The 288,358-nt window shown below is 37.9% G+C and overlaps 11 protein-coding genes and 1 long non-coding RNA gene across 32 annotated transcripts in view; 5 read left to right on the forward strand and 7 right to left on the reverse strand.

The window, feature by feature from the left end:
• nhej1 (nonhomologous end-joining factor 1) overlaps nucleotides 1–11,215 on the forward strand; it is a 17,761-nt gene extending 6,546 nt beyond the window's left edge. For both annotated transcript variants that reach the window (XM_082189962.1, XM_082189963.1), the window contains 3 exons: nucleotides 7,457–7,640; nucleotides 10,270–10,352; nucleotides 10,963–11,215. In XM_082189962.1, coding sequence (XP_082046088.1) covers nucleotides 7,457–7,640; nucleotides 10,270–10,352; nucleotides 10,963–11,049 — 354 coding nt within the window. In that variant the 3' untranslated portion in view covers nucleotides 11,050–11,215. The remainder of the gene's footprint in view (nucleotides 1–7,456; nucleotides 7,641–10,269; nucleotides 10,353–10,962) is intronic.
• Nucleotides 11,216–13,839: 2,624 nt separating this feature from the next.
• On the forward strand, nucleotides 13,840–26,987 carry ihhb (Indian hedgehog signaling molecule b). Its single transcript, XM_082189954.1, has 3 exons — nucleotides 13,840–15,693; nucleotides 22,384–22,645; nucleotides 24,914–26,987. Exons 1-3 carry the CDS (start codon nucleotides 15,394–15,396, stop codon nucleotides 25,597–25,599), a joined length of 1,248 nt encoding a protein of 415 aa, XP_082046080.1. The 5' UTR covers nucleotides 13,840–15,393; the 3' UTR covers nucleotides 25,600–26,987.
• Nucleotides 26,988–27,114: 127 nt separating this feature from the next.
• On the forward strand, nucleotides 27,115–54,477 carry bin1b (bridging integrator 1b). Of its 6 annotated transcripts, XM_082189950.1 has the most exons (18): nucleotides 27,115–28,439; nucleotides 38,672–38,752; nucleotides 38,889–38,943; nucleotides 40,327–40,421; nucleotides 41,862–41,957; nucleotides 42,703–42,810; nucleotides 42,991–43,083; nucleotides 45,240–45,325; nucleotides 46,125–46,200; nucleotides 46,290–46,345; nucleotides 46,477–46,509; nucleotides 46,814–46,877; nucleotides 47,931–48,059; nucleotides 50,038–50,061; nucleotides 50,898–51,254; nucleotides 51,490–51,555; nucleotides 51,927–52,028; nucleotides 52,113–54,477. In XM_082189950.1, exons 1-18 carry the CDS (start codon nucleotides 28,359–28,361, stop codon nucleotides 52,212–52,214), a joined length of 1,704 nt encoding a protein of 567 aa, XP_082046076.1. In that variant the 5' UTR covers nucleotides 27,115–28,358; the 3' UTR covers nucleotides 52,215–54,477. The 6 variants fall into 6 exon arrangements, with proteins under 6 accessions (XP_082046076.1, XP_082046072.1, XP_082046071.1 ...); XM_082189946.1 differs by lacking the exons at nucleotides 50,038–50,061; nucleotides 50,898–51,254 and having other exon boundaries at nucleotides 27,997–28,439; XM_082189945.1 differs by lacking the exons at nucleotides 50,038–50,061; nucleotides 50,898–51,254 and having other exon boundaries at nucleotides 27,999–28,439; nucleotides 46,811–46,877.
• Nucleotides 54,478–54,914: 437 nt separating this feature from the next.
• Nucleotides 54,915–67,579, forward strand: LOC309513862 (tubulin alpha chain). 3 transcript variants are annotated; one of them, XM_082189940.1, is made up of 5 exons: nucleotides 54,915–55,049; nucleotides 57,932–57,993; nucleotides 58,265–58,487; nucleotides 58,864–59,012; nucleotides 59,128–60,269. In XM_082189940.1, exons 2-5 carry the CDS (start codon nucleotides 57,991–57,993, stop codon nucleotides 60,100–60,102), a joined length of 1,350 nt encoding a protein of 449 aa, XP_082046066.1. In that variant the 5' UTR covers nucleotides 54,915–55,049; nucleotides 57,932–57,990; the 3' UTR covers nucleotides 60,103–60,269. The 3 variants fall into 3 exon arrangements, with proteins under 3 accessions (XP_082046066.1, XP_082046067.1, XP_082046065.1); XM_082189941.1 differs by lacking the exons at nucleotides 54,915–55,049; nucleotides 58,864–59,012; nucleotides 59,128–60,269 and adding exons at nucleotides 64,489–64,637; nucleotides 66,576–67,579; XM_082189939.1 differs by lacking the exons at nucleotides 54,915–55,049; nucleotides 57,932–57,993; nucleotides 58,265–58,487; nucleotides 58,864–59,012; nucleotides 59,128–60,269 and adding exons at nucleotides 62,654–62,800; nucleotides 64,144–64,366; nucleotides 64,489–64,637; nucleotides 66,576–67,579.
• A 63-nt stretch (nucleotides 67,580–67,642) lies between these two features.
• On the reverse strand, nucleotides 67,643–95,459 carry map3k20b (mitogen-activated protein kinase kinase kinase 20b). Of its 2 annotated transcripts, XM_082189938.1 has the most exons (13): nucleotides 95,308–95,459; nucleotides 91,748–91,928; nucleotides 89,262–89,349; nucleotides 86,383–86,484; nucleotides 86,222–86,287; nucleotides 86,107–86,135; nucleotides 85,852–85,989; nucleotides 85,105–85,191; nucleotides 78,514–78,588; nucleotides 75,569–75,675; nucleotides 74,324–74,465; nucleotides 71,719–72,080; nucleotides 67,643–69,026 (listed from the first exon to the last, which is right to left on the reverse strand). In XM_082189938.1, exons 1-12 carry the CDS (start codon nucleotides 95,376–95,378, stop codon nucleotides 71,733–71,735), a joined length of 1,434 nt encoding a protein of 477 aa, XP_082046064.1. In that variant the 5' UTR covers nucleotides 95,379–95,459; the 3' UTR covers nucleotides 67,643–69,026; nucleotides 71,719–71,732. The 2 variants fall into 2 exon arrangements, with proteins under 2 accessions (XP_082046064.1, XP_082046063.1); XM_082189937.1 differs by lacking the exon at nucleotides 67,643–69,026 and having other exon boundaries at nucleotides 71,219–72,080.
• Nucleotides 95,460–96,150: 691 nt separating this feature from the next.
• Nucleotides 96,151–151,550, reverse strand: rapgef4b (Rap guanine nucleotide exchange factor 4b). 2 transcript variants are annotated; one of them, XM_082189916.1, is made up of 30 exons: nucleotides 150,991–151,550; nucleotides 146,488–146,630; nucleotides 145,235–145,323; nucleotides 138,391–138,537; nucleotides 112,221–112,293; nucleotides 112,078–112,142; nucleotides 109,666–109,772; nucleotides 109,308–109,429; nucleotides 107,746–107,929; nucleotides 107,498–107,582; nucleotides 107,344–107,404; nucleotides 106,782–106,858; nucleotides 106,421–106,567; nucleotides 106,190–106,296; nucleotides 105,986–106,071; nucleotides 105,797–105,875; nucleotides 104,541–104,691; nucleotides 104,309–104,397; nucleotides 104,178–104,208; nucleotides 103,947–104,025; nucleotides 102,804–102,950; nucleotides 102,320–102,417; nucleotides 101,232–101,357; nucleotides 100,961–101,139; nucleotides 100,749–100,839; nucleotides 99,698–99,748; nucleotides 99,503–99,590; nucleotides 99,341–99,405; nucleotides 98,883–98,937; nucleotides 96,151–97,565 (listed from the first exon to the last, which is right to left on the reverse strand). In XM_082189916.1, exons 1-30 carry the CDS (start codon nucleotides 151,056–151,058, stop codon nucleotides 97,438–97,440), a joined length of 3,018 nt encoding a protein of 1,005 aa, XP_082046042.1. In that variant the 5' UTR covers nucleotides 151,059–151,550; the 3' UTR covers nucleotides 96,151–97,437. The 2 variants fall into 2 exon arrangements, with proteins under 2 accessions (XP_082046042.1, XP_082046043.1); XM_082189917.1 differs by lacking the exons at nucleotides 138,391–138,537; nucleotides 145,235–145,323; nucleotides 146,488–146,630; nucleotides 150,991–151,550 and adding an exon at nucleotides 133,037–133,725.
• Nucleotides 113,199–128,837, reverse strand: LOC309513883 (uncharacterized protein). Of its 5 annotated transcripts, none has more exons than XM_082189981.1 (8): nucleotides 128,599–128,837; nucleotides 124,822–124,875; nucleotides 123,660–123,725; nucleotides 123,468–123,548; nucleotides 121,775–121,828; nucleotides 120,372–120,470; nucleotides 116,621–116,664; nucleotides 113,199–113,662 (listed from the first exon to the last, which is right to left on the reverse strand). In XM_082189981.1, the coding sequence occupies exons 1-6, from the start codon at nucleotides 128,644–128,646 to the stop codon at nucleotides 120,456–120,458; spliced, it is 318 nt and encodes a 105-aa protein (XP_082046107.1). In that variant the 5' UTR covers nucleotides 128,647–128,837; the 3' UTR covers nucleotides 113,199–113,662; nucleotides 116,621–116,664; nucleotides 120,372–120,455. The 5 variants fall into 5 exon arrangements, with proteins under 5 accessions (XP_082046107.1, XP_082046106.1, XP_082046105.1 ...); XM_082189980.1 differs by lacking the exon at nucleotides 113,199–113,662 and adding an exon at nucleotides 114,833–115,827 and having other exon boundaries at nucleotides 116,586–116,664; XM_082189979.1 differs by lacking the exon at nucleotides 113,199–113,662 and having other exon boundaries at nucleotides 115,850–116,664.
• Nucleotides 151,551–152,413: 863 nt separating the features above from the next.
• Nucleotides 152,414–175,528, reverse strand: rin2b (Ras and Rab interactor 2b). Of its 5 annotated transcripts, none has more exons than XM_082190349.1 (13): nucleotides 174,865–175,528; nucleotides 173,512–173,644; nucleotides 172,895–172,977; nucleotides 169,537–169,637; nucleotides 169,149–169,221; nucleotides 166,538–166,649; nucleotides 165,707–165,779; nucleotides 164,897–164,988; nucleotides 162,152–163,348; nucleotides 158,443–158,751; nucleotides 157,468–157,599; nucleotides 154,130–154,293; nucleotides 152,414–154,001 (listed from the first exon to the last, which is right to left on the reverse strand). In XM_082190349.1, the coding sequence occupies exons 3-13, from the start codon at nucleotides 172,952–172,954 to the stop codon at nucleotides 153,687–153,689; spliced, it is 2,628 nt and encodes an 875-aa protein (XP_082046475.1). In that variant the 5' UTR covers nucleotides 172,955–172,977; nucleotides 173,512–173,644; nucleotides 174,865–175,528; the 3' UTR covers nucleotides 152,414–153,686. The 5 variants fall into 5 exon arrangements, with proteins under 5 accessions (XP_082046475.1, XP_082046474.1, XP_082046473.1 ...); XM_082190348.1 differs by having other exon boundaries at nucleotides 166,529–166,649; XM_082190347.1 differs by having other exon boundaries at nucleotides 169,047–169,221.
• A 151-nt stretch (nucleotides 175,529–175,679) lies between these two features.
• On the reverse strand, nucleotides 175,680–180,206 carry dtd1 (D-aminoacyl-tRNA deacylase 1). The gene is made up of 6 exons (XM_082190350.1): nucleotides 180,050–180,206; nucleotides 179,680–179,770; nucleotides 177,376–177,611; nucleotides 176,470–176,567; nucleotides 176,151–176,317; nucleotides 175,680–175,975 (listed from the first exon to the last, which is right to left on the reverse strand). The coding sequence occupies exons 1-5, from the start codon at nucleotides 180,090–180,092 to the stop codon at nucleotides 176,162–176,164; spliced, it is 624 nt and encodes a 207-aa protein (XP_082046476.1). The 5' UTR covers nucleotides 180,093–180,206; the 3' UTR covers nucleotides 175,680–175,975; nucleotides 176,151–176,161.
• A 647-nt stretch (nucleotides 180,207–180,853) lies between these two features.
• Nucleotides 180,854–181,900, reverse strand: LOC309513900. Its single transcript, XR_014211554.1, has 2 exons — nucleotides 181,613–181,900; nucleotides 180,854–181,368 (listed from the first exon to the last, which is right to left on the reverse strand). It is a non-coding gene; the product is annotated as an uncharacterized lncRNA (long non-coding RNA).
• A 683-nt stretch (nucleotides 181,901–182,583) lies between these two features.
• On the reverse strand, nucleotides 182,584–191,653 carry sec23b (SEC23 homolog B, coat complex II component). The gene is made up of 19 exons (XM_082137329.1): nucleotides 191,497–191,653; nucleotides 190,043–190,277; nucleotides 189,385–189,442; nucleotides 189,185–189,271; nucleotides 188,560–188,796; nucleotides 188,364–188,446; nucleotides 188,104–188,248; nucleotides 187,160–187,318; nucleotides 186,925–187,040; nucleotides 186,673–186,796; nucleotides 186,316–186,396; nucleotides 186,112–186,201; nucleotides 185,917–186,023; nucleotides 185,450–185,603; nucleotides 185,230–185,307; nucleotides 184,697–184,858; nucleotides 184,515–184,601; nucleotides 183,483–183,704; nucleotides 182,584–183,389 (listed from the first exon to the last, which is right to left on the reverse strand). Exons 2-19 carry the CDS (start codon nucleotides 190,261–190,263, stop codon nucleotides 183,300–183,302), a joined length of 2,301 nt encoding a protein of 766 aa, XP_081993455.1. The 5' UTR covers nucleotides 190,264–190,277; nucleotides 191,497–191,653; the 3' UTR covers nucleotides 182,584–183,299.
• Nucleotides 191,654–192,959: 1,306 nt separating this feature from the next.
• On the forward strand, nucleotides 192,960–220,167 carry ccdc85al (coiled-coil domain containing 85A, like). 3 transcript variants are annotated; one of them, XM_082189942.1, is made up of 5 exons: nucleotides 192,960–193,618; nucleotides 194,544–195,543; nucleotides 211,064–211,121; nucleotides 214,003–214,039; nucleotides 218,982–220,167. In XM_082189942.1, exons 1-5 carry the CDS (start codon nucleotides 193,388–193,390, stop codon nucleotides 218,985–218,987), a joined length of 1,332 nt encoding a protein of 443 aa, XP_082046068.1. In that variant the 5' UTR covers nucleotides 192,960–193,387; the 3' UTR covers nucleotides 218,988–220,167. The 3 variants fall into 3 exon arrangements, with proteins under 3 accessions (XP_082046068.1, XP_082046069.1, XP_082046070.1); XM_082189943.1 differs by having other exon boundaries at nucleotides 214,006–214,039; XM_082189944.1 differs by lacking the exon at nucleotides 214,003–214,039 and having other exon boundaries at nucleotides 192,961–193,618; nucleotides 218,982–220,165.
• The last annotated feature ends 68,191 nt before the right edge of the window (nucleotides 220,168–288,358 follow it).

Genomic DNA, 288,358 nt, shown 5'->3' on the forward strand with positions numbered 1-288,358 from the left:
TGCACATGGAAGCCATTATTTTCTATCGCAGAAATACTTGTTGTGTCTATTGAAATGTGAGCTTGCACGTTATTTGATTTCTTTGGACATATCAAAGTCATTTGACTGCTGCTGTCTCGCAATACAATGGGAAATTCCACTCCACACTGAAGAATCATTTAAGACCCAAGTCAGAATTAAAATGAAGGCGTGTTTGGAAAAATGTCTCACTGAAATGCCAAACAAACATAGCGAGTCTCTGGAAAAATGGAGTCCGTTCTTGAGATTCCTGATCGGCAGAAGCCTGGTTGAGAGTGTGTGTTTGATGGATGGATGGATGGATAGGCCTGTTTGAAATGCTGTCTTTTGGCGGTCGAAACTTAAGCGAAGACATGCTCCCATGAGTTTGTGAAGTTGAGTTTGAAAGACTGCGGATGTCTACCTCAGACCGGTGACGCATGCTCAGGTTCTTGAGGGGAGAGAAGAGTGTGAACGTTTACTTTGTGTTTTCAGTAGGCGTGTGTACTTTGCTTGATTAACACAAAGACTTGTTTTAGGGTCCATATTAGTGAATGTGCTGTCCTCTTTGCAGGTCTTTTCGGGTTGAATACATTTCTGTTTTAATGTGTTTCAATGACGCCAACTGTTGGTTTTTTAGGGTTGAAGCATAAAAAAGAAAATTTGACCGGGTGAGTTGAGAAACCAGTTTTGGTTTGGCACTGATGGAGTGACCCTTCCCAATGCCACACCGACTCATCCAGCTTACTGAACCTAAAGACCAGCAAAACACCTCAAACCATCCTGTGTTTGAGACATATAATATAGATGTCCTACCGTTCAAGAGTTTGGAGTCTCTTCTGCTCACCAAGGCTGCATTCATTTGATCAAAAATACAGTAAAAACAGTAACATTGTGGAATATGATTTCTATTTAAAATAACTGTTTTCTCTTTTAATATTTCAGCATCATTTCTCCAGTCTTCAGTGTCACATGATTCTTCAGAAATCATTCTGATATGATGATTTGCTCAAGAAACATTTCCTATTCTTATTCTTATATAATGTTGAAGCAGTTTTTGCTGCTTAATATTTTTCTGGAAACCGTGATGCGTTTTTTTATGATTTTTTTTTTGACCATTGCTTCTATCATCTGTCAAGTAAACTTTATAAAGTCTGATCACTAAGGCGATAATTAACAACTTGATATCATCAGCACTGGGAATGAGGAATTTAAGCCTTCTATGATTTTGAAATGTTCAAAAATAAGTTTCCCATTGTCTTTACAAGATACTTCATGTGTCATAATATGTAGGTTTATTTAGATTACTTTTAGCAAATCATAAATGATGTTAATTCGTATCAGAATGCAAACGTTAGAGGTGTGTATAGTATCGGGATCTATGTACACCACCATTCAAAAGTTTGGTGTCAGCAAGATTTGTTTTTAAATAAATCAATACTTATATTCTGCAAGTATACATTAAATTGATCAAACGTGACATTAAAGACATTTATAATAAGTGCTGTTCTTTTGAGCTCAAAGAATCTTGAAAAGAATGTGCCATGTTTTCCACAAAAATATTAAGCAGCACAACTGTTTTCAACATTGATAATAGTAGTAAGAGCACCAAATCAGCATGTTAGAATGATTTATCAAGGATCATGTGACATTGAAGACTGGAGTAATGATGCTGAAAATTAATTATCTTAAAATATATATGAATACATGAATAAAATAGAAAATTAATAATCAGACAGTTGACGGTAGCCACTGACTTCAATAGTCAGTGAAACTGTCTGGTTACCAACATTCTTTAAAATATCTTCTATTGTGTTCAACAGAAGAAAGAAATTCATACAGATTTGGAACAACATGAGGGTGAGCAAATGATGACAACATTTTCATTTTTGGGTGAACTATCCCTTTAAAGGTTCTTTACGGAACCATGAATGCCAATAAAGAACCTTTATGTTTAAGACTGTAGTATGAATTTAGCAGGATTTGGGTGTAGTTTTTATTTTGGTAAAGTTGGGGGAAACATGTACCCCATTACTCCCACACTCTGGTGTGAGTGTGTGTTTTATTGTTAGACACTAGGATCTGTCAGGTGTAGCTCAAGACATCTCCCTGTAACTGAAGCTTTTTGGCTCCTTGCCTTTATAATCGCCCCAATCTGATAACCATGAAACCCATTTGGGACCGCTTGAAGAGGTCAGATGTCTCTGGTTCTGTTATTCCTTCTCCCTCCGTAGCTCTGCTCCAGTTTTCCACAGGGTGAGCTCTGATCTGTAATTAGTTAGCTGTAGCTGGGCTGTGGTTTACTCTGCTTACTTTGAACCCCTGAGAAGAGCTGCCCTGCCAGCCAGAACAAGAGTAACATCCCGTCAAACACGAGGCCCTCGCGTAAATGTAATCAATGGAAACGTCATAGAAAATGTAAAAATGCGTAGCAAAAAGAGATAACAACTTCTAGAGGAAGTGTAGAGGTGCTTTTCCATGGAGCCTAAAAGTCTAACCCTAACCAATGGTTATCAAGCTGTAGCTATGTGGTATTTGGTTGGGTTGTTGCTAAGCAGTTGCTAGGGTGTTCTGGGCGTTTGCTTACTGGCCCAAGATAAAAATATGGCTCATATATTTTTCATCTGTGGGAGTTTTTGCCTGTTTTATTGTCTGCCCATGCTGTGAAAATTGTCCAGTCATGTAGAAAAGTAAACACACCTCTCCTCAACAAGCCACATTATTTGTGAATAGTTTGTTCAAATACCTAATCTAAGTATGATAATAATGTGATGTGTGTCTTAGTACACACCACTAATAAAGAAAACTAGGGAGTGTGAGACAGAGGGTGAACTGAGAGAAAGAGGTAATAGATATTTTTAGGAGGAGGGGTTTGACTGAATGAGAGTGAGGACAGATTTATAGACGACTATAAAATGAAGCTCTTCTCTGGGTTTAATACATGATGCCCGTTTAAGACTTCACCTGCCTTTATTTGTTTCCCTATAGTGTGTGTGTGTGTGTGTGTGTGTGTGTGTGTGTGTGTGTGTGTGTGTGTGTGTGTGTGTGTGTGTGTGTGTGTGTGTGTGTGTGTGTGTGTGTGTGTGTGTGTGTGTGTGTGTGTGTGTGTGTGTGTGTGTGTGTGTGTTGCTTTATTTTGGCTCAAAATCAGGTAATAAAGGAAAACGTGCTCAGTTTCTTCCTCAATTTACTGTTACAGGTTTTGGGCTGGCAATTATGTTTTGCTCCGTTATATATATCTAAATGAAACCCTGTCAAGGATAGGTCTGGGTGTTTAAAAAAAAAAATATATATATATATATCATACATTTTTGATACCATTGAAATCTCAAAATCACACAAAAAACTAATTCTTGCCTACATAAAAAAAACCATGCTTACTGAAGACAAGTAAACAGTCAGTGATAAAAAATAAATAAATAAACTAATTACAAGCAATAGGACAACAAACTTCAATAGAACAAAGAAATAAACTTCAAGCATTGAAATAAAAAATACTAGCCTTAGAAATAAAAAAAATACTAGCCTACATAAATTGTCTAAAATAATAAACGAGACAAAAGGGATTCGGTCAAAAGCATCGAGAGATTTTCTCTTTTTTGTTGTTTGATTAATGACACAGATGACAGCAGGTTTACTAGGCGCACTGTCACTTTAAGACTGAGATCACTGCACAGATCCAATATACATGTGTTTTCTTTCTCAACTGTTTACATTCACTTAAAGTCCCCCTGTAGTCAATAATTGTATCCCTTAAAACTCATCTTTGATCACCAAAATGACATATTTAAAAAAAAATGTCTTCATGCCTTAAAATAGCTTGAATGTAACTCTACACCCCTGCCTAATTTAGTACACGCGGTTCTATGAATATGCAAATTAGCCCTGCCTCCACTCACTCACGGCAGCTCAGAGATAATACAAACATAAAAGCTTGACTTTCACCACAGGGGGACTTTAAGACATGACTGTGTTTATGAGGATACTTGCAAAGACGGTTATTTTGACACGCAAGTATGTGTATTTAAACGTTAAAGCCCAATTAGGCAGCAAAAAGAACTCACGCGCTGTATGAGCAGCGGCTTCATGTGTGTGAATAAAATCGCACTGCGCGCAAGGCAGCATGGGGAAACCCAGGCTATGAGAGATGCGCAGTGCGATTTTATTCACGCTGCTAGGCAGTCTGGACACCATGGACCAGATTTTCCCCTCAAAAAGGGAACCAATCACAGAACGGGGAGGGAGCAGCAAGACGATGACGACGTCTATGCGACACACCGAATCAGTTTGTTTATATCTATGGATCCAACATGGCATCAGACGCGAAGTTACCTTTCGATGCAGCCTTAGATAGTGTTCTAAGTAGTTTAGAACGCAAGTTTATTTCGTCTTCTTCCTTGTCGAATTTCTGTCTCTCTACATACGTCATCTGGTATAATTGAAACGATTGGCTATGAGCTACGTACAGGTGCATTTGATAGACATTCGTAGCGCCCAATAAACGGCTCTGGGCATTCATAAACCACGCCTCAAATACGAGAAAATAAACATGTGGTTCCCAGACCACGTCTCAATGAGACGAGGTCTGACGTTAGCCAGGCTACATCTCTCAGACAGCGCTCGGAAACCATCTCGCATATAGTGAAATGAGTTCTATTTCGCTGCTTATTGCGTTTCAACGGTTTAAAATCGCTTACTTTTAAACCACAATGCTTAAAAACACAGGCTAACGATAAGCTTTCGTGACCACGCAGCACAGCAACGTCATGTGAGCATAACTGCGAAAGAGACGATAGTCTCTACCGGTTGACAAATTTCTACTGGTTAATCGTGTCTACCGGTATATTGCCCACCCCTACTACTTTGTAAAAATAAAATGCTGAAAATTCTGCTTTGCATCACAGGAATACATTACATTTTCAAATAGAAAGCAGTTATTTTAAATTGTAATAATATTTCGAAATATTACTGTTTTTATTGTATTTTTTATCAAATATAGTGAACATAAGAAAATTTGACCAACCTCAAACTTTTGAACAGTAGTGTATGTGCTTGTTATTAACAATAATGTTAGTTGAGAACAATAATCTTACAAATCTTTTGTGGTGTTTTTGTAAGGCTCTCTCATAACAGCTAATACGAATTCTGCTGCCGATGTCAAATTCTAAATAAAATGGCACTGATTTGTCTTTGAATAGGGTGTACCAACCAAACGCACATATATGAGATTGTAAAAATAGTAACAGAATAGATAGTGTGAGATAATATTATTTCTTTATGTTCAGACATGAAATAAGTATGGAAGAATGCAAGGCTGAAACCACTACAGAATTTATTAAATGTATGAACCTAAAGGTTAAGTAATTGTGAGATTTAAGGTTAAGTCGCAATGTTATAAAGTAGTAGTATGTCTCAATATCTTACTACATACTACTTGCCCTTCACTAGCAAAGTGCTGAACACAAAACAAGAATTGGGACACTCTCAAATCTTCCATTAGAATCTGTTGGTTTAGAGTTCTTCCACAAACCACTAAAAACCAGCCAATGCTGGTGATTAAATTTGTTCTATAGTTTGTTCAAATCTCTAATCTAACTATGATAATAATGTGAGGTTTTTCTTAGTATACACCACTTATGAAGAAAAGTGTGTTAGACAGAGGGTGAACAGAGGGAGAAAGTGGTAATATATATTTTTAGGAGGAGGGGTTTGACTGAATGACTATCAAGTATATACTTGCCCTTCACCAGTGCTGAACACAAAACAAGAATTGGGACACTCTCTGAAATCTTCCATTAGAATCCATTGGTTTAGAGTTCTTCCACAAACTAGCCAATGTTGTTTACCAGCTATGAATAGGTGTATCAACATGATGCACTAACACATGAACCGCTTTTTCCTGACACTTCCCTGCTTTGACGCACACAGATGATGGAGTTTGTGGAAATTATCTGGCCTGGTATCGGTGTGATTGTGTAGTTTTCATATTTCAGTGTTACCTATGCTTTTTCTGAAACAACAAACTTAATTGATCAATTGATTTGACAAAAAAAGAAAAGATCAGGAGAGGTGAAATGATTTAAGGGGAGGCAGGAAGTGCACACTCATGAACTGTGGCTTCTCTCCTCACATTGCCCTCTCTGTCCCCAAAGAGGAACTCAAAGCATTCATTTATTTTTATGATATTTCAACAAACAAATAATAAAAATAAATCAATGTAAACCCCAAACGTCTACACGTATATTTAGGGGCCCTTCATTCATCTAGTGGTCACCAATCTCACCAGGTCAATATTTGGCGAGCTAATTTTGAGAATTTGTCCTCTGTGTTTGGGGAATGTGTGAATGCAGTCATCTTTACCATTACCCTGTTAAACTTTTTTTTATTTTTTTTTATTTGCATATTTGACATATCATGACAACAGTTCACTCCCAAATTCTCATGATCATAATGCATACTTTTAAGGTATTTAAAAAAAAATGCTTAATTTTCCTCAATATAAATATAATAATCCCAAAATATAATTTAAATTCTTTGCTGAGATAAAGTATTAGTGTTTGACTATTCATGTGATCTCAACATGGTGACCACATTTACATAGAGTAAAACAGCTTCTTTCAGGCAAATGATATGACTGGCTTCATCTTATGTTTCAGATTTTATATATATTTTATTTTGGTATAGTTTTTTTTTTTATTAAATATTTTGTGCATTTTGTAAAATATAGATATGTGACAAGATTTAAAAGAAAAAAGAAATGAATACCTTTGTCAACAAGTGATAGAAATCTTTTGTAACATTATAAAATGTCTGGACTATTTCAAATAAATGAATTGAACTTTCCATTCATCAAAGAATCCTGAAACATGTATTACAGTTTCAACAAAAGTATTTAGTATCACAAATCACAGTTTTCTACATTGATAATAATAAGAACTATTGTAAATTATTGAGAACCATTAATAATTGATAAAATAATTGACAAAATCAGTATATTAGAATGATTTCTGAAGGATCATGTGACACTGAAGACTTTGCATCACAGGAATAAATGAAATTTATAACACATTAAAATAATAAACAGTTTTGTTGTTTTTAGAAGAAGTCTGTTACACACACTACAATTTCATATCCATATACACACATATCTACATAAAATTAAGCTCTTCTCTGGGTTTAATACATGATGCCCATTTAAGACTTCACTTGCCTTTATTTGTTTCCCTAGTGTGTGTGTGTGTGTGTGTGTGTGTGTGTGTGTGTGTGTGTGTGTGTGTGTGTGTGTGTGTGTGTGTGTGTGTGTGTGTGTGTGTTGCTTTATTTTGGCTCAAAATCAGGTAATAAAGGAAAACATGGAAAAATTAAAAACTCTATGGAGACTAATAAGTAATTGAAATTGAATGTCTTCTCTTTCTTTATGGTTTGGTCATTCTTTCTCTTTTTTTTTTTTGTCTCTTAGATTGTTCCACAGATTGGTGTGACGCTGGACAGTTTGGGCTTTGACTCTGAGATGCAGGCCCTGTACATGGCCGTGAGCTCGGGGGAAACGGGTCGGAAACGGAAACGCTCTCCTCACAGCAGCCCTGCAGCAGAAGACAACCACGTCCCTGAACATCACGCACCTGATCACCTACAAATCACAGGTTCGCAGACACTGAGCATTCAGACACAAAAGGAATCATTCCAAACCCAAATGTCTGTCTCTTCTGTGAACACAAATGGAAATGAATTGCAGAATGTCCTGGCTGTGCTTTTCCTTAAAAGGAGTGTGGAATGGGAGTTGTTACGCTTCAACATTACCCACAGAGAATTGGCACCTGTTGACATGTAAGGTGAAGTTTAACATTAGTGGTATCAAATATCATTGGCTGTTGCTGTGTCTAGTGACCAAACATTATGGAGGCAAATTTGGTGTGATGCGTCTAAAGGTTCCACATTTGAATAGACATATGTAAGTTTATTCTTAAAAACAGGGTTAGGTGCTTCTACATCAGTGTTATTCACCTATCATTCCCCTCTGATTTTAAGGCTGAGTTATGGGTAGTGTTAGGTTTAGGGTTCAACAAAATATTCAAGCAAAATCACAGTGACTGGTTAATCTTCGAAACACAAATTAATATGTTTTTAATGACACCTGAGATGTTTAACCAAAACTTAGAAGATACAAAAAGGTCATTAAGTAATCATAAAACCAAGCCATATTTCCCCACAGGTCACTGCCTGTCATATCTCTTCACTAGATAAATGATTGGTTTATGATGAACAGATTTCATTAATTTAATTTTTATTTACATCTAAACAATGATCGACTTGCATACTTGGAGCACATCACATATGGCAAGCACAGAAGCTCAATGCCAGTGATGCGTGCACTCTGTGTGTTTATGTGTGATGAATTTGGATTTGTGGGTGATCTATCCCTTTAATGAGATTTGACAGTTGCTGTGGCAGGCGTTATTTTTGGTGTTTAAATGATGCTTAAAGGTGCTAAGAATTTTCATGTATTAGGTTTTGCATTGCCAATGTTCAACAGCTTGTAACAAAACCTAAAAAAACGAGACCTTCCCCGATTTCCTTGGTGTGGTATCCGTCAGGAGTTAATAAGCAATAAAGCACACGAGACAGGACTAGCAAACTTCATCCATCTTGTTTACTCATTCACTTCCATTCTCCTCACACATAACATCATTCAGACTTCCTTTTTCAACATAGAAGTCCACAATATAATATACTTATGAATACAACCCTGGGTTGTCTATGAGAGCCTGTAGACTGATTTTAATGTGAAGGACTCGGGCCAGATTCACTGGGAAAAGGCAAAGGATGTAATGGTTATGCACGCTCCTAAGAGCCTTTCTTCCGTTCTATGACACACAAAATGCATAATACAATATTCAAGATAATGCTGAAAGAGCTATTGTGTATTGTAATGTATGTGTCATGCAAAGTAAAGGGATTGTATCAAACCATAGTCTCACATAACCAGATCTATGTAGTCTATAGTCTCAAATATACTCTATAATTATTACTGTGTAATTTTAATTGCCTCATCTGTCGACATGATGCCGGTGAATTGCAGAGCTGGTGTAAACATCCACATCGCTATGAGCAGATGCTTTCTTGTGTTAATTCGGTTATTGAGGAAAGTGCGCAGCACATATTTACACATTCATTTAACCGTCGCTCTCATCAGCGTGGACGGCATCAGGATGTTCGTTAACCGTATACCGTTGCAAAGGTATTTCCAACTTTTTTTACTTTTAAGCAAAAACGAAAAAGAACTCCGTCGTGAGTATAACGAGGTATTGAATTGCGTTCAGTCTCTTGTGTGTTACGTGCATAGACAGTATAAGAAATGGACAGAGTCATCTCATTGGAACTCAATTGAGGCAAGTGAAGCCCATTTTCAGCGATTTTTTTAGGACTTCCGTTCCTGACACGCAAACTGAGCTTGACGACGTAGATGTGACGTGAGCAACCCGTCTGTCTTCTAGTGGCATGAGAAATCTGAAACATTCCCTTCCGAATCTCGCAGAGACGGAGAGCGTGAGTAGGAGGTGTCCATGAGCTAGGAGCAGGAGAAACTTTTGCTAGGTATTCTGATTAATTATTTTGTCATTTTGCCTCCACGTCTCCCCGATTGCCCGCAAGCTTCTCCTCCCGTCAATACGGTAATCTCTCTACTGTGCGACAGAGAGTCGTGTGGTTATGACGCAATCGTTAGCCTACTTTTACAAAAACTGCTTCTACAGGACCATAACGTAAGCTACAAGGTAATGGAACATTTTATACATTGTCGTGTTTCTTTAGAAATAAATAATGGACAAATGGAGTCTTCAAACGCCTCAGATGTAAAGTTATTCGCTGTCAAAGTGACGCCAAAATGAATGGGAGTCAATGGGATGCTAACAGCAGGTGAAGTTCTGCTACAAGATGGTGGCACGCGGCCGGCTTCAACTTCCGGTCGACTTCCTTCCCGCTTGGTTACGTGTGCGGGCAGAAGCAATGTGTTGCTGTCTGCACTGCAGTTCACTTAACGACCACCGGTGTCGCTAATAACAAGGGTTTCTTTAATTCTACATACAGCATTGTTAAATTACGGTTGCTCACACAAAGCTGTTGTATGGTATCAGAATTTGTATGGAACACTTTTAATTTGAGCCTTTTTGTCTCCTTTTGTGTTCCACAGATGAAAGGTTATATTGGTTTGGAACAACACAAGGGTGAATAAATGATGACAGTGGTGTTTGTCTTGTTTGCTGTGCTGTGCAGGTGTGGCGTCTTCACTGGCTTCTCAAGAACAGAATAATGTCAAAAGATCATCAGGAAGACCTCTGGTGGCAGATAGTAAACAGGTTTGGTCTTTTCCTTTTGCCATGTGCTAGTTGTTTCTATCGTTATACTTATTCTTGTCAAAATTGAAGAATTTTCCGAAAGTTCTTTCGGAGAACCGTAGTGCCATGAATCCTGTGCTTTAGAGAACATGTTAGTGGCTCCTAACTTGTTCAACTCCTCATTGTACAGTGAACTCAACATTGCTGAGCCTTAGGCTGGTAAAGTTTGACCACTATGTTTGTTATTAGAGGCTCTGGAAGTTCAACAAAAAAGGCCTGTGTTCTTCAGGACAACTTTAACGCTAATCTGAACAGGCTACAAAATGTTACTCCCCTTGATATGATTAAAGGAAAATTCTGGGTTAAATATAAATTAAGCTCAAACAGAATTTATGTACAAAAATGCACCTACAATGGATGTCTGTGGGGCAGCCACTGCATGCTTTCCCCCTAGACTTGCATTTAACTGCCAACTGTCAATGATTTTTTTGGATTCACGATTTGAGCTACAAGTCAAAATCATTTCCCGCGGTAATTAACAGGAATGCTAGAGATTAAAGTTGAAATTATTAGCGGTTTCCCTGAATATTCCTTCAAGGGAACTAAAACCAATTCTGAATGATTCCTTCAGACTGTTCCTTCCACGGCTGCTGCTGGTTCTGAGGAACGTTCCACCTCACGGATGAAGAAGAAGAAAGCAGTTGGGCTTTTTCGGTGACAATTCATGCCTCTGAATCAAATGGCATCACATATGGACACTTTTATTTTCTGAATTCTTTTATGAACATTTTTATTCTTCTTAGGTTGGATTTGTAATTGATTTTGGACATTTTAATGTTGGTTTTTATTCTGTATGCCCATCTTAAAGTTTTTGTGTATTAAAAGTACTGAATAAAATATTACTTTCCTTAATACAAGCTCTCTAGGTCAATTGGTATAGGGTTAATATACTCTCAGCCCCAGATGTCACTTCCACAAAATGGAAGAAGAAAGTCATCGTGTTTACTACTGTGACAATGAGCGCTTATCAGGTTCACCTAAATGCTGGATTTTCAAAAGTACTGAAGTTCACGGCATAGAGTCTTTAAAAGACGTCCAAGACTTTTGCCAGTTTGTTATTGTCATGCCGTTCAGTTATTGTAGGGACCTCGACTTTACATTTTCACGCCCCTGAACGTGATGCTGAACAAAACAAACTAATTGGTTGCTTTACATGTTAGTCAGGCAGCCTTTTGGGCGGGCCTTGGCCAATGAAAGCTGCTATGGAGTCCAGACCTTCTGTTGTAAGTCTTAAGGTCTGGCTATGTGAGACTAGGGTTGATGTCAGCAGCAGATTAAATATGTACTGTAATGCGTAAGATGTGTTTTGCGAATTGCGAGTTCAAAGTCAAGATACACATGTTTTTTATCAGTCTGTTGGGGGGAACAACATTAGCTACGTTTACATGTACAACTTTTGTTTCAATCGGACTGAAATCATTCAGATTGATTAATCTGAATGTCGTTTTCATGAACGCTAAACGTGATCGGGTTGATGTGTGCGTTTATGTCACACAAGCTTCAAATCGGAATTGATTTTTTGACATGCACACGCTGCATGAATATACAGTTTCCCGCTGTTTGCGCACAATAACCATTCTCCTACATTGGTTCTTCACTCTCAGAAAAAAAGGTACAAAAGCTGTCACTGTGGCGGTACCTTTTCCAAAAGGTACATCTTTGTACCTAAAGAGTGCATATAAGTCCCTCAAAGGTACATATTGGTACCAAACGTGTACATATTAGTACTTAAATGGTACATATTAGAACCCTTTTGAAGGGTACTGTCCCAGTGGCAGCTTTTGTACCTTTTTTTCTGAGAGTGTTTATTTGTTTTAAACAGCAGAGTTAATATTTATCCATTTCTGGTCATAATTTGGAGACAATGAGCATATGAACCATTGTGCCGTACTGCTTATTTTTATCACGCAGTAAAAATGTCCCTCCCCGCGCCCAAAACCAGTCGTCTGCGGATGAGAATCCGAAACAAGGGTTGGTGGGACGTTGACCTGCTCCACTTCACAGACGCTGCATCATTGCGCTATTTCTACGTCATTGCACATCCGCAGTTCTTTCAATTTCGGTTTTCAATCTGATCAAGTTTTTACATGTCCTCTCGATCGGATTAGAAGAGGAATAAACCACCCCTTTCAATCCGTTCGAAATTTCATTCGGATCGAGCTCAATCCGATCGATTAAGGCGTGTACTTGAAGGCATTTCAGACCGACTGAGCCGTCAATACGATTACTAATGGATTATTTGGTTGCATGTGAACGTAGCCATTGTGTTAGTACATCCACTAGTGCTTCTAAGAAAGAAGACAAGACAAGAAAGTCACTGGATTTGACAAAGTTTGTTTGTGGCATTAGATGTTCAGAGTTTAGTTTGAGGTCCTTACTAGGATATCCTTGAGCACAAATGTACTGTATGTTCTGCTTCATTTTCCGGGTCATGTTCCATAAAATCATCTAGAATTTCTGACCACAAACCCAACTCACATTTTCCTCTATTTTCTTTGGTTTTGTCTGTGCCTTTGTTTGAATAAGCTACCACTTTGTTTCACGCCGTTCTATTATCTTAGTGTTGTTCATTTATCCATCCCTAAACATGACATGTAAAGCCTATTGTGGTTACTTGTTCGCCAGATGCCTCGTCCGTGTCAGAATCATCTGTGAAGTGGACCAGACATCATGCCAATAGTACAGTCTGACTCTGCAAGACTACTTTAAGACCTGCTTAATTAAATATGAAGTACAAAATGCTTTAAATCTAGTTGCAGACTGACACAAGATACTTTTTACTGTATTTTTTGCTGTCCACAGATTATTTTCTGATGCCTGGCCAAAACACTCTCTAATTAAAATGTATTCAGCAATACCAGTAACATCTTCAAGCTGTCAACAGTGTGGTCGCAGCGGACCAGAAAAAGATGTCTACGCCACTGAAGGAGACACAGCACTGTCATAATTTTCCTACCAGTATCATTTGGTAATAGTTCTGGCATTTAACTGGTGATTCGTCTTCAGTGGAGAAGTCATTAGTGTTATTTTAAAGACATTAGAGTTCCTGGGAAGGACGGCTCATCATGTCTTGTCTCCAGTGTCTGTCAGTAAAACTAAAATTGACCACCAATCACTGCACTTCTCATGGAGACTTGTCTATTTTCTGATGATGTTCTGCCTGTGTGAGAAGTTTATTATTATCATTATTAAAACATGTTTTATCTAGCCTTCTACAACACATAGTTGGTCACTACTGGTTGATCAGTTTTTTCTTTATTAAAAATGTGTCTATAAATATGGATTTAGCATTAGTGGGACATCAGGTAAATGTCTTTAATTTAAAGTTGTTTAAATTAAAAAAAAAAATCGATTCATAATTAATAATTGCCACAGTGATCTTTCTCATGCTGAGAGGTAGGACACTTGTTCTGATTGATTACGAGACTACAAGCTTATAGACCACTTTGCACCAGTACCATATCAACGCACTGACCACCTCAAGCTTAATTTTTTTTTTTTAGCAGGGACATAATTCATTTGCCAAAATTATATTTTTAAGAATAAAATTGCTAGATTTTTTTTATTTTTTTTTATTTAAGTATATTTACTCAATTCTATAAACCACTGTCCCTCTTTTGCTGAAAATCTATCCCAGTTTAACTTAAATAAGTGTTCTGTCACAAATCTACCAAAAACTTCCCACTTTCCCACATCCCTCTTTTTCAAAGTCCACCTTGACCAAATCAGTTTACAAAAAAAAAAAAAAGAATTAAATGGTCAACTGACTTTTAAAAGTAAAAGTGGAAAAATAGAAGTTTGGTATAAATTGAATAACTCATATAATTACATTATTAATTAACTTATCATCATCATTTAAAGTGGTTTAACAACATATACAAATAATAAATTTTTAACTGGACAAATTTCTATCTTAAATAGAATTATAATATAGAAACTATTTGCAGAACTGTGCCACTTTTGCTGATCTGTCCCATTATAACTTTTCCCGTTTGATTTATAACTAGACCCACTTGTCTACCTTAACCAAATCAGTTTACAAATAAAAAAGTAAATGCAGAAAATTGTATATAGTCAATTGACTTTCAAAAGTAAAAGTGGCCAAATAAAAGTTGGAAATAAACAGAATAATATAATAATTGCATTTATTATGTTAAGTATTAATGTTAATATAATTTCATTCTTAGGTATAATATAAACATCAACTGTAATTGGCCATATAAAAGATTCAGTGTAAGAATAGTTGTGTGAGTGTATGTGTGTTTAAGTACTCCACGTGTGCTGACGTACCGTTTACAGGCAGTAGAGCATTGCTGCTCAGGTTCAAAAGACTGGACACATCAGAGTCCGAGAGTCCAGACTTGTAATGCGCCTGCTGTTTGTCTCGCGTCTTGGCAGCCGCCGGTTGCGGTGCAGGGGGAGAGCAGCAGCAGCACCAGCAGGGCTGATAAAGAGGAGGGCAGAGACAGACAGAGGGCAGGACTGGCAGGGTGCGGCTGCTTCAGTAGCATCTGAGCTCGGGTCACTTCCATTTCCATCTCAACTGAGAGCCGCGCGCCACTGCGCAGTAGTCAAACAGCCGAGCCGGGAGCCAGAAACCGCTGCGGGGACGCGCACTCTGACCGCGACTCAGCGCAACCAGGGCCCGCCTGCAGGCGACTCTCAACGCGCGTGCCAAGATAAACGGAACTTCTCTATTTATTCCCCCTGTCTCCGCTTGGACCGAGAGAAAGCGAGTTTTACAGACCTGAGAGGAGGACTGACGAGCTGGCACCATCCTTTCCGTCAACCAACTGCCTGAGGAACCCAACGTCTGCCGGGGTGTCTTTCCGTGCGTAAAAGGATGGTGAGCGCCAGGTGTCCTAATAGACTGGTCCTCCTCCCCCTCCGGTGATCTTGCGCGGGGACTGAAGCTGAGATTTGGGGGAGGAGGGTCGCTTTACCATCATCTTCACCATCTTTGACACTCCATATTTTGGAGTGCCCGCTGGCACCGGCTGGCATGAGACTCTCCACAGCAGCGGCGCTCCTCACCGGCTTCATCTTGGCTTTCTCGCCTGCGTACGACAGCTGTGGACCGGGCAGAGGTTACGGCAAGAGACGAACTACAAGGAAACTCACGCCTCTCGCTCTTAAGCAGTTCAGTCCAAACGTTGCCGAAAAAACGCTGGGAGCCAGTGGGAGATATGAGGGGAAGATAACTCGCAGCTCCGAGCGCTTTAAGGAGCTGACGCCCAACTACAACCCAGACATAATTTTCAAGGATGAGGAGAACACAGGTGCGGACCGCATGATGACGCAGGTGAGGCAGATGCACGGGGTCCATGAAATGGTCCATGAGAGCAGTTCGCTCGGCTAATTGTTCATTTATCACTCAGTTGAGATTTTTATCCAAAAGGACTGAAAGGGATAGTTCACCCAAAAATTGTAATTCTGTCATTATTACTCACCCTCATGTTGTTCCAAAGACTTTCGTTCCTCTCTGAAACACAAGTTGAGATCTTTTTGATAAAATCCGAGAGCTTTCTGATATGCAACTGACACTTTGACACTTCAAAAAGTTTATAAAGAGATAAAAAAAACTAATCCATATGAATTGAGTGGTTTAGTCAAAATTTTCTGAAGTAATGCGATTGCTTTATATGATGAACATATTTAATTTAGGCTTTTATCCATATATAAACATTCATCAACACACATCAGTTGTGGTAAATAGAAGCTCAAGTATGTTCGCTTGACTTGCGAGAACCAATGAGGTTTATTCTCGTGTTACGCAGTACGTTTGAGCTTCCGCAAGAACCAATGAGGTTTGTTCTCATATATCAAGCCTGATCAATGTTTATTAACTTCTTTATGAACTTTTTGAAGCGTCAAAGTGGTAGTTGCGTAGCTGTCAAGTACAGAAAGCTCTCTGATTTCATCAAAAAAGATTCTACATTTGTGTTCCGAAGAACGAAAGTCTTGGTTTGGAACGCCATGAGGGTGAGTAATTAATGACAGAATGTTCATTTTTGGGTGAACTATCCATTTGAAAGTACACTTGTGGTTAAAGAGATCATTAAAAAAACTCTTTACTCTCCTTCATGTCGTTCCAAACTAGCATGACTTACTATCTTCTGTGGAAGAGAAAAGACATATTCTGAGAATTGTCTATTTTTTATTTTTTTTATTTTTTTTTTGTCTTTACAATAGGAGTCAAAAGTAACCAAAACTGTTTGGCTACAAACATTTTTAAAAACATTTCTGTGTTCTGCAGAAGAAATAATTACAGATTTGGAGCAGCACCTGTGAATGAATGAGGACCAATGTTGATTTTGGGGTGAACTATCCCTTTAAGCATTTTTATCAATGAGACAATGGTGGTAGTTAATGGTATAATCAGGTTTGAGCCTACAGCCTTCCTACACCATCCTCTGCCTTCGTGCAGTTGTTTACTATTACTAGTACTGCTACTATTTAATATACAGTAAAGATCCATAGCATTAGTTCAGGGTACTGCAACATAGGTTAAAAATGGCAGTGGGCATCAGAAAAGGTAGGCGTCCTTGAGATAATTCAGAGAATATGGTAAATAAGGTCTGCAAATTATTACTTTAAAGGAACACTCCACCGTTTTTTGAAATAGGGCTTATTCACTTTCTTTCCTACATTTAGATAGGTGGGCAAATGCATTTTTGTCTCAGTGCATGCATTGTTTTAGTTTGACAGGGTCGGCGCTAGCTTAGCTTAGCACAATGAATGGAATCCTTTGTTGCCAGCTAGCATGTCCTGAGTAAAAGTGATATAAAAAAATTTTAAAACCCACCTAATTACTTCTTGTGGCCTGCGTATTCACAACAAGTACAAATAGTGATGCAGATTAACACTAGGCGATTTCCTAGGCAGATATTGACTTATATATTAAGGACTATATTAGGGGGAAGCACAGGCGAAGCACTGCTACTTGGGCGTGATATCTCTGCGCCCAAGTAGCAGTGCTTCACCTGTGCTTCCCCCTAATATAGTCCCAAGTCAATATCTGCATAGGAAATCGTCTAGTGTTAATCTGCATCTCTATTTGTACTTGTTGTGAATATGCAGGCCACAAGAAGTAATTAGGTGGGTTTTTAAAAATGTTTATATCACTTTTACTCAGGACATGCTAGCTGGCAACAAAGGATTCCATTCATTATGCTAAGCTAAGCTAGCGCCGACCCTGTCAAACTAAAACAATGCATGCACTGAGACAAAAATGCATTTGCCCACCTATCTAAATGTAGGAAAGAAAGTGAATAAGCCCTATTTCAAAAAACGGTGGAGTGTTCCTTTAAACTTTTATCCAAAGTGACTTCACTTATAACGCCTGGGTCAACAAGTGATGAAGGGTCTTTATTATCAGTGAGGTTTGAACCTACAATAAGTTTCCGGCCCAGATCTTTAACAGGCAATTATTACTGCACTATTTCTAATGCCATTATTTAGTTTACCATACAGTGTCCTTTCTTCTGTGCGCAATAAATCAGAGTACTGCCCTATCGTCAAACTGTCAAAATTGCTGTGGACTTCAATAAAGGTGTGGATTTTGTTTTGAAAAGTTGAGAGAAATCCTCTAGAGAATTCTGAGGATGTGTTCAAGAAAGACTTTCATCCAAAGTGATTTCACTTATTATAGGGACAGACCCTCTGGAACAGCATGTGGTTTATTATCAGTAGTATGTTGAGTTTATGACTGTGGGGTTCGTACCTTCAACCCTTAAGTTACCAGACCAGATATTTGCAGACTGCACTACATTACTTGTGTAGTCACTAATCAATGGCCTTTTTGAGGACCCTTTGCCCAAGTCACTTTTCTTTTACTACTGTCTCATAGGTGAAAAATGGTTGTGGAATGTATGTGGGGATAGAGACCACAGTTTTTTCCTTGGGTTCATTCAAGGTTTCAGGTCTTTCAGTCTTCACAACAGAGAATATGGGGGCAGGTTTCGTCAAATTAAAGACACAGTAGTCGTCAGGTTATTTTATAACCACATATTTGAACTTTCTCCCACGGGGCTCTCGCTCAATTTATGTGAATGAATGAACGCAAAAAGGGGTGACTGTCAATAAAATGGAAGGGAAGGGAAACCTGAAACGTTTAATTAAAACAGTGCCGTCGCTGTTTTAAGCACGATTGGAAAAGAAAACATTAAACTGCCCTTGTAGATTGAGCATGACCTGTGACTGTTTTAATGTTTACCCGTATGCTTAAACACGACCGCTCGTGATTAACGACATACACCCCCCTTTTTGAAGCGTCAGATATTTTTTACGACGCTGATGTGGTCCCGAGTGGAATTTATTTGACTCCAATCTCCCCCTCACCTAAAAGTATTTATATCAGCTCTTTTCCTCTGAATGCCCACATGTTAATGTCCAGGAGAGCCATGTGGGAACTGAGGAGGGGCTCATAGATCTCACCCCGTCTTTACCTGTCACCTCTCAGGCGAGCGCCGCGTTCGTTTACCTGACCTTCACGCGATTTATGAGGGCCAAACTGCGGCGACGGCTGGAGACAACCTCTGGTCTGTTTTTCCTCTTTATTCTGTGTTATTTTTTTGTTTGTTTTCGTAGAGTACGTGTGTAAAAATAGCCGGCTTCTCATGCATTTAAGCCTTAATTACACACATATTTTTCTCCACCTTATTTTTGATTCAGGCGGCGAGTGGCCCCGGCGCTCTCATACAGGCACGAGTGTTCAGGGCCCTGTGCCGTCGCTGCGCGCGGGGTGAATGTTTGTGTAGCCCGCGGTTAGTGTGAAGGCGCTCCTCCTGAAAAGCCGTCGATCTACGCTTTGAAAGCAAAACTAACAGAGTTCACGGGCTGATTTATGAAGTCTAGTTCACTTTTGCGACCACAACGAAAAAAGCTGAAATCCACACCGCTATGTGAATAGGCATCTATTACAGCTCGCCGAGACGCTATTCTTATCATCCAATCCGGAGACATGCTTGGAATTTTTATTTTTTTATTTTTTTATAAATATCTATATTTGTATTCTTAAAACTAAAAACTCACGTTTTTCCATTCAGATTGCCATTTCTGAAATGATGCCAAATGTACATATTTCTAGTTAACCATAAACTAGTGCTTCCTTCAGCAGGTCACCGTAAACCGGTTCTACAGTCTTTAGAGTTGATCAATCTTGGTCTTTTTTAAGATTCACTGGAACTCTTCAAGGTCCAGGAGCTCATTGTTTCAACTTTTGGATTGGGGTAAAACTGAAAGGGATAGTTCACCCACAAATAAAAATCACATAGGCCTATAGGTTACTCGCCCTCAAGTTGTTCCAAACCTTTATGAGTGTCTTTCTTCTGTTGAACACAAAAGAAGATATTTTAAAGAATGTTTGTAACCAGACTTTTGACGGTAGTCATTGACTTCCATAGTAGGAAAGAAATATGGATGTCTATATCTACCGCTGACTGTCTGGTTACCAACATTCTTCAAAATATCTTCTTTTGTGTGGACAAAAAAATGCATCTAAAGTGAGGATGAGGGTTTTGTTCTTTAAGGAAAAATTCCAGATGAAATGAACTCCCAGTCATTCTGTTGTTCCAAACCTGTATGACATTTCAAAGGAGATGTTTTGAAGAATGTTCACGCTGCTCTATTCCATATAATAAAAACATTTACTAAAAATGTTAGTCTTTGCTGTAGAATTCTATTCTCATTTGTGTGTCTGCATATTCAAACTTCCTGATTGGTTGTGTGATGTGCAAGAACCAATGGTGTTTGGCATCTGATGTCAAACCCGGAATGCTTTGTCTTCACCTGCAAGTTGAAATTGTGAATATCCATATATTTTTGTGAAAATGAAACAAGAATGAAATATGTGATCTATCCAGTGGTAATTTTTGTAGATCATCCCAGTTCTCATCACCCTAGTCTTAGCCTCAGACGTCACGAGACTATCACCCTGGTTCCTTTAACAAAAACCAATAGGATTTTTTCCATTGGCATGTAGAATGTTGCAGGAAATAAGCTCTGTAACCAATAAAAGTTTATTATTCTTACATGTTTTCTTCAAGAAAATCTTTACAAATGAACACAACCTTTAAAGCCTAAACGCAATCTTCAGAAGTAAAAAGCTCAAGTTAAGCTATAAACAAAGTACACCTCGGTCGTATGACTCCATGGTTGTCTCTAATAACTCTTTCAATCTTTATTTAAAATCTACAAGTTGGAAAGTTTGAGTTACAATAGTTTACAAGAGTGTAAGTAGAAGCTGTAAAAGTGGACTAGTGAGTCGAATCGTTTTTTTCAAGACACAAAAAAAAAAAACGCCCTTCACAAGTGAGGTATAACTGATGTATTTTATGTTGCAGAATAAAATGTGAAAATATCTTGAGCATGTGTTCACCAAAGACCTTATTTCAGGCATTTAGCCAAACACTCATTCAAAAAACCCATTGACTGCAAGATAATGGAACTCATCTCTAGGTTTTAGGACTCTTAAATGGGCTTTTAGTGAATACTTGACATTTATGATACATTTCTTGATGGTTTGTATTTTAAGTCGATAGCACCTGGTGTGTTTACCATATGCGTTTATCATTTGAGAAAGAGCAGTGTGAACATTCTTCATAACATCTCCTTTTAGGTTTCATGGAAGAAAGCAAGCCATACGGGTTTGCACATATATACAGGTTTGCATACAAGTACGAGTGTGAGAGAGTGCATTATCATTGTTGATGCTTTGACTGTAGTCTAAGCATTTGCTCGTGTACGTGTTTTGGTTTCAATGACCCTCAGAGACTCAACAGAATAACCAAACACACTGGCACTATTTTTTCCCAATCTCCATTCCTCTCCCAGCCTGGACTCTGATAGTCCAGTATCCACTGAGACCAAGCACAGCTCTAAGAGATAGATCCTAATAAGCACAGAGACATCAAATCACTGAGCTTAGACTAAAACAGATAGTCCACAGAGCTTTGTAGGGGTAGCTATTGAGTGGAAAGGTGGGTCTCCAATTCAGAGAACAGAAATAGATGGTTTGATGGCACAACTATGTAGTGAGGACTTAGAACGGCGACATCAAAGAATCTCTGCCGTCAGTCAGTAAGCAATTTGTGACCACTTAGTTGGTGGTTATCCAGTGACCTTGCATGTCTCGTGGCCTCTGGTTGAGACAGGGATTTATCAGCCCACGGGCTGAGTGTGTTTGTGCTAACCACAAATGCGTCAGTTCTACAAATGGCTGTCAGGATTATATTTGCCATTGCTCACCGCGTTTCTCACCTAGCAACTGCTTGCCACAGGCTTTTTGACATGAGCGTACTAAAATCCATATTTCTTGCAGGAAACTCACAAATTCAAGACAATGGCCTTGTGTTCTTTCTTACTCAGGCACGCAAAGCCTCCTTCTGTTTGTTTAATTGGTAACTTATGTATCAGAGTTCAGCATTCAGTTGGGTTTAAATACTGTCGCACTGGTCATGTACGCTACATAAACCACCAGAAATACATTTTGATATATTTCCTTGTGAGACATTGTGATTGATTTTGAGTTGCTGTTGTCACAGACAAAATAAAAATGTGTCACCGTAATCATGGTTACTGTAATGTTTTCCATGACTTATTTCTGAATAGCTCACATTAAATGCATGTAAATGATTAGCTTGGAAGGACAACAGATCATAAAGAATAATTAAACTAGAATAATCAGGCACTTGCTGCTTTAGCTGCCTGGCAGAGTTATTCGACATATTATGATGGATTTATTAATATTTTGAATGTTTTATTTTTATATTTTTTTGTTTTCATTTTATACAATTTGTAGTTGTACACTTCAAATTGAACTAAACAAAAATAATAAATGTTGCATTGGCAAGTTTTTAAAAAATATTTTATTGTATTTAAAAAAAAAAGTCATGGTATTAGTTATAGTTAATAATAATAACCCTGTTATCTGGTAATCATTTGATCCCTTTTCATAGTAATTGTTTCTCAAATGTTTTTCTGTCTTTTGCAGCGCTGTAAGGATAAACTGAACTCCCTGGCCATCTCTGTGATGAACCTGTGGCCTGGCGTGCGTCTGCGTGTGACGGAGGGCTGGGATGAAGACGGACATCACTCTGAAGAGTCTCTGCATTACGAGGGCAGGGCTGTTGACATCACTACCTCGGACCGCGACCGGAAAAAGTACGCCATGCTGGCCCGTCTGGCAGTGGAGGCCGGCTTCGACTGGGTCTATTACGAATCCAAAGGCCACATACACTGCAGTGTCAAATCAGGTGAGTGATGAGCTGTGTTTGTGTTGGGGTTGTGCATGGGGGAATAGGGCAAGTGAAAAACAGACTAGTCCGACTCCTTACAAATGAAAGGTGGGAAAAGGAAGGAAAGCAATCATGGTAGGATAATAGCATGTGACTTATTCATTAGCAAGTCACCGTGAAACACCATTCGCATTTTATTTCTGAGCGAAACAGGATATTCAATGAGAAAAAAGTGCAGTTGGGACTTTATTTTATTTATGGGGAATTAGTTGGATTGAGCAAGGATGCATTAAATTGATCAAAACAGTTAAAGGCATTTCTAATGTAACAAAATATTTATATTTAAAATCAGTACTGTTCGTTTGAACTTTCTATTCATCAAAGAATCCTGAAAAAATGTGTCATATAACATAATATTAAGCAGCACAACTGTTTTCAACATTGATGATAATAAAACATGTTTGCTTGAGCAGCCAATCAGCATATTAGAATGATTTCTGAAGGATCATGTGATCATCATGAGTAATGATGCTGAAAATTCAGCTTTGATCACTGGAATAAATTACAATATATAAAAATATTTAAATATAAAATAGGTTAAGAGATTCCATAGATGACAGAGATGTTAAACTGTGATAATATTTTACAATATTACCGTTTTTGTATTTTTTATCAAATAAATGCACCCTTGACGAGCGAAGCGGAAAGTAATTTTTGGATGATGAGAATTTTAAGTCGTTTTTAAGATGGTACATAGGATAAAGTTTGATTTCATGTTACTTTTAAAACTTTTTTAATCTAACCAAAACTAACAAAGCTTCTCACAGCCGTGCAATGTGAGAAGATGAGGACAAGAGATGTGAGAGCATACAGAAGGAATCGCATTAGACTCATGTTTCAGCACGCACTGACTGTGGGTTATGTGGCTTTCTAATGAAGAGAGCCGTGCTTGATTCATCTTGGGATCATTTCTTTGCTTCACATGATGACTAGATTAAAACAGCACAATCTTGCAGCACTGGGCCGTCTGATGAATGCACTCACTCCTCTGTTCACCATTTCTAACATTTACTTTCACCTTTCTTACTTTTCCAGCTGTGCTTCACCTTGATTCTTGTTTCCATGCAAGTCTGCACAGACTTCATGTAGCTTTAGCATCGCCCATTTAGCTTTTAGCATACATGCTATTTAATCTTTTCTAGTAATTTCTATTAATCAAACAGGAGGGGGGGGACTGTGGGGGAAGCAGATTGACAATTAAATATTCTTATATCTTCTATTATATATCTCCAATTATATAATTTTGATGTAAAGTAACAATATAACAAAAAAAAAGTAAAACTAAAGTCAATCTCATTCACCCTTTCAGCCTTTATTGCAACATAATATTGTGAAATGCATTAGCCATTTGCAGGCTCACACAGAATCATCTGCTCAACGCATAAATATAAATGTAATCTGCACACACAGAATTCCCTGAAAATGCCACAGATTTGGCAGAACACTCGTCAATCAGAAACTTCTACTTCTGCATGCTCGTTTATTGAAGATTTCAGCCAGCAACTAAATTATGAATAAGCACCTACGTTTAAAGCATTTTACCATGTTTAAATTCATTCTGCAGATTTTCCTTTCGAATAGTCTGCAGATTAAGTATAAGCCTGACTATTTGTTGTTTTTTTGGCGCACCTTTTATACAGGTGTGATTTACTATTTTTTCTTTTTACATACATTGAGTTTCATAATAAAATCTTTAATATTCATCATCTGTTTCTCTGTTTTTCTTTTTTCTTTTCCCACCATTTTCTTTCCTTTTGTTCCTCTTCTCCTGTCCTTTCTGCCCAGATCGTTATGCAAGTCAGCTGACATGATCAGAAGAAATACAGGGGTTTTATACCTAGCTTATGTGTATATATATTATGTATATATTGTAATTTGTACAAAAGTCTAAAGAGGCTGGCAGTGCCAGTCAAGTCAGAATCAGTCCACTAGGAGGCACTCATACACCAACATCCCAATGAAGAGGAAGTTAAAGGCCTAGTGATTCGCCCTGGCCAATCACTTTGAGGATGCCACACTGATCCTATATACCAACTCAACCAATCACTGAGGCAAACACCGTAGGACCAACCAATGAATGAAGGGTCGAAAGGCCAGAGGTATATCAGTGTCAGAAGGGAAGATTAGAAACAAGGCATTGAATCCATTTCCTTAATGAATCATTTTCTATTCCTTTCTTTCTCTTTTCATTCCTCTCTTCCATTCCTTCCTCAATCTTCTCTTCAGATCACTCAGTAGCCATAAATACGGGGGGCTGTTTCCCTGGAGAGGCTCTGGTGACAATGGAGGACGGCACACATAGACCAATCCGAGACCTGCGAGCAGGAGACCTTGTTCTGGCCTCAATGGGAAGTGATGGGACTGGCGACCTCGTCTACAGCGAAGTCCTTACCTTCCTGGACCGTAGCCCCATTGCCCAGAAGCACTTTTATGTGATCAGCACTGAGGATGGGGCCAACGTCTCCTTAACAGCAGCTCATTTACTGTTTGTCTGGGTTGGAAACTGCTCCAGAGGGGGCCAGCCAATGCCGGGTGCCCTCCGGGCGATATTTGCCAGTGATGCCCAGCCAGGGCAGTGTTTGCTGATCGTTGATGAAGGGGAACTCAGGAAGCGTGTTTCGCGGATCACTCGAGTGGAGGTGCAGGAGGACCAGGGGGTTTTCGCCCCACTCACTGCCCATGGGACTTTGGTGGTGAATGGCGTGGTCACCTCATGTTACGCCGCGGTGAACAAACAACGGCTAGCTCACTGGGCATTTACGCCTTTACGCCTGTTGTACAGCTGGACCGGACCGGATCGGATCATTAAGAACGGCTTACACTGGTACTCTCAGGTCCTACTCAGTGTGGGAACACTACTGCTAGACTCAGAACTTTTCCACCCTTGGGCCTTAGAAGAAAATGAAAGATGATGGATTGAAAAGAAATGCCGAGATGGGCGAAAAGAGTTGACTGAATGCTCAGGGTTTGTGACTTAAGGGGATAGTGCTGAGTTAGACGAAATGCATACCATAAGCAGACTTTTTAGTTACTTAATAAAGGTGAAGTGTGTAACTCACGCCATGGACCCTTTTCACATTTGCAGGGTTCAGGGTCGTAGTTGGGTAAACTTCTATTGTGAACGGGAGATGATAGCAAAAATAAGAAAAATAGAAAAACTCACACAGCAACGTTAACTAGGTTTTTGTAATTTAAAGCTGTTCTATTGTGTTTTTTACATTTTCAACTTTCTTTAGTATGTGATGTTGCTGTTTGAGTATGAAAAAGGTCTGCAAAGTTACAAAGGAAGTTATTCTCATTCAAAAATCAGCACTGTTTCTAAAACTCCTTTAAACGCCTCGATTGTAGTCTTGAGTTTTCTTCCCGGGAACGAACATGATACAATATCCCTCATTTAAATAATTTCTACCCAAGGCATACGCAAAAAAAGAGATCAAGGCCTGGTTGAGTTGCATTAATAGTGTGTTAAAACTTGCCGTTATGGTAAGAGGCGTGGCATTTCCGAAACGGTTGACCAATCACAACACACTGGTCCCGCTGACCAATCAGAGCACATTGTAATTTTCAGAAGGAGGGGATTCATAGAGCAGGAACTAAACAGGGGTGCATTTCCCCAAAACATTGCAAGCCAACGTATCCCAGAGCGTTACTGACAGACTAGGAAGAGAGGGTCTGCAACAATGTAAAATATGGGAAAAATAAGATGTTTTTCGAACATTCAGGCATAAAAACCTATTCTGGTAGAGCCCCAAAACAAAATCAAGTCTTTGAAAAGGTGCATTTTAAGTCCCCTTAATGCAAAGGTAATATAACACAAAGTTTAGTCTAAATGTACAATACATTTGAATGTGTCATCACCGTCTGTGAAAAGGGTCCATTGGTTGAGTCGATGTTGCTGTGTTGGGCTCATCAAGATGCTCAAACAAATGGAGAAATGGCAAACTGTTTACACTTTTCAAGAGAATCATCCTTACTAATCTCTAGATAGAATAAAGAAAAATATATTTCACATCGAAAATAATTACGCGCATCACCTTTAACTGTAAAAAGAACTGATTGCAAAGTGACCTCTGGTCTTGCTTCTTACAGGAATTGTGAGAGACCAAACATTGTCTGTGCCTTGTGTATGTTTGTTTGCTATTCCCGTATTCCAGTCTCCTTCCTCATTAGATTGTCATCAGTCTTAAGACAATCTGTTAAACTAATTTAAAAATGTGCTTTGTAATATCATTATGGTAATATAAGGTATTCAGGTAAAGTATTTAAAATCTATTTTTGAAATTAAACTTCATACAAATTATTTATTTTGTCTCATTTTTGGTCTTTGCTGGGTATTACAATTTCTTTAATATTAATTTGTCATCTGCTGGATGTTTTTTCTTTGTCAGTGTTTCTCAGCATTTTTGATTCCAAGCCAAGGCCATCCTATCTAAGCTGATTTTTACTTCAGGTTAATTTTGTGGGGGGAAAAACCCACACAAATAAACAAAAATAATGATGATATAATCATGATATATTATGATGTTAGTTTAATGGTGTACATCTGTATTTTTAGTGTTTTTAGCATTTTAATTAAGATTGTTAATTTAAATAATTTGTGGTGCTACGGCCCCCCTTGTTGAGAACCATGGTTTATATATATAATTGTTCCCTGCTGGTAGTATGGTGTGCAAGGGAAGTCAGATAGGTTTAATGTAATGAGAATCCCACCTAACATGTGATATGACTCTATTGAAAAGAGAAACACTCCTCTTACTAATGAAACCATGTAAACATTTAGGCAAGTCTCATCTTTCAAATGCTCAAGACACTAAATCATTCATTCGAAAAAAGGATGAAATTTTGTTCTGGTCAGCTTATAGAAGTGTATTGCAGGACTTTAAATGTTAATGACTTTTCATGATGAACCCTGTGTAGGCTACTGTAGGCTATTATTATTCCTCACTTAAGTCACTTTGGTTAAAAGCTTCTGCTAAATAAATGCCAATCAACGTGTCAACGCGTGACCAACTTGAACCCATTGCATGTGTAAATAGTTCCATTTCTGCTTGTGATGATCTATTGAAATAACTGGATTTCACACATGAACAACTGCAAATGTGACCAATCTGACCATGGCTTTAATGTTGTATATCACAAAGTTTTTCAATCTTTTAGATGCAACAGACCCCACATATGATCATTCTGGTGCGTAAAATATTATTTGGAAAAACTATTCACGAAGACTTTGTACAACTTTTCAGCAGGAAAAAAAAGATGCTATGATATCGCAGTTGTGTTTACCTGTGCCTTTAAGAGAGCGTCTATAATAAGAAGTGGAAACATAATCCAGCTCTCGCTCTCTCTCTTTCTCTCTCGTTTTCCAGTCGCTGTGACTAGAGGCAAATAACGGAACCAGTTAGACCGTAAATTGCTCGACAGTTTTAAGTTGAATTTTTTTGATACCATAGTTCGGAAAAGGTTTAGTCTAATAATAATAACTCCGTGTCCACCTTTAAAACTCTAAACACTGTCTCTTTAAGAGGGTTTACCTACCGACCTCCTGTTGATCCGACAGTATTCCCCCATACATTACTGTTCTTCTGTCTCCTGACATCTGCGCTTTCCTTTATTCTTAACGGTTTATTTATTTATTTATTTATTCACTTTGGAAACTTGAAGAAGCTCAAACATGGCAGAGGTAGGGAAAGGAGTCAACGCCGGGAAACTGGCCAGTAATGTACAGAAGAGGTTAACCCGAGCACAAGAGAAGGTATGCATGCTTACATTGACTCTTTGTAAATAAAACTATATTTTTTACCATGCTGTTTGTACATTCAAATGCGACTTCTGAATAGGTGTTTAAAGATAGCTAAAAGTGAAATGATATGAAACCATGTTTATAGTAGGAAGAGACTTCAAAAACAACAGCTGAAACTCATTGAAACGCTTCATACAATACTCGCCCCTGTCTGTGTTTGTCATGCTCACTTGCGTTGGAAATGATGGTTTTATTTCTCATTTTCAGAGCATCTTCTGTTAAATTTATGTTTGAAATTCTGAATTCTAATGGGATAATTTAAGATGAAGTGCATTAAACAACAAGCTGACGTGACCACAACTCTTTTGACATTTTGAATTTTCTTGTCATTGAATCATTCAGTAATATCACACGTGTGTGTGTGTATAAAAACAAAATACAAATTCATAATAATAAATAAATAACACATTGAACTTTTGATATTTTCACCATTACTGCACAAGAAATAGGCTAGATAAAGTTCAATGAATCTTCATTTGATCATTTGCCTCTATAGTTGGGTATGCAACATGCGGGGTAAGTTGTCACATTGGTAAACTGCTGTTATTGACCATGATTTGAGAAGAACATCTTTTAAAAAATATATAATCTTAAAATCCTTTTAAAAATGTTCTCATTGTACAGTGTTTGTTTTTAAAATGTGTTATATGCTATTTCCACATTATGTAAACAGTACAATTATTAGCCTATGGAACATAGGAAACCCTATTTTTCTCCCTGAACTGTTATGAAAACATTTGGTTATAATCTACCATCATTATATACTTGGCATTTGTCTGAATGTGTGTCAGTGTAGTAATTTATGGAGTTCATTTGTTTAAGGTTTGGATTCATCCAAAACCACTGCTAGAGAAAACAAGCATTTGTGTAGTTGGACCTTATAATTACTGAGCACTTACGACAACTTCCTCATGCCCCAACTAGTCTGGCTATGTGCTGTTACATTTTGTATCACAGAAAAGCCCAGAATGTCCTCTTTTAGATACACACAGGACCTAAAACAGTCACATGTATGGACTCAGAGATATTAACAGCATATGTCTACAACAAAACGAATCTCTAGCTCTCAGGAACATACGAAGCAGTCTGGATGTTGTTGCAGAGTTTAAGTCCCAGGGTATCAGTGGTGTATCAACACATACCGACCCCCAGCTGAGTGTAGGAGGTCCTACACAGGAAGTGTCATTTCCACACTAAACACTCCAAATGACCACTGGCCTCCCAGAACGCACAGCTGGACACCAGAGCCTTGCACTGTGCAAAAGTCACGCTTTTGATTTGAGTGACTCTAGGATGTAAGACACGAGGAACTACCTGATCAATTTAGCCAGTCCGTAGGTGTACTTTCGGGGGCCGAGACATGCACAGTGGTTAAACGAATCACTAAAGCCAAGTTCACACTACAGGATTTTAAGCCCGATTTAAGCCCGATTTGCAAATCGTTGAGCTCGCCGACAGGTCGGGGTGTTATCGCGTGCAAATCGCGGGGGATTAGCGGGCGATGAACGCTCGCCAATCTGTTAGTATGAAAGAGCCAACAACGCATCAAAGACGCTCGCAGACGCCTCGCAGACGCGTCGGCGAGCCCAGAAAAATATCTAGCATGCTAGATATCCAGAGCTGTCGGCCGACTCGATAGCCTGTGGTGTCACGTGTCGCGACGAGCAACAGCCAATGATCAGCTTGTTATGACATTACAAAAGCCTTTTGTATTTGTAACCATCGTTGCCAAACCACAACAGGCAGCTGCTTTTTCATTATAATGTTTTACTCACTTCCAACTGCCCGTGCGTGCTTATCCATCCTTTCACGCATATTCTTTTTTTTTTTTTCGGGGTTCTAAACAGATCATGTGCAAACAATATATACATGTATATGTATGTATGTATATATATTAGGGGTGTGCCGGTTTCAGAATTGGTGTGACGGTTATGACGTGAGTCAAATGACAAAACTCATTATCCGCACCAACGTTTTTTGACCAAATTTCAAAGCCGCACCCGCCCGCCATCCGCTGATTGTTTTGCGGTCTATGGGCGATGCAATGCTCTGCTGATGCGAGCCGCAAGAAAGCCCTTGTCTGTTCAAGAAAGGATGCAGCAAAGATATTTAATGCTAATGTATGAGGCATAGGCCTACGCTGAGTTTCATTCATTTACGATGAGATGCGCTATAGTTCACAATGCAATGCAAGTGAACGCGACGCACCAGCGCCCGCATGTCACGGTTATTATTATTATTATTTGCGTTTTATTTATTAAATACATGCAATTGGTTGATGAAACATTTATTAAAATTAAGATACAATTTGTACAAAACGAAATTCGCTTTAAAGAAATGCTTTCTACAAAGCAAAACTTAATGAAGTGGTAAAAATCATGTCTGACGATTTACAAAACAAAACTTCATTAAGTGGTAAAAACCCAATATATTGCGCATCTTATGATCCTATCTTTTATTACAATAGTTTTTTTAGCTAAAATGTAATACACATCATATACACTGTAGCCTATATGTTTCTTTTATCAAACATGTTTAGGGCCAGTCAAGGGGTAATTAAACTGCACGATCAGTTATCGGTAATGCTAGGCTACGTTGTTTATTATTGCAAATGTTTATTGCTAATGTTTATTATTGCAAATGTTTTTCATTTGTTTAATAAATCTCATAATGATGGCACATCACTATATCATAGCTTTTATTTCTATCTCAGATGATTGGCGGTCGGTCAAGGGGTACTTGGCAAAGAATCAAATACAGTTGGAAACGATGTAGACCAATAATAACACAGACTGTCAACAATTGTTTTTAATTAGTATTTAAACATTCTCTATGATAAAAAATATTTGTAAATATTTTAATAATCTTAATAATTTTAAGTTTGGGCGGTTATAGAGTTCTAATGACGGTGCTCAACTATAACCCCTAATATATATATTTTTCTATATTATAATTTTTTTAATAATTTTATATATAATTATTTATTTTTTTAACCGCCAATTTTGTCCCGCCATCCATTTTCAAATAGACAATGCGCCATTGGAATGCACCATTTCCCATTCCACTTCTTGCGCATGTTTTCGTGACAAAATGTGGTTTTGGGACCGGATAGAGTCGTTGGGTGACAGAGTTGTTGTCAGCTCATGTAGTGTGTAACCCCCCTGTTGCAGAAGATTTACGTAGTGTCACGTAGTGTGAACACAACAACGACTTCAAGACTCCAGAGCAACTCATGTAGTCTGAACAGCACAGCAATCTGCCGACGTTTAAAGTTGTGTAGTGTGAACTAGGCTTAATCTGTATTGGCACTAGGATCAGTAGGTTCCCTTTGCAGGGGCCACTTAAGAAACATCGGAAATCGGTTAATTTGAGCCTTTAAAAATCGTTGTTTTCATCATAAATGGTAGACAAACAAGAGGCTTGGACGACTTGGATATAGGAGATTTCTTAGGAAGATAGTTTTGTCATTTCCTGTTCCTATAAACCAAGCAGACTCATTACTTTGTAATCATAAAGAAGTTAAGAGGTTATTTAGGATCATTGTGCACACTGCATTTGTGTTTGTGTCCCTCTTCCTGTAGGGTCATTTCTCTTCGGGCCCATGTACTGAACTCATAGGCCCAGTTGTTCAAATCCCAGCAGAAGGGTGGAGTTTAGGAACAAAAATTTAGTACAACTTTAAAACTGGTCGAAAAATACAACATATGTATTATGTTATATACACACACTTTTTATTTTGCTCTTGATTAGTTTAACTGTTACAGTAATAATTTAGAAGTAGACATTAGGCTACCTATTAAGCTTTTCGGTAGCCTATAGTATAGTAAAAAGGAGATATTGGCGGCATAAAATAATCCACAAATAGCTGTAAATATCAACGAAAATATCTTTATATTTTATTTATATTAAAATATTTATATTTGGTATTATTTATAAATATAATATTTTATAATTATTTAATTTAAAATTGCTTGTTTTGTTTAATCACATTATAGCATAATCATAAGTACGGTGGCCCATGTCAAAAGTTCTTTGCGAGCCAATGCAAAGTTTCTCAGGTGAACGTAAAAGCATTGAAATATTTTTTTTTCCCCCATCTCATATTTTTTCCATCACCATGTAGTGTTGAGTACTAGTAAATCCAGATTTGGTATTCTGAAAAAGTGTGTATCAGTATGATCCAATCCAATTTTGTTTGAAAATCTGGCACAAAATTAAGATTGATTACCTGATCCTAGCAAAACATGGGATTTCCAAATCTAGATCATTCTGATCCAGATCAATCTTTTTGAACAACTGGGCCCTGGTGCTCATCTTCAGCTGCTTTGTGTATAGCTTTTCTGTAAATAATTTTTTTTTTTGGAAGAAGTCTTTTCTGCTGACCAAATCTCCATCTATTTGATAAAAAATAAAAACATTAATATTGTGAAATATTATTACAAGTTCAAATAACTGTTTTATATTTCAATACGTTTTAAAATGTAATTTATTCCTGTGATGTAAAGCTGAATTTTCAGCATCATTTCTTGCAAAAGTTTCAACAAAAGTTGTGCTGCTGCTTAATATTTTTTGTAAATCATAATAGGTTTTTTTCAAAAATATTTTTGTACTAGAAATTTCTAAAGAAATCCATTTATTTAAAATATAAATATTTTGTAACATTATTAATGTCTCTTTTGAGCAATTTTGTTGCCTAATAAAAATATTTATTTATAAAAATATAAAAAATAAATAAATCTTACTGACCTCAAACTTTTAAATGGTAGTGTAAATCTGAGCTCCAAACTAGACAAAAAAGCACCATAAAAAAGTCAATACAGCTTGTGTTTTGCGTGAATGATCCCTTTAGTATGTGTTTGGATTGATTGCTTTTGTGTGTAGACTTTGCAATAGGTCTAGATATTATTTGTGAGCAATAGTACCTGTAGTTGTTTAGCCTGCCTGAAGTCCTCAGCAGTCTTGGCTACCTCTTTAGAGTGTGAAAAGCTGGACTCACTCTAAAAGTGTCTGCATGTGTGTTTTTGTGTGTGTAGTCACTCCTTCTAAGTGATCCGCTGTCCATCAGCGTGATTAAGGTCTCAGTCTCCTCTTCCTCTCTGAAACTCAGCCAGGTAGAGGAGAGTTAACTATGAACCTCTAGTGGCAAATGGCCCACATCTCGGCAATCTACCCTGTCTTTTCTCACACTTCGCTTTTCCCTCATCCACCTGTCTGTCATTAGTTGAGGTCTGTCACTATTTTGGAACACCAAGGCGAGTTGTTCTTGAGTCACCCATTCTTGCAGAAACATTCCAAAAGTGTCCATTAAGTATGGAGACTCCCCATCTCAATATGTCATAATGACCGTGGAGATCAAGAGATGGGTGCAAAGTTACAACAACCTCCTTTTCTCAGATTAGAATCCCAAAGGAAGTGTCCTCAGGCTTCCCCTGACCTCTGCTCTGATTGGACAGACGACATGCCAATCAAAAGCTCCACTGATTTTCAAATATGAGCCACACCCCTCTTCCGCACTCCACCCACACACCTGTCCGTCCTCATAGAGCTAGTGAGCAGTGTGTGGATTGGGCTATGAATAGCAGACAGGCTGTAGCTGTGAGCTAATCCCCAGAAACCCCTTGTGCGACAAACCGTGGCGTGTGTGAATGCCAACGGCTGTGGGCTGGGGTATTTTTGGTGCTGTAACTGAACACCAGCACACATTGACCAGAAGTAAAGACCAGTGTCCTTTATAAAACACGGATGAAGTGACATTTGCCTTTTACTTGGGAAAATGCAGTCATAAATTCACACACACGCACAGGTTACTGGTAAATCTCTCTCATTCTAAGCCTCTTTTAACCTGTTAGTTAAAGCTCCACAGACATACTAATTAAGCCACTTGCCACTCCTATGAGACAGCAGAAGTGTGTTTACCTTGGACAGTTTTGTCCCAAAATGTAGTTCAATCTGACAAAAACTTTGGGGACTTACTTTTTTGATCCTAAATAATATCTAAAAGGTCTTCTATTAGGCGTAAGGTTATAGTCTATAGTAATTTTACCATAGGAAAATTGTAAAACTAGAGTAGTAAAAAACAATAGAGTCTATGGTGTTATAAAGGAAAGAGAGAATGAATATGCGCCTGCATGAGGTCTGATCAAGTGGGTGTATTAAATGGGTAGCTGACTTCATCAATTAGTATAAACTTGTCTCTCACTTGCTCAAATGTTTCTCTCGCACACCCTGAGGAATCTCTCAGCTGCTGGACAAATGGTCTGTTTTTCTAGTCTGATCAGAATGGTATAATTTAAACATGCTGATTCAGAAAGCAGCTCAGCCCGAACTCACTGCTATTTCTTTAAAGGAAAAGTTCTCAAATTAACACTCTGTCATCATTTACTCATGTCATACAAAGCTCATATGGCTTTCCTTTGTCTGTGAAATACAAAAGGAGACAATGTGAAAAATGTTCCTTCTGCTCTTATACAATGAAAGCGTACAGTGAACTAATCATTTGTTTTGCATAATTTATCTTTGGCTGCATTATGATTATTTCCTAATTCAGACTATGATCAAAGAATGTGGATGTGGATGTTTTTGAGGAATTTGACTATTGAAAATTTTACATTTTAACTTCAAGTCAGCAATATGATCTGATCTTACCATCATTACTGCGTTCGGATGCAGTATTGAAAGACAACTTGTATAAAGAGAGCTTATTTTATATATAATCAGCTGTGTAGCATCTATTATAACATCAACAAAAACATTAAGCGGCACTACTATTTTCAACACTGATAATAAGAAATGATTTAAGTATAATAATATGAAAATGCTTCATGAGCACCAAATCAGCATATTAGAACAATATCTGGAGGATCATGTGACACTAGCTATGTTTCCATCCAAAGCTGAGAATTTAAAGGTAGGGTAGGCAATTTCAAAGAGGCTAGCGATAGCAAGCTAGTTTTGAAAGCACAAGATCTCCCTTCAGAGCTTCTCCAAAGCTACGCCTCCTTCAAAACACATTAATGCCCAATACTAGAGCAGAGTCTGAAAAGCGTAACGAGACGAGAGACGGTGTTAAATTACCTCATGTCTCAAAGCACATTACATTACAATAATAATGAACATAAACAACTTACAGAGCTCTAACTTGTACCTTTTCACTGCTGCAGATTCATTTAGGTGTTGATAGTGTTAGAAGACCATAGATATATAGGGCCCTATCATACACCTGGGGCAGTGCGGCGCCAGGCACGACGCAAGTGTTTTTTGCTAGTTTCAGCCTGACACAGTTATCATTTTCACGTCCTGCGCCACATTGTTTAAAAAGCAAATGCATTTGCGCCCATTTGTGCGCCCATGGAAGTGCTGGTCTGAAAACGAGGTGTGTTCATGCGCATTGTTGGCACGTTGCTATTTTGAGGCAACTGAAATAGACTGAAATATTTGTTTCGTTATTTAAAGAGCACGTTAGTAATGTACGCCTATAGGCGGGTCCCAGACTTTATTCACAGACTTTATTCACACCTACACCTCTACCTACCATGTGTGTACCATGAGAGGGCGTTAAATGTATGCCGTTTTTATTTTTTACAGAATTTTTTTATTAATTATTAATCTATCTGTGTACAGCACTCATGACATATTGAGAAACAAAAGAGTATGAGAATAAATAAAGGTGTGTGTTTGTGTGTTGTAAAGTCAAATGTGTGCATGTGCGTGCATGGGTGGCGGATGAATCAAAATATATCTGATTGGCTAGTTTAGTCCACACATGAAAAATGATTACAGATAGTTAATAGTGCTGCATACCCTGAGATAAAATCCTGCAGGAGCCCCTGTGAAACAAGATCGGTCCGCTGGTTAGTCTAGTTATGCCGTGATTGCCGTCCTATCAGCACACAGTCACATGACTTTTCTGATGCGCATCGAGGAATTTATTCTGTAAATGTGTAGTTTATTTATTTTTCTTATCGGATGAAAAATGCATCTGACTCAATTGAGCGCATGCGCATCTTGACATTTCCTTCCAGCCTTTTTTTCCCCTGATACCCCAAAATGCGCATAAAAATAGGTGGATGGAAACATAGCTACTGAAGACTGTAGAAAATTCAGCTTTGCTATCACATTTTACAATATTACTGTTTTACTACATTTTTGATAAAGTAAATGCAACCTTGGTGAACACGAGACTTTCAAAAACATTTAAAAATCTTAGACTAAACGTTTGAACGGTAGTGTATTCACTTTAGGCTTAAAAACAAATAGAGACAAAGCAAATAATGAAATTGACTGCTAACTTGGCTGATCAATGGTTATCACTCTATTTTCAGATAATTTAAAGTAAATTGTGAGTCAGTACAAATACATTTTCTTTTATCTTAGAAATTCTGTATTATTTGATCATATCTGTCATCATCCACCTGCTCTCATCGGCCATTGAAAAATCCATATCGTTCAACCTCTAGCTCAGCCTGGGTGTACAGTCATATCCAGTGTTCCTGGAAGACCTCTGAGTCAGAGAGAATGCCTTCATCCCAGATCTCCTCTACTGCACAGGGAGCACATGTCATCCTGACACAGATCCAGGACACTGTATTTTAAGATGTCGGGGGCTCGAGGGAGGGGTCCTGCTGCAATGCATTCAGGATCAGCTTTCAAACACTCCCTCCCTGCACAGTAATACACATTCATACATTCTTGAAGAAGAGCACAGCTGACATGGCCTTTATTAATATAGATTAGAGGTTACAGTGATTTCCCCTCAAGCTTTATTGAATTCCTTTGCTCTTCTAGAGCAAGATTTTGTATTTTCCTATTTTAGTTGTAGCTGAAGTTTCCTGTTGTGTTTAGCCAAGTTCAGATCTATAAAATATGTTGCTCTAGGAACTTTTTAGTTATTTTCTTAAGCGGGAATTATTTAAATAAGGAATATTATGACGTGTACGTTCCCGGAAGAAAACTAAAGGCGTTTCGGGGAGTTCAGAAACAGTGTTCACTGATATAGGGAATAACTCCCTCTGGGGTGACTTTGTGTTTTGTAACTTTGCAGAACTTTTTCATGATCAAACATGACCTCTTTATTATTATTGGAGGAAATGAGACCATTCATGGATGCATCATTCTGTAAATTTCATCCTTTCATCTTGAATCTCTTTGGTATTATGACGTAGACTTCACAGGATGTGTTGTTCTGTTCCCCACGTCAGGCTGACGGAGACCAATCTTTATGGGTCACAAATGGCATGGCATGTTTAATATGCTGCTAGGAGAGCAGAAGGAAAAGGAAATGACCTCTGAATTAATAGAACCGGATACAAGCACTACCTCATACATGCTGGACAGGAAGTAGGGCAATTTTAACTAAAGGAAATGTGCATAATTACATCTTCTAGGAAATAGTTACGTCTTAAATAATGGAAACATTGAATGGAACAAAAGAAGATTTTGCTTTGAACTTCTGGTGGGTGTGTGGATGGAGGAAAGTTTAGTACATGACACACTCATGGGCACACATTGTTGCACGCCTCCTTGGTTTAGTTTCATTTTTTATGAACAGTTACTGTATGTCAGCATTCTTGATGGGGAAGAGGAACATGGAACCGATTCTGAAAGCACCATTTGTGTAGAATGTGTGGCGGCAGGGATCTGAGACCCTATTTTTACTTTTTTTAAATGCACATATGCATCTACACGCCAAAGACTGCTTGTAAAATTAAACATGCATTAAAAAAATGGAGAAAAATAAACAAGTTCATTAGCCTGACAGAAATTTGGAACAGATATCTTTCATTTCTTTTTGATTTGTCATGTAATGTTGCCTATTTAGGACATTTTTTTTGTGCTTTCACTTAGAAAGAAACTTCTTGTCATGTTTGCAGTTGTTTTATGAATGTTTTAGGTTAGGATATTTCCACATTTTCCCAAAAATATCTTCTTTTGTGTTCCACATAAGAAAGAAAATCATACTTGTTTGGAACCATATGAGGGTGAATATATAATGAAGGAAATTTCACATTGACGGTAAGTTGTTTATGGTTTTAGGTTATTAGGATATGATATTTTTATATTCTTGCCTTGGGCCCCTCAAACCCATGGGCTGGCCTGCACACATGTAATGCAGAAGTTGTGTACCGATTTGTGTTAGTATGTTGGCATGTGAATGATGTCGGCTGTTTTGTGTGGTTCTCTGGTAGGTGATGCAAAAGCTGGGTAAGGCGGATGAAACGAAAGACACGGCCTTTGAGGAGGAAGTAGTCAATTTTAACAAGCAGATGGTAAGAGCCTTAACCCTTCACCCTCTTTAACCCCCTTGCTTAATATACTGCTTCCATTGACATTTGACCTCTGACCCTTTTCGTAGTTCTTAAATATCTAGTTATGATTTCATCTCTCTCTGATCTCTATCCACAGGTCGATGGCACCAAACTGCAGAAAGACTTGAAAGCGTATTTGGTGGCAGTCAAAAGTAAGACTCTCATTGTGTGTCTTTGTATATATTTAATGAAAGTGAACAAGAACAGTTTTAAAGGGATAGTTCACCCAAATAAATGATATTTTACTCATCCTCATGTTGTACCAAACAGGTTGGACTTTCTTTCTTCTGTGGAACATAAAATAAGATATTTTGAAGAATGTTGGTAACCAAAAAAGTTTTGGTGACCATTGACTTCCATTGTATGAACAAAAACATACTGTGACCGATCAAAATATCTTATGTTCCACAGAAGAAAGAAAGTCATACAGTTTTGGAACAACATAAGGGTTAGTAAATGATGACAGATTTATAATTTGTTTAGGTGAACTATGCCTAATAGTTGCGATCAGAAAAATCTGGGTTTATTGGCCTCTTGATTACACTTATGAAACATATGACATAATTTAGAAGAAGCTCAATGCTAATTTTAAAGAAAGACTCAACACAATCAAGTGCAAATACATAAAAAAACATTTTTTCAGGTTGTCATATGGCAAAATTAGAACTAAATGTGCAATCGCTCAATCATGCTTCTTTGTATTTACATGCAGCCTTCTTTCAGAAAAAAATACATGAGATTCTCTCAAAGCAAAACAAATCATTGCGACTGAACAAACTCAGCCCTGCATGTATAGCTGTACCTGCCTCCATATGTAACAGAGATAAGGGCGTCACAAATTCTTTCTGGGTTATAAACATGTGGAACGTATTTTCAGGTCTGGCCATATTTGTTCCTTCTCAAAGGGATAGTTCATCATTTACTCAACCTCATGTTGTTTTAACCTGTATGATTTTTGTTCTTCCTTGTAACAATTTCCTTCATTAATGTGGTTCCAAATATGTATGATTTTTTTCTTTTGTGGAATGCAAAAGAAGATATTTTGAAAATGTCTGTGAACTTTACATTTTTTAGAAATGTAATAGACCCCAACCATCTTCAAAATAGTTTTTGTGTCAAAAGACCAAAGCAATGCACACATGTTTGGAACAACGTGAGGGTGAATAAATGATGATGGAATAAAAAAATTTAGGTGAACTGTCCTGTCCCTTTAAATCTCGATTTTAAATATGGCTCTAATGTAGCTTTAATACTTTTGCTTTAAGCACTGGTGAGTGGTAGTACATTAAATAAATGTGAAGTAAGTAAGCAGACAGACTTCTTCTTTGTACAGCAGACTATAACGGCGCTGTCCTAATGCACATCAGCGTCCCCTCGACTTCCTGCCATGTGACCACAAAAGCTCTCACTTCTCTGAAAGACTCAAATGGAAAGAGACTGCATGTGTGTTGGGTTGAGTGATTGAGCATTCATCCTCTCTCTGTGTGAACTTGCCAATGTCCGTCTCTTAGCTGACCCACTGCTTGTTTCCGCAGCCATGCACGAGTGTTCAAAGCGTCTGCATGACTGTCTGGCAGAAATGTACGACCCCGAGTGGTTTGGCAAAGAGGAGGTGGACTCCATCGCAGAGGTGTGTAAGCATGTCACTGGCAGAGCCTAACACTCTTTCTGGATTGTGTGACATTAGTGTTTTCGATGTGAAAAATCCCATAGGAGAGGCAAAGCCACAAAGGACATCTCTTTAATATGTCAGTTGTTTCTCTTTAAGGCTCCTGGTTCGCACATGTGCCTCCTGAAATCAAATGTCTTTTGTAGAGTTTCAGAAGAATGTCACAAACCAGATACCAACCCAGAGAAAAATGTTATTGAAAAGGAGACTATAGATTCAATTTAATGACCAACCTTGGATGTTTCTCAACAATGTATTTTTGGTAAAAAATGTATTCTTTTATTCAGAAATTAACACTTTTTAATATATATAATGTTACAAAAGATTTGGTGAGTATAAGAGATTTCTTTAAAAAAAATCTTACCAAAGCCAAACTTTTGAACAGTAGTGTATATTTCAGTTAAGACCAAATTCCTTGGTCTATGCCCTCCACACACTCCTAAATGGGCCATCGGATGCAAAATTCACTTTTATATGGTGTTTGCATATAAATGTGTCTTTGCAGTGTGTGGAACCATACGTGTGTGGAAAAAAATCCATTCACTCAGCCTTAACACTCTCAATAATCAAGCCGTTTGGATTTTCTGAGCAATTTGATGTCATATTACTCATGCTCCGCCCACGACCACTGACGGACTGTCCTGTATAAGCATATTTCCGCTCTCAGTCATTTGTATACTGTCCGACAAGACAGGTTGCCAAGGCAGCACTTTACATGTCTTGTGTGACACGCCACCTGGAAGAGAGGGGAGGGGTGAGCAGTTGCTCATTATCATTTAAAGAGACATGCACCGAAACGGGTCGCTGTGAACAGAGCTGTTTTTGAGGAAGTAAAAAGGGTGTTGTTTCACACAACCATTGAAGAATTTTAACCAAAGTATGTTACAAACTTTACATGAAGACCCTAAAGAATCATACCTACTTGTGGAAAATGGGCATCTGATGACCCCTTTAACAATTATCTCATTGTGTGTATTTTTATTTATCAATATATCATATTAATTAAATGAAACATACCTGAAACAGACTGTATGCAATTGAAACTGGTGTTTCAAACTCTGTCGACTCATTATTCTGCTATTTTTTTCTGTTTTCTAAATTTTTTTTTATTCATTCCTTCCACTCACCCATCTCTCCATGAGTAAAGGAGATGATAGAGAAAGAAATGGATAATAATTTAGAGGTAAACATGACCGTGACATCTTTAGAGTCCAGACTGTAGGTCTAGTTTAGAGCTGGTGCTGGTGATGCTAAAGTAGTGCTACTGTAGTGCACTTTATATTAGAATAGATTTGTTCATAAATATTTAGTTTCGAGTCATCTGTGGTTTGTCAGTGTGTGAGAGAGAAAGTGTGAGAGTATGTGCCTTGGTGTGCGTGTCTGATCACATTTGTTTTACAGGACACTGACCTCCTGTGGCAAGAGTTCCACCAAAATCTTACTGACAATGCCCTCATCTCCATGGATGCATACTTGGCTCAATTTCCAGACATAAAGGTTTGTTTTTGCTTTAAAGGGATCGTTCACAAAAAAAATCTGTGATCAATTCTGTCATCATTTACTCACACCCTCAAGTTGTTCCAAACCTGAATTAATTTCTTTTTCTGCTGAATACAAAGATATTTTTGAAGAATATGGTGTAACCAAACAGTTGATTTACTTCCATAGTATAGAAAAAATAAATACTATGGAAGTCAATGGGGCCCATCAACTGTTTGGTTATCTGTATTCTTCAAAATATCTTCTTTTGTGTTCAGCAGAAGAAAGAAATTCATACCGTTTTGGAACAACTTGAGGGTGAGTAAATAATGACAAAATTTTCATTTTTGGGTGAACTAACCCTTTAATAAGTGGTGCATGTAAGCATCACTTTCACTATTGCTTATAGCTTTAGCGATTTGAACCCCTAACCATATGTATACAAATTTGGTTTGAAACTGTTGTTTGTGCTACAGGAATTATTGAGGCTTGTTAAGAATCACTATTGCTTTTCTAAGTGATTTGACTTATGATTTTTGCCTGGCTAAAATCTCATAGACTTACACTGAAGTAGGGACCTAGACTTGCAGGTGCACCACATAGAAACCACCCAGAACACCCTAGCAAACACTCACAACACTTTAGCAACCTTATAGCAACGGCCTGGCAACCAATCACCACACCCTTAGCATGCTCCTCTCATTTATAGTCTTTACCACTGTGTTAAATGGTCTTTGTTGTGACTCTCTGGCTCCCTCTGCAGGCTCGCATTGCTAAGCGTGAAAGGAAGCTGGTAGACTTTGACAGTGCCAGACATCATTTCGCTTCTATACAGAAAGGCAAGAAAAAGGATGAGGCCAAAATTGCCAAGGTATCAGATGCTCGTTCTAGCTCGTTAATGTATGCTAATATTGTACTGTCTGGATTTTTGTTCACAAACCTTGTTAACTAACCAACTTAATGCTGTAACTAACTATGTGTTGCAGTCATTTTATATGCTTGAGTATTTGCACAAGCTTGTGTCTTCCTCTCTCTTTGCTTGCATGTCTAGCCTCTGACTCTGGTGGAGAAGGCTGCCCCCGGCTGGGCTCAGGGAATAATCACAGCACACCAATTCGCTCAAACTAACCTCTCAAGAAACCAGGTGACTCACCTGTCACTCAGGAGCCTGTAAACCCTCCCTTAACCTGCCTAACTCCACCCACCTGCTCACAGTCCACACCCACTCACAGCATGGCATCTTTCTGTAGCATCTGTGTATTTACTGCATATTTTTAGGTATGACTTAAAAATAAAAATTTTTTTAAAGAATACTGTTCAAAAGATTGAGGTCGGTATGCTTTTTAAAAAAATTTTTTTTGAAATAAGTCTCTTAAAGCAACACTAAGGAATTTTTTTTTACCTTAAAATAATGTTTCCAAAATCGTATCAGTGGTTCATCAAGTCGTAACAGGGTGAAAGGCACGTCTGGATTCGCTTTGAAGCCCTATATCAGCTATAACCACACTATGCAAGTTTGCCAAACCGGGTCACGTTTCTGTAGTTCGAATGAGACATGAGAAAACTACAAATTTGACATGCTTTACGTCAAGCGTTACAATAGTCATTTCGTTTTTCTTCGTTTCTGATGTCGCAATACATCATACTTTCATGAAATCATGCAACATATTCTACCTTGTCCTTATCTGTGGACATCATTCATTCCAAAGCTGGTGCTGGATAAACAGCGAGCGAGCATGCGACAGTATAGGCTGCGGGCGGCGAAATTATTTACGACAGCGGTAATGGACAATTCCGCTTCCAACCTGTAGGGCGACCGAAGAGGAAAAGTTCCTTAGTGTTGCTTTAAATTTCCCCATGGCTAAATTTATTTAATCAAAAGTATGGTAAAAACAGTACTTTTGTGAACTATTATTTAAGTGCCCCTATTATGCTATTTTAAAGCTTATTAATTTTGTTTTGGAGGTCTCCTACAATAGGTTTACATGCATCCAGAGTCCAAAAACAGTTCATTCGAAGATTCAGTCTCTCTAGACCCCTCGTTTGTCGGAAACCAAGCGCCCATGGTGTCACTTTTCCCATATCAATTCCAAGTGCATGCTAAATGGATTCGCAGTCCGGAAAACAGCGTCTTCTCAACATGTTGAAACACAAACCAAACTCTTCCAGACCTCAGCGATAACTACAGTGTAGTTGTATGTTGTTTGCGGGCAGCCGATGAAGAGCATAGGCGGCATTATGCAAATGTTTTGCATTGTTAAGTAGGTAATAGGTATGTACCAGGAAGTGAGACTCGGTGTCAGGCCGTTCAGAATCGATTCTTTTGGGAGACAATAACTCCATTCATTGTGCAGTTTGATCTTTTGAAACTTTGCAGACATTTTACATTTACAAACAGCTATTTTACACACTGCATGAAAGGTAATATTTGAATAAACATAATAGGGGCACATTTTAAATAATCGTTTTCTATTGTACTATATTTTCAGATGTAATTTCAATCAAAGCTGAATTTTCAGCATCATTACTCCAGTCTTCATTGTCACATGATCCTTCAGATATCATTCTAATATGCTGATTTGCTGCTCAGTAAATATTTATTATTGTTATCAATGTTGAAAACAGTTTTGCTGCTTAATATTTTTGTGGAAACTGATTTTTATTTTTTTTCAGGATTCTTTGATGAATAGAAAGTTCAAAAGAACAACATTTATTAAAAATAAATAAAAATAAAAATAAAGGAACTTTTGATCAGTAGTGTAGTTCGCTCTAAAAATGCAAATTCTGTCCTAATTTCCTCACTTTATCTTTTCCTCTATGAATACAAAAGGACGTATTTAGCAGACTGTCCAAGCTGCTATTTCCATACAAAAATATTTAAGTTGCTCTGCAAAACATGCAGGAATTAGTGTTTGATGTTGTCTTTATAGTGCACAGGTTAATTTGCAGTACTTTTTAAAATATATTTTTTGGTGCAGTTTTTTCCTTTTTGGAGCTTTATAGACCCTGGTAACTATATGTTTTCATTGTATGAAGAAATGCTACAAAACATTCTTCAAATTTTTTCTTTTTGTGTTCAACAAAAGAAATGAATACAGTTCGTAATGATATGATGGTGAGTAAATGTTTTATGTTTGTTTTAAATGCTTTCTGCAGATTTCAGTTAAAGGGTTCAGATCACAGGATCTATTGTCCACAGTCCATTCATGCAGTGATGAATGCATACTTCTTTGTTTACACATTTTCATAAATTATAGTGTTTTTAGCCTAATAAATGTGTGTGTTTGTGTGTGTGTTTAGGCTGAGGAAGAGTTGGGGAGAGCTCAGAAGGTATTTGAGGAGATTAATTATGATCTCCAGGAGGAACTTCCCACCCTGTGGAACAGGTAATAACCACCTATTCACCCTGCCATCTCTCATTCATCTCTCTTATTCCTTCTTCTTAAATTAACAGTTCACCTAAAAATGAACAACCACCATGTCGTTCCAAACCGGTGTGCTGTTGTTTTTTCTTTGAAACACAAAACGTTTTTTTTTTTTTTTAGGATCTTCACATGGAGTCTCTTGTGCTCACCAAGGCTGCATTTAAAAAATACATTAAAAACAGTAATATCATGAAATATTATTACCAATTAAAGTAACTGTTTTCTATTTGAATATATTTTAAAATGTAATTTATTCCTGTGATGACAAAGCTGGATTTTCAGTATCATTACTCCAGTCTTCAGTGTCACATGATAGTGTCACTATGCTCAGTTATGATTTTTTTATTATTATTATTATCAGTGTTGAGAACAGTTGTTCAGCTTCATATTTTGTGGAAACAGTGATACTATTATTGTTTCAATATTCTTTGATAAAAAAGAAAGTTAAAAATAAATATTTTGTAACATTGTAAATGTCTTTACTGTTACTTTGGATAAATCTAAAAGCACACAAATCATATTTTGTATGATACTTTTATGTTGTTATTTGTCTTTTTTGAGCTTGAGAGGTCATAATGATATGTCATTATATGGAGAAAAAGAAAACTGCAATTATCCTTCTTTTGTGTTCCATGATTAAATATGATGGCAAGTAATTAACAGAATATAATTATTTGGTGAAGTTTTTTCTTTTAAATGAACTGATGTTGACTCCCCTCTGTCTCTTTGTCTCTCTCTATCTCTCTCTCTCTCTCTGCAGTCGTGTTGGCGTCTATGTTAACACATTCCAGAGTGTAGCCGGCCTGGAAGAAAAATTTCACAGGGAGATGGGCAAAGTGAGCCAATAATAAGAGACTTATTAACAAGAGATAAATTCGATTATTGTTGTTAGTTACCAGGGTATATCGCACTCTCTCGCACACAGCTGAACCAGAATCTAAGTGATGTTATGACCAAACTGGATGAGCAGCGTCTAGCCAAGTGAGTGCTTAAATCTTGCGATATTTCCTGTCTGTATAGACACTTCTGGTTTCCTGTAGTTTAGCACACAGATGTGTGAGTCCTTGTTTTCCCTGTAAATTAAATCAACCCTTCCCCCAATCAATCCACAGAAAAGGTGTCAAGACAGCAAGCATTGGGAAGAGGTAATAGTCTCATGTTTTGTGTGTGTTTGTATAATTATGCAACATTTAAATTGCATTAAAGGCATACTAACACTTGGTTGCTCTGGAAAGTTCCCGCAAATGTTTTGAGTGTGCATGGGACCATGTGTAGATGCTGACACGAAAAATAACTGCATGACTGGAATGTCTTTGAAATGCAGTAATTGTGCATGGTATGATTTAAACCAATCTGTCTGCTGTATTAACACTGATCTGTGCTGCCCTCTAGTGATGTATATCAGTCATTACAAATGTAGTAATTTACCAATGTGTGTTTCTCAAGCAGTGAAGAAGCAGCCAATCACAGTCCCTCAGATTCTGGGTCAGACGCCCCTAAATCACCACAAAAGGTACTGTGTATGTGAGAATGCTGATGTTTTTATTTTCTGTCTATTATGTCACATTGCCTATGCTATGGAGTGTGTCTTACAGTATGTAGCCTATAAAACTAAAGATGCAAAAAAATTAATCCAGACCCTTTATTATGTCAGAAAGAGAAAGGCAACACTGAAATGCTATTTAAACTTCTTCTTCTGAGACAAACATTTCTAATTCATCCTAGGGCTTTCAAGCTAGAACCAACAAGCAACGTGCTAATTTATGCTTGCAACATGCTAATTCATGCTAACAACATATTAAAACTTGCTAGCAATGTGCTAATTCATGTTAGAAACATGCGTGTTAAATCAGGCTAGCTACATGTTAAAACATGCCACAAATGTGGTTATTCATGTAAGAAACATGCTAGCAATGTGCTAAATCATGCTAGCAACATGTTAAAACCAAGTGTGCTACACACATCCTGAAAAGTGAAGCCAAAGCATTTCGATCGCCTCCTGGTGGATGGCTGCAGTATAGGTCATAAACCCCGCCCTCTCCATAATAAAATGGAATGTGAGCCAAACTATAAAAAAATCCAATTGAATTGAATTGAATTACACTTCAATATTTTTTTTTTCCAAAGATGGTTTCTGTCATCTTATGTAGCTCTGATTGAGCAGACCTATGTTCAAGTGTTCGTTTTTCCAATTAGTTTGGTTTTTAGTTATTTTATGTTATAAAAACGGGGTGTATATCATAATTGACAGGTAAACCATGCTAAATAATGCTAGCAACATGTTAGAAAATGCTAACAATGTGTTAAATCATGCTAAAACATGTTAGCAATAAACTATTTATAGCAATAAAAAGGTTTAGTATAAACCTAAAACTATAGGCACTGCCTAACAATAGAAGTCTGTGGTATGTCTTCATGTAGATGACTAGGTAAACATGACTGTGTGTAAGCAAACTAAAAGCATGTTACACAGAAAAAGTCTAATCATGAACAGTGCTGATTTGGTGTTTTAACCTAACCGCAGTGTGTTTTCCTCATTATCTGCATGTGTGTGTTGGTGTGGCAGTCCAGAGAGGGGCCGCCGGTCTCACGGCCCCCGAGGCCTGCTTCGCCTCAGGAGGTGAAAGAAGACAACATCATTAACTTGTTTGAGGATGCAGTGGTGCCTGACATTAACATTTCAACCCAGCCACAGGTCAGAGGTCAAATGACTCCCTCCCCTGCTCATCTAAGCACTCAATCCAATCTCTTCCTCTTCACATGTTTTAATTTACAATATATCTCCATTCTTAATGAGCACAGTCATCCATTTCTACCCTAAAAGTGACTGTTTACGCCATATTATTATCTCTCTTTCTGCTCATTCTACTAAAGTATCACTAGCTCTCGAGTTTGTGAACTTTACCATAATTTCTTTCTGCAAACCAATGATTCCATTAAATATTGTAACTGTCCTAGTAAAGGTGATGTTTCGTACTGTACACAACAGTGTAATGGTCCAGTAGTATGTAGCCTGCTGGATTTAGATCTGGATGCTTTGAAAGCACTCAGCGCTGCTCTAGTCCACCAGGTGGGTGTCAAAGGACAGGAGAGGTCAGGATGGCAAAGGGTAAAGGTCAGAGTTTAGGGGCCAGGATAATCATGCTGCCATCTATCGCTGCGTTTCAGGCTGTGTTCGAAATCGCATACTCTCTTGAGTAGGTACTTATTTTGAATAAGTACTTTTTGACCGCTAAAAAAAGTATGTTCTATATAGTATGAATGTGTGTAATATGAATGTAATCCGGATGTACTACATTCGCCATGCTGTTATTATCATTTGACCTCGTAAGTTGTGTCGCATCACTGTCATTCATAAATACTCTCCTGTGGCCTCATGGGATAAAGTGTCCATCAGCAATGGAGGGAGCTGATTTATTATTTACAGTTTATTTCCTTATGAATTTGTTTTACGCACCATTCTATAGGCCTGTTAGTATGTTTGGGCTGTTGGAGAAAATATTAAAAAGTACACGCACAAAAATTATGTTTAAAAAACAGTCAGCTTAAGGTAGCTACAAGTATTATGCAGTTTAATGTCAAAATAACTCCAATATCATACACTACAGTTGCGTGGGGTGGGGGTAAATTAAGCACGATCTGCTGGGACGTCACAGTACTGTTGCATTGTGGTCTATGAATCTGCCTGAAGTGTACATATTGAGTAGATCTGTCCAAATAAACTTCTCTCGCCCACTTGACGAAGTTGAAAGCACTTAAGTGCTTATGTCTAAAAGAGGAGATGCATCTTGGATTTTGCTGTGGAAAGCCATTCGTTTCCCCACTTTTGTATAAATGCATCCAATTTTAATGTACATGAGTGTGTATTTTTTAAACATTGATATAGTCTCTTTAGTTCATTTGAGTTTCAGGGAACTGAAATGCCACTTTGGTTCAGCATGTGACGTATTTACTCCATGCATGTTAACTCTCTTACTGCTAGTTTCCATAACAAGACCCAGGGACAGACTCAGAGCAGAAAAAAAAGTACATTTACATTTATTCATTTAGCAGACGCTTTTATCCAAAGCGACTTACAAATGAGAACTTAGCAGAAATTTTTCTGTGTATTCTAATAATCAAATGAAAATGAATCAAAAGTTTGGGGTCAGTCGAATTTTTTGAAAATTAAATTTTGCATAAAATTTTATAAAAAGACAATAAAGAGATTTAAAATGTTACAAAATATTCTCAATGAATTTCTATGAATTATGTGACACTGAAGACTGGAGTAGTGAATGCTGAAAATTCAGTTTTGCATCACAGGAATAAATTACATTTTAAATTATATTCAAATAGAAAACAGAATTGTGAGCATAAAATACTTTTTTCAAAAATAAAAAATCGTACCGATCCCAAACTTCTATAGTCGATAGATTGCGAGGATTACTGTATATTTATTTTCTTCTTACTCTTGTACATGGTTTTCCAGGGTCCACTATTAGATCACTTCACCTTTGACAAATGCTTTCCTCTCATATTTGCTGCATTATCTCTAAACACTGTTTATTATAAGCATAAGTGGGGTTGATGAGAGCTCTCTCCTTACTGTTGACAAGCTGATGAACGTACCTTGCACTCTTTTTATGGGCCTCATTTATCTCACTCTTTCATTCTGTGCTTCCTCATGGAAGGGAGCTTCATGGGATTCATGGGAGGTAAGACACTTGTAATGGGTCAGTTCTCTCTGGACATACTGTTTGTGATTCTTGTGGTATGATTGAGCATAAAAAGAACCATTTAATGGTAGCCTGTTTAAAACCAGACCAGTCTCAGTAGTAGCTGAGTTATCTAAATCTAAATTTGCCGGAAGTTTGTCTGGGTTTTCCCAGGCTAATTTAATGGTGCTTTTGGATGAAAGTCTTCAACAATCTTTGGATCGACAAATCACAAACATAACCACACACAAACACGCAGACATTTATCAAAAATTCAACCTTGTTACAGATTTCCACTCATGTTTCTATCATGTATTTGGACTTTCCTCTCTTTATACCATGTATATATATCTTGTTTATCTATTTTCTTTATATATCTTATACATTATACCATGTATTTGGACTTACAAGGTTTATACTGTAAATGTAAATCATTTATATCAGGGGTTATTGTTGACTAAACAAAATAGATAGATAAGACAGACAGACAGACAGACAGATAGACAGACTTAATTTAAATGATTTTTTTTTACTATAATTGGTTTGAAATAGTAATTAAGTGACAAATTGTTATTGATCAAATTAGAATTATTACAAATCAGTCTGTTATTCAAGGGAATAAACGGAAATCAACAATTAACTTGACTTCAGATCATGTTGGGAAATAGTTTAGAGTGAACAGTAATTCACGTCTCGTATCTTTTCCTTCAAATCTATCTTTGCCTTTTGCCCTATTGCCTTCCCCTTTCTCCCATGGCATCTATTTTACCCAAAATCCAAACAATCTGTCCCAAATTCAAAAAACAATTCTGGCCGACCCTTCCTCCCCATCCCAGCCCAGTCAGACCCCCGCTGCAGACCCCTCTCAGGACTCGGATGATGAAGCCGCCGCTCAGACGAATGAAGCCCCTCCGTGGGATGATGAGGTCACTCCTGCCGTAGAGCCGTATGAACCCCCCAGCTGGCATGAGCAGGACAGTGTGTCTGCGCAGTCAGGCTGGGTCAGTGAAACTGCTGCGACTGCAGAGGCTGGACTCGCGCAGCCAGACTGGGAGGACAGAGGTGTGGAGTGCTGGGGCGAGGAAGGGTCCCAGGTAGGGCAAGAGCAGGACGTAGATACAAACTGGGGCAGTGGTGCGGCTCAGGCTTGGGAGGCGGAGTCAAAGCCGCCTCAGTGGGAGGAGCTTCAAAGTGTAAGAGGAGCAAGAGTCTGGATTAATTGTGAAGTATTGGTGTAGTGTTAGGATGGCCCAGAAGTAAATAATGTTGTTCTGTGGATGTGTGGCTATTTTCCACCGTGTTCATGTTGAATGTTTGTTTTTGCCTATATGTGTTTTTCTGTGTGTATCGTGTTTGTTTTATTCTCTGTTGCTCAGGTGTGATTAACTGTTTCTTTTTATTTTATTATCATTTCATTTTTGTATTTAGAATGAAGTTCCAAAAGTGACAAATGGCTCCTCAGATGCAGAGCTTCCTCCATCTGTTCTTTATAAGGTAAGTTGAATTGGGAACCCAAGAACCCAGAGAATGTTGAGGTCTGTAAGATGTTTTTATGTTTTGAAAGAAGTCTCTATAGTAAAAACAGTAATATTGCGAAATAGTATTAAAATGTAATTTATTCCTGTGATGCAAAGCTGAATTTTCAGCATCATTACTCCAGTCTTCAGAGTCACATGATGCTTCATAAATCAATCTATTATGATGATTTGCTCAAGATGAAAGTTGAAAACAGTTGTGCTGCCTTATTTTGTGGAAACCAAGATTCTTTGATTAACAGAAAGGTCAAAAGAACAGCATTTATTTGTATAACATGTAAAAGTCTTTAAATTACACTTTTTAAAATGTATTAATATGATTCTTTGTAGGTGAAAGCAATGCATGACTACGGAGCAACAGACAGTGATGAACTTGACCTGAAGTCTGGTGATATTGTGCTTGTGCTTCCCTTTACCAACCCTGATGAACAGGTCAGTCATGGCACACATGCTCAAACACATTCGCATACAATCGGACAATGACTCATTGTCTTGTCTTTTTGTTTGTGTGCACAGGATGATGGCTGGTTAGTGGGCGTAAAAGAGTCACACTGGCTTGAGAATAAAAACCTCCTAGTAAAAGGAGTCTTCCCTGAAAACTTCACCCAGAAACTGTGAGCGGAACAGCCACCTCACAATCACCCGTTCTTATCCTTCGTTTTCTCACCACTCTTCTGTGATGACATTTTTTATAAAACATGCTCAAAAATAAGGGCTTCTCAAGCGAAAAAAAGCTCTGTTCTATATACATGCTCACTTTTGTAGAAATGGAGTAAGAGTAAAGGTAAATTCATCAGATCATATTTGCAACAGCATGCTTTACACTAAAAAGTGATATGGACACAATTAAAAGATGCCAGATATGGATGAAGACCGGGGCCGATTTGATTGATGATTGTCGTTGGCCCATTTTGGGATGTTTGTTTAGTACACGAAGCATCAGTTCAAATCTTTTTTTCTGTTTTTTTCATCAACTGACATCAATCAATATATTTCAGTGAAATCTTTTACTCTTTTGCCCAAAGTCAACATGAAATCAAAATTGACCCCATTTACTTTCTTAACATACCTTTTCGATCTTACTGTACACTATTCTTCAGTGCTTGTTCCACATACTGTAAAAACGGGTAGAATATGGTTTCCAAAAAGCAAAAAATAGCAAGTGGATGCTCTTTACACAAAGTGTAAATATAATTAATATACTATTTGTATTAAAGATTCAAATATCTGAGCAATGGTGGGCGGAGTTAGTGAAAGAACAAGGTTGGCTATCTGGACTTAGTATAAGTAGGCATTGTATATTTGATCAAGATTAAAAAGTCAGCTGATATCACAAATTAAACAATAAACCATAAATACCAAAAATACATCAGGTGCGAAGTGCAAACTCTATTTCATGTTGACTTTAAAGTTTTGTTGATTTCATTATCTCTTGACTCTCCTGAACATGTAGGAGAACTCTCCTTCATCCTCTCAGCAAAAAATTTTTTTTCAATGTTGTTCCATAGATGGGGTATGTAGCACTACATGTGAGGGGCTCATCATCTCAATACTTTTATGATCAATAACTTCATGACTTCATGAATATGTATGTTCTTCGTTGTTCTGTTTTTGAGGTATTCAGGTATATGCCACCAAAGATTATGACGATTATGCTATGGGACAAACCACTGTGGTTATACTGTACGAACAACAGTTTGCTCGAAACACTTTTTTGCTACGTATTTTAAAATTGAAGAGGTTTAAACATTTGTCATGGTTGCATGAATGTTTTATATATCCTTTTAGATGGGTGCACATATGCTTTATTTTGTAATCTTACTGAGATTTAAAATAGAAAATCAGGTCAAAAATAGATTAAAATTTTCAGTTGGTATTGATCTAGAAAAATGTATTCTGTAGTGCACTGATACTCTGATTACATACAGCATTAGGGTGGAATACACTGAATGAATTGAGCTGAATATATTCACACTGTACAGTATCACGCCACCACTGTGATTCAGGCTGAATCACTTATTTAAAATGGCAAAAGTGTTTGACGGCATCCACATCTGGATATATGCCTGGTTATAATGCTCTTCTTTGTCATTTGATGAATTACAGCTGTCATGCTCAATAGAAATATGTGCACAAACATCTCTTTTTAATAAAATTCAGTTTTCTATAATGTTGAACTGACACTGCATTGTTAAGAAATGACAATGACTCAGTATTTTAGCATGTTTAGCTGGTTAAAATAGTTTGGTTGAAATGTAAAAGTGCTTCAACTACTTACTAAATTGCATCTCTGTTTTAATACCTAATGTCAAAATTTGATGTCATATATTCTGGGAATCTAATTTTGCCAAAACCGTGTGGAATCTACCAAAGAGGGTAAATTAGCTGCTAATTTGTGTTGTAAACTGTTACTCTTGTGTATTATAAATTCTGACATTGTCAGTCTGTATTGTGTAAATCTTAGTTATACATATTTTATCTCTCTCTGACCTGTTTACATACCAGAGCTTTAATTTTCTCACCCAAGAAGCTCTATATTTGAATCAGTTTTGAATATTAAAATATTTATCAGACCTTTGAAATGAACAGACAGCTGCAAGAGGTCAAAGAAGGTCTATTCATGGTTCCTCCTAACAAAAGAGTGTAAATGTTTGGTGACTCTCTTAGTATCTAAATGATAAAGGTTCTGATATTTAAAACTAGCCTGTGGAAAAACTGAGATGTATCACAATAACTATATACATTTGATCAGAAAGGGTAACTTGTGTCCTGCAGCATTATGGTCGGATGCTCTGTCTTAACATGCAGTACTCTGTAAGAACCACCCTGTCTGGCAGATTTTAAAAAGCATAATAAAGTTAAAATCATGCTGAACTTAAAATCTAGGGTCCTCAATCTCGTTCATCTCGCATCATACATCCACTTTTTGTCATGGGATCATTTTAACATATTTTAAGGGCCCTAAATCTAAGCATCCCTTGTTTCTTAATACTTATAATGTGACATTACTCGCATATGAAAACCTGAACTACGTTGACAGCACTTTTATAACCATCTTATTCCTTGGCTAATCGAAATGTTAAGCCTGTGAGCGTCTAAATATACAACACAGATAGCAGCATAATAATAGCAAGGCTATGTTCAGACTCCAGACAAATTTGATTTTTTTATTTTATTTTATTTTTAAATATATTTTCAGGCAGACTGTCTGCAATATTCGTGATCAAATGTGTGTCCAGCCATAAGCAACTTATTTGCATGGGTTGCATTGGTAACGACGTAGGTACTAGGCGCACCCACATATGACGAGGCGTTTTTTCCCCCAAACGGATGCTGGAAAATGGAGGTGCATCGTCTCGCTCTCTAATTTACGTTAAATAAGCGCCCTGTCGGTCAGCTGTACAAAACTCCTCCATCGCACAAGAAAATCTTATCGACGTCTGCATTAGACAGGTATATATTGTGATGTTCTGTGCTGTAGTCACTGTGCTTTTTTCTGAAACGTTAACACTGTCATCCCAAATCCAATTATTTGTCTATTCGATTGGAATCTGATAAAAAAAAAAATTTGACTGTCGTGTATCGCATCTGTTCAGATCCGTTTTGTGTGTACCATGCATGTGCTCTTTCGTTTTCTGGAATGTGTCTGCGTTGGTTTCTACATAGAGGGTTTCTATGGCAACGACGCTGCGTTATTTCTTATACTGTCTATGGTTATACGCCAAAAACAACAACAACCGCCATTAATATGTATACGTATATCTATGACAACTGCGACCCAATTTGTTTTTAGGAATTTACCTATAATAATAATAATAATAATAATATATATATTATGTGTGTGTGTGTGTGTGTATATATATATATGTGTGTGTGTGTGTGTGTGTGTGTGTGTATATATATATATATATATATATATATGTGTGTGTGTGTATATATATATATATATATATATGTGTGTGTGTGTGTGTGTGTGTGTGTGTATATATATATATATTATATATATATTATATATATATATATATATATATATATATATATATATATATATATATATATATATAAAGCCTATAAAAAGTCAAATAAATTTGCTTTAAAAAACTAAGCAAATTTATTTCCCAAAAGTGCTTGACACACACAAGTACCGTCGGCATGAAATCAAATTTTACAAATCTTCTTTTTATATGTAATATTGTTGTGTTTATTATAAATGATTTATCTGTGCACTTCATTATTTTTCTAAAATTCATGTACCCTTATAATCTTTAATCAGATACATTACCCTTCCCTCCCCCCTCGAAACGACTCTCTTCTCTTTCGGTCACGTGCCATGGCGAAAGCGTGCGGCCAGAGCCGATGAGGGTGCGGCTATCGGTGTCTATCTTGTTTCAGAAAATTTACGAATTTTAAAATGTAGCTGCTCGTCCTCGTTCTCGTCGTCGGGCTCCTCAATAAAAAATCCTTAATGGGAGGGTAGCGGTGGGGAGTCCGGTGGAGAGAAATCCTCCACAACTGAATGTTCAAATCTGCCTCCATTTTGTTTGCAACGCCCAACCACCAACGATCCAATCAATTCCCGAAGGACGAAATCAAGCCCCGCCCTACATTTTTTTCTAATTTCAGTAGCCGTTTCACTCGTATATACACATCACAACAAGGAAAAACTGACAATCTCAACTTCCGTTTCATGCCGACTTTAACAATAAAACAACGGAAACAAAAGTTACCTTGGTAAATATACAATATAATAATTCAAATGACATAGCGCGCGTCGCCGCATTTGCGTGTGAAATTAAAAAGTGCGTGTCACTCACGAGAGTACCAGCACAGTATAACAGCTGACAGGAAACAAGCAAAGTTCGTTTTTTCTGAGGCGAGAGGTTTTATTTCGTACCAAGTAAGTTAACGAAAATAACGTTAGACTGTAATGACACTGACATATTTCATCTTACCTATACCAGGGCTGCCAACTTTTGAGTTTAGCTTGGAGTGAGATTTTTGTTGGGGGGGATGGGGGTTATTATAACAAGCCTTATTTGTTATAATAACCATTATTTAATTACATAAGTAAAAGTATAATAAATATGTAATATAGTGCTCAGCAAAATCTCATCTCTAGCTATTTTTTCTATTCAATTAACATGCTATGGTCATTAAATGGCTTTCCTGAGGTAAATGTAACGTTATGTGACATCATTGTTCTCCTGCTATTATATATTGACCTCTTTCCGTGGTTGAAAAACACTATTGGTCGATATTATGTATACTTTCGGTAAGTTGTACTGCATCTTTAAATAAAAAAGTAACAGATGATCGGTTCACGTGCACTTGAACTGAGGCGCTCAGCGATCTGTCACGTCACATTTACAAGCGCCAAACGTATTTTTGTCTGAATTTCGTAATAAAATTGACGAAATCTAAGAGTCATAGCTTTCACGCACGTTTTTTAAAATAAAAGTCTCGCATTAGAGACATTTTTGTTTTGTTTGTTTTTTTGCCGTTTACGCTTGCTAAATCTGCTGAAAAATCTGATTTGTGCTGACAGGAATATAGCTCAAGACGTAATTTGATTTGAATCAGATTTGGGGTGAAAACACTTCCAAAGCCTAACATTTTGAACAAAGCTCCACCCTCCCCCTTCTGACTTGATTATGTTTAATGTGCATCTATTGTCATGGGAACTTTCAGGGAACAGATGCGAATTGTTTGTTCTTGGGCTCCATGGCCACCTGGCCGGTTAACAATAGTTTATAGACTTAATTAGGGTACAGAAATGACATGCTTCAGATGACGAGTGCCCGGGTCAGTTTGCACAGCTTATTGTAGAGACAGAAAGAAAGAATGAGAAAGAGCTTTTAGAGAAGTAGATTTAGCTTTATTTCACTCTTGTTGTGAACAGACATTTAGAGTTGGGGGTTTGATTAAATCCTTAACCATAAGTATGAAAAATAGTGATTGCTTTAGTGTGCTGTCAAAGATTTAGCATTGTTGGACCAAAACATTTTAAGTTCACATTCCTCTCTTTTCCTAAACCTCTGTTTTACATTGTTCTTCCATCTGTGATATACAAACCTCACCAAATTCTGTTAAGATGTGATTTACCAATGCAGGGTTAAATATTAATGCCTATGGATGACTTGGCAAGTGTTGGCCTGTTAGCGTGTCTTTTGCAGGAAACATGAAGCACTGGGATGTAACTAGGCCTGTTTGTTTAGTGCACTGCAGTCCTCTATGAATGACATTAACATAATTGGACTTAACCCCTTTGTTGCCAACAACAAACCATGTTACCATGGCATGAGCTTGCTCTTTAAATAGTGATGATATCTTCACAGAGAACATTCACAAGATTTCTCAACCGAACACTTGACGTCGGCCAGAGGAAAATTCTACAATGGTAGGACATTTTAAAAGATTTATTTGCCTGATGCTTTATTTAATATAGAGAATGATTGTACTTGAATTTGAATTAATGGTCTTAGTCTTCACGAATACTTTTGTTAGCCATTTGTTAATTTTTATTTTACGGATTTTGTCTTGATAATGTTTTTTGGTTTTAGCTTTGTGTTTTATAAAAATTAAAAGAAAAAGATGTTCTTTTCCAAAAGAGAGTTAAATGGCTTTTACTTTTAGCAGTTTTAAACATGCCTCTCATTAACTCCCTGTAGCGTGAGTGCATCTCAGTTCATGTCGGCCAGGCAGGTGTGCAAATGGGCAATGCATGCTGGGAGTTGTATTGCCTAGAGCATGGGATCCAGCCCGATGGTCAGATGCCCAGTGACAAAACCATTGGAGGAGGAGACGATTCCTTCAACACCTTCTTCAGTGAGACTGGAGCTGGGAAACATGTCCCAAGGGCAGTCTTTGTCGACCTGGAGCCCACTGTCATTGGTAATGAAACTTACTGTATAAATTCTATACTAAGGAAGACTGACATTGATTTTTCTCTCAACTTATACTCGGTTATAACATACCAATAGTAATCTGATGAAAATAAATGTTGCAAATGACCAACATTATCTTATCTAAAATATAATAAAATGATAAATAGTAAAATACAATTTGATTTTACAGTTACACTTTATTTTACAGTATGTGTAATTACAGTGTACTTAACCAAGAAAGTACTGGTAATAAGGTAACTACATGGGTTACAGTTAGGTTCAGGGTTAGTACCTAGTTATAACCCAGTTATTGTAATTATTGTAAGTACATAGTATGTACATGTGGAACAGGACTGTCAAATAAAGTGCTACCAATTTTCCAGATGAGGTGCGCACAGGTACCTACCGCCAGTTGTTCCACCCTGAACAACTGATAACAGGCAAAGAAGATGCTGCCAACAACTATGCTCGTGGGCACTACACCATTGGCAAGGAGATCATTGACCTGGTGTTGGACAGGACTCGCAAACTGGTAAGACAGTCGTGGGGTCAAAGGTTGGCTTTATCTTGGGGGTTGCATTTTGGTCTGCAATAGAACAGCAGACAAATCCTGACAGGTGATTCTAATTCATTATTTAATCCTGCAGGCTGATCAGTGCACTGGGCTCCAGGGCTTCCTGATCTTCCACAGTTTTGGTGGTGGCACCGGCTCTGGGTTCACCTCCCTCCTAATGGAACGGCTCTCTGTCGATTACGGGAAGAAGTCAAAACTGGAATTTGCCATTTATCCAGCTCCTCAAGTGTCCACAGCGGTGGTGGAGCCCTACAACTCCATCCTTACCACCCACACCACCCTCGAGCACTCCGACTGTGCCTTCATGGTGGACAACGAGGCCATCTACGATATCTGCCGTAGAAACCTCGACATTGAGCGTCCCACCTACACAAACCTCAACAGGCTGATCGGGCAGATCGTTTCCTCCATCACAGCATCCCTGCGTTTCGATGGAGCCCTAAATGTAGATCTGACCGAGTTCCAAACCAACCTGGTGCCCTATCCACGTATCCACTTCCCTCTGGCCACCTACGCCCCAGTGATCTCTGCAGAGAAAGCCTACCATGAGCAGCTGTCCGTTTCAGAAATCACCAATGCCTGCTTCGAGCCAGCCAATCAGATGGTGAAATGCGACCCTCGTCATGGCAAGTACATGGCTTGCTGTCTGCTGTACCGAGGAGATGTTGTACCCAAAGATGTCAACTCTGCCATCGCCACCATTAAAACCAAACGTACCATCCAGTTTGTGGATTGGTGTCCCACCGGATTCAAGGTTGGCATCAACTACCAGCCCCCGACTGTGGTTCCTGGAGGAGACCTGGCTAAGGTGCAGCGAGCCGTGTGCATGTTGAGCAACACTACAGCCATTGCTGAAGCCTGGGCTCGTCTAGATCACAAGTTCGATCTGATGTACGCCAAGAGAGCTTTTGTTCACTGGTATGTGGGTGAAGGTATGGAGGAGGGCGAGTTCTCAGAGGCCAGAGAAGACATGGCTGCCCTGGAGAAGGATTATGAAGAGGTGGGCACAGACAGCGTCGCAGAAGAAGGAGAAGAAGAGGAGTATTAAAGGAATCCCTGGTTATCATAATCTTGTCAAGAAACATCACAAATCTTCATAGCTTTCACAAACAGTATTGTCACTAACAAAATATTGTTTTTATGTTTCCTATGCTCATTTGAAAGCTGTATTTGACATGTAGACTATGTGCCTTTAAAAAAAATTCCTGATATTGATTCAAGCTGTCAGTCTGTTTTTGTTTGTCTGTAATGAGTGCATGAATATGAACAAATCATCCACGTGACTTATGCAAGCCAACCTCCAAGCACACGTGACAGACCACAAAGGTTATGGTGATATCTTCTAAAGACTCATATTTGCATTTTAGTTGTAGTCTATTTCACTGAGTTGGTTGTCATTCAAAAAAATTGTTCCTCAGAAAACAAGATAACCAGTTACTATAGAGACAAAAAGGTTGAGAATTGTTGCAGTACTAACCACTACAGTGCTAACAGCTAAGTGTAAGTGCTCTGGGGTAAGAATAAAAGACTGGGCGGTACTGTGCCACCTGAAGCCTGCTTGTGTAATGTCTGTAATTTGACTGCCTGAGGACTAAGGAAATGCAAATGGAGAGCACATTGAAAGGCTGCCATGGAAGCAATCAACAACAGTGTTAGACTATTTGCATGACTTAAAATCATGAGTCATTCTGTTTCAGCGGCTTGAGATGGCCTTGCACAGACTTGAAAGTTAAAATCATGTTATATCAAATATTAAAACATTAGTTGCTGAGATGTTTAAAAGTGCCTTCTTACATGGTAAAATTACATTACATGTCATTTTAAGATAATTTCACTACTGGCCTGCCATAGCACGACACTCAGATGTCTTTACAAAACTAATGTTTAAATGTAAAATCTTCAGGCAAAGCCCCTCACACTTTAAGCTGTAACTATATATTAGGAACTTAATTGGTAAAAATGAAAAATAAGCTTTCTGTCTAACAGTAAATTGAGAGTTGCACTTCATCCTATTTTAAGAGTTTTTTTTTTTTTCATTGTGAGGATGGATTGCAAATGGTTCCAGACATAGAAAGGTAAATTCCACAAACACAATGGTCTAATTTACATTGAAGATAATCTATTTGGATGCAAATCTAGCCCTTAACAGCTCATTTTACATACAACAGAGGAGAAATATCGACACTTTCCCCCTAAAACCAGATGACTTTTTATGGACTCCTTTTCTCACATTTGGGAGCATGATAGTAACATAATGTGAACTTGACCCTTTTATTGGTTCATAAACTGACACAAATGCACTGCCCTCCACCTACAGACACCAACAGCCCTACCAGGCATTCCAGACATTCTCCACTGAGTCCTTCTCTAAACATTTGGACTTATCCACGCCACAAAACCTTTTGTGGGAAAAGAGTGAGAGCATTATTACAGTCAATGTGTTTGATGTGAACATATTATCTTCCCGTTGAAGGGATAGTTCACCCAAAAATGAAAATTCTTTCATTATTTACTCACCCTCAAGTTGTTCCAAACCTGTATGAATTTCTGTCTTCTGCTGAACACAAAATAAGATATTCTTCAAAATAGGGGTTTTGAAACTTCAGTCATTCTCATCCTAAAATTTAAAATGCAGCTTTATATTTTTGACGCAGTTTATGCAGTGAAAAACTGTAATATATTATAATTTATATAATGAATATTTATTTTATATAATGTTTATTTCCTTGTAATGTACTGTTTATTTATTTATTCATTCATTTGTTAAATTATTTGAAAAATAAATTTAAAAAAATTGTATCTTTAGATCAAATAAAATGTATTTAGTTTAATCTTATGTTTATAATTAAAAATCGAATATTATAATTTAACACTGGAAACAGCTCCAAACATTATTATTGTCCTTTTTATGCTCACTTACATTCGGTGAACTATTTCTAGTGTGTAAGTGTAATAATTAAAAATAAAGAGCTGGTCAGATAAACATTTGTAGAAATGCCTAGCCAAACCTTTTCTTAAAATCTTGGTAAGACTGAAATCTGAATGAAACCTAACACCCGTCTTTGTCTGGCGCAGTGATATAAGGGTTTATTTTTTAATGGCGGATCTTATTCAAATATATATCATAAAAACGACCTCAACTCAGTGACCAATATTATCGTAGTGTGTAGCGTCGTTTCTGTGAGGATTTATTATTATTATTATTATTACTTTTACCATTTAAATTAAGAACCCCATCTTTTACTGGGCTAGATCATGAGTCGTTCATAAAGGAATAATAATAGCATTCAGTTCATTGCGTCTGTCACGTGACAAATGAACGAAAGACTCGGAAGGTAAAGTAATTATTTATGTTCCCTGTAAATTACTTTTGACTGCATTATAATGATTTCTTAATTCAGAATATGATCAAGATTGCATAGGTGGGTGTGTTCGGGGAATTTGCCAGTTAAAAGTATAACATTAAGCCCCTTAAATGAACGAAATGACTCGAAAAAAAGATTCGTTCATTTTGATGGACGAGATCGAACAAGAGATTCAGTAAAATGATCCGAACTTCCCATAGTTCCGCCCAAAAATCCCCTCCTCTCTAACTCGTGACCGCGCTAACAGTGAAGCCAGAAGCCCCGCCTCTCTTCCATCCGGTCGCGCGCCTCTATATAAGCGTAGGCTGGCCCCTTCCGCGGCAATACTGCCTTCATTTTCCGAATCCTTAACGTCGGTCCGAAGGAAATTCTGTCAAAATGGTGAGTAATATTTTCACATTTATTTTCAGTAATTACGGTAGACGAATATTTTCTCTCTCTGTACAATGTTATTTTACAGTCTGATGTTTTTGTTTACAAAGAAATATATTCGAGTTTTGTATTACATTTGAAGTCATTTCGATCTTAAAATAGTCAGACATATGTAAAATCGTTTAAAATTACGTTTAGTGAGAATTAAAGGTATTTTGATGCATTGGGCGGCTGTGAGACAAAAGCGCGCGCGCGCACGCGCGCAACAGCAGGGGCTTTAGTATGTCTGACGCACTTTCGAAAGGCAGACAGAAGAACAAAGAAAAAGGGGCGGAAAACTAAACGGATATATGTGTAAAATTGATAAACGTCCCGATAAGATGTATGTTACATATTATCCAGAATTGTATTGCTCTTATAAATATGTTATAAAGCTTAAGCTTTTGTTATATGCGCCACAGGGTGGAGCAGACACGTCAGATTTTCAGATAACGTTACACGAATAAAGGTCTTCCGTTAGTTTAGGCGCGATCGGTTACCGCGCTTTTTTTTCCTTCTCATTTTGTCTCGTCAAAGCTGGTTGGTACACGTTGGGTGGGGGAAGGGATCAGCCCTGCCCTTCCCTTTTTGGTCTCTTCCCCCACACTATACCTATAAGTCACACTGTGACTCATTTAATTATGTTGTTCTGATTCAGATGTAAAAAAAATAGTATTATTTGACATTCAAAAAGTGAGCATATGAGTGCAAAATGTGTACATTTCACATTCTCCCTAGATTTTAGGCTTAGTCAGCATTTAAGCCTGCATGCGCTCATGCAGATACAACGCCTGAAACAGCTGCAGTGTGGATGGGTGGGAGCGGGTAATGGGCATTGATCCACATGCAGACCAATTGATCTTTGGAAATAGATTATCTTAGGCAATAATGTTACTTACTGTTACTGGGCACTGAGCATATTTTATGACATTTAACATTTTAGCTGAAAGAAAGTCCCTACCTATTACGTACCTTGTTTGTAATTTTAAGAATGTTACAATGGAAACAACTTATACTGTCCTTCCCTTGCATTTAATAAAAGGCACCATTCAACAACTTTCCATATGAGAAGAGCATGCTGAATAAACATCCTGCCCTATCGTTCTGTCCCATTTCTTGTCTGGACGTAATGTACGTGTGTAAAAAGATAACTGCTGTCACATATTTTTCTAGGGGAGACCAGAAATATTATGTTTTGTAACTTTTACTGTAACAAGGTCTATTTATTACATGATATATTTCACTGATATTTCTTCCGAGCTTTTCAAGTTGCTAATGTTAAACTGTTTCTTATTTTCTCTCTCTTTCTCCAGCGTGAATGTATTTCCATGCACGTCGGCCAAGCCGGAGCCCAGATGGGCAATGCATGCTGGGAACTGTATTGCTTGGAACATGGGATCCAGCCGGATGGTCAGATGCCCAGTGATAAAACCATTGGAGGAGGAGACGATTCCTTCAACACCTTCTTCAGTGAGACTGGAGCTGGAAAACATGTACCAAGAGCAGTGTTTGTTGACCTGGAGCCCACTGTCATTGGTAATTAACCTTTTTTTTATTTCTTTTTTTTTTTTTATGGCACCTTCTGTAAAATGTTGTTCTTTGGGGGCAATTTCAAGTGTATTGGTTTGCTTGCAGTTATAAGTTTCTTGTTTTTCCAGATGAGGTGCGCACAGGTACCTACCGCCAGCTGTTCCACCCTGAGCAGTTGATCACGGGCAAGGAAGACGCTGCCAACAACTACGCCCGTGGGCACTACACCATTGGCAAGGAGATCATTGACTTGGTGTTGGACAGGACTCGCAAACTGGTAAGACACCCATACTGTCACCGCCTTGTAGGGTTGGACGATGTCTACCAAAATGGCATCAGACGATGTCCAAGTGAAACATCGAAATGGACGATGACATCGGGAGGTGGGGGTTCTGTATATCAGTTAGCTAGATGGCCATCTGCCAAAACATTGAAAACAATTAAATTATTAAAAACGTAAAATGTTCCCATGGGCGTCGGAACCATTGTATGTGGGACAAGACCCACCCACTGCCCCAATGGCGCTCGTCCACTAGTGAGCAGCAGAGCGTTTCTTTTTGGAAGCTCAACTTCCATAGGAATTAATTGAAAATGCTGTTTGAATGGCCGTGCGCATTTTACTTTAGCTTTCTGGCCAGGAGGAGGAATCACAATGCCGGCTCAACATCATGATGCCTGTCAGCCATCGGCGATAGACGATGGCATTGTCTATTGGCCCAACCCTACCACCTTGCCTATAAACTGTAGATGTTAGTCAGTCCCTGCAGGATTTCACGATTGCAAACGCTATATATTTCGGAAAATTCCATAAAATTCACAACACACTTGACTATCTTTTCAACCTGTTCGCTTCCAAAATGCGTGAGATGTTGCTGCGCAATTGGTCCAATGCCTTTTTTATATTTATGCGTGTGGGACAAAGCAAACGTTTCTATGAACGTTAAATAAATGTGAAATTGCAGTTTTTTTCCAAAGCCTTGTCAGACTACACTTTGCTTCACGTCTAATCATCGTTTGTCGTCTTTAATGATGTCTAATGTCATAGAGAAGGCGGAACTAGCAACTGACTTCTGGAAACAAGAGCATTAACAAACAATGGTTGTACTAGCTTAATGCTAATCCAGTACTACTCACCAAGTTGCTGAAGTGTCTCCGCTATCATTCGCCAGCATTTATCTTTTTTCACTCTGTCGTGGTAGTCCCTTGAGGAAACAACATAAAGGTATGAGTATTGTTGCCATAGCTCCACGAACCTTTACTCCATTGCAGCACTTATACCATTGATTCTTTTGTTTCTCCATGTTTGAAAGCTGTTTTCAGAAGAGCTTCTGTGCTCCTATTGGTCAACATCACAGTTGTGACAGAACCCATCATGGAGGACAGAAAAAAAATTAAACCTGCTAGTTTTTCTGACATGACAGACCGGCGGTTATCGTCCACTATGACACTAAACGTGATGAAATGATTGAATCTTGCATCCTGATGCCCAATCGTCATTTACGAGTCCCCATGACACACTACGTTAAACGGATCGTCCCAAAATTGGGCTGATGTTGTGTAGTCTGAACTAGGCATTAAAGTGACAGCAGCCTAACCTGCTTCTGTAGAAAATTACTCGCTGCTCTTGACTGAATAACTTTAATAGCTTTAATAACAATTAGTGTATAATATAAGTAATTACATAATAATTCAGTGACATGAAATAATAATTTATAACACTTAAAATGTATAGTATATATTCTGTGTCACTGATTACACACTAATTCAGTGACCTTGTGCAGGTATTGTATCTAACACAATTCTGTATTTTCAGCCAAGCAGAATTGAGTATTTCTATTCTGGTGTCACCATTGCTTTGTGCATTTCAGTAAATATGCACAAAAATATTTACAGGTAATTGTACTCTTACTGTCATTTACTGTCATTAATTAGTCAAGTACATCATGATTATTGGTTGGTTTTCAGTGCCGAACGACAGCAAAAATATCCTGCAAATATTGCCGCAATTTGAGGAATGCACATTTCAGCCATTTTAGGCCGCAAAATCAGAAAACAAATCTTGGTGGGACTGGATAGTTAGGAAGTTCACAGAACATATACGTTCCCCCTAAATCATGCTATTCACTAGGCAATAAAATATCAGTAAATTTAGTTATAATTAATGTTTTTATAATTGATATCCTCCCCATCTAATTTTTCACCATTTTGTTTTCAGGCTGATCAGTGCACTGGGCTCCAGGGCTTCCTGATCTTCCACAGTTTTGGTGGTGGCACCGGCTCTGGGTTCACCTCCCTCCTAATGGAACGGCTCTCTGTCGACTACGGAAAGAAGTCAAAACTTGAGTTTGCTGTCTATCCAGCTCCTCAAGTGTCCACAGCGGTGGTGGAGCCCTACAACTCCATCCTTACCACCCACACCACCCTCGAGCACTCCGACTGTGCCTTCATGGTGGACAACGAGGCCATCTACGATATCTGCCGTAGAAACCTCGACATTGAGCGTCCCACCTACACAAACCTCAACAGGCTGATCGGGCAGATCGTTTCCTCCATCACAGCATCCCTGCGTTTCGATGGAGCCCTAAATGTAGATCTGACCGAGTTCCAAACCAACCTGGTGCCCTATCCACGTATCCACTTCCCTCTGGCCACCTACGCCCCAGTGATCTCTGCAGAGAAAGCCTACCATGAGCAGCTGTCCGTTGCTGACATCACCAATGCTTGCTTCGAGCCAGCCAATCAGATGGTGAAATGCGACCCTCGTCATGGCAAGTACATGGCTTGCTGTCTGCTGTACCGAGGAGATGTTGTACCCAAAGATGTCAACTCTGCCATCGCCACCATCAAGACAAAGCGTAGCATCCAGTTTGTGGATTGGTGTCCCACCGGATTCAAGGTTGGCATCAACTACCAGCCCCCGACTGTGGTTCCTGGAGGAGACCTGGCTAAGGTGCAGCGAGCCGTGTGCATGTTGAGCAACACTACAGCCATTGCTGAAGCCTGGGCTCGTCTAGATCACAAGTTCGATCTGATGTACGCCAAGAGAGCTTTTGTTCACTGGTATGTGGGTGAAGGTATGGAGGAGGGCGAGTTCTCAGAGGCCAGAGAAGACATGGCTGCCCTGGAGAAGGATTATGAAGAAGTGGGCACAGACAGTGTCGGAGAAGAGGATGAAGAAGGAGAGGAGTATTAAGTTAAAGGCTTACTAAACCTTGCAAACCTAGCAAGACAACTCATGCCTGACTTAATATGTTAAACGTTCTGTCATGAAACCACATTCCATGAAGTAAAAAGTGTTCCTTTTATTCGTTCAACCTATTAAATAAAAAGGAAAAAAATAATCTGTTGCGATTTGTCTTTTTTTGTTTCTAAAAGTTTTCGAATATATTTGTATGACTTTGTGACAAAGAATCAGAACAGTGGTAATTTGACAAGGTGGGACACTGGGCCTTGCCAAAATTTGATTGTAGATGACATGAGGTAATATTGTAATAATCTGTTAGCAACCATGTTATGTCTGCATTAGTGTTGCTAAGAGAAAAGGGAAGAAGGGATTTCACAGGTACTCAGAATTATGGCATCAGCAGTTATTATAAGCACTACCCAGAATTTGTGTTTTTAAAATGCTGACAAATTAACATGCATCTACTCACTCACACATTACTGTGAAGGGTTTAAATAAATTACCTCATTAGAAACTAGCTTAATAGTTTTTCTTTAGCTTACGAGACTATCAATATCTTGCTCAACTAAAATTACAATTTACTTTTTTTTCAAATAATGTACACAATGCAATTTTAATTCCAGTATAAAAAAAAGACACCAAACAATTATTATTATTATTATTATTATTTTAAAATGGGGAATTAATCTAAACAAATGCAAACAAATGTGTGATAATCCATCCATTTTCCAAACAGCTTGTCCTATGCATGGTAATTATGCAGTGGCATTAAAAAAAGAAAAAGAAAACTTAAAAAGCGTATTATTAAGTCACAACTCTTTTCCTATGATACATCCTTGCACACACTCTTGCAACCAAGATATCTGACCTGGCAAACTTTTCCAATAGTCTTTTAAAAGCTTCCCACAATTTATATTTGTTTGCAAAACTAATTTTAAGCAGAATCCTTTAGATCATGAGAAACCTACATTCAGTGAACTTTTGACTCACACTGCTCTATATTGACTGCAATTGAACCAAAGTACATAATATTCTCGACACAGGCAGGCTAATCTTCTTATGCAGTCTCCTGCTTTGGATATAGTTTACAGATTAAACATGCACTAGCGATGAATAGGGTTGTGTGTTTGTCTTACTTGTGAAAGAAGAGAGCCGGATCTCTGCGCTGGGAACAAACACCCACACACAAACCCTCAGTGGATCACACAGTGGCCACACACAGCACTAAACATGAGCCTCTGTATACACAACATACAGCTATGAGGGATATCACAAAACAATAACTACCAGACCAAGCATTGTGTATACAATATAAGGATTGTAATGAAGAACTAGCAGAAAAATACCAGTTTTTGTAAGCCTTTTCACCCCACTGTACCTATTTGTCAAGTGAAAAGAGTGCAGACATGGTTTACAGCGCAAATGGAGAGTACGGTACAAAGTGGGCCTTTCTGCTCTGACTCCGGTTGCCACTGAGCTTATCTGTAAGAAAACAAGTGAAAGCACTGATTATGCCTGTCACATGACTCCAGAAAGACGCTAAACAAGCCCTGAGGGCTAATGAAAAGCATGTGCAGTTCTATGGGAGATTTATATATATATATATATATATATATATATATATATATATATATATATATATATATATATATATATATATATATATATATATATATATAAAAGTGCTGTCAAATCGATTAATCGCATCTAACATAAAATGTTTACATAATGTGTTACATAATTTATATATATTATATATGTATCTGTGTATATACACATATATTTACTGTATGTGTGTGTATGTATATATATATATATATATATATATGTACAGATATGCACACATATAAATATAATAACATGCACATATGTAAACAAAAACTTTTATGTTAGATGCGATTAATCGATTTGACAACACTAATGTGTATATATATATATATATATACACTCGCCTAAAGGATTATTAGGAACACCATACTAATACTGTGTTTGACCCCCTTTCGCCTTCAGAACTGCCTTAATTCTACGTGGCATTGATTCAACAAGGTGCTGAAAGCATTCTTTAGAAATGTTGGCCCATATTGATAGGATAGCATCTTGCAGTTGTTGGAGATTTGTGGGATGCACATCCAGGGCACGAAGCTCCCGTTCCACCACATCCCAAAGATGCTCTTTTGGGTTGAGATCTGGTGACTGTGGGGGCCATTTTAGTACAGTGAACTCATTGTCATGTTCAAGAAACCAATTTGAAATGATTCGAGCTTTGTGACATGGTGCATTATCCTGCTGGAAGTAGCCATCAGAGGATGGGTACATGGTGGTCATAAAGGGATGGACATGGTCCGAAACAATGCTCAGGTAGGCCGTGGCATTTAAACGATGCCCAATTGGCACTAAGGGGCCTAAAGTGTGCCAAGAAAACATCCCCCACACCATTACACCACCACCACCAGCCTGCACAGTGGTAACAAGGCATGATGGATCCATGTTCTCATTCTGTTTACGCCAAATTCTGATTCTACCATCTGAATGTCTCAACAGAAATCGAGACTCATCAGACCAGGCAACATTTTTCCAGTCTTCAGCTGTCCAATTTTGGTGAGCTCGTGCAAATTGTAGCCTCTTTTTCCTATTTGTAGTGGAGATGAGTGGTACCCGGTGGGGTCTTCTGCTGTTGTAGCCCATCCGCCTCAAGGTTGTGCGTGTTGTGGCTTCACAAATGCTTTGCTGTATACCTCGGTTGTAACGAGTGGTTATTTCAGTCAAAGTTGCTCTTATATCAGCTTGAATCAGTCGGCCCATTCTCCTCTGACCTCTAGCATCAAGAAGGCATTTTCGCCCACAGGACTGCCGCATACTGGATGTTTTTCCCTTTTCACACCATTCTTTGTAAACCCTAGAAATGGTTGTGCGTGAAAATCCCAGTAACTAAGTAGATTGTGAAATACTCAGACTGGCCCGTCTGGCACCAACAACCATGCCACGCTCAAAATTGCTTAAATCACCTTTCTTTCCCATTCTGACATTCAGTTTGGAGTTCAGGAGATTGTCTTGACCAGGACCACACCCCTAAATGCATTGAAGCAACTGCCATGTGATTGGTTGATTAGATAATTGCATTAATGAGAAATTGAACAGGTGTTCCTAATAATCCTTTAGGTGAGTGTGTGTGTATATATATATATACACATATATACACACACACACACACAAATAATAAAAATAATAATAATAAAAATCAATAACTTACTGTGTGAGTCCCAGTTTATAAAAAAGTTTTAAAAACAAGTAGAAATACTGGCAGAAATTTCTCACCTCATATTATGGTTATTAAATAGGTCAAAGCATTATTTTTATCCATCACATAATTTGATGTATCATTTAGAGTCATACCACAAACAATGCAGGACAAGTTTAGAGCTGAAAATGAATACTTGGGGTCAGAGGTTTGTTCAAATCCATAAACCTAAGTTTGAGCGATAGCAACAGTCTTGCCTTGGCAACACCATGAATTAAGCGGTTTTAGGATAAAAGGAAAAAGGGCCGAAGACATAATTCCTTGATGGAAGTTTTGAAAGAACTTATGCAAGTGAATTATAATATTTTGTCCCACTTACAGATCTTTAGGTAAATATTGGAAATGTTCCCTTGCAGTTTGACCCATTTCACACAAGTTGTTCAGTATTTCCTTTATTTTATAAAAACTTCAGGGCTTTACAAAAACACAGCTTCAGAAATCCCATTAAATCTCAGCCCACACTTTATAAATACTGTAAAATGTGACTCACTGGGGAAATCTCAGTATGATCTGGTGTTTCACTGAGAGGAGGCAGAGGTAAATCCTGCCATTTATGGGCATTTATGAAGTACCCTGTATCTTTCCAATTACAATGCAGTATCATTCATCGTGTTTGATATTTATCATAGGGTATTTGTACTGGTTAGCCGGTATATTCAGAAAACAGCCCTACTGCTAACAGGGCAGTGTAATATTTTGCTCAGGATCAAATTTTTTTTTTGCACTGAAACATACCACACATGGGTGCAACAATCTTTTAAAATATTCAGCTCAATCTTTACACTTTAATCTTTTAATGACAACTGTTGGAAATTGATTCTCTCGATATTCGACCTTGGACCGGCTGTGACCCCATCTAACCCCACCCTATCGTACCGTGTTGCCCTCCACTAATCGCTGTCGTCGTCAGACCAGCCAAAGTCATCCATGGTGATGGCCATGTTCAGTTTGCGTCCCTCACGGACACTGCAGGACTTGGAGGAATTCTTCTTTGCTTGCATGTTCAGCTGCATCCCTGATTGGCGGACGAGGTTACCGCTGGGAATGTTCATATCCAGGTCAAACACGTCCCCGAATCCTAGCATGAGCTTCTGTAGGCTGGCCTGGCCCAGATCCCCGTTATTGCAGGTTGATGAGATCTGACAGCTGACTTCCGAGCTATTGCTCTCCTCCATGTGAGCCTCATAGAAGGACTCGGCACTGAGAGTGGCCGCCAAGGGGGAAATGTGTGAAAACAGCTGCAAAAAAAAACAAAAAACCGTGAAGTCGATTAAAGTTTGTAGATGGTGGAAATGTGCTTGAACACTTACATTGAGGTTAATGGGATACTACAGCTATTTTACATTAAGCATACTACAAATACATTTATATTTATGTACTTAATATAAATATCATGCAATTGTATTTTTAGTATATAAGTATTTTGTACTTAATGCACTTTATAGTTATCCAGAAATAGTGCTGATGTCCAACTAAAGATATACTTGATTGTGCTAGAGTGGAACTCTCGCAGGTATACTGTAGGTACACTTTAAATATCTTGCATTTAAAGACTGATATTATACAGAGATCATACGATCCTTACTAATAGTGATATTAAAACATCTTTTTATTAAGAATTAATATTAATATTAAAATTAATAATAATATTAAGAAATGAGCAATGTGCAATTAAGTACTCCAAATAAAGTTTAATTATAATATTTATATCAGTAGGTCTCAAGCGATATGTCTGTAAATATGTTAATGGTTTGTAGTTTACTTATTATGAAATAAATGTATTTTAAATACATTTTCGTATAGGTTTGTTTCACTAAGGTATTATTTCATTTTTCCATGATAAAGATTTTTAAAAATAGTTTTAGAGATACTAGGGATACTCTTCTACCTGAAGAAATACTTTAGAACAAATAATATAATATTAATGAAATAAAAGGCTATTTCAAGTTTAAGTACACTTTCATGACTGTTTCTTATCACTCCTAAGTACACTTTTAAAAATGTATTAATAATCTTTTGTCATGCTTTAAAGTAGTACACTTATTTTAATCTTGACTGAGCCTGGTTTCTCCCAAGGTTTTTTTTCTCTGTTCTGTCTCCTGATGTAGTTTTGGTTCCTTGCCACTGTTGCCTTTGTTGCCATTGGCTTTTGGCTTGCTTAGTTGGGGACATGAAATTTAACAATTAATTTAATATTCAACAATAATACTGATCCGCCTGCATTGACACCATTATATGAGAACTGAACTGAGCTGGACGATGACATCACGGTTTTCTCCAGAGTGGCTATATATATATATATATATATATATATATATATATATATTAACTAAATTATAACTTTTTGCAACAAAAATGAAACATCACTGAACTTACTTAAGCTGGACTGTGATGCTATTTTCTTCTGGAAACAAACTTTGTTGCATTATTTTCCCGTTATCTCTGTAAAGCTGCTTTGAAACAATCTGTATTGTAAAAAGCGCTATATTCATAAATGTGACTTGACTAACATTCTAAAGCACATGCAAAGTACATGATTGTAATTTTAACTGTAATGTGTTATTCGATACTACATTTAAAGTTAATATTTTATATATACCAAATTAGAAGTTCATCATTAATAATGTGCAATTACAAATATATTTAAATACATTAAAAGTTTCAATATTTCTATATTTCAAAGACACGTACTTAAGTCCTACTCAAAAATCGAATAAATTTTAATTTAATTGCCATTAACATGCAGTGTCTGAAAACCTTACAATAAAGTATATTATTTCTTTTAAAAAAAAGTATGCTTCTTTCTCACAAGGGCATGATACTGTATTATGCAGATTTTCTCTGTGCACATGATCTACTATGTCTGCCAACATTTCTACAACACAGTCAAGGTGCACTACCACTAATGCTGCACACATAAGAAACGTTTTGTTTGAGTCCAGTCTTTGTTAAAGTTTCACTACTCCTTTGTGACTTCCTACATTTTAGGAGTGCAACACAATGTCAGCAACTTACTACAGCATATTAAAACTGAGCATTGTATGGGGTATCATATAAAACTTCTGATTAAAATCATAGTGTTTACTGTGTAATTTCTGCTTTCTCCTATCTCAGATTAACATGCAGAGACAAATAAGTCATTCATAGGTGGATTTCAGTATCAACACCATGACACTATTTAAATATCCAGACCAGCAACTGGCCCAATCAATGGAGTTTTGGATCGGTTTGTCTGTCCAATCACAGAAAAGGCGAGTTTGTGAATCCACATTATCATTATTTGCTTTACATTTCTGACTCACTTCATAAAAGTGTCCACTTGAGTCATCAAACAGAATTGTAATATAATAATGTTAATAACGAGGATTTTCAAACGTACGCCTTCTGGATTGCAATTTTATATACCATGTAGTTAGTAAATAGTAAGCAGAAGTACGGTTGCAGAATGAGATATTTTGAACACAGAACGGTGAAGACTTACAGGAGTGCAGGATCGGGATCTTTCCATGAGTCTGTTTTCCCACTCTGTCAGTCTTCTTTCTCTTTCCGCCAGCTCTTGCTCCTTACAGCTTAACTCTCTCTCCAGCTGCTTCAAGCGTTCCAGCGTCTCCTCTATCTCACACCTTACAGACAGAACACAGGAAGATTTAACAACACAATTAACCTCTGTACAAAAAACATGCAAAATAAAAAAAGAGAATAATCATTTTATTACACCAAAATGCATCTTTGACCTAAAAACCCCCACAATTTTCTGCAATTTCTCTCCATGCCAGTAGGTGGTACTGCACGCTAAACAATCAAAACCCCCACTCAAAGTCTTTAGCGTGGCTATTTATAAACCGGTATGTGAAGGAAGGCCAGAATGCCCCCCTCCCCCCTCCTCAACCACTCTGCCCTCAAAAGCCATATCAGCCCCTGCCAAAACCTCTCCACACACACTCTCAAAACCTTCCTCCTGCTAGAATTGATTTCTCTACCACTCTCATGAGGAGCGTTTCCAGAATGTCTCACCCTCCCTCTTCCTCCCCACTCCTGCTCCTCGCTCTCTTTTTCCATTCCTCTCAGTTCATTTCTCCCTTCATGCACTGCAGCTCTGCTGAAGTCCAGCACTCATTGTGTTTGTTTCCTCCATTTGTGTCTTTATCTTGCAACTTGTCCCTCTAAAGAAACAAAACCTAGTCTTGCTACATACAAATGTCTAAAAACAAGTGCAAAGTTCAATACAAGTTAAAATTCACAGAAAATAATTTCTATAATTTCAGAATTATACAAGCTTCATATTTCTGCTTTTAAACTCCAAAATACCTCATAAGTGTACATAAACACTTGCTTAGCTAGTTTTCACAAATCAATGGACGAATTGAAATAATTTTCTTCAGTAATTTCCACATTGTTCATGGCTCTTATACAGTTTATGCCTAACCTGTTTTTCATTTTTGTAGGTTGTGTAAAATTGGCTATTGATTGTTATATGTGCCCAAAGTATACACTTTTTACAGTTAGGTTACGAGTCCATGTGAATCACGCTTGAGTCATGTGCAACAATTTTTTTTTAACATCATTTGGGAAAATTAATACAAAACACTTTTGGCAACTTTATTTAATTTATTTGACAATGCTTATAACCTTAACTGTGAACAAATAAAACAATTCTTAATGTTTACATTTTTAAATACTTCAGAACTACAAAAAAAGTTGCCAACGAGTTGTGGACTGTACGTACCTCCACTCCGCTTTGTTATGTAAGAAGGAGTTGCACTGGTCTGGCAGTTTGCTGTCATTTTTCATGGTCTCTAGGGTGCTCAGGACCTGTTTGAACTGTGGCCTTTCCTGGAGATGACAGAGCACATTTATTATGGTCATTCTTTAATTAGCACAATGTAATACAGCAACTAACTCAAAGTTTGTTTGTTTCCAGGCCTTATAATTATAAACTTTATTTTTGCTTATCTCTTAAAATCATAGCTCACTTGAGAACTCAAAAATGCATAGGCCTGAACTCCATGAAATGCCTACATTGTGGTCTTGGGTTTCTTTTTGGGAACAAACACTCATAATATTCCTCATTTAAATAAATACAGCTCAAAGGGGCGATGCCTGGTTGCCTTGCACTAATAGTGTGTTAAAACTTGTGGTTATGGTAAGGGGCGTGACATTTCCAAAATGGTTGACTAACACACTGGTCCAGCTGACCAATCAGAGCACATTGCTCTTTTCAAAAGGAGGGGCTTCATAGAGACAGGAACTAAACAGAGCGTTACTGACAGACTGGGAAAAGAGGAGCTGCAACAATGTCAAATATGTGAAAAAAAATGTGTTTTTGGCACAAAAATAATGCGCAAAGGCACACTATGCAAGATTTGTACCTTGATATAACAGCTTCAAAATCATTTAGATGGTAAACGAACTCATAGTAGGGCGAATCATCCCGATAGCAAAGCAGGGGGGGGGACGCCGCTGGCAAAACCAGCAATGCAGGTTTGAGAGGTGGCGCCCCGACAAATCTTGCGAGAATCACGACTTGCTTTACTGCACGACGTCACGTACATCAACAACATATGAAGCAGCCTCTATGGAAGACACTAGCACGCATTTCAGACGTGAATCATGGCAGACTCGATGAAGAAAACGAAGAAAGCGCGGTCAGAAGAGTGCAGAGAGTGGTATTTACGACAGTAACGTTTAAAAAAACATACTCCACAGTAGGGGTTTCATCAACTAGTCGACTAGCCGACTGTCACAACCACTAGTCGGCGCTGTCGGCCCTAATCGACTAGTCGGAAAACAAAATGGCGTCAGGCGCTGAGGTACCCATGCGTCCAAAACGGTCAAGGTCATGGAGTGCAGTGTCGCATTTGGTGCAATATAGATGGACACGCAAAACGGGACACATTCAGAATTAATAAACATTTAGTAAACTACAGAACAGCACGAGTGGGAAATGGCGCACCTCACACGGGCAGGGCTTCGAGAACGGACACTGCACTGGTGATATAAAACGCACACACACAGGTCTGTTAACTTAAGCGATACTTTTAAGGTTGTCTAATATTTTTCTGACTAACAAATTACTGACACAGTAGGCTAAAGGGTAGATTTAAAAAAAAGAAAAACGAAATTTAAATAAAGAAAAAACTAAATTTAAATAAAGAAAAAACTAAATTTAGGCTAACTAAAACAAATGAAATTTAAATAAAGAAAAAACGAAATTTAGGCTAACTAAAACAAATGAAATTTAAATAAAGAAAAAACGAAATTTAAATAAAGAAAAAACGAAATTTAAAAAAGAAAAACGAAATTTAAATAAAGAAAAAACGAAATTTAAATAAAGAAAAAACGAAATTTAAATAAAGAAAAACAAAATTAAGTTAAATTAAAAACGAGATTAATTTAAATTAAAAACGAGATTACTTTAGATTGATAATAACGGGTAAAAAGACTAATACATTTTGTTTCTATTATTCTATTTTCCACAATGTCAAAGCAACGCAGCTTAACCGAAAACACAAGCTCAGGCATGCACTTCGGTCCATACAAACTCCGCTGTTCTGCACTCTAGCGGTTCGAGCCGCGCCTGAATCGCGTGTCTCACGCAGGCAGTGTGCAAACTCCAACCTGTTAAGCTGAGACGGTCACGCCACGCAGCCAGTGTGTCGCAGGTGATACAAAAATATAGTGGTTCAGTATAACCTACATCAAACTTGTATCGGCTTATATGCTTAAATGATATTTGCTTAAAGATGCAATGAAAAATGCACAGTTAAAACTATATGCAAAAAATATGTCGTGATGTTGACAATGTTATTGTCTGAGGCTAGCCATGTGGGAATGTTTATCTGCAACGTTCGCTGATGCGCGTGGTGTGGCAGTTCATAACAAGAATGTTTTAATTACAAGAATGTTTTAAATGAATGCTGCTGTTTTTGTATTAACACAAGAATAACTGATGAATTTATTTATTATGTTATTTCTGAATTTCAAACATACATTTCCAATAATTCACCAGAACTCCTTCCTCTGTCTTCCTTAACAATGCTCAATGCGTTAATGCGTCAATTTAATGAATAAATAATTTAACGACTAGTCGTCGACTGTTATGCAAAACTAGTCGACTAGCAAAAATCAGTAGTTGTGAAACCCCTACTCCACAGCGACTCTAGGGGTCGCTGTTTGAGAAAAACGGAAACTGCATATGTGCCTTTAACATTTGAGCATGAAAACCTGTTCTAGTAGACGACAAAAACAAAATCATTGTAAAAGGGCATAATATGGCCTCTTTAAGACCTGTGTACACTGAATTGAGAATAAATTGCATAGTTTGATACAACAGCAAAAAATTGCTAGTTTACATAGAATCCAATGATTATTTTCACCTTTCCTTGAAAGAAATACACTAAATCTCCACTCTCTAAAAAAAGGACAACCTGCATGATTGTTATTTTGGACTTAATGTGAAGATCAAGTCATTTTGTCAAAAGACAAAATAGTTTCATTTTAAAATCTTGATTTATTGTGAAAATGCCTAAGACATAATTTGAACAGATGTTCCTCACTTGTCAGTCTCTTTGGATAAAAGCATCCGCTGAATGACTAATTATATTAACAGTTTCTAGTGATCCTGAGCATCATACTGTATGTACTGAATTTCGTCTCAGTCCCACCAAGTACCTTGGGCTCTGCAATCCAGCAACATCTCATCAAGTCTGCAAAGCTGGCGGGACAGCTGCTGGGAATGGTCGGCCTCTGGAACACATAACCCACACAAATACCACAGACACATGCACACACATTAGAATCCATTTCAAAAACCCATTATAGCAGCCATTACATAAAATCCTAATTTTAGCACGAGTCCAGCTTAAGCTCCCAACACAACTGCAGCAAAGCGCTCCTCTGGGCTTAGTTTACATCACAACTCAAATGAAGCGTATATCTCCATGTTCAAAGAGTCTGATATATCATAACTGGTATATAAGGATTAACAAAGAGCTTTTACATGGGCGCTGTTTACACTACGAAGTGATTCAATTTAGTTCACACTCAAGATAATGGAAATTTAAGAGCATGTGAGGAGAGATGCTGTAATGGAGACTTTTTTTGACAAGCCACACATGTAGGAATGTAATACTGTCCAAGTGGCTCGTCCAATAGAAAAGCAGCTGTAGTAAACATATTGCACACAGTTTTATTTCGGACAAACTGTATTAGCACACCACATAATCACGAGCCCACGAGAGAATGGAAACTGCTCCTTCCCTCTGGGAATTTAACATAAACCAAAATATCTTTTTATTCATCGTTTGACCTCTCCCATTGCCCTTCGCCAACATTTTCTCTTATAAGTACTTTCTCCCCTCCTCTCTGTCTCAGGCTGGGATGTTTATCTAAAAAGGTTTCCTGACTGTCCCCCTACAGCACTAAAACCACTGTGGTCTAATCTGATGGCATCACGGCAGAAACGCATAAAGAGAACTGCAATATATCTTATGCTAGCGCTCAATAAAAGTTGTAGGGGTTCTCAAACATGCACAGAGTGAAGCCTTCAGATCAGTTTGCTATAAATATCCAACTAAAGCAAGCAATGGAATCCATGATCATACTGTTCCGTTACCCACAGGATGAACAAAACATAACAGTTCCAAAACGTTATCATTAGATGTGATCTAGATGCAAAGTTTGAAAACTTAATCAGCGTAATTAACCTTCTAAAATACATTCGTTAGGCCAAATTCTTGGGAAGCATCACATATAGCATTTGTGGGGAATGCAATGGGGAATCGAACTGAAACCTTAAAGGGATACTCCACTCTTTTTGGAAATAGGCTCATTTTACAACTCCCCCAGAGTTAAACAGTTGAGTTTTACCGTTTTCGAATCCATTCAGCCGAACTCCGGGTCTGGCGGTACCACTTTTAGCATAGCTTAGCATAGATCATTGAATCGGACAGGACCATTAGCATCTCTCTCAAAAAAAATGACAAGAGTTTTGATATTTTTCCTATTTAAAACTTGACTCTTCTGTAGTTACATCGTGTACTAAGACCGACAGAAAATGTAAAGTTGCGATTTTCTAGGCTGATATGGCTAGGAACTATAATCTCAAGAAACAAGAAACTTTGCTGCCGTACCATGGCTCCAGCAGGCGTAATGATATGACGCAGCGCCTGAAAATAGTCCCCAGCTCGGTAACTTCCAACGTGACCGGGACTAAGTTTGTCTAACCTATTAGACCTATTTTCAGGCGCTGCGTCATATCATTACGCCTGCTGGACTCATGGTACGGCTGTAAAGTTTCTTGATTATTTCGCAGGAATGAGAGTATAGTTCCTAGCCATATCAGCCTAGAAAATCACAACTTTTCATTTTCCGTTGGTCTTAGTACACGATGTAACTACAGAAGAGTCAAGTTTTAAATAGGAAAAATATCGAAACTCTTTGGTCATTTTTTTGAGAGAGATGCTAATGGTCCTGTCCGATTCAATGATCTATGCTAAGCTATGCTAAAATGGGTACCGCCAGACCCGGAGTTCGGCTGAATGGATTAGAAAACGGTAAGACTCAACTGTTTAACTCTGGGGGCGTTGTAAAATTAGCCTATTTCCAAAAAAAGATGAGTATCCCTTTAATGTAAACACATCCAAATGAAATTTCAAATGGATTGGAAGGGGTGGTGTAGACCTGAAATAATCCGATCTACAGGAAAAAATTAAGCATGTAAAAACTTAAATTCTACCATTTTCTCAATCGGATTCGAAAATACCTTGCGCACAGTACGCAGTGCCATGACGCATATGTTTACATTTGTTTACATATGTTTAGTTTACATATGCTTATTTACATCTTACAAACGGGTCAGTGGAGGAGACTGGATGTTTAATAAATATTTGCTAAAAAGCTCTTCTGACATACACTATATTGCCAAAAGTATTGGGACACCTCTCCAAATCCTTGAATTCAGGTGTTCCAATCACTTTCATGGCCACAGTTGTATAAAATCAAGCACCAAGGCATTACGGACTGCTTCTACAAACATTTGTGAAAGAATGGCTTGCTCTCAGGAGCTCAGTGAATTCAAGCGTGGTAGGTTGCCACTGCTGTGATAGGTTGCCACCTGTGCAATAAGTCTAGCCTGGGTTTCCCCATGCTGCCTTGAGCGCAGCGTGATTTTATTCACGCTGCTAGGCAGTCTGGACACCATGGACCAGATTTTCCCCTCAAAAAGGGATCCAATCACAGAACGGGGAGGGAGCAGCAAGACGATGACGACGTTTATGCGACACACCGAAGCAGTTTGTTTATATCTATGGATCCAACATGGCATCAGACGCGAAGTTACCTTTCGATGCAGCCTTAGGGCGTTTTTCCACTGGGTTCGTTTGCTGCGGTCCGAACCCGAGTGCGCTAGTTCCCGGCGCCCCCCGCAGCGTTGGTCTGGTTTCACACTCAATTAGTTGTATCGAACCCAGGTGCGTTTGCAGTGATCTTACGTCATCGCAAACGCACACGGAAAACGCATGGAGAATACAACTCGTGTGAGGAAACAATGATATTCGACAGTGATACGCATGCGCGGGATACTATACTTCCTGAACAAGCGCGCACCCGAGTCCGTGTTGCTTGCACATTAACGCGAACCGCGCCATGGTTCGGGAGCAACCGAGCTCAGACCACCTCCTCCAGGTAGTCTCGGGTTCGGTACTCTAGTGCGCACCCGGGTCCGATGACAGCGTTCACATTAGCGATTTTTCATGCGAACCGTGCCCCGGTCCGCACTAAACTGCCAGTGTGAAAGCGCCCTTAGATAGTCAAGTCAAGTTTATTTGTATAGCGCTTTTCACAATACAGATTGTATCAAAGCAGCTTCACAGTATTAAATTAAAATAATACAACAAAGTTTGTTTCAAGAGGAATTTGTTGATTGATAAAATTAAATTAAATATCCCCAAAATATCCCCAACTGAGCAAGCCAAAGGCAACAGTGGCAAGGAACCGAAAAACTCCATCAAGTGACCTAATGGTGTCCTAAAACTCCATCAGGTGACCTAATGGAGAAAAAAAACCTTGGGAGAACCCAGGCTCAGTCGGGGGCCAGTTCTCCTCTGGCATTTATGAGCTAGAGGCCGGATTGTAGTTTGAACTGTGGGATTATATGAATGCCTGGCTGAAGAGATGCGACTTTAATCCAGTTTTAAACTGGGAGAGTGAGTCTGAGCAACGAACAGTATCAGGAAGACTATTCCAGAGTTTTGGAGCCAAATGTGAAAATGCTCTTCCTCCTTTGGTGGTTCTGGATATCCTAGGTATGACCAAAAGCCTTGAATTTAGTGATCTTAAAGAGCGCGATGGATTATAGGGTGACAGAAGATCCGTTAAATAGACTGGAGCTAAGCCGTTTAGGGCTTTATAAGTCAGTAGCAATACCTTGTAATTAATACGGAACTTTATAGGTAACCAATGCAGTGATGATAAAATCGGTGTTATATGATCATATTTTCTTGATCTCGTAAGAACTCTAGCGGCGGCATTTTGGACTAACTGTAGCTTGTTTATTGAGGATGCAGGACAACCAGCTAATAAAGCATTACAGTAATCCAGTCTCGAGGTCATGAATGCATGAACTAACTTTTCTGCATCAGAAACTGATAGCATATTACGTAGCTTAGCAATGTTTCTAAGGTGGAAAAAGGCTGTTTTTGTAACATATGAAATATGATTTTCAAAAGACAGGTTGCAATCGAGTATAACACCCAGGTCTTTTACTGTAGAGGATAAAGTAACAGGACATCCTATGATGTTAAAGTTGTATTGTGCGAGGTTTTGTGGGCGTTTTTTTGAACCAATAAGTATTACCTCTGTCTTGTCTGGATTTAATAAAAGAAAATTACGCGTCATCCAATCTTTTATATCTTTAACACACTCTGTCAATTTGGAAAATTTAGCGTTTTCATCCGGCCGTGATGAAATATATATTTGAGTGTCATCAGCATAACAATGGAAACTAATTCCATGTTTCCTTATAATATTTCCAAGTGGCATCATATATATTGAAAATAACAGAGGGCCTAATACAGATCCCTGCGGCACTCCATAGTTTACTGGAGTTATGATCGATTTTTCTCCATTTAAATAGACAAAATGGTAGCGGTCAGATAGGTATGATTTGAACCAGCTTAGTGCTTGTCCTTGAACACCAGTATAATTTTGTAGTCGATCTAAGAGTATTGTGTGATCTATAGTATCGAACGCAGCACTAAGATCAAGTAAAACTAGTATTGAGATACAGCCTTGGTCAGAAGCTAAAAGTAAATCATTTGTAATTTTAATGAGCGCAGTTTCAGTGCTATGATGCGGTCTGAATCCAGACTGAAACTTTTCATAGATCTCATTTTGTTGCAAGAAAGAGCCCAGTTGAGCGGACACCACTTTTTCTAATATTTTAGACATAAATGGAAGATTTGAAATGGGTCTATAATTTGCTAGATTATTATGATCTAATTGTGGTTTCTTAATGAGAGGTTTTATAACTGCCAGTTTAAATGTCCTTGGAACATGACCTAAAGATAAAGACGAGTTAATAATATTGAGGAGAGGCTCTTCCACTACAGGTAACACTTCTTTCAGTAGTTTAGTTGGTATAGGATCTAATAAACATGTTGTTGTTTTGGATGAAGTGATAAGTTTATTTAACTCTTTTTGTTCTATAGTTGTAAAGCACTGTAATTGTTCTTTCGGGGTGATAATTGAAGCTGAATTATAAGGCGCGATTGAAGATTGAACGTTTACAATTGTGGTTCTGATGCTTTCTATTTTCTCAGTGAAGAAGTTCATGAAATCATTACTACTGAACTGTAACGGGATATTTTGTTCGGGTGACGTCTGTTTATTTGTTATTCTAGCCACGGTGTTAAATAAAAACCTTGGATTGTTTTGGTTGTTTTCTATTAGTTTGCGGAGGTGCTCAGCCCTGGCCGCTTTTAGGGCCTTTTTATAACGTGACATACTGTCTTTCCACGCGATTCTAAAGACCTGTAATAAGATAGTGTTCTAAGTAGTTTAGAACGCAAGTTTATTTCGTCTTCTTCCCCGTCGAATTTCTGCCACTCTACATACGTCATCTGGTATGATTGAAACGATTGGCTTTGAGCTACGTACAGGCGCATTTGATAGACATTCGTAGCGCCCAATAAACGGCTCTGGGCATTCGTAAACCACGCCTCAAATACGAGAAAATGAACATATGGTTCCCAGACCACGTCTCAATGAGACGTGGTCTGACGTTAGCCAGGCTACAATAAGTCATCAATATTCGTGAAATTTGCTCACTACTAAATATTCCACGGTAAACTGTTAGTGGTATTATAACAAATTGGAAGCAATTGGGAACAACAGCAACTCATGCTGTAAAGCACGCCGCCACTGGACTCAAGCAGTGTAGACGTGTTCTCTGGAGTGACGAATTACGCTTCTCTGTCTGGCAATCCGATGGACGAGTCTGGGTTTGGCGGTTGCCAGGAGAATGGTACTTGCCTGACTGCATTGTGCCAAGTGTAAAGTTTGGTGGAGGGGGGATTATGGTGTGGGGTTGTTTTTCAGGGGTTGGGCGTGGCCCCTTAGTTCCAGTGAAAGGAACTCTTAGTATTTAGTATTGAAAAGTATTTCTTAAAGTAGTTCAGTCTAATTAAGGTGGAGTATTCTGTACAACATTTAGGTGTTATGTATTTTTATGCTCTCTGAGTATTGTGTCATTAGCTTAGCAGCATGCTAATGACAAACTCGAATGAAATCTACTGTTAGCAAAACTATTTGCTCACTGTAATGGTCACTTTGGAGCAAATCCCGTGTTTTAAATGGATCTGAGAGTACCACACTCCTATTTATAGTTGATTGCATGATCAAATCAGGCAAAATGTGATACATAAAAAAACAAGGAGGTGTGTGAATTACAGCTCAAATTCTGGAATTTTGAGTTCTGTGGGCACAGATTTCATGCGGGCCTGTTTATGAGGTTCTATTCTAGTTAGGATGCAGCTGTCTATGTAGGGCAGAGGGCAGTTCACTAGGTCTTGGAACAAAGCCAAGGAAAGAGTCTTCCAGGACATCAACAATGTATGACATGGACATATATTCATAGGAAAACTGGCCCACTTTAACAGCAGTATAACTACACTAACATTGTAAACATTGATTCATGTGGTGGTTCTACAGTATTAACATTCCTCTCTTAAGAACACTGAGGGATTGTGGGATACTGTGCAGTACCTCATGTTTTTCCACCACCAACCAGGCCACCTGCAAACCCTCAAAACCTTTAAATGGCACTTCTCTGGTCAGCATCTCCCACAGAACCTGCAAGACCAACCACAAATCAGACAATAAATGTCCATACGTCCTGCCATTGCTCTCTGCAAGGAAAAAAACAAAACAAAGCTGGCATATTCCACAACACAAGCATATATGGGGTGAACAACACTTGGAATGGAGGTTATGCAGACTGTGCTTGAAATAATTAATTTAGACAGTCAGACATACATAGAAACACAGCCTTGTGTATACATATCTTTGCACGAACAATCATTTAAATACGTTAAATGACTTTAGACTGATTCTAATCCTAAAATACTATATATGCTATATAATACAGAGTTATATAGACTAGTTTTATGGTTGTTGTTTTTTGTCCTTTTCAGCTACACATCATGTGGACAGTTTATGCTTTCAGTGTATATGGAAAAGAGCTACACTGTAACTCTTTTAAAATAAAAATGTAATTTATTCTTGTGTTGGGAATAGTTGAATTTTCAGCATCATTACTCCAGTCTTCAGTGTCACATGATCCTTCAGAAAGCATTATAATATGCTGATTTGGTGATCAAATAAACATTTTCTTTCCACTATTGAAAACAGTTTCATACTTCTTTTGCTTAATATGTTTGTGGAAACCATGACACTTGATCATACAAAAAAACTTGATCACACACTCATTCATGTATAAATCTGAGTACTGACCACGCCGTATGAGTAGGTGTCACAGGTTTCTGAGACGGGTAGACTCTGGATCACTTCAGGGGCCATCCAAGGGAATGTCCCCACAAGAGACATGTGTGTTGTGTGAGAAACCAACTTAGATGCTCCAAAATCACAGATCTGACACAGACAAAATGCATTGTGCGGGGACAGTCACATTGATATTTTGGGCAGAGTTTAAATCCTAGATTTTATATATAAATATATAGGAATGTGAAATAAAAATAGGAAACACACCTTTAATACATTATCTGCTGTTAACACAACTAATAGAGAGAAAAGAAAATAGTCATTGGTATGTAATAATCATGTTTTGCTTGTGAAATTGCTCACATCACAGCTAAAAACTCACCATTTCTTGACTTCAGGTCCCTATGAATGACTTTCACAGGGGCCTCAGCATGTAAATAATGCATTCCTACAGGGAAACAAATCACAGAATCAGCCATTAGCTCATAAGGAAAATGTGACTGAGATCATTACATAAACACATGTATTCATACAGACACATACCTTTAGCAATTTCCATCGCCCAGGTCATTACTTGACCCATATCCATCTCCTCACTGTCAGCACTGGACAAATATTCATACAATGATCCTCTGCTGGCATATTCTACAACACAAACACACATAACATATTACATATCATCACATGTGTCAACTAAATGTTGTGGAGATGATATATATTGCAGGTGTAAGCTAAATAATTCTATTGTTATATGGATACCAAAATATAGATCATAAAGTAATGCAAAAAAAATATAAGAAGAACTGTTTCACAGTAAATTCTGAATTAGTGTTGTGAGAAAAAAGTAGACCTCATATACACTTAAAGTTCATTTTCGAAAGAAGTCTCTTATGCTCACTAAGGCTGCATTTACTTGATCGAAAATACAGTAAAAACAGTAATATTCTGAAAAATTGTCACATGATCTTTTCAGAAATCGTTCTAATATGTTGATTTGCTGCTCAAGACATTTCTTATTATTATGATCTATGTTGAAAAAAGCTGCACGGCTTAATATTGTTGGGGAAACCGTGATACATTTTTTCAGAATTCTTTGATGAATAGAAAGTTCTTTGATGAATAGAAAAAAAACTGCATTTATTTGAAATAGAAATCTTCTGTAACATTATAAATGTCTTTACTGTCACTGTAAAATCTTTTCAATTAAATGCATTCTTGCTCAATAAAAGTATTAATTTCTTTAAAAACAAACTGACCCCAAACTTTTTGAATGCTAGTGTATTTATACAATATTTATGAATGTGTATTGCTTGTCATTAGCTATGTATCCTATCCAACCACCAATTTGAATGCGCATTTTGAGATATTGCACATAAACTATGATGGAGACACATTTAACGAATAAATCCCTTGATGCGCAACAAAAAACTTGTGAATTTGTGACAATTTCATTGCACAGCATCTCAAATGTTGGTTTTATCATACTGAAATGCCTGAGCCAAAGCCTGTCATCAAAATGATTTAGTTTAACGACCCTTTAGAAGCGTCTCATATGATCGCGTTCACAAACACCAGGCATCCGATTAATCCGCAAGACAGCATTAACTGCATTTTGCCATATATAATGTAGGAAGAAAAGAGCCACAGTTTCTTCCTCGATTGCAGAAACTTCCATTATCACTACAGATATTTTGCGCCAATTTCCCAAGAAGTGCTGATTATGTTCTCTTGAACACATGGGATGGAAATGCTGCTTTATTCGCAAATGTTTTATGCAATATCCCAATTTTGCGCATAAGTTAAATTCACATGGATGGAAACAGTTATTGTAACAACATTTACATATAGAGAAGAAACAAGGAGTGAGAGAGGCAGGCTAAACAAGCAAAAATCTAGTCTCATGTCGAGATGTCAATCAACACATGAGATCATCTATCACCAACCCTCGAGTGAAGTCAAACACAGCTTAGCACACTCAGGGTTTCCCATTTACACACACACACACACACATGGAGCGGATGCTGGCAGCAGGAGTTAGAAGATGACAGCATGCACAAACGTTAGATTTACTGAATACCCAGCTGACCAAGCGCTCTGAAGAGCCGCTGAAAGACATGCTCTCGAGAAATGATTAGGCCACATAAATCTGCTCATAAGCACATCTACATCCCTGGAGACAAAGATCACAATAGGATGTTTAAAAAATGGCAAGACAACTGTGCAAGCGTGTAAGTGTGCGTGTCCTCTTTATGAACTCTCCTCACACTACGATTACACACAAAGCACGGCAGTATTACATTTTTGGGAGATCATAGCATCCCTTACGAAAGACTAATCACAAAGGAAATCTCTATAATATCTTATCTATTTCTCTAAGACAGCAATGAGATGAAATGGAGAACAAATGGAGACTTCTTTTTACAACTCTTGCCTCTCACAAAAGTTGTAGACAAGATCTCAGCGGTAACTGAGCGACATACACTTGCAGTCAAATGTTTGGAATAAATATGATTTTTTAATGTTTTTGAAAGAAGTCTCACCAGCTCATCAAGACTGAATTTATCTGATCAAAAATACAGTAAAACAGTAATATTGTGATATATTATTACTACTATATTAAAACTCCTGTTTTCTGAATATATTTTAAAATGCAATTTCTTCCTTCGATGGTAAAGCTGAAGTTTCAGCATCATCACTCCAGTCTTCAGTGTCACATGATTTTTCAGAGATCATTCTGATATGATGATTTAGTGCTCAATTATTATCAATTATTATTGGTGCTCAATTATTGATAATGGCTCTTATTATTATCAATGTTAAAAACTATTTTTGCTTCTTAATATTTTTGGTGAAACTGTGATACTTGTTTTCAGGATTCTTTGATGAATATAAAGTAGAATTGAATTGAATGATGAATATAAAACAGATTTTTTTCCCCACTTGTGATCAATTTAATGCATCCATGTTGAATAGAAGTTTTAATTTCAAATTTTTCAAAGATCTTACTTATCCCAAACTTTTAAAAGGTAGTGTATCACAGTTTTCACAAAAATATGAAGCAGCACAACTGTTTTCAACATTGATAATAATAAGAAATGTTTCTTGGCCAGCAAATTATCATATTAGAAAGATGATTTCTGAAGGATCATGTGACACTGAAGACTGGAGTAATGATGCTGAAAATTCAGTTTTGCCATCTAAGGAATAAATTACATTTTAAAATATATTCAAATAGAAAACACTTATTTAAATTGTAATAATATTTCACAATATTAACTTGTTTTTGATCAAATAACTGACACTTACAAAAACATTTAAAAAAATGGTCATATGAGCATTTTAAGTGGAACCTCTGAGCAATAAAACATTTGTTGGTGAAACAGGTTTGGTTTGGTTGTGAAACTGAAACATTGAATTATTACCTGTGACAATGCCGTAGTTGGGTGTTTCCAGTATGGCTCCGTAGAACTGAATAATATTTTTGTGGCTCAGGACACTCAGAATCTCAGCCTGGATGAGGTGAAAGAAAACAGATGCAGAGGTGAAAGACTGCGGTCAAACACTGAGGCTCAAATGAGTGCTGCATCAATGTCATAAAACTATTTTTTCATTACAGTATGTCGAGGTCAAATATTACACTAGAAATGTCCGTGAACATGGAGCCATTAGCAGTATTGTGGGACATGTCCGCTGGGACTCGAACTGCATGGCATCAGCCAGGAAAGCTGCTAAACTCCAGTAAACAGTGGAACAGACTCTGGCAGCGCTGCTGAGCATGCATTAATACTGACAGTAACACACACCGCCTGCAAACCCACATTAAGATGCTACATTTTACACTTACAGTATATCAAATTGACTTTAGACAAAGAGAAATAGAGAAAGGCGGGGGAGAGATGATGGGGAAAAAAGAGAGACGATCATGGAAAACTGTAGATTCTTACACTCCCCCGCTCTCATGCACATAAACAAGTCTGATGGATGGTAACAATGGCTACATTCACACAGGCTGCGTCCAAATTCCTGAACATTTGGATTATGTACCAAATTTGATGAAGAATTTACTTCTTGACCAATGTATCTTCTGTATACATGATGCTAGTGTACCGGAGGCCAGCTAGTAAGATCGTGAGTAGACATTAGCATGTTAAAAACTCAATGGATGCAGTATGTCATCGTATTGTTCGCCTACCGTTTCATGTATAGTGAGTATTCTGACATCCTACTGATTTGATGTATTGCTTTTTGCATATTCTGTTGCATAGTACGCACATTTTCTTTTTCAAAACAAACTGAACTGTGCTTGAACACAATTGCATTTAGCATTTCAAACAGGCCTGACCACCATATTCTGATGCGGTGTGTGAATGTGGCTGATAACAGACTGTAGCTCTACATAAACAGTTTACCCATAAAACCCCCCTTATGAAAAACAAGTTTATTCAATTGTTCTATTAGTATACTTCTTTTAAACTAAAAATAAGAAAGAATACTTTCAGTCTACATTTTATATACTTCACAAAAATATACGTTATGTACTTCTTAGAAATATACTTAAAATTACACTTAAGTGTAATTGACTTATACTGAGGGAAAAGTCCAAAAATATTTGGCCTGTAACTTGTACTCAATCTTTTGATCGAGATATACTTAAAAGTATAATTAAGTAGGCTATTCAAAGTATACTTGGCTTGTAGTTGTGTTAGCCCTTTTGATCGAGTAGCCTATTAAATATACTTTTTTTTTTACATAGTTTTTCATTTACAGTCTAACGAAACTTACATTGTTTGAAAATATTGATTAGAATATTGATATAAAACAGATATGTTTCTAATTCTGCGTATCTGATTTTTTGTGTAGGCTAGTCCAAAAATAACATGATCATCAAACAGCGTGTAAATCAAAACGGCTTAATATTTTCAAATGAAATGAAGCGTAACCCATGAAGAGAAAATGACTGTGAAGCTTTGGGGGTGTTGGACTCGATCTACTCCATCTGTGCTTTGATCATTGTTCTGAATAAGATCAAGGCGTAGTCTTTGACAAAAATTAGATTTTCTCAACTTTTTTGTTTAAAATGTTGCCTTTCTTTATGAAACTTACCGACATTCAAGTGTTGATAAAAAAGGATGCATGGAACTAATAAAATGTTCTTAAAATTAAAGTACAGTTAAAGGTATTTTTCAAGTATAAAAAATAATATCTACATTTGAACACAGTAGTATACTGCAAGTGCAAAAATAATATATAAATAGTAAACTATAAGTATAATGTTATGTTCACTTAAAGAAAACTTACAAGTGTACTTGCAGTTTAAACTACTAAACTAGTAGTTTACTGAGAGTACACTTCAGTGTGTACTTTCATGAACTTAAAAAATTTACTACTTGTATTAAAATAGTAAACTAAGTAGTTTACTACTTTTACACTTATAGTACACTTAAACGTATACTTTTATATACTAAAAGTGGGCCAATTTAGTCCCAAGAAGTATTGAAACAGTACACTTACAAGTTTACTACAAGTACACATTGATATTAGTATACTTACTACATAAAGTATCCTTAAAAATATACTTGAACATTACTTAAGTATACTTCATAAAATGAACTTGAAGTATACTTCTTTTTCGTCTAAACTAAAGGGTCTCTATAAAACGATTGATCAAAATAGCAAATCTCAATTGCTTGATTGTTTATACTGTCACAAAATGTAAACTATATTATCGCCCAGCTCTAATAACTTAACTATAAGGTAGAAGATATTGAGATATTATAAACATTAACATCATGATTTTCTTTAAAGCTGCTTTGAAACAATGTGTATTGTGTAAAGCGCTATCCAAATACAATTGACTTGAGTTATAAAAATAAGAAGCTAAAATAACAATAACTTCATCTGAACTAACCTCATCATCAATTTTCAGCAGTTTTTTGACAGCCACTTCTTTGTCCTGTGAGATCCAGTGTGCCCGATACACGCTCCCAAAACTCCCACCGCCGCAGTTCTCATAAAAGCGGATGTCATCAAAGCGGATCTGAACGAAGCTTGCACTGAGGGACGACATCTCATACTGACATTCACTGTGGCTGTAGAAAGAGAGACACGATATAAAGCTACTATTCAAGTTTTGACAAAAAACATATTAAGAAAGAATAATAATACTTTCGAACAGAAAAAAAAATACTGTAAAGTCAAAACTATAGATTTGGTCTTTAATTAAACAACATCCAGAGTGAACTATTTTTTCAGTTTGCAATGTTCCTTTTTGCTGATCTGGATTTGTTCTCCTGGAGTTTTTATTTACTCTTCCAAGTTTTTGTTTAGTTTTGTTGATACAAACCTCTTGTATGAGCGGGCCTTACAGGAAACCCTATACTGAAAAATCCAGCATAAACCAGCATGAATTCCATGTTGGTTTATGCTGATTAGAACAGGTGGATCAGGACATTCATGCTGCACTCAAGCAAAAATGAGCTGGTGTAGCAGATCCAACCAGCATACCATGTTGGGCCCAGTATGCAAAACAAACCTCATGCTGCTGATCACAACTGTCCTAGGCTAGCTACAGTGATCAACAAGTGTGCCAATACATATGAAGAGTTCAGATGCAAAAGCCTCTAAGTGCCATCTGAAATTTTCTTCTAGAATGATAATTTTTATCAGGCTCGTATATTTAGGTTAAGTGATTTCACTTAAATGACAATTAATAGGTAATTTGCATTGCCATTTAAGTGAAATTATTGAACTTAAATATAAAAAGAGTTCAGGGTTTTGCATCTGAACTCTTCATATGTACATTATATGAGGAGAGCTTATTTATTAAATAATTATAAAAAATCAAATAAAAGAATAAAAATGTCAAAGTCAAAAGTACATAATCAAAATTACTACACTTAAAGGTATAGCGGAGGATCTTTCCAAATTTTAGATAAGACCCGCCCTCTCCACTTTTTGAAAAGTTTGATTGATTCACCAGAATGATTGACAATTAGGAGGACCAATAGTTTAGACTACCCACCAGGAAGTAAAACATCCTCCGCTATACCTTTAAAATGAAAAATAAAAATATAAAAATAAAATCCAATTCAAAATATTAATAAATACTATAATAGCATATAAATAAGTTCTGTCATGAAACTTTGGATGTTCACATTACATCTGCAGCCAATGAGCTGGCTGCTCAACATTTAAATAGCTGGTTAGCGTTTACTATAAATTCTTCTGAAACCCTCCACCTTCCCCAGCTCCACCTGTATATCTCTACCACGGGTCATTATTTTTATACATGCTATTTGTGCTGAAGCCATTTCAAGCTCACAGTAGCATATGGGTGTATGCATTGCAGTAGCAAGTTCCTGTACTTGCTATATAAAATAAATGCATACTGTAATATGCCATAAAAAAAAAAAAAGAATTGTCAATTTTGAATTCATGGTGACTTTAAGTTATACACAAACTACACCATGACTTCAGCATTGCCACTATTAAGGGTTTGAGTAAACATAAATCAACGGAGCTGTGAAGCTGTGTGTTGAGTTTTCCTGTTCGATGTGCTGATGTATAATGACAGCCGATATAGTCACATTTAACCACTTATTAGTGACTTATTAGTAAAAGCTTCTTTTTTTTTTTTAAATCACAAGTGGAGTATTACTGGTGTATTTTATGTCGTAGAATAAAAGGTGAAAATATCTCGAGCTTGTGTTCCCCACAGACTTTATTTCAGGCATTTAAACAAGAACTCATCCAAAAAACCCACTGACTTGAGGACGATGGAACCAGAAGTTTAATAATTCTAACATGCTCACATAACTGCAGGATACTGCAGGATGACTTGGCTTGTCTCTGCCTTCAGTCCTTCAGTGTATTCTGCTACATCTGCAAATGGACTCCTGCCACTTTTGTCTACACTACTTTACAGGCTTTATGAGAACACAAGAATAGACAGAATAGAGAGAGACTACTGTAATGTTTCAGATTACTGTTAAAATAGAGATTAGGGATTGCTGTTTACACAAAGTAAAAAAACATCCTACACCAGAAGAATATAATAATAAATAGGGGAAATGTAACCATCTGACTATAATTTCTAACTATAAATCCATAATCAAATTGAACAGTGGTTTACTGAACTGAAAACTGGAGAAGACAGGAAGTTCAGCACTTGTTAATGTGTTTGTTTGCTCTAACAGTTGCAGCCATGAAGGATATATATAACTGGTATGTTGCTTGTCCAGAACTTTCTGTCACAATGTTGGAGTGGGCCTGATCATTTTTCCACGATTTCCCATGTCTCTATGATATTCCGATATGACCGGGGGCCATACAGGGTTTCGACTGCTCTATTATATTCTGAGGTCATGAACATTACAATCAATGGAAGTGTGTGGGGCTTTTTGCAGTAGACTTTTGGAGTACAAATTTTCCTTGTAGTCTCTCAGTTGGGTTAAAAAAAGCTACATGTGTACAAGAATAATAATTTTCATTTATTTAAAATAATGATAAATCCCACTGCAGGATACTGCTGTTACTGCTTGAGCTGTCATGTCAAATAATCATAAAGTGTGCTGCAACAATTTGCAACAAACACCGGCTGAATGCCTGTGTATTCATGATCGTTTTTCCAAATCCAGGAGAGCACATGTATAAATTAATGTTCAGGGAATCAAACTCATGTTTTCTTTCACCTCTAATGTAGTAAACTCTGATGTAGTTGTAGCTAGTGGAAATGGGGGTCTGGTTTCTTATGCATTACTAGCCTACATGCGTCACTCTTCCCTGAAATCTATGACCTAACCTCAGATTGGTTTCCCGGTGTAGAAAGAACAAGCTATATACCGCCTATACCCGTCCCGCACACAGTCTATCTATCAGTTAAAGAGCGCCCAGTCGCTAAAAACAACCCGCATATCATCTCTGTGGCCCCTGGCTGTGACATCAGGGGCCAACAGAGGGCAAGTGTGTCACACGTTCAACTATTCTTAACTAGAAACAGCTCATTCATATCTTTGACTTGATTTATTGCCCAAAACAACATCCTAATGTTTAAAATATGAATTGTGCAAAGAAATAGATACTTTCAGATAAAACATTAATTTATAGTATTTTTATCGTCTGTGTCCATATGCATTTGTTCTGTGTAAAGCAATTTGTAAATTTTGTTGTTGTTGTTCTTAAGTTTATTTGCCTACTTTTAATTCACCACCATTTCATGTTCACTTAATGTTACTTTGGAAGAGTTTGGAATACTTTTAAATCATTCTGGAGACTTTTTTGAATACTTGTGGAGATTTTGGAAAGCAAACACATATAACGTTAGGCTAAGTCACAGACATTATGTCACACTCTCCTGAAGTCGTCAAACACGAGATCAGCTGCAGAGTTAAAACTCTTTCCAATAATGTTATAATTATTTTTAACACATAACGTGTAGTCTGATTAAAATGTAAAAGCGTGCTTTCCTACCTGTTAGTCGTATTTTCCTTGCGGTCCGGTGAAACTCGCTGGCCTGTCGCTCTCTGAACAATCCCAGTCATAAGATAATATGCGGAGCCTCATTGTCTCGTGTTACTGCACTTCCATAAGAGGACACTCGCGTTTGGACCGGTGGACAAATTATGAATCCTACTACGGTAAAGGATTGGCTTATGAATATTAACTACGACAAAAAGATTTTACGTGGTAAACACATTGGAGCGTCTAATGCGTAACCTAATTAATATTCATGAGCCAAAGTGCGATTCGTTTATTCGTCAGATTAGCGCCCACCCACTGGCACTTCAGCCAATGAAGTAATAGGTTGTCGTCACGTTACCTAATTAATATTCATTAAACGTGCATTGACCATAGTAGAATTATTCAGTTCTTGAGCATAGTCGATAACAGTATCACAACTTTAGTGACAATGACAATAGCGCCTCTACACGGACAGACAGACAGCGACAGGGTATAAAACGAGAAAATGCAAATGAATGAATATATCTGTATTATATCTGCAAAACTTTCCACCAGCCCATTCATATGGCAACTCTATTCTTTTTAATGTAGCATTTAAATATACATGAAGTATTGTTCTGTTAAGCATACAATATTAAAACGTAAGTTCACCCAAAAATGAAAATTATTTTGAACGGTTTAAAATCTGTTTAAATATCTGTGTTCCTCTGATGAATTAAAGCCATACATGTTTTGAAATACATGAGGGGGAGTAAATGACAGAATTTCCATTTTGGGTGAACTAATCCTTTTTCGTCCCAAAGAACAAATAAGAGCAAAACAGAAAAAAGACAGAAGACATAAAGGCGAGTGAGAAGTTCAATCACACCGACAGAAAGTGTTCAGCGGTACATTTATTTAGATTATACTATTTACAAGGTAGGCATGGACATTTTCTTAAAAGAAAATAAGTGCCCTACACACACACACACACACACACACACACACACACACACACACACACACACACACACACACACACACACACACACACACACACACACACACACACACACACACATACACACAGCATCTCACTTTCCAAAAGGCAGGATGAGAAAAATCAAAGGCCTTCTCAGACCGATTATGATAACTTAGCAAAATGGGTCCAACCCAAAAATATACATATATAACTCAATTTACAAAATGACATCAATGCTACAGGCTATGGCGAGAGGTAATGTAAGTTACTAGCACAAAATTTTACCAGTGGTAAAAAATAGTCCTTGAGCCAGAATACTGACATTTATATGACTTGAAACAACATACCACAAGACCTTGAGGCCTGGAAGGTTTTACGGAGTACCACTGATTCATTTTTTTTGTGGCTGGCAAATGATCCTAGTGTCACTGTTATTTGTATACATAATAGCTTGTAGTAAACTCTTATTTTTAGGATTGTTCTGATGGTTTAGGATCATAGAAATGCAGGCTTGAGTACAGGCAGCAGGTTTTCAGCGTTCTAGAAGGTTGTATCATGGGAATAAACTAGGGCCTCACATGACTGAATCTATGGATACAGACCTTGACCAAGTGCATTCTGGTTTTACACACACACCCAGACACACAATGTCAAGGTAGCTCTTATGACTAAAGTCATTAACATGCAACTCACACACACACACACACACACACACACACACACACACACACACACACGAACACACACGAACACACACGAACACACACGAACACACACGAACACACACGAACACACACGAACACACACACACACACACACACACACACACACACACACACACACACACACACACACACACACACACACACACACACACACACACACACACACACACACACACACACACACACACACACACACACACACACACACACACACACACACACACACACACACACACACACACACACACACACACACAAACAAACATACATATGAAAATGCATCTCGTACATGTAGTTCAGTTGGCAGTGATAGCACATACAGTCGGCATTCAACTGCTGTGGCAGCTGATAGATGTAAAATTGAGTTGTACTGTAGTAAACTGGATATGCATTGGTTGTATTTCAAAGAGAGAGGGGGGAAAAGCAAGAGAAAGAAAGTCTGAGCATTGGTCTTCAGCCCCGTCTTGGCTCCAGTCTGAAGGACAGTTGGGATAAGGTTCTCTGGTTGTCAATCACACTCAATTGACGTACGTAATTCCTCACTTCCTGTGGATTCTTACTGGCTGGAGATGCCTCGGCATCTGTGGGAGGTAGGAACAAAATTTAAAACAACCAAGCCTTTTACATTGTGTCTATTTACAACAAGAGCAAATAGCCTGCTTTGTTGGAAGAGGCTTTAAATAAAAAAAAAGAACAATAAATCCCACTGATAACAGGATCATTGGCATGGAGCGTAAAGTGGGTGGCGCTAACTTTTGACACGAGTCACGACTGACCCGAGTTCGAATCCGACTTTTTCCGAACTCATACTCCTCCCTTTTCCCATTGCATATCAGGAGTTTATTTTAAATAAAACATAAGAAAATATTTGAAAAGCGGAAATAAAGTGCCTAACGGGTATTTAATAGTAGGAATAAAGTGTTTAACGGGTAGGGTTAGGGGGTGGACTAATAAAGCAGCAATCAATTCATGATTTTGGTAAATATAATCATATACACTAAATATGTTGTTATTATTGCATACTGTTTTATAATATACTACAATACACTGAGGTGCAAAATTAGTATCTGCCACTTTTTGCACTAAGTATAAATAGCATCTAACAATTATTTATTTAAATGTAGTGTGAAGAAAATATTGCTACTATGTGCACTCAGTGCAAAGAAACCATTTTTTTGTATTTTCCATCTATTGCTATTTGCACTTGCCAAACTTTTATGAGTAATTCATGTATACAGCACAGCACACTGTGTGGAATACTGTAACACACTATGAAATAGTGACCCTCACCCTTCACAATTGAGCCGGATATGATTTATGATTTTACAGCTTTAGTGTCATGTGTGTTACTTTGCTGGTGTTTTGTCTTTGTGTGTATGACCCAATGCATCATCTGTACGAGTAATGGTCATGTTTTATGGACAGGCCACTTATGACGAACTTTGATTCATCATGCGACTTTCTATTGTAACTGTATTATTATGCAGGTAAAAAGCAGATTTTGGTATATTAACATCATATCAATTAATGAAATATATGGCTATAAGATGTAAAATATACAGGCACCAATATACCATAGCAAAATACTGAAATACATTTTTTGCTATGTCACATTCGTTTTTTTACTGTGAATTTCTGGCAGCCAGTTTTCTTACCATAACTTAATGGGATATTTTTACAATATTGTTTATATACATTTATACATTTGTTGTGATTTAATATGAATCCCTGCTATTTTACCTCTAGACATGGCCAGATATGTTTTCCCAAATACCAAACCTCAGATTGTTATGAATATGATATGATTGAGCAGTCTCTGGGATGTAGCTTTTTAATAGGCAGTACCATGAGAAATGAATTAGGACCACAAAGAAAGCATTAGTGTGTAGATGACTCACTGAAGGGCTGGCTCCTGCAGTGCCTCACCGCCCGGACTGTGTTTGCAATCAGCCGCTGAGGAGAGAAAAATCTATAAATATAAATATGTTCTAGCTGGTCAGATAGTGGTGCAGATATGTCACAGATCCAGTGTTGTTATTGTTAACTAAAACTATTAAAATCGCTTTCGTTAATTGAAATAAAGTTGAAATAAAATAAAATATAAATATTAGCTGGAGAAAAAAAACTAAATTAACATGAAATTTTTTGCCTTGCTAACTAACTGAAATAAAACAAGGTAGGATTAGGGTTGCTAAGTCCTAAAATGACCAAGATAAATAGAATTATAAAAAAAAAAAGACAAAAACTTAAAATTTAAATGAAAACTGAATAATAAAAGATGAAAATCTAATTCAAAATATAATAGTATACAAATAATACTACAATAACACTGCATAAATACCAGTAACAGACTCACCATCTTCTCAAAGTTCACCAGTCCGTCAATAAAAGTCTTATTCCCCTCATGAGTGAATGTCATGTCTGATAAGAGAAAAAACATTTCATGCTGTAGTAGACCAGAACTATGAGACAACCAGTAATTATTATTAAGGATATTGGGGCTAGGCCCTGCCCACACCTTTAATGAGAAGGGGCATAAAGGGAATGATTGGCGGCTCCATCTTAGCCACAGTGAGGCGGTACGCACGGTGATTCCTGGATGGATCCTGAGTGCAACAAATAAATCAAAGTTTAATGATCAATGACTGTCTCAATCATAGAATAATTTCTATAGGGAGAGAGCTGGAATTCAAAATGTTTGAAATAGACTCACAAGCAAACTTTCAAACTCTGCGTAGAACTTCTTGAACTTACTAGGTAGTTTCTATAAAAAAAAGGGAAAAAAAAATATGCCCATAGACACAATAATAGTCATATTTGCAAAGACCTTTATGTTTGTCAATATTTAATGACATGACACTGATTTATTATTATCATGGCCTATTCATTATTAAAAAATACCTGAAAATTGCAAATTACATAATAAATCTCTTCTATGGTTCCCATGTTAAAACCATTAAAGTCCCCCTGTGGTGAAAATCAAGATTTTAATGTTGTTTATATGTCTATGTGGTGTTTTTAATATACTTTAAGACAAACCATGTGTAAATTCATAAGTCAACACCATTGCTGAGTATTTTCTCCTTAAAGTCCCCGTGAACCGGAAGTTGCAAACGACTTTTCTCCAGTGTTGTGACGTATTTCCAAGTGAAACAGAATATTGAACAGAGGGCAGAGTTTTACTTTAGCGCTCCTCCTCTCCATCTCTGCTCATAGCAGACTAACGGTTTGAGGGGAGTGGTTAAGCGTTTTCAACCCAAGCCGTCAAACTGATGTCATCAGAAAAGGAACGCCATTCCAGACCGGAAGTCACTTTTCAGATTTTGATTAAAGATTACCAAGGCAAATATCGCTGGTGTTTCTGACATCACAAACTACCTTGTAACCAATCACGTCAACGTGTGATTGTCAACGAGTGGATCTGAGCTGGTGTGAGTGAGTGGAGGTGGGGCTAATTTGCATATTCATAGAACAGCATATACTAAATGAGGCAAGGGTGTAGAGTTACATTCAAGCTATTTTAAGGCATGAAGGCTTTTTATTCAAGGATTTATTTATTTTTATTAAATTTTTTTGTGATTTTGGTGATCAAAGGTGAGTTTTAAGGGATAAAATGATTGACTACAGGGGGACTTTTTGGTATAAGATTTTGGTATAAACACTTCAAAATATAAAACCAACCATAATATAAAAATGACTTTTCTAAGATTATGGCATATATGTTTTCAAATAGACAAATTAAATTTGTGCAATATGGCACTAACCTCCCATGTCTGGCTGAGTCTGCTCACGGCTGGGTTGCACATGCCCATGATAATGGCGAAGAAAGAGTTCAGATTCTTAAACTCTCTACAGCTGAGGGAATAAATGCACAGCACACATATCTAATGTGTTTTTCAAATATCGAATGCATCAAATCAGATCCAAATTTTTTCAAAGTTTTGTTCTATTTGTAAATGTGTGCTGAAGAACTCACTGGGCGGCAATCTTGATGAACTTCTTGAGTAGCTGTACCCGTTTGCTGAGCGTCCCGCACAGACAGACCTCTGTGACCACCCACAGCTGCACCTGATTAAAGCGCCTCAGAAACAGCTCCAGATTTGCTGTGGAGCGTCTGTATGCCTGCCGTCCGAACGTATGATACACCAGCTCATACTGCACACAAACACACTCAGTCAAACTGCACGTTTTGTGGATAAAAAACGTCATTCGTGCGTGACTGTGTATCACTATATGTGCAACTTTACCTCATGTACACAGCTGAAAAGCTCCCAGTCATACTGGGTCATCTGGAAGGCCAGATCTTTAGAGCTCATCAGCTCAAAACTGGACATAGACCCTGTGGAGGGACCCTCCTGCTCTGGAAGCGGATTCTACACACATGTACACAGTCATTACTAAATACACACAAATACAAACACTTACTTCATTTGTACACTTACTTAAAGTGCCCCTATTATGCTATTTAAGAGGTTCCTAATTTAGTTTTGAAGGACTACAATAGATTTACATGCATTCAAGGTAAAAAAAACACTGATTTTCACATAATATACATTTCAGCATCATCTCACAGTGTCTGAAACGGTTCTAAATGATCGGTTTCTCTAGACACCTCCTTTCCGAGAGCCTACTCTGCTCTGATTGGTCAGATGGCCCAGTCTGTTGTGATTGGTCTACCGCTTACAGAGTGTGTCGGAAATCAAACGCCAATTACCAATATCTGAATTTCAGCTCAGCACTTAACACAGTAACAATGGCATCAGTTTTACCGTATCGATTCGAGCCCAGGTCCTCATCCTTTGGAAGTGAATGCAAAGTGGATTTACTCTCACAGGGCAGAAAACAGTGATTTCTCAACATGTCGTCAACACGAACCAAACTCTTCCAAGCCTCACCTACAACTAGTGTTCGAGGGCGGGTCAAAGTAGACGTTGTTCACAGGAAGCCAATAAAGACTATAGGCTGGCATTATCCAAATTTGTTACAAACCTATGTAGGATCATGCAAGAAGTAAGGCTGGAATAACTGACGACTCGTTTCAGGCAGTTCAGAATCGGCTCTTTCTTTTGGGAGTCAAAAAGATCGCAGTTTGATCTTTGAAACTTTGCAGAACTTTTACATTCACTAACAGATATATTACATGAAAGGTATTTTACAAATTAGCATAAAAGGGGCACTTTAAAATAAACTATATGCTCAAATGTATGTTGCCACCTCTTTTTAGTACAGAACTGGTTTACTGAATCTGGTGTGGAAGAACTTTTGGACCCCGGGCTAATGCAATGACATTTGTAAGTGTGCTTTATGTGTCCAAATGCTCTACATTTGATCTCACCAGTGAATCGAGCTGTTCTCTGGAGCAGACAAACAATCGTCCGTTCACTCCCAGCGACTGAAACACTGATACATCATTGGGCTTTAAAATCTGCTTTTCTGTAATAAAAAATAAAGCTCAGAATTAGTCAGACCACAAATCACATTGTGAACACTTTTTCAGCTGTACAAGATCAACACCTAATAAATCTTATGATGGATTTTATGAACTTTATTTACTATCTGTAATCTTTAGACTACAACATAAACTTCAACCTTTAATACGATTTACACTTTCGCTGGTACTTTCTGAAAGGTTTCATTTGAAACTGATCTGGAAGGGGATTATATAATATAGAAAGAGTGTGATTCAATACAGAATGTTGCCAGAGCAACAAAAGGGCTGAATATCTACAAAGTTGTGTGTGTATTTGTTTGTCACATCTCCAAGGGCAACTACTATTTCATCATGAATCAGTGTGTGTGTGTGTGTGTGTGTGGACCACCTCCAGATGCGCTGAGGTTTATCAAAAGCAGCTCTTCAGTCGATCCCAGTTTATCCGCTACAGCTGCGGTCACCTCTCTCCCCGTGGCCAGCACAGACACACGAATAGTAGTGTAAGTGTGATCACTGCAGTAAACCTTCAAGAGAACTACACACACATGGAAAGACAAAGATGAAGAGAGGTCATTTGATTGATTTATTTATTTATTGATTGACCCATCAATCCATCCATCCGTCGTTGTATTGTTCCATCCATCCATCCATTTGTCGTTCTATCATCCATCCATCTTTCCATCCATCCATCCATCCATCCATCTGTCATTCTATCGTTCCATTCATCCATCCATCCAACCAACCATTCATCTATAGTTCTTTTTTTCATCAATCCATCCATCCATCTGTCATTCTATCGTTCCATTCATCCATCCATCCAACCAACCATTCATCTAGTTCTTTTTTCATCAATCCATCCATCCAGCCGTCATTCTATCAATCCATCCATCTATCCATCCATCGTTCTATTGTTCCATCCATCCGTCCATCCATCCATCCATCCATCCATCCATCCATCCATCCATCCATCCATCCATCCATCCATCGTTGTATCAATCCATCCATCCAACATTCTATTGTTCCATCCATACATCCATACATTCATAGTTCTATCATTTCATCCATCCATCCATCTATCCAACCATTCATCCATAGTTCTTTTTTTCATCAATCCATCCATCCATTCAATATTTCCCAAAAATGAAACAGATATATTAAATAAAGTCAAGGACTACTTGTGGACATGGTATTACTTATATATTAAATAAAGTCAAGGACTACTTGTGGACATGGTATTACTTAATTATTGTTTCAAATTTATAACATTTTCTCATAAAAAATCCATTAAGTTTAAATTATAAAAATAAACGTTTAAAAGAAAAATTAACATGAATATCAATATTTCTTATTAGTATTTAGTCATTTTTGCTGTTATTGACAGCAGTACTGAAGCTGACATGAAGTGCAAAGGTTATGCAAAACCTGGTGATGAAGCATGGCATCTTATATTTCATATTCATTGTATTTAACTCTCAGAACTTTTTTAATGGTTTTGTTTATTTTAAGGTTTAAATAAGATACTGATACTCACTGTCATCAAAGCTCCTCATTGGCTGCTTTTTTGCAAGCCTTTCCTCTCCAGAGCTGAACTGTCGCAGGAGGACTTTAAGCTAAGACATCACAGAGAAAAAAGTTCATGAATATAAAGCAAAACTTTAAAACAAAATGCATATGAACAGCAGATTATTCATTATTTTGACCAATTTATATAATAAATCTATAAATAACAAACATAAAATGTGAGAAAGCAGATCTACAGTACCTTTTTTTGGGAGGTTCGTGTATCATCTGGACTGAGACAGTGAAAGGAACAAACAAATATGTGGGCATCAGTAATATTAACCATTCACATTAAAGCACTAATAGCAGTTACACAACACACTAAAAACCTACTAATGTTTGATGATCCTCTCAAGCTCAGGCAGTAGCTCCTTCAGTGGACGCAAAACTCTTGCGTCATTAGATACGAAGCCATGCAGCTCCTGCATACACACAAAACACATTCACAGCATGCTTATCATGTTAATAGTCAGTTATGAATCCATGCATGGAATCAGATCTCCATACAGACTGGTGGTAAGTGATTCTATGCCAGCGCATGTGTGTGTTTGTGTATGACTGTAACCTCCAGAAAGCTGAGCGTGGTGTCATCCTCCAGCAGATGGTGGCCCTGCAGGGCAGCCCAGCGCAGAGCCAAGCTTAACACCCGTCTCTTGCTGGCAACAGCGTAGTCTAGACGCTCCTGCTCTGAGCCCTGAGACGCCTGAGAGTGGTAGGTACACAAACGCTAAGGAACATATGCATACTTACAAAAACAGTGTGCTGTACTGATATATAGACAGATATTTATATACTGTAGATAGATAGATAGATAGATAGACAGACGGACGGACAGAAACAGATAGATAGATAGACAGACAGATGATAGATAGATTGACAGACAGACAGACAGATGGAGGGACAGACAGACAGACAGACAGATAGATAGATAGATAGATAGATAGATAGATAGATAGACAGACAGACAGACAGACAGATGGAGGGACAGACAGACAGACAGACAGACAGACAGATAGATAGATAGATAGACAGACAGACAGATGGAGGGACAGACAGACAGACAGACAGACAGACAGACAGATAGATAGATAGATAGATAGACAGACAGACAGATGGAGGGACAGACAGACAGAGATAGATAGATAGATAGATAGATAGATAGATAGATAGATAGATAGATAGATAGATAGATTGACAGACAGACAGACAGATGGAGGGACAGACAGACAGACAGACAGACAGACAGACAGACAGACATACAGACAGACAGACAGATAGATAGATAGATAGATAGATAGATAGACAGACAGACAGATGGAGGGACAGACAGACAGACAGACAGACAGACAGACAGACAGACAGACAGACAGATAGATAGATAGATAGATAGATAGATAGATAGATAGACAGACAGATGGAGGGACAGACAGACAGAGATAGATAGATAGATAGATAGATAGATAGATAGATAGATAGATAGATAGATAGATAGATAGATTGACAGACAGACAGACAGACAGATGGAGGGACAGACAGACAGACAGACAGACATACAGACAGACAGACATACAGACAGACAGACAGACAGACAGATAGATAGATAGATAGATAGATAGATAGATAGATAGATAGATAGATAGATAGATAGATAGATAGATAGATAGATAGATAGATAGATAGATAGATAGATAGACAGATGGAGGGACAGACAGACAGAGATAGATAGATAGATAGATAGATAGATAGATAGATAGATAGATAGATAGATAGATAGATAGATAGATAGATAGATAGATAAGGTTGATTCCACTAGAAGGATATTGAGCCACAAGGGCAGGGCACAGCTGGCTGTTGGGCATGAAGACACAGTGCATGAGCACAAAATCATCCAGAGTCGGATCTGTGGGGGAAATGATTAGCAGAATTATTCAAATTAATTCATATAGTGTTGGGTGATTAATCAAATCATCACTTTAATCTTAATGAGAGATGAATGAGAAGGTCCAGTACCTGGGTCAGAGAAATTAATGTCCAGTCGCATTGTCTCCAGCAGATGCTCTAGAATCTTCTCTGGGCTGCCTGACATCACAGTGTATCTGTCCAGCAAACACATACACAGGAAAAGTAGTTGGATTTAAATAAATGCATGGATAGATTCATTTATTGCTGATGGATAAAGACATTCTCAGCAGACGGATGGACGTGATCATATACTTGAAGTGGGCTGGGATGTTTCCATGGCTGGAGGGCCGGAGACTCTTCTGTAGTACCAGAACATCTTGCTCATGCTCTTTTAGACGCACTGTGTTTGCTTCAACATCCTACACACACAAACAAGCCAAAATACATGCATCAAGAAATATGTCATATTAGGTTCAATGATTCACCAACTAGTTCAGATGAACCATTCTCCTGGTGCTTATATCTTTATAGATGTTTGTGTACCCTGAGTATACGGTTGAAGTCCTCTTTGTCCACTCTCAGGAAGTGGCAGTTGTCCTCTCTCAGAACGATGGACGCAGCGCGGGGGGCGTCGTTCACCAGGGCCAGTTTCCCAAAATCATCTCCTTCATGCAGCGTACACACCACACCCTAAACACACACACACACACACACACACACACACACACACACACACACACACACACACACACACACACACACACACACACACACACACACACACACACACACACACACACACACACACACACACACACACACACACACAAATCATCTAATAGCATCTGCCACTAGTACCACTCAACATAAACAAGTTAACAGAATTAATGTAAGCTGACATTACCTTGCCATAGATAACAACATTTACTGATCCCTTCTGGATAATATACCAAGAAGTGCCTTCCTCCCCTTGATTAAACACTGAAATACAGAAAGCAAACATACAGAGAACACGACTAAGCTAAAGCAAAGATGCAATAGTGACAGTAAAGACATTGATAATGTTACAAAAGATTTATGTTATAAAATATTCTATTCATCAAATACTGTTTTGTTTCCACAAAATATTAAGTAGCACACTTTTTTTTAACATTGATCATAATAAATTATTCTTAAGCAGCAAATCAGCATATTAGAGTGATTTCTGAAGGATCATGAGACACTGAAGACTGGAGTAATTATGCAAAAAATTTAGCTTTGCATCACAGGAATAAATTACATTTTACGATATAGTAAAATAGAAATCAGTTATTTTATATTGTAATAATATTGCATAGTATATTTTACTGTAATTTTGATTAACCTCAAACGTTTAAATGGTAGTGAACCTATGATTATACATATCTTTCAACAGTATTAGTTAACTATGAGAATCTAAAAAGCAGTAAAGAGGCATTGAAACTCACAGACAGTGCCTGCTTTGGCATGCGACTCAAAGATGAGGACCCCAGCGAGCTCTCTCTTCACCTGCAGGGGGCAGCACGATCACAGCTCATGTTAGTGTGCTCACACCAGGCATTACTGTGTAAATGAGGCTCAGAGATTGTATGGAGGTCTTACAGTGTTAGATAGATGAGAGAGCGCTTTGATATGCAGCAGCTCATCATAAATAATCTCTAGGTCTTCAGCTGTTCTTTGACCAGGCCTATAAAGGGAGCAAGGGACAAAGAAAAAATGGAGGAGTTCGGGAAGAGTAAAAATGGACAATATCAGAATATGAGAGCAAATGCAAATTCAAATGCAAAAATGGGACCAACATGCAAATTTCAAATGAATAAATACTGCAGGGGGCGCTGTTGGTCACTCACGGTTTCCTGAGGATCATTCGCATGTGTGCGTCAGGGCCGATCTGAGAGAGGAAGAGGAGGGTCTCCTGCAGCTCTTCCTCAGCTTCACGTTTCTCGTCGTCGCTAGGCAACACCGCATCCTCTTCCTCGTCATCAAGGAAACGATAAAATAGATACTTATCTTGAAAGCTGAGCTCATGGTCAACTGTCAACATAAAAAAGCACAGAGATGAAATACAGCATGTGATCTATTGAAGCTATTCAAAGGCTCTAATTAGTATTTTAAGAAGTTCATGTGGGGTTATTTTTATTTTATCAAGCTATTACTTGTTTTAACAAGCTGGTCATTCCTGTTATGCATCATAGAACTCAATGTTCAGCTGCGACAGATGAATGTGAATGGTAATAGATTTGTTTCTCCATTTGTTTTAAAGACCTCATTGCAAAAACAAGATGTTAAGTCATTTTGAAATCAATTAAAAACCTAATTGATTACTTGGTAAAACCAGTGTTGTTATAGTTAACTAAAACTATTAAGAATCGTGTTTGATTATTAAAAAAAATAGCTGAAATATATAAATATTACTGAAATAAGTTGAAGTACAAAAATTGCTAAAACTAAAACTAAAATAATAATAATAATAAAGCTAAGTAGAAATATTAGAAAAAAGAAAAATGATAAAAGCACATAATGACTAAAACAAACTAATATTAAAATATACAAATCAATTCTAATGCAAAATATTAATAAATAATATGATAGTATATAAACACTACTAAAACAACACTGGTTAAAATAATATTCCAGATAAAACATTTTGAAATTTACATTTCAATCAGAGAAAAGAAAATGAAGAAACATTCAACATAGCAGGAATGACCCAGCTAAAAGGTAGGGAAGGCAATGTTTTTCATAAACACTCTTCACACTCTTCACATCCTGATAGCAATCAATAATAGAAGTGGTCTATATATATATATATATATATATATATATATATATATATATATACTGTGTATATATAAAAAAGTACATATATCTTTTTTAGTCTAAGGGCCAACAAATTTTCATCCAATCACAGCATTCGGTCCGAACATCACATGTCATCAGCGTGTTCCGTAAGGCTATGCAGAAGTGTAGGCAGTCACAGGGCACCAAACAAACATCAGCTGCCCTTTACAGTTCCTCCAGAACCAAAACAACGAGCTTATGCTGCGTTCACGCAGTGTCATAACCGTAATTATCAGATGGCAACCCGCGACGTTCTCCCCGAAGATCTGCAGCAGTCAGGTGGTACAACTAGAGCTCTGTAAGTTGTTTACATGTATTATTATTGTAATGTTATGTGCTTTGAGACATGAGGTAATTTAACACCATCTCTCGTAACGCTTTTGTTTGCTCCCCGCTGTGTGTGTTCATGTGTTTGGGAGCAGCCGTGGCTTTGGAGACGATCTGAAGTGACGGTGGGATCTCATGCTTTCAGACTATCTTGCTATTACTTGCCTTTCCGAAATTGCCTACCCTACCTTTATCCTGGCTGACACAACAGCAAATGGTACAGGTGTGCGTGTTTGTTGTGTACCGTGATTCAGGACCCCTTCCTCCAGGAACACCTGCCACATTCCCACAGCGTGAGCTCGACTGTGAACACATGAGCTCTGCTGAAGCAGCCAGTCGACCAGCTCCGTGCCGACACAACACTGCCTGCACACACACACACACACACACACACACACACACACACACACACACACACACACACACACACACACACACACACACACACACACACACACACACACACACACACACACACACACACACACACACACACACAGGTCACACAGAGCAGTGTATTCTGCATAGACATATACTATGGCATAAATTAATAAATATTGCAAATGATATGACATATAACATTTGTCATAGGCAACACACACCTGTAGGTTTTCAGATGATATTTTCTATCTCTGATCATGTGCGGAGCTCTGGCCAGTATAGCGTTACGTAAGACTTTTTCTGCCCTCAAAATCTTTTCTGATGGGACCTGAAACAAAATCCGGAACAGAGAGAGAGGAAGTTGAGAGTGAGGCACAGAAAACACTAATGCACAGCCTTTTTACAGCCAAAAAACACTCATTGAGATCTAATTGCCTGCACTCAATTTGCAAGTGTAGATGACAAAAGATCTTTTCCAAAAGATTTTTAAATTGAATTAAAACTCTCTGGTGCTCTAAGCGTTGGCAGTCAAAAACTGACAGAAAGGTTGTTTTATTTCAACGAATTGAATGTACTATATTTTAGTTTGATAATGTTTTTTATTCAATATTTTGTATTTTTAGGTGACTTTATGGTACTAAATTTTATTTATGCTGTAGATATAATCCATTTATTCACTTTTTGAGCATGGACCTGAAAATTAAATGTCTAACTTAAACTGTCATAAATCTTGAATGCTTTAGTTTAGAGAGTACAGTCTGAAGTTTGATCTCTTTTTAAAGACGACAAAAGTGAACTTAAAAAAAGTTTTAAAAAAATGTACGTTTGTTGTTATGAAAAATGCACAATAAACACACAAATACTATTTTACATTTTAATATGAAATATATATTTTCAAGAAACACGTTTTACTCTAAAACTGCAAGAAAATCAGAGCCATAAATTTAAAGTTGTGTTCCAAATTTGAGCTTGATATTTCATATGAAATGAGCATTCAGGAAGATTTAGTTTGGCCGCAGTACCAAACGTTTTCACTAGATGAAATTCGTCTCCCACTCATTTCCAATGCGCTCATTCTTGACAGCGAGGAGCACAAATGTGACACATTTTTTTTCAGAACCATTTATATGAAGGTAATATGATGCCATAAAGAATTGCATGCGCAGGGTAAGATTTGTGAAAGTGTACATAAGTTTTGCTCCGTTCTCTCACGGCCCTCGGCCTCGTCCTGCTCGCCACAGTATTATTACATAAAGAATGGGTATTAAATGTTTTAATTGTAAAGTTTAACATCAGCTCATTGTTGTAACAGATTATATAATATATACAATTTCAATCCAATAACGTTAACACCAGCTCGAAATTCAGTATGAATGTCAGTCAGCCTTAGTCAGCCTAATGGTGTACAGCTTATTAAGCAATCATGATTTATTTATTTATTTAACATGTATGTGTGCAGTAAAAGTACCATTTCAGCAACGAGAACGATACTGAGCCAAAAGAAGATAAAGATGTGTTCTGGTGACTGGCGTGTTTCTTGAACCAATCAGGTAAGAGTAAATCGAGAGTCAGCGAGAAGCTCATTTGATTGGCTACATGATGAAGGTGGACCCGCCCTCCTCTACACACTTGCAAAACTCAATGAGAGAGAGAATCGTGCCAAAACTGGAAGTGCAGGTAAAAGAAAGACGCAACTGTACAGGGTTATTTCGGGAACTTTTTTTGCCCCATCTACAACAAGTCATTTAGGCATTTGCAACAGTTAATTTTTTTTAAACAAAGGTTGGTTTTGCGTGATCAATCTGTTTTGCAGTTCCTGACTCTGTTGTTTTCGCTTGCAAATTTCTGTTCACAGGCCTGCAATGCTTTTGGCCGTACTTGTGCGAAAAAAACGTGCCAAAAGTGTAAGCATTGAAAAATGAAAGTCAGAAGAATACAGATCATATTTATTTTGCATTAGCATTAAGCTGCAGCTTCACAATACATGAATTACACTTACGAATAACAGTAAAATGCTGCAAATATTTTTTTTCTTACACTTGAAAGGTGATGTACAATTGCTTGCAATTTTATGTACACTTTCACAAATCTTACCCTGCGCATGCGTTTCTCTTATGGCATCATATTACCTTCATTTAACCTTTTCGAATCATGTCCATGATTTTTTTTTTTGTGTTCACATAGTAAGTGCCAAAACCTTTACCAAGTTTCGTACCATTCCAATGAAATAAAAAACTCAAAAAAACCCAAAAGGTACAATTTTGAGATTTCACAAAAATATACTGAAGAGCAACAGAGGGTCAATTATACAAAATTAGCATAAAACTGAGATGACGACAGTCTGCGGCCTTGAGTTATGTGGATGGAAATGAGAATTACTGGCAAATGAATCAACAAAAATGTTCACTCTCAGGAAAGAGTGGCAGATCATTAAATAAGTATTTTTTTTATTGATTTTTACTGTCAAAAGTACAGTGTCAGTAATCAACATAGACACAGGCACAGCACTATATCAGCGCATGCGAATATTAATTTGAACAGACAACAACTGAACTAAAAATAAAACAAAACTGATTCCATATAACCTGTTAAAATGTAAAGGTGATGAATGGGAACATGTAAGACAATCCTACCTTATTCAGGTTTTTTGACATAAAATTGAGAGGGTCGCTGTTTAGATTCTCTTTGTCTGGCATTCCTGCATCAAACAAAGACATTTTTGAGAAATCATCATTGATGTCTCGTGTGAGTGTGTATGTTTGCGTGTGATACTCACTGTCATTTGTAGCCCCACTGTCCATCACTCCGTACGGCGGAGCGAGAAGCCCTGCCATGCACTGCCTGTATTTCTACAACATAAAGAATAACACAATGAAAATGTATTCCAATCCCCCCCCCCGATACCTCAAAGCTGTACTGAGTCATTTTCATACAGGTGAAATGACTGCCTTTACATCATTAAAGTGAAATGCTCTATAGTAAGAAAGCTGAGCTCCACCAATCAGATTGAAGCCTTTTGTGGCTTGGCAGCGATCACTATGAATATTCAGATGTTTTCATTATTTTTCTTTCCATATCGCCATGGTGATCGGTGACGAGGTGCCACATGCAGCTGAGGCAATGAATGAGACACTGATACCGGCCCAAACTCACCTACAGTTCAAACACACACACACACACACACACACACACACACACACACACACACACACACACACACACACACACACACACATACTTGTTTTTGTGGTATAGAAGGACACTGATGCCCAAACAAGTTTGGTGGTGGTATATGGGGACACCCCTTTCCCAATGCCCTACAGTGATGATACAAATATCAAAAATTTTGTTTTAATCTGCAGATCACAAATCTGACTTCAAATGTTCTATACACACAACAGAACAGAAAATATGACCATATGATATTTTGGTGGTACACAAGGACATTCCCGCCCATCCTAAAATGTTCCCGCCTATGACATAATTGTGATTTTTGGGGCCCAACTTGATTATGAGGACACTCTTTTTACAATACACTAAATATGTCATTTCAGTGGATTACAGGGACCAATGTGTTTTACTGGTACATGACCACACACACACACAAACCTGACAACACAGTGTATTACCAAGACTAAGGTGATTTAAGAGGACTGGATCTTAAACACAATACACAACTGCATAATCCAACATTATAAGGACGAGTGTGTTTACTGGTACATGCCCACACACACACACAAACCTGACAACACGGTGTATTACCAAGACTAAGGTGATTAAAGAGTACCGGATCTCCAATACAATACACAAAACAACTTGCAACATTACAGGGACAGAAGTGTTTTAGAGGTGCTTTAATTATGAATTCAATAATATCATCATAAACATTGAGTTTTTTTCAGTTTTACCATGTAATACAATCATGTCATGCCATTTTAAGGGGAAAGTGACATCCACAAACTTAAAAACATGGTCAATAAAACTTGCACAACTGTGTGATCTTTCAGAAAGCATACAGTATCATTACTGTTTTGACATATTAAAATGACAAACAGATGAACCATTCAAAACTTCGAAAAGATTGACAAAACAGCCCTTGGAAACAGGCACAATTTAAAGATGTCATTAAACAGGCTTTGAAATGTATAAAATGAACTCACTCAACATGCAATATATGCTGCAACATGTAGAGAAACCGACTTACAAGGGACGGTTTACCTAAAAAGACAATTCTGTTATTTCCAGAAAATGTAAACAGAATTGTCAAGTTTCAAAGCAGAATTACAGAGATAACAGGAAAAGTATTCAACAAAGTTAGTTTGGGCTGTACATCAGCTCTAGAAGAGTATAGTGTCATTAGAATACAACCATCATTGTAAGTACAAAAGCTCTCATGTGTTTAGGGCTGGGTATCGTTCAAAAAATTTCGATACCAATACCGATACCGATACCTTGATTTCGATACCGGTTCCTAAACGATACTTTTTTCGATACCAATTTTATGAAATCCATTTTAACAAGATTACATAACACTTTACCTCAGAAAAACTTGGTGTTATTTTTTCAGTTTGACTCATGCTCCTTAGCCAGTGCACAAAGGAACAAAAAAAGCACAAAGGAACAAAATATTCCTTATACATATACATAAGGAACAAAATATTTTTTTTTTTATAGAGCTCATGCTCACCAAAGCTGAATTTGTCTGATCAAAGATACAATAAAACTTGTAATATTGTGGAATAGTATTACAATTTAAAATCTTATTTGAATATATTTCAAAATGTAATTTATTCCTGTGTTGTCAAAGCTGAATTTTCAAAATCATTACTTCAGTGTCACATGATCCTCCAGAAATATGAAAACAGTTTTTGGAAACTACGATACATTTTTTCATGATTCTTTGATGAATAAAACATTCAAAAGAACAGCATTTATTTTAAAAAAGGAAATCTTTTGTAACATTACACATGTTTTAAGGTCATTATTGATCACTTTAATGCATCCTTAGTGAAAAAAAAATTCTGACCAACCAACACATTATTGAACGGCAGTGTACACTCAGTAGGTCATTATTGCAATATAAACACAGTCAGAGTGATCAACAAGGTATATCCTCATTTACCAGTCGAAGACGGAGCAACTTTCTGCTCTTATGTTTACTCGTGCACTGTCAAGGGCTTCATCATATCTGTCGCGGTACCGTCTTTGCAGCAATTATTTTACCACAAATACTGCATCGCGCGCTGTTGGCATCGAGCCTGGAGAAATGTATCCACACTTTTGATCGACATCTTTAGGGTATTGTGAGTGTGTGTGCTCGCGTCTCATATGAGAATGTGTGCGTGGACAGTTTGTGTGCGCGCGCGCGTCTCATATGAGTATGTGCGCGGAGAGTTCCCCGCGTCTCGTGTGTGTAGAGTTCACGTGTATGTGCGCGAGCGACTTTAGGCGTGTTGTTGTGCATTTCATATGTATTTGTTTGAGCACTGACGTTGACGAGTTAACCCCTTAGGTATCGAAATATGGTACCGAAAAACAAGTCATTTTTCGATACTCGATAGTATCGAGGCAATTCGGTCGGTACCTAAAAAGTATCGAACTCGGTACCCAGCCCTACATGTGTTTAGAGAATACTAAAGCATGTATTCTTCTGTACAGAGAATGAGAGAGAGGCAGAAATTGAAAACCCACGGAAAGGATCCTCAGCGGTCTTACACTGCTGGCATTCAGTCAGTGTGGCCAGTTTTCCTTTGGTTATACACTCACCGAAAGGATTATTAGGAACACCTGTTCAATTTCTCATTAATGCAATTATCTAATCAACCAATCACATGGCAGTTGCTTCAATGCATTTAGGGGTGTGGTCCTGGTCAAGACAATCTCCTGAACTCCAAACTGAATGTCAGAATGGGAAAGAAAGGTGATTTAAGCAATTTTGAGCGTGGCATGGTTGTTGGTGCCAGACGGGCCGGTCTGAGTATTTCACAATTTGCTCAGTTACTGGGATTTTCACGCACAACCATTTCTAGGGTTTACAAAGAATGGTGTGAAAAGGGAAAAACATCCAGTATGCGGCAGTCCTGTGGGCGAAAATGCCTTGTTGATGCTAGAGGTCAGAGGAGAATGGGCCGACTGATTCAAGCTGATAGAAGAGCAACTTTGACTGAAATAACCACTCGTTACAACCGAGGTATGCAGCAAAGCATTTGTGAAGCCACAACACGCACAACCTTGAGGCGGATGGGCTACAACAGCAGAAGACCCCACCGGGTACCACTCATCTCCACTACAAATAGGAAAAGAGGCTACAATTTGCACAAGCTCACCAAAATTGGACAGTTGAAGGCTGGAAAAATGTTGCCTGGTCTGATGAGTCTCGATTTCTGTTGAGACATTCAGATGGTAGAGTCAGAATTTGGCGTAAACAGAATGAGAACATGGATTCATCATGCCTTGTTACCACTGTGCAGGCTGGTGGTGGTGGTGTAATGGTGTGGGGGATGTTTTCTTGGCACACTTTAGGCCCCTTAGTGCCAATTGGGCATCGTTTAAATGCCACGGCCTACCTGAGCATTGTTTCTGACCATGTCCATCCCTTTATGACCACCATGTACCCATCCTCTGATGGCTACTTCCAGCAGGATAATGCACCATGTCACAAAGCTCGAATCATTTCAAATTGGTTTCTTGAACATGACAATGAGTTCACTGTACTAAAATGGCCCCCACAGTCACCAGATCTCAACCCAATAGAGCATCTTTGGGATGTGGTGGAACGGGAGCTTCGTGCCCTGGATGTGCATCCCACAAATCTCCATCAACTGCAAGATGCTATCCTATCAATATGGGACAACATTTCTAAAGAACGCTTTCAGCACCTTGTTGAATCAATGCCACGTAGAATTAAGGCAGTTCTGAAGGCGAAAGGGGGTCAAACACAGTATTACTATGGTGTTCCTAATAATCCTTTAGGTGAGTGTATGTGCCTTAAAATGTTCAATTGCAGCTGTAACTTCAGCATTTGACCAGCACACTTTTTGTCCTTTCCACAAGGTTTTCTATTCCTACCTCACATTCATTCTCTGTACAGAAGAATACATGCTTTAGTAAACTCTAACTATATGAGAGCTCATGTACTTACAATGGTGGTCATATTCTGATTTAAACCTCAGGTACCTTGAGGAACTTCAGTGGTTTCTCGATGGGCATCTTCTGAACACCTGTAGGAAATCAGTTATAGACAGATCAGAAACTCAGATGTAACTCAAACCTGCATCTAGAACTTAAAACTGGTTATACATCTGATATCTAAAAATTACATTTCAAATGACACTCATTATTCTGGAGATGGAATGTTGTGTTAAACATCTCCTTTTTAAAGTTTTTGACCAACATGAACATGATAAACTTATTGGTTTGGTACTGATTCCATTAATTTTGTTCTAGAAAAATTGTTATTTATAATAATATCTGATTATTGATAACTGATTTTTACAATTAATGGCAAAAGGAATGTTTAGAAATGTAATCTGATATTATCTACTGACACACTATAGCAGGGTTCACCAATCTCGGTCCTGGAGGGCCGCTGTCCTGCAGAGTTTAGCTCCAACCAGCTCCAACACACCTGGTTGAAAGTTTCTAGTATGCCTAGTGAGACCTTGATTATCTGGTTCAGGTGTGTTTAATTGGGGTTGGAGCTAAACACTGCAGGACAGCGGCCCTCCAGGACTGAGATTGGTGAACCCTGCACTATAGTATGATATATATATATACATACACTATGAACAAAATTCTAAACGCTTTTGTTTTTGCCCCCATTTTTCATGAGCTGAACTAAAAGTTAAGACTTTTTCTATGTACACAAAAGGCCTATTTCTCTCAAATATTGTTCACAAATCTGTCTAAATCTGTGTTAGTGAGCACTTCTCCTTTGCCGAGATAATCCATCCACCTCACAGGTGTGGCATATCAAGATACTGATTAGACAGCATGATTATTGCACAGGTGTGCCTTAGGCTGGCCACAATAAAAGGCCACTCTAAAATGTGCAGTTTTGTGTGGTGTCGGGGGGTGGGGGGTGTGGGGTGTCGGGGGGTGTCGGGGGTCTGGAAACAAGTCATTATCTGGTGTGACCATCATTTGCCTCACGCAGTACAACACATCTCCTTTGCATAGAGTTGATCAGGTTGTTGATTGTGGCCTGTGGAATGTTGGTCCACTCCTCTTCAATGGCTGTGTGAAGTTGCTGGATATTGGCAGGACCTGGAACACGTTGTCGTATACGCCGATTCAGAGCATCCCAAACATGCTCAATGGGTGACATGTCCGGTGAGTAATGGTGGCCATGCAAGAACTTTGCAGAATGGGGCCGTGCATTATCATGCTGCAACATGAGGTGATGGTCGTGGATGAATGGCACAACAATGGGCCTTAGGATCTCATCAAGGTATCTCTGTGCATTCAAAGTGCCATCAATAAAATGCACCTGCGTTCGTTGTCCATAACATACGCCTGCACATACCATAACCCCACCATGGGCCACTCGATCCACAATGTTGACATCAGCAAACCTGTCTGCCATCTGCCCTGTACAGTGAAAACCGGGATTCATCCGTGAAGAGAACACCTCTCCAAAGTGCCAGACGCCATCGAATGTGAGCATTTGCCCACGCAGGTCGTTTACAACGACCAACTGCAGGTCGAGACCCCGATGAGGACGATGAGCATGCAGATGAGCTTCCCTGAGACGGTTTTTGACAGTTTGTGCAGAAATTCTTTGGTTATGCAAACCGATTGTTGCAGCAGCTGTCCGGGTGGCTGGCCTCAGACGGTGTTGGAGGTGAAGATGCTGGATGTGGAAGTCCTGGGCTGGTGTGGTTACACGTGGTCTGCAGTTGTGAGGCCGGTTGGATGTACTGCCAAATTCTCTGAAAAGCCTTTGGAGACGGCTTATGGTAGAGAAATGAACATTCAATTCACGGGCAACAGCAGGTGGACATTCCTGCTGTCAGCATGCCAATTGCACGCTCCCTCAAAACTTGCGACATCTGTGGCATTGTGCTGTGTGATAAAACTGCACATTTTAGAGTGGCCTTTTATTGTGGCCAGCCTAAGGCACACCTGTGCAATAATCATGCTGTCTAATCAGTATCTTGATATGCCACACCTGTGAGGTGGATGGATTAACTCGGCAAAGGAGAAGTGCTCACTAACACAGCTTTAGACAGATTTTTGAACAATATTTGAGAGAAATAGGCATTTTGGGTACATAGAAGAAGTCTTAGAACTTTGAGTTAGATCTATAATTTTGTTCAGTGTATATAACTGGCTTAAAACCATTTTTCTTTGGTGAAAATACTAACGTAAAATTGTACCACAATATATATTGGTTTAAAATAATAATAAACATGTTCATAAACACAAACTTGTTATGCTGGGTACACACCAAAAGATAATCAAGCTGATTTTGGGCCGATTTCCCCCTTCTGACAATCCTAGCTGTGTCCCGATTATCTTGATGGTTATAGATTATCTTATCAGATTTTCCCTTGGTGTGAGGTGTGTTAAGAGTGTCCGAACCTGATCGGAAGAACGTCGGAGCCGCCCTGATCTCGAATCGCAAATATTCAACATGTTGAATATTTACGATCAGAAATCCTGAAATGTGGGGGGAAGCCCAAGGACAAACGCGCGCATGCTCTGGAGATTATCACGTGAAAGGAAACAATATCCAATCAGAAAGCGAGATGAAGGAAGAAGGAAGCATAACAAACGCAGTCATGGCGGCACAAAGTGAAATTGATGTGGACTGCAGAGATGGAGGATCAGCTTGTTGATTTGTGGAACAAATGTTTACACAACGTGTTGTGTAAAACTTTTCCAAACACTATCATTGCAATTTCTTCCTGCATATCGTCCGCCATGCTTATTCTGAGGTCTCTAGAGTGTTAACAGTCGAGACTCTGATTGCATGGTCTTTAGGGTTGGGTATCTAGAACCGGTTCCAAAATGCCAAAAACAGGGGATTCGATAAGACGTGCGCACTTCAATTCCGCTTATCGATTCCTTACTTTGGTGATGCTCACATGCGCGAGGTGAATGGCAGTGAGCATTTGTTTACAGTTGTATTGATCTGCCAGGACCTGCCTGCCGCACATGCGCTGTACATTATATTTACGATGGCGGAGCGCAGCAGACGTTCAAAAGTTTGGTTAAGCTTTTCAAAAAAAGATGAAAATACAGCGAATTGTATCACATGCAAGAAAGACATTTCATGCAAGGGAGGAAGCACCTCCAATATGATGAAACATTTGCTGCAACACAGGGTCAATTTGAAGGAATGCAGCGCATTTGATTCGGTGCGATCTCTCAACAGCAGTACCACAGGTTTCCACACACCAGATAAAGCTACTAGCAGCAGCAATAGCAGTCTCTCACACTCAGGTACAAAACTAGAGCCGCATAATTCTGGATAAAATGAGAACCAGTTTTGTTTAAAATAGAGATCATGAATAAATACATCAGACAATTAATACGAGTCGAGTCTATAATTCCTTAAAGTGTTATATATATACAGTATATTGTAAATTAAGATGCATTGTCACAGTTTTACTGGTAATAGCCTAAATGTAACAAGAATAAAAGGTAGAAAAAAGTATTTGCTCTCTTTTTTCTCTCCAATAAATATTGGAATCGAAACCAAGAATCGTTAAGAACCGGATTCGATAAGCAGAATCGGAATCGTTAATTTAAACGATACCCAACCCTCACGGTCTTTTCACATCATGGCACACCACACACTATAGGAGCAAAACGGTTAAATCTAGGATTTTTTGTCCTCATGTTTGTGGTCTATCACATTTTGAAAATCTTATAAGATGTAAAAAATCTTTTGGTGTGTAACCCAGCATTAGTTGACACATACCAACATTACTGGAGACGCCTGCAGCTCCAGCAGGAACATCACCTTCAGAACCGCTTTCATCAGGATCACTGGCATCAGAGTCCGTCATACTGATCTCATCTTAAAGAAAAAGAGACATTTAAAACAAGAACATCTTCAGTTTAACCTGTATTCAGAAGTCATTTATGAAACATGACAAATGGCACCGTTTAATAATAATAATCATATTAATAACAACTATAATACTTCACTAAGATCACTATTATTAGAATTATCGCCTAGACAGTGATATACTAATACTGTCAATGAAAAATTAATATTTTATAATGAGTATATTATTTTACAATAAGAGGTTATAATACTTTCTTAATTTCTTCACTTAAGCTGTTATACTGGCAGAAACCTGCAGTTTAAGTGAAAACAGGTTTATAAACGCATCTTATTGCAAAATTGGATTACCACAAAAAATGTGGATATAATGCGAATGTGAAAATACAGAGTAACTGGTGCTGGTTGCGTTCCCAAATGCATGTTAAACTTATGGCACATGCAGAGATGGAGTTCACTGCATTCATTCCCTGTGAAACGAGGCATGGAAAAAGCCAGATCATGAGCTGATCGAGCGAGCAAAGTGTGCTCTTCAGTTTGAAACACGCAGCACAACAGACTACAGACTTACTTTCTTATCGTCTTTTGCGATTTGATAAGGGCATTAAGCCATGTTGTGCTTTTGATTTTAATATGTTTGAGAGATGCTTTGCCAAAGCAATTGCGCAAAAAACAAAGACAATTTATGTTATTATGAGGCGTAAAAATATTTTCGGTTCTTTTGGTTCAAACTGTGGAGGGACAGATTAGACTGTGGTGGGTCACTAGAGTAAATTAATGGTAACACTATGAATTTTACTCCTCCCAAAAATGCCAAATAATAAACAGGTGAGAGCGTATTTTAGGCTATATGACACGATATAGTGAGATATGACAGCGCTTCTGCAACACGCATCACTGCAGATGAGTAGCTGAGGATCTCTTCAGCATGCTGATGCACAAAATACAAACTAAAAATAAATTAAAGTAAGTCGCAGATGCTCAACACACAGTCATCTTCATTAAAAGTAGTGAGAATAAATGATTTTACCAGTGCTGATGCTACTCTCTCTCCTATTGATCTTAAAATTAGCTGATACAAAAAATGCTGCTCATAGCGGTAGCTTTCGATGACGTGAACACCGTTAAATCTGATATAGCGCGGGAAATGAAGATCGGATTTATGTCTGTTTTGTGCAGACACATTTATGTGGCCAAGTGTAAATGGAATTGTTTTGACAATGAAATGACCAGGTGTAAAACAGCCCCAAAGATGATGTGAAAAAGTTCTTACTAGACTAGCATTTCCTAAAATGATGCAATGCTCTTTTTATTACCATCTCAACACAGTCTTGATCCTCCAATGATGATTGTTCCTTCTCAGGGCTCACCTGAAAGCAAGGCAAAGAAAGAAAAAATAAACATCTATTAGATACAAAGGATTCAGAGATTCTCCAAATGAAGCAGCACAGATACTTGACTCCATTAACACTGACTGATCACTGTCATAAAACATAAAATTAAAACAATTTCACATTATCAATGATATACTTGAGCAAAAGAAGGCTGATGACGCCAAACTAATTCAGGTATGATGGGACATTTCAAACAGTGACTTAAGATTTAAAACACTGTGACATAAGTTGTAATCAAGTATAAAGTTAAAACCCTATAAATATATGGTCATAACCAATCAGGGATGCATGAAAATAATGCTCATTATTAATGTTATCATTGTCAATCCGATAAGAAAATTAGGCCGCTATATTAACACTAATAAATAATGGATTACTTCCTTCAGCTTCAGATGTGCGCTGTTCACCATGATGGTTTTGAAATGTTTGAATCACAAATCTGTGAAATCAGCGCATTGTTACAGGGAGAGTTCGCTTGTGGAATTGTAAGTTGTAATATTTTTTATTTTTGTTATATATCTGATTTATCTCATATAGGATGCATTTGGCTGAGTTAATGAGTGCTGCAGTAAACACTTCACTGTAGGCCTACCGGTGGTCAGCAAAACATTAATTATGATTGGGACTGTCATATATACATAACACTATAATGAGAAAACTATTGCATTAAAAACGTCGTGAATTCTTTGGGTTTAGTTGCTGTGTTTCAGCGTGTTGTCCTGGGAGGAGCGCATCCACAACAGGAGTTTCACTATGTAATAGTTGATTACTATTAATAATAGCTCAAGTTAATCTGTGCATTATTTTGTGCAAGTATAAGTTGTAATATTGTGTTTATTTTGTATAAATATCTAATTTATCATATATAGGTTGTGTTCCGTTGAGCTAAAACCATCTAACAAAGCCTCAGTTTAGGGGTGTTCCTTCAGCTCTTTAGGCCATTTCATTTTAAGTTTAATGTTGTCTAATAACTTGTTTGCATTTTAATTTCATTTGATTTATTATTATTATTATTATTATTATTAAGGCAATAGATGTTTTGGTAAAACTTCACAATACATATGTTATTGCATTAACTAACATGAACTAACAGAGAAAAACTTTTGTTAATGTGAGTTAATAAAATATGTGAGTTCATGTTAGTTCACAGTGCATTAAATTAACAGATACAACACTGGATCCTAAAATGTCTTGGAAAATGTTGAGATTAACGTTAAGTAAGATAAACATTAAGTAAATCCTGTAGAAGTATTGTTCATTCATTGTTAGTTCATGTTAACTAATACTAACAAGATGAAACCTTTTTATAAAGTATTGCCATTTTTTTATAAAGAAAGTTGGAAATATGAATGTAAAATTCATTTTAAAAGTTAAGGAATCTTACATTAGGCCACTGTACTGTATATGTTTGATTTATGTTGAAGTGTTTGGGACATTGGCTTTAAATGATGTGCGTTTCGTTTTTGTAATCAGGCTTTCAAAGTATATCAAATTTTGGATTTAGATTCATCGGCTAATATATCAGATATCGGCTTTCGAATATAAAGAATGATCAGTTATCGGCCCAAATGTTCATATCGCTGTATCCCTAATTTGATTTCCAAAAAAACAATACCTTCTGTACATCTCTGACTTCTGACTGGGACGGGGACGGACTCTTCATTTCGAGAGTGGAGGGTTCAACCTCACTGAGAGTCTACAAAACATCACATTAGACATGAAACAGTGGTGTAAATATGTGAACACTAGATCTCACAGATGTCTCTGCTTTGTTTGCTCGTTCTCTTCCAGCACAACTCTCACTTACTTTGTCTAGTCCCACAGTAAGAGCAGCACAATCACTGCCTGATGACCACTGGCTATTATGGCTCATCTGAGAATATGAAATTAAGCGTTACATACAGAAACACTTCACCTAAGAGTTTAAAAAAAGCATTATAAATGGAATATATAAAGGATAATGTACAGTCAGTCAGTAATTAATAAAAAATAAACTGACAGGATAATAAGGGTCCTGATACACAGCTACCTATCAATAAATATTTGCACATGAAATACTGATTTGAGATAATATACAAGATTACAAAATAGTTAAAGTTTTCAAATCAATATTTCAATATTTAAATGCTACCACAAGGTAATGTTCACGGCTTTTATGCATCACATTACATGTGTTTTCATTCCAGTGTGTCAGGTTGTGTGTAGCTTTACACCAGTTTTATGAGGACACCGTTTTATGAGGACATCATAAGAGCATGATCCTGATGTTTGACTTGACTGAAGAATCTCAGTGTGTTGTATAAGTTTAACAGAATCCTGGTCTATGAGGACACTAGATTTATGAGGACATCATAAGAGCATGATCCTGATGTTTGACTTGACTGAAGAATCTCAGTGTGTTGTGTAAGTTTAACAGAATCCTGGTCTATGAGGACACTAGATTTATGAGGACATCATAAGAGCATGTTCCTGATGTTTGACTTGACTGAAGAATCTCAGTGTGTTGTGTAAGTTTAACAGAATCCTGGTCTATGAGGACACTAGATTTATGAGGACATCATAAGAACATGATCCTGATGTTTGACTTGACTGAAGAATCTCAGTGTGTTGTGTAAGTTTAACAGAATCCTGGTCTATGAGGACACTAGATTTATGAGGACATCATAAGAGCATGTTCCTGATGTTTGACTTTGACTGAAGAATCTCAGTGTGTTGTGTAAGTTTAACAGAATCCTGGTCTATGAGGACACTAGTTTTACTGGGACACTGGTAACTAGATACATTTGGACGGCACTGAGTTCAAGTGTGTGTATGTATGAGAGTGATACGAGACATTGCGCCTGTGCTAGATGTACAGTAAGTGATCGTGACTCACTTCTTACACACACAATCATAATTCAGGGACTGATAACTGTGGCAAATAATCTGTTTCTGAGGAAACAGAGTTATTACATTAACTTATTGGATACCTTTAGAGTTGCTGTATCTTGTTCAGGTTTCATCTGATTCTTCAGAGTTATCATCTGAAAAAAAAAAGTAGTAAAAATATATAAAAAAGACAAATAAATACTAATTTTAGTATCACTTATTGAAAGCCAAACAGAGGTTGCTATTTTTTACCAACTTCAATGATTATATTTAATCTGACAAGCACAAATAGTTTTCGCTATTGGTATTAGCCACAATGAGCTGTGAATTATGGGTTATCAGTATCGATCCTAATATTCCATATGTGTGTCCCGGTAAAACTAGTGTCCTCATAGACCAGGATTCTGTCAAACTTACACAACACACTGAGATTCTCCTGTCAAGTTAAACATCAGGAACATGCTCTTATGATGTCCTCATAAAACGGTGTCCTCATAAAACAGGTGTAAGACACACACACACTGTAATGAACATGCATGTAATGTGATGCATTAAAGCCATGAACATTAACTTGTAGGGCTGCACAATGTATTGCTTTATCATTCATACCTATCTGTGGTAGTGACATTGCAGTATAGGCCTCTGTGAAGTCAGGCTATATAAAGACTCTGCCGTGTTATTTTACAGTTGATTCCTCAAGTTCTGTACCTAAATGCTGTTAGACTTACCTGGAATATATGAGGCATTGTTTATTTCACATCTTTGTTAATTTTTTTTATCTCTGCTTGCAATTTATTATTTTCTATGCAGATGCAAACCCCTACAAAATCACACCAATCATTCTAGAATGATTAATTATTTCCAAATAGAGCTATTCAATTCATTTAGTGAAATTGCTTTTCATATTGAAAAACTTTTGTTAATGTGAGTTAATAAAATATGCGAATTCATGTTCGTTCACAGTGTATTAAATGAACAGATTCAACACTGGATCCTAAAATGTCTTGGAAAATGTTGAGATTAACGTTAAGTAAGATAAACATTAAGTAAATCCTGTAGAAGTATTGTTCATTCATTGTTAGTTCATGTTAACTAATACTAACAAGATGAAACCTTTTTATAAAGAAAGTTGGAAATATGAATGTAAAATTCATTTTAAAAGTTAAGGAATCTTACATTAGGCCACTGTACTGTATATGTTTGATTTATGTTGAAGTGTTTGGGACATTGGCTTTAAATGATGTGCGTTTCGTTTTTGTAATCAGGCTTTCAAAGTTTATCAAATTTTGGATTTAGATTCATCGGCTAATATATCAGATATCGGCTTTCGAATATAAAGAATGATCAGTTATCGGCCCAAATGTTCATATCGCTGTATCCCTAATTTGATTTCCAAAAAAACAATACCTTCTGTACATCTCTGACTTCTGACTGGGACGGGGACGGACTCTTCATTTCGAGAGTGGAGGGTTCAACCTCACTTAGAGTCTACAAAACATCACATTAGACATGAAACAGTGGTGTAAATATGTGAACACTAGATCTCACAGATGTCTCTGCTTCGTTTGCTCGTTCTCTTCCAGCACAACTCTCACTTACTTTGTCTAGTCCCACAGTAAGAGCAGCACAATCACTGCCTGATGACCACTGGCTCTTATGGCTCATCTGAGAATATGAAATTAAGCGTTACATACAGAAACACTTCACCTAAGAGTTTAAAAAAAGCATTATAAATGGAATATATAAAGGATAATGTACAGTCAGTCAGTAATTAATACAAAATAAACTGACAGGATAATAAGGGTCCTGATACGCAATGTCAAGAGTTTAAAAAAAGCATTATAAATGGAATATATAAAGGATAATGTACAGTCAGTCAGTAATTAATACAAAATAAACTGACAGGATAATAAGGGTCCTGATACACAGCTACCTATCAATAAATATTTGCACATGAAATACTGATTTGAGATAATATACAAGATTACAAAATAGTTAAAGTTTTCAAATCAATATTTCAATATTTAAATGCTACCACAAGGTAATGTTCACGGCTTTTATGCATCACATTACATGCGTTTTCATTCCAGTGTGTCAGGTTGTGTGTAGCTTTACACCAGTTTTATGAGGACACCGTTTTATGAGGACATCATAAGAGCATGATCCTGATGTTTGACTTGACTGAAGAATCTCAGTGTGTTGTGTAAGTTTAACAGAATCCTGGTCTATGAGGACACTAGATTTATGAGGACATCATAAGAGCATGTTCCTGATGTTTGACTTTGACTGAAGAATCTCAGTGTGTTGTGTAAGTTTAACAGAATCCTGGTCTATGAGGACACTAGTTTTACTGGGACACTGGTAACTAGATACATTTGGACGGCACTGAGTTCAAGTGTGTGTATGTATGAGAGTGATACGAGACATTGCGCCTGTGCTAGATGTACAGTAAGTGATCGTGACTCACTTCTTACACACACAATCATAATTCAGGGACTGATAACTGTGGCAAATAATCTGTTTCTGAGGAAACAGAGTTATTACATTAACTTATTGGATACCTTTAGAGTTGCTGTATCTTGTTCAGGTTTCATCTGATTCTTCAGAGTTATCATTTGAAAAAAAAAGTAGTAAAAATATATAAAAAAGACAAATAAATACTAATTTTAGTATCACTTATTGAAAGCCAAACAGAGGTTGCTATTTTTTACCAACTTCTTCAATGATTATATTTAATCTGACAAGCACAAATAGTTTTCGCTATTGGTATTAGCCACAATGAGCTGTGAATTATGGGTTATCAGTATCGATCCTAATATTCCATATGTGTGTCCCGGTAAAACTAGAGTGCTCATAGACCAGGATTCTGTCAAACTTACACAACACACTGAGATTCTCCTGTCAAGTTAAACATCAGGACATTGCTCTTATGATGTCCTCATAAAACGGTGTCCTCATAAAACAGGTGTAAGACACACACACACTTGACACACTGTAATGAACATGCATGTAATGTGATGCATTAAAGCCATGAACATTAACTTGTAGGGCTGCACAATGTATTGCTTTATCATTCATACCTATCTGTGGTAGTGACATTGCAGTATAGGCCTCTGTGAAGTCAGGCTATATAAAGACTCTGCCGTGTTATTTTACAGTTGATTCCTCAAGTTCTGTACCTAAATGCTGTTAGACTTACCTGGAATATATGAGGCATTGTTTATTTCACATCTTTGTTAATTTTTTTTATCTCTGCTTGCAATTTATTATTTTCTATGCAGATGCAAACCCCTACAAAATCACACCAATCATTCTAGAATGATTAATTATTTCCAAATAGAGCTATTCAATTCATTTAGTGAAATTGCTTTTCATATTGAAAAACTTTTGTTAATGTGAGTTAATAAAATATGCGAATTCATGTTCGTTCACAGTGTATTAAATTAACAGATACAACACTGGATCCTAAAATGTCTTGGAAAATGTTGAGATTAACGTTAAGTAAGATAAACATTAAGTAAATCCTGTAGAAGTATTGTTCATTCATTGTTAGTTCATGTTAACTAATACTAACAAGATGAAACCTTTTTATAAAGAAAGTTGGAAATATGAATGTAAAATTCATTTTAAAAGTTAAGGAATCTTACATTAGGCCACTGTACTGTATATGTTTGATTTATGTTGAAGTGTTTGGGACATTGGCTTTAAATGATGTGCGTTTCGTTTTTGTAATCAGGCTTTCAAAGTATATCAAATTTTGGATTTAGATTCATCGGCTAATATATCAGATATCGGCTTTCGAATATAAAGAATGATCAGTTATCGGCCCAAATGTTCATATCGCTGTATCCCTAATTTGATTTCCAAAAAAACAATACCTTCTGTACATCTCTGACTTCTGACTGGGACGGGGACGGACTCTTCATTTCGAGAGTGGAGGGTTCAACCTCACTGAGAGTCTACAAAACATAACATTAGACATGAAACAGTGGTGTAAATATGTGAACACTAGATCTCACAGATGTCTCTGCTTCGTTTGCTCGTTCTCTTCCAGCACAACTCTCACTTACTTTGTCTAGTCCCACAGTAAGAGCAGCACAATCACTGCCTGATGACCACTGGCTATTATGGCTCATCTGAGAATATGAAATTAAGCGTTACATACAGAAACACTTCACCTAAGAGTTTTAAAAAAGCATTATAAATGGAATATATAAAGGATAATGTACAGTCAGTCAGTAATTAATAAAAAATAAACTGACAGGATAATAAGGGTCCTGATACACAGCTACCTATCAATACATATTTGCACATGAAATACTGATTTGAGATAATATACAAGATTTCAAAATAGTTAAAGTTTTCAAATCAATATTTAAATGCTACCACAAGGTAATGTTCACGGCTTTTATGCATCACATTACATGTGTTTTCATTCCAGTGTGTCAGGTTGTGTGTAGCTTTACACCAGTTTTATGAGGACACCGTTTTATGAGGACATCATAAGAGCATGATCCTGATGTTTGACTTGACTGAAGAATCTCAGTGTGTTGTGTAAGTTTAACAGAATACTGGTCTATGAGGACACTAGATTTATGAGGACATCATAAGAGCATGTTCCTGATGTTTGACTTTGACTGAAGAATCTCAGTGTGTTGTGTAAGTTTAACAGAATACTGGTCTATGAGGACACTAGTTTTACTGGGACACTGGTAACTAGATACATTTGGACGGCACTGAGTTCAAGTGTGTGAATGTATGAGAGTGATACGAGACATTGCGCCTGTGCTAGATGTACAGTAAGTGATCGTGACTCACTTCTTACACACACAATCATAATTCAGTGACTGATAACTGTGGCAAATAATCTGTTTCTGAGGAACACTGGTCGCATGGCACTGCTTAAGCATGGAAACCCTGAACTCACCTTTATAATGATTGCTGAATCTGCCCTGGAGCTCATCTTTGTCTGTAAACGGCATGTCCTCTTCCAGATCTTGATCTTCTCCTTCACTGACTCACTTCAGTCATCATCTCATGTGTCTGCGCGCATAGAAAAAGACTCTCATTAATCACGACCATTGCATTTCATTTGACATATTATTCAAAAAGCTTGTTTTAAATAAATTGATCAATTATGGTAAACAGCATTCAAGTTATTTTAATACTTTATTATTATATGATATTTAAGGAATATGTTAATTGATAATAACTATTCATTCATAGATTTCATTCACAATTGATACATTATAGGCAATAATAGTGACAGTATTAATAAGACTGAATCAGACTGACAGTTCTAATAATATTCAGAGTATATTTTATTATAGTCAGGAGTAATATGAGCACATATTTGTGTCTTAATGTGTTTAAAGCAAGCATAACTGTAGTAATATTAACAGTAGCATATCAGGATACTGTACTGGGTGAAATAGCCTCCCCTTCACATACTGTAGTCATGACAACGCGTTATTATGATGGCTAGACTATTTTATGAGATCAGAAAAGGTAGCAGTTACAAATATAGTGCAATCGAAAACGAGTTTAAAATGACAAGCATCGCTGATTCCCTCATGTCAGTCTGTAAACAGAATCACTATAGGTCCGCTAGCACCGTTAGCATCACGCGCTAGCTGCTTTCTAACTGTAAAACGAGCAGCGAAGAGCATACAGAACATGCACAAACAAGCCAACCGGACCCACATGCTATTAGAGAAGCAATTAAACAACGTTATAACTTACCTTTTGGATAACAGTTGCCTTCATCAGGTCCACAGATGTCTTCTCAGGTGCAGAGTTTGTCCAGTCCAAACAGGAAATGACGTGACGACGAATGACTACACCTCTGATTACGTTGTACTTATCATAATATAAACGGGATTTTATTTATTTATTTATCATATATTTAATGCAAAATTAATAAATTACAGGCAAAAATACTTAAATAATTAGTATTTTGCATTAAGTTGCTACACATTTTAAAGCTGATTGAAGCTCCGCCCACTGGCGCCATCTTGTTTTCGCGATCTCCCGCCTACCGGTACCGATCTGACCAATCACTAAAGCTGATTGAAGCTCCGCCCACTGGCGCCATCTTGTTTTCGCGATTTCCCGCCTACCGGTACCGATCTGACCAATCACAGGCCCCAAAGAATACACTTGTGTAAAAGATGCAAATTTTTTATGACGCGGGTGTAATACCAGGACCTGGCTACAGGGGCGCACTCTCGAAATCAGGGATACACTGTGTATGGTAAAATTTCAGGGTTTTGTGGTATGTAAGGACATGGCGCCAAACTTTGAGAGGGAGCTTCTGGAACGTAGTAAATGACATCTACGCTGTCGGATTTATGAGGACATGGCCTCTGTCCTCATAAACCCAAATGTCCCCATAGTGCTGGTGCGTATTCAGGTCAAAAGTCCTCGTAAACCACAAAAACAAACACACACACACACACACACACACACACACACACACACACACACACACACACACACACACACACACACACACACACACACACACACACACACAATTAACTGAATCTAAAAACTTGTTCGCCAATGGGTTAAAAAGATTAACTAGACTCAAGATATACTCTTGTCTTTTTCAGTCGTCACCCACATTATAATATAAAGTAAGAATTTATCAAGATGAGGACATCATTTTAAGGAGAAATATTAGAAATAAAGGTTTTAGAAATAAATATTAGATCATATTAGAAATAAAGGTTTGTAAAATCACATTCACACACACTACCGTTTAAACATTTGGGGTAATATTATTTAAATTTTTATTATTTAAAGTCTCTAATGTTCACCAAGGCTGCATTTATTTGACAAACATTCAGTAAAAACAGGAATAATGTGAAAAGTAATTACCCTTTAAAATAACTGTTTACTATTTGAATATATTGAATGTCAAATGTAATCTTTTTTCCTTTGATGCAAAGCTGGATTTGAAGCATTTTACTTCAGTCTTCAGTGTCACATGATCCTTCAGAAATCATTCTAATATGCTGCTCAAGAAACATTTCATATTATTATTAATGTTGAAAACAGTTCTATTTTACAGATATTTTTTCATCATTTATTTAAAACAGAAATCTTTACATTATAAATATCTGTCCTGTCACTTTGATCAAAAACACACACACACAAAAAACATGACCCCAAACTGTCGTGTAAATTCTAGTGCAAATAGAATAGAATTATGACCAATAAATATTTAATAGCATCCAAACGTATGAGAAGTGTTGTGATTTTGCTCTTTTAAACATTATGTCAGGCAAGGACATGCATATTTTTGTAACTCCACAGGATCCTTCAGCACACACTGTGAGATTAAAGGGTCTCTGAATGGACTAAAGGGTCTCTGAATGGACTGATGTAATACAGCCTTCATTAACTCTAAACGCAGAACTACGACCCATGGCACTCTGAGGCGTTGTGCTTCCATTGAGCAGAACGGACAGTGTCCAGAGGACATTCTTTCTGTATGATAAAGTGAGCTGAAAGTCTAGTGTTAAAGAATCGCAGAGGCTTACAACTGCAGATTACAGCAGATGGTTTCCTTTGGCCACTGATTTGAAGTCTTCAAACAGGCTTTGTTCCATTCACACAAATGCACTTTGTATATATCCTGCTTCCTTCCTGTTTCCTGAAGCTTAAACAAAAGCTAACTTTTTCTTAACTTCTCCCATCCCCCAGACTTGCAGACCAACACACACACACACAAACAACACGTTGTTCTTTCCAGCTGGCTGTCTTCACATAGGTTAAGTAATTCAGCTAGGATTGTGCAGTTAACAGCATATTAGCACACAGAACAAGTGTGTACTCCCCCCCCCCCCCCCCCCCCCAGGGCCCAGTCAGGCGGTGTCCCCTACAGCCTGGCACAGGACTGGCCCAGAGAGACAGAAGCCCCTCAACATTCAACGCACATCCTCGGCTTTCAGCTGCTGATATTCACCTCACATTGCCACACAAGCACAGAGCCTCTTTATCAAGTCATTATCATCCTATCGGAGGAAAAAATACATTCTGAAAATGCATAAAAAATCAGATGTAAGGTAGGTACGCAGGAAGAGAACGTGTATCAAAAAGCAGAACCATGATTAGCACCAGTAAGAATCAATACCACTGGTGAAAAAGACTGACATCATTAACCTCAAAAACCACAGTGATATTGATGCGGCTCTGAACCCAGTGGTAGTGCTAATATATCGTTTTTAAGTGTGGTTTCTTGATCATAAACTATAAAAATAGCACCAAAATCCTTGTGCATGTGGCATAATTGAAGCCAATGGGACTCACCCTAAGAGTTTGTGTAGTGTCGTCCGACAGAGAATCCCACCGGGACGTGATGCTTGTCTCCTTCCTAAACCTTGCCAACTTCCCAGCATTATCCAGGAAAACCCAGAATACCTTTTCTCTCCTTTTCAGTCAGATGCACAGACATCAAATCAAACACACACACACCCTAACGCTCCAGTTACACACGTGTGGATAATGTGATCCAGTGTCTGCTGCTATTTGGATCTTTCTGGCCGTGAAACTGACTGGACTTCAGTCACCGTTGCCAGGCAATAGCTGTAGCCAATCAGAGAGCTGCGTTCACTCAATTCACCCTGTACCACAGCATTACACATGAGGGAGAGAGAGGGAACTATGGACTGCTAAAAGGCTCTCAAAAGCTCATGGCTTCATCAATTATTAAGGGTATTAAATTTACACTGAACAGACAGCTGTGTGTGTGTGTGTGTGTGTATGCCCTACAGCTGTAGAGAAATCACCGTTATCACATTAGTCTGTCTTTGAGGATCAGTAAGTTCAGCCCTTTTCCAGTCAGGTAGACACTAATGTAGTTTAGACTTTAAGAGGACCCTGTTTTTTTTGCACATCAAAGATCAAGTCCAGTCCAGTCCATTTGTGAGTGTAGTGTTTTAGTATTATTAATATACTATTATAGTATTTAGTTTTTATTTCCAGTTTTCATCTTTAGTTTTAGTTTAATTTTTAGTAAAAAAAATATGCTTTTATAATTTTTATTAGTTTTTAAAAGATTTATATTTAAATGATTTTTATTCAGTTTAAGGGTGTGTTCACACTTGTTATTCAGTTCGCTTTATTATATATATATATATATATATATATATATATATATATATATAGCCGTATATTTGACCAGTGGTTTAATCCAAAATTTCTGAAGAGACATGATTGATTTATATGAGGAACAGATTGAATCTAGGCTTTTATTCACATTTAAACATTGATCAGCGAACATAAACAGAAGCTCAACTGTACTTGCTTGAAATGCGAGAACAAACCTCGTTTGTCAAACCTTCCGTTTACCACAACTGATGTGTGAGTTGATGAATGTTTATATGTGAATAAAAGCCTAAATTCAATCTATTCATCAAAAAACGTGATTGTTTCTCTTCAGAAAATTTGGACTAAACCGCTCAACTCACAAGAATTAGTTTTACGATCTCTTTATGAACTTTTTGAAGCTTCAAAGTGGTAGTTGCGTAGCTGTCAATGGAGGGACAGAAAGAGGGTTTCTCTTTTTCATCAAAAAGATCTTCATTTGTGTTCTGAAGATGAACGAAAGTCTTACGGGTTTGGAACAACATGAGGGTGAGTAAATGATGACAGAATTTTCATTTTTGGGTGAACTAACCCTTTAATAGTTTAATACGGTGAACGTCGTTTCATCTTCCTGTAACAACATTCCAATCAACCAATCAGATTTGAGGTTTGTTTACAAGTTTACAGTTTATGTCAAGTTTTGGCTTACAACCAGGGTTAGGTGCTTCTACATCAGTGTTATTCGCCTATCATTTCCCTCTGATTTTAGGGATGAGTTATGGGTAGTAAGTTGCACAGCGCCACCTTATGTACTGGGGTATTTCTGTTTTTCAATAAGCGCCATCTACTTTCAGGGAGTGAATTTGCACGTTCACTCGCCGCATCGCCAGTGAAAATCGCTTGGGTATGAACACAAAGACGCGTTGAAAAACGTCTGGCGATAATCATCGCGGTGTGCACGAGGCTTTAGCCATGCATGAAATTATAAAAACACTTATGCCATTTTTATAGTTGAGTACCGGTACGCATCGTGAACGAGGCTAGTTTGAAAGGGTTTGAAATGGTGCACCACACCACAAAATATTTGAACTCTATCACCTTTTCACACACACTACTAGTACACAAACAAAAACACTCTCATGAGCACTCGTCTGAATGAGAGGAGCTTTACAGAGAGAGAGAGGAGGAAAATGGCCGAGAGAGACAGAGAGATCTTCGCCCACATTGTTCTATTGATGAAGCAGAGACTGATACATAATTCATGTTGTATGTTTGATTATTCAGCTGCATGTGTAAGATATATAAAACAAAAATATGGCACATATGGTCACTATCAAGCTGTGAGACACGGGTGATACTATTTACACATACAGCATTAAAGACAGAAGCCTGCCAGCCTCTGTGTGTCACACACATTGAGTCACAATCACTTCATGTTTAATGCTGAAAGGATCAGAAATGATCAGCACATCAAAGTTATTGCAATACAGAACACACAGATGTTCATGACACTATCAGATCCTGGCTGTGCACATGTTAAGAGCCGTTGGCTTTAGGGAGCTCAGGTTCAAGTCTTGGATCATCATATCCTGATCCTATTCCCATCTCTTACCCCATATACAGTATATACAGTATACACTACCATTTCAAGGTTTGGGGTTGGTCAAATGTTTTAATGTTTTGAAATAAGTCTCACCCAGGCTGCATTAATTAGATAAAAAAAATATATAGTAAAAACAGTAATATAGTGAAGTATTATTTCAATTTAAAATAACTGTTATCTTTGTTAATATATTCTCAGCATCATTACTCCAGTCTTCAGTGTCACATGATCCTTCAGAAATCATTCTAATATGCTGATTTGCTGCTCAAGAAACATTTCTTAATATTATCATTATGGAAACAGTTGTGTTGCTTCATTTTTGTGGAACCGTGATATATTTTTTAGATACTTTGATCAAAAGAAATTTTGGTTGCACTTTATTTTATAGTATGTGCATTTTCAATGTACTTACAGATGAAAATGGTAATGTTAAGGTAACAACATAGATTAAGGTCAGGTTTAGGGGAAGGTTCAGGGTTAATACCTAGTTATTACCCAGTTGTGTAATAGCATTTAATTGAAATAGAAATCTTTTGTAACATTATAAATATCTTTACCGTCACTTCTGATCAATAAATAAATACATTTTGTATAAATCTTAAACTTAAATTTAAACATATTTTCATTAATTTACGAATCACATAAACTAAATGGTCCATCCTCTTGTTCCATTAAGATTTATAAAGATTTATTCATAATATGTAAGGATTATTCAATTCAATTTGATTGAATTTTACTATTAATTTTACTATTGGTGGTGGTTGAGGAGATTCCCCCCTTCTATGTAAAAGCGCTTTGAGTGCCGAGAAAAGCGCTATATAAATATAAAATGTAATGAATTATTAATTGAAATGTGTAAATCTTGAAAAAAAAAAGGCTTTTTTTTTATTTTATTTTTTTATTTAATTTCAGACTATGTTTCGCATGACGGAAAAATTCAAGCATGAAGACACAAAAAAAATACCATATTTAAGTGTCTGTGTAATGCATTTCATATGGTCCCAAACACACTCAAAAGCTTCAGGCATACTGGGAATTAACAACTATGCCAAATCCATTTAAAGCAAAAAATACGGATATCTTGCCTTTTTCACAACATCTTAATGCATCTATCCCCAATTCTCTGCTCAGTTAACGTGAAAAACTTCAAAGACCAACACATGACTCCTGAATCGATTATTGCTGAGACCACTGGTTTACATTTACAACACACACACTCTCACACACACACATTGAAACACTCTATGAAAGCCTGTTAAAGCCTGGGATTTGGCAAATGGCTGTGCTGAATAGCCCAGAGGAACTGACCGAGCTGTTAACAGATCAGAGAGCGCCACCCAGTGTTACTGATGCTCAGTGATTGGTACTGAAAAAGTGCCTTATTATAGACACAGTGGCATTGATCGAAGTGGAATATACAGTATATGCATACTGCTTACAGGGCTTTATGTACTGTATACAGCCTACTATGAAGAATTGTATGCAATATGCAATGATAACCAATAGCATGTGACACTTTTTTTATAACTATGTTGCATGTTAAATTCAATATGGTTAGTTTGCATTTTTGGTCTGATTTAATATTATTTAAATGTAAATATATAACGCAGCCTAAATTTTTTTTGTAGTCAATAAATCAAACTCACAGATATGAAATAGAAGAAACCTATACTACTTACACCATAGTATACTGCTAATTTTGGTAACTGCTGTAGCATTTGGGTATTTCATGCATAAGGGAAATGATAAAAAAAAAAAAAGGCCACACACTCAAAACTTGTTAAAAAAACAAACAAAAAAAAAACACTTTTTTTTTGGTCCACACACCTCATATGGACGGTGAGTTTTTGGCAATATTTCATGCATAAAGCACATTTCTGCAAGTGTAGAATGAGTATGGTCAAAGATGCCAGTGTTAATCATACATCGCAAAAAAAAAAAAAAAAAAAATGTTTTACTTTTACTTTACGTTTTTTCTTACTAAGTATTTTTGTCTTGTACAAATATTTTGATATTCTTATATAAAGATATATTTACTTGAGAAGCAAAATGACAGGATATTACGTCTTGCTGTCTGAAAAACGTATCAAAATTAAAGTGCCACTATTCTTTTTCGGATATTAGCTTTCATGCAGTGTGTTTGTGAATGTAAAAGTTCTGCAAAGTTTCAGAGATCAAACTGCACAAGAAATGGAGTTATTGTCTCAAAAAAAAAAAAAAAGAAGAACTGATTCTGAAACGAGTCGTCAGTAATTCCAGCCTTACTTCCTGCTCGAACCTACGTAGGTTAATAGTAACACTATTAATGCCAGCCTATGGTCTTCATTGGCTGCCAACTTTGACGTTGATTTATGCGAAAGCAATTCCACTTCGCATGCACCAAAGGATGAGGACTAGGGCTCAAAAACTGATGACATTGTTACTGTTCGTATCACTGTGTATCAAGTGCTGAGGAAGCCTCCGGAGCTGAAATTCAGAAATGGTAATGGCATGTCATTTCTGACACATGCTGTGAGCAGTAGACCAATCACAACAAACTGGGCCATCTGACCAATCAGAGCAGAGTAGGCTCTCGGAAAGGAAGGATCTACAGAAACTGGATCCTTTATTGAACCATTTCAGACAGTGTGAGAAAAGAAGTAATACTGCAATGTATTTTATAGAAAAATAGTGTTTTTCGACCTTGGATGCGTGTAAATCTATAGGAGACCACCAAAATTAGAAACCTTTAAAATAGGGGCACTTTAATATCTGCCACACTTAGCCACTGAATTACATCACTTATAAACAACCTCTAAATACCCTGCCCTCCAAAGAAAGGGAAAACCGCTGTGAGAAAAACACAAGCGGGCCACGGTCAGATTCTTTTTTGCATTTTAGAGAGTTCTGTTCTGCCTGTCAACCAGTTAGGGGTATCGAATCACTAATAGCAGCTGTAATGAAAACATTGAGCAACACTTGCACACACACAAACCTCCCACAGGGTTTTGAACTCCCTCTGTTCGATGCGCAGAAGTTCACTGTTCTCTCGGCTGACAATCGTGGCATGTCGAGGAGTGTTATCCAGAATTGACTCCCCAAATGCTGTTCCCACTCCCAGAGTACAGATTGTTACAGCATCCTACCGAAAAAGGAGAAATATTAAGAAGAGTAGAAGACAAAAAGAAGGAGAGAGACCATGATAACATTTTTACAAACTTATAGATCTTGAAGGAGTAATTCACCCAAAATGAAAACAGACATAATTTATTCACCCTCGTTTTGTTCCAAATCTTTATGGCTTCGGTGAATTAATTTAATAATGACTTAAATTCAAAGCTCCTCTCAGTCCTTATTCAATGTAATTGCATTGAAAATCATTTTAATTTTTGGGTGAACTATTGCTTTAATGACTCTCCTTATTCATGTAATTTATGTAAATGTATGCACACTGTAAGGGAATGTGCTCAATGAGGTTTAAAGATATTGTTGCACATAACAAATGATCAGAGGTCAGAAGACACAAGTGCACACACTCATTTAAAGGATTAGTTCACCCAAAAATGAAAATTCTGTCAGTAATTACTCACCCTCATGTTGTTCCAACCCCGTAAGACCTTCGTTCATCTTCGGAACACAAAAAAAGATATTTTTGATTAAATCTGAGAGCTGTCTCACTCCTCCATAGGCTTCTAAGACACTATAACTTGCTGGAGCAGAAAATGCATTAAAGACATCGTTCATATAGTCCAAGTGACTACAGTGGCTCAATCTTTAGTTTATAAAGCGACGAGAATATTTTTTGTGCAAAAAAAAAAAAAAAAAAAACTTTATTCCACTATTCATTTCCTTCTCTCTGGGCCTCGAGTGAGTTCACGTAGTGTTTTAGCGCAGCGTGTCTGTGTTGTACGTCACACGTAGGCTCACTATTGGCCGACGCTGGTCATGTGTGTGACGTGCAACACAGAAGCGCTGCGCAGTTACACTACGTGAAAAAACTCGAGGCCCAGGGAGAAGGAAATGAATAGTGGAATAAAGTCGTTATTTTTGTTTGTTTTTGCGCACAAAAAGTATTCTCGTCGCTTTATAAACTTAAGATTGAGCCACTGTAGTCACTTAGACTATATTAACGATCTCTTTAATGCATTTTCTGGGCCAGCAAGTTATAATGTCTTAGAAGCCTATGGAGGAGTGAGACAGCTCTCAGATTTAATCAAAAATATGTTAATTTGTGTTCCGAAGATGAACGAAGGTCTTACGGGGTTGGAACAACATGAGGGTGAGTAATTACTGACAGAATTTTCATTTTTGGGTGAACTAACCCTTTAACATACAAGCATACGTTTATATTTTGCACCCTGTCTTACGGTTTACATTCATTTGATCAGAGCAGCGTGATAATAACATTGCCCAACGGATCACTCCATAAAACTGGAGCAACACACACTGTCAATATTGCATTTATGAAACATGTTCTCACATGCACACACACACACGTTCAGCTCTGTGCAGGACATTCATAGCTGCAGGGCAACATCCTTGTGAGAAAGTGTGAAAGAAAAGCATAACATGATGCCTTGTAGGGCTGCTCGATTATGGAAAAAATCATAATCACGATTATTTTGGTCAATATTGAAATCACGATTATGTAACACGATTATTTCACATGACTGGGAACGTGTTGCATTTATTAAAAAGACACGGTAACACTTTACAATAATGTTAATTAGTTAACATTAGTTAATGTATTAACTAACATGAACTAACAATGAGAAAAACATTTGTTACAGTATTTATTAATCTTTTTTAATGCTAGTTAATAAAAATACAGCTGTTCATTGTTTGTTCATGTTAGTTTACAGTGCATTAACTAATGTTAACAAATACAACCTTTCATTTTAATAACGTATTAGTAAATGGTGAAATTAATATTAACTAAGATGCTGTAGAATTATTGTTCATTATTAGTTAATCTTAACAAAGGTAAGTTAGTTATAATGCTAATTAATGAACCTTATTGTAAAGTGTCACCAAACACACCTTTCAACAATTCTTAAAAAATCGAAATTTGAACATTGATTGTACTTTTTGAACTATTAAAATAAATAATGTAACAGATAATAGGCTCCTTCAATGAGTATTTTAATAATTCCCGCAGATCTAGCACTTATAATGCGGGAAATTCCCCCACAAACATTGATTCACTTTAGCATGTAGATTGTATGAGTATCTTAAATGAATCCAGAAAGATTATAAAATCAAATCAATAATTTAAAAACTTTCTCCAAGACGCAATTGTGTTCAGCGCGTGAGTGTTCAGCGGTGCTGCGTCTCTCTCTCTCTCTCTCTCTCTCTCTCTCTCTCTCTCTCTCTCTCTCTCTCTCTCTCTCTCTCTCTCTCTCTCTCTCTCTCTCTCTCTCTCTCTGTCTCTCAAAATGCGCTGGACAAGGCAAGCGTCGAAACTACAATCTCGCGTTTATGAGTCGGGACATGATGGAATTGTCACTTGTACAATCGGGCCAGCATTACATCGTAACTAAAGTTTATCATTTTCACTTCTTTTTAAGTCTTATCAGTTTAAACATTCAAGCTGAGAGAGTTTACGGCATAGGGAAGGGCGGATGTGCGCGTGTCACTCAGAACACAAGACAAAATAAGAGCGTTCTTTCAAAACAGAAAATGGCAAAATAATCGTTTTTACTCGATTATACTATTTTGGTGATTGTTGGGAGCAAAAATCGAAATTGAAATCGAAATTCAATTAATTGCACAGCCCTAATGCCTTGTGTCAGTTCTATGAACAATTGTGAATGTAATCAGGCAAGTACAACCCAGAATGCCTGGATGAACACTTTACAGTTGCTTTTATGACTGTAAGTCATTGTCTTCAAATGGTATTGAGCTTTAAATACTGTCATATTTTGTATATGACCCCATACAGCAGTGAAATACAGATTTAACAGTTTATTGTCATACCAAAAATCTAAAAGGTGTGCATCATACTTGACACCTAGATGAACACTTTACAGTAGGTTTTATGACTGTAAGTCATTGTCTTCAAAATGCAATTGAAGTTAGAAACGTTTATACCAATGTCCCATGTAACTTTAGAGACGGTCCCTAAATACGCGAATATCGAACGTCCAACGTCAAACCAACTTCATGCCAGTGTAGAACTGGGCTATTTGATCTTTATGTAAAGTACTAAGGACGGTTTTGTCCTTTTTGTCCTAAAATCCAAAGGATGTTACAGTTACGCGCGCTCACGAGAGCTTCTCATCCGTTAGGTTTACTGCTGTGTTTTCTCGCTGTCATTTTCGTTGTTTTTATTTTGTTATTGAGAGGAAAGCGCAGCACATACATACACATTCATTCAAACGTCGCAGCGTGAACGGCGTCGCGATGTTCGTTAACAGTATATTGCTGCAAAGGTATTTCCAACTTCTTTTTAACTAAGCAAACACGAAAAGGCACTCGTGAGTAGATCATTGAATCACGTTCAGTCTTGTGCGTTACATGTGCACGAGATATACGAGTACGAGCAATAAGTTGCTGGCTGAACTGAAATTCACTTAACGGCCACCGGTGTCGCTAATAACAAGGGTTTCTAAATTCGACATTTTTAGAATGTAGAAATTCATGCCCATTTTAATTGATCAAACATTTACAGTAAATACATAATGTTACAAACGATTTCTATTTCTGTTTTTTTTTTTTTTTTTTTTTTTTTTTTACTTTCTATTGATCAAATAATCCAGAAAAATGCATCACAGTTTCCACAAAAACATTAAGCAGCACACAACTGTAATAAGAAATGTTTCTTGAGCAGCAAATCAGCATATTGGAATGATTTCTGAAAGATCACGTTACCCTAAAGACTTCGGTAATTAAAAAATGTAATTTAAATGACATTTTTAAATATATTCCAATTGAACACAGTTCTTTTAAATTGTAATCATGTTTCACAATTCTGTCAGGACCACTACCGTCAAATATGATTGACAATTAGCATACAGTTTGGATTGGTATGGATACGGTATGGTTCCGTTCTGGGCGAGAACTCCCTGCGCATCCATGCAGCCTAGCATGGATAAGAGCAGGGAGAGCAGCAATAATCCCCCTTGGGGTAACAGAACAGAACCAACATGAAAATTTGCAAATATATTTAATTCAAGATTTTAAGTACAACATTATTCGATAATTATTCTGATTCAAGGGGAATCAGAATGTCAAATCCTGACAGGGCGAGAGGAGGAGCTGGGGATGGAGGAGGGTAATTAGCTCCTGAGAAACGCATTAGCTGCTGCTGATAATACTGAAGGAGCTTATATGTATATGGTGATAGGTGTCGTATTACTATAGGTAGATGTGGATCAGCTGAGGGTCAGCTGATGCGAGCTTGACTAACGTGACCCTGCCAGAACTAACGCTACGCTTGATTATTACTGTTTTTCCTGCGATTTGTTCCAGAATTGTTTTATTATGTTGGTTGAAAGTCTGTTCACATCCTGATAGCAATCACTAAGTTGAGCAGTCTAAATGTATTTATATGTAAACCATCCATAAGGTGTAGGACCATAAAATGTTCGTCCAATCATTGCATTCGGTCCACCAATCACCTGCCACCTGCCTGTCAACGTATGTATTTCGATACCTCCACGCACCTGCTCGCACAGACATCACACGTCATCAGTGTGTTTCATGCTATGCAGAGTTAGACAGACATCACCCACTGAACACCGCAACCGAAACAGCAGCCGCCTTTTACAGTTCCTCCTAAACCAAAACAACAAGCTTATGCTGAGTTCACGCCATAACTACTGCAATGGAAACCCGTGAACTTAAACTCAGAGCGGTTTGTGACTCGAAATTATGCATTTCAATGTCAACACTATCAACACCGAAATGAATCTGCAGCAGTCAGGTGGTAAAGGTCAGTGCTCTTTAAATTGTTTATGTTCATTATTATTGTAATGTAATGTGCTTTGAGACATGAGGTAGTTTAATGCCGTCTCTCATGACGCTTTGCAGACTCTGCTCTGGCTTTGCATGTTCATGTGTTTCGGAGGAGCCGTGGCTTTGGAGACGCTATGAAGTGACATTGGGATCTTGTGATTTCAAAGCTAACTTGCTATTGCTAGCCTCTCTGAAAATTGCCTATACCCTACCTTTAAGAAATCTTACTGACCCCAATAATAAAAGCGATCTTAATAAAATACTTTCCCATCTTAAAGTCTAAAATAATGTCTGATTACTCCAAAAACGGTCCAATAGGCCTATTTACGGTGGCCGAGAGAGCTCAACGCGCTGCAACTGAAGAAAACACATGCAAATAGAAAAACACCTGCAAATTAAGAAAACATCTTCATCAGTTTCACAACACATGTGTGCTCCAAATACTCACAACACAACCAAATACAGAAATGTGCTGCAAAAGTTCACAACACAATCAAATACAGAAACGCGCTGCAAATAGGACAGAACACAACGGAAATATTTCCGGGGAAGCCAATAAGTGACGGACCCGACTGGGACGTGCTTACGGAGCTGTCTACTTTAATTTAATTTATTATTTTATTTTTGTTGCAAAACGTACAGAGATTACACGTTTATGACATACAACTTTGTATACAATATACAAAATATATTTGTAATATGTTCAATGTCATAAGAATACTAATCAGAAAAGAACAAGCTGAAGACTAAAATAAATTAAAGAAAAAAAAGATAGAGAAAAAGAACATGAGGGAAAGATATTAATATATACATCAGTTACATTGTACACATTCATGTTATTAAAATAAGTTTCATAAGAAATGTTAGAATGAAGGGTCCAAATCATAGACAGTATATAAGAGGTCCAAATATGAGACGGCGCTGCGTTGTCATGGGAACATCCCAGGTGAAAATAATGAGGAAATTACATTGGCTTTCGTTGCTCCCTTCATCAAGTCCGTTCCAAACGGCTACATAATGGCACACAAGTGCCCCGCTCCCTCCAAAGTGCCCACTTCAAGGGCTCTGCCGTCTGCCCTTTTAAGGGAGTAACGTTAGGGCATAGGTAATGCTCACGAGCAATAAAAAACGTCCCAGCCGGGTCCGTCACTTATTGGCTTCCCCGGAAACATTTCCGTTGTGTTCTGTCCTATTTGCAGCGCGTTTCTGTATTTGATTGTGTTGTGAACTTTTGCAGCGCGTTTCTGTATTTGGTTGTGTTGTGAGTATTTGGAGCACACATGTGTTGTGAAACTGATGAAGATGTTTTCTTAATTTGCAGGTGTTTTTCTATTTGCATGTGTTTTCTTCAGTTGCAGCGCGTTGAGCTCTCTCGGCCACCGTACCTATTGCTTTATTTGAACCAGTGTTTGTGTGTTTGGTGCGGGATCTGTTTGACCGACCAAAGGCAAATGAGGAGTGTTCAGGAAACCTTTTTTAAAACAGTGATTTTTCGGTGGAAATTAACGACAAAAAATGTCTGTACAGATTCTATAAGCTCTAATATGCAAAAAACAGACACTTCTGGAATCTCTGGAAATTTCTCTACATTTGTGTGGGAGTGCTAAATGCTTCAGGGTCAGTAAACACATCTGACAGCGTGACTCATTGTATTCCCAGTGGATTCACAGAGAGATGCTTCCATCCCCAGCAGCCCTGGCTCGACGTCCTCGTGTATCAGACTATTAACAAGGCCAGTCGTGGACCGTGCGTCTGCCCACTCACAGCAGCTTCTGTAGCAGTTTCTGTATGCAAATGATGTCTGCCAGGGCAAACTACTACTAATCTCAGCTGACTCCTAGCAGATTGAGGCTTCAAATGAACCTGATTGTGGTCTCTCTTACCTGATGGTTGGCTGTCTCAGACACTTTCACATCCAGAGATCCAGACAGAACCGCGTACCAGCTGGTCCCGATGTCACCCTGCCTATACACTGCAGGAAAACAAAGTGAGTCTATGAATACTGATCTGCAAATTGCAGAGGAATTTTTCATTTCGATGTCTGGACAGTTACTTCTTTTCATTAATGTAACGTGGTTCTTATTGTCTCATTAGGTGGCAAATTCTACCTTTAGCAAAGATTCAGGACTACATGCTTAGCAATAAAAGTTTCAGTAACACATTATTTCAATGATACTTTAGACATTCTGAGTAACTACATGTCAGCTAACTCTCATATAGCGAATTAAAAGACCTTCTGCTTTATATCTGCTAACACTTAATTGTGTTGCTCCCCCAATAGACATTCTACCGACTATAAGTAACTTCGCAACTACATATCAATTTACTGTACTGACCCGAACCCTAACCTTACAGTCTACTAATACTCTAATGAGAGTTAGTTGACATGCAGTTTCAAAGTTATTTATAGTTAATAGAATGTCTAAAGTGGATGATTGAAACTAAGTGTAAACAAAGTTTCAGTAATAACAGAGTTTTACAGATTGATGCCATTTTATTTTCTAGTTATTAATAAAACCATCTAGAATCCACTATGCTGATCTGAAGAACCTATAATGTACAGTACCTTTCAAAACTCGGGGGCTTGTTTTTGAGATATCTCTTATGCTCACCAAGGATGCATTTATTTGACAAATATACAATAAAAACAGTAATATTGTGAAATAATATCATTACCATTTAAAATAACTGTTTTCTATTTTGAATATATTTTAAATCGCAGTTTATTCCTGTGATGGCCTGAATTTTCAGCATCATTAGTCTTCAGCTGCTTAATATTTGTGTTAACCGTGATAAATATTTTTAGGGATAAAGTTCAAAATAACAGGATTTATTTGAAATATATATTTTTGTAACATAAAGGTTTTTACTATTGCTATTGATCATTTTAATGCATCCTAATGCATTTAGTGCTAAAAGTATTTTAAAAAATCATACTGACCCCAAACTTTTGAACATGATCAAAAACTGTTTTAATCTCCAAAAAGGCGGAAGCCCTACAACCACAAAAAATCTTTACTTTTCATGTGTCGATTCATTTCTTTCCTATATTTGAAAACACATTTCCTGACTGGTCTCAATGGAATAAAATCTGGAAGCGTCATAATGAAAATACAATAGTAAATGTGGCTCTTACAGGTGATGCCTTTCTCCAGGAACTCATAGAAGCCACACATGCAGATCTGCTGCAGCAGGTTTGGGTGAAACTTCTCAAAGGCCTTCACACCCTTCAGCCGAGCCAGGATTATATCCACATCTTCTCCCGAGCGTTCTGCTGGCCTAAAAAACACACAGACAAATAGACATTACGGTCTGGGACACTCTTTTACCAAACTGACCTACAAGAATCCTAACATTGCAGTGATGCATGTGACAGTTAAGTGAATAGGCTGCTGAGGAAACAAACAAAGTTGTGTCTATTAGAATGCAACAATTGTGCTGTCCTGATAAGGAATTTGTAAATGTTTTTGTCATCAGTCCTGTCAAAATACAAGCTATGAATCACATAGACCTGTCTTTTCCAAAATAATGGGTCATTATGTGGAAGTTTAGTAGCTTGATTTGAACTAATAATGTGAAGAGAAACTGATAAAAGTGTTTGCAGCTTTTGAGCTTAGTTTGTGGTAGTAACAAAGAAGTATTTGCATGGGTTTCTGACCATTATGAGGACTTGATGTGTGAACCGGATCAGACAAAAGTGCATAATTCTCAAATTATTTTTTTTTATATTATGTTCAGTGAGGTAGCATGATTTTTCTCTAATGGTGTATGAGAGATTGAGACACTAGATGCAGGCACATAAATATCCTCTTTCCATTTTGCATAAATATAGCTACACTCTCACTTCTCAGCTCATTAAGTGACATGTATATGAGTGCGTATGCAAGCTGCCTCTCTTAACGATGTCAGTATGCTGTAATTTGAACTCATTTTATACAGTAAAGCCTTGTTGCTATGGAGATTACAGCATGGAGAAATTAAGACTTCAAAGGCATTTCTCAAACCAGAGGGCAGTGGGACAAATTTGACATGGAGAATAATCAAGCTACTGGAGTTCCACAAAAGACTCCAAACGGAAAACCAGACCTTGTCTGCTCTATTAGCACTGGCCTTGCAACTGCAACAAACCAAAGTGGGTCAGTCACTGTTTCTACACATCAAAAAAAATCTTTTTTATGTACTTTTAATGCTCAGATAATTAACAACAGATGATCAACAACACACACAAAACAATCTATTTGATCTCTAACCAATTACTAATTTCCATTTATAATATAATATGTATACATTTTGGTACCGAGGATGCCATGGATGACGTAATTCTGTCAGCCAAAACCCGGACACTTGTAAGCATTTTAGCACTTCCGGTTCCATTGTCCCAAAGTTAATAGGTTGTTTGAATGGGTTTTTGGTTAAAGAAAACCCACAATGAAATCAAAGTGGACAATTATTTTTTTCTTCTTTTTTTTTTTCTGGAATATTGCAGTATTTATTCTAAATGATTTATCTGTTCACATCATATTTTTTTTTGTGCCCTCACAATCTTTAATCAAAATAACTTCCCCTCCAGCCCTGCATTTGTTCTTGTTCGGGAAGCCATTTTACTGAGATATATCTTACTATAGGGAATTTCATGCAACTTTAAATGCCTGAAATAAGGTCTGTGGTAAACACATAAAATACACCAGTAAAACCCCATGATATTTGTGAAGCTTTTGTCTTGAAAGAGGCGTTCGCTAACTAATGGCTAAATGGGACCACAGAAGCTGTTGGGGACATTAAACGGAGAATAGGTAAACTCATACTCACTAGTCCGCTTTCACGGCCTCGTTGTGTTTATATTCCCATTCTTGTAAACTACTATATTACTAACTCAAACTTTGAGGAAAACTATTTTTTTAAATAAAGACTGAAAGAGTTGACGGAAGCGATGGCGACGTTGAAGTCATGAGACCGTTAATAGCCTACATTTAGCTTTTAATTCTAGCAATTGTAATTAGGCTTTAAAAATCATAAAAGTTGTGTTAATTTGTGAAGATTATCATAATGAACAAAGCGTCACTGAGCCAAAAGCCAATTGCAAATCCTATTGAGTTTTTTGTCGTAAAATACTCATTTACAAATGTTGATTATATGTATAAATACAATATATTTAAAGTTTATTGCAAAATATGCATAGCCTATATTTACAAACAATTCAGTATTTTGAGAGCAAAGGGAAATCAACTCGATTACGTCATTGGCAGTGCTTCAAGGGAGTGGGCGGAGCTAAAGAGCTATTTTTTTAGAGAGTGTTGCATTTTCTGTACAGCATCATGGGTAATGTAGTTTCCACCAGGAATTCAACTTTTAAACACGATTATTTATAAAAATAAGCATTGTCTCATAAATTGGTAAGTTGGATTAACAACCTCGTAGCTCACAGTTGGTCTGTCTCTATTAAAAGCATTCCAGAACAGACTTATATTTCCGAAATACTAACAGAAATGAAAGACTTTGCCTTTAGATTAACTTTATATTTTCTCATGCATCTTGCCAGCTTCTTCGCACGCCATCTTCATCCAATATGTTGGAAATCGTCACATCCGGGGTTTTTTCAATTGCAAAATTAAACCCTAACATTAGTTTAACGATTGATAATTAAGTATAGTGGAAAATTATACAGATTAGGTTAATTAAATGCAATACAATAGTGTTTTGGTGGTAAAAGTGTGTTTTTTACTTCAGACCCCAACTGTGGCACTCTATTGGGTTTTGTCGAGGGAACCAAGGAGTTGCTAATCCAGGTTGGCCTACAAAAATACATCATCACTGCAGCGCTGTACACATTTCAGACTAAATAGCTTCTGTCAGAATGACCATCAAGAGTCAAATGGAAATTCCAGATTTAACAGAAATGCAGATCCCAATCATCTTTTCCCTGACTGTGATCTCTACAGTCCAGCAAGACAGAGACACTTACAATTCCAGTGCTTGATCTCTCTGAAACCACAGAAAGAGGGAAAAACCACATCAATGACTGCAATGGAGACCTTTTCCAGCCATTACTGTACATGCACACTCTATGTAACTCTATGCAATTAGTGCTTCCAGTTGACCTGATGTGATGAGCATAATGTACATTAACTAGTTCTATTTCTTTGCCCGCAGGTTACGCTGAGATGGCGAGAGTGCCTCCGCACCAGGCCGATCTCATGTGAACCGGACCAGTTTGATCTTGTGGATGTGAGAGGGCGAGAGTGCCTCTGTCTTTTATGTGCTGAGATTCACTGGAGTGGAAAAACATTACCAGCATAGGCTATATCTGCTGGGCACAGAACGGACCCTGCATTACAGTGGCCGCCAGTGCAAAGCCTTGCCTCTCTCTCTCTGGCTCGCTCACTCTTTCTTTTTCCCATGTAGCCACAGCCCATTGTGAAGAGTCCAAAGAGTCTTTTGAAAAAACACTTTCCCCTTTGTGTCTCTCTGTCTATGTATTTTTTTTAGTTCCAAATTTTAAACCGAATATGGAAAATGAAGTAAAAGCTAATACTATAAGAGTAGCCTATATAAATAACACCAAACTGGTTATCACACTTCTTTGTTTCTCCCAGTGTTTCGAATCAGTGCAGAGGGGGATCTTTATTCTGACAGGTGGCTTCATCCTTTCGCATACCGTAATATGAATATCAATGGAGGCGAAGATAACGGGCGACGGAGACAGTTTAACTCTGTCTTCCCAGCAATATGTATCCCTTTAATTATCAAGCATATTTACTAAATAGAACGCAGCACATCAAATTAGACATATCAGGATTAACAAGTCAAAAATTCTAATTTCCAGACTATGGTGCGACTGATCTGTAGAAACTGCTAAGACAGCAGCACAATGCAGAGAGTCTCATCCAACAGCACAGGCTGCTATCTTCTCTGTGAGTGTGCACATTTATTGATCCCCACAATGCATCCTGGTGTCGGATGTAAATGAGACCATGGACATCCTTAAGAACCATTACATTGATCAGAGTAAAGACGACGTGCTCGGCTACGTTTAAAGAGTCCATTACAAACATCAGCCTCTGAAACCCCATCACACCCAGTAAGGTGATCTCACTTTTCCCTCCCATCACCATGGTAACCTGCAGGGATGTGTCTGGGCTAGGAGGGGCAGTGAGAAGGTAACAGATATTTTTAATAGTCAATATGTTTGTTTGTTTGTCTTGGAGACCTAATAACCAAAAGTTGACTCTGCGAGTGCCTAATTATAAGTAGCCTAACTCATCTGGTTTAAATAACACACAGCACATAAATGGAGAGTCTGATTCATACTGCAGAAGAGTATTCCAAAGGATGCACACATCAAATTCAGATGATATGAGACCAGCAAACGAATTATACAGAGAAGCATAGTCCCTGGTTGAAGAAAGAGAGCAGCTTCCGTTATCTTCTTTGCTTACAGAAATAAATGTCCCTTCAGGAAGAAAAGGTAAATCTATAAATGATGAGAATTGCGATGCAGGTGATGCACCAGAGACGCAGGACGCATTCTGCTGTGACTGTCACCTTTTTGCAGCCCCTCCGGACATCGAAATGAACAAACGCACGTAATAAAAAAAATAAAAAAATAAATCGCTTTCGGACATGGTCGGGTGTCTCTCACCTCTTGTCCAGGCAGATGATCCACTCGGAGGAGGCCACGGAGTGCGCAGAGGCGTGCACCGCTACCATCTTCGGCTCGGCTCGACCGGTGTGAATCGCAGATCTCGTCAACTCGCGCGCATCAGGGCTCGTCCCCCTCCCCGCCTGTGTCGTCAACTGGATCACCGTGGCCTGGGTTCATCGTCACCACGTCCACGCGCACTACGATCGTTTACAACCGTGCCTGCCCACTGATACGATAAACAAGTCACGTTCCGAACAGCGAGGTATTATCGGTTGGAGATCTGTATTGACGATGGTTAAGATAACATTACGTGGGTGCCATGGTTTAAACATGACGTCAGTGGGAGGCGGCGTGGGAATATCACGGAAGAGGCGATGAGAGCCGGTTAAAATACTGATATGATGCATTAAGGTTTTGTAGGTGACAGCGGTGATGCTGATGCTGCACTGTCACCATGGTGATGATGACGGGCACGCGGTCAGCGAGATGCTGCATCTATAGACACGAGAGGGAAAGGGGAGCGCGCGCTGTCAGGCGTCTTGTTCTCCCCGGGGGTGACACACACACACACACACACACACACACACACACACACACACACACGCGCGCGCGCAACTGTCGCATGGCTACACTGTAAATAGGGAAAACAGTTGCAGTTGTTTGCTACCTGATCTAAGAATTCTAGGTTACACTTTATTTTAAGGTGACGTAGTTACATTGAAATCACTCAAATAAGTACTGAGTAATATAATTCACTATATAATTCATGTACTTACTAGAGGTTTGGTTTAGGGTTAGTTACTTGTAATTATGCATAATTTACTGTTATTACTACAGTAATTACATATAGTAACATGTACCTACCTCACCTTAAAATAAAGTGTCACCAAATTTTATTATATCAAATATTATTTAATTAATGAAATATTAATATAATCAATCAATTCATTAAAAATAAATAAATACATAATATAATTATAATAACCTTTTCTTGGTGTAACCTAATGTATTTTCATTCATATTAAATAATACGAAGAATCTTTCTGCAATATTAATATAATTAATGATTAAATAAAGTAAAATAAATTCATTTAATTTATTATTTAAAATAATATTAAATCATATTTTGACATACCCAGGGAGTTGGCTACACTGCAAAAAGGTAACAGTTGAAATTGTTAGATTTTTTTTTAAACCTTTTTATCTTTTATAAAAATAGCCTTTTATAGTGTAACCTAATGCAATCTGGTTTATTAATACATATTAAATAGTTAATACATTTTTTGGAACATTAATATAATTAATAAATAATAAATATAATTATTTTAAATAATAAAATATTATTTAATTTAAAATATATATTATCAAATAATATTAATAACCACATTTTAGGTAACTAATTTTAAACAGTATGAGATAATAAAAAGAATAGACGCTTTATTCCTGCCATTTAAATACCACCAAAAAGAGTAAAATATTCACAAGTTCAGTGTTTAAATTATATCATTGACAGCTCAGGGATCTGGTAAAAAACACATTCTCAGCACCAAGTGCATCATACATGTTGTGGCACAATAATATATTACATGTTTACAGTATAGCACAATTAGACATTGGCTGAAGTATAAGGAGCAATGTGTTCCTATTTCATAAGAACAAAGTGAGAAAAAAAGCTTCTTTAGTCAGTTTGTCAGTTTGCAATGTCACGATGCATCTCTATTGTGCTAAAGAAAAAGCAACCACATGATCATGCATTATCTCTGTTGAAGCTCACATTCTGAAAGCTTCTTCCCTTAAAAATGGTTCACTGTGTTGATTGAGTCTCGTGACAGCGGAGGTGACAATTCCTCTGACGAAGCAAAAGCTCTGGACACTCATGCGACCTGAATGCAAAAATAGCTTAAAGATTATGTACAGACCTCTATGAGTGAATCCCTGACACCTTTTTATACATATAACGACACATTATGGATTTCATTTCAGTCTTAGCATTTTTGGGGACAGACGCTACATTCATCCTGAATCAAAAGAAATCTCACAGGTTGGATACCACATTACTGACAATGCCCATTATATCTTATGCCCAGAAGATCTATTAAACATTTCTATTTAAAACATAACTTTATGTGAAGTATCAATATTTTACATATTTTAATATGCATATATTTGCCACTTTCCATGAATGTGGCACACTATGGTGTCCCACTCCTTTTTTTTTTTTTTTTTCATATTGCAAGCAAGCCAGTTACAGCATAATTTTCCCACATTACAAAAAGTGCAACATTCTCTAAAATTGTAATATCCAATAAATAACATAATTCTGACCCTTTAGTGGGAAAGACAAGTATATTATTCTCAATTTTTACACACATTATTTTGACTGCAATCATCAAGCTAATCTTTTCAACAATGTTACCAAGGTTATTGTAAGATTAAAAACAACCAAACTAATATTGTCTTTATATTTTGGTGAAATATAAGTTATATCCATAAATATAAACCAACATTCGGTCCCAATCTAGCAAGCGCTTACTTGCAATCCTGTTACCCAAATTTGTTTTTAAACTTAAACCAAATGTACCCTCATGGAAAGCGTCAATTACATCATTCTTTATTGACACAGTCTTTCATCTTGCAATCTTTACACACAGTTTTTAAAGTCACACCCTGAATAAACCTTTTCCTGCTAGTGTTCAGGCATCGTCCTGCTCTGAAGACACAGGCGTGGGACAGTTTATGTTGGCTATCCTCCTGTAGACAAAGTAAAAGTGTTGAGGGTTTGGTCGACTGTGTAACTCTGCCTTTATCTGCTGTGGTTGTGTGTCTGCGGCCAACTGCTGGCTGCTGTCGTCTGTGAGAAGAAAGAGGCCGTAGTTTTCCGGATCAGACACACCGAATTTAAGTGCACAAAGACGGCACACCTCTTCTGTTGTGGCGTAGGGCCGGACCTGAAGGGTTTTAGCCGTGCAGCCGTTACCTGCCTTCTGCAGAGCCACACGCATGTAATTCTTCACAAACAAAACAAAGATATTATAGTGAGTTTATAACCACTGAAAATAGTTCAATTCTTTCCATTAAATGCAGTCAGGAACTACGCAAACGCTGAGCACAAACTGCTCCGAGGTCAGGGTTTTACCTGGAAGTCGTCCACTGAGGGCAGGTTTCTCTGCAGTGTGCGACGCTGGTGCCACTGGTGGAGTGTGTCGCGTGCTGTAGAACTGAGGAGCCGTGCAGCCTGTTCCTCCTGGAAGTTCTTAATCAGTGACATCGCTCCGTAAGCACTGGTGAGGTAATAACCTCCTGTACAGGATCAATACAAAAGGAGAATCTTACTGTTTTAATACAGCGAACCTTCCAAAACCTAAATAAAAACTCTGTTTGTCCAATACTATAAAGTACAGCTAAAAATCTACTTGAATTATTTTACTGTTCAGAAGTTTGTAGTTGGTAAGATTTTTAATGTTTTTGAAACAAGCTCATGAGACTACATTTATTTGATTAAAAATACAGTAATTATTGTGAATTTTCTGTATATTAAGAAATATTGTATTTACAACTGTATTTTACTGTTTTATTCTACTTAAAATTATTTTATATTTAAATGTTTTAATGTAAATAACTCCTGCTGAATTTTCAGCATCATTACTCCAGTCTTCAGTGTCACATGATCCTTCAGAAATCATTCTAATATGCTGATTTGGTTCTCAATAAACATTTCTGATTATCAATTTTGAAAACAGTTGTGTCGCTTAATATTATTGTAGAAACCGTGAAACATTTTTAGGATTCTTTGATGAATAGAAAGTGCAAAAGAACAGCAATTATTTTAAATAGAAATCTTTTGTCACATTATAAATACCTTTATTGTCAGTTTTGATCAAATTAACGCATCCTTGCTCAACAGAAGCATTAAAGGGATAGTTCACCCAAAAATGGAAAAAAAAGGACCCCATTATTAACTCACCCTCAAGTCATCCTAGGTTTATATGACTTTCTTCTTTCAGACGAATACAATCGGAGTTATATCAAAAATAAAATAAAAAAACTGGCTCTTCCAAGCTTTATAAATGCAGTGAATGGAGGACGAGATTTTGAAGCCTAAAAAGAGCATCAATCCATCATAAACGAACTCCACACGGCTCCGGGGGTTAATAAAGGCTGTGTAAGAAAATTATACGTACGGAAAGTATTCAGACCCCCTTACATTTTTCACTCTTTGTTATATAGCAGGCATTTGCTAAAATCATTTAAGTTCATTTTTTTTCCTCTTTATTGTACACACAGCACCCCATATTGACAGAAAAACACAGAATTGTTGACATTTTTGCACATTTATTAAAAAAGAAAAACTGAAATATCACATGGTCCTAAGTATTCAGACCCTTTGCTCAGTATTTAGTAGAAGCACCCTTTTGATCTAATACAGCCATGAGTCTTTTTGGGAAAGATGCAACAAGTTTTTCACACCTGGATTTGGGTATCCTCTGCCATTCCTCCTTGCAGATCCTCTCCAGTTCTGTCAGGTTGGATGGTAAACGTTGGTGGACAGCCATTTTCAGGTCTCTCCAGAGATGCTCAATTGGGTTTAAGTCAGGGCTCTGGCTGGGCCATTCAAGAACAGTCACAGAGTTGTTGGAAGCCACTCCTTCGTTATTTTAGCTGTGTGCTTAGGGTCATTGTCTTGTTGGAAGGTGAACCTTCGGCCCAGTCTGAGGTCCAGAGCACTCTGGAGAAGGTTTTCGTCCAGGATATCCCTGTACTTGGCCGCATTCATCTTTCCCTCGATTGCAACCAGTCGTCCTGTCCCTGCAACTGAAAAACACCCCCACAGCATGATGCTGCCACCACCATGCTTCACTGTTGAGACTGTATTGGAAAGGTGATGAGCAGTGCCTGGTTTTCTCCACACATACCGCTTAGAATTAAGGCCAAAAACTTCTATCTTGGTCTCATCAGACCAGAGAATCTTATCTATCACCATCTTGGAGTCCTTCAGGTGTTTTTAAGCAAACTCCATGCGGGCTTTCATGTGTCTTGCACTGAGGAGAGGCTTCCGTCGGGCCACTCTGCCATAAAGCCACGACTGGTGGATGGCTGCAGTGATGGTTGACTTACTACAACTTTCTCCCATCTCCCGACTGCATCTCTGGAGCTCAGCCACAGTGATCTTTGGGCTCTTCTCCCCCGATAGCTCAGTTTGGCCGGACGGCCAGCTCTAGGAAGGGTTCTGGTCGTCCCAAACGTCTTCCATTTAAGGATTATGGAGGCCACTGTGCTCTTAGGAACCTTAAGTGCAGCAGAATTTTTTTTGTAACCTTGGCCAGATCTGTGCCTTGCCACAATTCTGTCTCTGAGCTCTTCAGGCAGTTCCTTTGACCTCATGATTCTCATTTGCTCTGACATGCACTGTGAGCTGTAAGGTCTTATATAGACAGGTGTGTGGCTTTCCTAATCAAGTCCAATCAGTAATCAAACACAGCTGGACTCAAATGAAGGTGTAGAACCATCTCAAGGATGATCAGAAGAAATGGACAGCACCGGAGTTAAATATATGAGTGTCACAGCAAAGGGTCTGAATACTTAGGACCATGTGATATTTCAGTTTTTCTTTTTTAATAAATGTGCAAATATGTCAACAATTCTGTGTTTTTCTGTCAATATGGGGTGCTGTGTGTACAATAATGAGGAAAAAAATGAACTTAAATGATTTTAGCAAATGGCTGCAATATAACAAAGAGTGAAAAATGTAAGGGGGTCTGAATACTTTCCGTACCCACTGTATTTAAAACTTTAAAAAATAAAATAACTAGCTTCCGGCAGACGGCCTACGCAAGTCGACTTACGCCAAAAGGTTTGTGACCTGACTGTGTACATACAATATAATAAATCTCAGTGAGAACTCAGTGAGAACAGGAGACACACACCCTTGGAGGAAATTACTCTGTTGAGAATAGAACTTAGGATGTTCGTCACACATGGAAAATGCTTCTGTTCTGAAACTCCTCCTTCTCCACAATTATTAAAGGATTAGTTCACACAAAAATGAAAATCTTTCATCTATTACTCACCCACATGTCGTTTCAAATCAACAAGACTTTAGTTCATCTTTGGAACACAAATTAAGCTATTTCTATTGAAGAGACGTAATTGCTTTATATGATGAGCAGATTTAATTTAAGCTTTTATTCACATATAAACATTGATCAGCGAACATGTTTACAGGATTCAAATTTGGTCACGGATGCCCAAGCACGCTTGTAAAAGTCTTATGGGTTTGGAGCGACAGGAGGGTGAGTAAATGGTGACATGATTTTCATTTTTGGATGAACTAACCCTTTAAATTCATTGATATTACAAAGGGGTCATTACAAACCAAGAAAGAGAATTCACATTAAAATTTGTACAGGAGAAACAATGTCAAATTACATAAATTTAAATAAATTATTACACAAATATAAGGACATGCTAACGCACCTTCTCCATGCAGTAATGGAGGATCTATCAGCTCCATCATATACAGGATCTCAGTGTCCAACTGTGGCATGTCACACTGGACCAGTACATATGTCAACATGGGCAGGAAATCATCCGCTCCAAACATCCTCACTGGCGCAGGCAGAGGAAACATTTATCAGTGACCTTTACACGAGCCATTCCACTTGATTAAGGTGCAAATACTTTCACCTTTCAAATACTAATCTCATATGCTGCATCCCAGTTCGTATACTATCCATCCTAAATAGTATTGAAAATTAGGATTTGGTGTTCGAAACAGTAGCATGTTGAAATGAGTATCCCAAAACTACCCGGATGCTCTTTCACACTCTAACGGCTAATACTGCCCACATCCCAATATTGGTTTGATGAAGATTAGATAAGAACTACAAACATAAATAAAGTGTTAAAAAAAACTACAAACATGGCGGATGAGTGATACCGAAGGTTAAGTAGAGAGGTTTAGATAAAGGGGTGTGATAGTCAGTATCTAATCTGCTGAAAAAACAATGTTATCCACATTATATTGCATCTTCAACAATGTTGTGAACTTTTATAAAGATACATTTTAAAAACATCATTCAAACACACGAGGAGAGTTTTCCGCATAAAAGGCCCACGAATGACAGATCAATGTGCTATTACATTTCTCTCCAATACGGTAGGAAATTAAATTGAATGTGGAGGATGTTAACTGTGACAGGGCAGATTATACGGTGACGGGACGCACATAACTAAGCGACAGAGCTGTCCTTTAAAGAAGCAATTATGATGAAGTAGTATTTTGCCTACTCTGCTGCTACACATTTAAAATACTTTTTCTTCACAAAAAGAGTACATCATTTTAAGGCATAGTATAAGTAGGTGAATTGGGACGCAGCAGTACACGCCTAAAACATAAACACACATAAAGCCTTTAAATAAACCCTTGAGGCAAACTCCACCTGTACACACCTTCATGATCTTGCATGATACTGTAGATGAGTTTGCAGACTTTCAGCAGGACCGATATCTTCCTCTCAGGTGAGTACATGCTGCACATGGCTCGGAGTTTTCTGCGGATGCGGTGGATGGCGAGGGCGTCTGGTGGCCGGGCTCCGATCGCTCCCAGCTCGTGAGGGTGTTTGGTCTTGGCCAGGGTCAGATTCTCCTGCAGCCTCTGACACACTCCTCCGGCCACCTGGAACTCATGCAGCGCTGACTGCAAGCAGCCATACAGAGGTTTCAGCACACACTTATGCATGGCCTTCTCCAACACCGGATCTGAGAAAGAGATGGACTTTCAGTTAACGCTTCAGAGAAACTTAACATCTTCATAGTGATAAAAAAGGAACAAAAGACATGAATTATTAACTACTGAACTTTTTGCTATTTAATAGACAGTTTTAAAGGAATAGTTCACACCCTAATGAAACTTCATAATTTACCTATTGTTCTACACGTTCTAAACGTTCAGATGTTCTGAAGCAGGGTTACTATTGTTAACTAAAATTAAAATCTAAAACTAAATCTAAAACCACAAAAAAAATGTTTTTGTAACTTTAAATAATTGTGAACTGAAATAAAAAAACAATATAATTTTTGCATATTTCAGCTAGTTGGCAAGACAACCTTTCTTAATTTAATTTAATTTGATCTTGAAGTATAAATAAATAAACAACAATAAAATGACAAACACTTTAAAATTAAAACAGAAAATATAATACTAAAAAAAGTTCTGAAAAATATTCTGAAGAACATATGTTTCAGACTATTCCTCAAAGCCATCATATGACTTGGAATATAGCACATATTAAGTCAAATGGACTACTTTTGTGATACTTTTTTAATGGTGCAGTTGTTTTGTATTCACTTACATTGTATAGAAAAGAGCAAAAGGGCAGTCATACAGGTGTGGAACGAGATGAGGGTGAGTAACTTTTTCTTCTTTCATATTTTTTGGGTCAACTTTCTTCTATACATCTACAGTGTGAATCATTGCATTTGTGGTGCATTTTTGTTAAACAGCCAGAGCGCTTTCATTGAGTCCTGTCTCATATTAGCAATTGTGAAACAATTGTGTGCCAGAAACTCAGTGATAGAACAGTTACCATTTGATGATGAGAGATTTTAGCCACGAGTAGATCGAACCATTATGAAATTTTGACTTTTTTTTTTTCAATGGTACAAATATCCAAATGGTATTCTGTTTTCCACAAGTAAAAAACGGGGACACACACACACACACACACACACACACACACACACACACACACACACACACACACACACACACACACACACACACACACACACACACACACACACACACACACACACACACACACACACACACACACACACACACACACACACACACACACACACACACACACACACACACAATGCTTACAGAGCGTACAGTGTCAGCTCAGTTCATGGAAAAGCTGACACAAACGTTACAAGATATATTAGGCCTAAGCTCTCAGGAATTCATTTAGGTCTTGCTGAAGGCTCTCTGAGACACAAAGGGCCAGTCAAATGAGGACAAAAGCAGGCCTCACATCAGTTGTCTCTACACTATAGAGTTATAAGACAAGCAATTACACACTATCATAACACTGTTACTGTAATAAAACTCTATAAATAATATAATAAAACACTATACACAAGAGGTCTAAATATTAGAAGCACCTGTAGCTTACAGATTCACTATCATAATAAATGGCTGTATATAATGTTTTATGGAAAACGAACCAGAAATTCATCAACTTCCTGTGTTACACTGCTATGAACTTTTCTTTATTGTGACATTGACTTTAAAAAACAAAAAAATATAATATAATACGTATAATTTCTTTCTGTCTGAAACAATTGCACAATTTTAATTGTGCAGCATGTTCTGAATATTTAATTTCACTAACAAAAAGCACCATGGCTGTTGATGTACACTGTAATATCCTGATATTCTTTGATATATGATTGGTTTAACCACTCTGTACCATGATATTACCATCTGATTCTGTCACTGTACTCTGGTATGGCCACAGTACTATTTTGTAACCTCAGATAAATATATTAAAAGATTTTTTTTAGACTTCTAGGTCGCATGGCCACAGGAAACATAAAACTGTACACAAAAAAAAAGCAAACACAAAAATACACTGTACAAATTAAGGATCTTAAATTTAAGGTTGATTTTTTTGTCTTTACATGCAATTTTCTACCATGGTGTCATCACCACATTGTTTTAAAGATATTCATTTAACAAAGTAAAATCTGACATTTAGAAAAAAATAATCCTTAATAAGGTAAACAATACATTATCTACTGTATAAGCTATAAACAGCCAGACAACCTTTTAACCTAATGTAACTTCTCCACCCATGAAGAAGTGAAGAATTTATCCTTTGAATACATTTTTTACTTGCCTTTAGGTTTGATATGCAAGCATTACTTTTGGTAGGATGAAAAAAAAAATGCCTTCAAGCTGTTTATTGGTCCTAACCCACCAACCACAGGGCAGATTTTTAACTGAAGACCTTTAAAAATGTCTTTCAACATTCTTAATACATTATGTGCTGTGAGACAGGATTATAGCATATTTGTCTTAGAATGAACTTAATTTAATCTTATTTCAAGATGCTCTTCTCTATGAATTGTGCTCCTTTTTTTTTCAGCTCAGTATTTCCACAGCAGTCTGGTCTGAACTGTCATTCTTTATACAAACCAGACTTGTAACACCCCCTTTGGCCTTGCACTTACTTCAAACACTCTCAGAGTATTTTCATACATTTTACAATACAACTGCAGGGAAAAGAGATGACTTGAAAGGTATATTAGATATCAGAATGCAGGTATGGTGCTTGTATTTCACTGCTAAATTGCTCTTATTTTGAAATTATTAAATGTACCCATATTAAAAATACTGAATCATAAAATTTGACAATAAAACATCTCCCCATCCAAGCCAGAACCATAATATAAACTATATCCTCCACTGACAGACTAAGTTAAAAAGTTTAAAAAATGTTCTATTCTCCCTCACACTATCAAACACATTTTTCCTGCATTTGCTTCCTGGAGGAAGCATTACAAAAGCAGCTCTATACTGATAAGGGTAGACTGACATTCAAAACAAAACATGTTTCTGATGTCAGGTATAAAGCATAATCGTAATCTAAAACACGTCTTTTTGGACAATATTCATATTTTTGACATGCATTGCTTTAACAAGTCAAAGAAATCAGACCTTGAATTAAACTAAGAGTTTGAAAACTGCACAGACAAGGAAACAAAAAAGGCAAGCTGAGGATACATATCTAAAAGACAAGGCCAACACTTCAAAATGCCAAAACAAACATATTAGTAAAATATAGTAGATTAAACTCGTGGATAAAACTACAAGTGAGCCAGGGGTGTCCAATCCTGATCCTGGAGGACCACCTTTCAGCAGAGTTTAACTCTAAACCCTAATTAAACACTCCAAAACCAACAAACAATTCCTAGACACTTCCAGGAAGGTGTAGTGGAGCTAAACTCTGAAGGAAAGTGGTGCTTCAGAAGCAGGACTGGACACCTCTGAAGTAAAGCCCTTTGTAGGTTGAAAGGTGCTTTTAAAATTGTTCTCTTTGTTTGAATGGTTTAACATGGCCCTAAAAGACTTCAACTGAAATCTTCTTACCAATCTGGTCCTCAGGTATGTAGGACTCTATGGGTGGGTTCATCTCTGAGCTCTGTATTAGGTAAGCCTTCATCTGGGTCATGAACTGCCGGAGCGTCTGCAGAAGATCCTGGCTGGATGAGTGGCAGTTTTTGTTCTCCTGCACAAAGCTCAAATAATCCTGCACCAGGCAACCAAAGTAGGAACCTTTGTCTTGGGACAACTCAATGATCCGGAGCAAGATGCGCTTTTCAGGTGTAGCCAGAACATTGAGGACACCTCGGACCTTTCGGAATTGTCCCCTTAGTGCTCGTGAGATAACGAGCGATCTCGGATGAGCGCCCACTAGTTCAACCGCCAGGAGTCTTTTTGTCTTGCGGGCAGAACGAAGGCGAAGATGCAGGTCCCTTTCAAGTCCCACACCATAGTCTTCCTCCTCTTCGTCATGCTCATCACTGCTGTCATCTGTGGAGAGGCCTTGGCCTACACTCTGGGATAGGCCCAAAGGAAGAGGATGCGGAGGACAGTCCATAGAGTCAGACGAGGAAGTGGACAAACCACTTGAGCTTCGCCCTTTCTCTTCTGGACCGGTCCATTGCTGCAGAATGGTGCTGTTGGTTGGGTTGAGAGGTGTATGCGTCCGGCTGGCTTGAGACAGGGCCCTAGAGATGGTCTCATCATCTAACGCAATGGTGCAGCGGTAGCTGTCTATGTCTGGCGGTTGAGGAGGTCGTGGTGGAGGTTGAGGTGCAGGTTTCTTAGAACTGGGGCGTTTGACGATCGATTTGGGTCCCTGACTCATTCTAGTAATGCCAGCACTCAAAGGCATAGTCCTCCGACCTGGGGGTAAAGCAGGGGTATGAACCAAAATGCGAGGCGGAGGTGGCCTTGGTGGAGGAGGGGGACGTGATTTTCCGTTTTGTGCTGTTGTGTCTTTTGCGATCACTGTTGCTACATTTCTAGTTAGATCTTGCTGTGTCTTGCTGAAGACAGGGTTGATAAAAGACAAAGCACTGTTGGAGCAACTTCTTTCACCTTCGGGGGCATTCGGGCAGGTGTCAGTCAGAGGTAGTGGGACATTTAGATTGCCAGTTGGGGTATAGGTTTGATCCTCTGTCAGTAAGATGTCAGAGAAGGTGCTATGCAGAGAGATTGACCGTCTGTCCAGAACCAGGGAACTCTTTGGGACTTGTCTGCTGACAGAAGATTCCCAGAAAGCTGGAATAAAGAAGAGAGAATCTGATTAATGTTTAACAACTCATACGCACAATCTTTGAACAAACACAACCACAAAAGCAGCTAACACACCCACTCCAGCGTCCTACCATTGACCCCCACACGTTGTCAGGAAACATGTGAGTTTGAGAGCGTGTGGCTATATCCAGTTACAGCCCGGTTGAAGCGTCTGCTCACTTCTCTCGTCCTCAGGCCCACTGAAGTTCTTGGAGAAATTTAGCGAGCTCAGTTGTGCAAGCTGATTCACAAATGCCATACAAACACACCCAACACAAAGCCGGCCAAAAACTCAGTGAGTCATTTTTAACCAAACAGACAGGGGAGGCAGACTTAACAGAACACACCAAACCACTCCTCTTTCTCCTCCCCCATGCTTTCTCTCTCTCTCCCCACCCATTTCAGTTTGGTTTCTCATGTTGGTTTGCCGGGCCAGTTTTTATTAGGACAGGATAGTTTTGATAGTCAGCATGTTTCAAACTATTACTAGATCAAACAATTTTTCTGCGGCAACTTTGGTGTACATTTCAAGGGTGTTATGGATGGGTGCCAGGACATATTTAAGTAGTTACTAAGGTATTCCAAGTGTTTTTGGCTCATTTCTAACTTCTCAACCATGCATTTTCTCTAGGGAAATCTACGGATCTATCGCTGATAAGCAACAAAGGAAGTCACACACACACACACACACACACACACACACACACACACACACACACACACACACACACACACACACACACACACACACACACACACACACACACACACACACACACACACACACACACACACACACACTTTCCCTCAGTAACCTCCATGCTCTGATTAGCTTACATGGTCTCACCCACTATCTGGAATGTCAGCTGACTAATAATAACATGGAACTGAATAGTAGGCCAGCATGTTCGCAGCTGTGGTGGAATGGGAAATCCACACACACAGTTACAAATGAGACAATCCAATGCCAGAGGTGCTGTCTTCTCTACGAACATTGCAATGTTTCTTTATTATCTCTATTTGACACTGGTCTTTAACCTTTTAAGAACATACAAAAATATTACATTTCTAAACATTACTTGGACATGCAACATTGTTGAGTGTATTAAAAAACACACTCTGCATTCCAGGTGTGTCATGCTATGTATTTGTTTTGAACGGAGCACCAGTGGCAGTCCTGACTCACTCCGTGCCCTAGGGAGAGACACGAGCAGAAAAAAAAGTAAGCTGAGTTAGTATAGTGCTACTGTTTTTATTTAGTGTGCACGGGTCACCGGGGTGTAATTTAAAACTAAATGAAGCAAAATTGCAGCTGAACTTGACAGCCTATAATAATCATGTGTTTAATGGTAGTAAAAGGGTAGCTTTGAATCCAAAGGGGCATGACCCCTGAATTTGACTTTAGACATTTGGACAATTTGACTGAATGGACTTTGGACATTTTCCCCTCTCACCTATTTTGAGAAACTTCACAATTATGTATATATGATATTGATCGTAATTTTAAGAGGGTCAGACTAGGTAGGTCAGTACCTGCCCCTTGCTGGGCCACCTCATGCAGTTCTGACAGGGTCTCAGCTGAGTGTATTTCCTCAGGAAGCTTCAGGGTAAATGGCAGAATGTCTCTAAAATGAAACAAAGAGAGCCAGACAGACAAATAGTGCGTGAAATAGTATAAAGAATGAAGAGTGGGAGAAAATACACACAACATAATTCACTCTTTTCCTACATTAATGGTGACAGGTCAAATTATTAATCTAAATTACATTCAGCTAATTTAATAATTCTACTCTTAATGGGCGGTAAAAATTGCTATTGATCAGAGAGAAGGCAGACTTTCAGTTTCTATAAGCGGCTTGAGAAAACAAACATAACGTGGAGAACTGTTGCAATCTTCTGAATTATGGATGATATGAAATAAATAATTTGTACTTAGACACCTATTTTACTATATCCTGTTGTTAATAAGGTGATGGATATCATTGGGTTTTATGAACAGTGGGTTTATTACTGCACAATCATTCATTGTTTCTTTACTTATACTCATCTGTGTGCTCTTATCATGCTTTAGCATTGAAATCATGGTAAAGACGATAAGACAGCAATGAACATTTCATCCATTCCAAAATGTATGAAATCAAATTGTTCATAGTGGATTGTTTTTATATGCTACGAAGAAAATGTGAGTGGTTGAGTTACATGGCAAAGTATAATGCTTTGGGTAAGGGATTTGTTTAAATGTATGTATTAGCATTCAGTATGTATTAGCATTTGCAATTGTGATGCCTGCCTTAGCAATCTAATATACATTTGAACAATTGTCAGTCATTGAAAAACTGTTACCTGCTAATACAATAAAAGGCCACAAGATGAAAGAGGTCAGCAAAACTAATTCCTGAGCCCTCCAGAGAAAATGCTAGGAAAAAAGAACAATACACAACAATTATATGTAATCTTCAAGCATTTCCACCATTTCATCCATCAAAACAGCACTGTAGTGTCCCTCTGGATTCTTCATTTGTTGGGAATTTACAGAAATTTTGATGGAAATTTCTGAACTGACTCTGAACTTGGCAGGTAAATTGTTCATAAGCCTCCAGCGCCTTTCAGACCACATTATTTTCCAAGGCACAGAGGATATTCACAGCGAGATTGTGCCCAGGCCAAAAACACTAGGGTGTGTCTGATATCTCAAATGCACAATGTCTTGGAACCGCACTGCTGTAAATGCCTGAAATACTGCCAGGCTGTTACTGTGACGTTTAGCATCAAATATGTTGCCTCTGTTTCAAAGCAAGCCAGTTGCAAACAGCCGCTCAGGTTATTACAACTGATTAACTACCTGTAAAACAAGAGGGAAATATGTCCTATTCTTTCACAAAACAGAGATTTATTAAGTGATATATAAAATGTGTGTGCGGTCAATGGCGAGCAATCTTTGACCTCTCGTCTGTGTGCACGTGAAAGCAACAGCCCCCACAATATCAACAAACCATAAAAAAGATAGATACCCAATAAAAGACCATAAAATGAAAGAAGAAATCTCTACAAATCTTTTTACAGCCAAACACACTAAACCGAAGGTGACACGGTACTCAGAAGTAAACATAAACAGATGTGAGCAGGGTGTCAACAAAAGTTAAGGCTTAGTACGATATAAGAGACCTGACATACTGTACTGGCTCTCCTTTACAGGGATGTGAATCACAGAGGAGTCTGAGGTACCATCCGTGTGGAATGACAAGACCTTCTTTTGCAGGATAGATGACCTCCAGACCAAAAACACCTGGGGAGGAAGAAAGAAAAAAAAATTTTGAAGGAGGAGGATTTGCTTAAAAGGTTCTAATGCTGTGGTTTTTAATATTTTTTTAATAATATTGAGTTAAAAAACGGGAGTTTTGATATATTATATATTCAATTATTTAAACATGATTCATTTTTGAATTCCAAAAGTTTCATGAACTGTATGTTCTTCAATAAAAACAATAGTTATTGAGGGGGGAAATAGGATTTCTGTTTACATCTTGAATTTATGTGCTAATTTAAATTTGATTATTTTAATGTATTAAATATTAGCACTGTCAAATCGATTAATCGCGATTAATCACATGTACGTTTTGGTTTACAAAACATATATGTGTATATATTATTATATTTATAAATATTATACACTCACCTAAAGGATTATTAGGAACACCATACTAATACTGTGTTTGACCCCCTTTCGCCTTCAGAACTGCCTTAATTCTACGTGGCATTGATTCAACAAGGTGCTGAAAGCATTCTTTAGAAATGTTGGCCCATATTGATAGGATAGCATCTTGCAGTTGATGGAGATTTGTGGGATGCACATCCAGGGCACGAAGCTCCCGTTCCACCACATCCCAAAGATGCTCTTTTGGGTTGAGATCTGGTGACTGTGGGGGCCATTTTAGTACAGTGAACTCATTATCATGTTCAAGAAACCAATTTGAAATGATTCGAGCTTTGTGACATGGTGCATTATCCTGCTGGAAGTAGCCATCAGAGGATGGGTCCATGGTGGTCATAAAGGGATGGACATGGTCAGAAACAATGCTCAGGTAGGCCGTGGCATTTAAACGATGCCCAATTGGCACTAAGGGGCCTAAAGTGTGCCAAGAAAACATCCCCCACACCATTACACCACCACCACCAGCCTGCACAGTGGTAACAAGGCATGATGGATCCATGTTCTCATTCTGTTTACGCCAAATTCTGATTCTACCATCTGAATGTCTCAACAGAAATTGAGACTCATCAGACCAGGCAACATTTTTCCAGTCTTCAGCTGTCCAATTTTGGTGAGCTCGTGCAAATTGTAGCCTCTTTTTCCTATTTGTAGTGGAGATGAGTGGTACCCGGTGGGGTCTTCTGCTGTTGTAGCCCATCCGCCTCAAGGTTGTGCGTGTTGTGGCTTCACAAATGCTTTGCTGCATACCTCGGTTGTAACGAGTGGTTATTTCAGTCAAAGTTGCTCTTCTATCAGCTTGAATCAGTCAGCCCATTCTCCTCTGACCTCTAGCATCAACAAGGCATTTTCGCCCACAGGACTGCCACATACTGGATGTTTTTCCCTTTTCACACCATTCTTTGTAAACCCTAGAAATGGTTGTGCGTGAAAATCCCAGTAACTGAGCAGATTGTGAAATACTCAGACCGGCCCGTCTGGCACCAACAACCATGCCACGCTCAAAATTGTTTAAATCACCTTTCTTTCCCATTCTGACATTCAGTTTGGAGTTCAGGAGATTGTCTTGACCAGGACCACACCCCTAAATGCATTGAAGCAACTGCCATGTGATTGGTTGATTAGATAATTGCATTAATGAGAAATTATACAGGTGTTCCTAATAATCCTTTAGGTGAGTGTATATACAGTATGTTTGTGGGTATGTGTGTGTGTGTACAGTACTTATACTGTATATACAAACACAAACACATTTATACATTCATACATATATATATATATATGTATAAATACACAGATACGCACGCACACACAAATATATAATATTTATAGATATATACACACACATATATTATGCAAACAAAAACGTTAATGTTGGATGCGATTAATCACGATTAATCGATTTGACAGAACTAATTATTATTAATAATGTGTTCATTTAAATACATTTAAGTCATCCTGAGGCCCCCTATTGGGCCCTGGCCCCTTGATTAAGAACCACTTTACAAGTTATTTGCGCTTTCATTAGTCTCTAATGAGTCTTAAAATGTATTCATCAAAAGTTTCTAGTTCATATTTTAACAGTAATGGAAAATCTGTAATCATTTATCCATCCTCATGTAATTGAGTTTGAATGAAATGAGAACTATTGTGGAGGGAAAAATGTTTAGTACATAATCATCTTTCCCTATACAAACACAAAGCTATAATTATGGCTTCAGATTTAGAAAAGATGCATGAAACGTTTTACAATACTTTTGTCATTTCTGGAGCTGTATAAATCATCTATTTAAAAAAAAAAAAAAAAAGAGAAGGAAAACTGCAACGTTTTGTATTTCACAATAGTCAAATGTGTCTGAAACAGCCATGTGGCAATTAAATGATGACAGAATTACAAATTCTGTGAACTATTTCTTAAAAAAAAAAAAAAATCTGTCTGGTGTCTTTGCTTTTACCCTCTCTGACATGTTTTACCCCAGCTTGTTGCTGCTGTAGGATGCCAGTGGCCACTTGCTGGTCGATGGAAAGCAGAAGCCAGATGGGGTGTGTGTGTATCAGTTTGTCCAACACACTCACACTTGTGCTTGTACCATGATCCCCATCAAACGCAGGATACTGTAGACACACAGCGCTCATCTCTCCCTCTATCCTACGGAGAACAAAACAGGGGATGGGTGTAGTGGGTTGTCTTTGTTTTGATCGAGATATCTTTTTATGTCCTTTAATGGCAGAAAAGACTGACTATAGACTGGCGCCCTCTAATGGACAATGTAAAACATATAGAGGTTCTTTGGAAATGTAATGACATTTTACAGTACATAAAATTAATAGATGTAAAAGCAATGCATCTATTAAGAGTACAGGTAATACAGGCACTGTTGCATTTAAATGTATTCCAATTTAGCTTATTATACAATGATGTTCTTAATGCAAAGGTCATCATGTGTACAGCATGTGTACTCACTCTACGAACATAGAAGTGTCTGGATCTCTGTCTTTTTCCTGCGTAGCATGAACCATTTGCAGCTCCAACGTACTCAGTGACAATGCAAACTTATCGACAAGCTGCACATGGATAAATAAAATAAAAGCAAAATCTTAGTTGTCCAAGTACCTAAACATTTTGGTGAATCTGCAGTGCCTTTTTAAAATCCACATTGGCAATATTGCTAAACAACAATCTATGAAAGAGAGAAACTGACAGGAAAACTGAAGAGAACAGTGAAGAAAACAAAACAAAACAGAAAGCTGGAAAATACTGTAAAAAAAACAAGCTGAAAGAGGCTTATTTGTGACCAAAACAAGAGAAACAGCTTCAGACTCATCGGACATCCATCCACGAGCAGGAAGAAAGTTAGTCAGTTTCCTGTGTTCTTAATCTACTCTCCCGAACAGGAAATGGGATTTACCATGGCAACACAACCCAACCATCACAACCCAGTGTTGTAATGAACCATTAAGAAGTCCTGCATTTCCATTTACTCTGTGCAAGTGCTTACATGTGATCCTGTAGATATGTAAATAAACTACAAACTAAACTAAAAACATGATTAGCCAAAAGGTTTGTTTTTTTTACCTTCTTTCTTTTCTATGAGTTCTATGACAACCAAACGACAAGACAAATAGTTGAAAAGGGTAAAAAGTGGTAAATTATCGGCAGGTTTACTGGTTTCTGAGGTATTCTGGGTGGTTTAATATATGTTAGTTTGTTGTATCTTTGCTGCTAGGTTGTGGGTAGTTGTTAAACTGGTCTCTGGGCCCTCCTGCAATGTAAGTCCATGGGATTTTTGGATGCATTTGATTGTCCAGTAAATAGACCTTTTTGAAGTATAATAGCACATCTCTCCTAAACAAGGTGCATGATTTGAGGTAACATGCATGTTCATTGAACAAATGGAGCGGAACTAGTTTGATACGGTTCCCAAACTCTTTCTATATTATATAAATTTGAATTTTCTGCATAGTTAAAACAACCATGTAGTTTATAGATAAACTATATAAAAAGTCATGCCTGGCAGGCTGTTAGTGGCATTCTAACCAAAACTACTTTCAAAGTAAAGTAATGTTTCCAATATGCCACTATAGTGACTGTGCCAACTTCCTGGGCTTTTAATGTTGACCTGCAATTTTGGATTAAACTGCGGGTCATTAAATGCAGATAAAAATAAAGTCAAAAGACAACAACTCTTTCAGATTTATGTTATAATTCCTAGTGCTGATTAATTCATGGAGTGAACGTCATTGAATAAAATATATACTAGGTAAGATAAGCTTGAGGTGAGTGAGATGGAGGATGAGGACGGAACAGAGAGAGCAAGTGTTTAGACTGAATGATAAGATTAAAAAAGCCCTGGGAGAAGAAGCAATGAAGGACTTATTAAGGAGGGAGAGAGAAAGATAGATGTACAGACACATCTATTATGGGATGCTTGAATGATTCTGTCTGGGCAGGAAGCCCTGCTGCAGCCCTACACACACACACACACACACACACACACTGTCTGTCTATTGATTTTTACAAGGAACACCAGACAGCCAGTGAATGTACGCAGTGGAACAGAAAATGTTCTTATGGAGAATGGGGATATAATCCAAAAACAGTTCCTGCATGAGCGCATTGGATAATGAGAGTCTGTAGCACCATCTGCGTGTCCTGCTCTTATTAAACTGTTACAGAAATGTTTTAAGCCACAAAGGAAAAACTGTGTTATACAGAAGCCCTGAACTACAATGTAAAAAAATAATTAAAAAATCCATAAAAAAAGAAAAGAAAATCTAGCATTTAAACATTACGAGATTAAAGTCGAAACATTTCGAGAATAAAGTTACGAGAAGTCTTCCGTAGACGTTTTTGTGTGTGTATGTGTGTAGCGTAGATTTATAAATTCAGAAACATGAATTAGGAGATAAAAATTATTTTAGTGCATCAATGGAAAACATTTACTGTACATCTAAAGGATCTTACATCATGATTTACTGCGGCCTTCTATTCAAGAGTGTGTAGTAATGAAGTAATAAGGCCAGGATCACTGTTACTATTACATCTGTAAATCGTCCCGCAATGTTTTTGCTATGAGTGTAAACCTAAAGTTTATGCCTCAAATCATGCAGTTTGTTAAGGAGAATTGTGTTTGACTAATTTTCTATGATTAGATTTTACGATTTTTACCAGTCAGACAGTAAAGCATGTACGCATGTCACGAGCACAACGCATGATGTAGTCAGCCGGATCCGGGCCGTATCCAGACCAGATGGAGGACCTGCACCTAGACACGACCACAACACATCCCTGTAGTGTCAGCAGAGACTGTGTCAACTAGACTCTTCCCTGTGAAGGCCTCATCGACACTGATCCTCAACAAACCCGTCTCCATACCGGCGTGACTCCGATCTTCAACCAGATGGAGCTGGATAATATTCTGGTTGTTCCAATCTGACTTCTGACCTATAATGCTGCCTGAATCATAATCATACACTGTGGCCAGAGGAGAACTGGCGCCCCCGACTGAACCTGGTTTCTCCCAAGGTTTTTTTCCCCTCCATTCTGCCACCTGATGTTGTTTTGGTTCCATGCCACTGTCGCCTTTTTCGCCTTTGTTGCCATTGTCCTGCTTAGTTGGGAACATTAAATTTAACATTAAATTTTATATTCAACAATAATATTGATCTGCCTGCATTGACACTATTATACAAGAACTGAGCTGGACGATGACATCACGGTGTCACGTGTCAGTGTATGTTTGGACTTTCAGTCTGTGTTTTGATTTGTTCCTGTTTTCCCTTGTTCTTTTCCCACCACTCCTTCGTTTCCATGGTTACTGTCATTATCAGTTCAGTTGTATCACCTGTTTAGTCATCATCGTCATCTGTATCACCTGTGTTCTGTTAATCAGTGTAATCTGTGTTAGTATTTAAGTTTGTAGTCTGTTCCATCAGTCTTCGTCTGTTCTCCGTTACATTTAGTGTGTGTTGCTACTTGTTCTGCTGTCCTGTGTTTTACTACATTAAACCTTCGTCTTTGGAATTATATCCTTGTCTCCGTCTGCCTTCTTGCAACCACACACGGTTTACTCCAGAGTTTATATATAACTTTTTTTTTTTTTAAATGAAACATCACTCAACTTATTTAAGCTGGACTCTGAAGCTATTTTCTTTTGGAAACAAACTTTTTTGCATTAAAACAAAATTAAAACATTTTGCTTTCTGCTTTGAAACAGTCTGTCAAAAAACAAGTCTCAAATGTTGTCCTTTATTAGTCAGGCTCCTGTTAAGTGCAGGTCTACATATGAACACACATTATAAAAACACAGAATGGTCATTACCTGAAGAAAGCTGCCACTTCTGTCTATCCGACTGAGTTGTAAAGATGAGTCCATCGCCATGTTGCTCTTGTTGATTTAAAGTCCTGCAAGTCAAAGAAGGCATTAGGATCACTAAATAATGTGATATCTCCGACTTAACTGACTCTGATATTCAGAATGACAGATGCATACATTTGTACTGTATTTGCCAGGCTCTTGTCTCCCTCTTCATTCAGTCATACTCTGTAGGGGTTTTATTATTATAATGGATGAAAGATTTTGTCTGTGAGCCTGTATTTAGAGTCTAGAAGCTGTAATCATTTTCTCAAAGAATTAGTTACACACTGATGGCCCTGTCTGCCTGACATTTCTTGAATCTATTAAACACATATTTTCTAAAGCAATATTTGTTTAATTAGTTCACAGCACTTAGAAGTCCACAAAAAGTCGCATTTAAAACACAATTTGCAGAAGTTATTCATGGGAACATACAGTGAGGTCAGTGGTCACAGCATACAGTGTGTGGCTAGAACAGACCCTGGATCTAAAATGGATAAAAAAATCACTCCAGTTCACCTGCAGATTTACTGAAAAGCTTATCGCAGATCAGGGAAGTTATCGTGATTATGAAAGCATACCTCTCGCTTTCTGAACTGCAGCATCAATGGAACATTGTTGGGTTCTCCACACTGTTGATTCTGTCTTTAGGGACTTCCAAAGACTGGAAATAGTCTGAAGTGAAACTAGTGTGCATGTGAGTGTGAAACACAGCTGCAAACAGACAAAGACACATGTGAAGACATTGAAAGCGAAAGAGCAATAGAGGGTTTTAAAGAGTGCATAAAGTTGTGGTTTGTCATGTACACAAGTCAACAGTCTCTCGACCAACTTTATGGAATCTAAAAAGCACTGAAAGAGTTCCCTTGCGTGCTGGACACCACACATTTCGTGAAAAAGGAAGCATGCATGTTAATTTATAATATATTATAAAATTACAAATAACAAAATATCCCTAAAGATCTTGACACTGAAAAAGTTGAGTTTTGATTATTTATTTTTTTACACATTCCATTTCACACACCAACGGCAATCCAATAAGAGGAATCTAAATCAATCTAGTTCCTATATCTATTGTAAGAGCATAATTCTTAGTAACCCGAAACCACAGGAAAAACACACGCATACATACATCACAGAAACATTTCTCAACAGACAACGAGGTCTAAGGCTAAAAGTCTGTTTCTGGACAGGAGGGTGAATGCTCCACAGCTCTCTACCCTCATTCACCCTCTTTCTTTGTGCACAAACACATACATCTTCCAGTTTGTTCCTGCTATGATGTGGTCCATCTGTCAGGATGTTTTATGCATACAGTATATCACATCAAACTGCGTACATATACAGTATATGTGATATACTGTATGCATGAAACATCCTGACAGATGGACCACATCGTTACACCAGTCCTCAATGCATGCTGGTGCCGTCAGGGGCTGGAGATACCACAAACTAACTAGAACCAGGATTACACTTAGCCTAGTTTAACTTTTTTTGTAGACTAGTAAATATTTTTAAAAAATGCTCCTTTATACACACACACACACACTAAATACTTTTAAGAAGTTAAGAAGTTTAGATTTGTGGAGTAAAAATTATTGTTTCTATTTTTTAAGTGAAAATATAAAACAAGACCCTCGTGCTCAATATTTCAATGAGTTAAATGTACAAACGTTAAATTTATGAACTAAATTAGCTAATTTATTTATCCATTTCCCTATTTACAACACACTGGCTGTTCACAACAGTTTAGAAAAAGAAAGAAATGAAATTAAAGTGTTGAAATAGAGAACTCGTGTGTGAATAAAACACACAGCATAGCGTTTTAAACAGGGAAAACAAACAAGCCCAAGGCAAACTGAAATAATGCTGTTAACGCATTTAACAACTAATTACGCAATACTATGAAATATGAAAAATTATATTACACAGACCTACTATAAGTGCTCCTCAGAAGACATTGGCTATATGCTTCTCATAATGACAGTCCAGTGATTCTGCTACTATCCGATAGTTTGACACGCGCGTCACATCCAATACTACATCACATCATCACAGCGCTGAGGTCACATGATCACATGACTGACGCTGCACGTCATTGGTGGTAAATAATTTGACAGTATAATTGCTAAATATGGTAGATATATATCGGGGGAAACTGAAAAAAAAATAATAAAAGCTGTTAAACTTAATGCAACTTCTTTGACTGCCAAATATGCTGACTTACTACTAAAAATGTAGTCTTGAGCCCTGACTAATGTTCTTAAATGTTGCTCGACAACTTTTATAATCATAAGAAAACATGTACACTTAAAATAAATATAATTTAAAAGAAAATTACATTAAAGTATTATCCTTAACTTTGTTTTTATAATTATAAAATAAAATGTATTCATTATAAATGAATCAAAGCTGTACAGATACACATCTGTTTTTCACGTTCAGGAATAATCCTACTTAAAGTCCCATGCAATTAAGCAGATTACCTCACAAAAGCGCTTTTGTGCTTTGTTAGCTGGTCAGTCTTTATTAGATTCTAAACTCTTAAATTAGCTGTCCAGTTTCATTTGACTGCCACCAGCTCGGTAGCGTCACCTGCAAAGCATTTTGAAGTAATGGAAAATATATTCATGAATAATGATTTAACTCTGTAGATCTAAACAAGATCTTTAAATAAGATGAAAATTTGACTTATAAAAAGAACAACGCTACTTTCCCGGTAATGCAATTAGCAAAAAAACAACACTCATTTTTCTTTTCCATTTTTATTAAAACATATCACAGATATGTATATTTTCAAATAAATTAGATGGTCTAGTAAATATTCAGGTATGTTCAAAGCTGTCCTAAAATACTACTGATATGAGCCTGAGTCTTTTTTCTACTAGTAACTGTGCAGCTGCCACTTGTTCTTGAGTTTATATACAATCCAAGTTTCAGAAGAAAATGCAACTGGGCACAATTTGAGAGAACAGTAATGAGACGGAGAGTCAGCGGCATGAGAGATGTCCCTGAAGACAGCAGCATCCCCTGGAAAATCTGGATCTGCAAGCGGCAAACAACAAAGAAATACAATGAACAGACTGCGCTATTTGGTGTCAATCTCCACGAGCTTGATTCATTTCAACCAAAATAGAAAGAATTAACTCATTGACAACTCATTTACTGAAATATAGGAAATAAGAGATAGATAGATAGATAGATAGATATTTCAGTTTACGGTGAGGTACTCTACGGCTCCCGCTCAGAGGACACGTCTCCGTCGGCTCCGCTGCTGGCGCTGGGATCAGCTTTAGAGCGCAGCGCTGCCTTCTCTCTGCTGGACTCAGAGGGGCCTTTTGACCGGCTTTTTTCTTTTCGCTGCTGTTGCTTCTCTTGTTTGTACAGCTGAGGCATGAAAAAGGGTAGAGGTAAACTGTTTTATGGGTTCATACAGTCCCAAAATAAGTCATGCAGTACTAAGAACTGATAAAGAATTTACAGTTTATCTAAAAGATAATATTAAGGCATCCATTGCAGCACAAATCAGAGCTAGATACCTGTTTAGGGTCTGTAGGGCCAGTAGGAGACTCCAGCTGAATGGTCACGGGTCCATCATTCTGAATAAGTACCTGCATGTTAGCACCAAACTGCCCATCTACAAGACAAAGCTGCTTGGTTTCCAACCTTTTTACTAACAGAAACTGGGAGTGTTGATGTATTAATTAACAGAAATTCATTTTGGGATTCCAGAAATTTCAAAAACTGCATATAAAAAATTTAATAAAAATACTACTTATTGACAATATAGTTATTACACTAGTTATTGAGGAGGGTAAGTGGTGTATTGAACATTTGGAATGTTTTTACTTTTTAGCATTTCATTTAAGTTAGATTGTTTTAATAGATTAAAATGTATTAGGGTTATTATTGTTAACTAACACTGAAATTTATGTAAAAAAAAATCTTTTCTCTTAACTGACAAAGTTCATAAAAAAAACGAAATAGCAATATTACAAAAAAGACAAAAAGTAGATAAAAATGACAAAAATAGCAAAAGCACAACAAAATGACTACAAATTAAACTTATATATAATTTAGCACTTTTAATGATTAAATCAATCAATTATTTAATTACCCATTCATTTATTATTATTGTAATTAAAGTAATAAATAACCACTACTCTAGCAGTCCTTTTACTACATAGCAAGTTTGAGTTAGTTTGATTAATTATTTAGTGACTAATAGTATTAAAGGAATAGTTCATTTTTCATAATTGACTCACCCCAAAACAGTTGAAATATTCTTCAAAATATCTTCAGTAGAAAAGGGTCAAACAGGATTGGAATGACATGAGAGTAAAAATGTAATTTTTGTGTGAACTATCCCTTTAATGCAGCAAAAACCTTAAGCTAATCTTAATCAGAAGAATGAAATGTTCAGGGTTTAGCTGGTCTAGCCTCACCTTTGATGAGTTCTGGTTTATACGTTTCCCTCATCTGCTCCAGCATGCGGTTGTAGAAGGGCTGAGCCAGTTCAGCTGGCATGGCGGAGTGGAAGTCAGGCTTATTTGCCTTGAGGATACACTGCAGAGTGAACTGACTCACACACAACACCTCCAGCCCTCTGTCCATCACGCTGCGGCTCCAGGCACGGCCGTTCTCATCCTCAAACAGACGCAAGTTAAGAATCTTACGCACCCTGATGAACAACATCATACTGATCAGACGTACATAAATGACATTCCCTGGTCACTGTAGGCTAAAATGGCAAAGAGCAGCATGAACATTCCTTGAAACATCTTTAAGGAAATACATTCGAAAAACAGGGTGAAATAATGACTACAGAAAATTCATTTTTGACTCACCTGTTCCTTTAAGGCCACAATGGCACTACATTGACACATTTCTATGTTTGTCCCTCAGGAGGAGAGTAAAGAAGTGCATTTACTCGAGCATTATGTTGGGGTTTGTACTTTACTACTCAGTACAGACACAAATTGTACTCAACTAATCAGCAGCAAATCAGCATATTAGAATGATTTCTGAAGGATCATGTAACACTGAATGAAAATTAAGCTTAAAATTTTATTTAATTGAAAATTAAAACTGCTTGCAGTTAAATGCCAGCAAGTCTGAAGTCATGGTGTTTGGGATGAAGAAGGATGACAGTGGTTTAACCGATTTTCTAGGTATATGGGAAACATATGTTCAGCCTAAAATAAGAAATTTAGGTGTAATTTTTGACTCTGCTCTTATGTTTGACCATCAGGTTAAAAATGTGGTAAAAAATTGTTTTTATCAGTTAAGGACTATTGCGAAAATGAAATCTTTTTGGTCTGTTCCTGATCTGGAAACAGTGATTCACGCATTCATCTCCACACGCTTGGATTACTGTAATGCTCTATATGTAGGAATTAGTCAATCTCTTATTTCAAGATTGCAGCTGGTTCAAAACGCTGCAGCGAGGCTCCTTACTGGTATTAAGAAAAGGGAGCATATTACACCTGTTTTGAAAAGGCTTCATTGGCTCCCTGTGAAATATCGGATACAGTATAAGGTTTTGTTATATGTTTATAAAGCTGTTCACGAGTTGGCCCCGGAATATATCAAGGATTTGGTGCTTATGAACTCTGGTAGATCTCAAAGGTCCTTTAATTATTTACTGCTCTTTGTTCCAAGAACTCGTCTTAAAACTAAAGGGGATCGAGCTTTTTCAGTTGTTGGCCCTAGACTGTGGAATGCTCTTCCCCCTGATATTAGATCTGCACCGTCAGTTGATGTTTTTAAAATTCGTGTGAAAACGTATTTGTATTCTGTTTCTTTTAATTCTTGACTCTGTCATTGCATATTTTGTTTTTTGTATGTTTTTTCTTGCTTTTAGATGTACAGTCCTTTGGTCTACGTTGTAGTAGAAAGGGCTATATAAATAAACGAGACTTGAGACTAAAAAAATCTAACTCACTCCAAACGTTTCAACAATAGAGTTAACTATATTTTTAACTTTCATTCTTTTTGTTTGATTTAGGCTTTCAAAGTACTTTTTTTCAGGTTATCATGACTTAAAGGGATAGTTCACCCAAAAATTTAAATTCTATCATCATTACTCACCCTAATGTCGTTCCAAACCCGTAAGACTTTCATTCATCTTTGGAACACAAATAAAGATCTTTTTAATGAAATCTGAGAGCTTTCGGTCCCTCCATTGACAGATAAGCAACTACCACTCTGACGCTTCAAAAAGTTCATATAGAGATCGTAAAACGAATCCATATGAACTGAGTGGTTTAGTCCAAACGACATTTGGAACGACAGAATTTTCATTTTAGGGTGAACTATCCCTTAAATCTTTCCTCTTTTTGTAAATTTTACTGGGCTTTCATGTCTTGTCAATCAAATTACACTCCCCGCTGAACTTTTGGCTTATGGTCATTAGTCCTAGTGACATTGTATTAGCAACAACAACCATCTTTGCCCTGAAGCTTTTACAGTGTATTGATGGATGCTGTGCTGAACTCAACACAGGTGTCAATCAAAAACAAACAACAATCAGTTGTGAAACAATTTCAGGTAACACGTGTCAGGACAAAAGTGTCAGTATCTTTGGGATACAGCACAAAAATCAAATGACACTTTTCCAAGATACACCACTTACTAAATCAATCCTACAGCCCTTATGAATGAAATCTGATCTCAATCTCAAAGAGATTGATGTAACGTTATGTATTATCTTAGAGATGAACTCATTTTGAGCAGATTTCAGTACTTACATGTAGTCAACATCTCTCTGTGTGTCCTCCACTGAGATGCCGAGTAAGACACACAGTCCTCTGCCTATGGAACTGATCTGCTCCTCCCCAACTGTTTCATAAAGTGCATGGATGACGTCATCGTACAGTAAAGTCAAAGCAACACGAGCTGTGTTATATTTAGTGCTAATCTGAACCGTTTTATCTAATGCGTAGATTTCAATGCCCGTGTATTAAATTATGAATGTGAAGTGGGGCACATTACTGACAGCATTGTGTTGTACATACTACGCCGCATTCAGTTTCATTTCAATTAATTAACCGAAAATATTACAAGGAGCGCCCAGATGACAACAGCATTCGCTACGAAATTAGGAACTTTGTGCCGTACCTGTTACACTTGCCTTCGTTACTCTTTGAATGGTCGCCTTCATTGTTTTTGTTTCCAATCATGTGTAACACTCGCAACACTTTGATCTTCCGGTGTCTACGAAGCCCCGCCCATGTGTGCGGCCGCGCGCATTGACGCGTCTTCCCCCTTGTGGACTAAAAGCACAACAACTTAAATTCAGGCGTTTGACAAGCATTTAGCATTAATTCCATTTAAAAATCCTCACTTAATTGGATACGCATATAAAAACATTAAGGCCTAGTTTCACATAAGCCAGGAGTTGGCCTTACTGGTGTGCATCTTGAGACAAAACAATGGCATATTTTAAGATACACTATATTGCCAAAAGTTTTGGGACGTCTGCCTTTACATGCACATGAACTGTGGCCATGGAAGTGATTGGAACACCTGAATTCAATGATTTGGAGGGGTGTCCCAATACTTAGTGTATAATATAGTGTATGTCAGTGTAAGTTGCTTTCAGTTCAGACTGCTCAAACATGCATTTTAGAAGATATTTTGAAAAATGTTGGTAATCAAACGGTTGACGGTGGCCATTGACTAAAATAATAGGAAAAATAAATAAATAAAAATACTATGGAAGTCAATGACCATTTAAGTCGACTTAAACTATATTTTTAAGTCTCGTCTGGGAAACTGGGCATCAAGGTTAAACCCAAAACACGACCCACTCATAAGCCGGTTTTGGCTCTCTGTTATTAAGTGCAAATGACCATCATGCAAAAACAAAACCCCCAATAATATGAAGTGAACATTGAAAAATACATTTCACACACCAACAAATGTTTAGAAAGAAGAAGTTTATCATTCATAATAGTTTCTGGAAAGTTTTTTTTTTTTTTTTTCAAACAATACTTCTAGCTCTTTTTAAAATAAAAGCTTGGGATTTTAGGTGCCAGTTAACTTAACAGATGCAATGAACACAGTATTCATTCCTGTAGAGATGTTGATTGATCCAAAAGATGATCTTTAAGATGCAAGGCATATATTCTGGTTGCACGGGAGTTTGATTCTCTTCATTTAAGCTGCAGGTGAGTTGAATTGTCCCAAATGCATTCATATCCCTTTTTAATATTATTTTAAAACGTGACAGTTAATCTTTTCGCTGGGAAAAAAAAGACTCTCAGTTTATTTCTCTTCTTCATGTTTTTCACTTTCATTTGTAGATCTGAAGAGGTTTAAAAACCTTGTGGAAAATGGCACAAAATTCTCCCTGTGGACAATGGTGGATTTCATGAGTGTCGTTTCATATTTCTTCACATTAGGTCTGTTGTCTTCCTCTTCGACGGGCATTTCAACTAAAAAAAACAAAACAATAACAACAACATGATATTATGAATATGCGCAATACAGTTTTAAAATTGACGCAACGTTGTCATTTCTTTAGTATAATAATGCCCCAGATTAAGCTGCTCTATGACAAATAAAAAAAAAACTGAGATCAACATTTATATACAACATTACTGAAAGATAAGTCAACATGTCAGTAGATGAATTGATGACAGCTGATCAGTAACGCTCTAGTGTCCTGTTATAATTCACCTGGAAGATGCTTTCCGTACGTGTATTGGTAAAATCCGTAACCAAACAGGGTCCAAATGCCAATAGCATAGACCAGCGACGCACGCTTGTTCCATAATACAGGATCCATCAGTAATATAATGTCAAAATATGAATTCAGGCTACTGGCAACAATCACAAGTACGCTGCCATATTATAACATGATGTCACTTCCGTAGAGAATGAGCGACCAATCAGAACGAGTGCCTTAAAATATGCGGGGAAAAATGGTTCCCATTTAAACTCCTGCTTACGTTTATGATTTAATTCATTAAAATAACTAACGTTAGTAAATAGCGTAATTATTCCGATGTATGATATTGTCCTGCCTAAGTAGCAATAAAAAAAGAAAAAATAATCCTGGTATCCGTTACTTATCTCCGCTCTATCCAGGATCAACCAATCGCATATTTTTTTATTTTATTTATTTTTTACATTTAATACAGCTTTATTTGAGTCAAATATAAATAAAAAAAAAATGAATCAAAACGTCTTCAGATTGGGATGCGACTCCAATATTCTGCAACCAGCCAAGCGACCCCTAGAGGGCGCAAGATTCCACTAACCGGCCTGGAGCAAACAACGTTTCCGGTCCTTTTTCTGCCGTCTTTTTAGTTCCTCTTGAAAGACTATAAAATAATTTTTAGCCTATAACATTTCATAATGCAGACTACTCATTTTTAATTAATATCTAATAATATTTTTAATATTATCTAATTATATTGTCTAATGTTCTAATCTATAGGCTAACAACAATTGTAATTTTTGATGGTAACAATTACATGTAGACATTGTTTAGAATTAAGTTACATTACAAATAACCAAGAAAAACTTTACAGTTAAATGAATGAAATGCGAAAATACAATGTATATACATTTTTTTATTGTTATTTTGATGCCACTTTTCCTCCGGTATAAAATCTTGACATAAGTAAATACAGATGCCTCAGTCATTTTAATTTGTAATTTTTTTATTTTAGATTAAGACCAGAGTTTGCACATTCAAGGTGCTCAACTTCATCTTTTGAAATGAAATAAACCTAAGTGATTCTCACTATAAATATTATGCATAGCATTAGTTCATAATTGTTGATCAAAGAAAAACTGGAATGTGGGTCACACTTCACATTTAAATTCTTTACATACAACATTCATTTAATTACAGAACTGGAGGAACAGGACTATGAAACACTGTTTCTCCCTGCACGTGAGCAGATCACAGGTACAGTTCATGAGAGCGAGAAGACTATAGATCTGTGCAATACAAAAAAAAGAAAAGAACAAACGAACATAAGGATACTCGCAAATAAGCCTTAATAGATATTTCAGTCTGAACATGCATGGGAAAGAGCAGCAAGCAACATGATAACAGAAGACATTCTCTCTTTGGGAAATCAGACGTTACAGGGGGAACGAATGAAAAGTAACACTTCCTGTTAGACAAAAACCAAACTAAATGAATTAAATAAGCAAACAAACATGACAGACAAATCATAATTACTTGAGTAGATGAGAATTAGAAAACATCTAACAACCGTTTCTCTGGAGGACCTCCTAAACAAACATGGAGATGCATTTTATCGTGTCAGGGTTGGGTATGGAAGTTTCTCCAGATAATTGGTTCAAAAGTTCTTCTCCAATCTAAATGTACATCCTTTATTGAGAAAGTTTAGGCTGAACTCGAAACAGCCAGTTTCTTGAGATGGTCCATGAAAACTTGCAGACTAACGTCATCTGTGAGGATTGGTGCTCCGGACTCCTGCAAGAGAGATTTGTAATATTTAGAAGTCAGGCATTCTTGAAAGGCCATTCATTTCAAGCATCTAAGAGAAGCACATGAAAGGGTGTGTACCTGGCCCCAGGCGTAGAGGTTGTTGTGTGTCTGGGACGGGTTGACTTTAGAGAGGAGGAAGCGGGCCTGTGAACCTCCGTGCTCGGTGTCGACGTATCTGGGCATTGGGAAGCGCGTCTGCAAGATCTCCTGAGCGTCGTCCAGAGGAGCTTGAAGAAGCTGCTTGAAGTTCTCATACTCTGGCATCTCCTGGTATCCAGCCTTCCTCCACTGAGCAATAGTCTGTGAAGATGACAATAACACCATCACTAAACTGAACCATTGAACTCTGTAAAGCCTGACGTATGAAATATGGAGCACATATACTTGAAAAATTGACAATTTTATTCAGAGCCCCAAACTGAGCAAAAATATGTAATTTGGTGCAGACGAAATTCTGATTCTGCTTATAAAGTAAATCAGTGAGAAATCTTTATAACAGTATAGCGGCTACTGACGTAAAATATATATAAATATCAGTTGCCACTCTATATCTCCCAATAATATGCGTTATTAAAATGGGATTTAAATGCTTAGTTTTATGTTCAAAGCTCTGTAGTTTTTATTATGGGGGCAAAAGTTATAATGCAATGCAATATAATGATGATTGAGAGATGAACAGATCAACATTCCTCTAAAGCATGATGTACATTGTAACATGTTTTTTCTTAAAAATGATGCATGGATAATCAAGTAAACCTAAGTTGCTTCAGTCCAGCAAGTGTTCATCTTGAAATATTACTAACAATACAAGTTATTCTTATATTTTCTTTATAAAAATAAAAGACTTCACAGCAAAAGACTCATGTACCACAACCTAAAGGTGGACGTTTTTGGAATGATACTGAATGGCCTTTTACTCGCTAAAGTAAAGCATCATACGTGCACTTCCAACAGGAAATGAGGTGACCTTTTAAAATGAAATTTTGGCCAGATTCTAAAGTCGCATGTATCCAGGAGTGCACTGCAATTAGCTCAGTTTTTGGCACTGATTTTTTTAAAGAAATCATTATCTAAAGAGGTTTGATATTATGCAAGCATTTGAATTTGTACCTCTCCATGGTAAATCACCAACTGGAAGAAGGTGTCCATCAACAGAATGCGATCGGGAAGGATGCTGCTGCTGTCCAGAAGAACAGGCTACAAAACCAAACAAATACAGGATGAGTTCAAGCTGAACTGCACTGCTCCATTGCTTCTGCTCTATAATAATGCTGGGATGGATTTATAATCACCTCTGGAGGGCCGTAGAAAGAGTACGAGTAGAGGATGGGCTGTATCATAATCAGCGACTGTGTCAGATCCTGACGCACAAAATGATGTCTGTAGTAGGACGACTCGTCCGGACTGTTATTGAACACTTGCAGGAACGGGGATCTCCTCAAGTGGAACATGAACTGTCAAGAGAAAACCGACAACTTTTAATATCAGAAATGTGACAGAGTTTTTAAAAATCACTAAAATATGCACTCCTACAACAATCATTGCCATATTTCATCAACAGTAAGCAATCGCTTGGCATAACGGCATCCAACTGATTGCAAACTTTTGCCGCATTTTGACTTTGAACATGCAATGCTAACATTTATTTAAACCATCACCTTTTTCCCCCCATTCTTAAAATTAAGACCTCTTGAAATGATAATAAAGATTTTTGTTATACCATTTAAGATATTTAAGACATCTGAACCTTAAACAAACTGACTTTTTAATCACCCGTGTAAACCTCTATTATGTAAGCGTTTAACTGAAGGAGTCAATGTTTTACCTGTGGGTAGAGTGAGAGAGATTCAGACAGTTTGAAGGAGTTCGGATCATCTTTACTGAACTGGCCAAACTTCTGACACTGAAACCAAACAACAAACACAAAAACGTGAGTGTGAAGCAACTTTTACATTCAGAATTATAATAACGGCTTAACGATTTGTCATATCGCCGCTTATGGAGGCATTGACCTACATTTCCTTCTGAATAGCTGTGATACTCACCAAGCGAATGAGCTGCCTGTCCAGCCAGCGGAGAACGTCAGGCCCCTCCTCTGACTCCGCCCTGAAAACTCCGAGCCGGGCCATGAGAACGGCAGAGGCTTCCTGATCAAATGACGACTCGATGTGCTGGATCTGGGACTGTGCGTCAGCCCAACTAGGTGTGACAACAGAAAGAACCGGTTAGTCGAGAACAGATGACGCACAAATTGAACACTCAAGAATTTGGGCTACAGAAGAGCTATTCATGGGTAAAACTACACGCATTGTCTATTTTGAGCAACAGCAAACACAAATAGCACATGGAAACATGAGATATGTCGACTGTAGATAACTTGAAGGCCACATCAAACGTTTATATCAACAAAGGAAATCTTATGAATGAAAAGGAACAACTAAGTCACTGACTTCAACACGATATCGACTGATATCAGAATTTCATGAGGTTGTAAGCTGAAACCCAGACTCACTTCCTAGCAATGGTGGTGACACGGATCCGCCGCTGTGTGTTTGAGTGCTGGTACTGTGTGACAAACTGAACAGCTCCTCTTCCACCCTGAGGAACAGGGGCGTTGTGCTATAAAAATATAACATACCAGTGTTATTTTAACATCAATGTAAATATAAGCCATCACACCCGAACAGACAATTATATGATGACATACCTGATTTACCACTTCAAAGTACATGGCCAGTGTGGTGGCAGGCGTAAGACTGCAAATCTTCCATTGACATGTTCCTCCGACGCCCATTTCCTGTGAAAAAAAAAAAAGGAGACATTCTCACATATGTGTATACATGCGTGAAGTCTTATTGGAATCCATTGCAAAACTAGCATAAGCTCTTCTGCATATATTCTTGTGACTTACATTGTCTGAAACACAGGGTCCTTTGGAGTTCAGGGACACACATGGCCCGATCGCACCCGATACCTTCAGCTCTCTTGAGGTCTGATAAGGAAAAGGCAAATGGGTTTAAGAGGTTGAATAAACAAAGGAGCATTACTTAATAGCTTACATTACTGTTCAAAAGTTTAGGGTCGGCAAGACTCTTTATGCTCACCAAGGCTGCATTGATTTGATCAGTAATATTGTAAAAAAATATTTCTATTTTAAAACGTAATTTGAAAAATCTTTACTGTCACTTTGGATCAATTTAATGCATTTTTTTTTTTCTCTAACAGACCCCAAAACTTCTAAACAGAGGTTTAAGGCCAACTATGTTACCTTCACTTCCAGAGTACCGCCAAAAGCCATGCGGAACTCTCCGTTGTAGTCTTTGCTGAAGACTCTTTGGAAGGTCTGCTTGAACAGAGACGTATTGAAGGAATCGCCCATGACAATGTGGCCCCTAAAACAAAACAAGAAATAATTTCAGCCATACTTTACATTTCACTGGAATTGTTTGGCATTAAATAAATAATCTGTTTAAATGACGTGTAAGATTATTAAACTCAATAATCTTCAATCAATGCTCACCCTGTGAGGTTGGAAAGACATTTCATCTCTAGCAGTCCCGTCTGGTCCAGCGCACAGGCGTAGATATCGACGCTGTGTCCGTTTACAGCTGCGCGGTTAGACAGAGTCTCGTAATACTAAATAGAAGTCAACAGAAATTCTTATTTAGCTTTTGAGGAATGAAACAGAATGTTTATGGATAACCGTAAATATAAAAAGTACATCACCAGATCCTTTAATTAAAGTCTGTAATCACCTTAGTGGCCTTCTTCAGATGGCGAGCGTTGTCTTTTTGGATGTCGTGCCAGGAGCGGATGGGGGTCTTCAGTTCATCTCCCACAACCATGCCGGGCCCCTGTGTTGGGGGGCCACCGGTGAACAGCATCACACGGGCTCCTGTGTTAGGAAAAGTTCCCTACGAGCAGAATGATAGAGAGAGACAATGAATGAAATGCAAACTTGTATTTAATTCTTGAGCATTCTATCCTTTTTAGGGTCACATCTTGTTTTTGGTTCATTTAGATGTGTTTGGTCCGAACCGCACCAGAGTTCGTTTGGAAGTGCATTGAGACCCCCTGAAAATATGACTTATTTGGTGCACACCAAGGTTCGGATGACAGTGTTTACACTTATTCAAATGAACCGTACTAACAGAGCAAGCACACCAGAGTTTGTTTTAATCGAACCTAAAATGCCAAGGGTAAACACACTCTAAATGGTGTATGTATTCCAGTCTAAACATTTTCAAACATCATTGTCGTCTTTTAAAGGGGGGAATAATGCATGTTAAAATTAAATCAGTCATGCTAGATTTATTATCAAACAAACCCAAGAGTGCAGTTGGTAGTCTGAGTCTGAATCTTATCTTGAGAGTTATGTAAGAATAATGATTGGGTTGAGTACTAGGTACAACTGTTCTGATATGACATGACAGCTGAAGTGGACCTTGAATCTCACAGCCAGCATTACTGACAACTCACAGCTAGACCACAGTTACAATGTAAGGGGAAAAAGGATATCTCTCCCACACAGTAGTGAACGTTAGTTCACTGAAGATGCATTTCAGAATATAATCACCTAAACTAAGTGTTTCCTGAGCTTTCCACATTTTTACATTCTCTCAATCCCTCTTCGGTCAAATACAGATTTTATTATGCCATACAAGATGAGCTTTTTAAACGAATAATGTGCTGGCTGTACCTCCAATAGTCCAATAGCAATGGAAAGGGCGATGCCTGTGGAACGCAGAGGTCTCTTTCCCTGAGGAACAGGCCAAGGGTCTCTCTGTAACTCTCCAAGCAGGTCGGTCAGGTTCATGTCCACTGCTTGCACAGGCTGCAGAAATCTAAACCAGGTGCAAAGAAAATAGAAAATGAGCACAACTGCCTTCATGTAAATCGTTTTCTTGCATGCTGAGGAGAGTGACGATTTCACAAGGTAAAATGATGATAATCTCATACCTGCAGGAAGCAGCAGCATCATGGGGGGCTAGTGGTTTGCCTTGCTGTCCAGAGGTGGCTGGTTTCATCAGTCCCAGCATCTCCTGCAAACACATGACGCACCCGATTAATTTCACTGAAAACTCTGGATTTATACCCTCACTTGTTGGCTTTTTTAGGAATGGTAAATCAAACACGATAAAGAAAGATCACTGACCTGTATCTGTTTGGGTGAAAGCTCCTTTGTGCCACGGAAGACGAAGCTCTTGGCAATACCCTCACAGCTGAGCTCATGGACCTGAACCATACGGCCGAAGGTGATGAGACCCACCAGGGCGTTGGGTGGCAAGAGACTCAGAGACATCTGTAGGGATTCTTTTAGGGCCTGGAGGTCTTCCTCCTCCAGACATGTGTCCACCACATACAGGAAGATGAGAGGGGTTGGAGGTCCACGCTGAAGAGAAATACACCAGGTTATTTCTGAGGGATCATGTGACACTGAAGACTGGAGTACTGATGCTTTACTATATCAAATTAGAAAAAGCTAAAGGAGAATTTCACAGTATTACTGTTTTACAGTATTTCTAAATAAATGTAGTGAGAATAGGAGACATTTAAAACATCTTACTGTTCATATTGACAGGAAGGACACATATAAAAGTTTTAAAAGGTCACAAATGGGTCACTTATTTAAATTCACTGATAGTATCAATACACAGAACGACAACGTGGCTTTTGACAAGCATCTGTCTGTGAGCTAAAGGAGTTGTAGCTAATCTATATGTTTGTACAATACAATGTCTATGTACACTACAGAGTAAACAGAGTAAATGTAAATTTACCTGCACTATGTACTCAATGGTGGAGAACTGAGGCATTAGTTCTGCGGGCTGGTTCACTTCTGAAATGCCTGCGTATGATGGGGGAAACTGTGAAGAAACAGATGAATATTTACTTGCAGTGACAAGTGTGACTGATGCTAGAGAATCACATGGATCAAAGCCAAGAATGACAATGAGTTTATTCAGTAATGTATTCTTACAGAGTTTCTCTGGAAGCAGAAGTTGCAGGCCCATATCTTGGCTCTGAAGTCCACTTGACTACAAAAAGAAAGCAAGTGTTAAATGGGCTGAAGTTGTCTAAGATGAACCCTTTCATAAAGCAAGACATTAGCACATGAAGAGAAACAATCGTCTTCCTTCATTCACAGCAGTTAAAAGCAACAATTAGCAGTTCACTAACCTGACCCAATTAACATACCAAATGACAATGTGAGTAAATAACTCTTTATAGACTGTTTTAACATTTTAATAAGCTCTGGGATAATGTGATTAGCAAGACTGTGGAAAACTATAGGAAAGGACCAAATCTCCACTTGAGCAAAGCACTATTTTACTAACCCTAAATTAAAAAAGTCAAAACCAAAATTTTGTGTCACAACAAATGTTGTGTTGTGCTTTATTGTGGTTATAAATTGACGGCAACAACAATATGATAAAAGACACCAACGTTCAATTAAAAAGACAGAATGACCTGTTCTTCTGCTGACTGTTAGCTTAATTCCAGCAATTCCAGTCCACCGACTAATTAGTCATTCAGATATCATGATTAAATGTCATATTATTATTAATCTATAATGGCCACACACTGTACAAACAAACAGAACTCAACACTGCTTGGAAAAGTGATTCAGTCCTTACCAGAGCGGGTTGAGTACGGCTTTGCAATTGGCCCGGCTGCACAGTACGGGCTCGTACTGGACGGGAGGCAGGTCCGGTCTCTCTTTGAGAGGAGTGTAAAGGCAGGACACAGGAACCACAAGCCGTGTGGCCTCCAGGCGACTGGAAGGCCAGAGGTTCCAGCTGCAGCGTACTCCATCACGATCCTCGTTCTGTTGGATGAACTCTTGGTAGGTCGCCATGACAGTGTGAACAACTGTGAACGACCAGCAAGAGCGAAATGAGCAAACAGTGAGCAGGGAAGTCTTTTTAACCCTAAACCACACCTAATGGGTTGTGTCTCCAAACTGGACGGGTAGGATAGCAGAGCCTAAAATTAAAAGCAAATACCTGAGTGACAAGTACAATTTCGCCCATGTCAGCAATGTGAACGGAAATTGCATTCTTTTATTTTCGTTCTGACGAAGGAATTCTTTCACGCAACTGGCATCTTTGAACAAGAGTGGTTATCTACGCCAAACCCAAACGTCATTAAGAAGGTGTTGATCAGAGATTTGCGTAGATGATTTGAGGAGCACCCCTGATGCTATTTTTAAGACACACTTGTCCTAGAATACCTAAACTCTCAGACAAAAATTTACAAAAGCCGTCACTAGGGCAGCCCTTTTTCAAAAGGTACTAATGTGTACTATTTAGATATACTACCTTAATATGTACCCTTAAGGGGTAAATAAGGTACAAAGGTGTAACTTTTGAAAGGGTACTTCCCCAGTGACATCTTTTATACATTGTTTCGGAGTACGTACTCAACTCAAGCCACAGGTTTGCTGACTAGACACAAAACGAAGTATTAGAGAAGACTTTAACCTCTGATAACCCTAAACCAGAGGGATCCCTGGAAATGCTAAATCATGGTCCAATACCAGTATTGACTGTTTGATTACACAATGATAGAGTTTCCAGGCAGGCATGAACTCACTGTTCCATGACACTAGCCATGACAAAAGTCACAAAATAAGAAACAACTAACGTTACTAGGGTAACATTATGAATGAGTACAACAAACTGTTAATGGTCAGCAAAGTAGACACATCAATAACAACTGATTGAAGGTTCTTAAATGTATTGTATTGGTGTTAATACTTTACAATAGTACGTATTATAGTAAATAAAAACATCTGCATGACGCCACGCTAACATTTTAGTGGCTAAACTCGCGCTTGATTATTTCATCACACTTTCATTATTACACCACATCAAAATGAAAGCAAGATATACAACAGAAATATCATTTAAAATAGATTGTCCTTAACATTATTGCCGAAACACACTGCCAAATAACGTTACATCCGTGTAGCTGACCGGTTAACACACTCACATAAACTGACTTCCGTTAACCTAATCCGGGGTCTGCGATTTGAATCTAACACATCACCGGGCCCCATTTCATTCCTAAAACACGGCGATAGACGTACCTTTTTAATCAATGAGGATTTTGATCCAGGCTGTAATAAATAATATATAATAATCGTGATCACACCACCATTGACAAGTGAAAATGACTTCGTCGTGCAGGATTCGCCCCGGCCGGTGTTCCTGGAGCTCAGAAGAGAGTGACGTGTTACTACACACTCGGTGCGCAACGATTGGCTGCTTCCGTCTAACGTCAAGAGAACGTTACGCCGCAGTGTCGAATTTCTGTGCGTACATGCGTAGATGCAGCGTAGGATGCAAATGAGTTCTGCGTAAACACCTGTGACCACAAATTTCTCGCATACTTTCGGATACTTTCCATGCCGTGAAATAAAAAGGGCTAGGCAATGTATTATATTAATTATATTATATTATATTATATTATATTATATTATATTATATTATATTATATTATAAAAACTAGCATTGTATTATATTATATTATAAAAAATAGCATTTAGTACTGAAATCTGTTTATTAATATTGATGGATTCATATAGTATGTAAATAAGTGCATTTTAATCAGATGTGCCAAATTTGATCGTTTTAAAAGTGTACATGGATAAAGCCACAGTAAAAAGAATCTTGTCTAATGTTTAATTTAATATGGTTTTATTTAGAGTAAAACATTAGGTCAATGGGGAAAATGTCACTGAATGCTAAATAAAAAAACTGGTCAGTTGATATAATTAATATTATAATATTATTAAGTAGGCTAATTCTATATTTTCTATATCTGTCTCAGAGGGAAGTGTAGCTAATATGTTTTTAATGAAAAATGCATACAATTCAGCTTTGAAAACACACTCTAAAAACTGAAACTATGATGTACTAAATTTTTTGTGAAACATTTTTACACTTAAAAATATTCAGTACATTTTAAAGCTGTGAAATCAATAAAATATACATAAAATTGAGTAAATGTAAAACCAAACAGTTGATGGACCCCATTGACTTCCATAGTATTTTTTTTTTAAAATATCTTCTTTTGTGTTCAGCAGAAAAAAGAAATTCATACAGGTTTGAAACAACTTGAGGGTGAGTAAATGATGACAGACTTTTCATTTTTGGGTGAACTATCCATTTAAGATATAGAAAAATTTATTATTGTGATGTAGAGCCACATAATTATTATATAGAGTGCACTGAATGCAGAAAAAGTACCTAAAATCTAAAAGTTTTACATCCAAATATACAAAGAAGGTAGACAGTAGAGCTGTATAATCGAACATAATTTAAATTTAAAAAAGGAAAAAATGTTAGCCTATTCATCTGTAGTATCTCAATGTGTCCATAGATGGCGCATAGATACAATCTTAAATCCAACTTTCACAACAGCATCACTTCACAACTCACACAAACATAGACGACACACACACTGAGTGAGTGTGTGTGTGTGTGTGTGTGTGTGTGTGTGTTTGTATGAGAGAGAGAGAGAGAGAGAGAGAGAGAGAGAGAGAGAGAGAGAGAGAGAGAGAGAGAGAGAGTCGCTGCAGTCACGCTCATTTCTCCGGAGCTGCTCAGGCTGAGGATGCTGCCGTCTCTCCATGAGGATGGTGAAGCGCGCAGAGGCAGACGGAGGCGAGCGCATCGGGCCGCCTGAAAACACCCACATATCCCCTGCTATCCGATACCGTCACTTTTCTAAACTTACAAGAACTATGAATAGGAGTCGATGCTGAATCATCCGCGCGGACTTGTTCTGTATGCCGCCCTTCCTTCTCCTCGTCAGCTGCATCAGCTGTTGCTTTGGGAAAAAGTCGAGGCGACTCCCACTCTAAGGGCATCGGATACGGGCATCACTCCACGATGCGTCCTCTGTCTCCCTGACTCCTCCTAACAGCCTGCCTCATTAATATTTGATCAGCACCTGGTAGCAGCTCACCTCTTCTGATGGAGCAATCTCTTCAAGCACAGCCTGGATCTAAGGCGTCAGAAAGTCCAGCAGAAGAAATCACCAACCTCACGGACGAAGAGCTCCTCCAATGGAGCAAAGAGGAGCTGGTGCATCGACTCCGAAGGTCTGAAGCCGATAAAATTAGCGTCATCCTGGATCACAGTAATCTGATTCGGGAGGTGAACCGCAGCCTCCAGCTGCATCTGAACGAGATCCGAGGGCTGAAGGTGAGCAGATGAGATCATGGGTGTCTGGAGCACACCTGCGCTCATGAGGATGCGCCAGAAACATCATTCTTCCTGTAGGAATAATGCCTTGAATATTGTCTTGCCGTATTATATTCATACTTCTGATTAAAACAACTTTGCAAAAATCAAGCTATAAGCAAGAAACTTCTTAGAGAGACAAGAATCCTATTTTCGTTATTTGAGCTGTACATGTGTGTGAGCCTTTTTTCACCTGATTTTAACCATGAATGATGCATAAAATAAACTAAAAATGTATCTATTAACGGAACAGATTATATATATATATATATATATATATATATATATATATATATATATATATATATATATATATAAAGTAAACTATCATTATATGATCGAGCTGTCTTTTCAATATGCTGTTATTTTTCTGTGAAACACAAAATGTGAATTTTTAAAAGGATTTATTCAGCTTTATTCCATACAATGACAATTCTTATAGTGACCACATAATGTCAAGCTCCATAATAATAGTCCATACAACTCTTGCGCTATATTTTAAAGCCAAATCTTAGTTGTCATTCACTACAAATATTTTGAAGCTCTGAAAATCTTAGTTCATCAAATTCAATCATCCCTCATGCAAAAAATGCCATTGCTTCTCATGTGTGTCGGGTGAGCTATTGCTTTAATTGAACTCAGGCAGATGTTTGGCAAATGTGGCACGTAAGACGATCATACCTTTAGACTGTTCTATCTTAGATGAATGATGGACTTTGCTTGAACAAACCCTTTCAACCACACTTACAAACTTTAGTCTCCTAATGAATGATTAAGTCAGAGTTTGTGTGGTCTCAAAATGTCCATAACTTTTATTCTTTGTCTTTAAATCAAAACATTTGATGTAAAAACTCTGTGTAAAAACAATTTTTTGTGCTCCCTGAAGGAGGTAAACCAGAAGCTGCAGGATGACAATCGGGAACTGCGAGACCTGTGCTGTTTCCTGGACGATGACCGGCAGAAGGGCAAGCGAGTGTCGCGTGAGTGGCAGCGTCTGGGCCGCTTCAGTGCCAGCGTCATGCGTAAGGATGTGGCGCTGTACCTTCAGAAGCTGACAGAACTAGAGCGCAAGCAGGAGGAGGTCATTCGGGAGAACCTGGAGCTGAGGGAACTTTGTCTGCTGATAGACGAAGACAAAGGTGTCAGCGGAGGGGAAGGAGTCCAAGGTGTGGCGGGGCCCATTGGATGTCGCAATTCCATTGACAGCCAGAGTGGGCTCCTGGTACCTGGCTTGCTGCGGGACGTTGGGGATGGAAGCAGCACTTCTAGCGCCGGGAGTGCCGACAGCTCTGAACATCCACACCATAAGCAGCCACAGCCACCATCTAGTGGAGGAACTGGGAATAAAAGCCCAGATCTCCAGAAGTCTCGCCCTGGGAAGAGAGGGGAAGGAGATCGCGGGGAGATCTCCAGCCCTGACCCTCCTGTCCGACACAGAAGCACCAGCCTGGAGTATCCCTTCATTCTGCCCCAGCCCTGCCGACCTCGCTGTGGCTCCATATCTGTGCCTGACCATCGGCTGATTAGAGGGCTAAGTCCAGAAAAGTACGGTCGATCTCTGGGCCACCGGAGTCCGGAGACTCACCCGAAGCACCATCTGGCTACAGGGCAGCCCATGAGTCCCGAGCTCTACATTCAGAGGCACAGGGGAAGCTTAGGAGGTGGGCCTGGGAGTCCAGAGTCTAGACACATGCTGCTAGGAACGTCAGAGTTCCTCCATGACAAAAGCAAGCTGGGAGGAAGTAGTCCAGAGATGCTGAGGCACCAGTACAGCATGAGCCCTGAGCATGGGAAGTTTGGCAGCCCTGGTAGAGAGACGTCACCTCGTAGACTGGCAGGAGACGAGCTGTCGCCACATCATCGGAGCCTTTACAATGGTGTGAATGGTGGGTCTGACTTGACACATATATGAAATTAAATGACATTGAAGGTGTGCTGTTATGCCTGAGAAATATGTATCCTTTTCTATCTTTATCCTATTTTCACCCAGCTTAGTATTTGCCAAAAAGTAAAATATTATATGTTCCGATAAATGACATAACGAGAAACATAGAGCATTACGAGATCCGATCAAAGCATTTGCACGTTTTTATGCTGCCTTCATGTGCTATTCGAAATTTCCTACTTCTTACAGTCTTTATTACGAGTTCATCACGTTCAGTTGCTTTATTGTCAAAAAGAATAGGAATCATGGAGGATGGCACGTTGGTTCTTGCCTAATTCTTGGGGAAATCTTATTAAAGCCAAAAATGTATAGAAGATAAATAAAATGTAGCATCCCTTTTGTTGGCAACCATCTAAACATTCCCTGTTTCTAGATCAGGATTGTCCAGTCCTGCTTCTGGAGGGACACTGCATGTCCTGTAGAGTTTAATCAAGCACAATCGTAAATATGACTAGAGAGGCGGTTCATGACCCATTTCATTCCGATAGCACATGAAGGCGGCATAAGACACAACATAAAATCAAAAGAACACTTTTTTTTACCACCTGTTGCTGTTGTTGAGGTCTATACAGTTTCCTTCAGACTAGCCTGTCACCCACAGTCAGATTGCCATTGACTCATCCAACTTAAAACAGAGTTAATTATTTTTACAAAGACACCAGACCTATGCCTGGTATAATTGAGAATCAAACCAAAGCAAGTGGACAGTGTGTTAGACTTCCCCATTCAGACAATGCCCTATTTTGCCTAATTTTGTATGCACATTTCTGTGCAAAGTTACAAACACATAGCCCTATAGTATACAAAAAATATTCTATAGCATGATATTAGCATGGTAATTACCATGGTTTATATCCAAAAAGCATCATTAGCATTAGCAAAAAACATCACAAAGATCTTGCTAATACTATGGTGCTTTTTTATAACTAACACAAACACCTCAACACATAGAAAAATAATATAGGCTATAAAAAAAACTAAAAAGCAAAACGATAAAACAAACACTATGTCTGAAATCGCATACTGTCCGAATAGATACTGCATTTGATGAATTTACTTTGCGACTGTTACAAAAGTATGTTCTATATAGTATGAACTTTTGTAGTATGAATGAATGATGTACTACATCCACCATGTTGGCTTTGTCATGTGACCAACCATGTCGCTTCACTACCATCAGGGTACTTTTCACCGACTGTTTTTTGAATATTATGTATTCGGACAATCGGACTCACTATGCTGTACTGTTTTTCGTGTCTTAGGTAGTAGGCATATTCAGACAGATAATGTCTTGTCTTTTTGCTGCTTTACGGAAGTTAGCGTATTAAAAAAACCACACACACAAATGCATATAACTTAGTTTATTAGAAATGGTGCAAATCAAAAGCGTTAGGCAGCTATGTGCATATCCCACAGCTGCAGATAACGATTTCTACAGGAGAACATGCTGAGTAGCCTATAGTTCACACCACCCATAAAACACTCACCTCAAGGTGAAAGATGTGACTCACTTAGCATTCATTAGCTTCAAGAAATGCCCCCTTAAGATGAAATAAGAACCACGAAAGATCAGATGGATGTCCTCATTTAAATAACTCAAAATACCAAAGAACTTCTTTAGCTGACTCTTTACGTCGTTGAATTAGTTTCCCTCATCTTTACAGATGAGATTTATTTGTTACGTTTAAGATGGAACCTCCCTGATGGAGAAATAGCATTCTGTCACTTGACAAGGTCAAAATGAAATCAATAATAGTCGTTGAAAGATATTAGCTTTACAAATTGCAAAGAACCATAAGAATGCCTTTCAGCTAAGCACTAACAATGAAAGGTAATTGCTAACAAGATGACTGTTGTTGTCGTATGTTGTGGTTTCAGCATGTCCTGTGTGTCTGTAATTCTGCTGTAGACATTTGTCACCGTCACAGCCTGTTCTGGTGTTGGTCCCAAAGGGAAAACCATGGTCCACTGACCCCATACACATCCATATAATCCCCATCTTCCAGGACAACCCTAATGCTGCTCTGAAATGCTCTGTGGTGTTGATTAACTAATTGAGTATGTGTAAAGTAATGTGTTTTCAAGGGATATTTTACCACAAAAAGGAAACTATCAACATTTACTCACCATCATGTCATTTCAAACCTTCTGTAGAACATGAAAAAAATGCAATTTTTTTGTCCATACAGTGAAAGTCAATAGATTTCAATGTAGTTTGGACCCTAATGTTCTACAAAATATCTTATTTTGTTTCACAAATGAAACAAATGCATAGCCCTACAAGTTTGGAATGACATGATGATGAGTAGAAACAAAATCAGTCTACTTTAGCATCTGTGTTTATTGCCTACCCTTACAAAAATAAGTATGCTTCATGTTCATTTTATGAAGTATACTCAAGTAAAGTTCAAGTATATTTTTAAGTATACTTTATGTAGCAAGTATACTAATATCAATGTACTTGATGTATACTTGTAAGTGTACTGTTTCAGTATACTTGGGACTAAATTGGCCCACTTTTTAGTGTTTAAAAGTATACTTTTAAGTAGCCTGTACTTTAAGTGTACCAGTAGTAAACTTTGAGTACACAACTAGTTTATTCATTTTTCGTTTGTACTGCAACTACTATAAGTGACCATACGGATAGTTTACTAGTTAAATACTTGTAGCACATTTTTAGTTTATGAATGTACACTTGTTTAGTAGTTTTATACTTAAGTTTTCTTTAAGTGAACTTAATATCATACTTATAGTTTACTATTTGTGTATAATTTTTGCACTTTAAGTATACTACTATGTTCCTATTTAGGTATTTTTTTTTAAATACTTGAAATATACCTTTAATTGTACTTTAAGTGTTTCCATTTTAAAAACATTTTATTCTAGTTTTAATGCATTCTTTTTTTTTATCAACACTTCAATGTGGGTATGCTTCATAAACAAAGCAACATTTTCAACAAAAAGCTGAGAAAATCGCATTTTTGTCCAAGACTTTATTTGGATGGGATTCAGAACAATAATCAAAACACAGATGGAGTAGATCGAGTCCATCAACACCCTCAAAGCTTCACAGTCGTTAACCCTTCCTGGGTCGACATTTCATTCGGTAACGGTAGGCAGTTTTGAACTTGAACTTATACCGCTACGGAGCGGTATTCGAGGCTAAGCGTATCCCATCATGCATTATGTTCGGGAACTCATGTGCCCCGAAATCAGGAGATAATAAATAATAATTTCCACTGTAATTTAAATTAATTAGATACATATAATTTGGTAATAAAAACATAAAGTGTTGCACATTTTATTGGTGCAAAGATGAGTATGGTGTGTGTAGGCCTATTTTGTACACTTAATTAGAAGCACCACAATTTTAAATGTGTGTCTTCTGTTAGTTACATAGCGACTACTGAACAGACATGTAGAAGTTTATTTTAAAATTCAAAGTATTGAAAATAATAAATAAAAGCTCTGTAAACACTTGCATTTTTTGCAAGACCATAAGTGTGTCCCATCGAGAAATCAAAAGTTCTACACACACTTGCAGTCTTTACGCCTACTTGAACACTTGGGCCAAATAGAGGAAATACGTCATGCAAGTAGACAGGCAAGTGCAAAGACCGCAAGTGTGGGTATTTGGACAAGGCATATCACTTGTTTCCGCTTCTTCTTCGCCTGTGTTTTGATCGGGAGATTATGTACTGTTTTTAAAGATGCGTAATAGCGCCCCCTACCATATAACAGTGAAAACATGGATAGCCGGAAAATTCAGTCAATGGCGGTGAAAGAGTATTTGTAATAATTAAAAAAAGTAAATTGCTATGTACACTACCAGTGGACTAGCCTACACAAAAATTCAGATACTCAGAATCAGGAACATATCTGTTTTAATTATAAATAAAAAAATGTCAAACAATGCAAGTTTATAATGCTGTATGTAAAACTATGTGAAAAAAGTTTTTAACAGGCAACTCAATCAAAAGATTAAACAGAACTACAAGCCAAGTGTACTTAGAATACTTCATTTTACTTTTAAGTATATCTTGATTAAATGATTGAGTACAAGTATGTAGACCTTTTTGTCACTTAAGTGCAATTTTAAGTATATTTCTGAGAAGTACATAAAAAGTAGACTGAAAGTATACTTTCTTATTTTTAGTTTAAAAGAATTATACTACTTGCACACTTGAGTAAACCTCTTTTTTGTAAGGGTAGATAACAAGAATACTGTTCTGACATCTGTATTTGTTGAAGTGCCCTGTCAGTGACCGCTTTTATAGAGAATCTATCAGCATTGTCAGCATTTAATGTTGCAGTCACGGTGCCCAGGCAGCCAATGTTATTTATTTATTTATTTTTTAACTCAGTGGTAGCTGAAGTGAATATAAACTGAACGTTTGAGTTATATCACCGTTATATCACAGTTTAACCACGATTATATAACAAAACGTGACATAAGAGCTTTGGTTGTCTATTTTGCAGACCGGGATGATGGAAATGGTTACCGGCTGACAGCATTGCTTTGTGTAGCTATTAAAAAAAATCCATTCAAATTGAGTGTGTTGCAGTGTTAGCAGTCACTACAACTTGTTGTGGGATTTAAACTTGTGCATAGATGTAGACTAGGGATGTATGATGTTGAAGCTCTGGATAATCCTGTAAGAGGTTTTCAGAGAATTATAATTTTTTCTGCTTTCTTAGCATGTGGCTCTTATTCAAAAAGCCAAATCACATGATTATAAACATCACAGTGCTTTAGTCAACAAAAGTTCAGATAAACGAGCATCTAAATGACAGCGTCACAATACAATCCCTCTGCATATTTGGCTGAAATCCTGCATGAAAACAAGCACCTCTTGACTTCCTCAAAACTAATCTTAATACCATCGTGCTGCTAGTTTTTGTTTTTTTTCAGGGAGGCTTCATTTTGCATGGGAATCACGTTGTACAGTAGCTAATGCTGTCAGCTCATGCCGGAAATGTGGTGGGTTTGGATTTCACATGAAAGCTGTTTTCATAGAGGCAGTACAGTACGTGGCTACACTGATCTGGCGATGTCTGTCAATATCCAGCTTTATGCTGAAGAAAACGTGTCTTGAAAAGTATGTCCACGTCACTAAACACTAAAATGAGGGCATTGTTGTATAAGCAGAGAAAAATGGGCACTCTATTCTCTGTTTATCTCTTGGCTCAGATTTGTAATTTTTTTATTTTTCGCTGACGCCGCACTATGAGCAGATGGATGGACCAAAGTGTCTTTTTTTTTTTACAGTGCAAGGTTAAATGATTAGTTAACCCAAAAATGAAAATTCCGTCATCATTTACTCACCAACATGTCTTGCCAAACCTGAATGTCCTGTTCCCTCTTTGGAACAAAACATTTTTAATAATGCCAAGCTTTTCCATCCAATTACAATGAATATGGACTGGAGCTTTCAAACTTCTAATGGACATTAAAGCACTATAAATATAAAAGTAGTCCATGTGACTCATGAACTATATTCCAGGTCTTGTAAAGCCATACAGCATTGTGTGATTGTGACAGAAGGTTGAATTTTTTACTGATAATCGTACCCTTCAGTGAGTCAGTAAACTCATAAACCAAATCATGGTTATGGCGCTTTTCCACTGCATGGTTCGGCTCGGTACGGTTCGACTCGGCACGGAACGGTTCGGCTCGCTTCGCTTTTCCACTGCGTGGTACGACTCGGCTCGGTACGGCACGGTTCGGTTCGCTTTAGCTCGGTTGCTTTTCCACTGCAGAGTAGTACCCATAGACATGTATAGAAAGGCTAGATAGCTTACCGGCGCTGAGAGCCAATGGGACCCGACGACGTCACACGGCGGCCATCTTAGGACAGGACCGCTCGTCCAGTTATAACATTAAAGTCTATTGTGCATGTAGTGCTGAAATAACTATATTTTGCTCAATTTTCAACCGATTTTCAAACGGCTTGGTGTGTCATAAACGTCAGGGATGCGGCTATTTAACTGCATACTTGTGAAAAATTATAGCCACAAACGGCATCAGCACAAATCATAGCCACGTTAATAAGGTTTGTAATAAACCAAACCGTTTGTAAATCCGTCAAGAATTCAGCAAGTTACGAGCATTTTAGTTGCCGTATGTCACTCACCTTCCGTCCACAGCAGCAGGGAGCAGCAGCGCAGTCTCCTGACCTAAGATGGCCGCCAAGTGACGACACAGCTGACTCCGCCTTGAGCCATCTAGCCTTTCTATACATGTCTATGGTAGTACCGCTTCAAAGTGGGTGGGACTGATCGTTATAGTTGCCGTCTCTACTGCCATGACATCATCATATTAAAATACAAATTTTTCATTCTGTGTTTCCCCATCCGCTCCTCGGCAACCAACGAGAGGAACGTCTGCACCTCGTCCACTGACCACGATTCAGCCATTTCTTTTTTTTTAAAGCATTTTTGAAGCAAATACTTTTAAAACAGGCGCTGTGTTGGCTGTTGTCTACTGGCTATTTAAATCTAGCGGGTTTAGTGTCTCGTGTTGTAAATACAATGACGCTGGTAGTGATGATTCTGTCTGACCAATCAGTGATCTGCAGTGTTTGCACGTCACATTTTAGTATCGGTACGGTACGCTTGGAACCTCAACAGAGGTGGTACCATTTAAAGCGAGCCGAAGCGAGCCGTACCGTACCGTACCATGCAGTGGAAATGCGCCATAAGTGAGCCGTACCGAACCGAGCCGTACCGTACCATGCAGTGGAAAAGCGCCATAATTATAGACTCTTAGAAATAAAGGTTCCAAAGGGGGATTTTTCACAAGAATAACCATTTTGGGGTCCAAATAACCTTTTACTGAACAATTCTTAAAAGAACCATTTCTGTCTTTGTGTCAAGAACATTTCTAAATCTAAAGAACCTTTTTTACACTATATATTTACCTTTTGTGGAATGGAAAGGTTCCATGGATGTTAAAGATTCTTCATAAAATGATAGATGCCAATAAATATGAACAAAATTAACTCGTTTAACAAAAAGATCCTGAATTTGTTCTTAAATCAGACATTGTTACTTCTCTCATAAACCCAATGACTATTACTTATTATTTTTTAGCATGTTAAATCACATTAAACATTCTGGTCTACGCTTCTCTTTTTAAAAACTCAGTGGAACTTTTGAAACTATTGAGCATGTGAGATTTCTTTCTCAGCTTTCACTTCAGTTTGAACCATGGCAAATCTGAGAACTTCCTAATACCACAGATAAGGGTTTTAAAGAGGAGACAAAGCGGCCATTACACAACTTCTGAAAAACAAGCCATTTCCCGATAATACAGAAGTCAGACCTCTTCAGACTCAAACTCTCCAGTCCCCAGGGAAGCCTGTGGTTTAGGCAGACCTGTATCTCAATTGCTGTGTGTGTGTAGGTGTGTGTTAGTGTGAGCATGAATGCTGTTGTGTGCGCTTCTCCGTGACCTTGGGAGATACCCCCTTCTGACTCCAGCTCTAAATTTAGCCCTGAAGCTGAGACTTTCTCTGTGTTTACCTCCCCACATACAGTAGGCAAATACCTTTCCCCTACTTCCATTAACACACAGTCTTACAGGTGTCCTGCTGAATCATTTTTTATTTTATTTTATTATTAATTCATACTCTAAAAACATCTTGTAAACTGAAGTCTAATTTTTATTTATTATTATTTTTATTTATTTTATTTAAATAAAGCTTTGTAAATTTTACACTTTTAACAAATTACTGTATATATGCATTTAATTTTTATTTTATTGATTGTATTTTATTATTTATATATTTTATTTCAGTAAAATGTACACTAACAAAAGTCTTGTATACCAAAGCCTTTAGTTTTTATTCCACTTTATTCCACTTTATTTTATTTTATTTTATTTTATTTTATTTTATTTTATTTTATTTTATTTTCATAAAGTTTACACTTTTTTACTATAATATATATATATATATATATATGTATGACTGAAGGCTACATTTTAGTTTTTTATGCTATTTAATTTTAATAACATTTTAGTTTTACAGTTTTTTTAGTTTACAGTTTTTAACAAATTACTACAGGCTATATATAATTATGCATTTTATTTTAGTCTTATTTAGTTTAATTTAGTAAAATTTACACTTACAAAATTCTTGTATACTTAAGCCTACATTTTATTTTTTATTTTATATTATTTTATCATAATACAATTTTAGAAAAGTTGAATAAGATTTAGTGAAGTTTACACTTTTTAACAAATTACTGTATGTATTTTTTATTTTTTATTATTATTTTATGTTATTTTTTAAAATTTTATTTTAGTAAAAAGTTTACTAACAAAATTATTGTATTCTAAAGGCTACATTAGATTGTTTATGTTATTTTATTTTAATAAAATTTTTGTACAGTTTACACTCTACAGTAAATTACAGTATATACTTTTTTAATTTTTTAATTTAAAATGTATTTATTTATTTTGGGACTCAGTTACAAAAAAAAAAAAAGGCAATAACAAATCATCTGTGTTCAACAGAAATATCAGTTACAAAGTGATACAAATATGTAAATACGAAAAAAAAAAAAATCTAAATAAGAAACTGATCACATGTGAAATTTTTTGAATGATATGTGGCCTCCTTGTCCCCTTAGCAGTGTTTGACCGGTGCACAAAATGCTATAGAGGAATAGGCTTACAAATAGGCAATGGCATGGTTTAAGCAGATGAACTGAACAAAAACAGGATCTGGCAAGTGAGAAAATTCTTGCCCTGTGCGCCATATTTGAGTATTTATATTTCCCCAAGAAAGAATATTACAGTGAGCTCTTAGTCACGGGTCCCCTAATGGATTTTCATGGCGAGCTCAGCTTAGAGTGTTGAGTCATGGCTTTGTGTGAGGATTGTGCATTTCACAAAAAAAAAAAAAAAAAAACCCTGCTTTGCATTTTTTTTCTCCACATATATTTTTTTGCACTAGCATTACTAAATGTAATTGCAAAAATAACTGTTTTCTAACAGGTTTCCCAAACACTGCAACATATTTAATGACATTTCAGTGAGTTTAAATGGTCATTTTAAAAAGCTTGACAATATTTTGTGACAAGCACAATGCAAAATCCAGAATGAATGAATGAATGCTTTTGATTTTGTGTAATAAGCTATGTGTGGGATTAAGACAACAAACTCTGCACTACAATGGATCCCGCATCCGTGTGAAGCGGCTGAGCTGACCATGACTCTGCCTGAAGGGATATGGGTTAACACTGTCATGCACAAATGTGCAGTGAGCTTCATTAGGCGATGACCTTCAGTTAGCATGCTCTGTGAGGGGCATTGTGGGTATTCTTTGGATGATACAGTATGACAGCATATAAAGGCATTATTTTAGTGTGTTTAAAGGTGCTGGAAGCTGTTGAACCGCACGCCATCAGCAAACCCAGATAGACAAAATGATTGACAGCCAGAGAGCATTTCTGATTGTCTAGTTTTCTGCAGGTTCCCTGAATCTTTTATTTTTTATTTTGCTGGTTACAGAGTCTGTGGGCCCTATTTTAACGATCTGAAACGCAAGTATCAAACGCGAAACGCAACAGGCGTATAATAATTTGGGTAAATGTGTAAGCTAGATTCATGCCTATTTTTTCACATCTTCATGGACACCATAATGATTTCCCTCGTGTGGTAATATTTTTCCTTGTAATTATGAATGGTTTGCAAAAATGGGAACTGCTGCGTCTGTGTAGATGAGAGAAGCAAAGTGTATGCGCGTTGTGCACACGCTACATCATGGCCAAGCATGCGCCCTTAAAATCGCATCTGATTAACGCGCCACTGACATTAGACTAGATTTTTCCTGGTCAGTGGCGGAATTGTTTTCTGGAACTGCAAAATAGCACCAGGGAACGTTTGCGCCGGAACACGCCTCCTCTTTTCACTGAACCGCCCCCGGGAGCGCAAGTTCATTCCCTAATTTACCAATGTGCGCCTGTCGAGGGAAAAGTCCACTGTGCGTTGGGTGCAAAATAGGAATGATACATGCGTCGTTGTACAAGTCAATTGCGCTGGGTGCAAGATAGGGCTCAATGTCTTTATTCAGTCTTGCAGCATAAAATCAGGGTTTTTTTCCAGACTAAAATTTAATTTTAGTTGATTTTTTAATTTGCAACAAGAAGACTTGTGCAGATGCTGCATGCTTTTTGTTTTTTGCATAATCTATTGCTAAAGTCTGCTAAAAATCTGATCTGGCAACATAAACTTTCAGTTTTTAGTCTACGAAATCAGATTAAAGACAAAAAAAATAAAAATAATCATGTTTCCTCTGCAGTGTGAACAAAGCCCAAGGCTGTCAGAGAGGTGATTATTTCAATGATATCTTTTAGGTAGTAAGACATTTTATACATGCTATTAAAAATATTTGGATGAGCTGTATTATTATAGTGCAGAATCTACGACTAGTAGTGCAGATGTGTGAAAATGATAAACTGACAACATAAAAGACAACATCTGTGTTTGTTTAGGCAGATTTAGAATTATAAATATGATGCAGGCAGATGTCCTTGTGTGACAGTGGTGATCATGGAAAAGAAATGTGAACATTTACATAATGGCAATGTTTACAGACTCCTATTTAATTATTTCCTCCAAACAATTCAGAGGAAATGCAAGTAGATGCTCTTCTCATCGATAAGAGAATTTTTTGGCCTCATCCCATGTCAGAGCTTAAGCGTTCCCATGATCTCTGAAAATATAGGACATTCTCCTGTAATCCCTGTTTTATGATGATGGAAATGTGTAAGTCTGTCTGTGTTTGTGGTTGTGTGTGAGTGTGTGTGTGTGTGTGTGTGTGTGTGTGTGTGTGTGTGTGTGTGTGTGTGTGTGTGTGTGTGTGTCTGTTATAGATATAGGAGAAAAAGAAGTAGATTTTCATCTTGACACAAGTTTTGAACCTGCACAAATATGAAATCACACATCTTGACCTTTGCACCACCTCTCTCAGGATAGACTGTATCTGACAGATCTGAGTCACCCCACATGGCATAAATATCTGACCATGAGCTTTTAGGGCAAATTGAATGTTGTAAGCCACCAGCCAAGAAGCATGGTGACATTATAAAAGCCTACACAATGCAATTTCAATATTCAAGCTCAAGAGCTAAACTCATGCTTAGACAATTATTATAATGTAAAGCCTATGTTAATGTTAATGGTAGAATACAACAAGAGATTTGGATCTCCTGCCACATTTCAAATGGCTGATCTAAGGCCCTGTTTATACCTGGTATTTAGGCGATCAGATCACAAGTAGACGAGGGAGACACATTCCCGTTTAGCTACACCTGGTGTTTTATTCCGTCTCTTTCGCCCACTTTCAACCACTTCTGTCCTGATTTCTTCGAGAGGATTGTCTATGGGAGGGTAAATGTATGGGTTTTTCTGTAAGTGGTCGAAAGTGGACAAGCTCAAAACGTTTTAGATCCCGTTTACACCTGTATTTAACGTCATGCACTTGTGATCCGATCGACCAAAATGCATAATACCAGGTGTAAACAGGGCCTATGAATTCAATAATCCAAATGAAAGAACTGTCTTTAAACCCTATACAGTATCAGATTAGTCGCTATACTGTCATTGATCTCATTGATTTGCATTAGAAGCCATCAGAATTTAATATTACTTTTTGGTGCAGCAACTGCACCAAATTGCATATTTTTGCTCAGTTTGGCCTCTGAATAAAATTGAGGTTTTTTTTCCTTCATAAGTGTGAGCACCATATTCTCCTATATCATAAGACACTTTCCACAGTCTGGCCGAATGGTTCTAGGAACGGTAAGGAACAGTTCAGAGACTGAGGGTTGTCTGTAGGAAATAAGAGACTCCCAACATAAATTGTTGCCCTCTCAGCGCCTGAGCAGTTATTTTCTCTTTTTAAGGTTTAGTTGCACACTGGAGACCACAGGCAAATCCTCATTTACCTGTTTTACTGAGCTCGGCAAGACTAAACCAACTATAAACCTGTCTGCTTTTCCCATATGCCACCCCGTCAAGCACACACACACACACACTAACAGACATAGTGACAACCTTTGGGCTGAGAAACCTCACACTGTGGAGGGTGTAATCTGCCAGAGTAAGAACATACACTAAGATATTATTCACAGTGTCATGTCTACATTCTCAGACTTCTTTATGAGTACAATCTGACATGCAACATGATGATTTTGTGGTGAAGTAAATACTACAGAAAAAAACAATGTAATTCACTTGAAGAAGTTAGTTCAGGCAAGATTAAAAAAGTAAATTCTATATTAGCACTCAATTCAAGCGTGTAGAAATGAAAGCGTAAATATCAACGTTATAAAATTAAGTAAAATAACTCAACTTTTCTGATACTTTTCATCATGCACTGAGCCTTGAATAATTAATGAGGTTGATTTTTCACTGGTTTCCAGCTCTATTTACACTGTTTTATCATTGCTTTTTTTGTTAGGATTAGTAACTTGCCATTTTGTGACATTTGGAGTTCATTTTCTACTCAAAATGACACATTCAAACACAAAAACGTTCCATCAAATGTTACCGTCATTGTGTATTGTCTACCAAGTATTGAGGTCTCTGCGTTCACGTTTTGCGTAACTTTTGAAATGTAGATATGGTGTCTCACACAATATCTATTGTATTATTTACTTAGATGTTTCTAAGTAAAGCATATATTTTAAAAGTGTGGTTTAATTCAATGTTATATTGTTTGAGTGAAATGTATTGCAAAGCAAACTTCAACAAAATAGATATTACTCAACCTTTTACTACCCAAGTTAAAATTACTTATTTTCTTTGTTACTTTCACTTAACTTAGTTGTGAAATTTGTGAAATTTACTTAAAAAATATTCGTACAAAAACTTGCCAAAGAAAAAAAAAGTAATTTTTACCTATTGTTTTTTTCAGTGTATGAGCCCACCTTTCATTGGCAAGCTAATCTGAGGATATCCAGCTTTCCTGCACTCTGACTGTTCAAAGTCATTCGATATTCATTCAGATAGAGTGACGGCACATCCATTCTGTCTGAGCTCGCCTCCATTAAGCCGGCATCAATAGTGCTCTATGTTTCATTCACCGCTTCTGTTTTTTCATCTCGTTATCATATTTGCTTCAGGCGTGCGATTGCAGTCGGCCATTAAAGATTCATGCCAGTCTGTGGACTTCTAAGAAACACTTTAGGAGGTTTTAACAGACATCCTGACCGGTTTACCCGCCAACATGACAACGTGAAGCAGATAAAGCACGAAACAGTGCAGAAACAACCGAGAACGCAAACTAAATCTGATGTCCAGCGGAGCTTTGATCAAACAGCAGATAATAAGAACGACAAAGTGGTTTAGGAATCTGCTCCACAAATGCTCAAAGAAAGATCAAGGATAAGCATCCAATCAATATTTGGTGATGAAACAAATCAAAAAGCAAGGATTCCCAGTATCACGCAATCATGAATGAGATTTCCATCCATTGAAGCACAAGATGCTCTTTGGAACAATCTCAAATCATGCTGGATAACATGATCATCAGGATTTGCTGTCATTAAAGCTGGCATAAATAAAAAAAATTGTTTTATTTCATTTAGGCACTTTATTTTAAAATGTTCTTGTTACACATGTGACATGTAGTTACTGTAGTAATAACTATAAATTATGTTACCTGCAACTAACCCTAAACCAAACCTAATCCCAAACCTAACCTTTTTGGAAGTACGTTTAGTTTTATCAACACTTGAATGTGGGTAAGTTTCATAAAAAAGCAACAATTTGAGCAAAAAGCTGAGAAAATCCTGTTTTTGTCAATGACTACAGATCGTGTTTAGAACAATAATCAAAACACAGATGGAGTAGATTGAGTCCATCAACATCCCTAATGGTTTCACAGTCCTAGCTTGTCCTGTGTCGACATTTCATTCAGTTACATAAGGCAGTTTTGATTTATATGCTGTTTAATGTTGATGATCGCGTTATTTTACATATGCATCTGCTTATATTTGCTATCGCTTGTTTCTGCTTCTTCTTCACAAATCTTGATCTGGAGATTCTGTACTTTTTCAGAAGATTGCTAATAGCGCCCCCTACCGTATAACAGTGAAAACACGGAAAGCCGGAAAATTCCGTCAATGGCGAGGAAGAAGTTAATTATTACTACTCAGCGCCTAAATGTATAATTACACTGTAACAGGGACACCTTAAAATAAAGTGTCACCAAAATTCACAAAAAAAAGTTTTTTTCTAAATGCATTTCATCTTATTGTGAAAAATTCACCCATGCATATATGCTTCATTGCTGAAAATATGTTTTGACCTTGTAATTTTTAATCAAAATGATCTTCTGGTGAAAACAGACTTGCAGGACTTCTCCACTCATGTAGTCCACTTTTATATATATATATATATATATATACATTTATTTATTTTTATATATATATATATATTTTTTTTTTTTGATAATCTGTTTCACTTGAATGTACATCACAATATGAAAGAAAAGATCTGATGCTACTTCTGTTTCATCGCAACTTTAAGCAAAATGGTCCATTTTACCAATAATATGAAATACGGTTCTCGTTGCTTAACTGTTCTGTTCCGTGCTGATCCGGCCCAGCCGATAAGGATATGGTTTAATTTTCCCCTGTGGGACTGATAACGGAGCTCTTTGGAATGTAATACAAATGTGTCAATCATCGCCTTGTCAAGAGTTTACAGACAATTGAGATGTAAATAGCGACCGCGTAATGGAGGAAAAGATATTTCTATTAATTAGGCTACACTATTAACTTTCGTTGACTTCGCTCAAATAGCGCAAACCACATCACATTTTACCAACACCTCTGTTGACCAGCCAAATCCAAATGAGTTACATTTTGTGTCTGCTGCTGAGGAGTGCATTATGAGTGTATTAACAATATAAACGTTATAATTCATCAGAAGTACAACAGCAAACGCCCACTTTTTCCAACTGTGTTTGTTCCGGAAGTATTTGTCTCCCTTCATTTTCATTATAGGCATTTCTTCTTCAATAAACAGCCATGAAATAAACCAACCAGCTCCAAGACAAATCACAAAAATTACAACCTTAGATTCATAGCACGAAAGTAGGCTGATGAAACCGGAATATAAAAAAAAATTATATAAAAGTCTTTTACGAGGGTCTCAATCCCATGAAACATTGTGAATGATGTAACAGCAGTACAATATAAAACTTCAACAGATGGGTGATAGAGGTAAAATCTATATATTTTCAAAGTATTGAAAAATATTGGATTTTTATTTTCATGGTAACAGTGTGGCCTCTGCAGAAGCATATATCATTGCTGAACGATCTCTAAGCTTTTGGTAGGTCTGTCTTGGAAGGTTTACAGGCTATCATTAAAAATAAAGAAAATGGGCTTTGTACTTCCAGACACTAAAATCCACAAAATTCTTTTTTTTTTTATCTTCACAGCTTTGATATCAGCAGGATGTTGCAGCAACAACTGCAGGAACGTGAAGCTCTGGGACAGGTGAGTTCTGCTTCAATGTCTCTGTTCCAAACCCTAGTGAGCTGCCTACCTAGACAGCATTTTTAGGCATCACTGGTATGCTCCTGTTTATTCCAAAACAGTAGGCAGCTAAATGATGCTGCCTTATAAGAAACCTTATTTTGACCAAGGCAGCATTGTATGTACCCTTTGCTGATGCATCACAACGAGCTTAGTGCAGATTTTCAATAAGTATGGAAAAAAGGTTAATAGCAAATACAAATTATTCAAAGTATGAATAGAAAAATGTAAAATGTACCAGTCATTAAAAATAAACTCTTCTACCCAATATTTATGTGTCAAATTGTTCATTTAGCAACATTCTAAAGTCAAGCTCTACTAGGATTAATAGTGAGCACTAGTCAAGACTATTACAGTTTATTCGGGTCCGTGTTGTTATTATTAAAGTCCCCCTGTAGTCAATAATTGTATCCCTTAAAACACATCTTTTTGTTTTAAGGGATTAAAACACATCACCCAAATGACATAAAAAAAAATGTCTTCATGCCTTAGAATAGTTTGAATGTAACTCTACACCCTTGCCTCATTTAGTAGTGGAAGTCCTATGAATATGCTAATTAGCCCCGCCTCCACTCACTCACAGCAGCTCAGAGATCCACTCGTTGACGATCACATGTTGACATGATTGGTTACAAGGTAGTTTGTGACGTCAGAAACACCAGCGATTTCAAACTGTGTTTTTGAGACCGTCTTTGGTTCACTGCAGTTTTAAGGAGAAAATACTCAGCAATGGAGCTGACTTATCAATTTACACATGGTTTGTCTTAAAGCATATTAAAAACACAACTCAGACATATAAACAATATAAAAAAAAACACAGGGAGACTTAAACTAAAGCTAAAACCATTTAAAATCGTTTTTGTTGATTGAAGTAAAGCTGAAATATTCCACGAAAAGCTTAAACTACCTTGGCAACGATAACTGAAATAAAATACGCTTAAGTTGAAGTACTAAAAATGACAAAAACACATTACAAAAAAAAATGACAAAAACACATTACAAAAAAAATGACTAAAACTTACACTAAAATTAAAATTAAAACTTGAAAATATAAAAATAAAAGCTAATTCAAAATATTGATATATATACTAAAATAATTCTGATTCACAGCTTATTCTAGCCAAGAATGGCTTAATTAGAAAGGAAGAAAATGACTGACTGATCGACATCGTTCGACAAACTAAACCAGTGAAGACACAATAACAGATTGACATTGAAAAAAACAACAATTCTAATTGTTCTACAGGTCTACAGAAAACACCAGGCTGTAAAGAAAGAGAATCTTCAAAATGTGATGCTACAAACCTAACAAACTTTGGCAAATCCAGAGACTAGCTCAGTGAGGTGCTCATTATATTAACCAGATACCTTTTAGGGTGTGTTTACACTTGACAGGTTTGGTTTGATTAAAACAAACTCCGGTACGATTGCTCTGTTAGTGCGGTTCATTTGAATAAGTGTGAACACTGCCACCCGAACCCTGGGGCGCACCAAACAAGCGTACCGAGACCTCTGAGAAGATGTGTCTCGATCCGCTTCCAAATGAACTCTGGTGCAGTTCGAATGATTAATGAACGCAACACGGACCAAAGACATGTGAACGAACTGTGATGTTGCCCATCACAGTTCAGTGAAGGCATCAGAACCGCGTCTCCTCGCAGCAGATCTTTGTTTGTGTGTGTGACGGAGGGATTCCTGCCGCTGTTTTTCACTCCTTCACACATTTTATAAGTTCTTCACAAGTTCTCAGCTGGTCAAAATACGATCATATGTCGGCTACGCACTTACAACGAACGCATTTAGCACAGCACTTAGCATTGTTTTGGATGTTCGGTAAGCTACGTCTCAAAATATGCGTAATAAAAGCCGACCAATCAGGTTGTGAGCATATCCCTATGCCTTTAGGTTCTGTATCTTTATGTTCGGTGTTAAAATGCCAATGTGAATGCCAAGCGGACCAGGACTAAGCCAGGACTAAGCGAACCGAACTACAAGTGTGAACACACCCTTAAACACGATTTTGCTTCCTGGCAGACCGACCTGTTCACCCCGACTCCCAGAAGTTGTCAAGAGTTCTGTCTGATCTGATTTTCTCAAGTGCTTTCCAGTTCTGTGTGCAATATGCATGAACAGACTTTACCGTCTGAGGCTAAGACTAATGGGGTTGCTTCCTGCATAGAACATTTCAATTGTCATTTCAGGTAGAAAGCTGCTAATGTAGAGAGAATCCAGTGAGGCAGCTTACTATAGTTAAAACAGAGCCCAAGTGTCACCATGATCCATGCATGTATGCTCCCTTATGTGTATGAACGGTAGAGGTGACCCTTTCTATCTGTGATCTCGTAAAGCTGCCCAGCAGGGGCAGAAAATGGCTTTGTTAATATTTAATAGCTCAAAGGCAGACATTTATCCTTAGGATTTACTCATCAATCCCATCAAGATTTCACTACGGTCACAGGAATGCTGATTTTTCCCTCCATGATTTTCAATTTCTTGTTGTTTGTGGTAATTAATGCATGGGTGATTTCTGTAATCCTCTTGTAAAACCTGTGATTCTGAATTTTGTCATCATTTACTCACCTTCATGTTAAGGCATCTGTATTATTTTCTTTCCTCTGTAAAACCAAAAATATGATATAACTGCTAAGCTCCCAAAAAAATCTTCCCCTATGCTGGAGTTCTCAAATATTTTTTATGCTTGCATTCAGAAGACTTGAAATACAGAGCGCAATTTATGGTGCAAGTATGGCGCCTTTTAAAAAATATAAATCACCATCCATTTTACTTGAATGAATAACTAAATCTCTTCTGAAGATATCTTTTTTTTTTTTTTTTTTTACAGAAGAAAGAAAATAATACAGGGTTGGAACAAAACAGAGGTTAGTATATGATGACACATTTATGGCAAACTATTTGTTTAAAATCGCTTAACAGGCACAGCTTTATGTCCAGTGTTGACATATGCTGAATTCGGAATAGCAAACTATTCTTACTATTTCTGCTGTATCTTTATATTGCAGAAAAAGTGTTTTTAAGTGCTTTTAAAAAAAGTGCAAAAATGTCCCATTAAAAGTTTTCCTTCAGAAAAGTACATTTTAAATCATTATGTTTTAATAATCGTTTGTCATGCTTTACAGAAGTACACTTATTTTGATGTGTTGAATACTAAGGTGAAGTAGGCTATTGATTATAATTTGTGGTTATCAATATTACTTTAAAAATTACTATATTTTAATTGTACTAAATTGCAACTTCATCGTTACAATTGTGTAATTAGAAATATATTTAAAATACATGATACAAGATTCAGTAAAAATTATAATAAGAACCGACATGGAAAAAATCATTAAAATTAAAATTGCCGATCTCTTAACCCATGAATCACAATCTGATTTTTACCTGATCTCAGATCAGATTTATAAATTTGTGGCAATTTAATGAAACATTTGTATAATATGAAGAGTTTTAGTAAAAGTCTCTTTACTAGGTCTGATTAACCAATCTCTCCATAAAACGAACAAAACAAGCCCTACGATTTAACTAAGACTCTTAATTTTTAATGGTATTAGATGACTTGTTAATTGCATTTAATAGATTACACCTTCAATAAAACATTTGCAATTGGTTTGTAAAATGCATGTTTGGGCACGTTTCCACCAAATTATTGATAACCACAAATTATATTTTCTCGCGGCTAGTGAATTTTTCCAATTGTTTTCAATGGTAGCGCCGCATTTTTAAAATGGCAGGTGTCTATTTCATGCTGAAGTGCTGAGAGTTCGTTGTTTTTTAGCGGTCATCGAGAGTTGAAGAATGTTCAACTTTGGGTAAAACGCTGTCACTTTTTACCCAGCCGTCCAATCACAGTGAAAGAGGGGCGGGACAAATACAACTGACCAACCGTCACATCCTGCTTTTCATTTCATTTCATTTCATAACACTTTATTTGTCCCCAAGGGGCAATTATTGAGGCCATGTAGAGTCACGTAAACAATATACATAAAAACATCAGCATTAAATAAATAATAACAGTGTACACGAAGTGCATATTAATAAAAATCCACTACAAGTGGATACCTTAAAAACACAACTAGTCCATACCATGAATAAGAATATATAAATAAATACGTAATTATATGTATACGGAGTACCAAAAAAAAAATAAAAAATAAAAAATAAAAAAAAATAAAAAAAATAAATAAATAATTTTCAATACGATTTCGACTTGGTAACCCAGGGAGCCAGTAATGGTTGAGAGTTTAAGAGCTGCACTGATTTTGGAACAAAAGTTGCCTTCCTCCTTTGAGTCCTACAACATGGGCAACGAAGCCGTCGCCCTGAAGGAAGCCACTCAAAAACAGAGAACATGACATGTGAAGTGTCTTGTAAAATCCTTCCAGCCAATCGCAATGTTTGCTGATCACTTACAGTAGAAAGAGCCCTAATAGGGAGTCCAATTATTTTTGAACAGACTTTAACTGTACGCTCCAGACTATTTCTATTTTGAAGGCTAATAGAATGAAACCAGCAGACAATAGAAAATGTAGTGACACTTTCAATGTAGGAGTAGTAGAACATGATAAGAATGTTCTTACTAACTCCAAAGGAATTAAGCTTCCTTAAAAGGTACTGCCGTTGCTGAAATTTCCTCAATATCTCCTCTGTATTAGAAGCAAATTTAAACAGGCTATCAAAAATTGTCCCCAGGTACTTGTACTCCTTGACAATCTCAATTGGTTTTCCATGAATAACAGTAGGGGCTGCCATAGCCATCTGCCTCTGCTTATTAGAAAAGGTTACCACCATCTCTTTGGTCTTATTCACATTAAGTTCCAAACAAGAGATATCACACCACTCAACAAATTTCTGAAGTGTTGGGCCATGATGCTGTGAAGGGCCTGAGAGCAGAGACAGTAAAATGGTGTCATCAGCAAACTTAATTAGATGACAATCAGATAGGTTAGATCTGCAATCATCAGTATACAAAATGAAGAGCAGTGGTGAAAGGATACAACCCTGGGGAGAACCAGTTGAAGTAAATAGGAGGTCAGAAAAGATATTATTGACCAGCACTCTTTGAGACCTATTGGTCAAAAAATCAATTATCCATAAAATCAATTGGTCCTCCAGATGAAAACGACTAATAAGTTTCTCAGCGAGAATATGTGGCTGTAAGGTATTAAATGCCGAAGAAAAATCAGCGAACAAAATTCTGGCTGTGGTATTAGGAGACTCAAGATGCTTATGAACAAGGTCTGTAATAAACACCTTTGCATCATCAACCCCTCTACCCGTGCGATAGGCGAACTGAAGTGGATCCAACTGCAAGTCGGTTACTTCAGTAATATAGTTTTTAATAATCATCTCCAATGCCTTAATCACAAGAGAGGTGAGTGCAACAGGCCTCAGATCGTTTAGGGCTTTTATGGAACTCTTTTTAGGTATTGGAATAATTGTGGAATGTTTCCATAAGTGAGGGACTACACCACTAGCCATGGAGTTCTGAAACAAGGTCTGAAACACCCCCCCCAGCTGTTCCGCACAAAATTTTAAGGTTCGACCACAGATATTATCTGGCCCAGGTGCAGACTTAACTTTGGTCTTTTTAAAAGCTTGCACCACCTCCTCTATACTTATAGTGAAGGCAGAATCACCTGATTTTAAAGTAGAAGTTATTGTTTCCACTTGAGTGATATTATCAGTCTCAAATCTGGTGTAAAAAGAATTTAAGTCGTTAGCAAGAGATGTTGAACTACTACCTGCAACCTGAATGTGCTTACGAGCAGTGGGAGCAATATTAACTGCCGCCATACACTTAAGACCCTGCCAGGCTGTATGGAGGTTCCCCTGAGTAAATGTTTGCTCAATCTTGTTTTTATATCTCAATTTAGCAGATTTAATGGCACGTTTAACCTCTCTATTAACTTCCTTTTTCTCAAACTCAGAGCCCGTGTAAAAAACTCTCTTTTTCTTATTTAAAATTTCCTTGAGTTCTTTGGTTACCCAGGGCTTATTATTGGGAAAGATGGTAACCGTCTTGGTTGGAATGATGTTATCCACACAAAAGGAGATATATGATGTCACTATGTCCCCTTGCTCATTAATATCACTTGACGAAGCTATGAGCATATTCCAATCAGTTATTTCAAAGCATCCCTTTAATCTGTCGATGCTATCATTAGTCCATTGTTTAATAGCCTTTACAACCTTAACTGTCCTCCTAATGACTGGCAAATAGGCTGGTGCGAGTAATACAGAGTAGTGATCAGAAGAGCCCAGTGGTGGGAGAGCAAAAGATTTATATGCACCTAAAATTGAGCCATAGCATTTATCTAATATTTTCCCCAGACGAGTAGTACATGTAACATACTGTTGGAAACCTTTCAGAGGTTTTTCTACCTCACAGTGATTAAAATCACCCAGAATGAATTTGGGAGAATCTGGAGATATTAATTCCAATCTATCTAAGGTATTCTTAATATGCTCTATGGCTGTGGCAGCATTTGCTCTCGGGTGTATATAAACCAATATAAAAAAAAGCTGCGGAAATTCCCTGGGCAAATAAAAAGGGCGTAAAGATACAGCCAAAAGTTCAATGTCAGAGGTGCACAACTTCTTCCTTACAACAATCGTTGGACACCAGCGTGCATTCACATAAAAACAAACACCGCCTCCAAGCTGTTTACCCGTAGACTCACTGTCCCGGTCAAGTCTCAAGGGAGTTCCAAAGCCATCTATATATAAAGAGTCATCATTATCATTCTTATTTAGCCATGTTTCAGTAAATGCTAAAATGGAAGCAGTCCTATACTGATGCATATAGTTCACGTTAGCTTGCAGTTCATCAATTTTGTTGCGAAGAGAACGGACGTTGGCCATAATGACTGATGGGAGCGATCGATGTTTACATTTCTCCCGCTTGAGTCTAGCTCGTATTCCTCCCTTTTTCTTCCCCCTTCTCGTTACCTTCTTTTTTTGAGAAGAATCCCTCTGGGTAGACCTCTTACGTATTATTTCCTCTGGAATCCTTTCTGTAACAATAACCTGGTGAGGGTGGAATTGCAGCTGCAGCAGAAGATCCCTTGGATATACAAGTCGCAAATTATCCGGGAGATCATATCCAGTTGGCAGACCAAAAACGTTCTCCAGAAGACGTAAAAAGACCAATGACCAAAAAAGTCTTTTGTAATCCATATTGATTGCAAGACGATGTTCCAACAGTCAATCAACACGAAACTCACGTGTAACCATATAAGAACGCAATATCCTCTCAATATAACATGGACTGTCTTAATATAATCCAAAATAGATGCACTCAGTATATAAACAAACAAATACCATAAAAACTATATGATTAAAAAGCTATTAAATTACGTTACTCTACAAGCCACACGGTCAGCCACATGAGCAGCGACCCGGAAGCAGCGGAACGGGGTGTAATGGGGTCGTTTACAACGTTTACAGCGTAAGCGTAATAACGGAACAAAATCTTTTAAAACAAGAGCTAGAACAAATACTTTACATTTTATATGTTGTTATAGAAACAAACGATTTGTGAAATGAGATGCTAATAACACTTCCGCGGATATTCCGTATCATAGCAAGCAAAGCGGGATGAGATTACTGGATGGTTGTGGTTTGCTATTGGTGAATTTCATGTGAGTGACAGGTTGTCCCGCCCTCGCACCAGTAAACACGTCATCAGAGAAGAGAAGTCATTGCAAGTGGGAATCAAAGATCATGTGGGCACATTCATTTTGATGTCATGATTTTTACTGCTTTAAATTGTAACCGCTGAAAGTGAAATTTCTGTCTCCACAGTTTTGATGGCTCCTCTTGACCACACCCTTGCTTGGAGGTTTGGGGAGACGCAGGGGCCCCTGGAGCCCCACTCTAACCAGGCAGATATTCCATCCCTTCACCTTGTGTGCGATGGGCCGAGCAGTCTGGCCCCATTCCAGTTGTCATAACAGCAGTTCGCTTTGTGGACCCTCTGGTGCAGTCATTTCAAAGGGGACTAGAGCGAGACGCAGGATGTTTTCCCAACCCGTTCTGGTGAAAGAAGACGCTCACACAAACCACAGAAACAGACACACCCACACACCGCTATGAGAATCGAAATGTCTCCTGTGGTTTACAGATGTTTAACAGCACTGCATTTGGGTAATCAAACACTCGAGCCGTCCCTCTCTCTATATCGGTGTCTCTCTGTATCATTCTGAGTAGCAATAGGACACATGAAACATGATGCTGTGGCTTCTCTGAAGGTGCTTCCCTGTCCTTGATATTTATTTATGCAGTTTCTTTTCAACCAAAGCTATTTGAAATATCTTTAATGTTCATTTTTCATCCAGACATCTATGAAGGAGTATCAGTGTCATGTTTTCTAGTTTTTCCATATCTTGGTTGTTTTTACATGACTGACACCAGTGCAAGGTGTTTGTGTATGGTTTATGGTCATCAACGAAAGCAGAATGGACTCATCTGAATAACCTCATCAGTGTTTTGCACTGATTCTGTGTGTGTATGTATGCGTGTTTATTGGCTTTATTATTCCTTCCCTAAAAGCTCCTGTATATAAGCTAATGAGGTGTTTCTTTATGTTGTTTTATATACAGAAGTACAGCATAGTATAGTAAATTAATGGATTAGTTTTATATGCATATAATGACTATTATTTTTGACTTACAGTTATTATTATAACAATAATAATATGAATATATCTATGTGCAAAATATTAAAGGATTTTCATTATGTATGCATGCATGGAATTTATTATTTGTTTCACTAATACTAAAGCACAAAGCTTTAATCAGCAATCTGCAGGGCCCGTTAGATTCCCAGGTTGCCAATTTGAGTTTAACCATCCGATCTGTTTTTAAAATCATACATCTCTCTATGAAGCAGAGTTCTTTATTGTGCCATAACATCAGTGAGTACTTTATTACAAACCTTTATTTTTGTGTGTCATGAATAAATTCATATTTTCTCAACTGTTATACCATGAATTTTAGAAGCTTTTCGCTTTGGTTTTGAGATCCGGCTTCTGAGCCGACCTCAATCCGCTTCATCATTACTCAAGCAGGGAGGCTCCGGACGGATTTAAGTTTCTGAGCATTTGCCTGTGATGAAATCAATTGATCCTCTTATCGACGACAGAAATGCTGTTTAGATAAGATCTGTGTGGTGCTTTAAGGTCCCTGTTAAAAAGGCCTTTTATCGTAGAGCTGCATATACCTTTATGTTCTTTGCAGATACTTTCTCTTAGTTTCTTTGAATTTGCGAGTCTCTGTGGCTTGCAGCCAAATTACTGCTAAAATCAAATCCCTTGTGGGTCTAAGGCTATGAAATATAAAACTAGTGTAGGCTACTATTCACTGAATATTACGCAGTGTATGCTGCCTATTCTTTAGTGAAACCCTGTGCATTATACCATGATAAATATTTCAGTAGTACGCTATGCTGTTGTCAAATTTTGCATCTGGAATTTTTCTTTTAAATTTTTGTGTTTTTAAATTTAGTTTTGTTTCAAAATGTGGTTACATTATTTCGATAGTCCACTTTAAATATTCTACTAACTATAATTAATAGTTATAATTAATAATTGCTACTACGTGTCAACTCTCATTAGATTAAAGTATTAGTATACTCAGGTTAATGTTAGGGTTAGTAGAATAAGTTACATACAGTCAGTAGAACGGCTGTTCAGCTAACATCAAAATCAAGAGTTAGCAGATATTAATCAGTCTACTAATACTCGAATGAGAGTTAGTTGACATGTAGTTGCAAAGTTACTTATAGTTAGCTAGTAGAATGTCTAATGCGGACTATCGAAATACATTTGACCAAAAGTGTCTTAAGAGTTATCAGCCCAATCAAATCATGAATCAAACTAGACATATTTACAAATGGAGATTAATTAATTAATTATTTCCAGTTCATTCATAACACTGGAAATATAAAGTCACGTGCACTGCATTGTGGAATACAGTATTTTACACACTGTCGTATACACATTTTGCAGTAAGTCATGGGTCTCTATGGATACAGAAAATTTGCATAGTATACGTACTATATACAGCGGAAATAATAGTATTAGTAGGTTATTAGTTTAATAATAATTATACAGAACCATACACAAGTCTTATTTGCTAGAAGATTCCTCTCTTTCACTGTGGAAAAGTATCTGTATTTTGTGGAAGCATCCTTTTATAGAGCAATTGATGCACATATCTATGAATCAATATCAGTCTCAATTTCAGACAAACTCATCCAGTGTAGACTATATGTCTGATGTGGAGAGTAAGAAAGGCAGTGCAGTGTGATTAAGACGCATCCTTGCCAGTGCAGGCGAGCTGACAGAGAGGGCTGGTCTCTCAGGTTCCCTGAGCTGCGCCCAGTTCCGCTCTGCTGCATTGCAGTACAGTAAAGAGACGTGAATGAGAGAAAAGTGAGGAGAAGAGGAGGTAAGTAGAGATGGCAGAGATATGCAGAGGAAAGATGGAGAGGAGATGAATCAGAGCAAGGAAGTTGGAGGCCTGTGGGCAATCAGAACAATAAGGAACAGAAAAGTTATGATTAAAGGTTATGTTAGAGTGGAGTTTATGTAACAGAGGAGTTTATATTTGTGGAAAGGAGGTGCAGTAAATAATTTAAAGGTTCAGAGAAGAGAATAATATATTATTATACATAAGAAAATTAATGATCAGAGAGCAGGAAATGCAATAGAGGAATTATGTTTAGAAGGAATACAGTAGAATACATTAAATCAGAAGGGAGGAGGTGTAGTAAAGGAGTTATTACAACAGAGAAAGAATAGGACAAATGTGCAGTAGAGGAGGTATGATAGGGAAGGAGGTGTAAAAGATACATAAAAGGAGTTATGATTTGTGAGTTGGAGGTGCAGTACAGCAGTTATGTTTTAAGAGAAGGAAGTGCCGTTGACGAGTTATGATAAAAGAGGAGGTGCAATAAAGGAGTTATGATTAGAGGGAAGGAGCGACATAGTACAACCATTCCAAGAAAGAGGTGAAGCAGCTGAGCTACGACTAGAGAAGCTGTGCAGCGAAGAAGAGGAGATAATGATTATAAAGAAGGAGGTGTAGAGGAGTAATGCTATAGAGGAGGAGGAGCATAAGGGGAGTCATAATAAGAAAGAAGGAGGTGCAGTAGAGCAGTTATGATTAAAGGAAGTTCAGTTGAGGAGTTGTGAGAAAAGGAGGTGGTGCAATAGAGGTGTTATAATTAGAGGGAAGGTGGAGCAGAGGAGTAATCATAAAGATGGAGGTGAAGCAGCTGATTAGAGTGAAGGAGGTGCAGCAGACAGGGCCGTGGGATCGTCACTAACATTCACCCCGCTAACGACGGCCCAAGCAGGGGAGGAGAGGAGAGGAGAGGAGAGGAGAGGAGAGATGATTATCGAGGAGGACGAGTGGTTGAGGAGTAATGGCTAAATAGGACGAGGATCATTCCCTAAAGAAGGAGTTGCAGTACAGCAGTTATGATTAATAGAAGTGTAATTGAGGAGTTAAAAGATAAAAGAGAAGGAGGTGCTGCGGAAGAGAGGAGATAATGATTATAAATAAGGAGGTGGTGTTGAGGAGTAATGCTATAGAGGAGGAGGAACATAAGGGGAGTTATAAGAAAGTAGAGGGTGCTGTAGTTATGATTAAAGGAAGTACAGTTGAGCAGTTGTGAGAAAAGAGAAGGAGGCGCAATATAGGTATGATTAGAAGTAAGGTGGTGCAGTAGAAGAGTAATCATTCTAAAGAAGGTGCTAAGTTACGATTAGAGAGAAAGAGATGCAGCGGAGGAGAGGAGTTAATGATTATATAAAGAAGGAGGTGTAGTTGAGGAGTAATAGCTATAGAGAGAAGGGGTGCATTAGAGCAGCTATGATTAAAGGACATACTGAGGAGTTTGATTAGAGGGAAGGAGGTGCAGTAGAGGAGTAATAATAAAGATGGAGGTGAAGCAGCTGAGTCATGGTTAGAGAGAAGGAGGTGCAGCGGAGGAGAGGGCATAATGATTATAAAGGAGCTGTAGTTGAGGAGTTAGTGGGGATGAGGTTGAACATAAGAATTCTGATTTGTAGAAAGGTGCAGGTAAAGTAGTTATGATTAGATGGAAAAAGGTGCATAGGTTATGATTAAGGAGCTGAAGTAGAAGAGATGTATGATGAGAGGGCAGGAGGTACAATAGAGTAATTATGGTTAAAGGGAAGAATGGCAGTAGAAGCTGTATTAAAAGGAAAGAGGTGCAGCAAAGGACATTAATGACAATAGAGAAAGAGATGCAGAATAAGAATTATAATAGGACGAGTGTGCAATAGTTAAATTGTTTCTAAAGGAGGAGGTGCATAAGAGGAGTATGTGTTCTAAAGAAGGAGGTGCATAAGAGGAGTATATGTTCTAAAGAAGGAGGTGCAGCAGCTGAGTTACAATTAGATTGAAGGAGGTACAGAGGAGAGGTGACAAAGATTATAAAGAAGGTGTAGTTGAGGAGTCATGGCTATAAAGAAGGAGGTGCATAAGAGGAGCAATGATTAGAGGGAAGGAGGGATGCTGTACAATAGTTTTGATTATTTGAAAGGGGGCACAGAAGATGCGTTACAGTTAGAGAGAAGAAGGTGCAGCAGAGGGGAGGAGGATGATGGTAAAGGAGCTGTAGTTGAGGAGTTCTAATTATATGAAAAAGATGCATAGGAACAGTTGAGTGGATGGATGAAGAAAAAGAGTATCATGGAGACAGAGTATCAGAAATGTAAAAGAACCTGTCATTGTTCCAGGGAAGGGCACCAGTGCAGTCTGGGCATCCTAACAAGGTCGAAGCAGGTCAATTGCTCAATCTGCATATGGAGCCCAGCACAGAATCTATAAATGCTGAACACATGCACATGATCTGGTTCTGATGAAGGTGGACTGACTGCTCAAGGTTTTATGGCATGATGGAGACGTCAGTCTGTGAGCAGATCAGTTACATTGTCACGTTTGGACAAAACCAATAGCAATTTAGGTAAAGAATTTTTATATATTCAAATATAAGGTCAAAGGTCAAATTTTCTATAGCTGAAAGATGGTGAGAGGTGGTTTATAAAAGTCTTTCTGAAGGTCAGAACCAGTTATCTCTGCCTATTTAAAAAGCCACAAAAATTGTCTAATGAAATATTTTAAATTTAGACTGTTTTTCACGGTTTGCTTGAAGTGAATTTACCACAAAATCAAGTGGTTTGTCCTGAGGAGTTAAAGCTACAGTATGTAAGATTTTTGTAATAAAATATCCAAAAATCACTTGCACAGTGTGATATATTTCCTCCCTGTCGCCCTGTCCCACTACGCCTGTCAATAACATAATATCCGCGTTATCCCTAGTTTCCGCTCGTATTGCCATAGTAACCATGGCGACAGCCGTGGACAACTGTGTTACGCCTAACGGCACGCTCACGCTGTTGTTGTTTCGTTCAAACATAATGGACCATGGCAAGCAGACTTTGGGAAAAAAGGAGAACTAAAACGAGGATCAATATCAGCGTGGCGTTTTCGAGATGCCGAGAGCTCCACGTCCATGACAAACTTTGACTTGACAGAGACGCGCAAATGTACATAAAACTAATCAATGTTATATAGCTCAACATGATGAAATGTTAGAATATGATCAGTGTATTATTCTAATGTTGATCTAGCTTACTGCTAGTCTCATAAAGATAAACTAACACAAAGAATAACATTATAACTTTCAGCACACTCAAATGCAGTTTAGTGTGATAGTGTAGACCAAGTGAAACAGCGCTGCGTTACCTCACAAGTTTCATTCGTCAAATAAACTGACCTGTGTGAGTATTAATTCAGCACTTGCGGGTAATTCGGTAAAATTAAATGTCCTTATTCCTTGATATCCGCGAGACTCGTGTGTGGCACTGATATCCGTCTCTCATTAGCAATCGCACCCTGCGTAAGAAAGGCAGTGCAGTGTGTACCACAGTCATTTTAAAAACATCAATGTATTCACTCATCCATAAACATTATTAGATCCTTCGGCATGACGGCAAGTTCCATAATTCCGCTTATGCGTCATCAACATACGCCTTTGTTATTGTAAGAGGTTAGCGATCCCTACCAGCGATTTTTTTTTTTTACATATTATAGCTTTAAACTGCCCACAGTTCTTCAAAAATCCTCCAGGTCCAGCACATTCTTTGGCTTTCCATCCTCTTTTGCATATTTGAACCCTTTCCAGCAGTGACTGTATGATTTTGAGATCCATTTTTTCACACTGAGTACAACTGAGGGACTCATACACAGTGTTGGGGAAAGTAACTTTTAAAAGTAATGTATTAAAATGTTGCAATTACTCCCTAAAAAAGTAACTAATTGCATTACTTACACTGTAAAAAATGTCTAACCTCTCCAAGTCAAAATTTTCTAGTGACTGGTCACATCTAAATTTTTCAATTGGCCCAAGTGCAATTCTTGTTGCAATAGTCTGTTAACATTGGCTCAATGAGAAATAATACGTCAGACTAATTGAAAAATTTAGATGTGACCAGTCACTAGAAATTTTTGACTTGGGGATGTATTTTTTTTTTTTTACAGTGTAGTTACATTTTATGGACATTAACATTTTTGCAGATTCTGTAAGGGGTATGTAAACTTTTGAGCTCAAATGCTTACTCAAATAAAGTGTCAAATGGCATCCCATAAGATAAAAACTAAATTACTCGAAATTGTTAATATATATTACGATTATATTTGAAACCTGTTACACTTAAAGCAGAATTTATACTTGTTGGAGACTAAATACATAAATGCATGGCGAAGTAGGAGACTAAATGTTTCGATAGAGATCAAAGGCAGAGATAATGCACTTAGGAGCTGTTCTATAAGCACTGTGTGAATGATAGTCTTTAGCCTGAATGGGTTCTAATTTACCAGCTCTAATTACTGACTGCTAGTTCTCAAAGTGCAGAGAGATAGCATCAGTCATTAAACCTTTCCTAATTTCCCAGCCTGTCCATTTTCTACCATACCAGCCTTTATATTATCTGCTCTGTGCAAGCAGCCAAGAATAGAACAGGGGAACGAGTGTTTTAGGCTTCATCTGGCATGCTTCTCACAGACTCTTGCATTGAGACGGGTAAAAAACTGAAAGGTTAGAGCAGATGAATGTCGCAGATTGTTTGTTGCACTTTGGTGCAGGACTACCTGTTTGTTCGCGCTGTTACCACAATGCCTTGTCCGCTGGGAAAAGGGAAGCTCTTTGAGAGGTTTAAGAGTAGTTTAGAGGATGTTTTTGAAGTGTTGTAGTGTGATAGATGTCGACAGCTATAAAGGAGTACAGCACAAAGCTTTGCAGGTCACTGCACAGTCATGTAGTACAGAGACCAAATCTGAATGCAACTCACTCACAAACTAAAGCATAATAATACTCAAGAGCAAACCAAACTGAATGCATCACTGGCCATGTTTCCATCCACCTATTTGTATGTGAATTTTGGGATAGTGCATAAAAACACTGGTTGTAACTGCCAAGATGCACAGTTTCATTGCACATAATCTCAAATGTCGTTTTAGTTATTCTGAAATGCCTCAGCCAAAGTCTGTCATTAAAATGATTTGGTTTAATTCCCTCCCAGAAGTGTCGTACATGGTTGCGTTCACAAACACCAGGCATTCAGACACAAGGTAACATGACAGCGTTTATTGCGTCATGTATATAGGAAAAAAGAGCCACAGTTTCTTCCCCGATTGCAGAAACTTCTAATATTATTGCAGATATTTTGCATCAGTTTCCCTGGAAGTGAAGTGATCTTTTGAACACATGGGATGGAAACGTTGCTTTATTCACAAATGTTTTATGTGATATTCTGATTATGCGCACAAGTTAAATTCACAATTTTGGATGGAAACATACTGACTGAATATTAATTGCATGGTGACACTTTTTATTATAAATTATAATGTGCGATTTCCTTTACATCAAGTCTGGAATTATTTAACCACACTGTTGTATCTGTAAACTACTTTTATCTGAAGCTAGTGCCCATGAGACCATAAAACCTGACACTGCATGAAAAGTTCAAATGAAGTAAATGCCACCCAATTAGAAGCTCTTTACCGCGTCCCAGACAAGACAGACTGTTGTAAACGGGAGAAATCTGTTCCAGGCTGTTCACTTTCATTAATGCAGAGTTTGCTAAAAATACTAACTGCTGTGAGCTACCTCTGGGGTGGAAAAACAAACAAATAAATCTAAATAAATAGAGAAATGCACACTGCAAATTCGACTCTTATGACTCTCATGGTCTGTTATGAGCATGATACTGAATATCTGGCTTTTTATGCTAATGTGATGACTGAATCCATAGGGATTTCTTTGGCCAGTAGTCCATATAATCAGACAGAATTAGACACCGCAGTCACTGCCAAGTAGACTTTAGTTCTAATGAGAAGAGAGAAACTTCTCTGAGTCATTCTTGCAAATATAACTTCTGCTGAGGTGATTGTTAGAGAATGTATGAAGTCACTTCCCCTCAAGGTGTCAAGAAGACCTATAATATCAGGAAAAAACATATGAATCCTATTAATTTCAATGACCACCATAACTGTATGTATTTGTACAAAGAAGTGATAAACACATTTTTGCACATTTGCATTATTGACAGTGTTTACATATAAACAACTTTAGCGAAATGCAAATATTTACAAATCCTTTCAGGTTCATATAATATATATATATATATGGAATAAATAGGTTGATTTTATTGTATTAAATCAACTTATTAAATATTTTCAGTTTGATTACCTATTTGGATTCCATCACTTTACCAAAGCCTAAACATTAAAATGTTAAATTGAATGAAATTCTGTCATCATGTCATTATTGTTTAATCTTTTAACTTTTATTTTGTTTATCATAAGACAGCTATTTCTAAAATGCACCATACAAATATCTATATAATAGCATTTAAATACATTTATTTGCATTTTACATATACTAATGTGAAGCGTTATGTATAGGGATGTGGCTCAAAAATATGTTTTAAATACATTTGAAAGATGCACAAACGTTAATATTTTTATATTTTAAAAGCTGTCAATACATCCATATTGTATGTGTAAACTTTACGTAAATATACAGATTAATATTAATGAGATTGAACGAAATGGCAGTTGCTCGGCCTACTTGCTGCCGGTCACATGAGCCGTAAATGCCATGTGATAAATCACTCTGGAACCACAGGAAAAAGTTGTCACACTGTGTGTGTGTGTGTGTGTGTGTATGTATGTATATATATGTATATAGTTTTATTCTCAATCTTTCTCTCCTGACACAGTGTTCTGCCAGTCTTTGTCCTCTCACACTCTATCATTACTGTCAGTCAGGGGTATAAGATAGATTTCATACAACAGATTAATGGACCCTATCTTCACACAAGCTCAATACATATTATATACCACTCACCGGCCGTCTGTTATACAAATCTATCCCCCCCATATTCCCCGTAGACATTCATGCATTTACTACAGCTTCCTGTTAAACAAACAGATCAGGGAGCCAGTGCTATCTTCCAGCATTTATCACGAGTAACCGTTCACTCATCAAACATGCAGCGGCTCATTCTGTCTGCAGAGTGAAACGTGCATAATGCATAGAGACTGACTCTTTCTTTGGCCCATCTGAATCAGGCTCACCGTCAGAGTGAATGATTGATTCTGTGCAAGAGCGTTGTACTTTCTGAGTGCACAGCATTAGATGAACATCAGATGAGCTGAATCACTGGCGTGGCTGTGAAACGGAGCTGATTGACTGTGCTGTGGTGGCTTTGTCAGGCGCTAAAAGGAATATTCTGAACCTGTCTTTGTAGAGCATATATAACATGTTGATTGCCACAGACAATCATTTTGATTGTCTCTCAGCATAGATGAAGAAAAGGAAAATATGCTAACAGTAAATATACTTGTAAAGGATATATAGGCTATATTATAGAAGGAAATATAGGCCAACTTATAAATCACGATGGCCAGGTTAAAAAAGCAGAAATGTGATTGTCAAAGCTTTTCACGTGTTAAAGAGACCTCCAAAAAACACCTACTATAAATAATGAAATATTTGCAATATTTATCAGAATACACAACTACTTTTGAATGGCCATCAACATAAAAAGAGTTAATTAGTCAATCTAATATTTAATGTTTTTAACATTATTATATTGTATTTAATATTAGACATTTTTAAAAGATTTATGTAGCAAAGGGGAATCGTTAAAATTACTAAATATATTTTGAGACAAATTTATGTTGAACAAAGTTTTGTTCAAAGTAATTAAATAAACTGTACTTTAAAATATAACTTAAGACGTAAACATTGTATTTGGGGTAAAAAGTGCCGCTGCTGTTGGTAAATTAAGTTATTTCATTTATAAAAATTATTTGTTGAAATAATTATTTGATGAACAATCATATTATGCAAAACATATTACTTTAGCTTAAGTATTTTTGTGGTAGTGGTGGTGGTAGTGGCGCAATGGATAAGACACATGCCTTTGGTGTGAGAGACCCGGGTTCGAATCCACTGTGATACACCAATGTGTCCCTGAGCAAGACACTTAACCCCTAGTTGCTCCAGAGGCGTGCGACCTCTGACATATATAGCAATTGTAAGTCGCTTTGGATAAAAAGCGTCAGCTAAATGAATAAATGTAAATGTAAATGTAAGTATTTGTATCAACACTGGTGAGCTTTTTCCCCATAGCCATCTCATACATTTATATGATTTTGAAACAAAACAAACTAATTTTACAATTTATGATTTTAATGTGTTGCTTTGCTTAATACAAAGATATATATTTTTTCTTGAATTGCTGTTGCTGTTCAGCACTCAAAGACAAAGGAGACTTAATTAACAGACGTTATTAACTATTCAATATACTCAGGAGATCACAGGAACACTAACCTAACCCTAACCAAACAATGCATTAACAAGAACAAATGAAGAGCAACTGAAACCATATTTCTAGCGTTATTCCCGCTCATTTGCAGGGTCCACTTCACACACACTTGATTTGCACAGGTTTTTATGCCGGATGCCCTTCCTGACACAACACATTCACACACACTCTCTCTCTCTCTCACACACACACACACACACACACACACACACACACACACGAAAATTTGGCATACCCAATCCACCTAACCTGCATGTCTTTGAACTGTGGGGAAAACCGGAGAACCTGGAGGAAACCCACGCTGACACAAACTCCACACAGAAACGACAGTCAGGGCTCGATCTCGGGACCTATACCCACTGAGCCACTGTGCCACCCGAGGAGCAACTGAAACACAGGGTGTATAAATATTAGATACAAACAAAGGAAACTAGATAAAAACCAGGTGCACATAATCAAAAAATCAAGTGCTAACCATATAAACTAACAAGGAATAGGAAAACAGGCAAACAGAAATAGAGAAAAAACTGAAAACTTTTAATGCATTTTGGCTGTTTATTTACATGACAATGGCATTTTGAGGGCCTGAAAACACAAACTTTTGAAAACGATACCATTATCGTCTCTGTGTCGTTGTGTGCTTGAGTATTATGTGTTCAGTCTATAGGCGCGTAGTGTTTCTTTACAAAGTGACATCGCCCACTACTGGCCTGGCATGAAAAACACATCGTTTGTAGTTGTTTTTACGGATCCGTGTGAATGGGGATCGTTTTGACAACGTTGTCGTCTGCACACGAAAAACGCAAAGGAAAAACTTTTCCATTTTCGGTACATTGTTGTCATGTAAGTGGACCCTTAAACACAATGAAACTAAACATATCCGTGATACTATGGGAGTAGTTTCCTTAAGGTGTGACTATAGCCGAGTTTAACCTGTTTCTAGCAGATTTTCGAAAGTGTGCATCCAAAGAGGCAAGGCAAGGCAAGGCAAGGCAAGGCAAGGCAAGGCAAGGCAAGGCAAGGCAAGGCAAGTTTATTTATATAGCACATTTCATACACAATGGCAATTCAAAGTGCTTTACATAGAAGAAATTGAAATAATAAAAATAAATAAGAATAATTAAAACAGTTTAGAAAAATAAAATAAAATAAAATACAGTACAGTACAGTACAGTACAAACAGTCGGACGAACAGTGGCACAGTGCTCATTCAGTAAATGCATAGCTAAACAGATGTGTTTTGAGTCTGGATTTGAATGGGACAACTGTAGGAGCACATCTGATCTCTTCTGGAAGCTGGTTCCAGCTGCGGCTGGCATAATAGCTAAAAGCGGACTCGCCATGCATGGAGTGAACACTTGGTATTTCTAGCTGATATGATCCTAATGATCTGAGTGATCTGTTGGGTTTATATTCAGTGAGCATATCTGCAATGTATTGAGGTCCTAGGCCATTGAATGATTTATACACCAGTAATAATACTTTCAAATCAATCCTAAATCTAACTGGGAGCCAGTGTAAAGACCTGAGGACTGGTGTGATATGTTCATATTCTGCTCAGAATCCTGGCGGCAGCGTTCTGTATGAGCTGCAACTGTCTTATCGTCTTTTTGGGAAGGCCAGTGAGGAGTCCATTACAATAATCCACCCTGCTGGTGATGAAAGCATGAACAAGTTTCTCTAAGTCTTGTCTGGAAACAAAGCATCTAATTCTTGCAATATTTTTGAGATGATAGTATACTGATTTAGTTATTGCTTTGACATTACTACTGAAACTAAGGTCTGACTCTAGTGTTACACCAAGATTCCTGACTTGATTTTTAGTTGTTTGACCCCTAGAGTGAAGGTATGCGTTCACCATGAGAACTTCATCTTTGTTTCCAAATGCAATGACTTCAGTTTTGTCTTTGTTTAACTGAAGAAAGTTTTGGCACATCCAACTGTTGACCTCATCAATGCATTGGCACAGGGAGTCAATGGGGCTGTAATTGTTAGGCGATAGGGCTAAGTAGATCTGTGTGTCGTCTGCATAGCTGTGGTAAGCAATTTGGTTCTTTCTCTGTATTTGGCTCATTGGGAGCATATACAGGTTGAACAGGAGTGGCGCAAGAATCGAGCCTTGAGGGACTCTGCATGTCATGGATGTCCACTCAGACTTATGGTCTCCTATACTCACATAATAACATCTCCCATCTAAGTATGACCTGAACCATTTTAGGACTATCCCAGAAAGCCCCACCCAGTTTTCCAGCCTGTCAAGAAGTATGTTATGATCGACAGTGTCAAATGCAGCACTGAGGTCGAGTAGTACCAGCACTGATAATTTGCCTGAATCAGTATTTAAGTGAATATCGTTTATTATCTTTATGAGCGCTGTCTCTGTGCTGTGGTGCGGTCGGAAACCAGATTGAAAATTGTCAAAGTATCTATTCGAGCATAAGAATTTGTATTGTAGTTTGTGATGGTGCACTTTTGACTTTTGTTTTCACTTGGACAAATGTGCAGGGCTGAAATAAGTATATGAACTTAAAAGGTAAGCTAATGAAATTAGCTAAATGCTAACACTTTTTCTACATGTCAATCAATGGTTCGTCCAGAGCTTAGTTTGGGAAACCTGTGCGCAAACAATCATTGTTTTTGCAATTCCCTGATGGTACTTAGGCCCCTATTTTAACGATCTAAGTGCATGGTATAAAGCGCAGGGCGCAAGTTCACTTAGGGCGTGTCCGAATCCACTTTTGCTAGTTTAACGATAGGAAAAATGGTCGGCGCGCCAGGTGCATGGTCTAAAAGGGTTGTCCCTATTCTCTTAATGAGTAATGGGTGTGTTTTGGGATTTACGTGCGTTAAACCAATCAGAGTCTCATCTCCCATTCCCTTTAAATGCCAGTTGTGCTCGCGCCCTTGGCAGATTCGCTATTTACATGACGGAATTTGATAGTGGAAAGACCGAAGCCGTCTCCAGAGCGCAAACGGAACTGCTCGTGCGCGAGGTAAAAGTGTGGAAGCAGATCAGCTATGGGACAAGCCGGATTCCACCATATCTTTATGTACACCATAATAATATTTTACATTGTAATCCTTTTATTTTAAATATTTGGCATGTTTGTGTGCTGCTGTGCGTCCCTATGAGTTTATTAAGCAGTGTACACGCGTTGTGGACCCGCCTATAGGCGCACATTACTAACGCGCTCTTTAAATAACAAAAAAATTATTGGTCAATGGCGCAGTCTATTTCTGTTGCCTCAAAATAGCAATGTGCCAACAATGCGCCAGAACACACCTGGTTTTCAGACCAGCACGCCCATGGGTGCACAAATGGGCGCAAATGCATTTGCTATTTAAACAACGTGGCGCAGGACTTGAAAATGATAACTGCGTCGGACTGAAACTAGCAAAAAACACTTGCATCGCTCTTGGAGCTGCATTGCGTCGGGTGTAAGATAGGGCCCTTAAGTTTTAAAATGTTCTCACATGTTGCATATTTTAAGTGTTTGTGGTACTGCCCATTTCCTCAGATAAGCTTTCATTTCAAGTGTATTCCAGTAAACATGTTTCCTGTTTGTTCATTCGAAGGGACAAGTCGATATTATTGCTAGTGCTAATCGACAGCAAGACACGGATGTGGTACATGGACATTAGGTTGGAAATAACCCAGAATTGTCCTATACTCCTACACAGTACGACTGCCTTGTTAGACCCTCTGGAAAACTAGACCACTGTGATTTGCTTTCTAGACAAACTGCCGCCCACCACAACTCAAAACTCCCACAGTGAACGTAAGAATCAAAATGACCTTTCTCTCTCTGTCTTTCTGCCTCCACATTTCTCATTTCTCTCTCTCTCTCTCTCTCTCTCTCTCTCTCTCTCTCTCTCACACACACATCTCTGGCTCTGATTTTTAATTACTTTGAGGTGCCTCCCTTGAGTGTGCTCCCCTTAGCTCAGGCTGTTCGGTGTTGACTCGAATCTGAGATCTGATCCCTCTCATCATCACACAAGACAGTCACATCTCACAGCGCCACTCCAGAGGCCGTCACACAATGTGCTGATTCATTCTCTCATCATTCTTAGCCACACACCTTCATCTCACTGTTACTGCAGCCAATGTGCATCGGATTAAATCTGTAATGAATTTAAAATGTCTTAACAGGTTGAGCTGAGCAAGCAAAGAATATGAGCAGATAAATATATCATTTCACCAAAGCAATCAACATCAGTGTCCGTAATGGCCATATATCCTTCCTGTTTTGCACTGCCTTTCCCCCAATCCATCTCTCTTCCTCCTCCTCAGAATCAGGCACCTTGTTTATATGAGGAGCTGTTTGTTAGACTCTTTTCTATGCCGCTATGGGCTGCTCATTGATCTGGCCAGGTATCGATATGGGCCGATCAAGAGAGAGGTAGGTGGTGAGAGATATAGAAGGGGGGAAAAAAACAGAATGAGACTGAGAGAAGGAAAAGATTTACAAATAAAGGTAACACTTTATTTCAGTGGTCCACTTAAGACATTCTACTAACTATAAGTAACTTTGCAACTACATGTCAAGTACCAGTCATTAGAGTATTAGTAGACTGTCTGCTTAAAGGGATGGCTCGGATTCAAATCAACCTAGGGTCCTTTGCACCATGACATCGAGCCAAACACCTCACCAGAAGCCTTTTTTCCCTTGGTTGAACATTATTAAAGTTAGAGCTTATTTAGAGAAATCAGCCGAATGGCTTAGTGCAGGCGCTATTGGCTCCAAATTTGTATCTCGTAAATTACCCCAATAATGCCCAGAATGGTACCAAACTTATACAGTAGTACAAATAGGTTCTGTACTCATAAAACGAGGCATTGAAAAGTTTGTAAGTACATCAGGAGTTTATTTATATAACACTTGCCTGACGGCTCATGCTACTGCTAACCCGGACGTCGAGGTCACTTCAGTAAGTTGAGAAAAGCACGTAAAAGTCCTGACAGAAAGCGATGCATAAGGATGTAGTGTAGTCCTTGGCTCTAACTTTAAAAATGTTCAACCAAGGAAAAAAAGGCTTCTGGGAGGTTGTTTAGCACGATGTCATGGTGCAAATGACCCTATAGGTTGATTTTACTCCGAACCATCCCAACCATCTGCTAACATTTTATTTTGATGCTCCCCAACAGACATTCTACTGACTATAATTAACTGTCACAACTCACAAAATTTCAACTTATTCTACTTACCCAAACCCGAACCCTAACCTAACAGTCTACTACAGTCTACCAATATTCCAATGAGAGTTAGTTTAAATGTAGTCGCAAAGTTACTTATGGTTAGTAGAATGTCTAAATTGGACCATCAAAATAAAGAGTTTCCTAAGTAAAGAAGTAAAGAGGCATCAGTTTTTTCCTCTTATATGGCCTGCTATATTAACACAAATGTTTTACTTGGTAAAAATATCTGTTTGTGAAGGCCACCGAATCATAGTTTTACACCTCCAATTTTAGAACACGTATCTGTAAAAAATGTGGTTGCATTGATGGAATGCAAATGTTTGTGTCAGTCTGAACATTTTTGCATGAACATTCATCTTGTTGTTAACTGGCCTTCACTCTAATAGTGTGTTGTACAAAAAACTGTATGCTTCATACTTGGAAGCGTCCCATACTTTGAAAAATGCAAAAGAATGGCAGACTTAGTCAGACTTAGCCTAAATTGAAAAGCAAATAAAATGCAATGAGTTAAACTTTATACATTGATAGAATGCATTTTATGTTATATTGTGAACAATTCATTCATGCATGTTTAATTTTTTTAAAACCTCACAACGTTTATCAAAATGTCACAACTTGGTCCTTCCTGTGAAAACGACAGACTTCTCTCTGATGACGTTTGCAGCAACAGGACGCATCATTTAGTCCACTTAAACCCCTGGAACCTTGTGTTCATCTACCTCCATTATTGAGCGGAAAGCCCACATCTCAAATTCCAATGAACAACCGATACATAAAACCAAGTCGCCGCTGTACATTTATTCTTTTTTGATAATCCATTACATTGGGATGTGTCACAACATTGAACAAAAATTCCTAGCTTTTTACTCTGGCTGTAAACTGCACATTTTAGCAAATGTAGCAGGTCGTCTCTGTGCTTCTATCAAAACAGCCAAAAAGCCAAGATTGTATTTATTGCTTTGAACATTTCACCATCTTTCAAGTAATTTTTGTTACAGTGGGTTTTGTAGAGAGGGTACCATCTTTTTTTAGGAGAGGAAATGCTTAGCAGCGGGATAAAAAAAACACAAAAAAAACAGGCCAAGCTGGCCTTAAAACCAGGGCCAGGAAAGAGATTGATTACATTTCTCCACCTTGGATAAAAACAGCACATTTATGCCTGAATTTTCAAATCGAGGAGCACTATCTTATTTTAGCTAGGCCTGCATTCCAGGATGTCAGGATTTAGGCTACATCCCACAGATCAGCAGAGGAGTTTAGAAATAAACTATGCTTACTGTGTGGTGGGAAGTTATTATGACAAAGCCAACATATAGATATAAGCTTATTATTATTATGTGAGCAAATGTTCTCACACTAGCCTGTACTTTTGAGCAACATCCATTAAATTCAGCACACACCATCAGACTGTTCTGAATTATTTGCTCTATCTTTTCTAATAGCTAGCCCTGTAGAGAACACATTCAGCAAATGATTTACAACTTTGTAAGATAAGATAAGAGCAAAAATGTCCTACATTGACTTTAAAGTGGTTTGTCGGATTATTGTAAGAAAGGTCGTATTTATCAGTGTGCATGTGGGCATTCTCCCTGTTCCCGTCTCAGATCAATGCTGTGATCGTATTTGGCTGGAGCTGTGTGTTCAGCGTGGATGTCTGTGATTGTCTCTGGCAGACAGAATAGGCTGGGAGGTGTGGGACAATCCATCTGCTGATCTGCATCCTCAAGTGCCTCTAGTACTGACTTGCAAATTGAGAACGCACACAACACACACACTTTTTCCTCTGAGGGGATTCTAAACAGACCCCTAAGGTTGTTTAGACTTTCCATGAGAGTATATTTCTGTGTGTGCAAATGACAATAACAATTTGTCTGTCACGTTATGGCTGCAATGAAGCGCACGACGCAGGAGATTCAGAGAAATAAACTGTATTTAATCAAATATCCATGGACAAACTCAGCAGAACACAACCACAGAAAACATTGACGACACGCATCCCAGAACTGAGGAAACTAAGGACTTAAATACACAAGGAGTGGAAATGAACTGAACAGAAACAGGTGCATAATTAATTAGGAACTAAGGAAACTAATAGGGAAAACAGACGGGCACACAGAAAAACAAAAACCCATGATAATAAAACAGAACTAAACAGAACATAACTGTTACATTGTCAACAAACTCTTAACTAAACATTATCTCAAAAATGTTACTGACTAATCCTACTTTGGCAGCTGTTGCCGCCAATCATTTATCAGACAAGCTTTTGCTTTTTTAGAATAAGTCCTATGTGCTGGGATCAAAATGATCCAAAATATGATAAATTATCTAAAACATGTCTTTATCTTAAAATAAATCCTGAGAAGTGCCAACGCTATCTCACGACCAATTCGAACGAATTCGTACGAGGTTTTTAATTCGTACGAATTCGTACGATTTGTCTAAACCCCAGTGATGGGTAGGTTTAGGGGCGGGGTCAGGAGTAGGTCATTCATACGAATTGGGCAACTCGTAAAATATGTACGATTTAGCAAAAACAATGAACAATAATAACATCAGTAAGGGCACCTACATTTGAAGAAACTTTCTCAGTCAGAATCGCTCAGTCTGCAGGGTATTTTTGTCTTATTCCTGTGGTTATGTTGCTCTGAGGTGAGAGAGTTTTATTCCCATTCATACACAACTGCTCCAGATACTGGGGTTGAGATGAAGAGAGAAATGAGGAAGGAATTCTCTCACTCTGTGACTTTGCACTTTTCTCCTTGTTAAAACTGAGATTTCCAGACTGTCTGAGGCAGCGCTCCTGGGAGTGTCTGGGGAATATATAATGAGTTCTAAAGTATGATAATTGTTTGGAAGTTTTAATTGGCGCCTTGCCAGTGAGGAAAGATTGATGATCTTAAGTGAAGAAACAATGTAAAGGAAGTGATATTATGGATGAAATATACCAAGAAATAAATGAGAAATATGAAAGACACTGCTAGCTGCATCCTTATAAATCAGCACTTCTACAGATGAGAGAGCGATGTTACCTATTATGAGTGAATCTCATCTAACTTGTCCAGAACAGTTCAGGTCACATTAGGTCCTATGCCCTTTTATGAAGTCTTGATTTTGTTTTTGGGGTGTACTAAAATATGCTTTCATGCTTGATTGTAAAAAACAACAAATAATTTGACATTATTACAGCACCTCTCTCCCCAGTCAGGCCTGAACGCGTCTTTTATTTTCTGTTTCTATAAAGCCCCTCCCTCCAAAATACGAAATGTGCTGTGATCGGTTAGCTGGCCCAGTGTGTTGTGATTGGCACCGATTAGCTAAGAAGCGTGCGTTCTGGAAATGTCACACCCTTACCATAACCACAAGCTCTACTCAGATGTAAATATTAAGGATGTCGTCAATTTCAAACCAATTCAAGCCTGATTCAGGGTTCAGAATTTTAACAAACAAGAGGATCGTTTTGCAAGCACGGATTTCACAGGACGTTTCAGAGTGGTGTTTTTTTGCTGTTGTAATTTTCTTATACATTTTATATACAATGTTATACACCATTTAATCATGATACTTGTCAGAAAACTATGGTAATACAAACAGTAATCTATCACAAAACCATGGTTAATTTTCCTAAGGGGCGGTGAACAGTCTTACAAAACCGAGAGCTTACAAAAGCTACAGTAAACACTATATCAATACTAATGTTGACTAGCAGGCGAGCTGAGGCCAAGCTTTGCCCTTTGTTTTACGTAGCAACAACATAAAACTTATTGGAACTGTTAATAGAAAACGCAACTAGAAATAATAAGACATACTTACAAGTTGTGACCCACAAACAACAGATTGTCCTGACAAGGTGGGAACTACTCCATTTCAGCAGAAGCTTTTGTGCGTAACCTGCATTGTGCTCTTTTAGTTTCTGGAAGCTCCATAAAATGTGCAGCACACAGACAAATGTTGCGGTTATAATGTTCAGGAAATGTATTAAAATAAATTTTAAAAAAGTTTGTCAGCCTTAGGAAGGTCAAACAAATGAGTTTTGGACACAAACTGTGTCTCTTTGACATAGCGACAACACTGGCTGAATCCGAAATCGCCCCCTAAACCCTCAATCACTATTCTCTATGATAGTCCACTAACACAGCTCACTTGAAGGAGTGAATGAAAACGAGTGAGCGAATTCGGACAGCTGTTGAACGTACGTCGACTGTACACTTGTTATTGCAGTGCATTGTGATAGAATGAGTGCACTCAATAACGTCCACTATGGTTTCAGACATAGGCCTATTCAGAATTATTATTATTTAATTCATATATAATTATAATGCCCTATTTGAGGGTATGGGGGCGATTTTGTATTCAGCCACTGTCTTCTCTAATGCAGCTCAACCAGGCCTTGCCCCCTTTGTGTCATATTCCGTGGGCAGGGATTATTTAAATGATCCTTCAGAAATCATTCTAATATGCTGATTTATTGTTCAAGAAACCCTACGTTATGGGGACAAAATGTCCCCACATAGATAGCAATATCAGAAATCTTTGACCTGAAACGGCTTGTAAAGCATGTTTTTTGAAAATGTAAAAATGCAGAAGGTTTTCTGTGAGGTGCAGGTTTAGGGGTAGGGGACAGAATACAGTTTGTAAAGTAAAAAAATCATTATATCTATGGACTGTCCCCATAAAACCTGAAAACCCAACATATGTGCATATGTGTGTGTGTAAGCATCACTGCAAGGAGTCTGTGTTTACACTGAGTTTCTGCAGCAGGTGTGCATGTTAGGCCCTTGGGGAGAGTGATGGGAAAACAAGAGCCCTGAGATGCCTAGGTATGCCTATGCATTGGGACACTGTAGGACTGCAATTATTACATCAGAGAGCAGCAGATTTATCTGATCAGACTTGTAATGCATATAGACACACATATTATAACCCCACTAACATACACACAAACACATAGAAATACAAAACACAATAGAAATACAAAACACGCATATGCTTTCTGTTCAAGCCTGCTAGGTTCCACCCATATGAGTTCTCGACGACTCATGGGAAATCTCAACAACACACAACAACTGCAATGGTGAAAGCTCCAAGGTTACATGTCCTTTACTCATTTGTCTTCAAGGAAGCCAGAAGCCTGTGTTTGTCCTCTGACCCTGATGTTGTCTTATTGTGATTGATTATGCTGTTTTGATGCTTTTTGATCTCTCCATATTTTTGACCAATAAAATTAATAAAGACTGGCAGAGTCTGGAGCTCCATAATGGGCACCATTAAGCCTGTAGGTGTGGGGTTTTATCTATGTACACAATCAGGCTGCCTATCAAACAAAACACTCTGCCCACTGTTTCTCCTCTAATCACTGGGTAATTAAGACTTTGAGAGGCTCTCAAGCTTCCAACAAAACCCAGCTAGTACCATTAAATACCACAGGGCTCCAAACAGGGTGCTGTTCAGTGATTTGTTAGCCAGGATAACTGCATTGAAGGACCTTATAGTCTTGCGAGACAGACTAACAATAGGTGTAAAATGGTCTACTTTATGGCTTATTCTGCACAAGAGCCTACTTAGACAGGAAGAGTATGTCTGACCGACATATAGAGTTATCGTTTTTTGTTGTTTAGAGGTGGCTGAATCTGAAAACAAAGATACCAAAAGGCATTATATATATCTGCGAATAATAGTGCAGAAGTCCCTGCTGTGAACAGCTGTATACAAAACTGATTTATCAACTAATTTTATCATACAATTACCCTGGAAATCCAGAGTTCTCGCGAGAGCACAATTTGAATATGCTCAGCGAGTTGCTCTGGCATTGAGTAATGATGCTCATTAACTATGCCCTTGTAGCCGAGCTGCACCAATCACATCGGTGTATCTGATATAGACGGGCCAGAGGCGAGATGACGACAGCGATGCAATGTCGAAGTCATTAGTATACATTGCAAGATGGCTATGGATCTTGAGTTTCCAGTTACCAGTTACCAGTTGTTTGAAATGGCTTTGGCCGCTACAATGAACGAGTTAGCCTTGGCTTTTTATCTAAAAGAGGAACAGAAGACGGCGCTCGAATGCAAGAAGGACGTTTTTGCTGTTTTACCAACCGGATACGGCAAGAGTCTAATCTATCAGTTAGCTCCGCTGGTAGCTAAGCGTATGGGGCTGTGGATACGTCACCCCGTGTATTGTTGTGATTGGTCGTAGTGTTATCCAATTGCGTGCAGTGAGATTTTCAAATGCATGCTTGGTGCCGCCCCTTGAGTTGGGTGATTTTCATTACTCAATGCCAAAACCTTAATCTTTCAGATTTGGGTCTGGATTTCCAGGCTATCATACAATTTATAATCTATTAAACATGGACAATATAATCATTAATATTGCATTAATTTATTGATATATGTGTTACCCTGATATAGTTTTTTCAGTGTATTTATAACCCCATTTTTTTATCGTAATTTGACAGGATCTTTTTTACAGTGTCGATTTCTTTCTTACTGTATCTGCATACTGCACCATCCAGGAAAAATATAGTTTGTTATTTTTCTTTTAAAAAAATGATAAGATCATCTTGAATCACCTGGAAACAGGTCAAATTTTAGCTCAGCCAGTTACACATACTGGGTCTGTCCTCTCTTCGGCTCCATATGAGCCCAGATTAGACTAAAGGAGAACAAATCAATATGTGTGAAAGCTTTTATGTGCATTATGGATTCATCTCCTCCAGTTCTGTATGTATACATGAACTACTCTAGATGCTTCTCTATTGGTAACACAGTTAGAATCTAAACCACCTGAAGGCCGAATGAGCATCAAGCCACAGGACATTGCTATCTTTTCCATCTAATAACTGGAATCTTTCCCAAGACTAATTACCAGCAGTACTAAGACAAAATTATCACGGAGCCACAAGCACGTTGGCTGACATTTGGAGGAACTGTGTATAATAAGTCAAATCTCTGCAATAGAGACGCGAAGAAGCTCCCGGCTGCCTCCTGATGAGAGGAAAGTTTAGCAGACAGAAGCCAAAAGACTGACTCATACTGGCTGAATAAAAATACCACAGTTCTCTTCTCTTTTTCTGCATTGGATCCCTGCTGAAAAAAAAAAAAACAGGCATAGCTGTCACCAGCATGCATATATTGTGTTTTGCTTGCCGTTCCTTAGCATGGGATGCTAGCATGCTGGTGTTGAATCTGGTTTGACTAGCATTCATTGCCAGCAAAGTTTTCGTGGTAAACAACACTGATTAGACCAGCACCAATCCAGAAATAATCTGCATAAACTAATAATTTTCAGGGATGAATAAAACTGGGAGTATTAGTGAAGGCTGGGAACACACTGACACCTTGATTTAAGCAGGCACAGCTGACACAACAAGCTGATGCCCACTGCACAAGGATAGGCGCACAATCATTTAAACTGTATCCTGCACTGAGACTTTTTCATTTTTAGTGTACAGAGTCATGAAATATTCACAGATGTGTAAATACTAATTAAAGTGTACTTTTTGAAACCAGGGTAGCAGACATGGACTACATTTTTACATTTTCTGAAGAAAATGTGAGTGGTGCTATAGCCTGTGCAAAACTCACCACCACAATGATTAAAGTCACCATGAAATCAAAATGGACAATTATTTTTTTATTTTATTTTTTTATGGAATATTGCTGTAGAATATTCATTATAAATGATTTATTTGTGTACATCGTTACTTTTTTAATCAAGTGCCCTCGTAATCTTCAATCAAAAAAACTTCTAAATCTCTTCTCTTCTCTGATGAAATATTTACTGGCACAGCGAAAAGCCATTTAACTCGGATATTCATCACAATGAGGAAGAAAAAACTATTGCAACTTCTGTTTCATGCCAACTTTTAGTCTTCTGGGTAGTTGCCAGGGAATTGCCGTGAGATCGTTAAGGTGTTTGCAGTTGTATAGCATTTTACAACATAGTTGCTTACTGACCAAAATAACCCACATCCTCCTGTCCAGAGTTCAGGCTCCTCTTTCAACTTAAGCCTAAAACAATCCATAGCATCACACCCTAATCCTAACCCTATAAAAAGTACATGTATTTAATTATTACCCAGTACTTAAATGTATAATTACACTGTAACACTTTAGTCTATGAGACCTTGAAACCTTTAGAAAGTGCCTAGGCTTTTAGGCTAATCATAAAAATGTTGCTAGATGGCTGTGCTGTGAAATTTAACGCTGTTAAACATTTAAAATTATATCAGTTAGTGCATTATATCATGATTAAACTGTTCCGTTTGATTATTTGTATTTAGTTTCTGTTCCTATTGTCATTTGTTGCTATGGCTACTAATTTGTTCATTGATTACACTCACCTGCTCCTTGTTTTACCCATTGTTCAGCCTGTGTATTTATCCCTCAGTTTCAGTTGTTGGTAGTCTATTCTTAATGTTGTTGTTAAATGGTTTGCTTACCTGTATGCCTGTGTATTATTTGATCTAGATAGTTTGTTTCTGGTTTTGTTTTAATGAACTGCTCAATTGCCTTGCTACAACCACACCATGACATGTTACCTTTGGTACTAAAACTAAAATGAAAACAATATAAACTGAAACTAGAAAAATCTAGGGGAAAATAACCAAAACCCTAACCTAAAACTAACAATTATGGAGTGAAACCTATTTTTTTTTTTTAAGCTTAGAAAAAGCTGGATTACCAGACCACATCCTGAGCTCTGCCTGGAGGACAGACTCCTCTACTGTCATACACAAGGAGACTGTCATCTATGTTGAACTCCCTGGAGAACAGCACAAATCACTGAACTTATTCACAACAGTCAGTCCAAAGAACTGATTGGCATCTCTGGGTTGGCAAGTGAGAGGGCTTATTTAGGTAAAGTAAAGGTAGAGACATTGTTAATGTGTCATTTAGGGGGGTTTGTGTATGTGTCCCTGCTGATAGGTATATATTTACATCGCCTGAGATATACTTCATCTCCAAGTCTCCTTGGGAGACTTGCATAATAACACACCAGCATTATGCCTATAGAGATGACATATGACTGATCTGATGGTGTATCCATCCAGCTGTGAATACACTGCATTTCACTGCACCAGTCACACAGCAAACCTACACAAACCTTGTGTGTTATACTTATAGCATGAAAGCAAGCAGTTTTGAGGAAGTACAAGTAGAATTTAAATGTCACTTCCAAATAAATAATAAATATTTATATAGGGACCCAGTTTTAATTATATATAACCCAATATATATATTTTGACAACCCCCCACATTTATCCCTTTTGTAAGTAACTTCTTCAGAAATGCAAAAAAATAATATAACATATTTTCCCTTGATACTGAGATTATTATACTATCTAGCATATAACCAACTACAGTCAGCTAACTGAATGCAAATCTAGTTTAAATAGACATGATCAGGCTATTATAAGATAATGATGAAAATGGTTTGCCCACTATGAGGTTTTGTCAACTTACAGTACATAAGCAATAATCATTAAAATATGCCAAAGCTGGACTGATAACCTATTCTTATTGACAAGCATGTCACATAGAGGGAATGCAACTCAGAAAGATACACAGAATCATGGAATTTGTGTCTGTCTAAAAGTTAAATGTAATCTTTTTGAAGTCTTATGGAACATCAGCTCAAACTAAAGGATCTCACAAGACTAAAAATATCTATATCTGAAAGTGCAATCTGAAGCATATATAATAAACATCAAAGCATTGACAGGCCTGCACATATTTCCTCTTCTCCTTCATTCTTCTCTCTGAAGCTTGTATAAGAGGCTGCTGTCAGAACTGCAGAACTGAATATGAACACATATGGTTTGGAGTTGAAAATATTGTCCTGTTCATATATGGTTGAAAAAGAGTGACAAAAACATTCCATAACCAAAGTGAAGTGACAACCTGAAAATGTTCTCAACCACATGATTTGGTTGACCAGTACTGTATGCACGAAAACATTGGTTGTTTGTCAAGTCATTTACATTTGTATAACAGTGGGATTTAAACCTGGAAATAAAGTTTCAAAGTGCCCCTATTATGCTATTTTAAAGGTGCTGTTTGTAATTTTAGTGACAGTAAGCATAAAAATACCATAATTTGTTTTATGGAATAATAGATTTAGGAAACACGCTAAGTTTAAAATGTGCGTTCCGTGTTGGAATGTCTGTTTTTGTTTTGGTCTGTGAGAACCCTCCCCATTTACCAATAGTATATTGACACCTCAGGTTACCAATTGACGGAAAATTCAGGGTATTGTAGCCATGGAAGCCAGCAAACAAACTGGGTCAGAGAATTCAGATTCTACCTGACCTAAACAGCCTTGGGAATAAAAACATTGCAAACATACATTTTGCAAACATTGCAAACAAACATTATTCTGGCAGCCCGCGTGAGTGTCGAGTGTGAAGAGGAGGGGGCGGGGGAAACAACTCCCAATATTTGCATTTAAACTGCAGTAGCCATTTCAATCGTTATCATCATTATTGATTCTAATTTTGTCTCCTACAATAAGTTTACGTGCATCCAAGGTCAAAAAACACTTTAATTTTCTCATAATGTACATTGCACATCACCTCTTTTCTCAAAGAGTTTGAAATGGCTTATTCGAATATTCAGTCCCTCTAAACTCCTCCTTTCCGAGAGCCTACTCTGCTCTGATTGGTCAGATGGCCCAGTTTGTAGTGATTGGTCTACAGCTTACAGCGCATGTCGTAAGCGAAATGCCTATTACCATATCTGAATTTCAGCTCTGGATCTTCCTCAGCACTTGATACACAGTGATAATAACAGTAACAATGGCATCGTTTTTTTCGTATCAATTCCAGTGTGAGTCCTCATCCTTTTGAAGTGCATGCAAAGTGGATTCTCGACTTTGATTCTCGACACAATTCCAGTATCAATTCCAGTGTGAGTCCTCATCCTTTTGAAGTGCATACAAAGTGGATTCTCGACACAAACCAAACTCTTCCAGGCTTTAGCTACAACTATAAGCAGGCAGTCAGTGAAGACCATAGGCTGGCTTTATGCAAATTTGTTACATTGTTACATAGGTTTGTAACAGGGAGTTAGACTGGAATTGCTGAAGACTCGTTTCAGCAGACAGAGGAGACAATAACTTTATTTGTTGTTGCACTTTGATGTTTCAAATTCGCAGACCCTTTAAAAGGTAAGTTTACCCAAAAATTAAAATTCTCTCATTAATTACTCACCCTCATGTCGTTCCAAACCCGTAAGACCTTTGTTCATCTTCGGAACACAAATTAAGATATTTTTGATGAAATCCGATGGCTCAGAGGGGGCTCCATTGACAGCTATTTAATGAACACTTTGAAGGCCCAAAAAGGTAGGAAAGACATCGTTAAAATAGTCCATGTGACAACATTGTTTCAACCTTAATTTTATGAAGCAACGAGAATACTTTGTGTGCGCCAAAGAAACTAAATATCGACTGTAGTCACATGGACTATTTTAACGATGTCTTTCCTACCTTTTTGTGAGTAATTAATGACAGAATTTAAATTTTTGTGTGAACTAACCCTTTAAATTCACAAACAGCTATACACACTGCATGAAAGATATACGGAAAATCATAATAGGGGCACTTTAAGATGTAGATTTTTTTAAGGATTAAGAAATATTTCAGATGCTTCTAATCAAGCATCACTAATCAAGTACACTAATATAATAAGCAAGTTTAACATTGATTGTGTGAAATGGAGCACAAGATGCTCTTTGGATCATTTTCAAATTATACTCCATTACATGATCACTAAGTTTAATGTAAACTTGCGAAGTTCACGCAGCTCGAGTGTGATGTCATTAAAGCAAAAGACCATATACTTTTCACAAATCAACTTTTCACTCAAATGGTAATGCCAATAATCAGTGGTGGAATGTAACGAAGTACAAATACTTCGTTACTTTACTTAAGTACATTTTTCACGTATCTGTACTTTACTTAAGTAGAATCAAAAGTGCATACTTTTGACTTTTACTTCGTTACTTTTTGCAGCAATTATTATACTTTCTACTCCACTACATTTCTACAACGTTTCGTTACATTTTCGTTACAATTTCGGATCAGTTTTTCCCCTGCCAAAACAGGGATTGAAAAAAATCTCCATGTTTTCGGTGCTGACGCGTTGGTGGCGCTGCCAATAAAGCACCTAAAAGCTGCCACAAAGAACCGGCAAAAGTAATGAATATGTCAAATATAGCAAGGAGACATTTTAATTGTTTATTAATAAACTAGTGTTTTCTGTGTCGGCTGCAAAGATGAGGTTGACGATACTGATACGCGATCTTCGCAGTAGTGAACGCGCCAGAGAGAAATGCGCATTTCAAACGGATGACATAAGCAGAGCAGTCTGTTTTCTTTCGTTTTGAATTGTTCTGTTTAAAAGTACACATTTAAAGCTGTCTAAAGATATATTTATCAGGTCTGTGAGGCAAGTAGGATACCTTATACGCTGAGTTTCGGTTCATTTATGAGGCTTCAGTTCACTCGCCGACGGTGTCGTGATTATCTATTTTCTACTATATTTACTTCTTATTTATTAAATCCTGGCAATTGGTTGATGAAACATTGATTGAAATTAAGATACAATTAATACAAAACGAAATTCACTTTAAAAAAAGGCTTTGTGCTTTCTGTTTGAGGTCTCAGTGAAAGTTTTAAAGCAGTCTTTTAGTGCCGCTTTCAGAGCGGTCACGTCTGTAGCCTAACATTGTTTTTTCCTCATAAATGGGAACACGAAAAATAAAATAAAATGAATATTTATTTTCTGTGGAGGCCAACCCTTCTTCATCCGGTGGGTATTACTTTTGGTTTGCGCAGTGTAATTCACAGAATTACAAAAAAATATTTTGCTACCTAAAAGTTAAAGATTTTTTGTGTCCTGTAACGCATGTGTAGCCTAGGCTATTTCCCATTAAATATAAAACGCATACTGATATTTTTCAATATGTATTAAATGCATTTTCTGAGAATTTATATTTCAAGTTTTTACTGCAAATGTCCCGTTTATAACGATGGAATTGCCCAATATTAAATAATTTATCCTCAACTGGTTTTGTGGTGTAGGTCTACGTACTGTATTGTATAATGTTAACTTCAAAAAAGGGGTGTGTCGCGATTCTGCCTTCTCACACCGCGACACAGGTTCGTAGATCTGAGTGTAGCGATTTCGGATTCATATTGCATATTGTTACAGCCCTAATTATTAGAATATAGACATTAAGAGAATAAATTGTTATGCAAGTACTTTTACTTTTAATACTTAAAGTACATTTAAAATCAGGTACTTTTTACTTTTTACTTAAGTAGGGTTTTCATTGTGGTACTTCTACTTTTGCTAAAGTAAATATATCTCTGGTTATTTGTACTTTTACTTAAGTACTGAGATTCAGTACTTCCTCCACCACTGCCAATAATACAATTTGTAATACATTTTTTATTAAATTAGAAAATTGTAAAAGCATTTTTAATAGTGGTCTTAGACCTTTGGACCCCACATATAACAAGGATTTCTTTATATTTTTTTTAGCTACAAATATCTTTCCTTGGCCATGAGGCCATTTTTAACATTTATGGACATTTAAGATTAGGCTTATAGTGACACAATGTATGCAGCTTCAACAATTTTGTGCTGTAGTCATTCCTTTTATGACAGCGTGACATCAGATTGACATCAAGAGAGACTCAGAGTCCCTAGATAGGAAAACATGGAGCTTCTGCAACAGGACATTCTGCAGTTGGTTGGTTTCTTACTGCATATCAGAACCGTGTCATTCCGTAACGGCTGTCACAACTTCATTCATTTGTCTCTATAGTGTTACGGAAGACGGCAGGCAATGAGTTCTGGATGCGCTCGTAATCCTGTTGGACCAAGGCCAAGACACATATCACACAAATAAAACAGGAGCAGCCAATGGAACAGGAGCCGTGTAAGTTCATAACCTTCTGTCCTCCCTCACGCTGCCTCATATATCACAACAATGATTGGGTCATGCAGTAAACGAAGAGAAAAACCACAGGACAGGCGTGGAACATCAATTGAATGACAGGGTTACTGTCACATTTTCAGTATTAAGATGGGAAAAACGTCTGTCTGGTGATGTCTTACTTTTGCGTGGGCAGCTCTGGTGGTTCACCCTAAACATTTATGGCACAGTTGACAGCTTTCCAGCCAGGAAGGATTGAGTTTGTGTGTGACAGTTCCAATCTGTCCGAACATCACGACTCAATTTGCAGAGCCAGTACTGTGTCACACTGCCAGAGTGAATCCATTCATTATGTGCAACTAATGGCTGTCTGAACCATGTCAGTCATAAATTATGAAACCCCCTTCTCTCCTGTTCTCGCTGTATACGGAGTAAATGTCCACCAAGTGCTGTAAAAGCACAGGTCAGATCTTGTTCTAGTGCAGTAGTATATAGAACGTTTATATACGGGATAATGTACATTGTCATTGTCAGGATTTTTATCGTTAATTAAAGCTAAAACCATCAAAACCATTATTATTAATTAAAATAAAACAAATATTAGATGAAAAGCTATAAATTAATACAATATTAATTAATTAATTAATTGATAATTAAATAATGAGGCAATTTACACATTTCTGGGTTTGGAATGCAGAAGTTAACTAGCAGGGTAAACTAGATGCAGGCTACATGGGAGACCATATAGCAAATATTATTTTTGCATTCTCATTTGCATTCTCAAAATAATCCCCCCTTTCTTAAAGAGGACCTATTATGCTCTTCTTCTTTTTTTTTCTTTTTTCCCCCAACTTTCTTTAGTGTGTAATGTTGCTGTTTGAGCATAAAAAAGGTCTACAAAGTTACAAAGCAGAAAGTCACTCTAAAGCGAGTTATTCTCTATATCAGTGCGCACTGTTTCTGAACTCCCTTAAAAAAACACCTCCATTGTAGTCTTGAGTGTTCTTCTGGGAACGAAGACGTCACAGTGTTCCTCATTTAAACAATTCCCGCCTAAGGCATACGCAAAATATAGTGGGCAAGAGCTGGTTAAGATAGTAGTGTTTGGAAAATTATGGTAAGGGGTGTGACATTTCCCAAACACGCTCGAAGCGGTTCACCTATCACAACACACTGATTCAGCTGACCAATCAGAGCACATTGCGCTTTTTGGAAGGAGGGGCTTCATAGAGACAAACGGAGCGTTACTGACAGACTGGGAAGAGAGGAGCTGCAACAATGTAAAATATGTGGAAAATACGTTTTTTTTTAAACATTCAAGCATGAAAAGAAACAAATACATACTTGTGTCTTTCACTATCTATCCGTCCATTCACAGCACTGGACTTTGGGGACACAACGTACAGTAAGTGCTGAATGATGCAGCTTCCTCTCCAACTCCATGCATTATCAGCCAGCAGGATCATGTTACATGATGCACACCCCCCACAACAACAGCACATGCTGAATTCACATCAGAATGGATTCTCTAAAGGAGTTTTGTAGCACTTTCTCCATATATTTGTGTTCTATAGACATAGGCTACGTCATCACGAAGTCTGCCATTTCACAGGAAGATTGAGTTATGCCACTTTATCATTAAAAATTACAAGCTCGAAAAAATAAAATGCATGAAGAATTGTTCACAATAATCTTAAGATGCTTTCAGAAAATAGAGGTTGAATTTTCATTTTATGCCGACTTCAGAACAATCATCAGTATCAAATAAAAGGCAGAATATTGACCTTGTAGATTTACTGTTTTTAGGAATCTTAAGTAACTCCCAAGTCCACAAAAACCTTGACTACTCAAAACATTATCTTAGAATGAAATGTGCATCATAAATTATGCTCATATTGCTCATATACGGTTAAATCAACACTACTAAATGGGATTATTTATGTGTAAAGCTGAACGGCACCATTAGAATTATGTTCACACTTCAATACATTTGTAAGAATATAGTTCAGTTGTTAAAAAGGACAAAATAAATGTTCTTGTGATTGATTGTTTTTGCTTTTATTGCTCTGAAACAATTTATTTCCATCTCTTGTCTTCATTTTGTCTTGATCATCCCACCTAGATTGCCCTGACTGGAATCTTCTTGAAAACAAATCTGCCTTAGGTCAACATCCATGCAACAAGAAATGACGGCCACAGCCAATTTATTAGAGCAAATGTCTCATTTCACCTGTAAAATCAGGCACAGCCTACAGCTTCGCAGCTGCTGCAAAACCAGATCACAAGGAACAGAAGGGATAGAGGTGGGAGATCAAGGGAAAGAGAGAGAGAGATAAAATCAGGAAGTGATGAATGAGGGAGAGGAAATCAGAGGAGATGGATGACGGTAAGCATAGATGAAAAGAGGAAGCGAGTGAGATACGTCCTCCAGGCATGTGCCTGAACAGCTGTTGCAGTGTTAGCTTTGTTGGCGGCGTTTCATGCGGTTGTCCCACATATCCATATATGCTTCAACGGCACATTACGATAATAATAAATAACAAAATATTAAAAAAACAATGTTCATAATGTTGAAACAAAATTCAAAAATAAAATGTTATACACAGACACTGAGCTTCCTGCATGAATACCCAAATGGATTCATATCATTAGTGAGAAGAAGGAATGGGGAGATATAGGGAAATAAATAAAGAGAGGAAAACTGAGAGATGGCTGACCCTGACACTGAAGACAGGCTCTGCCATGCAGCTCAAATATATCACAGTTAGCCATCTGTGCTTCTGTCTCTCTCTTGCTCTTGGCTAATCAGCAACAAGGCAGACAAACTGAACAAAAGTCAGCAGGGACAGGATGTTATAGTTCATATCAGCTCTATGACTGTCATTCACCCTCTGCCCACATGTGCCTTCATCCTGGGCGAGTTCGTGATCTCCTTCCACTGGAGAGGCCAGTATCTACACTGTTGCCATTTAAAATTCCACATTAAGCAGGTGACACCTAACAATACCAAAGAATCCTGAAAATAATCTATCATGGTTTTTTACAAAAAAATTAAGCATCACAACTGTTCTTAACATGGATAATAAGACCCCTTTGAGCACCAAATCTGCATATTATAATGATTTATGAAGAATCATGTGACACTGAAGTCTGGCTGCTAAAAATTCAGCTCTGTCATCACAGGAATAAATTACTTTTTTTGTAATTGTAATAATATTTTGCAATATTACTATTTTTACTGCATCAAAAAAAGACAGATCCCAAACTTTTGAAAAGTGTATATATTTGAATTATATTGTTACTGAACAATAATGTTTTAGATGTAAAATGTATGAATTTTCTTTTCTTTTACAGTGAAATTTTACTAATAATTTAGACAACACTATGCCACTATGCAAAAACTATAAAATGTAAATTTTTCTATTCAGTCTGCTATAGGGGTTTTCCCTGTTGCTAATAACTAATTAGTCAGTTGGGATTTAGATTAAACCTCCACATTCAATAGCGGACCCTAAATCTTCTCTGTGGCCCCTACCACTGTATGTACAGCCCACTTATGAAACCAATTATGCAGCTTTTCTTGATTAATCGTGACCCTATTGGAAAATATTGTGATTCTGTGTCTGGAAAATATGATCCTGGCCTGTGACCTTGCATACCTCCCTCTGGCAGTGGCAGTGTTTCCTCCTGCATTGATTTTCATTTCAGTGCCGCGTTATTTGGGCTCCTGCTTATAGTCTGGAGTCGCTGCCAAAATGAGAAGGAGCCAAGACTCCACACCTCTCAGACATCTATCATCCAGTATTTAAAAAGTAGATGGAATAGGAAACGAGAATTAGAACAATCCAGTAACGCTGCAGCTTATTTACATAGGGCCAACAACAAGGAAACTAAATGATGGTATATTTCTGTTGAGAGCGCTGTTGCCTCCTCCAAATTTAAACTCTGAAAAAAGTTCAGCTCCAACCCCAACCAACTAACACCTGAACTAATCAAGCTCTTACTAGGCAGACTAGAAACTTCCAGCTAGGTGTGTTGAGGCAAGTTGGAGTTAAACTCTGCAGGACAGTGGCCCTCCACAACCGAGTTTGGATACCCCACTCTGTTATTACAGAGCAGTGTAAAGAGGTGACAACGCTTTTTTACAACTTAGTCCCCTCTTTCCATGGAGTCAGCAACAATGGATGAGTTATTCCCAGTGTTGTCTGCTCTAATAAGGTTTGTGGTCTATGTGAAATGATGAATGAAATCTGTTGTGCTATAAATACATGTCATTCTTCAGATTTAAAAGGTCTTCTAGAATCTCAATGTAATATTCAAATAGCTGAAATATTAAATTCTGATTTAGAAATATAGATATGCCATTTACCTTTATTAAATGACTGTGTGTTTTGGAATAAATCACATGTAGATTTATAAGTATATACTGCCACCTCATGGCCAGTGCTTCTGTGTGAACAAGTTTACATCCCTTGTTGTACCCCTAAAATGAATTTATCACAACATATTTTAATTAGTCAGAATGTACAAAGGCTGCTTGACCATATATAAAACTGGTTAGGTATTTCGTCCTGCTGACTAGGTAAATATTTCCATTCTCTAAGCATTTAATGAACAAATAACTCCCAGGCTACAGCAAAGAGTCTACATTTTTAAATGTAAAGGTGCACTCAGTATTGTTTCACACATAAATTAATGACAAGTACCTTTGAAAAAATATGTTTAAGATGATGTACACTTCCATGAGATGAACACTGCACATGTTAGTACTCTGCGTGGAGTGGGGTCACATGACCAGCCGAACACTACTCACTCAATCTCTCGGCAAACAACTAGTCAGTTATTGGACATTTTCGCTCATGGAATACATTATTCATTGCTGACTGTGACACCGGTGTTGTGTGGATAACGACCCCACCAGATTATTGCGTGATGTTGCATCCACAAGTAGTTCAAAATGTCAAAGTCAGAAAAAAAAGTGCACGTTTAAACTCGTTATTTACATCTAAAGAGCTGTTCAATATGTCTATTTGCTTACGTAGTTTGCTGGTCCACATCATGGAACTGTCCGACCTGAAAGCAGTTTTTTATTTCACTCCTGACTGCAGACGCCCATCCTCTACATTTACAGCGAGGTTTTTGGCATCTCAAATGAGCCTATAAGGATAAAACAGGTGTTAATTATGAATGTGCAAAAATGACTGATGTCTCTACACCAGGGCTCCTCAAACTCGGTCTTGGAGGGCCACTGTCCTGCACAGTTTAGCTCTCCAACCCTGATCAAACACACCTGAGCAAATAATCAATGTCTTCAGGATAACTAGAAACTCACAGCTTGGTGTGTTTGATCAGGGTTGGAGCTAAACTGTGCAGGACAGTGGCCCTCCAGGACGAGTTTGAGAAACCCTGCTCTACACCATTCAAATTACAGTGACTGTTCGTCCGTCGTCAATGATTCAGTGTTTGTTGACGAATCGGTTGAGTGAACAATTTAATGACTCCTCACAACATAACTCACTACTGGTTGGCCCCTACTGATGTGATGCTGTAACCCTCACAAAAAGCCACTGAATTGATCTTTTTTTGTAAAAATAAATAAATAAATAAATTAGAGTGAGATGAATCAAACTCCCTGTAGTGTACTACTCCGGTCTTCTGTTGGGATGAAAGAATATTTTAGAGGCACTTCGAGGGCTCTTACTTGGCTCTGATCTGGGGTGCGTTTCCCGAAAGCATTGTTAGTCAACAATGGGTGCAAGTTCCATCGTTATCTTATCAGCAATCAACGAGTCTGTGTTTCCTGAGGCTGAAACCATAGTTCCAATGAACATTCGCAAACAGCATCGGAACGTTATGTGGTTGGAACGACAGCTCTCGACTTGATTTTAGAAGCATAGTTTCTTGTTTGTATGACATGTGGACTTAATAAGAATGAGCCTTTAATTGAATCTGGAAATAAGAGAATTAGTGCTCAGATGCCATGTTCATAATATATATAAAAAAAATTAAATAAAAAAAATCGAACATTAATTTGATCTTAAAGGTGCTCTAAGCGATGTCACTTTTTTTTGTCACATACAGCAAACTTCTCCTCACCATCCGCTAGCTGCCTGTTCCCTGAACACACTGTAAAAAAACGCGGTCTCTGTAGACACCCCAGGCTCCACAAACGGCAAGAAAAACAAACTGGGCTCACCCGCACCATGAAACATAACAAACTGTTCCAGCCAATAACCGACAAGAAAAATGTGGGGTGTGGTTTGGGGGGGTTAGTGCGCGGATGAGGAGGAGGGAGGGTCTAGCTAGCCTCCGTTTTGTTTGACAATACTTTAAACGTCAACAAGAAGTGACGTCACCCAACATCACTTAGAGCACCTTTAAACGGATTCATTAAAAGTTATCACTCCATCACCTGACGTGGTTGAACAACAAATTTCGACAATATGGTTTCGGGAAATAGTCGCGAGTAGGGCTGCAACTAACGATTATTTTGATAATCGATTAATCGGTCGGTTATTTTTACGATTAATCGGTTTATGTACTTAGATTTTAGTTTTGCCCATTTTTCCCCAAGTAAATTATTAACAAAGGGTCTTTATCATTCAACAGACTTTTTAGAGATTTTAACCATTTTGCATTGTCATATCCTCATCAAAAACATACCTGGAGTTGTGTTTTATTATGGGTTAGTAATCCTTTGTCGAACTCTTCTGCAATCAAAACACTGACCCATACATACTCTAGCAAATTTCACAAGGAGATTTCAAATAATGTTTTCACCATGACTGTCCTTAGGGCTACTAAAGACATCTCGAACAAAGCTTATTAAGGAATCTTTCAGAACATATTTTCACAAAGAATAAGAATAAAACTTGAATTGCAGTAAATTGCATTTTATTATTTTTTTCCTGTAAACACACAGCTTATACCTGGGAAACAGCTTTATAGCTTATGCTGTGAAATTGTAAGCAGTCCTTCGAATAAAGTGTCAATGGCATGAAACCTGAATGGAACTCACATTTTAAAGTAAAATTTAAAGTAAAATCCATCAGAAGGTTGTCCAGAAAAAAATTGGACACACACAAAAAACCTGCTGTGTGAAAAAGAGCAGTGAATACTTAGGAAAAAAAAGTGCATTTCAAATACATTTAAACATTTACCTCTCTCATTCAGTCATAATTAGGCTGCTAGACTGAATTATGAACTGGTAAACGACAAACTGATCACAGAACATGTTTGTAAAGCTTTAAACAGCAATGTTATCAGCTTTTACGACTAAACATTTGCAAACAACATTGTACTGCAGAATCTGCGTATCAATTGATTTTGATTAATATGCGCGAGGGAGAGAGAGAGCAAGACAGCGCTCGGGTGAGTGCACGCGCGCAGCCGGGGCTCTCTCTCTCTCTGCTCGTTCATATGCCCTGTCAAGCTGACAGGACTTAAAAACACATGCAAATGATACACTTTCACTCTATGATGGTTAGACTGTGCAATTAATTATTTTTTCTGAGAGAAGCCAGCTTCCATTGAAATGAATGACTTCCGGTAACTTTGGAAGCTCAAGGCCCTGTCCCAAATGGCACACTCTGGACTTGTGGACTTCCTCAGAGTCCACACTTTGGTGACGTCATGTAGTGCAGACCTAGGCCCTTGGCTCGAGTCCACGAGGGCGCATTGAGAGGTATTTTTGGGACAGACTCGATCGGCATGCCGGAAATAACGGTCTGGTTTTTGTTGGACAGGAGAAATCACATTTTTGCGCTCCGACGTCTTATCTGCATGTCCACTACACAGCCTAATTTTACAGTTCTATATTTTGATATTGTGCATATCACCTGGGCATTAGACAATAGATAAATCATGCTTATTTAAATGATGTATACAGTTGTACATAATAATACATAATGTTCCATTTGAACTAAGATTACAATTTTAAAACATAATTTAAACATAATTTTTTCAATTTACAGGTTTCAATATTCATATTATGTTTACATATGACTCAGTAAAGCCCTGCCATTCGGTTCTATTTATTTAATGAATCATAATGCGATCGTATTATTAAACGCGCTATTATTATGTTTGAGACATCAACCACTGCTCGATGACCATAATGTTTGTATAAACTGTAGGTAACAACTGGTAAAATGTACATTTAGGTCATAAAAACAGTAATATTTTCTTCTCAGCCATGTCAACAATTATCCGTGAGTGAAATCTCCTCCCATCTGTTGTCTGATTGGCCTTTCGCAAGGATTCCTGGGTAGTTAAAGTGCTTGGAGCCTGCTTCTATGCGGGCTTCGTGGAAGACCGCTTCAAGGGTACAAAGGGGGCGCTGCTGAGCACACTTCAGAGCAGTAAAATGCTGAATGGGACGGCCTACGGACTCGTAGACTCAACGAGCATGCGCAATTCAAGTCCACGAGACCGAAAGTCCGCATGAAGTGCGCCATTTGGGACAGGGCCCAAGTCGGCGGCGGTGTGAACGTAGTTACTCCACTGCCGCCTGCCTCCGCCATCTCGCTGAATGCTGCAGAGACGCTGAGCGGGAAGCACGTGACATAAAACAAGGCCAGCTATTGGCTATTCGCTACTTCTCCTGCTGTACTGGCTGAGTAAAACCTCCGGTGGCTCATTACTGCCACACTTTGGTCACCGCAAATTTAAAATATGCACGAAATGAGCCGCTTACGGCAAATAAAAGTTATTTAGCAACTAATCGATGACTAAATTAGTTGACAACTATTTTAATAATTGATTTTAATCGATTAAATCGATTAGTTGTTTCAGCTCTAGTCGTGAGTGACTAGCTAGTTGATTTAATCAATGCAAAAATTACAGCGATGACATGTTTATAATATACAATTTTGTATACAATACACAAAATGTATCAGCGATATGTTTAGTGTCATCAGAAAACAAAGGAATAAAAGGATGAACAATAATTGGCTTCAACGATGCATTGTGGAGTTACGATGAGTTACGACGTTGAAAAGGAAACGCAGATCTGATGGACCATAGACATTATAAATACATGTATTCATTATGTCTGTGATGGCCAGCCACTTGGCACCATCGGCCATCGACATTTCCCCCCTATCATCCACCTCGAACCAGGAACCAATAATGCAGAGAGGTGGGAAAATGTGACGTCACCAGGAAACATTTTAAAAACAACAGTCTTTCTAGCTAGTTTGTAGCTGTGTAGGGGAACTGCCTTTTAACTGTACATCACACAAAATGTCCGAAAACAAAAGTGTACAGCCATGGTCTTCAGAAGAAACCAGCGTGCTGCTCGCGATATGGTCTTCCTCAGAGATCCAGGAGAAATTGGAGAAGAGCGTGTATGGCGAGATAAGCCAAGAAATGCAGAACGGCGGCTTCAGTCGCTCGACCAACCAAATAATAAACAAATTAAAAAAGCTTAGGAAGGAGTACAGGCACCAGAAAAGGAAACCAACTAACGGTAACACTTTTTACATTTGAAATTTTTCAGTTTTGAATACATTTGTTATTGCAATTCCTTCCAAATATTTATTTTTGTAAGAAATAATATACACTTAATTTTTTGGAACATTCATTGAATGTTCACACCGTAAGCAAGCAAGGACCAGGGGAAAACAAACTATAGAAAAAGGCAATAAAATGAAGCTGCTACTTAAGTAGTTCCTCTTCCTGTCTGCTAAAGTAGTCTAATAATGCTGCTTGTACATCCGTCCCTTCCGATGGTCCGTGTTTTGTTAATGCCTGAACAGGAGGCTGCACGTTCACATGGATGACTGAAAGGTCCTCACTGAAGTGCTCTCCACGTTCTTCACATATATTGTGCAGCACACTGCAGGTCAAAACCATCTTCTTCATCAGCTTTCCTTTTTAAGAGACACCTCCATCGTGCCTTTAGCCTCCCAAAACTCAAGTCCACAACTGACCTTGCACTACTCATCCTGAAATTGAACTTTTGCTGCTGTGGGGTTAATCTGCCACAGTCAGAAAATGGCTTCAATGAGCCAGTTTTTCATAGTATATGCCGAGTCTCAGATCAGGTAGTATCCAACATCACAGTCGGAGATGTGTACTTTGTTTTGGCTCAACGGTTGTCCATCATTCAACATGTTCCACAAAAAAAGTCTTAGTACCCTTGCATCATGTACACTCCCAGGAGACCCAACACACAAATCACAGAAGAACCCTTTCCCATCCACTATTGCTTGCCGTACTATTGAATGCCAGCCTTTTCTGTTAAAATAGTCACAAGTGTATTTAAGTGCTATTATTGGGATGTGGATCCATCTATTGCACTAACACATTGTGGTACATTCCAGCGTTTTTCAAAAACATCTGACATCTCCTTCAACTTCATAGAATCTGGGAATTATATGTGTATAGACAGAAGAACTTTCATTACAGAGTTGCAGAAGTTGAATACAGTGCTAACGCCAACCCCGAAAAGCTGACTGACACTTCTGTACTCGTTGCCAGTGGCAAGCTTCCAAAGGGCGATGGCAATTCGTTTATTTTACAGGTACACACAAACGGAAATTGGTGTTCTTTCGTTCAAGCACGTCTGAGACGACAACATATGTCCTCAAAAGACAGGTACAATGGCATCCCACCACTTGTGCTCTCGTGGATATGACCTCACAATAGACGTCCGTCTTCTCATGATCACCAAGGCTATCTGTTAAAGGGTTAGTTCACCCAAAAAGGACAATTCTGTCAGTAATTACTAACCATCATGTTGTTCCAACCCCGTAAGACTTTCATTCATCTTCAGAACACAAATTAAGATATTTTTTATTAAACCTGAGAGCTGTCTCACTCTCCATAGGCTTCTTTGTATTTGAAACTTGCCGGCCCAGAAAGTTAGTAAAAACAATGTCTAAAATAGTCCAAGTGACTACAGTGGCTCAACCAAGCGTGCCGCACAAGCCCTGAAAAGTGAAGCCAAAACGTCTCGATCGCCCCCCGGTGACTGGTCCTAGTATAGGTCATAAGCCCCGCCTCCCCATGTTATTCAACGGGACTTGAGACCAACTAAACAATTTAATTACACTTCAAATATCTTTTTTCCGAAGGTGGTTTCTGTCATTTACAGTAGTTTTTATCACGCTGATGTAAATTCAAGTGTTTGTTTTTAAAATAAGTTTGTTTTTAGTTAGTTATTTGATGCTATAAAAACAGTGGTGTGACGTCATGATTGACAGCTGTGATTGACAGGTTCTCTGAGCGAAGTAGTCACTGAAGCACCAACAGACTTTTTTTCGGGATCTTCGGAGGACTGAGGAGATTGGAGCTTTAAATTTAATATCTAAATTTCTATAATTAATTATTTCACACCAAGAGTGAGGGCGGGGCTTTACTTCCTGCTCACTACTGCGCAGGTCTGACTGGTCCTGAAATCGCTACTGCGCAGACTCAAGCCCCAAGATGTCAGCGCCATATCAGGACACTGGCGGCTTCAGTTCTCACCAATGGAAGAGAGCGAAGGGGCGTCGTCCATATTTTTTTTTACAGTCTATGGGCTCAACCATAAGTTTATCAAGTGACGAGAATACTTTTTGAATACTGAATACTTGAAATTTTTGGGTGAACTAACCCTTTAAGAAAATTAAGGTGTACATTTATGTAATGCCAATATATCTTTCTGTTATGGCAATACAAATAGCTGGAAGGAAGTTGTGGTTTGCTATTCATGTGATTGGCAGGTTGTCCTGTCCTCGTGCACAGACGTCAGAGAAGAGACGCCACTGCAAGAGGGAGGGGAAGTTATTTTGATTTAAAATACGTATGTGAAAACACGTATAAAGACGTGAATAATAATAAAAAAAGATGTGCACAAATAAATCATTTAAATATTAAACACAGCAATATCTCATAAAAAATAAAAAAATAATTTTTTTATTTCAAGACACCATGAATTGTCAGATTTCTTGGAGACTTTAAGACTACTCCTACTCTTGTCTTTAGGACATCATGTTCCAGGACGTTTTATTTATTTCAATTTATTGCACATTTACATTGCAAGACAGAGAACACACCAAGTTACAATATCGTAAGGCACAATTACTAAAATGAAAAAAATTAAATAAAAATAGTGAGCAAATTTTGAAATGAAAAGCCTCATTAACAAAAACACATAAGAACAAATCAGGACAGCACTAAAATATAAAAAACATTTGACACGAGGAGCGTACGTTTTCTGACTTTCTACATTATTTTATTTTATTTTTTTACTTTCATCACAAATCATGAAGAAATAAAGTGTTTGCATTTCTTATATTTAGATATATGAATGTGAAAGCCTATATTACCAACAAAATTACCATGTTCACAGGGTCAAAAATCTGAGAATTAAAAAGCACATTGCAGAATTCTTTTTTTTTAATAACAATTCCAAATTATCATTTGTATGGAAGCTTATGGGTAGTAAATTTCAATTTGAAATGTAATATGCAAAATGACAATGCAATATGTAAAATGGCAATGCATTTCTGTATTTAAATAAAAATGTTCCCACATTTGTACAATGTCCCGCCACAAATGAAATTAGAAATAATTACTAGTTTGAAAATATCCCGCCCCCAGGTGTACTGTTAGCATGTGCCACATTAAACTTGATCGTGCTCAGTAGTTTAACTATAACGTCACACTTTCCAATTCTTTTCCAGGACACTGAGGCAATTTCCCCATTAAGCGTTGTAAAATTCTACATGTTTTCCAGTAGGGAACCCTTCACGTTCATTATACATAAAGATAATAACAACTGGGTTACCTGACGTCTTGAGCGTAGACGGTTTCTATGACATTGTCTTTGAACTGCATGAAGACGTTGACATAAATTGCTTTGGATGTTAAAATACGTTCTCAAAACTAGTAGACAGACCATAGAGACAGACCCGTAAACAATGACTGTGGTTTGTTTGTGGGCGGTTACGTAGCCGATTACGTCATTACGTGACTCTCAAATCAGTGCAAACTAAGTTATGATTTTTTTTCTCTTCCATGATATGAATGTTACTATAAATAAATACATCTGTGTAAAACATAACCCTAAAGTCTGTTTGTTTGATAGTGAGAAAATTACTTGGGTAAATAACATTCACTAGTACAAACCAGCATTGCAAAAAAATTGTGAAAACAAAATATCAGAATTCTGTTCTTTAATAACCACACACACACACACACACACACACACACACACACACACACACACACACACACACACACACACACACACACACACACACACACACACACACACACACACACACACACACACACACACACAATATAATTTGTAGCTCCAGTCATTGTGCATTGCACCGAGTGCATATCACCAGTAGAGGACGTCAACACACCATCTCTCACCCACATGAAAAACCTCACTGTTGTCAGGGCCTGGATCACAATTGTGTATTGTTGTGTATATTATCTCTTTGATTTTGGACCTTGTTAAGCACTTTGGTCAACTATGGTTGTTTTTAAACGTGCTATATAAATAAATTTGAACTGAACTGAGTCAAAAAGCCTATTTCTTCATTAAATCTCTTATTTAGGCTACAAATATGTAAATAAATGTAAAAAACAGAGGACAAGGCGAATAAAAAAAAAACTCTTATTCTGTCAGTCAGCAATAATTGCATTATATTTTATACCATTCAGAAATAACTTTGTATAGGCTACACACTAAATCTATTTACTCAGTTTCATTTTTGTTCCACTTGCTGTTTACTGCAGTTATGCAGTCCGTGATGTTCATGTTAAGTAAAGGAATGAACCTTGACAAAAGGTGGGGATGGTCACAGGTGACTATCATTAATGATGATAATTATCATCCGTCTGCACCTGCTGCCACGCACTCATTAAGTCTCTATATGCAAACTAGACGTCTGCTGCCCAGTAATAGAAGTCCTCCTTGTTATTATGTTAGTTTTAATTAAGTTAATGAACAACCAGGATGCCGAAACTGTCCTGAAGAAGTGAGTCACAAGTTTAGAGGAGGCGCATGGATTTTGTTTTGTTTGTGAAAATGTTTTAAATTCAGCAGAACTGAAAAAAGAAATAACTGCAAACTAAAACAAAGAAGCTGACAATGCATATTATATGATTTTAGCATTATCGCTTTATCATAATAATGGACTTCAGCTACAATATATTTCAGTTTTACGTCTTTTAAAGTAACACGGTTGAGAGAAATTAACTTTGTTTGCAGTCATGATGGGATACAGTATTGCCTTTAATTCTGAATATTGCTGGCAAGTGGCAAGAATAAGAAAGCATAATAATTAACAAAAATAACAATTCTTTTTTTGTAATAGCGATGTTCTTGCATTTCGCATTAAATTCTGCATTATCATATTCTGTTCTTATTTTAATTTAATTATCGTGGCCAAAAGTTCTTTCACATGGATATGTTGTGTATGCCATGCAAGTAATAGGTGTTGGAGTTTTGTATAGTGTCAACGTTGTGGAGATTAGTGTTTCTTATGGTAAAGTTGTAGTTGTGAGTACTTGAGACCTGTTTCATACAATTAGGCTTATTTATGGTTGTTAAGTATAATCTATACAATTACCATTGTTTTATTTGAAATCATATGGCGATTAGGGTTCCTTGTTCTAAGTGGGAACTTGTTCCACTTGAAGGTTTGCTCCAGGTTATGATGTCATGGTTTGTGGGTCCTAGGCTTGACTTATTAATATCATAGTCGATCTTGCATGAAACCATCTGTGCCATGCTAAAATACACTGGATGAAAATTAGATGGAATTTACTCACTGTTAATTAGCAGCCTTTTAAACACAGCTCACGGTATAAACAAGATCAAATTTGGATTACCGTAATCACTTTACTCTGTATTATTAAGTAGGCTGTTTAACTAATATTACACACCTGAACATAAATAAATCAATTACAGCATTTACTTACCTGCTAATGAACTGTAATAAAAAGGTTCACTAAATGGCAGTTTTGATGTGTGTGTGTGTGTGTGTGTACCTTACAGTCTATGGTGTGTACCTACTGAACTATATTTTGGGGACAAATTTGTATACCCAGAAGTGACCAAAAACCTCCCTTTAGGGATGTCCTAATTTTCAAATCTGGTATAAAACTAATTAAAGTTTTTTTTTTTTTTTTTTTATGTAAAAATGCAGAAGATTTTGTGTGATGGGTAGGTTTAGGGATAGGGTTAGGGTTAGGGTTAGGGTTAGTGTAAAGGGATAGAATATACAGTTTGTAAAGTATAAAGACCATTATGTCTATGGAGAGTTCCCATTTAGATTCCTAAGCAAACGTGTGTGTGTGTGTGTGAGAGAGAGAGAGCGCAAATGTCCTGGCAGAGGAGGGTTCCATTCTGAAGATTTGTACCATGAGACTCTGCAGCCTTTAGAAACATGTGGAAGCAATTCCTTTGTTTTACAGCCAGAGTGCACGGGCAGAAAGCGCCCAGACTGGACTGCTGCATGTCAGGAGGCCTTAGGATCAGGTTACTGTGACAACCCTGACATGAATTGTGTGTATGTGTGTGTGTATGAGCTCTGCTGGGTAAGTGGTTAGGCTCAGGGAAAACTGATCCCCTCTTCTAGATTCTGGTCCTTTTCATAGTTGGTGATCTGTTTGTGTGAAGTCAGGCCAAAGAGGCAGAGTCACTGCGAGAGGACAAACCTTTCACCCTTTCCTCTGCTGTTCTCATCTATCACACTCTCTTGACGTTTTAGACTTGCAGAATTGCCAAAAAAACATCTAAAATGGCAAATGTCTACAGTACAGAATGTGAGCTGGTAAATAATTAGTTCACCCAAAAATACACTTGGGTTGTTAAGTTCTAAAATGACAAAAAACAACAACACACAATTAAAGTATTATTTAAGTACCTAATACGAGCCGTGTGTGATATTCTATAGAAGTCTTAAAATTAAAGGTTCCACAAAGGGGGTTCCTCATGGAACCAATAAAGAATCTATATTTTTAAGAGCGTATGTCTTCTGAGGCAATATGGTAGCTTTGTGTGAGACTTTTTTTCATCATTCACTTAAAAAAAAAATCGGAATTTTATTTCAAAGCTACAGTGGAAGGAAAGATTATCACTGAATAACGACTTTTCTTCTTTTTTTTTTATCACACAGGGTTATGTGGAATATAGTGTAAGAGTCATGACAATTTTTATTATGCGTTTTTGTCATTTTGGGGCTTTACAGGCCTGGTTCCACTTCCAGTATGAGGAAAAGAGTGGATAGTGCATTCATCAACATTTCTCCATAGGTTATAACTTTTAGTTTTATTCTTATAAAGGGCAATAGTATGAATTTCCTCAAGTGTACTAATACAGTGCAGCCTCTGTTATTAATGCAATAATTATGCATCAGGGTGTAGAGCTGAGGGAATTTGCGTAAGATTAATGAAGGTCACTACTATTCCCAGATGTTTTCTCGTAATTAAAGCTTTGTTTATCACAAAACCCAGCCACATAAAGAGCAAAATATGCATGGTAATTATTCATAATGCTTACTAATTCAAGTGTAGCCACCTCGGTTTGCACCTAATTAATCATGCTAATGTCTTGAATAAATCTGCATAATTACTCGTGGTCACCTGTTGCAATTGGTGACCGTCGCAAAGTTCATGCGTGTCAATGATATTAAAGTGACAATTTGAATATTCATGGAATAATGAATGTTGTGTTGTTGAATGCAACCTGTGCTGATGCACTCAACAGAAGCCTTGAGCATCCACAAGTCAGTGTTCGGTCAATTTCCCAGGGTGCTTGCACTTAGGACCGAGATGGTATTGGTGTGCATATGAACACTCACATTAACATTTACTTGGGAAATGCGTATCCTTAGAGGCTCAATGAAACCAACAGCATGATCAGAAAATTGTAAATGGAGCAAGAGCTTATTCTCTTCTCTTCGGTGTGGTGCTCTACTGTACTATAACCATGTGAATTGATATGAATGGCTAAAATAGATAAGTACCATGCCCCATGTCAAAATAAAAAAAAAACTGAACTGGTTGGCGTTCTTAAAGGGTAATTCACCGCTGACCAAACAGGCTTTCTATAAAATTTGACTGCATATGCGCTAGAAAGGTGAAAATAGTTTTGAATTTGGTGCTACCTGACTAGAGAGAGAGAGAGAGAGAGAGAAAAGGGCTGCTGTCTTCCCTTTTGCCCATAAAACCCATAATGCACTGGGCATGTTGCCATCCAAGGCCACTCTCAGTGGCTGTTTACACAACACTATTTTCAACTAAAAACGCGAACTTTTGAAAACGGGTTTCAAAGTGCAAGTTTTTGAAAATGGTCTCTCTGAAGAAGATGACGTCATGCACATTCGCATTACGTGTTCAGTCTATAGTGTTTTATTCGCCATCTAATGACCTGGCAGCAGAAAACAGTGTTTTAAGTCGTCATCGTCTGTACGCGCAAAACTCAAAGGAAAAACTTCTCTGTTTTAAGCATTTCATTTTCATGTAAATGTACCCTCAGTCTGCTCCTAGACTTGACCAGAGTCAAATTCCACATTGCCTCAGAAGGAAATACTTTTTTAAGCAAACGTTTAGTCACAATGCTGTTGACTTGTATTGTTCCGGAGTGCAAAAATTCAAAGAGTAAATGTTTAGCAGGACCAGAGTGGCTAAAGGCTCTAAATAATCGTCAATATAGAGAGAGCACTGTTATGGAAAATCTGAAAAACCTCTGTGTTTGTAATCTCCATTTAAAACACCAATCACAGTGTTTTAGGCCAAACAGATCGGGAAAAAAAAAAAACCAAAAGAAACTGACGTTCCATCAGTTAATTTGGACAGGAAAAGAGGAGAAACTTCTGCCCAACCGCCTCAAACAAAATGCCGTGTGTGCCGTGTTTCACGCAAACCCTGGAGCTGTCAAAAGTCCACCGGATAATGCATTTTGCACTTTTTTTTTTTTTTACTGATGTCTTTTGAACCGTGTTCTCTTACACCACAACATCATAATGCATTTATCCCAACCCTTAAACTCACTCTTGGCCCATTTCATATATTCATTATTGATTATCAAAGTCATTGGAGTGTGGCTGGAAGTCGGTCATATTTTCAGTGGGGGAAAAAAGCTTACATTTGTCATGCTAGAAATGAATTATGAATAAAGCAGCAGAGGTCTTCATGGACAGCAGAGTATCATCATGCAAATGGAAGAACATGAAATTCGGTCCATCTTATTTTCGATTATGACCTGCTTTTGAAAAGGATGAAATCATTTCCTACAGGAGGACAGGCAGAATCCTGATCGCACATAATTACGTCAAACACATCCGCGGTCTTGATCCCTCTCCAGATGAAAAGGAGAGTTTTCGGAGTGGAGGGCATGGGGAAAATGATGGAGGGCTGGATGGTTAAAAAAGGAGAGAAGATGAAAAGTGTTTTTTGAAGTGGCTTTCTGCATTAGCCTCCTCTCCCTGAACCCTCCGGTTCAAGCCATTCTACCTTGACCAACACTAACCTCTCAAAGCAAAAACATACACACATGTACACACTCCGTCCCACGCTGTTCACAAGACAGGATCATTTGTCTGATTTTAACACCAGGGCTATGTTCGGAATGGAGTGCTTTCTAGCTTTTTTATATCAAAATGTTTATATTTCATATTGAATGTACTCCTACTCTAATAATTACAGACTTGATCACTTTCTTAACTAAGTATTTGACTGGACAACCAAACGTTAAAACATTTGACACAAAGTTCATTAATAAAAAATAATAATAATTGATAACTGCATAATGAGGTCATGCTAGTTTTTATATTCAAACAAAGCCAGAAAGTTCTCAAAATAACACAACTCTGAAAAAAGATGGTGTAGGATTTACTTTGAAACCATTTGTACTCAAACATTGCTAGTGATTTTCAAAGATAACAAAGAAACAGCGAATTAAAGATGAACATTTTAAGGCTGAAATATCAAAGATTATCAAGAAGATGCATTGTCAAAACACTTGTATTTCACAAACACATCGTTTGAATAAACAAGACATAAATGACCTTAAATAGGAGGGGTGAAACTATACGCCATTTGTGCCCAAATTTTTCTGAATGGTTTCATGCATATAATCGTGTTAATAGTGTCCTATGTGAACATGTTCTGCATTTATTTTCCCCAGGTTTTTTTTTTCTTTCTTGAAAATCATATTTGAATGTGCGGCAACTATAGTTGCCGGTGGGCAAATATGTTGTATGCACACCCCTCAATGTAAAATATGAATAGGAGGAGAACATTTGGCATTTATCTCAAAATAACTGCTTTCAACAGATCAATCTTTATTCATAAACACATTTATTATGTATAAAAGTCGAAGAACATTTGATGTAAACCCAAAAAACTGCATCTAGCTTATAATCTCTTGAATATGAAAACACAATGTAACGGGGTTCAATGTTGGATTGCAAGGAAGGAAGAAGACAGGGGTCGGCGTGACTGAAACACTCACTTTAATTGCAAAATAAAAAGAAACAAATAAACAAAAGAGGCGCACGTAGCGCATTCACCGTGCCACGCACAGTAATAACAAAGAGGACAAATAACAATCACAACTTTCATTCAAACACAGCGTACAGGTGAGGTTCCAGTCCAACTCTCTCTCCCATCTCCTCCCGCATGCTGGCTTATAACCGGTCTCTCCATGCCAATCACTGCAATCAGACACAGGTGTTCCTCATTTTGCACTTGACCTACTTACTCACCGATCAGCCCCCTCCTTTCTCTCCTGCTACAGACTTCGCAAAACCACGCCCCCCTCGCCACATACCCCCACCGCCCGACTCAGGCCGGGGAGCCATCCGGCCTGCAGCCTCCCCCCCCCTCCTCCTGGAGAGGAAGTCAGCCACAGCCATCTGTACACCCGGCCTGTGGATCACCTGGAACTTAAACGGCTGTAAAGCGAGATACCAACGAGTGATCCGCGCGTTGGTATCCTTCATGCGGTGGAGCCACTGCAGGGGAGCGTGGTCCGAACAGAGGGTGAACTCCCGTCCCAGGAGGTAATAGCGGAGGGTGAGAACGGCCCATCTGATGGCCAAACACTCCTTCTCTATGGTGCTGTACACCGTCTCTCTCTTAGAGAGCTTTCGACTGATGTACAGCACCGGCCGCTCCTCACCCTCCACCTCCTGGGACAGGACCGCGCCCATCCCCCTGTCCGACGCGTCGGTCTGTAGGATGAAAGGGAGAGAAAAGTCAGGGGCATGTAAGAGCGGTCCACCACATAAAGCAGCCTTTATCTGGGTAAAAGCCCGCTGACACTGCTCCGTCCATTGAACCGTATCTGGTACCTCCTTTTTAGTTAGATCAGTCAGCGGGCTGGCGAGGTCCGAATAATTAGGCACAAACCTTCTGTAATAACCCGCCAGCCCCAGGAACTGTCTAACCTCCTTTTTGGTCTTAGGTCTCGGACAAGTCGCAACCGCTGCCGTCTTATCAATTTGGGGACGCACTTGTCCATGACCCAAGTGGAAGCCCAGATACCTTACTTCCACCCGCCCAATTGCACACTTCTTCGGGTTGGCCGTGAGCCCCGCCCGTCTCAACGTCTTCAGGACAGCCCGCACCTGCTGCATATGACGCTGCCAGTCACCACTATAGATGATGATATCATCCAAGTAGGCAGCGGCATATGCAGCGTGCGGTCGGAGAATCCTGTCCATCAGACGCTGAAACGTTGCCGGAGCCCCGAACAACCCGAAAGGAAGAGTGACAAATTGGTGTAACCCGAACGGCGTGGTGAAAGCTGTTTTTTCTTTGGATAAGGGAGATAAGGGGATCTGCCAATATCCCTTGGTTAAGTCCAATGTCGAATAAAAACGAGCAGTACCCAGCCGATCAAGCAATTCGTCAACCCTTGGCATTGGATAAGCGTCGAACTTCGACACAGCATTCACCTTCCTGTAATCTACACAGAACCGGATCGAGCCGTCCGTTTTAGGAACTAAAACTATCGGGCTCGCCCAGTCACTGCTAGATTCTTCTATTACTCCCAACTCTAGCATCGCCTCTAATTCGCTTTGCACAACTTTCTTTTTGTGCTCTGGCAGTCGATACGGCCGGCTGCGAACCACCACGCCCGGCTCTGTCTCAACGTGGTGTTGAATGAGGTCCGTCCGACCAGGCAGGGGCGAGAACACATCAGCAAAATCTGCTTGTAAATTACGCACATCAGTGAGTTGGGATGGTGAGAGGTGGTCTCCCCCAGCGGCCAGGGCGAGAGATTTTGTTTTGACATTCGCCTCTGGACCGAGATCCTCCTCTCCACTCACTACCATCGCCAGCATCACTGATTCCACCTCAGACCATTTTTTAAGCAGGTTGAGGTGGTAAATTTGATGTGCCCCGCCCCTATCTGTTCGTATTACCTCATAGTCAAGATCTCCAATTCGCCGTGTAACCTCAAAAGGTCCTTGCCACTTTGCGAGTAATTTTGAGCTAGAGGTAGGAAGTAATACAAGCACTTTCTCTCCCGGTGTAAATTGACGCAGTCTAGCCCCCCTGTTGTACAGCCGACTTTGCTTGTCCTGAGCCTGTAACAAATTCTCCCGTGACAGCCGCCCCAAAGTGTGGAGTTTTGTTCTCAGGTCCAGGACATACTGAATTTCATTTTTACTAGCTGAAGGTCCGTCCTCCCAAGTTTCCCTAAGGACATCTAACACCCCGCGGGGCTGACGCCCATAGAGAAGCTCGAAGGGGGAAAACCCCGTGGAGGCTTGAGGGACCTCCCGTACAGCGAACAAGAGGGGTTCTAACCACCGATCCCAATTTTTGGCGTCTTCTTGTACAAACTTTCGAATCATGGATTTCAAAGTGCGGTTAAATCGTTCGACCAGCCCGTCTGTTTGTGGGTGATAGACACTGGTCCGGATCGATTTAATGCCCAATAATTCGTAAAGTTCGCGTATCGTTCGTGACATAAACGCCGTGCCTTGATCGGTGAGAATCTCTTTCGGGATTCCCACCCGGGAGATTAGTTGAAACAGAGCGCTCGCCACGCTATTTGCGGAAATATTGCGAAGCGGGACTGCTTCAGGATATCGCGTTGCGTAGTCCACCAGGACTAAAGCAAAGCGATGTCCCCGTGCTGACCGTTCTAATGGCCCGATGAGGTCCATACCAATTCGTTCGAAGGGGACCTGCATCAACGGAATAGGGCACAATGGTGCTTTTGGGTTGGCCGGTGGATTCACCAGCTGACATTCCCGACAAGACGCACACCACTTGCGTACATTCTCGTGAATGCCCGGCCAAAAGAATCGGGCCATGAGACGGTTTAGTGTCGTTGTTTGTCCTAAATGCCCGGCCATTGGATTAGAATGAGCCGCCTGGAAAAGCATTTCCCGACGGCTTTTGGGTACCAACAACTGAGTTGTATCCTGCTTTGATTGGGCATCTTGGGTCACCCGATACAACTTATCTTTTATAATTGTAAAATACGGATAGGTGAGCGGTTGGTCTGGGTGGAGAAGCTGGCCGTCGATAGAGCGAACCTGATCAAAGGCATGTTTCAGCGTGTCATCCTGGGACTGTTCCAGGGGAAAATCATCGCGCTCTGAGAGAATGGTTCTCTCCAGTGCGCTCTGTTCCCCTGAACCAGTACCCAGAGGTTCCGGATCAGCTTCTCCCAACTGAGCAGTCGCCACCTTCCTTTTATCTTTTTCTACCCAAGAAGCATCCGCACATAAATGACCCAATAATTCATTAAACGCTGGCCAATCCGTCCCCAAAATCAGCGGATGCCGGAGATGCGGGTTAATCGCCACCTCCACACTATGCTTTTGTCCCCTAAATTGAATATCCACAGGCATTAACGGATAATTCACCACTTCCCCGTGCACACACCGTACCTTAACCATGCGGCCATTATCCAATGCCTTAGGTTGAATCAGGCTTTGGTGTATAGAGGTTTGGTTACAGCCTGAATCCACCAGAGCCTGAAAAGTACCCCCCTTTATACTCACGGGTATTTGGTACAGGCCAGCTTGATCGGGGGCAGCTTGCGGCGCATCGGGGACCCGGATCAGCGTCCCCACCTCCATCACCGGACACCGATCGATAAAATGACTCGGGTCCCCGCAGCGCCAACAAGCCGGCCCGGACCTCCCCGCCGCTCCAGTGGCAGGAAGCGGGTCAAGGGATTGGCGTGGAGAGAGAGGTAGCGCAGCCTGGGGAGAGAATCCCCCCCTCGATGGGCCCCCTCCCCGGGGAAGAGGCCTGGGGGCAGATACCGGCTCCGCAGCACCCCCTGTCCTCCACCTTGGAGCCGGCCGCGGCGGCAGATTCACCCGGTACCTGGGAAGGGGAGAGGGCTTAGGGGGGGGGGTAGAGAGAGAAAGAGAGAGAGAAGCAGATGGCAGGGGTTCGCCGACCCCCGGGCACGCCACCATTTGGTCCTCCGCCAGCTGGATGGCCTGGTTCAGCGACGTCGGGCGGTGGCACTGGACCCACTGCGCGGTCTTTGTTGGCAACCGCGCCACGAACTGCTCCAGCACCACACGATCGATGACTTCCTCGACGTCGCTTCCGTCGGCCATCAGCCACTTGCGGCACGAGTCCCGGAGCTGTTGGGCCATGATGAAGGGTCGGCCAGACTCCTCGAGGTTCAACGTCCTGAACCTCTGGCGGTGTTGTTCCGGAGTCCGGCCAACCCGCTGGAGAATGGCCCGCTTTAAATCCTGATAGACCAGGAGATTCTGGACTGGCAGTTGGTGTGCGGCCACCTGCGCCTCTCCGGACAGCAGGGGTATCAGCCGCATTGGCCAGTCCGTCGAGGGCCATCCCCGGTCCTCAGCCGACCTCTCAAACAGTTCCAGAAATGCCTCCGGATCATCCTCGGGGCCCATCTTGTTGAGAGGTATCGGCGAGGACGAGTCTTTGTCCGATGGGGGGACGGCCCTAACCTCCCGGTCTATCCAGCTCCGGAACAGCTCGCGGTCTTCATGCTGGCCTCGGAGGAGCGCCTCGAACCGTTTGTCCTGCTCCTCCTTTATGGCCAGCAGATGTTGATGTTGTTCCTGGTGAAGACCAGCGAGCGATTGGATGATGTCCGCAAATGGTGTACCTGGCGGAGTCTGCATGGCGGCGATCTTCTTCCTTCCCGGGTTTCGGCACCAGTGTAACGGGGTTCAATGTTGGATTGCAAGGAAGGAAGAAGACAGGGGTCGGCGTGACTGAAACACTCACTTTAATTGCAAAATAAAAAGAAACAAATAAACAAAAGAGGCGCACGTAGCGCATTCACCGTGCCACGCACAGTAATAACAAAGAGGACAAATAACAATCACAACTTTCATTCAAACACAGCGTACAGGTGAGGTTCCAGTCCAACTCTCTCTCCCATCTCCTCCCGCATGCTGGCTTATAACCGGTCTCTCCATGCCAATCACTGCAATCAGACACAGGTGTTCCTCATTTTGCACTTGACCTACTTACTCACCGATCAGCCCCCTCCTTTCTCTCCTGCTACAGACTTCGCAAAACCACGCCCCCCTCGCCACACACAACAAACAACAAATCCATTTGTCTTAACCATTGTGCGCTGTTCAGGGTCTTTTTGACCCACATTTCTAACTTTCATTCTTGGGGATAACATGGATAATTTGACATGGTTTAGTGTAAGATTTTTGCCCATCTTTTGGAAAATGCCGTTTTAAAAGTAACAAATTATCACTTTAACCAGTAGATGGCTGCAGAACGATTTGCTATTTGACTAACTGAAAGACATCTTTTCACAAGTTTTTCCAGTTGTATTCATATCTACATATTATGAAATCACAATTATAATAATAAAAGTTACTTTTTGTCAAAGTTTAGGCACTTTTTGTACTGAAAAAAAAAATTCTGTTATATTATGATTAGAATCAAATGAATTTCATCAATGGACAAAATTCATCCTCAAAATCAGAAACAACACAGAACACACATAGACAGAAATTAATTGGCACACTTTAAATTTGTAGAATTATATGAAAAACAGATGTTTGAAAAAAATGATAAACTCTAAAAACTTCAACTTTTCACTTTGTAACATCCTGATTAGGTTTGATTCTAATCATAATGTAACATTATTGAAAAACTAATTATTATTTTTTCAGTACAAAAACTGCTAAACTTCGACAAAAAGTAACTTTTATTGTTATAATTGTGATTTCATTATATGTAGATATGAATCTACCTGGAAAAACTTTATTTCTTTTCTACAATAACCTTGATTTATTAACCCAGTATACCCCATTTTCCCATGATATATGTACAAGGCATTTGCCCACCGGCAACTTTAGTTGCCGCTTGGACTTTTGACTAAGTATACAAAAAACTACAGATCTCTTGTAAGATTTGTTTTGTTTGGATGATTCTAGAGACCTTCATGATTATGTAGATATATATATGTAAACAAAAAATACTTATTAGTAACATGAAAATGACCTTTCTTTTGGAGGTTTTGCCTTCGCCATGCTTCCTAGAATTAGAGCTCGGAAGTTGACAGCCTCATGTGACAGGGAGGAAGTGAATACCTTTTTTTTTTTCTTGAAATCCTTTATGTGGTTGTTTGCTTGCATGTCATTGAGAAATAAAACATGGACAACATCTAGAAAAATACTTACAAAAGGAAAATGACAACTATGCATTGCGGCAACTATAGTTGCCGGTGGGCTTAAATGGATGTCAGCTTCATGAATGTACAAGAATGGTTGATAAGTGAAACCATTTGACATGAAAACATGATTGATTTATATGGCATACACAGACTCACAAACAAAAGCATATGTTTCATCTTCCAAAGCAATGGGGCGGAATGTATCTAGGCCTATTCCTGTATGAAATGTATATTTTTACAGTGTATATGTGATATGATAGTATGCAATTCAAGCACAACCACTGTAAACGGGCAGACAAAGAACAGTCTTTACACTTACAAGTACACTTGAAGTACACTGAACTTGAACTATACTGAACTTGAACATTTGGAGTTGCAGTGGAACGTTTCTTTCTGACATTCATTCCACATGCATATGGTTTCTGTGATGTTTCCGGTGTATTTGTGTGTGTGTGTGTGTGTATACTGTGTCTGTGTGTATGCTTAGCAAGTGAGTCTTGGGTGAATGGACGCTATCTTTCGCGGCTGTTTGACAAACACCCAATCACATGAACATTGCCCACAGCCATAAGAGATATCAGCACATCAGCCACCACTAAGGTGACTATTCATCCCCCGCCTCTCTCTCTCTCTCTCTCTCTCTCGGCCCATCTTCACTTTCTCCATCTTGTCCTCTTTCACCCTGTCTTCATGTGCCTCAGGCTTTCATTCCATGAATGTCACACAGTGTCTCAGCCTGTGTAAAATTGGTCTTTTGGGATTCATAACTGATGTCAGCTTTCCAGATTCCAAACGCTCAAAGCTCAAGATATGATCTGACTAACCTCTGGTCCAGTAGAGTGCTAACAGCATGGCATGACCACTATGAACTGTTTTTAATGTGCTAAAACATCAACCACTGAAGTCCCTTCAAGTCACCAAAATATTAAAGTCTCGGCAGATTGATACTGAGAAAAAAAATGACACCAGCATTACTGTTCACTGTGTATCAAGAGAGCAATCTGAGAGCTTTCTATCCCTCCATTGACAGCACCACAACTGATGTGTGAGTTGATGATTGTTTATGTGAATAAAGTTAATGTCAAGCCCTGTATATAGCAATATAATTTTGCTACAAATCAACTAGGGGTGACCCCGAATAGTGAAGATTCGATGCTAATAGGAATAGGAGTAGCCTGATTCGACAACCAATCTCATGGTCGAAACTTCGTAGAGGTGTTATGAAACGATGATAATGCCACTTTGGCTATATGACTGATTTCACATGGTTTACTGTCAATACGTTAATATACAGCCTATTATGATAATGCTGCAAAAATGTGCAAAGAAAGAAGCTTTTAATAAATATCCAAACACCTCGTGACAGATTTAAGTTTCACTTTCGATCTGTGAGCGTGAAGGGATTTAAATCTTTAAAAAATGTCTGGGATAAGAAAATCTAAAGTGTGGATGCACACCATCAGAAAGGATATTCTCCAAGGCTGGGTTTAGCTTTAGGAAAACTTCTGCTGGTGTGGTGAAGAGATGAGTCCCAGCGAAGTGATGAGTTCCTGCTTAGGACCCAAGCAATCCGATTGGTTCAAAGCACGTTTTATGGGTAATCGCTTTAGTGCCTGGTTACAAAGCAGATATCACTTTATTATATAAGTCGTTTGAACTACATTATAACGACCATTAATGTCTTTTAACTTATATGTTTCATTGTATAACCGAAGCTATAGATTGTGAAATTAAACATTTCTGATTCTTTGTGTTTTTGTTTATAATTAGCTTAAATAGTAGCATAACATACAGCCATCCGAAATAATTAGATATCTACAATATTTTTCGATAATAAACTTCGATAACAAATATGATACAAGCATAATTCTGTTAAAGAAAATTTTTTTACATGACATGCTATTAAAAAAAAAAGTTATATTATGCCTTATTGTTTAATAACAATTAACAAATTTTGCAAAACATACCTAAAAATGCAATTTCTTTCACTTTAACTATGTAAATAATCAGGATAAAAATAAAAGATTACTACATGAATTAAAGTTTGATTGATTACATTAAGAATCGCGAGAACAGATTTAGATCAGGCATACTACTGGTCTTAAGCGGGGACTCAACACTTCACCACACCGGCCAACGTTAACAAGTTGGTTTTCTATGGGAGGAAAATGCTTCACGTGTAATTAAACGCGTTGCGTTCATATTCTAGGCTCATCTGCTTTTCTATAGGCTATAGTATGCTTTATTAATAATTTCGATGGTATAATATTTTATTTGTCCTCAAGACAAACATGTCAACATATATTCAAAGAGGGCCAGTCAGGGTTGGGGACAAGCATAAAACTGCAAAATCTGCCAATAAACAGCCTTGAAAAAGCAGTTTTAAAAGAAAACAGGGGCAAGATTTGGGGATTACTAGGATGTTGGAGCATGAACTTCATAATTACAATGTATTTGTTTATATATTTATTTACAAAAAAGGCCAAGGACACAAAAGTGCCTGTAGTTGGAGAATCACCCGTATACAGAATTTGATATTTTGATTTAACTGTTTTTGGAGATTAAGCCATTAAACGTTTTAGAGAATGCATTTTATCCGCGGACACAATTTGAAAAGACTCAATTGTAAATTAATAGTTTATTTTTTCAGTGCATCGATGTTGTGCTGTACTTAAAGCTGTCATGAAACAGAAGGATTCACACAGGTAAAGTGAATAACAGGTTTATTTCGAGACAAATGAGATCACAACTAGGAAGCAGGGAAGTAACTGAAGAATATTGAGTACTGGATGGATATCTGGATGATGATGGATCTTATCTGATGCAGGTTCCGAAATGGGGATAGAGGCCGATGACTGAAGACAGATGAACGTGGCAGATTGCTGAAGGTAAATCGTCTTGGAAGATATCCCAAAGGTAAGGAGTCAGGTAGTGTTCTCTGAAGGAACGACGAGACCAGATAATGGTGAACTGCAGTGAGATGATTTAAGTAGTGCTGGGTGATGATCAGTGACGATTGGTGACAGGTGACAGTGATTAGTACTCTGGTGACTGGGAACGAGTGGGTGGAGTGTAGAGGTCTGGTGCTGTCGGTGTTGTTGACTCTGTGACAAGAGCCTGCTGGCACAGGCAATTTAGCCGATTTAATTTGATTTGCATGTGAAATGCAAATCCTGTCTGCAGTGTGGCCTTTCTGGAGTTATTTATGTTATTTCTTAGTTTTATGGATCCAAAATGGTTTTATACATTTTCTTCTCTTTGTGAGATGTTCTGTTCATTTGCGGCTTTAAAACACTACAAGTAAGATCCCCTTTCTGCAGTGCCTTTCGAGAGCACAAAAATGGCACTTGGAATTTGCCCCAACTCTCTCCCTCTCACTATGTCACTCTTTGGTATCAGCGACCTCCTCAGCAGCTTTGGGGCTAATTAGCACATGCTAGCAATTATCAAACATGAGTTAGACATATGTGTTAATATGGACCGCTGCCATTGGAAAGGAACCACTCTGAGAGAATCTCCTTCTCATCAGCTTTAATAAATGACTGTAGTCAAAATGCCAAGCGTTTCATCACTGGTGTCATGGCTAAGAGCACTGTGCCTGTCAGATTGGTGTTAATTTGTAATGAGTAGCTTATTTGGAAAGATGTAACTGGGTGTGGGTAGTGGAGCGACATCATTTTTTTCCCAGCATTACAGGGGCTGTAGTGTTTTTTACACTTTTATTGTGCTACCTCTTTATTTATTTATTTGTTTACTCATTTATTTATTTATTTGCCTGCCGTTTTTGAATAAATTACAATATGAATACATTTTCACATACAAGTAAAAACTATAGGTATTCATCATAACCATTATATATATATAAAAAAGAAACTTAAGAGATTCCGAAAGCTTTTTATGCCTTTTAACAGATGTTCCATGTTTTTTTTTACTGGGGTTTCACAATAGTAAGTTTTGTTATGTATGATATTTTTGCTCATTTGGTGGATAGCCTATACCATATATCATGTAATCTGATTTTTGTTGTCACATTTATATATTATTATATATGGTCTTTTTAAATCTTCTCTCACGTTCAATTTACAGTAGTCAACAGTGTTTACAGCATTCTGAAACAACCAGCATCTAAACTTTACCTAGAGCAGATATTCATGTAAGGCCTGAGAGGCCATCAGTGTTAGACTGTGTATCTGGATTATTCATCTCCCTGTCCACTGCTCTTTCTCTTACAAAGCATGATGGGAGCCTGCAGTTTGTTTTGGCTCTAGTCAATTCCTGTGAGACCGTCTGGACCCCTGTGAGGGTCATTCCTCTTGATGCCATGCATGTCATCGCCTCTCAGTGAAACAGGAGAAAATGATGGACCTGATACATATGAAACAGGGCTTCATACATATGCATGCTATTGAGGCCGGGCGGGGGTTGGGCCATACGGAGTGGAGCGGGAAATTGCTTGCTGGCCAGACACAGGGTTGGAGCTATTTAAATATGCATGAGGGTCCAGTGTCGTGGCATTAGGCCACTCCTCAAAATGCATATTTAGTTGCATGGTATCTGTAATAATGAAACGGCTTGTGTCATTTTTCATGTATGATAGAGTGTGGTTTGGGGCTCGACTGGGGACAAAGCAAAGAGGCTAAAAAACAAACTGACACAATGGAAAAGAATCCTTTTGGTGTTGTTTCAAAGCTCACTCCTTTATTGAAACTGTATTGTCTAGCCATAGTGTTTATGGCAGAACCAACATGATCTCATGAGAAAACATAACTATTTTATGAAACAGCAATTTCATTTGAATTCACATGATGGAAATGCATTTTGAAAAAAGCAAGCGGTCCCCCTCCCCAAACCTAACCATCAGTGCGGCGCAAACAGATTACAAAAATGTACAAATGAGATTTACAATTGAGAAATTCAAATGAATTAGCCATAAATTCACCTAAATGAAAAATAGTTATAAATTGCCAATAGAATGTTTGCATCAATGTTATTTTAGTATCGAGTTTGTATTAAAGGTTTGAATTAGTTTTTATATTTTCATTTACATTTTTTTGTAATTTTGTTTACATTTTTGTTATATTTTATTTGTTTTTATTTATTTTTATATTAAAACATCAATTTACAATCTTGTGAAGATCTTGGGAGTGCACATAAACGTCACATCTTGATTTTCCCGGCAAAAACGTCCCGAGTCCTTCACAAAAGTCAGTCTACAGGAAGTCGGGAAAGGTCGTTTTTTTGTTTTTGTTTTTTTTACAAGCTGTTTAATAGCGATTAATAGGCTACATAAATCTTGTTACATATAGCCCCTTTAAAATAAATGAAAATGAGAAATATTTCCTTGGCAACTAGCTGAAATAAAATAAGTTGTTATGTACTATACATATACATAGAGGCCTATATGTTTTATTTTATTATTTCAAGTAACAAAAATGTTTTAGTTAACCATAATAACGATTTGCACAACATTAAAATAGGTGGAACCATTGTTTTAATAGCAATTGTTTCTCCTAGATGGCAATAAGAGAAAATAGACAGTAAATGGAGAATTTCAATAAAAATGTAAGTATCATTTTTATTCCAGGATCAAATGATCTGAGCTAATCCATTCTGATTTATGTTATAGCTACTCTTTCTCTGTCAACAATTGACAATTTTTTGTCTATTTTTTTCTCCTTATTTTCGTAGAAACAATAGCAACAAAATCTATACCCAAAAGAAACATAACTGAGATCTCAATTAAGTCTCCTAGTATTGTAGAGGCAATCAAATTTCCCTACGACTGCATTCAAATTCAGTAAAAAAGCTGAAAACCAGCAACCAATGTTCTGATTATAAAAGAGTGGATAACAATTTTGATCTCAATGGGCTGAAAAACACAAAGCCTGGCCATTAAGTCAAGTGTATATTAGCCACCATGATTTGAGAAGGTGCATATTCATTTACGCTCATAAATAAATCATTCACCAGCTAAATGAACATCAAGATGTTATTTTGATCTTCCAAGGACATGCTATACGGTACACAAACACCTCACAGACTCAAAGCGGTTTTAGCATTTGGAGTATGGTGGGGGGAGAGATGTAAAAGCAGAACATCATGATGGTGTGGCTGTTGTCTGTATTAGCTTTGCTGCAGTCCCAGGGGGATCTCTCCCAGCTTCAATCAGTGTTAGGGCTTCTGGGTTCAAGTTCAAGTCGAGAGCTAGAGAAACATGGCTCACCACCCACGAGTAATACACAGCTCTGCACTGGAGGGCCATGAACTCTGTTCAAAGCAATCAGGCCAGTATTCCATTCTCAGGTTTTACATTTAAAGGGTTGGGGCTGCTGCATTTTGAATACCTCTGTATGGACTTCCAGGCTGTAATTATGATAATGATGTGTTTGATTCCAGCTCTCAGCTCTTTTGAATACACCTTTCTGATTTCCTCTACCCCGATAATAATTCCAGATCCCATTCAGATCGGACAGTCCAAGCAAGCAATGGTATATGCTGAGAGAATCATGAAATGAAGACCTGGCCAGTCTGGAAGGGGCTGTGGCACTGCACAATGAATATTAAACCTATTGTAATGGGAGAGAAAGACATGTGTGATGCCCTCGAGTCAGCCTGTAATAAAAGAGAAAATAACACAATTTTCTCCAAAGCTTGCATGCATATATGTTTGTGAAGAGAGCATTAACATAAAAGAAAAGAGAGCTGGATGTTATTGAGTAGAAAAAACAACATTACTTTTAAATGTCATTCTATACCTGTATGTTCTTCCGTGAAATACAAAAGGAGATGTTAGTCAGAATGTTCCAGCTGCACTTTACCATAAAATGAAAGCAGATGGTGATTTATACTTCCAAACTCCATAAAATGGTCCATAAATCTTCTGAAGAGATACAATAGCCTTATGTGACTGACAAAATATCTTTATTATACCAGTTTTGATGTCAAATGCCATTGCTTCAAGTGCGACTGAGTGTGACACAGCAAGTTTGAATAATGGGCCGTTTACACAACACGTTTTACGTGTTTTGGCCGTTCATTTACCCGATAACAGCGTTTTCGGGGCCTGAAAATGCAAACTTTTGAAAAAGTGCACGTTTTTGAAACCGATACCGCTATCGTCTCCGTGGGAACAACAAAAACGTGAATCTGTGAAAATGGTGACGTATATGCACGTGTGTATTACGTGTTAAGTCTATAGGCACATAGTGTTTCTTTACAAAGTGACATCGCCAGCTTCTGGCCTGGCATGAATAATACAGCGTTTTTAGTCAATACAGTAAAAACAGTATTGTGAAGCATTATTGCAATTTTAAATAACTGTTTTCTATTTTAAATGTAACTTATTTCTGTGATGGCTAAGCTGAATTTCCAGCAGCACCACTCCCCCCCCCCAAATAATCATTGGTTAAACTACAAATATCTTTACTGTCACTTCTATGCATCCCTGCTGAATAAAAGTTTCTTTTAAAAAAATTCTTCCTGACATTAAACTATATTCACTTTCATTATATAAAAAATATGTTGGGTTCTGCCCAACATTCTTTTGTGTATGTTTTTAAATACCATTTTTATATTATTATTATTTTTTGACAAACCTGTAAATGTTGGACAGCAAAGGCCTGCCTCATGTGTTATGCCTTTGGTCCCTCCTGAACACAAAAACCTCTGTGCTTTGCTTGGCATTCCTCTTCAGATTAGCCTTCCTTACTGTAACCTCCTCAGGGAGCCATTTTCCCTTCATTTGATGGAAATCCAAAACATGTCAGGCCGCAAACATCTCAATGACATTGTGCAGCACTGCACCTTTTACCTCAGAGAAGCTCCCGTCTGAGCGGATGTGGCAGGGATCTGTGCACTGGGGAAATATTGCATGGCTTCCCATTAGCAACTGCCTTTGTCTAAGATCAGCTTCGGGTGGATCGTAAACACAGGCCTACCTTGTGACCGAGTGTGTGTGTGAGTGCTTTAAGGCCATGTGTCACTGAGATGTTGAGATGAGACAAGATTTGAAGATTTGAAGGCATTACTGTGATGGAGATACAGAAAGAAATGGATTGGACAGATGTAAAGAGCAGACAGGAATAAACTAGGTTGAAACTGACCACAAATGGCCTCTAATGCCTTTTTGATAATGTATTGATGCATTCCTTTTGAGAGCTGATCTTCTTTCCTCTTTGTTCTGTGATTCATAGAGCCTGAAGGAAGACTGCAATGACAAGCTGGTACCTGGTTGAATTTTCCTGGTGGGCGTCATATTGAGCGAAGCATTCGAAGAAACATAGCAGTTTACTTCTATATCTGTTTCTATATCAGCGCTGTCTGTCTGCTAAAACAGATATAGAAATAAACTGCTATTTTTCTATACAATGAAGGTGGACGGAGATGTATAGAATGCAGCTGGAATAAGTCTTAAAACCTGGAAACGAGTCTGCATTTTTGAACACCCAGTTCCATCGTCCAAAAGTCGTTTTTTTTATGGGTTTTGTTTAATTGCCTGAAGTAAGGTTTGTGGTTAAGCTTTCACGTTTTATTCTGAACATGAAATACATCAGCAATACCCCACTCTTGATTTTTTATTTTATTACTTTTATGTGTCTCAGAAAAAGGCACTTGCTAGCAAGTGTCTTAATGGGACTACAGAGTCTGTCAGGAACATTAAACGCAATTACGGCGAACAGTTTTTGCCATTTTGCCTCGTTGTATTTATTCTATCAAAACTTATGGATTTTCAATAAAGGTTGAAAGAATTGTTGGAAAACGTATTGGTGGTGAAATTGAAGTGATGCAGCCGTGGTGTACTTAGATTATCTTGGTGAACAAAACGTAAGAATCATACATTTTGTTAGTCACAGAGCTTATATTTTCTGCAATAATCTAAAAGCCAATGGAAAAATCGTATTTAAAAAAAAAATAAAAAAAAAATTGTGAGACCCTAGTGAAAAAAAGTATACTTTATTGTATTTGAAATATATTCCCTTTTTCAATACATTGCAAATATACTAACAAAATTTGTAATATCTTTAAATATATTAAAAGTATATTAGCATCATGCTTTTATCTATTTTCACAATACAACTTTTAACACACTTTAAAATAATTGTACTTTAGCATATTTTCTGAAAAAATATTTTAGAAAAATATACTTGAAGTGAAAATTCTGTTTTATTTTTTAAAAGTGTATTCATTTGCACTTTATTCAAAATAAAGAGAACCAATGTGTTGCTAACTTCTGGTTTGGCTTACAAAATTACATAATTCCTGCAGCACTTTATACTGTCAAGTACCAAAAAAGAACATAGTCTATAGCATTTGTGAAGCCACAAACTGAAATTTAAGCCGTTGTAAACTGATAATATTCCACCTCGGCTGCATTTCTGGAAAAAATGTCTTGCGTGATCAATCATGGCACAATGCATTTTAAAATGTGACTGTAAATGAGCTGAGGAAGCATATCAATGAATAACAACTTTCAAATTTAGTTATTTAGAAATAAAATAGAAATAAAATGAATAAATAAAAAACATAATACAGGATTGGAATGTCTTTTGGATGAGTCAATGAATCTAACATTTTTGTGTGAACTGTTACTTTTAAGGATCTGTCTTTTTACGTTGTACATTTATATTCATTCTTTCACAATGCAATCTGATGATGAATCATCCAGGCAGGATATTTTGATTGCTTTCCTCGCTGAACTAACACTTGCGTGTTATGGCCGGGTATAATATTCCTGGTCTTCTGGGAGTTTGCATACAGAATGATGTCAGGACAGTCACCTCTGTAAAATATAGGCAAAAAATTTGCATGCTGGGTAGAATTGCCTTCATGCCCCCTCACCAAAAAAAACCTGAAAATATTCATGCCCGCGTGAATTATACTTACAAATATGCCATGAAAAGATGTGTAATGCCATGTCAGGGGTGCCAGTGATTTAGTCTAAAATGTCTTTTTGTGTTCCACAGAAGAAAGAAAAACCTACAGGTTTGGAAATGACACAAGGGTGAGTAAATGATGACAGCATTTTCAATCTTCAGTCGACTACTCAATCTAATTCTTTATAGCTGACTTGAAGGACACAGTAGACCCTTGAGTGAAAGATTTAGATTTCTGCAATTTCTCCTTCTAGGCTTATCCATGGCCTTATGGATAATTACATGGTTTGTGTCAGCCTCATTGTCAAAGCGATCATGCCCACACTATCTTTAAAATGACGGATAAAAAAGGTGAAGATCACCTTACAACACCTTATGAGTTCTCCAAACTGATAATAGTTATTGTAGCACTGAATGTTTTACTCTTTAATGCATTCATCCACAAGCTCCGCTGATATCTTTAAAAGTATGCCATCTTTTTACTTGACCTCACCTTGTCATGTTCATCTGCCACCTCTCCATCTCATTCTCACCTTCTCTCACGCTTCAGATCACAGCGTTGACCTCTGCAGATTTCATTCCCATCAATTGATTTGTGAATACTCAGACGCTGGAATCGATGCTTTATCAGAGGGAGTGATAGGGTTGCGCTCTCTCTCTCTGTCGGTCAAACCTGTTAAAGAAGCTCTGGCAGCCATCTCGGTTTTAAAACTCTTGGTGGTAAGACAGTGCAGTAAGAGTGTTGAAGAGGAGGAGGAGGAGGTGGCGGTAGGGCATCTGGCTCTTTGGAGTGATGATTTGCTGCTCCGATGATTTTAGTCCCATCTGCATTCGATTACAGCCAGACTAAAGGTTCTGTCCTTCACCCGTTGACACCTCCATTCCCGCAGTAATGTAACCAACCTCACAAATGCATTACTCACCTCTGGCTTTGCATAGATGGAAATAAGAAATAGACCCATAAGCGTGGCACTCTGAACAGTCAACTGAATTTACAACCTTGCTAATAGTCATACTGCACACACAAAAAACATATTTGATTTCCAACCCTATTGAGAAACGTCCATTTGCACTACAAGACATTTTCTTAATCTGTTTTTTCAAAAATATATCTAAACATCACAGTACGGCTCCATTAAAGAATCGGGGCAGAGTTTTCGGCATAGCTAATACAGCACCGCTGCAAAATAAATTATTTTCGCTGAATTGTGAGATTCAGTCTGACTTTAATGTATTAAAGGGGTGGTTGATTATGATTTAACTTTTTTAACTTTAGTTAGTGTGTAATGTTGCTGTTTGAGCATAAACAACGTCTGCCAAGTCACAATGCTCAAAGTTCAAAGCAACGGGAGATATTTGCTTTTAAAGAAATTGCTTTTTAAGGACTGCAACAAACGGCTGGAATGGACTACACAACATTCCCCGTGGGTTAGTGACATCACTAACCCTAAGATTTACATAAACCCCGCACCCGGGAACGTGATTTATAGATTATCAAGACAGAATATGCTAATCAATGATTAGAAGATAGTTAACTCCACATCAGCTACATAAATTTAAACATAAACAAAAAAGTTGTTGAAATTTTTTGGACACAAGCTGTCGTAGCTCCGCCCCCCGTGCTGGGAGCAGCAGCTCATTTGCATTTAAAGGGACAGACAAAAAATTGTGCATTTTTGCTCACCCTTAAAAAGTGACAATTTTTACATGCTATATAAAAATACCTGTGGGGTATTTTGAGCTAAAACTTCACATACACACTCAGGGGACATCACAGACTTATTTTACACCTTGCGAAAAGAGCATTATACCACCCCTTTAAGAAAGTTGGCACACAATAAACAGACAACACTTTTTTATTTTGTGCCATCATCAATTCAGATGAAATGAAGTACAAAGACTGAAATAGTATTTTGTTGTAAAACATACTCCAATAATCTTTGTTTTATTTAGGCTACAAAAAAATGATAAAATAAATAATAAAATAATCGGTTACACTTATAGAGTCCAATTCTCACTATTTAACTAATTGCTTATTAGCATGCATTTTACTATTGGTTGTTTATTAGTACTTATAAAGCGCATATCAATGCCTTATTCTGCATGACCATATTCTACATCCTTTAATAAATGCCTAGACTAAAACAATACCTAAACTTAACAACTATTACTAACTAAGCAGTAATTAGGAGTTTATTGAGGCAAAAGTCATAGTTAATAGAGAGAATTGGACCCTAATCTAAAATGTGACCAAAAAATACTTTTTTGTTTGTTTACAGTGTAGTTGCACACAACAGCATGCGGCACGATTCAGTTAAGCATCACAATACTTCAGTTTCCTGAACTGAACACATTTCTCCAATGTGCATGAGATTCAGAGAACGAAAATACGCACAAATACCTACCATAAGGAAAAGTGTGTATGTCTAGACCCTTACGTGGCACTAAGCACTTTACCACATCAAAGCCCCTAAGGGGACATAGTGGTGGAAAAAAAATATGATATAGGAGGAAAAATAAACAGTCAATGCTTTTTTCTTTTGCAAATGTTTTGTGGTCCCACGAGAAACTTTGCATTCGCTCGCAAAACCTTTGCGTTCTCTCTCTAAAAATGTTGCGTTCCCTTGCAAAGCTTTTGTGCTGTGAATGCACAAAAGTGAACGCAAAGTTTCTTGGGGGAACGCAAAACATTAGCGAGAGAACGCGAAAGCATTACCAAATAATTTTCCCTCCCATCTTATTTTTCCTTCTTCACCATGTCCCTTTGGGCTCTGTAGAAACCAGAATTGTTAATGGAAATCAGAATCAGAACAACAATTGTTAAATTATTTTTTACGATACTCTTTTTTTATATTCCTCAGTGCCTGTCAGTTATTAAATTCTCATTCATCTTATTGGTTATGCATTTTTTTGTCCAGTTGAAAACAGATTATTGTTTACCCAGATAATCTTAATTCTTTTCAAAAGAACACTGAATTAATGAAGTCTTTTAGTCTTTCTGCATCACAATGGGAGTTTTTTTCTTAAGACACCAAAGAGGAACAATGGGTCAACTGAAGCGTCATAATGATCTATTGTGTCACTTAGGTGCAGTTATTTTCATCTCTGTCCATGCTTATGTCAGAGTCTCATGCATACTTGGAAGGGCACAGCATGTGTAAGACATCAGTCCAGGAGATTCAGGGAGCCGGGACTCCTCTACCATGACCTTGGTCAGGAGTGACATCTATTTTCCGGCTGATTGCACACATATTTGCAAACTGTGTGCAGACGAAGCTAATTTGTTTTTATGCAAGTTTTTTCAGCGAGACCATAAAAAAGCGGGTGTGCGGCCGGACTCCCGGCAGGACACCCTCCCCCTGTTTGACAACTACAGAAATAGCCAATGAAGGATGTGTCTCTGCTTGAGTTCACATATGGAAGGCACCTCTGGGTTTAGACCAGTGTATGGAACATGGCTGGAGCCCAGCTTGAAAATAGGTTCATGAGTTTATTACATGATGAGTCAATTATGAAAATATTTTAAAACTATTTATGAATAGTAAGTAAAACATTGATGTTATGATGAGCTGATGAGCTGATGAGCAAAAAAGTATTTTTTGGTCACACTTTAGATTAG

Source organism: Leuciscus leuciscus, assembly GCF_965113295.1.
Source record: "Leuciscus leuciscus genome assembly, chromosome: 14".
Taxonomy (NCBI): domain Eukaryota; kingdom Metazoa; phylum Chordata; class Actinopteri; order Cypriniformes; family Leuciscidae; genus Leuciscus; species Leuciscus leuciscus.

Excerpts from the sequence above, each read along its gene's own strand:
- map3k20b (XM_082189938.1), bottom strand. The coding sequence starts at position 95,378 with ATGACTGGGATTGTTCAGAGAGCGACAGGCCAGCGAGTTTCACCGGAC. Across the intron at positions 86,485-89,261 it reads CAACTACGGCATTGTCACAG|AATATGCCAGCAGAGGATCA; the intron begins GTAATAATTCAA and ends TTTGTGTTGTAG. Across the intron at positions 86,288-86,382 it reads GGCGATGGAAATTGCTAAAG|GAATGCATTATTTACATGCT; the intron begins GTATGTGTCTGT and ends GTTTCCCTGTAG.
- LOC309513862 (XM_082189941.1), top strand. Across the intron at positions 58,488-64,488 it reads CCTGGAGCCCACTGTCATTG|ATGAGGTGCGCACAGGTACC; the intron begins GTAATGAAACTT and ends TTGTTTTTCCAG. Across the intron at positions 64,638-66,575 it reads TGGACAGGACTCGCAAACTG|GCTGATCAGTGCACTGGGCT; the intron begins GTAAGACACCCA and ends TTTTGTTTTCAG.
- ccdc85al (XM_082189942.1), top strand. The coding sequence starts at position 193,388 with ATGGAGCAATCTCTTCAAGCACAGCCTGGATCTAAGGCGTCAGAAAGT. Across the intron at positions 193,619-194,543 it reads ACGAGATCCGAGGGCTGAAG|GAGGTAAACCAGAAGCTGCA; the intron begins GTGAGCAGATGA and ends TGCTCCCTGAAG. Across the intron at positions 211,122-214,002 it reads AACGTGAAGCTCTGGGACAG|AAGAAAGAAAATAATACAGG; the intron begins GTGAGTTCTGCT and ends TTTTTTTTACAG.
- sec23b (XM_082137329.1), bottom strand. The coding sequence starts at position 190,263 with ATGGCGACCTACCAAGAGTTCATCCAACAGAACGAGGATCGTGATGGA. Across the intron at positions 184,859-185,229 it reads CTCTCTCACTCTACCCACAG|TTCATGTTCCACTTGAGGAG; the intron begins GTAAAACATTGA and ends TTCTCTTGACAG. Across the intron at positions 183,390-183,482 it reads ACCTCTACGCCTGGGGCCAG|GAGTCCGGAGCACCAATCCT; the intron begins GTACACACCCTT and ends TCTCTCTTGCAG.
- dtd1 (XM_082190350.1), bottom strand. The coding sequence starts at position 180,092 with ATGAAGGCGACCATTCAAAGAGTAACGAAGGCAAGTGTAACAG. Across the intron at positions 176,568-177,375 it reads TAAACCAGAACTCATCAAAG|ATGGGCAGTTTGGTGCTAAC; the intron begins GTGAGGCTAGAC and ends TTTGTCTTGTAG. Across the intron at positions 176,318-176,469 it reads GCCCTACAGACCCTAAACAG|CTGTACAAACAAGAGAAGCA; the intron begins GTATCTAGCTCT and ends TTCATGCCTCAG.
- bin1b (XM_082189950.1), top strand. The coding sequence starts at position 28,359 with ATGGCAGAGGTAGGGAAAGGAGTCAACGCCGGGAAACTGGCCAGTAAT. Across the intron at positions 45,326-46,124 it reads CTTCCCACCCTGTGGAACAG|TCGTGTTGGCGTCTATGTTA; the intron begins GTAATAACCACC and ends CTCTCTCTGCAG. Across the intron at positions 50,062-50,897 it reads CTTCATGGGATTCATGGGAG|CCCAGTCAGACCCCCGCTGC; the intron begins GTAAGACACTTG and ends TCCCCATCCCAG.
- LOC309513883 (XM_082189977.1), bottom strand. The coding sequence starts at position 128,646 with ATGAAGAGTCCGTCCCCGTCCCAGTCAGAAGTCAGAGATGTACAGAAG. Across the intron at positions 123,726-124,821 it reads AAGATACAGCAACTCTAAAG|ATGAGCCATAATAGCCAGTG; the intron begins GTATCCAATAAG and ends TCATATTCTCAG. Across the intron at positions 121,829-123,467 it reads AAGTCAGAGATGTACAGAAG|GTGAGCCCTGAGAAGGAACA; the intron begins GTATTGTTTTTT and ends CCTTGCTTTCAG.
- rin2b (XM_082190345.1), bottom strand. The coding sequence starts at position 172,954 with ATGGCGATGGACTCATCTTTACAACTCAGTCGGATAGACAGAAGTGGC. Across the intron at positions 158,752-162,151 it reads CATACCTGAGGACCAGATTG|ATCCGGTGTTGGAGAAGGCC; the intron begins GTAAGAAGATTT and ends TCTCTTTCTCAG. Across the intron at positions 157,600-158,442 it reads TATCATGCAAGATCATGAAG|TGAGGATGTTTGGAGCGGAT; the intron begins GTGTGTACAGGT and ends TGCCTGCGCCAG.
- rapgef4b (XM_082189916.1), bottom strand. The coding sequence starts at position 151,058 with ATGGTAGCGGTGCACGCCTCTGCGCACTCCGTGGCCTCCTCCGAGTGG. Across the intron at positions 106,072-106,189 it reads AACATCCCAGCCCACTTCAA|ATACACTGTGATGTCAGGCA; the intron begins GTATATGATCAC and ends TTTGCTGGACAG. Across the intron at positions 104,026-104,177 it reads CACGAACCTCCCAAAAAAAG|CTTAAAGTCCTCCTGCGACA; the intron begins GTACTGTAGATC and ends GTGATGTCTTAG.
- ihhb (XM_082189954.1), top strand. The coding sequence starts at position 15,394 with ATGAGACTCTCCACAGCAGCGGCGCTCCTCACCGGCTTCATCTTGGCT. Across the intron at positions 15,694-22,383 it reads CGGACCGCATGATGACGCAG|CGCTGTAAGGATAAACTGAA; the intron begins GTGAGGCAGATG and ends TGTCTTTTGCAG. Across the intron at positions 22,646-24,913 it reads ACACTGCAGTGTCAAATCAG|ATCACTCAGTAGCCATAAAT; the intron begins GTGAGTGATGAG and ends TCTTCTCTTCAG.